General features: G+C 52.0%; 12 protein-coding genes, 6 long non-coding RNA genes and 3 other non-coding genes across 43 annotated transcripts; 11 read left to right on the top strand and 10 right to left on the bottom strand.

Moving 5' to 3' along the window:
• Window positions 1-4,032: 4,032 nt before the first annotated feature.
• On the top strand, window positions 4,033-9,946 carry KLK4 (kallikrein related peptidase 4). Of its 2 annotated transcripts, XM_028839832.2 has the most exons (5): window positions 4,033-4,093; window positions 5,344-5,506; window positions 5,955-6,205; window positions 6,288-6,424; window positions 8,302-9,946. In XM_028839832.2, exons 1-5 carry the CDS (start codon window positions 4,033-4,035, stop codon window positions 8,452-8,454), a joined length of 765 nt encoding a protein of 254 aa, XP_028695665.2. In that variant the 3' UTR covers window positions 8,455-9,946. The 2 variants fall into 2 exon arrangements, with proteins under 2 accessions (XP_028695665.2, XP_028695666.1); XM_028839833.2 differs by lacking the exon at window positions 4,033-4,093 and having other exon boundaries at window positions 5,350-5,518.
• Window positions 9,947-26,958: 17,012 nt separating this feature from the next.
• On the bottom strand, window positions 26,959-34,046 carry LOC719436 (kallikrein-2). Of its 3 annotated transcripts, none has more exons than XM_015124676.3 (5): window positions 33,966-34,046; window positions 32,507-32,752; window positions 30,737-31,023; window positions 30,487-30,623; window positions 26,959-29,130 (listed from the first exon to the last, which is right to left on the bottom strand). In XM_015124676.3, the coding sequence occupies exons 2-5, from the start codon at window positions 32,659-32,661 to the stop codon at window positions 28,948-28,950; spliced, it is 762 nt and encodes a 253-aa protein (XP_014980162.3). In that variant the 5' UTR covers window positions 32,662-32,752; window positions 33,966-34,046; the 3' UTR covers window positions 26,959-28,947. The 3 variants fall into 3 exon arrangements, with proteins under 3 accessions (XP_014980162.3, XP_014980163.3, XP_014980161.3); XM_015124677.3 differs by having other exon boundaries at window positions 30,450-30,623; window positions 32,593-32,752; XM_015124675.3 differs by having other exon boundaries at window positions 32,593-32,752.
• A 4,508-nt stretch (window positions 34,047-38,554) lies between these two features.
• Window positions 38,555-44,402, bottom strand: KLK3 (kallikrein related peptidase 3). 3 transcript variants are annotated; one of them, NM_001042776.1, is given in 5 exon segments: window positions 38,555-39,404; window positions 40,783-40,919; window positions 41,064-41,350; window positions 42,922-43,081; window positions 44,322-44,399. In NM_001042776.1, coding segments are annotated over 5 exon segments (786 nt in total). In that variant the 5' UTR covers window positions 44,368-44,399; the 3' UTR covers window positions 38,555-39,248.
• A 16,184-nt stretch (window positions 44,403-60,586) lies between these two features.
• LOC114674135 (uncharacterized) lies at window positions 60,587-61,983 on the bottom strand. Its single transcript, XR_003725129.2, has 3 exons — window positions 61,847-61,983; window positions 61,579-61,693; window positions 60,587-60,706 (listed from the first exon to the last, which is right to left on the bottom strand). It is a non-coding gene; the product is annotated as an uncharacterized LOC114674135 (long non-coding RNA).
• KLK15 (kallikrein related peptidase 15) lies at window positions 61,821-73,815 on the top strand. Of its 7 annotated transcripts, none has more exons than XM_028839829.2 (6): window positions 61,821-61,962; window positions 67,838-67,911; window positions 71,325-71,475; window positions 71,947-72,230; window positions 72,351-72,487; window positions 73,173-73,815. In XM_028839829.2, the coding sequence occupies exons 2-6, from the start codon at window positions 67,869-67,871 to the stop codon at window positions 73,323-73,325; spliced, it is 768 nt and encodes a 255-aa protein (XP_028695662.1). In that variant the 5' UTR covers window positions 61,821-61,962; window positions 67,838-67,868; the 3' UTR covers window positions 73,326-73,815. The 7 variants fall into 7 exon arrangements, with proteins under 7 accessions (XP_028695662.1, XP_077837183.1, XP_077837184.1 ...); XM_077981057.1 differs by having other exon boundaries at window positions 72,351-72,535; XM_077981058.1 differs by having other exon boundaries at window positions 71,322-71,475.
• Window positions 73,816-75,593: 1,778 nt separating this feature from the next.
• KLK1 (kallikrein 1) lies at window positions 75,594-80,198 on the top strand. The gene is made up of 5 exons (XM_015124674.3): window positions 75,594-75,750; window positions 77,573-77,723; window positions 78,909-79,195; window positions 79,314-79,450; window positions 79,995-80,198. The coding sequence occupies exons 1-5, from the start codon at window positions 75,705-75,707 to the stop codon at window positions 80,148-80,150; spliced, it is 777 nt and encodes a 258-aa protein (XP_014980160.2). The 5' UTR covers window positions 75,594-75,704; the 3' UTR covers window positions 80,151-80,198.
• Window positions 80,199-85,733: 5,535 nt separating this feature from the next.
• On the bottom strand, window positions 85,734-94,068 carry LOC144337248 (uncharacterized). Its single transcript, XR_013410101.1, has 3 exons — window positions 93,955-94,068; window positions 86,281-86,351; window positions 85,734-85,858 (listed from the first exon to the last, which is right to left on the bottom strand). It is a non-coding gene; the product is annotated as an uncharacterized LOC144337248 (long non-coding RNA).
• A 2,938-nt stretch (window positions 94,069-97,006) lies between these two features.
• Window positions 97,007-97,097, top strand: LOC114674256 (small nucleolar RNA SNORD88). The gene has a single exon (XR_003725271.1). It is a non-coding gene; the product is annotated as a small nucleolar RNA SNORD88 (small nucleolar RNA).
• A 2,054-nt stretch (window positions 97,098-99,151) lies between these two features.
• On the top strand, window positions 99,152-99,243 carry LOC114674258 (small nucleolar RNA SNORD88). The gene has a single exon (XR_003725273.2). It is a non-coding gene; the product is annotated as a small nucleolar RNA SNORD88 (small nucleolar RNA).
• A 313-nt stretch (window positions 99,244-99,556) lies between these two features.
• Window positions 99,557-99,647, top strand: LOC114674257 (small nucleolar RNA SNORD88). Its single transcript, XR_003725272.1, has one exon. It is a non-coding gene; the product is annotated as a small nucleolar RNA SNORD88 (small nucleolar RNA).
• A 3,792-nt stretch (window positions 99,648-103,439) lies between these two features.
• On the bottom strand, window positions 103,440-108,906 carry ACP4 (acid phosphatase 4). Its single transcript, XM_001116150.4, has 11 exons — window positions 108,747-108,906; window positions 108,574-108,678; window positions 108,412-108,498; window positions 107,472-107,618; window positions 107,135-107,233; window positions 106,966-107,061; window positions 105,470-105,602; window positions 105,316-105,398; window positions 104,075-104,199; window positions 103,692-103,870; window positions 103,440-103,614 (listed from the first exon to the last, which is right to left on the bottom strand). The coding sequence occupies exons 1-11, from the start codon at window positions 108,855-108,857 to the stop codon at window positions 103,499-103,501; spliced, it is 1,281 nt and encodes a 426-aa protein (XP_001116150.1). The 5' UTR covers window positions 108,858-108,906; the 3' UTR covers window positions 103,440-103,498.
• A 4,222-nt stretch (window positions 108,907-113,128) lies between these two features.
• LOC106994825 (small integral membrane protein 47) lies at window positions 113,129-113,563 on the top strand. The gene is made up of 3 exons (XM_077977125.1): window positions 113,129-113,199; window positions 113,290-113,349; window positions 113,468-113,563. The coding sequence occupies exons 1-3, from the start codon at window positions 113,185-113,187 to the stop codon at window positions 113,477-113,479; spliced, it is 87 nt and encodes a 28-aa protein (XP_077833251.1). The 5' UTR covers window positions 113,129-113,184; the 3' UTR covers window positions 113,480-113,563.
• Window positions 113,564-127,961: 14,398 nt separating this feature from the next.
• On the bottom strand, window positions 127,962-168,560 carry GPR32 (G protein-coupled receptor 32). Of its 4 annotated transcripts, none has more exons than XM_077981047.1 (4): window positions 167,307-168,560; window positions 132,291-133,445; window positions 129,064-129,441; window positions 127,962-128,433 (listed from the first exon to the last, which is right to left on the bottom strand). In XM_077981047.1, exons 1-2 carry the CDS (start codon window positions 167,312-167,314, stop codon window positions 132,416-132,418), a joined length of 1,038 nt encoding a protein of 345 aa, XP_077837173.1. In that variant the 5' UTR covers window positions 167,315-168,560; the 3' UTR covers window positions 127,962-128,433; window positions 129,064-129,441; window positions 132,291-132,415. The 4 variants fall into 4 exon arrangements, with proteins under 4 accessions (XP_077837173.1, XP_077837175.1, XP_077837174.1 ...); XM_077981049.1 differs by having other exon boundaries at window positions 127,967-128,433; window positions 129,073-129,441; XM_077981048.1 differs by having other exon boundaries at window positions 127,967-128,457; window positions 129,086-129,441.
• LOC144337255 (uncharacterized) lies at window positions 142,521-160,091 on the bottom strand. The gene is made up of 2 exons (XR_013410109.1): window positions 159,085-160,091; window positions 142,521-143,262 (listed from the first exon to the last, which is right to left on the bottom strand). It is a non-coding gene; the product is annotated as an uncharacterized LOC144337255 (long non-coding RNA).
• On the top strand, window positions 158,433-168,523 carry LOC144337268 (uncharacterized). Its single transcript, XR_013410123.1, has 2 exons — window positions 158,433-158,819; window positions 167,470-168,523. It is a non-coding gene; the product is annotated as an uncharacterized LOC144337268 (long non-coding RNA).
• On the bottom strand, window positions 167,932-174,910 carry CLEC11A (C-type lectin domain containing 11A). 2 transcript variants are annotated; one of them, XM_001116136.5, is made up of 5 exons: window positions 174,648-174,910; window positions 169,967-170,963; window positions 169,542-169,728; window positions 169,032-169,223; window positions 167,932-168,621 (listed from the first exon to the last, which is right to left on the bottom strand). In XM_001116136.5, exons 2-5 carry the CDS (start codon window positions 170,111-170,113, stop codon window positions 168,176-168,178), a joined length of 972 nt encoding a protein of 323 aa, XP_001116136.4. In that variant the 5' UTR covers window positions 170,114-170,963; window positions 174,648-174,910; the 3' UTR covers window positions 167,932-168,175. The 2 variants fall into 2 exon arrangements, with proteins under 2 accessions (XP_001116136.4, XP_077837177.1); XM_077981051.1 differs by lacking the exon at window positions 174,648-174,910 and having other exon boundaries at window positions 170,108-170,361.
• SHANK1 (SH3 and multiple ankyrin repeat domains 1) lies at window positions 173,894-233,345 on the top strand. The gene is made up of 24 exons (XM_015124667.3): window positions 173,894-174,291; window positions 176,743-177,040; window positions 177,246-177,449; window positions 177,989-178,060; window positions 179,722-179,830; window positions 180,063-180,214; window positions 181,909-182,076; window positions 182,536-182,652; window positions 188,554-188,631; window positions 188,888-188,954; window positions 189,245-189,575; window positions 190,423-190,616; window positions 194,837-194,950; window positions 195,129-195,204; window positions 195,670-195,696; window positions 203,460-203,542; window positions 203,771-203,895; window positions 204,676-204,811; window positions 205,071-205,151; window positions 205,939-206,007; window positions 206,391-206,509; window positions 220,494-220,590; window positions 223,332-226,431; window positions 229,918-233,345. Exons 2-24 carry the CDS (start codon window positions 176,786-176,788, stop codon window positions 230,633-230,635), a joined length of 6,492 nt encoding a protein of 2,163 aa, XP_014980153.1. The 5' UTR covers window positions 173,894-174,291; window positions 176,743-176,785; the 3' UTR covers window positions 230,636-233,345.
• Window positions 197,735-199,536, top strand: LOC144337269 (uncharacterized). The gene is made up of 2 exons (XR_013410124.1): window positions 197,735-198,917; window positions 199,241-199,536. It is a non-coding gene; the product is annotated as an uncharacterized LOC144337269 (long non-coding RNA).
• On the bottom strand, window positions 214,201-218,799 carry LOC144337260 (uncharacterized). Its single transcript, XR_013410114.1, has 2 exons — window positions 218,614-218,799; window positions 214,201-215,733 (listed from the first exon to the last, which is right to left on the bottom strand). It is a non-coding gene; the product is annotated as an uncharacterized LOC144337260 (long non-coding RNA).
• On the bottom strand, window positions 233,296-243,366 carry C19H19orf81 (chromosome 19 C19orf81 homolog). Its single transcript, XM_015124670.3, has 5 exons — window positions 243,300-243,366; window positions 236,762-236,834; window positions 236,538-236,658; window positions 234,449-234,588; window positions 233,296-233,655 (listed from the first exon to the last, which is right to left on the bottom strand). The coding sequence occupies exons 1-5, from the start codon at window positions 243,364-243,366 to the stop codon at window positions 233,460-233,462; spliced, it is 597 nt and encodes a 198-aa protein (XP_014980156.1). The 3' UTR covers window positions 233,296-233,459.
• On the top strand, window positions 234,472-271,453 carry SYT3 (synaptotagmin 3). Of its 8 annotated transcripts, XM_077980911.1 has the most exons (12): window positions 252,966-253,029; window positions 253,678-253,815; window positions 254,002-254,772; window positions 255,001-255,585; window positions 260,044-260,569; window positions 262,646-263,033; window positions 263,517-263,735; window positions 267,161-267,281; window positions 267,654-267,825; window positions 267,925-268,057; window positions 270,419-270,487; window positions 270,951-271,453. In XM_077980911.1, the coding sequence occupies exons 3-11, from the start codon at window positions 254,655-254,657 to the stop codon at window positions 270,482-270,484; spliced, it is 2,328 nt and encodes a 775-aa protein (XP_077837037.1). In that variant the 5' UTR covers window positions 252,966-253,029; window positions 253,678-253,815; window positions 254,002-254,654; the 3' UTR covers window positions 270,485-270,487; window positions 270,951-271,453. The 8 variants fall into 8 exon arrangements, with proteins under 8 accessions (XP_077837041.1, XP_014980151.2, XP_028695553.2 ...); XM_077980915.1 differs by lacking the exons at window positions 252,966-253,029; window positions 254,002-254,772 and adding an exon at window positions 234,472-234,567 and having other exon boundaries at window positions 255,423-255,585; XM_015124665.3 differs by lacking the exon at window positions 254,002-254,772 and having other exon boundaries at window positions 252,911-253,029; window positions 255,239-255,585.
• The last annotated feature ends 6,393 nt before the right edge of the window (window positions 271,454-277,846 follow it).

Here is a 277,846-nt window from a genome sequence, read left to right as displayed (position 1 = left end):
CCTCAGTCTTTCTGTGACTGAGGTAAACTACTTACCCCTCTGTGCCTCAGTTTCCTCATCCGTCAAACAAAGCTCATAGCAGCATCTACTTATATTTTTTTGAGGAATACATGTGTTATTGCATTTAAAATACTTAAAAGAGGGCCAGACATATGGTAAGTCCTTGACCTCCTTACAATTAATTTAACATATTCTAAAGGTTAATTAATAGTAAGCTACCATTATTGTCTGTTGTTATTTTCTGTCTCTATATCAGCCTCTGTCTCTTCCTCTCCCGTCTGTCTGTCTGTCTTTTTATCTCCCTTTATCCATCCACTCAACACATCTGCAGTTAACAGCTCTCATCAGTGAACACAGCAGACACCAGCCCTGTCCCCAAGGGGCTCCCACACTAGTGAAAGAAACAGCTACTAGAAAAACAAAACACACAAGCTGGGTGTGGTGGCTCTCACCTGTAATCCCAGCACTTTGGGAGGCCAAGGTGGGCGGATCACCTGAAGTCAGGCGTTTGAGACCAGCCTGGCCAACATGGTGAAATCCCATCTCTACTGAAAACAGAGAAATTAGCCAGACTTGGCGGCGGGCACCTAAAATCCCAGTTACTCAGGAGGCTGAGGCAGGAGAATTGCTTGAACCCAGGGTGTGGAGGTTGCAGTGAGCTGAGATCGCACGCACCACTGTATTCCAGCCTGGGTAACACAGTGAGACTCCATCTCAAACAAACAAACAAACAAACAAGAAAAAGAAACACACAATGATACATGTATACGTTGTACCAAATGCTGTAAAGGAGCGTGTAGGATGCTATAAGATGAAAAAACAAACAGGGGAGTGAAGACCCTGAATCAGACTGGGGAAGGGCTCAGGGAAGGCCTCTGAAGAAATAACATTTGAGTTGAGACAGAATGAAGACAGCGAAGGGAAAAGTGTTGGAAGCGCATGGAAAACAAAGACGGAGCGACATGAGAGAAGACAGGTGGAAAGGGGAGACAGAAAGTTGGACGGAGACACAGGTGCAGAGCCACAGACAGACAGACAGACAGAGACAGCCGAGGAGAGACAGAGATGGGAGGAGAGAGAGACACAGAGAAAGATGGACAGAGACGCAGGTGTGGAGCCACAGACAGAGAGAGAAGGCGAGGTGAGACAGAGACAGGAGGAAAGAGAGACACACAGGGGCGGAGGGTCACAGACAGAGGTCGGAGGGTCACAGACAGAGGTCGGAGGGTCACAGACAGAGGTCAGAGGGTCACAGACAGAGAGAGAAGGCGAGGTGAGACAGAGACAGGAGGAAAGAGAGACACACAGGGGCGGAGGGTCACAGACAGAGGTCGGAGTCACAGACAGAGGTCGGAGGGTCACAGACAGAGGTCAGAGGGAGAGCAAGAGAGGCGGGGTCAGAGAGAGAAAGGGACAAGGACAGGGGAAAAGAGAGACAGAGACCTGCCAGAGCTTCCTATTCTGTGGCCCCAGCCTATGTCCTGTCCTGCCCAGAGTTATTTGGGGGTGCACAGGCCCAGGACAGAGTTGGGGGAGGGTCTCACTTGGGAAGTTTCCAGCCTGGCAGGTGAGAGAAACAGAGACAAGGTGGGGAGAGAGACAGAGATGGGACCAGAGAGACAGAAGAAAAGAGAGCCAGAGAGAAAGAGAGACAGAGACACGCGGTGGGGTGTGGGGGAAAGAAGGAAAGAAGGAGAAAGAATGGATGTTAGAGAGACAGAGACGAGACCTAGGAGAGACGGAGAGACACAGAGACATTTCTGTCTCATCGCGGTCATCTGCGGGCACCGCCCCTCACTCGTGCCGGCGCTGCGGTCTACACCCACCCACTCCTTGGGTGATCTCATCCGGCCTCGTGGCTGTAAACGCCACCTCTCCCCTAATGAGTCCCCACTGTTTCTCGGCAGTCCTGACCTCGGTCTGCCCCTCCGCGCACCCTCCGCGGTCTACCGCACCCTCGCGCGCCCTACCCCCGTCCCGCACCTGTGCGTCTCCGCAAGATCCGCAGAGCGCAAGCCAAGGGACCAAGCCTCCACGCCGTCCTTGGCTCCTCTGCTCCTGACCCCCCACTTTTCATCCATCGGGCAGTAACTTGACTCCACATGCAGAGGGGACCCCGCGTCCATTCACCTCTCTTCTCCCTTGGCCGGGTCGCCTCCCACCTGGGCCGTTGCCACCGCCCCCCGCCCCACCCCCACCATCACTCTCCACCCTGGAAGTTTTTAAAAAGTAAATAAGATGATGTCACTCCATCCTCGTGCTTAAAATCCATTGCACTTAAGTAAAACCCAAACTCCTTAACCCTGGTACGTAAACAGGGCCACAGACAGAGAGACAGACAAGGAGACAGAGGCCTGCAGGCCGACTGGGTTCCTGGTCTGCCCTCCTGCCCGCCCCGCCCTCCTCTGGCTGGAGTCAAGTTCTTCCCTGCACCCCACAACCTCCCCTGCTGCGTGGACCCTCCTCCTCCTCTCCACTGGGTTCTCAGCTTAAATGTTCCCCTTCTCTGAGACTCCCCAACACAGCACAAAGACTCACCACCTCATATGCTGGTCTGCAGTTTTCCTTTATTATCTGTGCCCCCCGGTAGGACGCGATCCCCAGTGATGAGGGCTTTGATGGTTCCTCCTGTGGCCCCAGCACCTGCCGCAGAACTGGGAGTGTGGTAGGCGCTCAGCTGCTTTTCACTGAGCGAGGCTTTTTACTTCTCCCACTCACCGCAAGCCTACGATGCACCTGGCGCCCTGTGCCTTTCTCTGAATGACCTCTCTGAATCCACCTGGGAAATGGGGCATAATGGTCACTCTAGTTTTATGGTTGGAAAACAGGCTCACAGGGGTGCAGTCACTTGCCCAAGGTTCCAAAAATAGTGTGTGATGTAAGCTGGATTCGAACCCGGGGTAATTTGCTGGAGAAGCACAGCAAGAGAGGAGGGATAAAGGAGGGGAGAGAGAGATTTAATTTAGAAAGAGAAAGAACACGAGAGAGAATGGGAAAGAATGAGAGGAAATGAAAGAAAACACGAGAGAGAATGAGAGAAAGAAATAAGAGAAAGAGACAATGAGAGATACAGGTGAGAGAGAAGTATCTCATGAGAGAGAATAAGAACATGAAAAGTGATAGAACAAGAGAGAGAAAGAAAAGGGAGAGTGGAGTCTAGGATCTGGGGAGGGGTCTCCTCTCTGGGCCCCGGGCCCCTGGCGCCTGCCGCCAGCCCCACCTGGGCCCCCAACCACTGCCTGGTCAGAGTTGAGGCAGCCTGAGAGAGTTGAGCTGGAAGCTCACAGCACCTGACCCCTGGAATGCATCCCCTGGGGGGCAGGCCAGCCCAGACAGAGGACGCTTATAAGCCCCAAGGAGGCCCCTGCGGGAGGCAGCAGGCTGGAGCTCAGCCCAGCAGCGGAATCCAGGAGCCCAGAGGTGGCCAGGTAAGAGGCCTGGTGGTTCCCCACTAAAAGCCTGCAGTCTTCGTGATCCGAGTCTCCCTCCAGCTCCATGTCGCTGGATTCTCAGCCTCTGTGCCTCCTATCTCCACATCTCTCCAGATAGATCCCTCACTGTCTCTAGTTAGGAGTCTATCTCTTTCTCTCTCTCTCTCTCTCTCTCTGGGTATCCCTTAGCCTCTCTGTCTCTCTGAATCTATATCTCCGTGTCTAACTCTCAGACTGTCTGTCTCTCCAGCTCTGATTCTCTGTGTGTCTTCCCTCTGTGCTTGTTCGTGGATGGCTGGACACCATCTCTCCCCACTCGTAGACAGCTAGATGCTCTCTCTAGACTTTCCTTTCTACCTAGTTCTCTGTCTCTCTCTCTTTTCCCATCTCTCTCTCTCTCTTTTTCTCTTTCAGTCTCTAAATCTGTCTCTCTAGGTTCTGGGTCCACGGATGGGAGTGGGGGTAGATGGTCTAGACTCTAGCCTACCTAATAACATCCCAGAGGGAAGAAAGGGAGGGAGAAAGAGAGAGATGGAGAGACTTGGACTGAAGACCCCCAGATAGGGCTAAGTCTCAGTCATCATCCCCAGGTGCTGACGTGATGACCACAGCAGGAAGCCCCTGGGGCTGGCTCCTGGGGTACCTCATCCTCGGCGCCACAGGTATCTGAGTATGCATGTGTGTGTGACTGTGCTTGGGGGCACAGTGTTTGTTGATGTTCGGGCGTGATTCAGCGTCCTCCTGCTCGTGACTGCAAAGCTGGCTGTGAGACGATACCATATGATCCGCCCCCCATGGCTGTCCCCCTGAATTGTGTGTGGCAGTGTGCCTGGGTGTGTGGTTGGACCTGTGAGACACTGACAGTTTGTGCCTCTGAATATCTGGTGGAGTGACAACACTGTCATGATGATGTAGGGACAGGGGAAGCCGAGGGTGCAGGAGATTGTGCTTCCTGGGGACTAATCCATTGCTGGGAATCTGTGCCTACTTCCTGGGTCTTCAGTCCTGAGATCCCCCTCTCCCATCCCCAAGGAACTCACCTCACAGGACTCTATAATGATGTTTTGGTGTGAATGGGCTTGTGGCTGGGTGTGACTGTGAGTAAGGCTGGGAGAGGATAGGACTGACTCGGTGCAGGACTCTGAGCATCAGTCTGTGCAGACAAGTGACCCGATCTTTGCTCCCAGCAATAACTCCACCCCCTGAGCTTTAATCCACGCCAAACGACCCGATCCTACTGCTATGAGCCTAGACTCCCCTGCTGAACCCCTGACAGTGGCTTTGCACCGCGATGGCACCAGTATCACCTCCAGAGCCCACCCCAGAGCCCTGACTCTGCCCCAGGAGCCCTGACTGCGGCCCAGGAGCCCTGATCCCACGTTCTGAGACTGCCCCTATCCATAACCCGGCTCTTGAAGCCTTGAGGGCGCCCCTGCGCTGTAACCCCAACCCTAGGAGCACTAATCCCGACTTCTCAGCCCACCCCCATGTCCTGACTCCCCTCCCAGAAGCCCTGACTACCCTGAAACCCTGACCAGGCTCCCGCACCGTGATCACCGCCCCTGGGAGCCCTAGGCCAATACCCTGGACCAGCCCTTGAAGCTCTGATCATGCCCCCTGCACCATAACCCCACCCCCAGAAGCCCTGGGTCCGCCCCCTGGGCTCATCCCCAGCCCTGACTCGGCCCGCAAGAGTCCTGACTGCTCCTGAAGCCCTGACCGCGCCCCTGCTCAGTAACCCCACCCCCAAAAGCCCTGGGCCCACCTCCTGAGCCCGCTCCCAGCCCTGACTCCACCCCGAGGAGCCCTGACTGCTCCTGAACCTCTGACCACGCCCCTGCTCGGTAAGCCCACCCCCAGGAGTCCTGGGCCCGCCTCCTAGGCCCGTCCCCAGCCCTGACTCCGCCCTCAGGATCGCTAGTCTCTGGTAGCAGCAGTCGAATCATAAACGGCGAGGACTGCATCCCGCACTCGCAGCCCTGGCAGGCGGCACTGATCATGGAAAACGAATTGTTCTGCTCGGGCGTCCTGGTGCATCCGCAGTGGGTGCTGTCAGCCGCACACTGTTTCCAGAAGTGAGTGCAGAGGTAGGGCGAGTGGGCAGGGCCTGGGTCCGGGGGCAGGGCCTGGATGTTACTTTGGCTGAAGGCGGGGGCCTATCAGGTTCATCCTGGGGTGCTCCGGGGGAAACAGCGGTGAAGGCTCTGGGAGGAGGACGGAATTAGCCTGGATCCGGGGAGCCCAGAGGGAAGGGCTGGGAGGCGGGAACCTTGCTTTGGAAGGACTCAGAGAGCCCTGGGTTGAAATCTCAGCCCAGTGCTGAGTCTCTAGTGAACTAAGGCAAGTTCCTGTCCCTGAATTTCTGTGAATGAGGATCTGAGACCATGGTTAAGTAGCCCTTAGGGTGTTTAGCGAAGAGGGTGGGGTTGGGTTTAGGGAATGGGGATGTGAACGGGGTTGAAGATGAGAATGGAGATAAGGATACAGTTGCCACAAAACTGACCTGCCGTCCGTGGCCCTCAGGTCCTACACCATCGGGCTGGGCCTGCACAGTCTTGAGGCCGACCAAGAGCCAGGCAGCCGGATGGTGGAGGCCAGCTACTCGGTGCAGCACCCAGAGTACAACAGACCCTTGCTCGCCAACGACCTCATGCTCATCAAGTTGGACGAATCTGTGTCCGAGTCTGCCACCATCCGGAACATCAGCCTTGCTTCGCGGTGCCCTACCGCGGGGGACTCTTGCCTCGTTTCTGGCTGGGGTCTGCTGGCGAACGGTGAGCTCGGGGGTGTGTGTCTGCCTTCTTCGAGGGGTCCTCTGCCCAGTCGCGGGGGCTGATCCAGAGCTCTGCGTCCCAGGCAGAACGCCCACCGTGCTGCAGTGCGTGAACTTGTCGGTGGTGTCTGAGGAGGTCTGCAGTGAGCTCTATGACCCGCTGTACCACCCCAGCATGTTCTGCGCCGGTGGAGGGCAAGACCGGAAGGACTCCTGCTACGTGAGAGACGGGAAAGGGGAGGGCAGGCGACTCAGGGAAGGGTGCAGAAGCGGGAGACAGAGATACACACGGCTGCATGGAGAGATGCAGAGATGGAGAGACACACAGGGAGACAGTGACAACTGGAGAGAGAAACTGGGAGAAACAGAGAAATAAACATAGGAATAAAGAGAAGCAAAGGAAGAGAAAAACAGAAATAGACACACGGGGAGGCAGAAACACACACACATAGAAATGCGATTGACCGCCCAACAGCATGGGGTCTGGGGGCGCTGACGTCCACCCAACAGAAAATCCTTGTATAACTTTTGACTCCCCAAAAATGTGACTAGAAATAGCCTACTGAAGGCCGGGCGCGGTGGCTCACGCCTGTAATCCCAGCACTTTGGGGGGCCGAGGTGGGCAGATCACGAGGTCAGGAGATCAAGACCATCCTGGCTAACACGGTGAAACCCCATCTCTACTAAAAATGCAAAAAATTAACCAGGCGTGGTGGCGGGTGCCTGTAGTCCCAGCTACTCCAGAGGCTGAGGCAGGAGAATGGCGTGAACCCGGGAGGCAGAGCTTGCAGTGAGCCAAGATCCCGCCACTGCACTCCAGCCTGGGTGACAGAGCCAGACTCCATTTCAAAAAAAAAAAAATAGCTTACTGTTGACGGGGAGCCTTACCAATAACATAAATGGTCAATTTATGCGTATGTTTTACGCATTCATGATATACCTTTGTTGGAATTTTTTTATATTTCCAAGCTGCACAGTTCATCTGTGAATTTTTTTAAATCGTTGCAACTCTCCTAAAATGTTTCTAATATATTTATTGAAAAAAATCCAAGTGGACTTGTGCAGTTCAAACCAGAGTTGTTCAAGGGTCAACTGTGTACCCAGAGGCAAACAGTGACACAGACTCACAGAGACGAAACACGAAGAGAAATAGGAAAAATCAAGACTGTACAAAGAAGCTGGGCACGGTGGCTCACGCCTGTAATCCCAGCACTTTGGGAGGCGAGGCGGGCAGATCACTTGAGGGAAGGAGTTCAAGACCAACCTGGCCAACATGGTGATATCCCGTCTCTACTAAAAATACAAAAGTTAGCTGGGTGTGGTGGCAGGCGCCCGTAATTCCAGCTACTTGGGAGGCTGAGGCGGGAGAATCACTTGAATATGGGAGGCAGAGGTTGCAGTGAGTCAAGATCGCACCACTACACTCCAGCCTGGGCAACAGAGTGAGACTGTGTCTCAAAAAAAAAGACTTCACAAAGAGATGCAGAGACACTGAGACAGACAAACAAGCCACGAAGGAGACAAAGAAGGAGAGACAGAAACAGACAGACAACAGCTGGGCGCGGTGGCTCAAGCCTGTAATCCCAGCACTTTGGGAGGCCGAGACGGGTGGATCACGAGGTCAGGAGATCGAGACCATCCTGGCTAACACGGTGAAACCCCGTCTCTACTAAAAAATACAAAAAACTAGCCGGGCGAGGTGGCGGGCGCCTGTAGTCCCAGCTATTCCGGAGGCTGAGGCAGGAGAATGGCGTGAACCCGGGAGGCGGAGCTTGCAGTGAGCTGAGATCCGGCCACTGTACTCCAGCCTGGGCGACAGAGCGAGACTCCGTCTCAAAAAAAAAAAAAAAAAAAAGAAACAGACAGACAACAAGCCCAAGAGAAGCAGCCAGCATTCAGGACATAGGACATCGGGAAGCAGGATTAGATGAGGTCAGGGATCTGGAATGGGACTTCCAACAGATATGTTGCTGGGCTATGTTGTTGTTGATGATGGTTCTGTCTTTGTTTCTCAGTCTCATTTAGTTCCTCTCTGATCCCACATCCATTTCCACCTCTCTGTGTTTCGGATTCTGACTCTCCCTCTCTTCACAACAGGGTGACTCTGGGGGGCCCCTGATCTGCAACGGGTACTTGCAGGGCCTTGTGTCTTTCGGACAAGGCCAGTGTGGCCAAGTTGGCGTGCCAAGCGTCTACACCAACCTCTGCAAATTCACTGAGTGGATAGAGAAAACCGTCCAGGCCAGTTAACTATGGGTACTGGGAACCCATGAAATTGACCCCCAAATACATCCTGCGGAAGAAATTCAGGAATCTCTGTTCCCAGCCCCTCCTCCCTCAGGCCCAGGAGTCCAGGCCACCAGCCCCTCCTCCCTCAGACCCAGGGATCCAGGCCACCAGCCCCTCCTCCCTCAGACCCAGGAGTCCAAGGCACCAGCCCCTCCTCCCTCAGACCCAGGAGTCCAGCCCCTCCTCCCTCAGAGCCAGAAGTCCAGGCCCCCAACCCCTCCTCCTTTAGACCCAGGAGTCCAGCCCCTTATCCCTCAGACCCAGTGCTCCAGACCCCCAACCCCTCCTCCCTCAGACTCAGAGGTCCAGGCACCCAACCCCTCCTTCCCCAGACCCAGAGGTCCAGGCTCCAGGCCCTCCTCCCTCAGACCCAGCCTTCCAAAGCCACCTAGACTCTCCCTGTACACAGTGCCCCCTTGTGGCAAGATGTTGACCCAACCTTACCAGTGTTAGAGTTGGTTTTTCATTTTTTGTCCCTTTCCCCAGATCCAGAAATAAAGTCTAAGAGAAGCGCAGGTTCTGTTTGTAGTGTCCTCCTTGCTTCGCCTTCCATTCAAGAGATTCCAGCAAATGGCTTTTCCTCCATGGGTCTCAGTTTCCCTATCTGGGAAATGGGAGCTTTGACCAGGAGGGCCACAGGGTTTCAGAGGGAGGGGCCATTCCCTGGGTAGTTAAGAGAAACCAGTGCCATGGCTGTTGTCCAGTTTCTGAAAAGTCAAGTCAGCAAATGGTAACTGTAGAGATTTTCTTGCTTAGTTTAACGATTCAGCTTCAGTTGATCTATATTTGTTTTTGTCTTCTTAACTGCATTTCAAGAATTTTTAACTTGCATCTGTCTCAGGACTTGGCTGCTGCAGCTGGAGGCTGGTGGGAAGAATCGTGGAGAGGGTTACTGTGAGTGACAGCTACAGAGACCAAGGAGCAGAAAGAGGGGAGGTTGAGGGCCAGAATGGGGCAACTGAGGGGCAAGGAGATGGGAGACTGGATAAGTATATAGATAACTTGAACAATACAATTAACACATTCTATTTAATGGTCAGATATGGAAAGTTGCACCCAGTACCTGAAAAATATAGAATCATTTCAAAAGACATACAGCTACCAGAATGGCTAAAATTGAAAAGAATAACAGCATCAAGTCTCGGTTATATCTACAGCAGCTGTAACTCTCCTACAATGCTGGGGGTAGGGGGTAAAGTGGTACAACCACTTTGGAAAACAACTTGGTAAATTCTTAGAAAGATAGGCATACATCCACATGATCGCTAGCAATTCTACTCATAGTATTTATGTAATAGCCATAAAAAGACTTCCCTAAGAAGAATGTTTATAGTAGTTTTATTCATAATAATGAAATTGGAAATGAAGCAAGTGTCTATCAGTAAGTGAGTGGATAAGCAAACTGTGATATATCCATACCATGGATTGCTACTCTGCACCAAAAAGAAATAAACTATTGATATAAGCAACAACATACATGTATCTCAAAATCATTATTCTGGCTGAGCGCGGTGGCTCAAGCCTGTAATCCCAGCACTTCGGGAGGCCAAGACGGGCGGATCACAAGGTCAGGAGATCGAGACCATCCTGGCTAACATGGTGAAACCCCGTCTCTACTAAAAAATACAAAACAACTAACCGGGCGAGGTGGTGGGCACCTGTAGTCCCAGCTACTCGGGAGGCTGAGGCAGGAGAATGGCGTAAACCCGGAGGCGGAGCTTGCAGTGAGCCGAGATCACGCCACTGCACTCCAGCCTGGGCGACAGAGTGAGACTCTGTCTCAAAAAAAAAAATCATTATTCTGAGTGAAAGAAGCTAGACACAAAATATGATACACTGTATGATTACATTTATATGAAATTCTAGAACAGGCAAAATTAATCAATGTTGCCTGGCTGCTGGGATGGGAGAGTGGAGTAGGTATAGAAACAGATTTGGGTCAGGTGCGGTGGCTCACCTGTAATCCCAGCACTTTGGGAGAACAAGGTGGGCAGATCACTTGAGGTCAGGAGTTCAAGACCAGCCTGGCCAACATGGTGAAACCCTGTCTCTACTAAAAATACAAAAATTAGCCAGGCATGGTTGCAGGTGCCTGTAATCCCAGCTACTCGGGAGGCTGAGGCAGGAGAATCACTTGAACCTAGGGGGTGGAGGTTGCAGTGAGCCAAGATCACACCACTGCACTCCAGCCTGGATGACAGAGCAAGACTCTATCTCAAAAAAAAAAAAAAAAAAAAAAAAAAAAATTTAGATGGATGTGTTGGTGAGTGCCTGTAATTCCAGCTACTCTGGAGGCTGAGGCAGGAGGCTTGCTTGAACCCAGGAGGCAGAGGTTGCAGTGAGCCGAGATCACACCACTGCACTGCAGTCTGGGCAAAAGAGTGAGACTCCGTCTCAAAAACAAAAACAGAAACAAAACAGATTGGGAAGAAGCGTAAAAGAACTTTCTCGGGTGATGGAAATTTTCCGTAACTTTACAGGAGTGAGGATTACATGAGTGTATGCATTTGCCAAAACTCATTGAATTGTAATGCCACACTGTGCATACCTCAATAAAAACTTCACCTCAGTTTAAAAACCACACACAGCATTTACAACCATGAACCCGTTACTGAGGTACGAAGCAAGTCTCAACACATTTCCAAGTTGGAATATATAGAGTATGTTGTCTGACCACAGTGTAATTAAGCTAGAAATCATAATAACCAGAAAATCTTCATGTGTTTTCAAAATGGTCTTAGGGAGTGCAAGTGCAGGTTTCTTACAGGGATCTGTTGTGTGGTGGTGAACTCTGGGCTTTTTACTGTATCCATCACCCAAGTAGTGTGCACTGTACCCAGTAGGTCATTTTTCCTCCGTCACCTCACCCCCCTCTCATGCTTCCACCTTCTGGAGTCTCCGGTGTCTATTATTTCACTCTATGCCTGTTTGTACCCACTGTTTAGCTCCCATTTATAAGACAGAACATGTGGCATTTGACTGGCTGTTTCTGAGTTATCTCATCTGCCACCACACCCGGTTAATTTTTTGTGTTTTTAATAGAAATAGGGTTTCACCATGTTGGCCAGGCTAGTCTTGAACTCCTGACCTCAGGTGATCCACTCGCCTCTCCCTCCCAAAGTGCTAGGATTACGGGCGTGAACCACTGCACCTGGCCAAGATATGCATATCTAATGCCCAGAAATTTCACTCCTGAGTATACGCACTAAAGAAACTTACGCAGGCCGGGCCCGGTGGCTCACGCCTGTAATCCAGCACTTTGGGAGGCCGAGGTGTGCGAATCACGAGGTCAGGAGATCGCGACCATCCTGGCTAACACAGTGAAACCCCGTCTCTACTAAAAAAATGCAAAAAAATTAGCTGGGCATGGTGGCGGGCGCCTGTGGTCCCAGCTACTCGGGAGGCTGTGGCAGGAGAATGGTGTGAACCCAGGAGGCGGAGCTTGCAGTGAGCTGAGATAGAGCCACGGCACAGCCTGGGTGACAGAGCGAGACTCCGTCTCAAAAAAAAAAAAAAAAAAAAGAAACGCATATCTGCAATATATATGATATATATAGTGATTTAGACTCTATATATGTGCGTCTATATATATGTTCATGGAAACATTTTTTTTTATAACAGCATCTAACTGGAAACAACCAACCCAACAGGCAAAACTAGTAAATTGGATAAGTAATTTGTGACATATTCATAACAATAAATATTCAGTCATAAAAAGGAATAAAATACTGAACATGGATGAACTTTGAAAACATGAGGCTAAGCGAAATAATTCAGCCACAAAGGGCTGAATTATTCCATTCAACGTTTTGCGGCTGAATTATGCTTCCGTTTATATGAAATACAGAATAGGTAAATCTATAGAGACAGAAAGCAGGTTAGTAATTGCCAGGAGCTGGGGATCAGGGGGAGTGGGGGGTGATCGCTAATGTGTACAAGGCTTCCTTTCGGGGTAATAAAAATGTTCTGGATTAATAGTGGTGGTGGTTGTACATCGTGAATGTACTAAATGTCACTAACTGTAAATTTTATATTTTGTGTACCTAACCACAATAAAAAAGAATGAAAATATGTTTTCATAACACTATTAACCTATTTATACAATTTCTACACATAGAAATCTAAACCTAGCCCACTGTGGGAGGCCAAGGTGGGCAGATCACCTGAGGTTAGGAGTTCGAGACCAACCTGGCCAACATGGCAAAACCCTGTCTCTACTAAAAAAACAAAAATTAGCCAGGCCTAGTGGCACACGCCTGTAATCCCAGGTACTCGAAAGGCTGAGGCAGGAGAATTACTGGAACCCAGGAAGTGGAGGTTGCAGTGGGCCAAGATGGTGCCACTGCACTCCAGCCTGGGCAACAGAGTAAGACTTCATCTCAAAAAAAAAAAAAAAGAAATTCACGGGGACCAGGCACTGCAGCACTTTGGAGACTGAGGCAAGAGGATTGTTTGAGGCCAGGAGTTTGAGACCAGACTGGGCAATATAGCAAGACTCTATCTCTACAAAAAAAATGTTTTTAATTAGCTGGGTATGGTAATGTGCACCTATAGCCTCAACTACTCAGGAGACTGAGGCATGAGAGTTGCTTGAGCCCAGGAGTTCTTGGCTGCAGTGAGCTATGATCACTCCAGCCTGGGTGACAGAGCGAGACTCTGTCTCTAAAAGAAGAAACATTCATGAGACCTCAGGGGATGAGTGGACAGTTCGTATGACCTTAGTGAATGGACGGACAGATAATTTTACTCATCTTAGGTTTACCTGGATAGACATGAACTTGATCAGTAATTGTGCCTCAGATGGTTCTACAGGCAGCCTGGAGGGGTTGCCTCTAATAACAAAATGGTGACACCTGGGCCCCTGCAGCACTCCTTGCTCTGAGGAAAAGACAGACAGTTCAGGTCAACTCCATAGGATGATGTCAGACCTCAGTTAGTTGGATAGAAACATGTCCAATCACAGGGAGCAGGCGGGAGGCCCCAGTGGTAGGAAGGGCAGGCCTCTCTCTGTGTTATACGGACAACTAGTCCCAACGACTTTTCATGATCATCCAGGCAATGTTTTATAAAGGTCAGGCGGGAGACTGGCAAGGCGTGTTTTCTGGTCACAACCCTGCTGACCAAAACAAGTTCAGACAGGACAAAATGTTAAAAAAGAAAAAAAAAAAACAAAAACCCAGCAGGAATGACCAGATGAAGACAAAAGTGATCCCTATCTGCTCTCATTGCTCATTGGTATAGAACACCCTCACCAGTGCCATGACAGTTTACAAATGCCACGGCAATGACCCAAAAATTACTTCCCCTTTCCATGGCAATGACCCAGAAGTTACTTCCCCTTTCCATGGCAATGACCCAGAAGTTAACTCCCCTTTTCATGGCAGTGACCTGGAAGTTACTGCTCCTTTCCATGCCGATGACCTGGAAGTTACTGCTCTTTTCCTAGAAAATTCTAAATAAACGACCCCTCAATTTTTGCATTTGTGCATTACTTAACTTCCATGTAATTGAAAGTGGATTTACATGAGTATAAACATAGTTGCCAAGAGCCCATAGATGGCTGACTCTGGGCACACTGCCTATGAGTTAGCCCTGCTTTGCAAGGAACAGCACCACTCCTAAGATTGCTGTCTCACACCACCAGCTCACCCTTGAATCCTTTCCTGGGTGAAGCCAAGAGCCCTCCCGGGCTAAACCCCAATTTCAGGGCTAAACTGTCCTGCAATGAAGTGACAGTCTTTTGTGATCTACATACAAAGACTCTTAACTCCAAAATGAAGATCTCAGTCACCAAATTCAGATTCTAGACTTTGAGCTTCATCTTCCTGGAAATCAGACTGGTGGTCCAAACTCCAGACATCAGACCGGTCTTTGGACTCTAGAACCAAGACTTCCATTTCTGGATTCCATTTTCCAGGTTTCAGTTTAATCAAAAGGAAATAAATTGCGCCTGCAGGCCAAATCCAGCTGCTGTGTCTTTTTGTAAATAACATTTGGTTGGAACATAGATTAATTCCTTCACGTGTTGTCTATGACTGCTCTTATGCTGGGACGGCAGAAACGAGCAATTACAGCACAGACTGTCTGGCCCACAAAGCCTAACATAATTACTTTCTGAACTTTTACAGAAATAGTTTACTGATGTCTGGTCTAAATTCCAGATGCTTCACTCCAAACCCCAAAAGCCCAGAATTCAGATTCCAAGCTCTAGATTCCACAGCACAAACTGGAGATTCTGAAGGTTGACTCCAGACCTCCGACCCAGGCTCCAAACTCCATTCCTCTGCTCTAGATTCCCAACTCCAGAACCCTGACAAGACCCCAACCACCCTCCAGAGACCCAGAGATCTCTCCCGTGAGAGATCTAGTGAAAGAGACAGGAAAGAGTGATGGAGAGAGTGTCAGCCACTGGGAGACAGAGAGAGAGAGTGAGAGTGTGTGTGCGTTAGCTGTCTCTCTCAATGGCAGACGGAAACAGTCAGACAGGCAGTATCCTGATCGAGAAGCTCAACTGAGAAATACGGTGACAGAAATAGTCTGTGGCCATCCGTTCATTCTCATTTACTCAGTAAGTACTTATCACGTACCTACTATGTGCCAGGCACTGTTTTAGGGGCTTTGGATAAACCAGCGAACAAAACTGGCAAAGATCCTTGTCCTTGTTGTAGCTGAGAGATACAAACAATAGAAAATAAACCCAATAAAATCAATCACAAATTAGATATACATTTATATGTGTTAATATAATATTGTAAATTCATACAAATCATATACAATAAGTTAAATAATAAGGAAGATTGGGGAGAGGGAAGTTTGCAGTGTTAAAGCAGTGACAGATGTTCCATAAACGGGTGAGTACACAAATAAACTGTGGTGTATCCATACAATGGAATCCTATTCAGCAGTGAAAATGGAATAAACCACTGATAGCTGTGTGACCTTCGGCAAGTTACTTAACCTCTCTGTTACTTAACTCTGTGAAATGGGGCTAATAACGAATCTTCCAGGCAAGATTCCTATGAAAGTGAATTACTGCATGTCAAATGCTTAGAATAATGCCTGGGCACATAGGCTGTACGCTGTAAGTGTTTGCTGTCAACACCTTTCCATCTCCATACCTTTCAGACTCACTGACCCTGAGAACTCTTTGTGCCTGTGTTTCCATTTTCCCCATCCTAGCTTTCTGACTCTGTCTCCCCTCGCCCTCATCTTGGTGTCTCTGTATCAGTGTCTCTGTGTCTCTATTCCTATCTACAGGCTCATGCCTGTAATCCCAGTACCTTGGGAGGCCAATGCGGGTCGATCACCTGAGGTTGGGAGTTCAAGACCAGCCTGACCAACATGGAGAAACCCTGTCTCTACTAAAAATACAAAATTAGCAGGGCGTGGTGGCACATGTCTGTAATCCCAGCTACTTGGGAGGCTGACTCAGGAGAATCACTTAAACTCGGGAGGCAGAGGTTGACGTGAGCCAAGATCGTGCCATTGCACTCCAGCCTGGGCAGCAAGAGCAAAACTCTGTCTCAAAGAAAAAAAAAAAAGACATGGGTGTACGTGTGCATGCACATGCACACGTGCACACACACACTAACGTGAGCTTTTGGACCCAATGTTCCAGATGCACACACTTGCACACAAGGTCTGAACATATAAGGTGGGAGCCTTAGTAAAGGTACACAGGAGAGAGATACTGATATGCAGTGTCAGGTTTGACTTTGAAGGGACATATCCTGAGTAGTCCCCCAAAACCAATTCGCAGACATGGGTCTATAGTATGGTGGTTGTATCCAAAAGTATGACCACCTGGGATCAAACATATTGGTTCTGAATCTTTGAGAAAATTATTTGACCTCAGTGTCTTTCCATTTCCTCATTTGTTCATGGGGGTTTTCTTTTTTTTTTTTTTTTTTTTGAGACGGAGTCTCGCTCTGTCGCCCAGGCTGGAGTACAGTGGCCGGATCTCAGCTCACTGCAAGCTCCGCCTTCCGGGTCTACGCCATTCTCCTGCCTCAGCCTCCTGAGTAGCTGGGACTACAGGCGCCCACCACCTCGCCCGGCTAGCTTTTTGTATTTTTTTTTAGTAGAGACGGGGTTTCACTGTGTTAGCCAGGATGGTCTCGATCTCCTGACCTCGTGATCCGCCCGTCTCGGCCTCCCAAAGTGCTGGGATTACAGGCTTGAGCCACCTCGCCCGGCCGGGGGTTTTCTTAAGACTTAAATAGAAAAATGTGTTTCTGTGTATATGCACATGTATGGGTGTGCATGATAACGGCTGGCACACAGTAATTGTAATGCATAGTAATAAATATCAGTTATTTTCATCAAGGACACATGACTTAGTTATAGTATATACATGTGGCTGTTCAGACTGTGAAAACAAACACGGCCAAAATCTGACATATGTGCAGACCCAGATAAAGTTAGTCAAGGCTAATACTGTGATTCATCCATAAAGCCACTTAGTGGTGATTCCAAGTTGTAGACAGCAACCCCAAGGGCCAGATATTCAAATACAGGCTCATAGATTAGATTCCAGGCAACTCCCAGACACACAGTTGGGCATTTATGGGGAAAGACATATTCTGGAGACACAGGCAGTTGGGACAAGAAAGATTTATCCTTCTCTAGATCGTCCCCCAAGTCAGACACTTGGTGTTGAAGGCTACTCATCAGTTTTCCCATATGGGGACATGGCTCACATGTGTGGGCAGGTAGTGGACAGTAGGGCCTTGCACACCCACCACATACACATGTGCGTGCACATACACACACACACACACGCACACAGAACTGCACTACTCATAAGTACCAAACATGGACTGTTCACAGTCAGAAGACCATGAGCCTCTACACAGGGAAACGTGGATATGTCCCCTCAACATCAAATCCACACATAAACAGACAGCAACAATAGGGCAGCAACAATAGGGGATATCCAGATCGGATCCCCATATTTTTCCTGCCATCATGGGGAACTGGGCCTGGAACACTGGTGAGGCTAGGGTAACAGATGTGGCAGACAAGGGGTGTGAGGAAGAAAGTATAAGCTTGTTTTGCAGGGAATTTTAGAGCATTTACATTATGATTCTGAGAGAAAATTCTCCATGGGCCTTTCATGTTTCTACATGTCTTCAAAGCAAAAAAAAAAAAAAAAAAAAATTGCTTTGGACTGTCAAGGATGTTTGGCTAGCAAGCAATCTTGCAAACGGTATTTTCAACAAAAGAGCTTTGATTACCGACCAGTGTAATAAAGATAATGTGTCCCTTCAAGCAGATTTGTTTAGTGTTCAGTACAATAAATATAATATGTTCCTCCAGAGCAGGTCTGTTTGTGGTCGGGATAACGAAGAACGTGTCTTCCTCTTGGACAAACATTAATAGTCCCCCTATAAGATTCAGGATTCCTAAGCTCGGGTTTCTCAGCTGTGGGTCAAAGCACCATGTGCACAGAATCCTCCTCCTAAACTTCTCCGATCATTCCTGTGGGACTTAGTGTCAAGGTGAACTGATGTGAACACAAAGTTCATGCTGCCTTCTGTGCTGTGAGTAATAAAGACCTTTGCCTTTGATCCAGAATCCAGTGTGTTCTGCCAGTATCCATAAAACTGTGGCAGGCTAATTTATTTGTTTGCAAATTGGCAAAATATCAGCCCCTTCAGAGTTTTTGACAAACAGTTGGGCACTAAGGCTGCACCTATCCAGCTAGAGATGGAAGGGTGGGAGGTAGGAGGGGCCCCAGCTGGGCACAGCCACATGACAGAAGAGGGACCAAGGCTAGGTTGAACTTTTCTGAGGGCAGCGTAAGCCATGCTGAAGTTGAACCTTCTTGGCCCTTGGAGTTAGGAGGGGCCCCGGTTGGGTGCAGCCAAATGACAGAAGAGGGAACAAGGCTGAGTTGAACTTTTCCAGCGGCAGTGTAAGTCAAGCTGAAACCAAACCTTCTTGGCCCTACACCCATCCTTCCAGACACAAATTCATCCCACCTGTGGCATAACAAATTTCCTTTCGCCATTTGTCTCTCCTCCTCCCTAACATGCTCTTCCTCTTGGATTCTCCCTCTTGGGAGAGTTCACTGCTTCCTCAGGCACCAGGATAGATGCCAAGTGCCCCACATCCTGCCAGACACTGGCCACATTCTATCTTCATTTTTAAATGGATGGAATCTTTTCTATCCTGGATCTTCATTTTTAAAGCCTCAGGCTACGTCCTCTAACTAGACCCTTCCCCCAGCCTCTTGACCATAATCAGAGTCTTCCCATATGTCTTCATTCCAACTTTTGGGATCCCTGCCCTTTCCAATTATGCCTTCACTTTAGTGGCAGACAGTATGTATGCTGACGATTTAGTTAGCACTGTAATTCAGCCACTCACACAATAAGATTCTAGGTTTGATTTTCAGAAATCTCAGCTCTGTGGCTACAGGAGATAAAGGTTTCTTTCAACATAGTCGTAGACATAGCAACTTTGGATTATTTCTTCAGTCTGAGATCTGGAAATTTAAAGTCCTGTGCTCATTCTTTTCTTTTTCCACTTTTGCCAACACAACTAGAAGCAATCATCCAATTTCATTATGCTTGTTACTTTAAAAAATATTCTAAAGTATCATATACGTGATCACCCTGGACATTGCCCCTTTATTTGATTAGGACTATCCAGTGGTGATACTTTGCATACCTCTATTGCCACAGCACACCATGGACTTTTATTTCTCTTTGTATTACTGAAAATAGAGCTACTGGTGCCTTTAAATTTATTCACATTACAGAACCAATTCCAAAAACTAGAAATGCCAGAACTAATTCAGAAAGCTCATCTTTGAGACTTCCTTCCTCTGGAAGAACTAGTAAAGTTTGTCTCAGACAGGATTTTTAGAGAAACAGAAAAAATAAGATGTACACACACAAATACACACATGCAAAGAGACAGACAAAAATGGAGACAGAAAGACAAGGACAAGAAGATGGAATCTGAGCTAATGGCAGAGACATGGAACCAGTAGAGAAGAGACACACTGTCTTCAGAGAGTGCTGACCAGGAAGGGGAAGAGCCTCCAGGACTGGATCAGGCGTCTGTCCCCAGGTCCCCATTCCTGACACTTCTCCTGCCACCCTGATATGGGTATAGCATCAGATTAGCTGGTTTGGCTGAAAAAACTGCTAACTTGGGAAAATGTCCCCGTCCATAGGAGCAGGACATCCCAGACTCAAGAATCTCATAAACCCACAAGCACTCTATCCTTTACCTCCCCACCACAGCCTCCTACCCTCCAGTTCAAGACCCCAAATCACCCCACATACTTTGCTCCCAACCCAACACCTGCTCCAGACAATGTCTCATGTCTTCTACCCTAATTCTTGGGGTTTGCCCTGCTTTCAGAGCAAAGTCTCCCCACAAGGAACAGCCACCAACCCATGACCCCATGGAATGGTCCAGAATCTCAGGCCCTTCTGTGTCCCTGGATCCCCAGCCCTGGTCCTCTGCCCCCAGGTCCCTTCAAACCCACAGCCCAGCTCCCTCTCTTAGCCCAGTCCCTGGCCCCTCCTGCCAAGCCTGCCTTCCCTGACCCAGCACTCCTTCTGCAGATACTGTGATTGCCATCCAGTCCCAGACTGTGGGAGGGTGGGAGTGTGAGAAGCATTCCCAACGCTGGCAGGGTCGCACCATTTCAGCAACTTCCAGTGCAGGGATGTCCTGGGGCACCCTCAGTGGGTGCTCACTGCTGCTCACTGCATCACCAGGTGAGTGGGAACCTGGGGTCTGGGCAGGGGTGTCTGTGCCCCACAGGGATAACAGTTGGGCATTTCCCCTCAGATGAGGCTGGGGACAGAGGGAGACAGGGAAGGTTCTGTTTCAGGTTGCAAGAACAGGCACTGGGGACCACCTTCCCCTGGGGGCTGCCTCGGTCTCTCACCATATCTCTGTCCATCTGGTCTCTCTGTGTCTCTTGGTATATGGCTCTGCTGTGTCTCTGTGTGGCTGTGTTTTGGTCCTTTATCTCCCTCTCTCTTCTCTGTCTCCTTGCCTCTGTGTCTCCCCATCTCTGTTTTTCTCTGCATCTCTCTTGGCCATCTGTCACTGTGTGTCTCCGTCCATCTCTCTGCCCATCTCTCTCTCTCTTTCTTGAGCCTCTGTCTCACCTCTCCCCCCCCCACCCCACCTGCCCATTGCCATCCTGAGCCTCTGCAGGAGGGAATAGAGGATCCCTGAGAATAGAGACTTTTTCCTATGTGGCCACACTTCCCAGTGCCCTGCAGTACCTACATACGTGAAAACCATTCACATATGCTTTTCCCACAATTTCTTCAGAAATCTCTGGTTTTCTTGGGTTTGTTTTGTTTGCTTTTTTGTTTTGTTTTTGAGATGGAATCTTGCTCTGTCACCCAGGCTGGAGTGCAGTGGTGCGATCTCGGCTCACTGCAACCTCTGCCTCCCAGCTTCAAACGATTCTCCTGCCTCAGCCTCCCGAGTACCTGGGATTACAGGCACGTGCCACCACACCCAGCTAATGTTTTTGTTTGTTTGTTTGTTTTTGTTTTTTGTTCTTTAGTAGAGACGGGGTTTCACCATCTCAGCCAAGATGGTCCCGACTTCGTGATCCGCCTGCCTCAGCCTCCCAAAATGCTGGGAATACAGGAGTGAGCCACTCTGCCTGGCCTCTGTTATTTTTATTTTATTTTTATTTTTTATTTTTTATTTTTTTGAGACGGAGTCTCGCTCTGTCGCCCAGGCTGGAGTGTAGTGGCCGGATCTCAGCTCACTGCAAGCTCCGCCTCCCGGGTTCGGGCCATTCTCCTGTCTCAGCCTCCTGAGTAGCTGGGACTACAGGCGCCCGCCACCTCGCCCGGCTAGTTTTTTGTATTTTTTAGTAGAGACGGGGTTTCACCGTGTTAGCCAGGATGGTCTCGATCTCCTGACCTAGTGATCCACCCGTCTCGGCCTCCCAAAGTGCTGGGATTACAGGCTTGAGCCACCGCGCCCGGCCTGTTATTTTTAAAGTACTCTCCTCTCTTTAGGTTTTACAGCTGCAGCCTGTTTTTCCAGAACTTCTCGCTTCATCTCCTACCCCACATGCGATAGGTTCCTCCTGAGAGAGGAGAGACAGAGAGAGAGAGAGAGAGAGAGAGAGAGAGAGAGAGAAGGGAAGTGAAGGACCAGAGGGCACAATTCCCTTTGTGATTGGAGATGGAGACAGGTTCACTGGATACAGATTTAGACAGAGGGTTGCATTGATATGTCAGAGACCTCAAAATAGACTTGTCCATTCAATATGTATGGTAGAATTATTGTCCTCAGAATCTGGAGCTCTAAGCCAAACTCAGCATGCTAGGGAAGGACACATATGTGACCACACAAGGTCATGGCCATACATACAGGCACAAGATGGTTTCCAGGCTTAGATACATATACAGTGTGCCTTAAGCAGAAATTCATGTGCACGTACATGTGGCTTATATAATAACAGCCCAAGTGATCACATGTGCATATAAATATGGACAGGCATGGGTGTAAGCACACACACACACACATACACATTCATAGACACAGATTTGGACATAAGAGCTCAAACCTAAATTCATAACCTCCAGTGTGGCTCTGGGTGTGCAAGGTCACATGGGTACACACTTGCACACAGCGTCTGGACGTACAAGGTTGGGTGCTTAATAAGATTACAAAGGGAAGAGACAGGGATACACACTCAGGGTCCCAGACACTGATTCACAGATATGAGTATGGTGGTTACACCCAGAGTCTGACCACCTGCATTCAAAAATATCAGCTTTGAGACTTTGAGAAAATTCTTTGATCTCACTGTGCCTCCATTTCATCTGCAAATTGGAGGTTGCTGTAAAGGTTAGATGGGTGGAAGATACACAGCATATAGTAAATGCTTAATAAATATTAGCATAAATAAATTTAATGTAAGATATAGGGATTTAGGCCGGGCGCGGTGGCTCAAGCCTGTAATCCCAGCACTTCGGGAGGCCGAGACGGGAGGATCACGAGGTCAGGAGATCGAGACCATCCTGGCTAACACGGTGAAACCCCCATCTCTACTAAAAAATACAAAAAACTAGCCGGACGTGGTGGCTGGCGCCTGTAGTCCCAGCTACTGGGGAGGCTGAGGCAGAAGAACGGCGTGAACCCGGGAGGTGGAGCTTGCAGTGAGCCAAGATCACACCACTGCACTCCAGCCTGGGCGACAGAGCGAGACTCTGTCTCAACAACAACAAAAAAAAGATATAGGGATTTAGGAACACGTATGTGTGGATATTCAGATTTGAGAGACAAATATGGCCCAAGTCATTCAGACATAATCACAGGACCGGATATGAGAGTCAAGGTCAACCCTGCGATTCATGCACAAGCCAGTGTGTGGTGGTTCAAAGTTACAGGCACAGACCCAGAGGCCAGGCATTCGGATATGGACCCAGTAGAGCAGATTGAGACATTTGAGACATTTAAAGAGACATTGTCTCTTTAAAAAATAAAAGCCAAAGGCTGGGCAGGTTTGCTAGCACCCCCTTATAAGACTGAGGATTCTGGAACTCAGGATCCTCTGCAGTGGCACAAACCACTTTGAGCACAAAATCCACCAATCCGCCTGGACTGCTCTGGTCACCCTATAGGACTCGGGCAAGGTGAACCCATATGTACATGAACCTCACGCTGCCGGCTGTGCCAAGTAAATCAAGTCCTTTGTTTCTGACCAGGTTCTGGTGTGTTCTGCCAATACTTTTTGGTTTTAAGTTAGTAAAATGTCAGCCCCTCAGAGTTCTTGACAAACACGTGGGCACTGAGGTTGCACCTGGGCAGCTGGAGATAGAGATAGGAGGGGATTCAGCTGGGTGTATCCACATGACAAAGGAAGGACCGGGGCTGGGGGTAACCACTGGTCCCTCCTTTGCGGGGAGTGTAAACTAGGGTGAAGCCGAACCTTCCTGGGCCCACCTGAATCTCTCCAGATACAAATTCATCCCAACTGCTGCGCAAAAACCTTCCTTTCACCACCCTTGTCTTTTCCCCTCCCCAACACGTTCTTCCTCTTGGTTTTCATATCTCACATCTCCAGATGATCTGTTGTTCCCTCAGACACTAGGACAGACCCTTGGGTGCACCACAGCCCATCAGACGCTAGCCACATCCCACCTAGCCCCTACATCTTCTCCAGCCCCAAAGACTCACCCGTAACCACACCCTCTATCTGGCCCCACTCCCAGCCTCCCACTCTGAATCCCAGCTTCCAGTCCAACCTCCCATGGACCCAGAGAGCAACCCAAGCCTAAAGCAAACCTAAGAAAATAAATAATAAAAATTATGGCAGAAATGGGTGAAATTTAAAACAAGTAACCTATAGAGAAAATCAACTAAAACAACTGTTTATTGTAAAAGATCGATAACATTGGTAATTCTCTAGCCAGGATGACAAAGACCAAAAAAACAGAAGATACATGTTAGAAAGATCAGAAGTGATAGCAGATGCATCATCCCTGAGACACTCAGAGGACAGTCATTGATAATAAAGCCTTGCCGGTTGAAAACGAACTGCTGCTGGTTGCCTTTATTCACAGATTTTGAGGTGGAAACAAAAAATTCACCAGGTCAGTGACTGCATATGAGGTACCAGGAGATGTGTTATTTGCTCAAGCTATGAAGCCACATGAACAGCTGTAATGAAATGCACTCCTGGTTATACTTAGGATAACCCTCTGTCATCCCTGAAGATCTCTCTGTTTTCATCATGGGCCACATAGGTGAACTGGATGTGAATGTAGTGGGAACCACCAACCCTGCGTCCTTCAGTCATTGACAGTGTCACCAACCTCCGTAATCCCTGTAGAAATGCAGTCTTGCTTTTGGTTTATGATTTCCCTAGGTGGGGGTAAGTCCTGGTGACTTCCACCTGGACTTGTCTGGTGTAACATCCCTCATCCACAGGTCTGGAAACCCATGTGGAAATTCTGTCACTTCCTCAGCATGCCTGTCCCAGTTATGCATTATTCTGTAATTGATGAAATACCCAAAGGCTAGGGTCAGGGACCCACGGGACCCACTGTGAGATGGGCCTCGGCCACAACTGCTGACCACCAGGCACTACACTGATTGTTGGACTACAGTCGTGTTTTGGGTCTCTTGTAATTAGTGTCAGTTAAGAACTAGGGTCCAATAATCACCAAAACATCTGAAAACTGACTCAAGTTTATGAATTGAACGATGGGCCAGGATTCTTTGCTTTTATGATTCAAATTATACTTCTCTTCACTGGACCCAATAAGTCTTCTGATTACATAGAAATAATTTAGTCTTTTCCTACCTATTTCTCTTCCAGGAACACCGTGATCAATTAGCCAGCACCACAGGTCTCTGAAGTCAGACTATCATGATTACTGTGTTGACTGTGCTGTCCATTGCAATAACCATGCCCACATTTTGGTGAAATTAGCATCACTTGGCCCCAACCATCTTGGTATCCAAGTATCCTCACTGAATTGAGATTTCCTGCTTCAGTGTCAGCCATTCCCACATAATTTCTGACCTACACAGATGAGGGATCATACAGCTCTTCAAGGACGCTGGTACTCCCCTCACAAATTCATTTCTCCTGTTGTAGTGAAAAGTGCGCCCTCTGGAGCCTCCCAGGGTTGGTGTGCAGGTCATAATGATGAATGTATGATCAAGTTCCCATCACCCAAAGCCTTTAAATCCCTCGTGCCCTGTACACCAGGGCAGGTCTAGCACTTCTTCATTTAGTGTATGCCGTCCATTCATGCAACCACCTCAGGACTCCTGGGTTCTCTGCCTGGTTGAGCTCCTGCATGCTGCCTCCTTGGGGAGGAGAGGGAGAGGACCCATGGGTCAATGGAATCTGTGCAGTTGTGACACATTAGGTGCTTAATAAACAGTAGCTGTGATGTTAACCACAAGGGGACGCTGTCTTCCTGTTTGCCTGTGTCTCTCTGTGTGTCTCCAACTACCTTGTTTTTCCTCTTCCCAATTTTGTCACTGTCTATCTCAGATTCTATCTCCTCTGCTGTTTCTCCATCTCTGGTTTTCTCTTTGTGTTCTTGTGGCAGTTTCTTTTTTAAAGCCCCACCTCTGTCTTGGATGAAACATAATCCTCGTTCACTACACACACTATTCATTGGTATGAATATGCCATTTATTTTTCCATTATCCTATAGATAAACATTTGGGTGGTTTCTGGTTTGAGGATGCTATGAACTTTCTTGTATGAGGATTTTTATGAAAATATGAAGTGTTTCTAGGGGGTATATTTCTAAGATTGATACTGATAGGTCATGCATACATTCAGCTGCAACACATACTGCTAAATCATTTTCTAAAATGAGGATACCAACTTATACTCCCTTAAGCAATGTATGAGAATGTTGCATTGTCTAAAAAAGGCTATTGATACACACTGCCAAACTGTTGGAATGAATTTATATTCTAGTTCTACATTCTTTTCCTTCAATATTTCTAATATCCTTTCTCTCCAGGGCTTTGTCAATGACAATTCTAGTTTTCTTTTTTGTCTCGTAGCCTTTCCTTCTTTTGACTCAGTCACACTCTATGGATTCTATTGATCTGAGATTGTTCGGATATTTTAAATTCCATAAAACCTACCTTCAGTCTGGGCACGGTGGCTCATGCCTGTAATCAATCCCAGCACTTTGGGATGCCAAGGCAGGCAGATCACCTGAGGTCGGGAGTTCGAGACCAGTCTGACCAACATGGAGAACCCCCGTCTCTACTAAAACTGCAAAAATTAGCCAGGTGTGGTGGTGCGCACCTGTAATCCCAGCTACTAGGGAGGCTGAGGCAGGAGAATCGCTTGAACTGGGAGGCAAGGGTTGCAGTGAGCCGAGATCGTGCCATTGCTCTCCAGCCTGGGTGACAAGAGCAAAACTCTGTCTCAAAAAAATAATAATAAATAAAAAATAAATAAATAAATAAATAACCTGCCTTCAGTGTTTAGTCATGTGTTTCCTCCTCTCCTATTTTTTTCTCTTCCTGAGTTTTTAGTGTCAGTATCTACACTTCCAGCACTCACATCGTTCAGTATTTCTTTGACATTTTTCTTTCTCTGTCCTTCAATCTGGTCTAAAATGTCACTATTGCGTTCTTCACCGCTATCAAATTCTATTAATCCATTTTTTTTTACTTTTTTCAACTATTATATTTTTCCTACCTAATATTTCTGACCTACTTTTTCTCATATTTTATGTATGTTAGCCTTGCTCTATATTCCTAGTATCTTTTTTTATCTTTCAGCATGCTTATTAAGTTAACTTCTGATTCAATATAAAATCAATCGGGTTTCTTTCAAATAGTTCATCATTGCAGAGATAATTCCATGGGCTATTCAATCACAAAACCAAACCAGTCCCACAGGTGCACTCATTATCCCCTGTCTTTCCCTGACCCCCTGTACATTACTAAATATCCATTTACAATTACACAGTATAAGGTCAGAAAACAAGATTCAATTTTATTTGCTGCCTCAGTATATCTGTAACCAGGAGTGCCACAAAATCTCCTACTCTTGCCAGACATGTCCCACACCCACTGGAAAAGGCTCCCACCTGGCTACTTCCTCCATCAGCTGAGTCAGCTGCATCCACAAGGTTGTCAGTCTAATGAGTCTCACTACCTGCCAGTCTCAAAACTTAGTAACGCAAGACCATGACACTCCCCCATGGAAATCAGAGTTCACCCCACCCTCTTGTTACTCTAAAGCCTGCCTCTCACAGTCCTTGCTTCTTCATGCCAATCCTGAGCGCATCCCCCATGTCATCCTGCATGGTGTGCAGTGTCCTCCTGCTCTAGGCTGTGAATCTCTGTGGCTAAGAAACTGTTGATCTCATATCTCCAGTGCTATGTGTGGGGTGTTCAACCATCTTCATAACCCCAGGGTGGGAATTCCTCCCTCACCGATGGTGTGAAAAGAAGGCAAATAAAACAATGATTGAATGCTCTTTGAGTTCAGTGTCATTCCTCTATTTTCCCCTATTTCTGGATTCTTCTTTGTAGGGATAGCTCCATAGATCACCTGATCACAAGACCACACCAAATCCCCAGGGGGGTTTCCTTATCCTCTCCCTTTCCCTCACCCCCTCCACAGTAAAAGGTTGACGCAGCAGCCCTGCAGTGCTCAAAACCTGTACATTCCAAGTAAAGGGCTCATCCTTGAATAACTCCTGGGAGATGATATTTGATTCCTTGGACTGTTCTGCCCAAGTGCCTTGGTATACTTGGGGCCTTGGGCCATGCCAGACGCTTCATGCTAAAAATGGGATTTGTGATGCATGCCTGTTTTTGTACATCTGGGACTCTGGGCCGTGCTGTATCTGTTTGAACTCTAGGGAACCTCAGGTCTGAGGACTTAAGGTCAGTTATTCAAGTACTCCATACTCATCCTACAGACCCCCAGTAAAAACCCTGGACACTAAGGATCAGGTGAGCTTCCTTAGTTGGGATTACTTCATACATATTATCATGTATCCTTGCAGGGAGAATTATGTGCTGTCCCTAAGACTCTACTTGGAGAGAATAACTGTCAGATATGCCCTCCATCCAAAGGGAAAGGCCCCCACCTGGCCAGTTCCTTTATCAGCTGGATCAGCTACACTCCACAAGGTCCTCAGCCTAATAGCTTTGACTTCCTGACAGTCTGAAAACTTAGTAAAGCCAAGTTGCTCATCTTCGTAACTGCAAGTTTTCCTCTGTTTTCTCCACACTGTAATCTATACGTCTGTTTTGTTTGCTGATTTCAATAGGTATCCTATCGATGTAACAAACCATAATAAACCACGGCATGATGCCTCTTTACTTCTGGAAGTCCTGCTAGGAAATCATGAAATCTGATGGTGGCTGGGGGACCTGAACACACCTCCTGTAATTAATCAGCTTCCAGTTTCTCCCCTTAGTCCCTCCTTCAACAACACAGGAGGACCCTCCCCTTCTTTCTGCTCACGGTCTTCTCTAGGCTTCCCAGTGCTCCCAGGACAGAGTGGGTTACGTTTTCAGTGTCATCCTTGCTGTGCGCGTGCCTCATACATTGTGCCTCCAGCTTATGTTCAGTGATCTGTAGAAAGTGTCCACCTTGTGTCACTGTCCGCTCTTCCAGGGTGGGCCCCACCCCTCCCGTCTCTGTACCCCACAGACAACACGGTCATCCGCGTCCTTGTGTGTGTCCTCACTGAAACTGAGTGAGAAGTCTCCAGACACAGCCAGTGTTCCGAAGGAGAGGATGAAATTACACAAATCTCAGAAACACTGGCCTACACCTGTGTCTGCCCATTCCTTTTCCTAGCGGCCCTGGAATCCACACCAGAGAGCACAGGTCAGTAGGACTCAGGAGGCTCAAGCTTTGGCCAGGTGACTTCCAAGCTTCAGGTGTCCAGCATCCAGAAAGGCCAAGTGATGCCAGAACGTGAGGTGGACTTAAATCTACTAGAGGTAGGGGTAGGACGGGGGCACTCGGGGGTTGGCTGCGATGGTGTCCTTGATCCACTTCCAGTAATGCACCACCTTGGTGTACACAGCAGGCTTTTCAGGCAGGGCACAAGGCTCAGGGCCCCATGACATGATACCCTGAAGCACACCATTACAGACAAGGGGACCCCCAGAATCACCCTAAAGGTAAAGGGGGAGAGACACAGTGAGAAAGATTGGCCCCAATATATGCCTAGGCAACTCCATCCCTCAGAACTGTGCAGGTAGATGACTGAGAGCAATTCCCCAGCTCTCAGGGACAGAGAGAAATGTCTCCAGAACCCACTCCCACAAGAGTATGGGCAGGGAGTCCAACAGAGGGAACAAGGCTCCAGTCCTGGCCTATGGGGAAGGGACTTCAGGATCCAGCTCCTGCACAGGGGGCAGGGTCCAGGAGGACAGTCCCTGCAGACAGGTCAGTGGGAGGAGGAGCAGGAGCATCTGCAGGTGCATCACAGGGTCCACCTCTCCAGGACTACTCTCTGACTAGATGTCCCCTCTCCAGGGCATCTGGGAGCCACGGAAGGCCACAGGCAGGGCTGGCCATGGTCAGTTCAGTGATCACAATGACCCACTGGGGCCAGGTGGAGAATGGAGTGGAGGGGAGAGACTGAGGGCCAGGAGACTGAGGGAGGCTGGGTGAGGGCCCCAGTGGGGACAAGGCCTGGAGCCACCCCAGGTCATCCTCATCATCACTTCCCCAGCACCCCGGCTGCCCTCCCTCCCTGCACTCTGATCCCACAGGGAGGCCAGCAGCAGCCTCTGGACACCTGAGCCAGGCCCTTTCCCGCTTCCGTCCAGCACCATCCCTAGCTCCTGACTCCTCTGAGGAAAAGCAGTGGCCTCCTGCGGCCCAGGGGAGGCCCTCCAGAAGGGGCCCTCTCTTCCCCGTGTGAGGCCATCTCACCCCTTATCTCTCACTCCAGCCATGCAGACCCCTCGCTGCTCCTCACACCCTCCAGGCCCCTCCTCCCAGGCCTGGGCAGGTGCTGCTCCCTCTGCTCCCCCAGGTGCCGCAGGGCTCTGCCTTCCCCTGCGGCAGGTGTTTGCTCACTCCTACCTTCTGCAGGATGTCCCCTCCCAGTCACACTCACCACCCCTCCTCCCTGCCCCAAAGCCCGATCACTTCCTGACAGCCTCCAGCATTTCCACGTCGTGATCCCCGTCCCTGCCCCTCACCAGCATGGGGGCTGCTCTCTGTTCAGCTGTCTGTTCACTGCTGCTTCCCAGGGCCTATGGCAATGCTGGTCACGCAGCAGGTGCCCAGTAAGCATGTGCTCAACACAGGAATGGGAGAATTATGCTGTGAGAATCACCTGTTGCGTTGAGGGAGTCAGGGAAGGGGGGAGGAGGGTGGCAGATGAGGCATGGGGAGGGGGCGTGGCTACAACTGGGGAGCAGGGGAGGCAGATGTCTGGTTGGTTTTCAGATCCCAGCCCAGAATTAAGGTCTCCACTCACCTTTCCCCTCCAGATGTTGGGAGTAAGGATGACTCACCCCACAAGTGTCTTTACCACCTGTCCAGAGCCCAGCACACAACATGAACGCTGTCACCTTCTCAGAGTAAGCTCCGGCACACATGTCATTGGACAGGAGATGGAGGTTCACACACTGAAGACTCTTTGGGCGCAGGACTACGGGTCAGAGCAAAAACTGAGCTGTGGCCGGACCCCACCTGGTTCTTTGGCCCCACTTCCCCAGACCCAGGCACCTGGGCTCCCAGCTACACCGTCTGGCCCAGGCGTACACTCCTTTGGTTGGATGCTGCCCCAGCCTGAGGCATAGCAGGTGGTCCCCAGTGCTGGCTCCTGGGTGGGCAGGCCCAGGACCTTCACAGCGTCTGTGATCTTGGCAGGCTCCGACAGGCGGAGCAGCATGAGGTCGTGGCTGGAGTCTTCATCCGGTCTAAGGCTTCGACGCTTCAGAAGGCTCATATTGTAGAGCGGGTGTGGGAAGCTGTGGCTGACAGGGGCCCTCTGGCCGGTGTCTTCAGGCTCAAACAGGTTGTGCCGACCCAGCCAGACCTGGCTATTCCTGGGGAGGAAGGGGGTGGATGCATGAGGAGAGAGAAAATGGGGAAAGGTAGATGGGGCAGGGGAGGATAAGGGAGACTCCAAAGGGGAGAAAAAGAAACAGTGAGAAAAACAGGGGTGGGGGAGACAAGTCGTGGTGAAATACAGACAGTGAATTAGAGAACAGGAGTGTGATTGTGTGAGAGGCAGACACAGAAACTGAGAGAAACGAAGTGGAAAAGAGAGAGCACAAAAAGGCAGAGGAATGACAAAAGCAGAGGGGAGAACAGTGAGAATTAGGATGGGCAAAGAAAAGACAGAGACAGTGAGAAACAGACACGGGCAAGAGGAAGGGAGAAGGAACAGAACCAGGAAGGGAGTGAGAGATGGACAAATGAGAAAAGGACACAGGAAGTCAGAGAGAGCAGGAGAAACAGCAGAGAGGAACCCAGAGGTGATACAGTGTGGGAGAGAAAAAGGAGGGAGGCCACGGAGGCACCTGAGGGGTGTGGGGTAGCAGAGGGAGGAGGAGAGGCATGAGGGAGGCTCACCTGAAGCTGGGGCTCAGGGCCGCATCCTCCCTTCTTTCTCCAGCTCCTTTCCCCTTCTTTCGCTTTTGTTTTTGTTCATTTTTGTTGTTGTTGTTTATTTTTTTCTGAGATGGAATCTTGCTCTGTCACCAGCTGGAGTGCAGTGGCACGATCTCGGCTCACTGCAACCTCTGCCTCCCAGGTTCAAGCGATTCTCTTGCCTCAGCCTCCCTAGTAACTGGGATTACAGGCATGCACCACCACGCCTGGCTACTTTTTGTATTTTTAGTAGAGATGGGGTTTCGCCATGTTGGCCAGGCTGGTCTCGAACTCCTGACCTCAGGTGATCCACCCATCTTGGCCTATCCAAGTGCTGGGATTACAGGTGTGGGCCACTGTGCCCAGCCACCTTCCCCCTCCTTTCTTGTTTCTCCTTCTCCTTCCTCCCTCCTCAATTGCGCACCCAGCTGCAGCTGAAACCAGCCTTTCCTGTGTCTCCCCAGGATGGAAGGATGTCCTGGAGAGAGTGCTGTGCAGTGACAGGCACCCCCCCCTCACACACACACACACACACACACACTGAGCTTAAAGCCCTTCCTTTTTCGGGGTGCTCCCCACCCACTGTCACAGGCCCATCTGGGTGTATTCAGTAGTGATGAGGAAGGGCTGAGGCAGAGACCCAGGAGAAAGACAGGCAAAGAGATGGAGGGTGAGACACAAGGTGACAGAGATGGCTGCAGAGAGATCCAGAGACACACGGAGATGGGGGAGACACCAAGACAGGGAGACAGAAAAAAGAGAGGGAGATAGAGACCAAAACACATACAGACACAACCATACAGACACCAAGAGACACGGTGAGATCAGACACAGAGAGACACAGGCTGCCATGGGGAGGGTGGTCCAGCCCCAGCCCTGCCTCCCAGTGCAACCTGGGCCAGGACTTTCCCTCTCTCCTTTAGTCTGAAGTCTCACCTAAGAAGCGACCCTGGGGGAAGTATCCAGCTGTTATTCCTGTGGGACACAGACATTCCCTCCCCAGATTCCAGGATCCTACTTACTTCTTTAGACAATGGGCAGCTGTGAGCACCCACTGGGGGTGCACCAGGACACCCCCACAGTGTGCCCATCCATGACTGTACACAGCCGCCTGCCAGGGTTGGGAATGCTTCTCGCACTCCCAGCCTCCCACAATCCGAGCCTGGATGAGGGGCCCGGCACCTGCAGAGGGGTGCTGGGTCAGGGGGATCAGACTCAGAAGAATTGGATAGGGGAGGGAGCTGAGCTGTGGGTTTGAAGAGATATGGGGGCAGAGGACCAGGACTGGGAGTCCAGGACACAAGCAAGGGGTCCTGGGAGGGCTGGGAATTCTGTAGCTATTCCCTGCGTTGGCAGGTTGGTGGCTGGACCAGGTGGGGAGACTTCACGCTCTGAGAGCAGAGCTGACCTGAGATCAGAGTAGGGGACATGGGACAGCATCTGGAGCAGGCATCGGGTTGGGGGTTGGGTCATTTGGAGTGATTTGGGGTCTTACACTGGGAGAAGGGAAACTGTGGTGGAAGCTGTGGGTTCTAAGAGAATAAGGGGTTCCAGAAACCAGGGATAAGTGCCCAGTGGAGAGGTTTAGTTGCTGGGAGAGGAAGGTTTGGGACGGTTTGCCATGTCCAAGGTTAAGCAAACCGTTCTGTCTGGGTTGTTTCTCGCTTTGTTTTGTTTTGTTTTTGAGGTTTTGAAAAGGGTGCAGATTTAGGGCATCAGAGAACTGGCCGTTGTGGTTGGGGATGTGGTTGGGGGTGCTCGTATTTTTCCCATGGAAAAGGCTGGCCATTGAATGAAGAGCCTGGGGCAAAGAGTCAGGGAAGGAGCAGTTTTCAGAGCCCCAGTGCCAGACTGGGGGTGGGGGCAGCATTTGTTGTCTTAGGCCAGATAGCCTTGGGGGAAGAAGGAAGTGTCCGGTGGAATCCGGTGGAATCTCCGTTTCCTGGGACAAGGCTGGGAAGCCAGGTGTCAAGGGCCAGGGCACAGGGTTGAATGCTCACAGCTGAACGGGACAAGTCAGCAGACTGTGGTAGGACTGAGGGGCTCAGGAGGCGGCCCGATGATAGGGTCCAAGGAACCAATGGCATGGAGAGAGGTCCTTGAAAGGTTTTGAGCCCCATAAAGAGAAACACAGAGATGCCCAGGAACTTGCTCTTTAGTAAAGCGGCTGGGAGCAGGGATTTGGCTGGGCAATGGGGAGAAAGGTCTGAGGTAAGTGGGAGGGAGCGGGGACCTAGTGTGGGCATGAGGACTACTGCCGTGTGGAGGAGTCAGGGGCACATTGTCTGGGATGAACTGTGGGCTGAAGGGACGAGGCCGGGGCGCTGGGTGGGAGGGAAAGGGCTTCAGCATAAGAGTCAGAACCCGCCCCCTTTCCTTTATCCGTCCATCTCACCAGTGCACCCCACAGACAAGGCGATGAAGAGAACCAGGACCCACATGTTGACACAGATGTCCACAGCCAGGCGGTGAGCTTGGGGCTGGGGAGCCTCCCTATAAAGCCCTATAAAGGGCTTTATTCTCCAGGACCCCGCCCCAGCCCTGCAGGCACCTAGATGTTGATCAAGGCCCTTCCTATGAGGCTGGAGGCTGGACAACCCCCTCCCATACCCAGAGCTGTGGAAGGGGAGGGACAGCCAGCACTTGCTGTTCCACACAATACTAGATAAGTCTGGAGGCATTCCCAGGGTGTGAGGCCAGATTGGGCAGGGCCTATGGATCATGGAGACATAACCTAGGGGACAAAGCCAGAGAAGGCAGGCTCAGGATGAAAAGCAACAGGGGTTGGGATGATCACTGATTCTTTTTTAAAAAAAAAAAGAGATTCTGAGACAGAGTCTCACTCTGTTGCCCAGGCTGGAGTGCAGTGGCTTGATCACAGTTCACTGTAGCCTTGAACTCCCAGACTCAACCGATTCTCCTGTCTCAGCCTCCAGGATAGCTGAGACCACAAGCATGCATCACCACATCCAGCTAATCTTTAATCTTTTGTAGAGAGAGAGTGTGGCTATGTTGCCTAGGTTGGTCTCCAACTCCTGGGCTCAAGCGATCCTCCCACTTTGGCCTCCCAAAGTGATGGGATTACAGGCGTGAGCCACCACGGCCAGCCCCGATCATTGATTTTCAATACAAAGTCTCATGTGCCTAAGTCCCAAGTACTTCCTTTGCACCCCAAGACCTAATATGCCCTGAAATATCAGAACCATGGGATTGTGAGACCTTCTGGTCCCTATACCAGTCTAGGTCCAGAAGCTGGAGCTCCAACTCACCATGTTCCTGAAATAGAAGCTTCGGCATTCAGTGCTCTCTGATTCTTGCACTTCCACACTCAGAAAATAGTTCCCCACATATATTTCTCCTCTCATCATAAAACCTTGTGATACCATTGGAGATTGGATTCTCCAATCCAGAAATACGAGTCTCCCAGGCCAAGTTCTCTATTATTTCGAAATCTAATGTCCACTAAACAATATGGGGTTCCAGTGGCTCTTCACCCCTCATTCTCCACACCTGTGCACTCTATTTGTACAACGGGGATTCCTGTTGACCTGCCCTCCTAGGTCAGAATTGTCCTCATGCAAAATCCAATGCCTGCTTCTCACTGAAATGTCTAGCTATCAGGAGCCAGGTTTATACACTCCAAGATTAAGTTGCAAGCCAGGCACGGTGAATGGCTCATGCCAGCAATCCCAGTGCTCTGGGAGGTCAAGGCTGAAGAGTCACTTGAAGTCAGAAGTTCAAGATTAGCCAGGGCAACAAAGTGAGACCCTATCTCTAACAAAAAAATTTTTTTAATTAGCCAGGTTTGGTGGCAAGCACCTGTAGCCCCATCTACTCAGGAGGCTGAAGCAGGAGGATCCCTTAAGTCCAGGAGGTCAAGAGTGGTTCTGTGAGCTATGATCACACCATTGCACTCCAGCCTGAGTGCCAGAGCAAAAGACCCAGACTATGTCTAAAAAAAAAAAAAAAAAAAAAGAATTTGGGTGGAATTGAAAAAATCTCATTTTGGTGTCTCAGAAAAGAATCAAGAATAAGAGTCCTGGTGTTAATTCTTGTTATAAGAGTCCACTGTTAACTCTACAAGATTTCTTAGATTTTGGAAAACAGAAAATGTGATTTCATCCGTTCAATAAAGCCAGAGCAGCTTACACTGATCCACACCCAGCTATGGTAAGAGAATTGCTTGAACCAGGGAGGCAGAGGTTGCAGTGAGTGATATCATACCATTGCACACCAGCCTGGGAGACAGAGGGAGGCTCCATCTCAAAAATTAAAAAAATAATAATAAATAAATAAATAAATAAGGAGACCATTTTACACTCCCTCAGGCGATGTATGACAATAGGGTATTATCTAGAAAACGCTACAGGTGCACACTACCAAGCTGTTGGGATGAATTTATATTCTAGGTTCCACCTTCTTTCCTTCCAATATTTCTGCCATCCTTTCTCTCTAGGACTTTTAACAGTTAAGCTTTGCCAATGAAATTTCTAACTGTCTTCTGGCTTCTTGGCTTTTCCATCTTCCTCTTCAATGGCACGGTATGTATCCTTTGATCTGAGGTCTTTCAAATATTTTAAAATCCATCAGATATGTCTCTACTAATTTACTCTCATACTTCCTCCTTTCCTATTGCTTTCTCCTCCTGAGACTTTAATGTCATTGACTGTACTTCCAGCACTCACGTGGTTTAGCAGTTCCTTAAAATTTTTCTGTCTCTGTCCTTCAATCTGGTCTAAAAAGTCCCTATTATGTTCTTCACCTCTTTTCCATTCTGCTACTCATGCCTGATTTTTTTTTTTTTTTTTTTACTTTTTTCAACTATTATATTTTTCCTACCTAATATTTCACCTTGGTCCTATTTTATATATTGTCTCATTCAATGTACCTAATGTCTTCTCTAATCTCTTTTAGCATGCTAATTAGATTAACTTGTAGTTAAATACAACAGCAATTGGATTTGTAAAAACAATTCCTATGCAACCATAAAAAAGAATGAGATCAGGTCCTTTGCAGGAACATGGATGAAGCTGGAAGCTGTTATCCTCAGCAAACTAACACAGGAACAGAAAACCAAACACCGCATGTTCTCACTTATAAGTGGGAGCTGAACAATGAGAACACATGGGCACAGGGAGGGGAACAACACACACTGAGGCCTGTTGTGGGAGTAGGGGAGAGGGAGAGTGTCAGCAAAAACAGCTAATGCATGCTGGGCTTAATACCTAGGTCATGGGTTGATAGGTGGACCATGGTACACGTTTACCTACGTAACAAAGCTGCACATCCTGCACGTGTAGCCCGGAACTTAAAAAATAAAATAAAATAAAATAAAATGTAAAATAAAATAAAAAACAGTCCCATGTCGCAGGAAGAGCTCCAAGGCCCCCTGGATCACAAGCCCAAACCAGACCTGAAGAAAATTTCCTCCTCCCCTCCTTTCCCTCACCCCCTGTGCAGAATCAAATATAGCTTCATACTGAAGCAGTATAAAGTCAGAAAATAAGATTCCATTTTATTTGCTGCCTCAGTACTTGTAACTGAAAGGATCTCCAAGGTATATCCCCCACCCCCACAATGGGAAAGGCCCCCACCTGGCTACTTCCTTTATCAGTCAGGGCAGCCGCCCTCCACAAGGTCCTCACTCTGATGGTTTTTTTTTTTTTTTTTTTTTTTTTTTTTTGAGACGGAGTCTCACTATGTCGCCCAGGCTGGAGTGCAGTGGCCGCATCTCAGCTCACTGCAAGCTCCGCCTCCCGGGTTTTTACGCCATTCTCCTGCCTCAGCCTCCCGAGTAGCCAGGACTACAGGCGCCCACCACCTCGCCCGGCTAGTTTTTTGTATTTTTTAGTAGAGACGGGGTTTCACCGTGTTAGCCAGGATGGTCTCGAACTCCTGACCTCGTGATCCGCCCGTCTCGGCCTCCCAAAGTGCTGGGATTACAGGCTTGAGCCACCGCACCCGGCCACTCTGATGGGTTTTATTCCCTGCCAGCTTGAAAAATTTGTAACAAAACCATCACATTCCCCCACGGGAACCAGAGTTCACCCTGCCCTCTTGTTACAACAAAGTCCACCTCCCACAGTCCTTGCTGCTTCAAGCCAATCCTGAGTGAAATTCCCGTGTCATCCTGCCTGGTGTACAGTGTCCTCCTGCCCTAGGCTGTGAAGCTCTGTGGCTAAGAAACTCTTGTCAATCTATCTCCAGTGCTATGTGTTAGGTGTTCAGACATCTTCATAACCTCAGGGTGGGAATTCCTCACACCAATGACGTGAAGAGAAGACAAATAAGCCAATCACTGTATCCCCTTTGAGTTCCGTGTGCTTCCTTGACTTTCCCCTATTTCTGAATTCCTCCTTCTTGGGATAGCCCCATGGTTCACTTGACAACAAGACAGAACCAGATCCCCAGGCAGTTTCCTCATCTTCTCCCTTTCCTCACTCCCCGTACAGTAAAAGTTTGACTCAGAAGCCCTGCACTGCTCAAAGCCTGAACCTTCCAAGTACAGGGCTCACCCTTGGATAACTCCTGGGAGATGACATTTAATCGCTTGGAATATTCGGCCCAAGTGCTTTGGTATACCTGGGGCCTCAGGCCGTGCCAGATGATTCATGCTAACCATGTGATTCATGATGAATGCCTGTTCTTATACATCTGAGGCTCTGGGCCATGCTGTATCTGTTTGAACTCTGGGGAACCTCAGGTCTGAGAAGTTAAGGTCAGCTATTCCAGTACTCCGTGCCTATCCTACAGACCCCCAATAAAAACTCTGGACACTAAGGCTCAGGTGAGCTTCCTTAGTTGGAAATACTTCATACACACGGTCACACATCACTTCTGTGTGATTTAGGTGCTGTCCACAACACCCCACTAGGAGAAAACAACTGAAACTTTTTCCCTGTTTTCTCCACACCCCCACCTAGATGCCTGTTTCCTTTGCTGATTTCAGTGTGTCTCCTGTCAATATAACAAACCAGAATAAACCACAGTATAACAGCTCTTTATTTCTGTGAGTTCTACTAGGAAATCATCAAATCTGAGGGTTGTCTGGGGGACCTTGACACACCTCTCCCCATGGTGAATCAGCTTCCAGGGAGTCCAGTCCCTCTCCTTACTTCATCCCCATCCCATGCCACAGGAAGACCCTCCCTCCTCAGTTCGCAGCCTTCTCTAGGCTTCCCAGTGCCTCCAAGACAGAGTGGATTATGTTTTCAGCTCCATCCTTGCTGTGAGTGTCTGGTGCGTTGCGCCTCCAGCATCTGCTCAGTGCTTCATGGACAGCATCCAGCACGTGTCACTGTCTACTCTCTCAGTGTGGACCCCACCCCTCCTTCATCTCTGTACCCCACAAACAACACAGACACCCCCATCCTATCTGGGTCCTCAAAGAAACTGAGTGAGATGTCTCCAGGCATGACCAGTGTCCCCCAGGACACGGAGAGGACAAAATTACACCCATTTAAGAAACACTCTGGTCTACACCTGTGTCTGCTGATTTCTTTTCCTAGCAACCCTGGACCCCACACCTTAGGACAAAGGTCAATAGAACTGGGGAGGCTTGAGCCTTGGCCCGGTCATTTCCAAGGTTCCAAGTGCCTGGTGTCTAGAATAGCCAAATGATGCCAGAACTTGAGGTGGATTTTTTTTTTTCGCTACAAGTAGGGAGTTGATGGGGTGCTCAGGGGTTTGCCATGATGGTGTCCTGGATCCACTTCCGGTAACGCACCACCTTGGTGTACAGGGAAGGCCTTCGGGGTAGGGCACATGGTTGACTGCCCCATGACGTGATACCTTGAAGCACACCGTCACAGACCAGTGGGCCCCCAGAATCACCCTAAGGGTAAAAGTGGGGAGAGAGTGAGATAGGTCAGCCCCAGTTTCTGCCTGGGCAATCCTGTCTTTCAGACCCGGACAGGCACATAACAGATAGCAGCTCCCAGCTTTGGGAAAAGAGAGAAAGGTCTCCAGAGCCGACTCCCAGGAGAAGGTGGGCAGGGATTCCAATAGGGGGGACAGGGGCTCCAATCCTGGCCGATGGGGAAGGAACTTCAGGGTCCAGCTCCTGTGCAGGGTGGAGGGTCCAGGAGGACAGTCCTTGCAGACAGGTCAGCGGGACGAGAGCCAAGAGCATCTGCAGGATGCCGCCCCCGTGGCTCATCACAGAGGCCACCTCTCCAGGACTACTCTCTGACTAGACACCTCCTCTCCAGGGCACTGGGGAGCCATGGAGGGCTGTGAGCAGGGCTGGCATGGTCAGTTCAGTGATCAGAATGACCCACTGGGGCCAGGTGGAAAATGGAGCGGAGGGGAAAGACTAAGGGCCAGGAGCCTGTGAGGGGGGCTGCGTGAGGGCCCAGGTGGGGACAAGGCCTGGAACCACCCTCAGGTCAGCCCCATCATCACTCCGCCCACAGCCCTGCCACCCTTCCTCCTTGCAGTCTGATCCCATAGGGAGGCCAGCAGCAGCCTCTGGACACCTGAGCCAGGCCCTTTCCCGCTTCTGTCCAGCACCATCCCTAGCTCCTGACTCCTCAGAGGAAAAGCATGTCCTTCTGCGGCCCAGGGGAGGCCCTGCAAGAGGGGTCCTTTCTTCCCTGTGCGAGGCCATCTCGCCCCCGTCCCTGATCCCTCACTCCAGCCACGCAGCCCCCTCGCTGCTCCTCACGCCCACCAGGGCCCTCCTCCCAGACCTGAGCAGGTGCTGCTCCCTCTGCTGCCCCAGGTGCTGCATGGCTCCCCCATCCCCTGCGGCAGGTGTTTGCTCACTCCCATCTTCTGCAGGACGTCCCCTCCCAGTCGTACTCCCTACCCCTTCTCCCTGCCCCAGAACCCTTTCACCTCCTGACATCCTCCAGCATTTCTGCGTTGTGGTCCCTGTTCCTGCCTGTGCCCCTGACTGGCACAGGGGCTGCAGAAGGGAAGGGCTGCTCACTGCTGCTTCCCAGGGTCTAGGGCAGTGCTGGGCGCATAGCAGGTGCCTAGTAACCGTGTGCTGAATGCAGGGACACATGGACTGTGCCGTAAGAATCACCTATTGCCTTGAGGGAGTCAAGGAAGGAGGAAGGAGGAAAGGAGATGAGGCACAGGGAGGGGGCGTGGCTACAGCTGGGGAACAGGGAAAGCTGATGCCCGGTTGGCTCCTGGACCCCAGCCCAGAATTAAGGTCCCCACTCACATTTCCCCTCAAGATCTTGGGAGTAGGGATGACTCACCGAGCAGGTGCTTTTGCCGCCCATCCAGCTTCCAGCACACAGCATGAACTCGGTCACCTTCTGAGAGTGAACTTGCGCACACACATCATTGGAAATAATATGGAGGTCCACACACTGAAGTTTCTTTGGAGTCAAGTCTACGGGCCAGGAAAAAACACTGTTGTGGGCCGTACCCCACCTGGTTCCTTGGCCCCTCCTCCCTCAGACTCAGAAGTCCTGTCCCCTCCTCCCTCAGACCCAGGTATCTGGGCTCCCAGCTGCACCATCTGGCCCTGGCATACGTTCCTCCGGTTCGATGCTGCCCCAGCCTGAGGCGTAGCACGTGGTCCCCAGCTCTGGCTCCCAGGTGGGCAGGTCCAGGACCTGCACAGCATCTGTGATCTCGGCAGGCTCTGACAGGCGGAGCAGCATGAGGTCGTGGCTGGAGTCATCACCTGGCCCGAGGTATCGATTCTTCAGGAGGCTCATGTTGTAGAGCGGGTGTGGGAAGCTGTGGCTGACCTGAAACACCTGGCCCGTGTCTTCAGGATAATACGGGTTGTGCCGACCCAGCAAGATCACGCTGTTGCTGGGGAGGAAGCAAATGCAGGAATGAGGAGCGAGGATGATGGGGCAAGAGAGACGGGACAGAGGAGCAAGGGGGAGGCTCCAAAAGAGAGAAAGAAACTGCAAGAAAAACACGGGGTTGGGGAAGACACAGTGAGGGCCAAAAATACAGACAATGAGTTGGGAAACAGCAGTATGACAGGGTGAAAGGCAGATACAGAAACAGAGAAACCAAGGGAAAGAGACGGAATGTACAAGGACAGAGAGAATGAAAGGGCAGAGGGGAGAACAGTGAGAAACTAGGTGAGCCAAAAACATACAGGATGAGAAAGACAGAAACATAGAGAAACAGACATGGGCCAGAGAAAGAGAACAAAATGAGGCAGAAAGTGAGAAATAGACAAATGAGAAAGGGAACCAGGAAGTCAAGGAAGAATGAGAAATAAGTAGAGAGGAAGCCAGGGGTGATAGAGTGTGGGAGAGAAAAGGAGAGAGACTGGAGCTGAGTGGGCACCGCTGGGGAGGGGAGGCCTCAGAGTGGCTCTGCTGCTTTGGCGTCGGTTTCCAAGTGGGTAGGTAGCCTCGCCTGCAGGCCCGATGCTGTATTCCCCGCCGCTTCCCTCCCCAGGGTCCTTTCCCCCAAACCCTGTTCTCCTTCCCCCTTCTCCTTCCTCCTCCCTCAATTGCCCATCCAAGCTCCAGCTGGAACTAGCCCTTCGTGTCTTCCAAGAGTGGAGGGATGTCCTGGAGAAGGAATGGAGTGAGAGGGGCCTCCTCATACCCACACACACACAAGCGATAAAACCCTTCCTTTTCTTTTCTTTTCTTTCTTTTTTTCTTTTCTTTTGAGATGGAGTCTCACTCTGTCACCCAGGCTGGAGTGCAGTGACGCGGTCTCAGCTCACTGCAACCTCCACCACCCAGGTTCAAGCAATTCTCCTCCCTCAGCCTCCTGAGTAGCTGGGACTACAGGCTCGCGCCACCATGCCTGGCTACTTTTTTGTATTTTTAGTAGAGATGGGGTTTCACTATGTTGGCCAGGCTGGTCTCAAACTCCTGGCCTCAGGCGATCTACACGCCTCGGCCTCCCAAACTGTTGGGATTACAGGTGTGAACCACCATGCCCAGCCAAAGCCCTTCCTTTTCTCAGGGTCCCCCCACGCCCACCCTGTGTGTGTGTTCACTAGGGAGAAGGCATAGGAGAGACAGAGACGCAGAGAGAGCCTAGCAGAGAGATAGAGGGTGAGACACACTGGCTGGAGAGGGACCAGAGATGGACAGAGAGAGGGGGGGATATGGAGACTGAAGACAGAGAAGAGAGGGAGAGAGAGAACAAAATAGTCACACAGAGAGACACAACCCAAGCCAGATACCAAGGGACATAATGAAAGTGACACAGAGAGACATAGAGGGACACAGACATGGGGAGGGTGGTTCAGCCCCAGTCCTGCCTCCCCATGTGACCTGAACCAGAACCTTCCCTCTCTCCCCCAGTCCCAAGGCTGGCCTTAGAGGTTATCCTGGGAGAAATGCGCAGCTGTTATTCCTCTGGGACACAGACACCCCCTCCCCAGACCCCAGGCCTCTACTCACCTCCTGATGCAGTGGGCAGCTGTGAGGACCCACTGGGGGTGCACCAGAACACCCCCGCAGACTGCCCTGCCACGAGAGGCCACAAGCACCTGCCAGGGTTGGGAATGCTTCTCGCACTCCCAGCCTCCCACAATCCGAGACAGGATGAGGGGTGCAGCGCCTGCAGATGGGGAGCTAGATCAGGGGGATCAGGGTTCACAGGAGGAACTGGGGTACTCGGATAGGAGAGGGATCTAGGATGTGGGTTTGAAAAGACATGGGGGCAGAGAACCAGGGCTGGGAGTCCTGGGACATGGGCAGGGGGAGCTGGGAAAGGCTGGGAATTCTGTCACTCTTCCCTGGGTTTGCAGGTTAGTGGCTGGGGCTGGTGGGGAGGCTTCATGCTCTGAGAGCAGAGGTGACCCCAGGGATCAGGGTAGGAGACACAGGACAGCGTCCAGACAATATCTTGAGTCTGGGGATCGGGTCCTTGGTGGTGATTTGGGGTCTTGGACTGGGAGAAGGGAAACTTGGTACAAGTTGTGGATTCTGAGGGGATAAGGGGTGCTAGGAACCGGGGATAAGTGCCTTATGGCAAGGTTCAGTTGCTGGAAGAGGAAGGTTTTGGAAAGTTTAGGAAGTCCCAGGTTGAGAAAACAGTTCTGGCCTGAGTGGTTTTTTTGGGGTTTTTTTTCCGTTTCTGTTTTTGTTTTTAGGTTTTGAAAAGGATGCAGATTTAGGGAATCAGAGAGCCGGCCGTTGTGGCTGGGGATGCTCGTGTTTTTCCTATGGAAAAGGTGGGCCACTGAATGAAGAGTCTGGAGCTAAGTCAGGGAATGAGGACTTCTCAGAGTCCCATTGCCGGACTGAGGGACCTGTTTGTTGTCTCCGGTCAGGTAGCCTGGCTAGGAAGAAGGACGTGGCTGGTTGGCATCTGGGTGTCCTAGGGCAAGAGCGGGAGGCCAAGCATCAAAGTCTTTGGGATGGGGTTGAACACTCACAGCCGAATGGGAAAAGTCAGTAGACTGTGATGGGACTGAGGGGCTCAGGAGGCAGACCAGTGATAGGGTCCAAGGAACCAATGGCATCGAGAGAGGTCCTTGGAGGTTTTGAGCCCCACAAAGAGAAACACGGAGATGTCCACGAACTTCCCGTTTAGTAAAGCAGCTGGGAGCAGGGAGTTGGCTGGGCAATGGGGAGAAAGTTCTGAGTAAGTGGGAGGGAGCGGGGACCTGGTGTGGGAATGAGGACAGTTCAATATGGAGGGGCTGGGGGTATAGGTTTGGAGTGGGACTGGGACAGACAGAAAAGAGCCCAGCACCCTGTCTGGGCTGGGGTGCTGGGTGGGAGGGAAAGAGCCTCAGCTTGAGAGTCAGGGCTGACTCCCCTTCCTGCATCCCCCCAACCCTGGCCCCTCTCACCAATCCACGTCACGGACAGGGTGAGGAAGACAACCAGAACCCACATGGTGACACAGCTGTCCAGGTGCAGGCGGTGAGCTTGGGGCTGCGGAGCCTCCCCGAGGAGCCTTATAAAACCTTCATTCCCCAGGACTCCGCCCCTGCCCTCCCGGCACCCAGATGCTGACCAAGGCCCTCCCCATGCTGCTGGAAGCTGGACAACCCCCTCCCACACCCAGAGCTGTGGAAGGGGAGGGAGAACCAGCACTTGCTGTTCTGCAATTACTAGATCACCCTGGATGCACCAGGCCCCGTAGCTCATGGAGACTTGATCTAGGGGACAAAGGCAGAGGAGACAGGCCCGGGATGAAACAGAAACAGGGGATGGGTACAATCCCCGATTCTTCATACAAAGCCTCACATGCCTAGATCCTTTGCACTCCAAGACCCAATGTGCCCTAAAATACCAGCACCCAGGGGACTGTGAGACTCTCTGATCCCTGTACCACTCTGAGCCCAGAAACTAGAACTTTTATTTCTCATGCTCCTGAAATAGATGTCTTGGCATTCAGTACTCTCTTTTCCTTGCACTTCCAACCCAGAATCCAGTTCCACACATACATTGCTACTGTCATCATAAAAAGATCTTGTGGTCCACGGATACTCTAACCCAGAAATACGAGTCTCCCGAAGTTCCCTAGCATTTCAAAATCCAATGTCCGTCAAACAATGTGAAATTCCAGTAACCCCCCACTCCTTGTTCTCCAGACCTGTGCACTCTATCTGTGCAACAGAGATGCCTGCTGACCGGCCCTCCCAGGTCAGAATCACCCTCATGTAAAATCCAATGCCCCTTCTCCAATAAGATACTTAGCCTTCAGGAGCCAGTTTATGTACCTCAAGATTAAGTGACAGGTCAGGCATAGTGGCTCATACCTGTAATCCCAACACATTCCGAAGCCAAGGTAGAAGGATCGCTTGAAGTCAGGGGTTGAAGGCCAACCAGAGGAACAAGGCAAGATCCATTTCTACCAAAAAAAAAAAAATTTTTTTTTTCTTTTTGAGACAGAGTGTCACTCTGTTGCCCAGGCTGGAGTGCAGTGGCACGATCTTGGCTCACTGCAACCTCTGCCTCCCAGGTTCAAGTGATTCGCCTGCCTCAGCCTCCTGAGTAGCTGGGATTACAGGTGTGTGCCAACACACCTGGTTAACTTTTGTATTTTTTTTTTCAGTAGAGACAGAGTTTCACCATGTTGGTCAGGCTGGTCTCGAACCCCTGACCTCGTGATCCACCTGCCTCGGCCTCCTATAGTGTTGAGATTACAGGCATGAGCCACCGCGCCTGGCCCAAAAAAACTTTTAAAATTACCTAGATATGGTGATGGACCACTGTAGTCTTAGCTATTGGGAGACTGAAGTAGGAGAATCTCTTAAGGCCAGGAGTTCAAGGCTCCAGTGAGCTGTGATCACGCCATTGAAATAGAGGGAGAACGAAACATTGATTAAAAAAAAAAATTAAGGTGGCATGGAAAATCACAACTTATAGTCTCAGAAGAGAATCGGGAACTCTTAAGAGCCCTGGTACCTCCGCTGCTAACTCCATAAGATTTCATTAATTTCCAAAAAGTTAGTTATTTCAGCTGTTCAATAAAACCAGAGTAGCTCACCTGATCCAGCCTGAACTGTGACTCAAGAATTTGACAAAAGTGGCTGGGCGCGGTGGCTCACGCCTGTAATCCCAACACTTTGGGAGGCTGAGGCAGTGGATCACGAGGTCAGGAGTTCGAGACCAGCCTGGCAAACATTGGTGAAATCCCGTCTCTACTAAAAATACAAAAATTAGCCAAGTGCGGTGGTGCACACCTGTAATCTCAGCTACTCGGGAGGCTGACGCAGGAGAATCACTTGAACCCAGGAGGCAGAGGTTGCAGTGAGCCTCTCCCAGGTTGCAGTGAGTTTGCAGTGAGTCGAGATCGGCCACCATTGCACTCCAGCCTGGGCAATCAATAGAGTGAGACTCTGTCTCAAAAAAAAAAGAAGAAGAATTTGACAAAATCTTCCCCTGTTTCTAGCTGAGTGATCAGATAAACTCAAATACAGTGAGGGAGACAGAAGTGGATATAGATAATCACAACTTAAGACCATCTTACAGCTGGAGTGAAAGGATATACTCAGCCAGTGACCTGACCTCCTCACACGTGAATTAAGGTTTCCCTGGATTCATCCTGGAAAGGAAGTTTGTCTCCACTCCAGTGAGAACCTCGTGGATCGCGTGTCCCTAAGCATATCCTCAACTCATCCTCAATCAAAACCTGACCCAACCCAATTTAACACAAACCAATCCAACTGCATCATACACAGCCCCGACCCCATCAACCCAACGCAACTTAACCTAACAAGCCAACCCTTATGTCTTCCCTCGTTGTTTGATTCCCCATCAAACAAAACTCATGGCCACTGTCAAATCTGATAGCTACTTCCATGTCTTCTACCTCCAAAATCAAACCCAACCTCATCCCCAATTCAATCCCCACGGATTTCTGAGCCAACGTCAAAACAAATCTATTTCCATCCCAAAGCCATGCCATCCTAAATCACCTCGACAGTGCCAATCCCAAACTCATCCCAAGCACAATTTTACCCCATCTCCAACCCAACTCCAATCTGACCCTTCATTCTAACTGGTCTTCATGCTCCACTCCTATACCCAGCACATCTAACCAAAGAAAACCAAATACAACCACATGCCAGTTCTCAAGCCTGTCCAGAGCCTCCTCTCCACCCGTGATGATGCTCCCTGGGCTGTGACCTCACAGGAGTCCGTGCCTTCACCCCCTACTCCTGCACAGACCATGGTGTTCATCAGGGTCCTTGGTAGTCCCTTTTACACAATGTGGTGGACATAAGGCTGATGCTGGCACAGTGCCTCGTATTTGGGAGACTCACTTGGGAGAGCAGTGGACTTGGGGAAGACGCATAAGTTCAGGTCCCTGTGCCCTCCACCCAGAAGCCTTTGGGATTTCATGGATGGTGACATACAGCCATTCTCTAGCACTTTTGAGTCCTGGATCAAGTCCTAGATCCCTATGGTTTCAGGCTCCCTGTCTGACACCAGGCCCTAGCCTGGCACCATGCAGGCCACTCCCACCAGAGGAGGATGTCGGCAGCTGTACGGTTGGCAGGTGGCTGGAGAGGCGAGCTGCAGGGATAGTTGCAGTAACATGACGTCATGGTGCTGGCCACACTCTCATAGTGTGGATGCTGGATGATGAGTGGATGACATCCAAGGACTCTGGGACATCGCTCATATGCAGATTGTGCTCGCCCCGGGGCACCTTCATGGAGCTAGAAGGGCTGGTGATACCCTCAAGTGGAGTAAGGATTAGGTGGCAAGATGGAAGAATGGGTAACCCTCAATCCTCCGACTCTTGGGGAATCAAGAGATCCCATTACTGTCACCCCAAACCCTGGACCCAGTGGTTCCAGCCTCTGCCCTTCAGGGTCCAAGGAGGGACTCAAGCCACAAATACACCCCCAGAACTCTACCCCTCAGGATTCCAGCACCTTCTTCCTGAGGATATGAGATTCGTAGGCCATTCCCACATCAGTACCTCGGGAGCTGGGATCTTAGCAGTCTCCTCCCTCATTGACCTAAGAGTTCAGAACTGACACTATCCCTGCCCCTGGACCTTCACCTCCAGCCTCTTCCTCCTTTGAAATTCAAGAGGCTGGACCCACTCCTCACTCAAACCCAGAAGTTCTGATCCCCAGCCATGCCCCTTCAGGATCCTGAGCACTGCCTTATTCTGGATTTGGCAGTGGAGTGCTGCCAGACACAGTCAGGATCCGGACTCAGAACCTTGGTTTGCCATAAAGAAGCGGGATGTGATAGAAAAAGTATTTAATGGTGGAACGTTGAGATTGTCCTGCAGACAAGGGTGGAAGACTCTGGCTGAACAGTGTTGGGAGGCAATTCTCCATGCTTCTGTCACGTATCTGTGTGTCTTCTGAGCAAAGACAGCAACACCTTTTTTTTTCTGGATTGTCTTTTCAAGAATGTTTGTGTAGCAGGCATCCTTGCAAGATGATATCTGTCTCAGATCCAGGATTGCGTACTGTCCTAGATAATAAAGATAATGTCTCTTACAACAGATTTGTTTACTGTCAAGAGCAATAAATACAATATGTTCCTCCAGAGTAGGTCTGTTTTCAATCCAAGATCATAAAGATAATATCTTCATCAGGGACAAAGGCTGAGCAGTTTGCAAGTTGTCCCAGTAAAAGATTGAGGATTCCTCATCTCAGGTTTCTCACCGGTGGCACAAACTCTGTGTGCACAGCATCCATCTGGACTGCTGTGGTCACCCTACAAGGTTTTGGGGGGCAAGGTGAACTAATGTGAACATGAACCTCATGCTGTCTGCTGAGCTGTGAGCAGTAAAATCCTTTGTCTCTGACTCGGGAGTCTCATGGACTCTGCTGGCATTCACAGAACTCTGGCAAGTTAGCTTCTTTGTTTGCAGGTTGGTAAAATGTCAACCCCTTCAGAGTTACTGACACTGAGACTGCACTGGCCAGCTGGGAATGGAGATAGGAGGGGACTCAGCTGGATGCAGTGGGCAGTGGGTGTCATAGAGGCAAAAGGGTACAGAATACAATGGGATCCTAGTATCATGGTGGAGGTCAGAAAGAGCCCTAAAAGAGAGGGTCAAGGTAGGAGGTTAGTGAAGGTCCACCTCCACCCTCTCCAGGACAGGGACATCAGGTCACAGTTAATTTCTCTGCAGTTGGTGAGTGGTCGTGGTCTCTGGAGTCTCCAGCATTCAGAGTGTCCCTGGTCTAGTGGTCCCCCCTTTCTGAGCCACAGCTACTTTCTCCGTCAAATGAGGCCAGTAATACCCACCCCAGAGTGATGCTGTGAGGATTAGATGAGCATCTGTAAGTGCTGAAGATAATGCCTGACACATCCCAACCATTCAGCAGTGCAAGCATACACTTACACGGCACTCCTTACAGCCAGGCATGTGCTGGTGCCTCATGCATGTGACCACATTTGATCCTCACAATGACCCTGTGAGGGAGGCTGTGCAACAGAGGACTGACCTCGCCCAAAAACCTCAGGCCTTTGCCGTCAGAGCCTGAGATGTCATCTCTTATTTTTTTTTCTCCTTTCTTTCTTTTTCTTTTCCACGGAGATTGCAGTGAGCCGAAATTGTGCCACTGCACTGCTGCCTGGTGACAGAGCAAGATTCCGTCTCAAAAAAAAAAAAAAAAAAAAAGAATTATTGGGCCAGGCACAGTGGCTCATGCCTGCAATCCCAGCACTTTGGGAGGCCAAAGCAGGTGGATCACCTGAGGTCAGGAGTTTGAGACCAGCCTGGCCAACATGGTGAAACTCCATGTCTACTAAAAATACAAAAATTAGTTGGGCATGGTGGCAGGCACCTGTAATCTCAGCTACTCAGGAGGCTGAGGAAGGAGAATCACCTTAACCCAGAAGGCAAAGGTTGCAGTGAGCCAACATTGTACCACTGTACTCTAGCCTGGGTAGCAAGAACAAAACTCCATTGGAAAAAAAAAAAAATTACTGAGGGCCTTCCTTGGATTTTTGTTTATATTAACTGCCAAGACCAGCTCAGTCGGGGAGACCCTAACCCAGCAGCGCTAGAGGAATTAAAGACACACAGAAATATAGAGGTGTGAAGTGGGAAATCAGGGGTCTCACAGCCTTCAGAGCTGAGAGCCCCAAACAGAGATTTACCCACATATTTATTAACAGCAAACCAGTCATTAGCATTGTTTCTAGAGATATTGAATTAACTAAAAGTATTCCTTATGGGAAACAAAGGGATGGGCTGAATTAAAGGAATAGGTTGGGCTAGTTAACTGCAGCAGGAGCATGTCCTTAAGGCACAGATCGCTCATGCTATTGTTTGTGGCTTAAGAATGCCTTTAAGTGGTTTTCTGCCCTGGGCGGGCCAGGTGTTCCTTGCCCTCATTCCGCTAAACCCACAACCTTCCAGCTTGGGCCTTAGGGCCATTATGAACATGTTACAGTGCTACATAGATTTTGTTTATGGCCAGTTTATGGCCAGATTTTGGGGGGCCTGCTCCCAACAATTATCTATATCTATTGATACATTCCACAGTAGATATTAAAACTGAAAAATCTTTCAAATATTTTGTTATTAATTCATTTTTAAATAGTAATAATAAATATATGTTAACATAACATATTTTAATGAAAAACAGCTATATTTTAAGACAAAAAACTAGTGAGGAAAAAACGTTATATGCTTTTGCAAGTCTCTTTAATGTCTGGCTTAATAGAAGACAGCTGGACTCTCATAGCTGCTTTAGGGTTTAATTTGCTACAATATCACATCATGTAGACTCTGGAAAATTCCACCTTGTGCTTGTGAGAGAACAAGAGTGAGAAAGGTGCTGGGCGCAGTGGCTCACACCTGTAATCCCAGCACTTTGTGAGGCCGAGGTGGGCAGAACACCTAAGGTCAGGAGTTCAAGACCAGCCTAGCCAACATGGTGAAACCACGTCTCTATTAAAAATACAAACATTAGCTGGACATGGTGGCAGGCGCCTGTAATCTCAGCTACTTGGGAGACAGAGGCAGAAGAATCACTTGAACCTAGGAGACAGAGGTTGCAGTGAGCTGAGATCGTGCCATTGCACTTCAGCCTGGACAACACGAGTGAAACTCCACCTCAAAAAAAAAAAAAAAAGAAAATAATGTGTACAGATTATTATGAAACTAGTGTTTGACCTTGCATATCCCTGGAAAGGTCTCAGGAATCCTTCCACTCCAGAGTTCCAGAATCCCCACAATGACAGCCTGAGATGGTCAGAGAGGCCCTCCCCCAGGGAGAGAGAGGGACACAGAAGGAAATACAAGGATGAATATGGTGCTTTTCTTCAAGATTACCATCACGTTTTCTCTTTATTGAGTACTACTTCATGCCATACTTCATGTTGATCAGGTTTTCTAAGGTCTATCAGCTTCTTTAAAAAAAAAAACAAAAGATTCTTAATATAAACTTAGGTAGAACCCTGATTATTCTAATGAGAAAAGAAACAACAAATGTAACTAGCAAATCTAAATGATAAAAGGAATAATACAGGAACTATTTAAAAGAGTACACAATACCAAAATCAATGCAAAATTTAGAAGATGTATAATTTTTTAACTTAGCAATTGTCTTAAATGCCTTATAAAGTTTTTCTCCTAGATTATTTTGTCCTCATACTCTCAATTATCTCTGCTTATGATCAAATGATTTTGTAATCTCATTTTCTTTTCTTTTTTTTTTTAGACAGAGTCTCACTCTGTCGCCCAGGCTGGAGGGCAGTGGTGCTATCTCAGCTCACTGCAACCTCCGCCTCCCAGGTTCAAGCAATTCTTCTGCCTCAGTCTCCCGAGTAGCTGGGACTACAGGCGCATGCCACCACACCTGGCTAATTTTTGTATTTTTTCAGTAGAGCCGGGGTTTCACCATGTTGGCCAGGCTGATCTCGAACTACTGACCTCATGATCCACTCGCCTTGGCCTCCCAAAGTGCTAGAATTGCAGGCATAAGCCACCACACCCGGCCTGTAATCTCATTTTCTAGGAGAAGAAAAATAGTTTAATTTTTATCATATTTGATCAAAATCTGTTTTTCATTATTAATCCTTTAGAAACATTTCTTTCAGCTTCAAAGATTTTATTTATTTAAATTTCATATGATTTGTCTAGTATTTTTGCCCAATTTGGGGAGAAATAATAGTAAGTTTCTTTCAAATGTCAGTGGAATGATTTCAGGACATTTCAAGTGTTCTGATGTTATGCCCAGACCGTTTATTCCCCGAAGAAGACCACCAGAGTCCAGAGTCAAAGCTAAGCAGAGAGGATCTTTATTACAGGTTCGAACCTGGAACTCTCACTCGCTCGTGAAACGAGACGGGCAGGAGAGCTCCCCCACTGAGCCCCGAACAGTGTTATATAGTCTAAGAAAAGTGGGCATAGAATTATTATACAAATCAGATGTATGATTGGCTAGTGTTTGAACAAGGCGATTTGGCTAACTATGATTGGTTCCTGCCATTCCTGATATTTCGGTTCAACCCTTGAGGCGGGAGAGCAGTTTTACACAAAGGCAGTTAATTATATTGCGTCAGGTTGCACAACCGGTTTATGGCAGCATGAGTGTATCTTACTTAAACACGTCTTGTGACCCGGCCTCTGAAAGAAAAACAGGTACTTACAGAACTTACAAAATCTCTGGTATGTGCAGAGATTAGAGAGCAGAACAAAGGGTTTAGCAATAGGGTGTAGCGGGGGAGCGGGTACGCATTTTTGTGTCTTTGTGTCCTTTCACTGATCCACCAACTAATCTAACATGGTTTGCAAGTTAATGACACTAGTTTATTGTTCCTTTTCTTATTGAGGGATGTTATTATGAGTTTATGTTATCTTCATCAAGTCACAGTTGTGACAACTAGCAAATATCAATTAAACGAGAAATTAATGAATAGCTGTATAGATGGGATGAGATACAGAAACGGATGGACAAAGACAGAGGGTTAGAGAGGCTAGAAAATATGGGAGATACCCTTTGTTATCTAACACAAAGAAAAGGCTTCCTGACACAACTTCAGAAGCACAAATCACAGACCAAACTTTGGATGTACTTCATTAAAGGAAAATTTAGAATTACTGCTTAGAGGGCACTGTCGTCCAGAAACTTGTATAAGAATTCAGAATTTCTATTTATAAAAGACGACATATACCTCATTCAAAACCAAAGAGATCACTATTTAGAAGGCACGCGAAACTTCTGACATGAACAAAAGAGCAACCCCTAAAAAATGGACAAAGCATATGAACAGGCAATTAATAAAAAAGAAAAGTCAAAAAGCTAATGTGGGGAGAAAATGGTGGCTAGGAAGCAGGACTAACTTGCAACTCCCACTCAGATGGACAGAGCGGCATGTGGAGATTCACATCTTGAATTTTTGCTCCAAGAACTACTGCAGGAACATACCAGGAAAGCCAAGAGAACCCACAGACCCTTTGAAGGAAGCAAATTGCTGAGGCAGCCTCTAGGAGACAGCTGAAAAACTGTCATTGCCCAAAGTGTGAAAGTGTGAAAGGGGGATCATCCGCTCCTGAACACATATCCTCACTGGGGAATCTGAAGGTCCAGATCATGGGAGAAGGATTTGACCTTACCTGGAGCTGAGATGAATTTAGAGAGCTGAACGAAATACAGGGGTAGAGGAAGCAGCAGGAAGAGCCCTGAGGGTACTCTTGGTCCCCAGGGAAGTCATTTCTGACTTTGTCTCACAGGGGTCCTTGGGGAGAGCTGCCTTTCACGCACGTCTGTGTGAAGAGACCACCAAACAGGCTTTGTGTGAGCAATAAAGCTTTTTAATCACCTGGGTGCAGATGGGCTGAGTCCGAAAAGAGAGTCAGCAAAGGGAGATAGGGGTGGAGCTGTTTTATAGGATTTGGGTAGGTAGAGGAAAATTACAGTCAAAGGGGGTTGTTCTCTGGCGGGCAGGGGTAGGGGTCACAAGGTGCTCAGTGGGGGAGCTTTTTGAGACAGGATGAGCCAGGAGAAGGAATTTCACAAGGTAATATCATCAGTTAAGGCAAGGACCGGCCATTTTCACTTCTTTTGTGGTGGAATGCCATCAGTTAAGACAGGAACAGGCCATTTAAATTTCACTTCTTTTGTGATTCTTCAGATACTTCAGGCCATCTGGATGTATACGTGCAGGTCACAGGGGAGATGATGGCTTAGCTTGGGCTCAGACACCTGACACTGCCAATGGAATTGGGGAAAGACTACAGGGAGAAGGAAACTTCCAGCTGAACTGTGCAACAATTTCAACTGAACGCGAAGTTTCCTGTACAGAACTCAGTGGAGGGGGTGAACTGTGAGTGCAGACGTGAGCACAGAAGCTGCAGCAGGTGGGGAGGCATGAAACCTTTAAGCCCTGCTTGCTTTCTCAGCAGGGAGGCTTGCAGCCTGGGGCAAGTTCCCAGCCCTGCTCACTCGCTGCCTGGAAACAAACTGTGCATTGGTGGGGGGTGCAACACAGTGGGAATGAGACCAGCCTTTTGGGCTGCATGGGAGCTGGGTGAGCCCTGAAACTGCTGGCTTTCTCCCACTTTCCTGGTGACCCACATGATGCAGTAGAGGCAGCCATAATCCCCCTGGGAACATAACTCCGTTGTCCTGAGAACCACCCCCTATCCCCACAGCAGCCACAGCGACCCCCACCCAAGGAGAGTCTGAGCTCAGACACGCCTAACCCTGCCCCCACCTGATGGTCTTTCTTTACCTGCCCTGGTAGCCAAAGACAAAGGACATAATCTCTTGGAAGTTCTCTGGCCCCATCCACCACCTGAGAAACCCAAATACTTATCCAGGTGACCCTAGGGCAAGCCGTTTTCCTCCCTGTACTACTGCAGCTGATGCTGTCTTGAAAGTGTCACCTCCTGGCTGGAGGCCAACCAACACAAAACCTGCACACGAAAAAATAATACAACCAAGGACCCCCAGCGAGTCTACTTTACTCTCCTCCCACCTCCAACAGAGCAGGTGCTGATATCCACAGTTAAGAGACCTGAAGATGAATCACATCACAGGACTCTTTGCAGACACTCCTCAGTACCAGCCCAGAGCCCAGATGCTCCACTGGGTAGCTAAATCCAGAATCCGAATAGCAGCCCTTGAGCCCCAGATCTTCCTTCTGACATAGTCTACCCAAATGAGAAGGAACCAAAAAACCAATTCTGATAATACGACAAAACAAGGTTATTTAACACCCCAAAAAGATCACACTAGCTTGCCAACAATGGATCCAAACCAAAAAGAAATCTTTGAAATTGCCAGAAAAAAAATTCAGAAGATCGATTATTAAGCTACTTAAGGAGGCACCAGAGAAAGGCGAATACCAACTTAAAGAAATTTAAAAAGTGTTGCAGGATACGGACAGAAAAATCTCCAGAGAAATAGCATAAATCAAAAACAATAAGAACTTCTGGAAATGAAGGACACACTGAGAGAAATGCAAAATACACTGGAAAATCTCAGCAATAGAATCAAACAAGTAGAAGAAAGAACTTCAGAGCCCAAAGACAAGACTTTTGGATAAACCCAATCCAACAAAGACAAAGAAAAAAGAATTTTAAAAAAATGAACAAGACCTCCAAGAAGTTTGGGATTATGTTAAACGACCAACCTAAGAATAATTCATGTTCCCAAGGAAGAACAGAAATCTAAAAATTCGGAAAACATATTTGAGGGGAATAATCGAGGAAAAACTTATTTGGCCTTGCTAGAGATCTAGATATCCAAATACGAGAAGCTCAAAGAACACCTGTGAAATTCATTACAAAAAGATGACCACTGGTCGGGCGTGGTGGCTCACGCCTGTAATCCCAGCACTTTGGGAGGCTGAGGCAGGGGGATCACAAGGTCAGGAGATCGAGGCCATCCTGGCTAACACAGTGAAACCCCGTCTCTACTAAAAATACAAAAAATTAGCCGGGTGTGGCAGCGCGTGCCTGTAATCCCAGCTATTCAGGAGGCCGAGGCGGAAGAGTCGCTTGAACCCGGAAGGCAAAGGTTGCAGTGAGCCAAGATCGTGCCACTGCACTCCAGCCTGGGCAACAGAGTGCGACTCCATCTCAAAACAAAACAAAAAGATGACCACCTGGGCGCATAGTCATCAGGTTATCCAAAGTCAAGATGAAGGAGCATCAGGTAACCTATAAAGAAAACCTATTAGATTGACAGTAGATTTCTCAGCAAAAACCCTACAACCTAGAAAGGACTGGGGTCCTGCCTTTAGCCTCCTTATACGAAACAATTATCAGCCAAGAATTTTGTATCCAGTGAAACTATTGGTAGAGCACACAAAGACTCCAGGTCAGAGACAAAGGACTTTATTACTCATGGCACAGCAGGTAGCTTGAGGTTCATGTTCAAATGGGCTCACCTTGCCCCCTAGGTCCTACAGGGATGATCGGAGTGGCTCAGGCATATGCTGTGCTCACATGGTTTGTGTCAATGCTGGGGAACCTCTGTTTACATGTGTTTACAGATTTTCAAGCTTATAAGGGAGAGGCAAGGAAATCTGCCTGACTTTGGACCTCAGGGAGCTATTATCTTTGTTATCTTGGACTGCTGATCCACCTGCCCTGGAAGGACATACTGTATTTACTATCCTAGCCAATAAATAAATCATTATGGAAGGACATTATCTTTATTGTCTAAGACAGTAAACAAACATGTTCTGATGCTCTGGAGAAACACCCATAAAAAGACAGTCCGGAACTAAAAAGTGGCTAATACGTTTCTCAGGAGACAGGCAGAAAGGTAAGAGAGCCATGGATAATTGTATCCTAACACCATTCAGTTCACACTCTTGATGCTTCCCCACAGGATAATCTCAGGCTTCCCAACCAGGCATTCAAAGTGCAGGCATTTGGTCTGGGATACAAAACCCAGCCCCAGTTTGTTTTTTTGTTGTTTTGTTTTTTTTTTTTTTTTTGGAGACAGAGTCTCACTCTGTCACCCAGGCTGGAGTACAGTGGTGTGATCTTGGCTCACTGTAACCTCCACCCCACCGCGAGTTAAGCCATTCTCCTGCCTCAGCCTCTTGAGTAGCTGGGATTATAGGCACACACCACCACACCTGGCTAAATTTTGTATTTTTGGTAGAGACCATGTTGGCCAGGCTGGTCTCACTCCTGACCTCAAGTGATCCACCTGCCTCAGCCTCCCAAAGTGCTGGGATTACAGGCATGAGCCACCACGCCCAACCCGTTTGCTTTTTTTTCATTCATTTTAGAGACAGTCTCACTCCATTGCCCAGGCTGGATACAGTGGCACAATAATAGCTCACTGTAACCTTGAACTCTTGGGTTCAAGCAATCCTCCTGCCTCAGCTTCCTCAGTAGCTGGGGCTACAGGCACGTGCCACCATGCCCAGCTAATTTTTGTTTGTTTGTTTGTAGAGACAGAGTCTCACTATGCTGCTCAGGCTGGTCTCGAACTCCTGGGCTCAAGCAATTCTCCCACCTCAGCCTTTAGAGTATCTGGGACCACAGGCGTGTGCCACCGCACCCAGCCTCGTTTGTCTATTTCTTACTCACTTCCTCGTTCTGTTCTCTCTCACTTCCTCTTTCCCATGTCTGTTTCTTACTCTCTCTTTCTCTCTCTCTTTCTCTTTCTCTCTCTCTTTCTCTTTCTTTCTTTCTTTTTCTTTCTTTCTTTCTTTCTCTTTCTTTCTCCCTTCCTTCCTTCCTTCCTTCCTTCCTTCCTTCCTTCCTTCCTCCCTTTCTTTCTCTCTCTCTCTCTTTTTTTTTTTTTCTGAGTCTCACTCTGTCATCCAGGTCAGAGTGCAGTGGTGCCAGAATCAGCTCTCTCCAACTTACATCTCCCAGTTTCAAGTGATTCTTTTGCCTCAGTCTCCCAACTAGCTGGGATTACAGGTGCGTGCCACCATGCATGGCTAATTTTTGTATTTTTAGTAGAGATGGGGTTTCACCATGTTGGCCAGGCTGGTCTTGAACTCCTGAGCTCAAGTGATCTGCCCGCCTCAGCCTCCCAAAGTGCTGGGATTGCCAGCATGAGCCACCACGCCTGGCCTGACCCTGTCTGTCTCATGCTATCTTCTCACTCCCCGTTTCTCACCATTTTCTGCCTTCACCATTCCCTCCCTCTTAGATGCCTCTTCCTCACTCCAGTCCTTACTTTATCTCTTCTACACTCCCTGACTCCGCCCTCCTTTGTTTTTGTCCTATTCCTCCAGGCTTCTCTTTCCAGCCTCTTTTCACGTCTCCTTCTCTAGATAGGAAGCACCCATCTAAAAAGGTGAATGCTCCTGCAGTAAACAATCATCTTGAGACCCATCTGGCCAAGGCTAGAGCCCCCACCAGTCCTCCTGACCTGCGTCCTGAGGTGTGGAGTCAGGTGCAGGGGAGAAAGGAAGCTTCAGTGACAGGGATAGACCAGTGGTTCCCCAATGGGGCAAACTCGTCCCCTCCACCCGCCCCACCCTCCTCCACCCTCCTCCACCCACCCAGGGGCACACTGGCATTTTCCGGTAATATCATCTTATTCCGGTTCTGCAAAGACACACATAAGAGGGGGCATGTTATTTGTGGGATGCAGAGATGGAGGAAGAGTGGGGTCCACCCTGGGAGAGTGGACAGTGACACATGGTAATGCTCTCCAGGGACCACTGAGAAGGAGCTGGGGACACAACGTACCACACACACAACAAGGGTGGAGCTGAAACCCGGTAAGAGCCACATTATTCTTTTTTGTTAATTTGTAATTTTTGTGGGTACATAGTAGGTGGATATATTTATGGGGTACGTAAGATATTTTAATACAGGCATGTAATGTGGAATAATCACATCAGGATAAATGGGGTATCCATTACCTCATTCACCCTTTATGTTACAAACAATCTAATTACATTCTTTTTGTTATTTTTAAATGCACAACTAAATTATTATTGACCATAGTCACCCTGTTGTGCTATCAAATACTAGATCTTACTCTATTTCCTTGTTCGCACTTCCCCACTACCCACACACCCCCACCCTTCCCAGCCTCTGATAATCATCCTTCTATGCTCTATCTCCATTAACTCAGTTGGTTTTGTTTTTGTTTTTTGTTTTTTGTTTTTGAGATGGAGTCTCGCTCTGTCTCCCAGGTCGCTGGAATGTACTGGCGAGGTCTTGGCTCACCACAACCTCCTCCTCCCAGGTTCAAGCAGTTCTGTGCCTCAGCCTTCCAAGTAGCTGGGATTACAGGCCCGCATCACTGCGACTGGCTAATTTTTGTATTTTTAGTGGAGATGGGGTTTTGCCATGTTGGCCAGGCTGGTCTTGAACTCCCGACCTCAGGTGATCCACTCGCCTCAGCCTCCCAAAGTGCTGGGATTACCAGCGTGAGCCACTGTACCTGGCAACTCAATTGTTCTAATTTTTAGCTCCCACAAATAAATGAGAACCTGTGAAGTTTATCTTCTGTGCCTGACTTACTGCACTTAACATCATAACCTCCAGTTCCATCCATTTTGCAGATGACAGGCTGTCATTCTTGTTGATGGCTGAATGGTGCTCCGTTGTGTATATGCACCACATTTTCTGTATCCATTCATCTGTTGATGGACACTTAGGTTGTTTCCAGATCTTAGCTATAGGGAATAGTGCTGCAGTAAACATCATTCTTGGTAATACCACAGCCAGCATTCCCACACTGGGAGGTGGGGTGTTCCATGATGACATTTTACAAACAATCTCAGCCTGGGCAACATATCAAGACCCCATCTCTAAAAAAAAAAAAAAAAAAATTAGCCAGGCATGGTGGCACACACCTGTAGTCCCAACTACTCGGGAGGCTGATACCAGAGGATTGCTTAAGCCCAGGAGTTTGATGTAGCAGTGAGCTGTGATTGCACGATGACACTCCAGCCTGGGCAACACAGCAAGACCCCAACTCTAAAAAATAAAAACTAAAAGAAGCTGACAGGATCACGGGGAGAGGGGAGCAGAAACACAGACATGGGGAAAATGAGCAGCAGTCACAGCAGGAAGAAGAGACACATCGCTCCAGCTCTCTCCTCCCTCAGACCCCCCAGCCCCTCCTCCTTCAGAACCAGGAGTTCAGGACCCCAGCCCCTCCTCCCTCAGACCAGGAATCCCAGCTCCCAGACTCTCCTCTCTCAGACCCAGGAGTCCCGGCACCAGCCTCTCCTCCCTCAGACCCAGGAGTCTGGGCCCCCAGCCCCCTCCTCCCTCAGACTCCCCAGCCCCTCCTCCTTTAGACCCAGGGGTTCAGGACCCCACCCCCTCCTCCCTCAGATCCAGGAGCAAACCTCCTATGAACAAATGCAGAAGGGAAGCTTCCAGAAAGGGAGGAGGACGGAGCTGGAAAGTGGGCTGGGGGCTCAGGAATCCGGAGAAGAGGTCTGTGGGTGGGGGTGGAGCACACAGAGGAAGAAGCAGGCAGGGCAGGCCTTTCTCTCCCAGCCCCAGAGTGCGGGACCCAGGAGTCCGGGCCCCAGCCCCACCTCCCTAAGATCCCCCAGTCCCTCCTCCCACAGACCCAGGAGTCCAGGCCCCCAGCCCCTCCTCCCTCAGACCCAGACGAAAACTCCTATGAACAAATGCACAGTTGGTGCCACCTATTGGCAGGACAAAAGAAGAGAAGATGCAGGTTTTTCTGCCTCCTCCCCTCCAGCTTCCCCCAGCACAGCCCAGGAAACAAAGTCTCAGAGAAGAACTCAGCTGTGTGTGGCATTCTCTTTGCTTGACGTCACACTCTCATTCCAGGGTCTCACACATCCATTTCCTCTCCCGGGGCCTCAGCTCCCCCATCTGTAAAACAGGGGTCTTGATAAAGGGGTCACAGGGATTCAGAAAAAGATACCACATCTGGGAGATCAAAACAGTGGCGTCTGGCCAGGCGTGGTGGCTCATACCTGTAATCCTAACATTTTGGGAGGCCAAGGCGCGTGGATCACTTGAGGTCAGGAGTTCAAGACCAACCTGGCCAACACTGTGAAACCCCATCGCTACTAAAAATACAAAAATTAGCTGGGTGTGGTGGTGGGTGCCTGTAATCCCAGCACTCAGGAGGCTGAGGCAGGAGAATCACTTGAACCCGGGAGGTGGAGGTTGCAGTGAGCCGAGATTGTGCCACTGCACTCCAGCCTGGGCAAAAAGAGGGAGACTCTGTCTAAAAATAAAAATTAGAAAAAAAAAAAAAAACAAACCCCACAGTGGTTTCTTCCAGTCCCGAATCTGCTGCTGCCCAACTGTGTCATCTGAGAAACACCCCACATAACCACTGTTCCCCAGCGTTCAGTTCCCAAGGGCCATAGGACAGACTGATAATGGCCCAGCACTCAGTGCCAGGCACAGATTTCAAGCATGAACACCACAAAACGCTCCTACAGAAGAGGGAGGAACAATTATTACCCCCACTTGATAGTGAGGCAGCTGAGGCACAGAGAGGCTAAGTGATTTGCCTGAGGGTGCACAGTATTATGGGACAGAGGCAGAACTCAAACCCAGGCCACCTGGCTCCAGCGGCCACATTTGAATCACGTGCCATGTTAACCGGTCTTGCAAGCGTCAGCCTGATTTTATGATTCTCACACCTGCTCCACAGATATGACCTCATCCAACCCCTGTGAGGTCCCTCCCATTTCCACCCTACCCCAACCGAAGACTTCACAGATGAGCACCTGACACGCATAGAGCTGACGCTTCTCACAAGGGGCACCAGGACCCCGAGAGCCGTTCTCTTGATTCCACTTCTGCAGCCTGGGTGACCTTCACCAATGGCCCCCGCACTCCCATCTGTTCATGTGTAGAATGAATGAATCGTCGTAATTGACTATATGCTCTGAGCTCCTAACACAAACTAAGTTGTTACTCCTCGAAAAACTCTACGAGGGGATCCTCTGATTTTAAGGATAAGAAACTGAGACACAGAGAAGAAAAGACACTTACCAGGGTCTCCCAAAATAGTAAGTAGTAGAACAGAGATCTGCGCCCATGCTGTCTGGATCCAGACCCAGCGCCCTGAAACAGCAGCTTGTCCGGTCCCAGAAAGAACGGAGGCTATGGTGAGACTAAGTTAGAGGAGGGCTAGCACCTCATGGGGAGCCCCTTCAGGCACCACGAGTCCAGTCCCGCTCCCGAGGTGGGCAGTCTGCAGTCCCCCTGAGAAGAGGGTCTGAGGGGAGGCTGGTTCCAGCGGGGGAATCTCAAAGGGCTTCAAACTGCAGGCTGAGAAGCCGGGACCTTGCCCAGGGGTGACGGGGAGCTGCAAGGGAAGGCTGTGAGCAGGGGAGGGGCGGGGTGAGCTCCAAGTGCAGAGAGACCCTCTGCGGCCACGTGGTGACCGACAGGAGGCTGTCCTCCAGGACAGGAGGGGCGAGGGTCCAGAGAGAGAGAAGGACGTCTGGGCTGGAGCCAGGCCAAGGGGACAGAGAGGAGGGGACGGGGCAGAGAGAGGCAGGGGCCGAAGGCACAAGGCTGGGGACTGATGGGCTGTAGGGGATAAGGGGAGAGATGGGGCAAGGTACGTGCCAAGGGCGTCTGGCCGAATAAGTGGGTGGTTGGTGACGCTGCCCCTGAGATGGAGAACATGGAAGAACAGGGAAGGAGGGTTTGGGGAAATAGAGCAATGAGTTGGGACTCGGTGAGTGAGAGGGGCCTAGCAACATTGGTGCAGGGGGGCGCACAGGAGCAGGTGGCTGCCCAAGCCGGAGTTCAGGGTCAGATGGAGGAGACCTGCGTGGTTGGTGGATGAACCACGGGAGTTGATGAAAGACTCCTAGAGAATGTTCTCAGGAGGAGGAGGAGTGGGGCAAAGGCGGGACTCAGGCCGTGGTGGGCGGGACCCAGGCCGCGGTGGAGGTGAAGGACGTCCGGGGACAGGTCCAGGAGGACATCGATCGCGCGGGCCTGAGCCGGCCACAGCGGGTGGGGGCGGGGCGCTGACGTCACTGCGTGGGGGCGGGGCTGCGGGAGCCGCTGGCTGCACGCCTTTCAGGGAGCTGTGCGCAGACTGGGTTCGCGCCTGGGTTCCCCGCAGCGGGAGTGCCCTCAGTGTCCCCGTCTGTATCAGGGGTACTTCATCAGTACCTGCCTAAGCTGGTTAGGAGGAGAAACACGTGAGATCGTGACGGAAAGCGCTAACACAGACCTGGCACCGAGGAAATCCCAGGGGCTCGGCTCCTTCCCCTTGTCACCACTGCCCCCCAACAGAGGGAGGCGGCTGCAGGGGGGGCGGCGAACTGGCCCACCCGGCGTTCCGCAGTCGGAACACTGATTCCTCTCCCGCGTGGCCTCTCGCTTCTGCAGAAGCCTTGCTTGTGCTGCCCCCTGTCTGGGCCTCAGTTTCCTCCATATTCAGCAGGAAGCCGTAAGGTTACTTTTTTTTTTTTTTTTTTTTTTGAGACGGAGTCTCGCTCTGCCGCCCAGGCTGGAGTGCAATGGCCGGATCTCAGCTCACTGCAAGCTCCGCCTCCCGGGTTCACGCCATTCTCCTGCCTCAGCCTCCCGAGTAGCTGGGACTACAGGCGCCCGCCACCTCGCCCGGCTAGTTTTTTGTATTTTTAAGTAGAGACGGGGTTTCACCGTGTTAGCCAGGATGGTCTCGATCTCCTGACCTCGTGATCCGCCCGTCTCGGCCTCCCAAAGTGCTGGGATTACAGGCTTGAGCCACCGCGCCCGGCCAGGAAGCCGTAAGGTTACTAATACAACCACCTCACAGGGGTGCCCGGAGCCTGAGTGAGATCCTACAAAGCGAGCACTTGGCACGGGGGAGTGGCCTGCAGCCGCATTCAATAAACAGGGCTGCTCAGCTGAAGCGGTGGCCCAGGGTGAGGCTGCAGACTTTGAGCATGAATTTGTGGGGAGGGAGGCAAAGGGACATAGGAGTTCTAGAAGAGCTTCCAACCTGGGAATCTATTATGTCTGCCGGTCTGGGCTTGTAGAATGTCTGGAGACCCGACGTTCTAGAATGCATGAGGTTTCTGGGGACTCCAGAGCGCCCAGTGTTCTAAGGTTCAAGAGTGTTTAGAGCTCTGTGGTTTTAGGCTATTCTAAAATCTTACGTTCCAGAGTGTCCTAGACTGCCAGAATGTCTTAGGGCCTGTGATTTTAGAATCTGAAAGTCTGATATTCTAGAAATTCCAGGGGCCTATAATTCTAGAATGGCTGAATCCCATGTGATGACTCCTTCCCATAAAGATGATGGCTTTCCACACATGGGGAGAGACCACGCTTACAACAGGTCCCATCCTTCACTGGTGACCTGAGGTCAGTCCCTCCTGTCTCAGGACCTTCTCATTAATTAAGCCAAAATAGACTCTAGACAATTGCTTGGGGCCCTCTGGGGTTCTGAGACGTTGGAAGCCAGCCTCAAATACCCAAAGCCTTGGGTCATCTCAGTGACGATCTCCAACCTCTGGAATGCAGAATCCAGATTTCAAGCTCTAGAACCCAGAAATAAGACTACAGGACCAGAATAGAGACCCTAGTTTCCCAGACTCTAAATTCAGACTCTAGAGTCAAGATTCTAACAGTCTCAGAATTGTGAAAACGAGGTCCCTGTCTCTCAATCCAGCCTTTTTAAATTTGATGTGTGTATGTATGTATGTATGTATATATGTATGTATTTTGATTTTTAGTAGAGATGAGGTCTTGCTATGTTGCTCAGGCTGGTCTCAAACCCTTCAGTTCCAGTAATCCTCCTACCTTGGCCTCTCAAAGACATGAGTCACTGGGCAGCCACAGTCCAGCTTTTAAATGTAAAACACAGATTTGAAACTCCAGACTTTATGCTCCAAAGTCTACCCCTGAAAGCTCAGAGCCTAGATCCACCCTGTAGAATCCAGACCCCAAAGCAGGCACGGTGGCTCATGCCTGTAATCCCAGCACTTTGGGAGGCCAAGGATGGCATATCACTTGAGATGAGTTCAACACCAGCCTGGCGTGAAACCCTCTCTCTACTAAAAATACAAAAATTAGCTGGGTGTGATGGCGGGCGCCTGTAATCCCAGCTACTCGGGAGGCTGAGGCAAAAGAATCGATTGAACCCAGGAAGCGGACGTTGCAGTGATCTGAGATCACGCTACTGCACTCCAGCCTGGGTGACAAGAGCGAAACTCCATCTCAAAAAAAAAAAAAAATCCAGACCCCACAATTCAAAATCCCAAATCTACCATTTGTAGTCTAGGCCCCAGGCTTCTCATAGCAGGTGCCAAGCTTTCCAGCCTCGAGTGCCAGATTCCAAACACCAGATTCCAGGCTCCTACTCTGGGCTCTAGATTCGAATGCCCCAGGATCCAGAATCTAGGTTCAAGATCTGTCACTCAAAGGCCCGACTCCAGGATCCAGATTCCAGACCCCAAGCCCAAGAACTCAGACTTTGAAATCCACACTCCAGACTGCAGGTCATTAATCTCCAACTCAAGATCCCCAAATCTGGAATCCGAGACCCAGATCCAGAACCGAAGATCTGGATCCAGAACCCGGGATCCAGAACTCTGCCCCAAGCCCCAGAACGGTGACTCTAGGATCCAGTTTCCACACTCCAGACCCCAAATTCCAGACTCTGTCTTTTGATCTCCTCCTGTTTTTGTCCTCCTGTCCCCTCCCCCTTGAGGAACTGCCCCTGGTGGAGAATTCCTCCTTGTGGACTCAGACAACAGCTTCAACCTAATAAATGCTCATTAGGCCAAGTCTCCCACCCCACCAGCCACCAAGGCGTCTCTGCCTGTAAACCTGACTCTCAGCCACCTCCCACCCCACCCTACACCACCACACCCCCAGACCCAGCTGGGACTGGGAGCTTATAAATTCAGGCATCCTGGTGCCTGCTCCCTTTCTTCTGGCACCCAAGCTACCCTAGATGCTGCTGGAGGACCTGGAGGAGGTGAGAGCTTTGAGACAAGACTGGAGGGAGGGGCAAAGGGGAGATTCACCGTGCCCCGGTCTCAAGGGGAAACGTCAACCACCCTGGGAGAAGTGAGTGTCAAGGGCATGGGTAGGTCCATGTGTCCTTTACCAATGCCCCAAATTGAACCCGAACCAAGAAAATGTCCTGGAGTGGCCAGAAGGAGCTGCAGTGGTGGGGAGGGAGGGGGATGGAGTGGATCAGGAGGACGTCCCTGAAGGGCTTGTACCAGAGCCAAGAACATGATCAGGAGTGATCACGGGTTCAAGTCAGTTCAGCACAACCTCCCGGAGGCCTCCTGTGTACCAGGCCCCAGGCGGGGCAGTGCTGAGGACACAGAAAGAACCTGACCTGAGCCCCATCTTCAAGGCCCCCAGATGGGGAAAAGAACAGGCCAGACCTCAGCAAGTATGGGCCATCTGTGCTATAACGGAGGCAGAATGGGTGCTGTGGGATTCAGGGGAGACATCTGTTAGGTGTTGGGGCCTCCCAGAAGAGGTGGGGGCAGAGTCTCAGAGGACAAAGATGAATTTGGAAGAGATGGGGAAGAAGGACTTTAATTCACTCCCAAAGCTTCCTGAGGTCTCTCGTGGGCAGGGCCCTGCAGTACTGGAGACCCAGAGTGGAGTCAGACCAGCTGCTCCTCGGGAGGGGGAGGCAGACAGCACTGAGGTTCAGGGGAGGTCAGAAAAGGCCTCAAGGGGGAAGCAGGGCTGGAAGGGAATGGCGTTGGATATGTGGTGGGAGGAACAGCCTGAGCATGAAATGGCAGGAGGAAAAATGGCAGCACTGGCTGCGTCTAGGACAAGGTCATGGGAGATCCAGGCAGAGGGGCTGGAAGGGAAGAAGCCACTTTTGTCCTTGAAAGTGAGGCTGGGGCCAGGCAACCCACGCCTGTAATCCCAGCACTTTGGGAGGCTGAGGCGGGTAGATCACTTGAGGTCAGGAGTTCAAGACCAGCCTGGCCAACATGATGAAACTTCATCTCCACTAAAATTGCAAAAATTAGCCGGGCGTGGTGGCACATGCCTGTAATCCTGGCTACTTGGGAGGCTGAGGCAGGAGAATTGCTTGAACCCAGGAAACAGAGGTTGCAGTGAGCAGAGATCATGCCACTCCACTCTAACCTGGGCGACACAGCCTGACTCCATCTCAGAAAAAAAAAGAAAAAAAAGAAAAGGAAAAAAAAAGAAGAAGAAGAAGAAAAAGAGAGAGAAAAAAAAAAAAGAAATTGAGGCTGAAGGGCTGGACTTTATCCTGGTGGTGCTAAGGGTCCACGGAGGGTGGTGAGCAGGGGAGGGGAGGGGCACAGTCAGCTCCAGATGTGGAAAGATCCTTTGGGGTCATGGGTGGAGGGCAGGCTGGTGGAGGGGACTGGACTGGAGGGGAACCCAAAAGGCCAGATAAAAGGTTGGAATAGGCCAGGCATGGTGGCTCACGCCTGTAATCCCAGCACTTTGGGAGGCCGAGGTGGGTGGATCACGAGGTCGGGAGATTGAGACCATCCTGGCTAACATGGTGAAACCCCGTCTCTACTAAATAAATAAATAAATAAATAAATAAATAAATACAAAAAATCAGCCGGACGCGGTGTTAGACACCTGTAGTCCCGGCTACTCGGGAGGCTGAGGCAAGAGAATGGCATGAACCTGGGAGGCGGAGCTTGCAATGAGCCTACATCATGCCACTGCACTCCAGCCTGGGCGACAGAGTGAGACTCCGTCTCAAAAAAAAAAAAAAAAGAGGTTGGAATAGGGATCCTTGGTGATGGAGAGAGATCCAGGGGCTGGTAGCATGGTGCTGGGGGCTGACAGGTGGAGGAGGGGGGATGGGGTCTGTCCCAGTGGCTAAGGAAAAATAAACCTTCCAGAGATGGGGGACCAAGAAGGAAACGCAGAGTGGGGTTGGGGGAAGGGGTTACCGGTGGTCAGAAGAAATTTATTAACAGTGGGTGGGATAAGTCTGTGTCTGGAGGGATCCTGGTGGAGGCAGAAGGCTCCTGCCTCACCTGGATTCTCTCCCTCCCTCCCCAGACTGCAGCGGAACCCTGGTCCCTCCTCCACAATGTGGCTTCTCCTCACTCTCTCCTTCCTGCTGGCATCCTCAGGTGAGGTGGCCCCAGGAGGGGGCCAGGTCTGTGGGAGCAGGTGCCCCCTTCCCATGCATGTCTGGGCCCAGTGATCTGCCAGCCCCTACCTCACCCAGAGACCACTAAAGATCCTTCCTTCACCCTCCACCTCCACCTGCACCAATGTCCCTAAGCTCTTACCGTCAGGGGCTGGTGCTGCTGCTTTGGAGTCGCTAGGCTGCCTGGGGCCTCTCACTGCCCATGACAAGGAACACGGTCCTGGGGTTACACAAACCTGAGCTGAGTCCTAGGGCAGCGGCTTCCTTGCTGTGTGTCCTTGAGGGAACTGCTTCACCTCTCTGGGCTTCGAGTGTCTTCTCTATCAGACAGCACCGCTTGAGACAATAACGGTGAGGTCCCAATAGCATAACAGAGGTAATATACACAGTAAGCAATAGACAAGCGCTGAGAGGCCAAGAGCACAGCCAGACTCCAGCTTGAGTCCCACGCCTGCCACTCCCTGTCTCTCACAGGGTCTTTGAGGGCATTAAACGTGGTTGTGTGTGAGAGAGGAGCACAAGCCTGGCCCAGGTAGTGCCCCTTCAGGTGTGCAAGCCAGGCATGGTGCTTCGAGCTTCCATACAACGTCTATGTGTGGTGGGCACCACCGACCTCATTTGACAAGGGAAGGGGCTGTGGCTCAGAGAGGGATGGCCACATCAAGGTCACCCTGGGTGGCAGGCAAACTCCAGACTGAACTCAGCTGCCACACACCAAGAAATTAATTGTAACCTGATGCCTCTCCTCTGGAGAAATTGAGGGGGGGTAGACTTTCATTAACGTTCTGCCACAAATGACCCTCACTCCTGAGGGCCCCTCAGACCCCCACCCTCCAGCTTCCCCTCTGGCTGTCTCCGTGCACTCACCTACCTGTCTCCCGCCTGCCTGCTGCGCCCAGCTGGGGCCTCCACCTTCCTCTGGCTTGGACTGGTCAGGTGCAGCCTCGGTGCCCAGCTGTTCAGTCCATACCCTCTGCCCTTCGGAGGACGACCTCACCCTTCCTTTGTTAAGCCCCTTGTCTACCACATCCGCATTCCTGGTCTCACGGGGGCCTTTGGCCCAGTTCCTGACTGTGATGGGCAGAGTGTGGGCATTTGGTTTGGCTGTGCAAATCCTGCCCCTGTGTGGGTGGGGGTGTGCATGGCTTCAACCTTGAGGGGACACAACCCCATTGACCAGTGGAGAGGGTCCTGTCCTGTGACCTTGAATGTCTCTAATTATGTCCTTAAGCATAATGCCATTCTGTGTGTGTGTGTGTGTGTGTGTGTGTGTGTACATGCACGTGCGCAGTGGGTATACAAGGCCCTGTATGTTCACATCCTCTCCACGTGCATGAACCAGATCCCCATATGTGAAACCCAATCAGTGACCTTGAACGCCACAGATCTGGCTTGGGGGCTGATCTAGAGATGGATAAATATTGTCCTGTCCTGGCTGCCTCTGGCTGCGGCTGCATGTCTTTGACCTTGAATGCCCAGCCCCATGTCTGGGTGCTGCCCCAGACAGCAAGTCCACATGAGAGCTGGCCTTCTGGATTAGTGTCTGCAGCTCTAACTCTAGAAAACGGCTTGTGGGTGAATCACGGTTTTAACCTTGACTTTTTTTTTTTTTTTTTTGGAAACAGAGTCTTGCTCTGTCGCCCAAGCTGGAGTTCAGTGGTGCAATCTCGGCTCACTGCAACCTCCGCCTCGCAGGTTCAAGCAATTCTGTCTCCGCCTCCCGAGTAGCTGGAATTACAGGCACGCACCACCACAGCCAGCTAATTTTGTATTTTTTTTTTTTTTTTTTTTAGTAGAGACAGGGTTTTCCACGATGTTGGCCGGGCTGGTCTCAAACTCCTGACCTCAGGTGATCCACCCACCTCGGCCTTGGCCTCCCAAAGTGTTGAGATTACAGGCGTGAGCCACCGCACCTGGCCAACCTTAACTATTTATTATATGTAGGTCTGTGCAGATGTCTGACTTACTTTGGCCATCTTCGGGATGGACCTAAACTTTCACGTGTATGTCCCTATGACTAAATCCAGGTGTCATTTGTAAAAAACAACTAATATTTATTAAGTAGCTACAATGGGCCAGGTATCACTCACCATACATTCACACATGCACACACACATACACATTCCTACCTCATCCTTACAGCAATCCTCATTTTACAGATGAGGAAACAGAGGCACAGAGAGGTCAAATAACTTACTCAAAGTTTCACAGCTAGTACATTCGAACCCAGGCTTAAGGACCCCTTCTTTGTCCAGACCCTATATGCAAGTGTCTGTGACACTGGATGCCAAGACCCACACTAGATATGTTGAATTTAGGTCTGAACCATATCCAGTTCTGTGTGTGTGTTTGTGCATGCGTGTGTGTGTGTGTGTGTGTATTCGTGCATGCGTGTGTGTATTCATGTCTTAACCATCCATATTCATACACACATATGAACATCTGTGCTGTGATTCTTTTTTTTTTTTTTTGAGTGAAGTTTCACTCTTGTCACCCAGGCTGGAGTGCAATGGAGTAACCTTGGCCCACTGCAACCTCCACTGCCCGGGTTCAAGCGATTTTCCTGCCTCAGCCTCCAGAGTAGCTGGGATAACAGGCACCCGCCACCATGCCAGCTGATTTTTTGTATTTTTATTAGAGACGGGGTTTCACCATATTGGCCAGGCTGGTCTCGAACTCCTGACCTCAGGCGATCCACCTGCTTCGGCCTCCCAAAGTGCTGGGATTACAGGCATGAGCCACCATGCCCAGCCTGTGCTGTGATTCTTGAAGCTGCAACCCATGTGCCTGCAAGTGAATTTCAGCTTCCAGTCCTCTCCATAGCTGCACCTAAGTTTGGAAGCTGGATGTGCATGTATGCATGTCCATGACCTTGTATGGTCACATCTGGGACTCATACTGCACAATGAACTTGGCTGACATGTCCAGACTCTGGGGCCAAGGCTATGTCACACATACTGAGTGGCCACATCCGTTTGATGTCAGTGACAATTTGGTGAACTTGAAGGATTGGTTTCAAGTGACCCACTGTCTGAACCTGTATCCAGTGCCCCTGTCTCCACCCCCAACCACAGAGGACTTCTTGCCCTCTGGTCTGTTCCCCTTCCTGTCTCTCCCCGAGTCTTATAGCAAATGGGGTGGTGGCTTGAGTTTTGGAGAAAGCAGGCAGCGGTTGTAAACAAACAACAGGGCAGGCCACTGCACTTCAGCCTGCGCAAGAGAGTGAGACTCGGTCTTAAAAAACAAAAACAAAAACAAAAAACAGAGCAAGGTATCTTGAGAAGTTAGAGGAAAGGCATAGGCATATAGTAGTTAGGGTAGGGTGCAAGGAAGGTGTAGGAGGCAATGCAAAGGTCCCTGTCCTCAGGCATCCTCTACCCCTTCTCCTAGCAGCCCAAGATGGTGACAAGTTGCTGGAAGGTGACGAGTGTGCACCCCACTCCCAGCCATGGCAAGTGGCCCTCTACGAGCGTGGACGCTTTAACTGTGGCGCTTCCCTCATCTCCCCACACTGGGTGCTGTCTGCGGCCCACTGCCAAACCCGGTATGAAGGCAGGGCTCAGGGTCCTGAGGGAGCCTGGTGCGGGGAAGAGCTCCTAGGTTTGGGGGAAGACGGAGGCAGACGCCAGAACTCCTGGGTTCTGAAAGACGAGGAGGCTGGATGTCAAGCCTCTGGGTGAGAGGGGAGTGTGTGTTTCAAAGCCTTAGATCTCTGAAGGGGTAAGGAGAAGACTCGTTCCAGCTTTTGAGCCTCAGTTCTAGGGATGTGAGAATCCTGGAATCAGGGAGAGACCAGCAGGGGGCTGGGAGTAGTTGGAGGGGATAGAGTTCTAGGAGTGTGCCGGACTTTAGACTCGTTGGTCCTTGAGCAGCATTTTGGCTTCAGGGTCTTGGGAAAAGGTAATGGGATGTCGAGATTCCTAAAGGGTCGGGGGACCTCGGGCTGCCCACTCTTTGATCCTTCTGTCCTCTACTCGCGGGTAACCACTGGCGGGAAAACCACTCGCCCGCACAGCTTCATGAGAGTGCGCCTGGGGGAGCACAACCTGCGCAAGCGCGATGGCCCAGAGCAACTACGGACCGCGTCTCGGGTCATCCCACACCCGCGCTACGAAGCGCGCAGCCACCGCCACGACATCATGTTGCTGCGTCTAGTCCAGCCCGCACGCCTGACCCCCCAGGTGCGCCCCGTGGTGCTACCTACGCGTTGCCCCCACCCGGGGGAGGCCTGTGTGGTGTCTGGCTGGGGCCTGGTGTCCCACATCGAGCCTGGGACCACCCGGAGCCCCCAGTCACAAGGTGCGTGAAAGGATGGAGCTGGATGCGAGGCCTCAAGGAATCCTATGCTCCAGGGCTCTTGGGCGGAGGGGACAAGGGCCAGAATTTATGGATCTGCTCCAAGTCCAATGTCCTCCCCAGTGAGTCTCCCAGATACGTTGCATTGTGCCAACATCAGCATTATCTCGGACACGTCTTGTGACAAGAGCTACCCGGGGCGCCTGACGAACACCATGGTGTGTGCAGGCGCGGAGGGCAGAGGCGCAGAATCCTGTGAGGTCAGAGCCCAGAGGGGCCCTCAGGCGGAAAAAGAGGGATGGAGACAGGTGTGGGAGTTCGGATGGGGTTGTATTTTCTTTGCTTTGGGCCAGAGAAGATGCTAGGGTTAGGCTTGGAGATGGAGGAGGAAGAGAAGTTAGAATAGGGGTGAGGTTGGAGTTGGGGTTATAGGTGGGGATTGCGTTGTTTGAGGTGGATAATGTGATAGTTGGTTTGAGATGGCATGGGTTGGGGCTGAGAATGGGAATGGTTTGGTTTGATTTTGGGTGGGAAATATGTTAGGATCGAATTGGGATGAGGTAGATTTTATTTGGAATGCAGAAGACACGAAGATTGAGATTGGATTTTGAGATGGGCATGGGTTTGGTTTGATTTTGAATGGTGAGGATGTGGGCTGGGTTGGATTTAACTTAGTTCAGTTGCACTGGGGTTGCATGGGGGTGAGATTGGACATAGGTTGGGTGAGTTGTATTGAGCTGTGTTGAACTGGGGTTGGGGTTGGGTTGGCTTCGTTTGGGATAAACTGGGATAAACTGGGACAATCCCAACTGAGTTGGGTTGGGATTCCCTGGGATGGGGATGGATTGGGTTTGGGGTGAGATTGCAAATGGTGATTAGGATGAGGATGAATGCACTGAATCCAGGAGGTTTCACTCAACCTGAGACCCCATCTTTTCCCCACAGGGTGACTCCGGGGGACCCCTGGTCTGTGGGGGCGTCCTGCAGGGCATTGTGTCCTGGGGTGATGTCCCTTGTGACAACACCACCAAGCCTGGTGTCTATACCAAAGTCTGCCACTACTTGAAGTGGATCAGGGAAACCATGAAGAGGAACTGACTATTCTGGCCTATTACCTGTGCCCCTGACTGAGCAGAGGCCTCCACAGCTGGCCAGCAGCCCCACCTGACATGGAACAGAATGGAGCCATCCCCCAAGACCCTGTCCAAGGCCCAGATGTTAGCCAAGGATTGTCCCACCTGAGGACAAAGCTGGTGCTCAAGGTCACCTGTTTAATGCCAAGATAACAAAGCACTGATCCAAGCTTCTCTGTAGGAATTTCTGTGACTTTTTTCTGGGGTCAAAGGGAAACCCAGAGACACTGTACACTGTTCCTTTTCACCCACCACCCCGATCCCTAGGTGAGGTGAAGCGGCTTGAAGCAGGGCTCCATTCATTCAACACACATGACCACCCATGTGATCTTGAACAAGAGGCCCAATCTCCCTTGGCCTTGGTTTCCCCATCTGTAAAATGAGACCATCTTATTGCTGACTTCAAAGGGCTATTTTGAGGATTAAATGAGATGATTCCTCTGAACTGATTAAAATAGTGTCTGGCACTGAGTAAATACCCTCTATCTCTGGATCTCACTTACAGGACCTAGCAGACACTAGATTACCAACAATGGCTTTTTCTTTAAGATTTTTTTTTTTTTTTTTTTTTTTTTTGAGGCGGAGTCTTCACTCTGTCGCCCAGGCTGGAGTACAGTGGCACCATCTCGGCTCACTGCAAGCTCCGCCTCCCGGGTTCACGCCATTCTCCTGCCTCAGCCTCCTGAGTAGCTGGGACTACAGGTGCCCGCCACCGCGCCCGGCTAATTTTTTGTATTTTAGTAGAGACGGGGTTTCACCGTGTTAGCCAGGATGGTCTCGATCTCCTGACCTCGTGATCCGCCTGCCTCGGCCTCCCAAAGTGCAGGGATTACAGGCGTGAGCCACCGCGCCCGGCCTTCTTTAAGATTTAGTTCTGGGCTGGGCACGGTGGCTCACACCTGTAATCCCAGCACTTTGGGAGGCCAAGGCCGGCCTTGAACACTTGAGATCAGGAGTTCAAGACTGGCCTGGCCAACATGGTGAAACCCCATCTCTGCTAAAAATACAAAAAAATTTAGCCGGGCATGGTGGCACATGACTGTAATCCTAGCTACTTGGGAGGGTGATGTGGGAGGATCGCTTGAACTTAGGAGGCAGGAGTTTCAGTGAGCTGAGATTGCGCCACTGCACTCCAGCCTAGTGATAGAGCAAGACTCCATCTCAGGAAAAAAAAAAAAAAAAAAAAAAATTTAGGTTCTGGGCTTCCTGGTAGCCATGGCAAAAAGGCAAATACTGTCCTTTTCTTAGCCAGGTCCCTGATACACAGCAGAGGCTGGAACTCTGAGCTGCTTTGATTTTACCAAAAAACCAAGACAACATGTTGGAAGCCTATGGGTTTACCATTGAGGCTGCAGGAATCTAGTTCCTAATTATCTTCAGAGACTACAAAATGTGATGTTCAAGGTAGCTGAACGTTGGAAGTACATGAACCTGGCCCATGAGACCTAAATATTGTACTGATGGAATGGGGGTTGGGGGGAGGGGTCATTGGAATCTGTGGTTAGTCTGATCGTGACCTGTGAGGGAAGGTTGTCCAGATCTCTAGGACTTTGGAGGACAGGACGTTGAGCACCCATAACTGGGAGTAAGAAGTGGGAGGCTCATTGGGACCCCAACATTGTTTGGGAGGGACGTTGGATTTTGTAATGCTAAAGAACTTACCCTGGGAGACCCCTGAAACTTCACATTCCTGGATCTGGAGGCACTAGGAATGCAGTGATGTATACCCCAAAATTTTATTATAAAAGGAACAGTAGCTTTGGGGACCTAGGTCCTGGGTCTGGAAGTGCAAGAACCAGGGCATTCTGAAGGCCAAGGCTTATATTTCAGGGGGAACTGGCAGCTGAGATGCTAGTATCTTGGCTCTGAGCGGTGCAGGGAATCAGAGCCCTAACTGCTGATATTTGAGGGCACCAGGCCTTGGGGTGCAGGGCCTTAATTGGGACTTAGGTATATGGGGCTTTGTACCGGGGGTCACTGATTCCTCCGCCCTCCTGTTTCTGCTTCCCCTCAGTGCCCCCTTGCCTCACTGGCTGTTCCCCAGAGCAAAGCCCCAGAGCCACAGGCCCTGCCCCATTTGGCTTCAACCCCAGGAATGCGTCCAGCGTGATCCAGGGCCTGCAGAGCAGGTGCTGGCTCTCCCTCCGCGTCCACAGCTCTGGGGATCGGGGCGGGGGGGGGGGTGCGATTGTTCAGCCCCCAGGCAACAGGGGAAGGGCCTTGGCCAACATCTGGGAGCCAGCAGGGCAGGGGTGGGGCTCTGAGGGGATAAGAGCTTTTAAAAGGCTCCCCAGGGAGGTTCCCCAGCTCCTCCACCTGCCGGCCCCTGGACACCTCTGTCATCATGTGGTTCCTGGTTCTGTGCCTCGCCCTGTCCCTGGGGGGGACTGGTGAGACAGTGGGGGGATGTGGGAGGGGGAACGGGCCCTGATTCTCTTGCTGCCCTCACCCCGCCAATAAGCCCTTCCCCTCCAACAGCCCAGCCTCGTCCCTCCGGCCCACAGTCTATCCTGGTTCGGGGTGCCCCAGCTCTTATCTATCTTGCATGGCCCCACCCTAAACTTCCACCCCAGCTCCTCCATGTTGTCACAGTCCTCACTCCCACACCAGATCCCTGCTCCTCCCAGGAAGCCTCAGTACTTTCTTCTCTTCCCTAGCCAACGCCCTGTCCCACCGCTTACCAAAGGGGCAGATTCTGGGCCATCTCTGTCTCTCTCTGGAGGACCCCAACTCTCCCATGGGCTTCCCCAACCCCACAGGACCCCGATCATCCCCCCCTGCCCCCTAGGTTCCCTGCGGCCACCTATTTGTCTCCTGAGTCTACAAATCCCACCACGCTCCAGTGACTTTTTCCATCCAGCTGTCCACTCTCAACTGTGTCTTCCAGACCCTGACATCTGGTCTCCCCAATCCTTCCAGGGTCCCCCAAATTTCACCCGACAACCCTGCTTCCCAAACTGGCATGTGGGATCCCCCATCTGGTATGGGGGGTCTGCAAATGTCCCTTCCCACCCAGCACCCCCAGCTCTCCCAGGAAAAACACGTACACCCTCCCACCACAAGCTCCTTTCCTTGGGGAATTTCCATCCCGGCCCAGTCCCCAGCCCTTCTCCACCTGAATTGTTCCTGCACAGCTCTGGTTTTCTGGAACCCCACCCCAAGGATCCTGAATGCCTTCTCAGCCAGCCCTTCCGCCCTGGCCTCCCCCAAGTCCACCAGTATGTGATTCTACAACCTCACATCGAGCGGGTCCTGCATTGCATTCCCACACCTGCTCGGCGCCTGTTTTGACCACTTCTCTCATCCTCTTCCTGGGATTGAGGGCCCCACATTCCTCCAGTACCCTCAGACCATGAACCCCATCCCCTTGAGAAACAAAGATCCATCCTTCACCCTGTCTGAGAAGGACGGCCACTCACGCCTCCCTCCTCCTGAGCCCCGTCCCAGTCCTGACCCCAACTCTGTTCTCAGGGCCCCAACCTCCCCTCAGATTGCCATTCCCAGTTCACAGGAAGGACCCCAAAACCTCTCGGAAGCCCACCCCTACCCTTAACCATAGCCCTTTATTTTACCCTTTAACCAGGAAGCCCTGAAATCTAACTGTCCCAGCCAAGCTGGCCCCTTGCAACCCCAGTGTAGGGACCCCAAGTCACCCCCAAACTCGTCAGTCCAGATGCTCTTCTTGACCTCTCAGACCCGGTTCACTAAAGCTGCATCCTCTCCTGAACCCCCAAAGCCCAACCCAGATCCTGTTTCCCTAGCCTGGGAGCCCCTTAGCCCTCCAGATTCTTCCTTAGTGAGCCTCTGATCCTGTCTCACCCTTGGCGCCTTGATCCCTGGTTTCCAGAATCGCTTTCCACTCTCCTAACCCACCACCTCCCATCCCCCAGCCCCAGACCCCAAATGACCTGACACCCAGATGCAGTGTCGGCTCCAGACACTGTCTCATGTCTGCTACCCTGATCCCTGGAGGCTGCTGTACTGTCAGAGCATGAAATCTCCCCACCAGGGCCAGCCAGCACTCCAAAAGCCCAGGGAACAGTCCAGAGTCCCAGCCCTTCCCAACACCCCTTGCCCATGTCCCCAGACCTCCAGCCCTGGTCCTCTACCTGCAATGTCCCTTCAGACCCACAGCCCCAGCTCCTTCTCCTAGCCTTGTCCCTGGCCTCTCCTGCCAACCCTGCCCTCCCTGACCCAGCACCGCCTCTGCAGGTGCTGCGCCCCCGATTCAGTCCCGGATTGTGGGAGGCTGGGACTGTTCCCAGCCCTGGCAGGCGGCTCTGTACCATTTCAGCACTTTCCAGTGTGGGGGCATCCTGGTGCATCCCCAGTGGGTGCTCACAGCTGCCCATTGCATCAGCGAGTGAGTAGGGGCCTGGGGCCTGGGAGGAGGGCATCTATGCTGCCACAGGATTGAGAGGCCAGTGGCATTCCCCTTGGATAACCTCAGGCAAGACGGGGAGGCTGAGGCAGAGAGGAAGGCTCTGGCGCAGGTCGCATGGCAGGGCAGAGCTGGGCTGGACACCCTCCCCAAGGCTCCCCGGGTCTCTTGGGATCTGGTTCTGCTTGTGCCTCTGTGTGACTGTGCTTTGGTCTCTATCTTTCTATCTCTTCCCTGTCTCCTTGTCTCTGCATCTCCCCTGTCTCTGTCTGTCTCTGGGTCTCTCTGTGGCATCTCCGTCACGGTGTCTCACCCTCCATCTCTCTACCCATCTCTCTCTCTGGGTCTCTACTTCACCCTCCCCCATCCCTACTAAAAACACACCCAGATGGGCCTAAGGGAGGCCCCAGAGTGAAGGAAGGGCTTTATCCCCAACGTGCGTGCCTGGGAGAGGGACACAGGGAACAGCTGGTTTCAGCGGGAGCTGGGTGGGGCAACTGAGGGAGGAGGAAGGAGGCGGGGCGAGAAACGCGGAGGAGGGTGCTGGGGAGGGAAGGGGGCCTCGACCTTGGACTTCAGGCCAGGCCACCTGTCCCTGGGGAGCCCGCACCACAGCCCCAGCTGCAGCTGAGCTGCTCTCAGGCCTCCCCTCCTCCCTACCTGCCCCCCCCCCTCCCCAGGGCCTCCCTCCCTTTCTCTCCCACACTCGGTCACTCCTCCTTCCTCTCTGCCTCTGTTTCTCGTTCTCGCTCTGACTTCCCGCGTCCTCTTTCGTTTGTCTGCTTCTCGCTCCCTTCTGGGTTCTGTTCCCTCTTCCTCCCTCTTCCCTGGGCCTGTTTCTCGCTGTCCCTTTCTTTTCTCCTTCTCACCGACCTCTTTTTTCCTCATCCTTTTCTCATTGCCCTCCCTTCTGCCTTTCTCACCCCTCTGTCCTTTTGAGCTCTTTTTCGCTCTGCCTCTTCATTTACCTTTTGCACTCTCACACTTTTTCATCTTCCCATTCGCTGTCTGTATTTCTCCATAACTATATCTTTCTTCCTCTGTCTCCGCCCACCCAAGTTTTTTCTCTTTCCCTTTCCCTCTTTGGGGACCCTCCCCCATGCTCCCCTGCCCCATCCTCCTTTCCCCTTCCCGTCTTCTCATCCCTCCATTCCCATCTTTCCTCAGCAATTACCAGCTCTGGCTGGGTCGCCACAACTTGTTTGATGACGAAGACACAGCCCAGTTTGTTCATGTCAGTGAGAGCTTCCCACACCCTGGCTTCAACATGAGCCTCCTGAAGAACCACACCCGCCAAGCAGACGAGGATTACAGCCACGACCTCATGCTGCTCCGCCTGACGCAGCCTGCCGAGATCACAGACGCTGTGCAGGTCGTGGAGTTGCCCACCCAGGAACCCGAAGTGGGGAGCACCTGTTTGGCCTCCGGCTGGGGCAGCATCGAACCAGAGAATTGTATGTGGGGGCAGGCTGTGCAGCCCAAGGCGGGGATGGGGACTCCTGCCTCCGAGGGAGAAAGGGCCAGGGAAGCAGGTGAGGTCGGGCTGCAGCCCTTTTTCTCCCGGGTTCGTAGTCTCATTTCCAGATGATCTCCAGTGTGTAGACCTCGAAATCCTGCCCAATGATGAGTGCGCCAAAGCCCACACCCAGAAGGTGACAGAGTTCATGCTGTGTGCCGGACACCTGGAAGGTGGCAAAGACACCTGTGTGGTGAGGCAGCCCTGCCCCAGGCTCTGGAAGGGCTGGGGGAGGGGACCCAGCCTCTGAACTGGCTTCTGAGAGCTAACCAGGCATCTGCTGCACTGCTTCCCAGCTAGCTGTAGCCAGCCGCCCCGTCAGTGCCCCAGGTCCCCCTCCTTTCCCCGCCCATCCAGGGACAACTGCATCTCACCCCACACACCAGAGTTCACCGTTCCTCCTGGCAATGGGTAGTTACTATCAGAGAAAGCTCCCTGGAGAGGTGGCCTCTGCAATGCGCCCGCAGGGGCAGCATCCTGCAGATGGTCGTGCGCCTGCTCCCCGTGACCTGTCTGCAGGCACTGTCCTCCTGGACCCTGGTCCGTGTGCAGGAGCTGGACCCTGAGGCCCCTTCCCCCTTGGCCAGGACTGCAGCCCCAGTCCCCTCTGTGGGAACCCCTGCCCACCTTCCTCTGGGAGTAGGCACTGGAGGCCCTGTCTGAGAGCTGGGGCTCCCCAGGCAGAACTTGGGCCCCGTCGACCTTTCTTACTCTCCCCTCCCACCTTGTGCTCCCAGGGTGATTCAGGGGGCCCGCTGACGTGTGATGGTGTGCTCCAAGGTGTCACATCATGGGGCTACATCCCTTGTGGCAGCCCCAATAAGCCTGCTGTCTTCGTCAGAGTGCTGTCATATGTGAAGTGGATCGAGGACACCATAGCGGAGAACTCCTGAATGCCCAGCCCTGTCCCCTACCCCCAGTAAAATCGAATGTGCATCAAATGTGTGTCACCTGTCTTTCCAGGTTTGGTGCACCTGGACCCACTCGGCTGAGGCTGCGGCCACCCCGGCTGTGTTAATCTTATGCCTGGAGGTCTGAGGTCACCAGCAGGTGGGGAAAGGAAGGGGCTGTGACAGGTGCAGACAGTCAGGGAAGGGCTCAGATTCCAAAGGGTAAGTCAGGGACGCCAGACCAGTTCACTCACACTAGGATGGACACTGACCTGGTGGGGAGGTGGGGGCAATGGAGGGTCCGAGGCTGAGAGGTTAGTAAGTGCTCATGTTTTATTGTGGCGGGGAAGCCAGGAAAGGTACAGAGGGATGTTACTGCAAGCCATGCCTTCCGGGGAAGGGGGGCGTTCCGCAGAAGGGCGGAGTTTGCACCAAATGCTGAGCGGTGCTGTGTCCACCTGGGGACAAGGGTGGATATCGGAGCTGAGGCTGGAACTCCAGGAAAGAAGTTCCATGCAGACCACCCTGGCTGAGGGGGTGGAGAGTGGCTTCAGGGTGTGGCCTGCGAAGGCTAGGCACCAGGGGCAGGGCCACACAAACTAGCCACACTGTGAGCTTAGTGGGGCGCTGGACAAATGTCTGCAGAACGGGAGGGGATGTTGGACCTCTGGGGTGGCGGTGCTGTGAGGACCCAGTGGGCAGGGACAAAGCCGCAAAGGGCAGGCCCTAGAGCCATGTTTGGAGTTTGCCACCAGTCCTCTTAGATCGTGGCCTGATCTAAGGGGGTGGGGCCTGAGGGGAGGTCTAATATCCGGGGCGTGGCCACGCTGAAGGGGTTGGCATGGCCATTGCTACCGGTCAGTGTCCTGAAGAGCTCGGGTGCTATTCTGGGAGGTGCTTGGGTCTCCTTCCTGAGGGCCCAGGGTGTGCTCGGAGTCTGTCTGAGTTCCGCTGTTTGGATGTCCGCCTTGCTGTGCCCTGCTGCAAGGCCCACCCGCGATAGCTCAGCCGCCGCGCATTCAAGGGCTGCCCTCTGCTCCACATGCCCACTGGGCTTAGGTAGGACACGGCTCCTGGGAGATGGCTAGGTGGGCCGCTGGACTCCGAGTCCCACTCTCAGACACCCTCAACAGCACCCTCAAAGTTATCTAAGACACCTCGGTCACCCCAGTCATCTCCAAAGTCATCCTACTTCCGCTCTAGTCTCTGCTCGTCACCCCCCAAGGTCCCCTAGTGGCCCCATTCACATGCCAAGAACCTCCTCAGACATCCTAATGTCATCTCTTGTTGACACCTCAGAGGCTCCACAAAACACACATAGATTTGCACACAAGAAAAACTTTCAAGTCAAACACTCTAAAACCAATGTGCCCAAAAGCTTAGTTCCAGTTTACAGTGGACATTAATCCAACTTAGATTTCCAGCAGAAGAGAGTTTCACCTGTGTCTGAGCTGCTACATCTCCTCCTTTTGGCCCCTTTTCTACTTTGTCTACTTTTCAATAGTGCAAAATTGTTTTAGCCAAATAGGCTAAGACCTCGTCTGCTTTGTTTCTGGCAAACTTCACATGTCTAACACCCAACAAGAAAGAAAAAAGATCATCATATACACAGAACAGTAACAGCACTCTGGGAATTTGGGAAAATATCAGACCTCTTGGTTTTTTGTTTTTGCTTTGTTTTGTTCGTAGAGGTGGGGTCTCACTGTTACCCAGGCTGCCCACTATGCATTTCACCTAACTCACATAACCCTCCACCTAACTCACGTAACCCTGGTTGAGGGATTCTCCTGACATATGCTGCCCTCGGGGCCACAGAGGTAATCATGTGATTCTGGCTGAGCCAATCACAGTACCCCATGCCGCAGACCCTGCAATTGGCCCAAAGATGGACACATGACCAAAGCCAATCAATCAAGCTCTGCCCCAGGACTTTTTATTAGGAAGCCGTCAGAGAAGAGCAGTCTCTCCTCAAGGATTACAAGCCTGGAGCTGCCTGAGCCTTGGACCCAGCCTCACGGGGAGAGTAAAACTAAGAAGGAAAACAGACAAGAGAAAGAGCATTGAGATGTCACTCAAGTCCCTGGCTCTCGTCATTCCAGAGAGCAGCTCACTCTGTGGTTTGGTCAGAATGAGTGGACATTTGCAGCTTACCTGCCTGCTATGCATTTCACCTCCTGCCCATTCCCTATTCTCAGCCCCAGTTACAGGCCAATCAGCAAACTGTACTTCACTGTCCATATAATTGGCTCGGGGTGCTCCTGTACCCCAAGCCACACAGGACCCTTGCAAGAACTATTGGTAACTTTTTTCTACCAATCACTCGGCAGTTATTATCAACTGCCAAGTTGCTAACAGCTCTGCCAGTTTTTTGTCTGTCTGTTCTCAGATCCATTCCCCGCTCTGCCCTGTTCTGCACTGCAAGGACCACATTTCCCAGCCTCCTTTGCTCACCATCTTATCACTGTGTTTGGCTAATGGGAGGCACTGGCAGAAGACTAGTTCTGGGAGGAGAGGGCAAGCCAGGGTATTTATCGCCCTGTCTATCTCTGCATATGGTGGGTCTTCAGTAGTAGTTGTATCTATTCTCTGATTCTAGCCACTTCTGAGCAATCCAACCGTGAGCCTATGCCTTCCAGAGGGCTCCAGTTTCTGGACTGTAGTAATACCACCTCCTCCCTTTGTCCTTCTGGCTGAGCAGCAGCATCCTGTAGTTCCTAACCCCTGGTTTGCCTCATTGTTTCCTATTGGCTTCTCAGCTCCTCTGTTACCCATGAACCAATTCCCTGTATTTACTTCCTTCTGAAGAATCTGGAATGATTTATTTTCCTAACTGGATTCTGACTTGCCACTACCTAGAGCCTTGAGAATGAAGCCAATCCAAGTAGCCAAAAAACAGTAATATCTGATACTATCACTTGGGCCCCTGGATCCAGCCATGCCTGAAGGCATTCCTACCCTTACCATTTTTCGCTCAGGTGATTCTATAAAGGATCACCTAGCTAGTTCAAGTTAGTTCACTCAAGCTAATACAACTAGTTCACTCAAGCTCGTTCAAGTTAAGAGTTTGTGTCACTTGTGGTTGGGCACGATGGCTCACATCTGTAATCCCAGCACTTTGGGAGGCCGAGGCAGGTGGATCATCTGAGGTCAGGAGTTCGAGACTAGCCTGGCCAACATGGTGAAAATCCATCTCTACTAAAAATACAAAAGTTAGCCAGGCATGGTGGCAGGCACCTGTAATCCCAGCTACTCGGGAGGCTGAGGCAGAAGAATCGCTTGAAACCGGGGGGTGAAGGTCTCAGTGAACCGAGATCGCATCACTGCACTCCAGCCTGGGTGAAAGAGTAAAACTCCGTCTCAAATAAAAAAAGTAAAAAAAAAAAAATTTTTAAAGAGTTTATGTCACTTGTGACCCAAAAACTCCTGACTAATTCAAGTCCCTTCCTTGGGACAGCAGGGAGCACAGAATTCAGTGTTCCCTGCAAACCAACTCCAAAATCACAATCAAAACCTAAAAATAAGTAATGAGAATTTAAAAAAACAGAACTGAATGTTCATTAAAAATCTGGAGGGAGAAACTCCCAAAGCCAAGAAGCAATTAATAAAGTCACAGAGACAAAGGTGAAGAAATTAAACTACCTAAAAATTCCAAGGCCGGGCAAAGTGGCTCATACCGGTAATCCCAGCACTTTGAGAGGCTGGGGCGGGCAGATTGCTTGCGCTCACAAGTTTGAGACCAGCCTGGGCAACATGGCAAAACTCCATCCACCTCTACCAAAAATACAAAAATACAGCTGGGAATAGTAGCGTTCCCCTGTAGTCCCAACTACTTGGGAGGCAGAGGTGAAAGGATGGCTTGAACCTGAGAGGCAGAGGTTGCAGTAAGCCAAGATCTCATGCCAGTGCACTCCCGCCTGGGTGATAGAGCAAGACTTTGTCTCAGAAAAAAAAAAATTCTAGATTTATGTACCTTAAAAAATAATGATAAGGGCCGGGCATGGTGGCTTATGCCTGTAATCCCAGAACTTTGGGAGGCCAAGGAGAGTGGATCACCTGAGGTTAGGCATTCGAGACCAGTCTGACCAACATGGTGAAACCCCATCTCTATTAAATATACAAAAAAATGAGCCAGGCCTGGTGGCACCAATTACCTACAATTCCCAGGTCAGTATCCAAGACTCTCCACCAGCCAGGAACAGTCACCGGGTCGGTATCCAAGAGCCTCCACCAGCCAGCATCAATCGCCCGGTCAACATGCAAGACCCCTTGCCAATTATTCATAATCACCAGGTCAGTATCCAAGACCCTACAACAGCTATCAGCAGTCAACAGATCAGTATCCCAGAAACACCAGCCATTACCTACAGCCACCATTTCAGTATGCAAGGTGCTTCACCAATTTTCCAAACTCGCTGCTTCAGTATCCAAGGCTTTCACCTCCTGACTAATCATCAGTTATCCCCAGCAACAAAGATCATGGCCAAAACTACCTGTCAACAACCAAGACTGCCCACTTAAGTGTTCCAACCCCCAAGTTCCAAGCCTGGGCCATTATCAATGTGCCCCCATCACTTACCGACAGCCCCGAGCCCAGTATCAAAAGCATTGAATCAGTTATCTGGGAGTCCCAGGAGAGTCTGAAGGCGAGTGTGCTCAGCTCTGAACTCAACCAAGGTCCTCTAGACAACATCCAAAACCTTTCATTGTGCAGCTCCATTGAGGTCAATTCTGGCAGGTATGAGGCAGTGCCCAGGCCGGAGGCCAGGTTCTGAGCTAGACTTCTGGGGGAGGACTCCTGCCTGCATGAGTATGACCAAGATGCTTGGAAGGCCTGCCCTGTCCGTACCACTCCTGGGACCCATCTCTCCACTTTATCCCAGGGACCCCTTCACCTGCCACAGAACAGTTTCTTCCTTCCCTGCAATGATCTTCACAGGCACTTTATGATTCTCACCACCCCAGGGTGGTCCTCCCAGCCACGGGATGGTCCTCCTTGCCATAGGATGATCCTCACTGACTGAAATGGTCCTCACTGACTGAGATGGTCCTCACTGCCCCAGAGTAATCCTCACTGCCCCAGGATGGTCCTCACAGCACTGGGATGGTCCTCATTGTCATAGGATAGTCCCCACTGCCCCAGGATAATCCTCACCGCCCTGGGATGGTCCTCACTGCTCCGGGATGGTCCTCACTGCTCCAGGATGGTCCTCACTGCCCTGGGATAGCCCTCACTGCTCCGGGATGGTCCTCACCGCCCTGGGATGGTCCTCACTGCTCCGGGATGGTCCTCACCGCCCTGGGATGGTCCTCACTGCTCCGGGATGGTCCTCACCGCCCTGGGATGGTCCTCACTGCTCCGGGATGGTCCTCACCGCCCTGGGATGGTCGTCACTGCTCCGGGATGGTCCTCACCGCCCTGGGATGGTCCTCACTGCTCCGGGATGGTCCTCACCGCCCTGGGATGGTCCTCACTGCTCCGGGATGGTCCTCACTGCCCTGGGATGGTCCTCACTGCCGTGGGATGGTCGTCAATGCTCCGGGATGGTCCTCACTGCCCTGGGATGGTCCTCACTGCTCCGGGATGGTCCTCACTGCCCTGGGATGGTCCTCACTGCCGTGGGATGGTCCTCACTGCTCCGGGATGGTCCTCACCGCCCTGGGATGGTCCTCACTGCTCCGGGATGGTCCTCACTGCCCTGGGATGGTCCTCACTGCCGTGGGATGGTCGTCAATGCTCCAGGATGGTCCTCACTGCCCTGGGATGGTCCTCACTGCTCCGGGATGGTCCTCACTGCTCCGGGATGGTCCTCACTGCTCCGGGATGGTCCTCACTGCCCTGGGATAGCCCTCACTGCCCTGGGATGGCCCTCACTGCTCTAGAATGATTCTCACTGCCCTGGGATAGTACTCACTGGTCCAGGATGGTCCTCACTGCCCCAGGATTATCCTCACCACCCTGGGATGGTCCTCACTGCCCGAGATGGCCCTTACTTCCCTGGGGTGGTCCTCACTGCCTCAGAGGGTTCTCACTGCTCTAGGATTGTCCTCACAGCCATAGAGTGGTCCTCACTTCTGGGAATGTTCCTCACTGCCCGCCCCACTTCTCACTGCCCAAGAAGCTGCCCTCACCAACCTAGAGGTAGATCCTCAGTGCTAGAAGTATCAGTCTCAATGTCTCTTCTCTGGAGTCCAATTTAAATTTTCCTAAAATGAGAATAAACAATTTGCAAGAATAGGCCGGGCGCGGTGGCTCACGCCTGTAATCCCAGCACTTTGGGAGGCTGAGACGGGCGGATCACGAGGTCAGGAGATCGAGACCATCCTGGCTAACACGGTGAAACCCCGTCTCTACTAAAAAATACAAAAAACTAGCCGGGCGAGGTGGCGGGCGCCTATAGTCCCAGCTACTCGGGAGGCTGAGGCAGGAGAATGGCGTGAACCCGGGGGGCGGAGCTTGCAGTGAGCTGAGATCCGGCCACTGCACTCCAGCCTGGGCGACAGAGCGAGACTCCGTCTCAAAAAAAAAAAAAAAAACAATTTGCAAGAATAAACAATTTACTCCCACACCAACTGGTGACCCTTGTCCCCATGCTCAGAGCCTGGGCCAATCGTGGTGTTCCTGATTATCTTCCTTCCCCAGACTTGCCGGACCTTTCCTGGGCCTTCCTCCTCTTCTCCAGCATCACCAGCTTCTGCCTTTGCATAGCCCTAAGAAGCACCAACCTCTTTACTGGCTCCAACCCATCCGTGCTGGATTTCTTCACGTTCATCACCAGCATCCTGACAGGCACGGCACTTCCCTCAGGAACCAAGGTGAGGAGCACCTCCTCCAGTGCCAATCATGAAACCCAGTCCCTTCCCCACCGCACTCCAATCCCATCCCCATCCTCACCATCATCTGCAATCCCAAACCCATCTCCTTCCAAATCTCTAACCCATTTCAATAAAAAACGTCAACCACCAGCCCAACCCTATATCCAGCCCCAACATCAGCCGCCACTTCAACTCCCATCTCCATCACCAACACATCTCAAACTCATTCACATCCCTTTCCCTCATGTCCCTACTCCATCTCAATTCTACATTCTTTCCAATCACCAAACCATCCTCATTACCATCCCCAACCTCTCCATACATCTCAACAACCAACTTAGCACCAGGCCCAACCATCCTCAACGTATGTTTCAAATGCAAACCAATTATATCATCTGTGAACTTCAATGCCAAACTCAATCGAATCCATTCCCAACTCCATCCTCTTACTCATATCCAATCCATTCTCATCCCCAACCATAACCTATCCTCATCCACAACCCACTCCCATCCCAACCCGCCTCCAACCATAACCCATCCCCACAACAATCCAGTTCTAACCATAACCCAACCCCATCCTCATCCCCGACCACAACCCATCCCCATCCCAACCCACCCCCAGCCAGACCATCCCTGTTCCAACCCATCCCCAACCACAAACCACTCTATTTCAACCCATCCTTACCCCCTAACCATAACCCACCCCCAACCACAACTCACCCCAACTACGACCCACCTTCAACCACAACCCATCCCGACTACAACCCATTCCCAGCACCACTCTCAACCTCGTCCTCTATCACTCAAACTTCAACCTCTACCCAATACCCAATCCTATCTCTCTAAACTCATCCCAAATCCTGTCCCACCATCACCAGCAGCTCTGTGATTTTGTTCAAACTACTTCATCTCTCCAAGCCACAGTTTTCTCATCTGAAGGATTGGGACAAAATTTGCTGCCACGTGGAAATGTACTGAGGATTGAATTAGAAATGTCAGTACTTAGCCGAATGCGGTGGCTCACACCAGCACTTTGGGAGGCGGAGGCAGGCAGATCACCTGAGGTCAGGAGTCCAAGACCAGCTTGGCCAAGATGGTGAAACCCCATCTCTACCAAAAAACGCAAACATTAGCCAGGCATGGTGGATTGCATCTGTAGTCCCAGCTACTGAGGTGGCTGAGGTGGGAGATCACTTGAACCCAGGAGGCAGAGGTTGCAATGAGCCAGCATTGCACCACTGCACTCCAGCCTGGGCAACAGAGTGAGACCCTGTCTCAAAAAAAAAAAAAAAAAGGAATAAAAGAAAATGTCAGTACTCAATGGTAGCTATTTAACTGTGTACAAGTTCTTACCACGATAATCCTCCCAACCCCAGCCAAATAACTTAAAATTAATATTCAAATTAGAATAGTTTAGTTTCCATGCATGTGCCCAATCATACTTTAAGAGAGGGTTAATTTGGAAATTAGGGATATTGTGTTCCTGTCCCTTGTAGTAATTGATCACAACTTTTAGTTGCTTCAGGAAAACATTCTTGCAGAGTGATAATAAGGTCAAGAATAGAGAACATTCAACTTCCTATTTCCTTGTCAGTAAAAAGCATCTGGCCGGGCGTGGAGGCTCACGCCTGTAATCCCAGCACTTTGGGAGTCCCAGGCGGGTGGATCACGAGGTCAGGAGTTCAGACCAGCCTGGCCAACATAGTGAAACCCCGTCTCTCCTAAAAATACAAAAATTAGCCGGGCATGGTGGTACATGCTTGTAGTCCCAGTTACTCGGGAGGCTGAGGCAGGAGAATCGCTTGAACCTGGGAGGCGGAGGTTGCGGTGAGCCAAAATTGCGCCACTGCACTCCAGCCTGGGCAACAGACTCTGTCTCAAAAAAAAAGAAAAAGAAAAAAAGCATTTACCTAGTTTATCTAGTAGCTCTTCCTAATTGTTTAAATACAAAGTACAAGGTATGGAACATTGCACAAAAAAACTATGAGATTTTAAAAAAGTATAGAAAACACGTTCGTTTTAAACCATCTATAACAGAACATTTTTCTATAAGAAAATCATTTATGTCTATTTCTCCTTTTAATTAAACAGAAAATACCTTTTATATTATTTTTCAATAACATCAGACAAAACTACCCAGTACTCCACTGTCCAGGGGAAAAAGTCTTTTCCGGCCGGGCGCGGTGGCTCACGCCTGTAATCCCAGCACTTTGGGAGGCCGAGGCGGGCGGATCACAAGGTCAGGAGATCGAGACCACGGTGAAACCCCGTCTCTACTAAAAATACAAAAAATTAGCCGGGCGCGGTTGTGGGCGCCTGTAGTCCCAGCTACTCGGGAGGCTGAGGCAGGAGAATGGCGTGAACCCGGGAGGCGGAGCTTGCAGTGAGCCGAGATCTGGCCACTGCACTCTAGCCTGGGCGACAGAGCAAGACTCCGTCTCAAAAAAAAAAAAAAAAAGTCTTTTCCTATTCACAAATTATCTTTTTTTTTTTTTTTTTTTTTTTTTTGAGACGGAGTCTCCCTCTGTCGCACAGGCTGGAGTGCAGTGGCCAGATCTCGGCTCACTGCAAGCTCCGCCTCCCGGGTTCACGCCATTCTCCTGTCTCAGCCTCCCGAGTAGTTGGGACTACAGGCGCCCGCCACCTCGCCCAGCTAGTTTTTTGTATTTTTTTAGTAGAGACGGGGTTTCACCGTGTTAGCCAGGATGGTCTCGATCTCCTGACCTCGTGATTCGCCCGTCTCGGCCTCCCAAAGTGCTGGGATTACAGGCTTGAGCCACCGCGCCCAGCCCACAAATTATCTTTAATTCATGTCATTCCAATATATCCAGAATGACCAAGTTCCTCGTCTATTGCTTCAGAAGCCCTAAACACCCAATACAATGAAAATAATCAATCCCAATCCCAAAGGGCTTGCTGTGTACCAGGAAATGTGCCAACCTCAATAACTCCTCATGATGGCCCAAGGAGACAGGACCTAGGATTGTGCCCACTCTACAGATGAGGAAACTGAAGCTCAGGGATATGGCATGGCTGCCCTAAGTCCAGAGGTAGAGGCAGGGAAGATCCCTGCTGTTGGCCTCAGAACCTGTGGTTACAGACTTACCACTGCCTGATTAAAGCCCAAGGCTTGCACTTTCAGTATCCTCTAGCAGGACACAGTCAGGAGCCCATCGTCCTGCTTAGGAGCAAAGGTGCAGGGTCTGGGAGGTTAAAGAAAGTGGGGAAATAATGAGCCAGAGCCAGGCAGCCCCATGACTATGGGAAGGAGTCCTCACATACCTGATTCTCAGCCTCCTAACACCTGTGCTCATGCAGCAAACCAGCATCATACTGGGTATCCTGTTCTATCTGCTGCAGGCCCACAAGTACCTGCAGGAAGGCGTGACCTACCAGCTGGCACTCAGCTTCTAGCTGACCTGGGCCAGTGTCTTCCTCTTCCTGATGACCACTGTGGGAGAGGATGAAGTTGGGTTTGGGCACGGGTTCAGGGATGCAGACAGGAATCTTGTGGGATAGCATTTGGGACAGGGGTGGGGTTGTGGACAGGGCTGGATAGGAAGTGACGAAGTGGGAGGTGGGATTGGGGATGCACGTGGGGCTGGATAATGAGGATGGGACTGGGTTGGAGTTTGGGAATGGGTTAGGGACAGTGTAGGGGATGAAGGTGAGTTTCGGTTTAGGGATGGGTTTGGGAATAGGTTAGGGGATAAGATGGAACTGGTGATGGGTTTAAGAATAGTTTTGGGGATGGGGTTTGACGCAGAGCAGGGCATGCAACTGGGCTTGGGGACAGGACTGTGATTGGGATTGGGCAGATGAACTCTGTGTCTCATCTCCTGTGCCCTCTTCCTCTCCACAAGGCTTCTTGTCCTATCTGAATTACATGTACTTCTGGTCTATCCTGGCGCTCCAGCCCATCCGGACCTAAGGCATGTGAATGGTGCCACTGTGGGCTTGCTCCCACAGCACTCTGTCAAGCGTCTGATGACCCTGCTCTCGGGCCCCTCACCCCACCAAGATGCGTCTTTTTTCAGTCCCTGATGACCCGCCTCAATCCTGATTCATAATATAGCTTTTAAAATAATCTGTATTTTCTGCCCAGAATATTCTTTACTTTAGCTCCGAGCCTTGGAAGCACTGGTGGAACTGAAACCCCTCTCTGGGGCCATCTCTGGGCCCTCTGGGCTACGTAGAGGGATAGGGAAAGGAAGGGAAGGGACTCATAAGTAAGGGACTCAAGGCACAAGGTCAACCAAGAGGCCAAGCCAGTGGTCCCTGGCATACACACAGTGCTTAATCAGTGTTTGCCGAATATCTCATTCTCCCCACACCCTTTTAGCTTCATCCTTTATTTTTGTGGTCCTTAATAATTCACCCTTCCGGAGGCAAATTTCCCCCTGCACCCACACTTCACCTCCTGCCCTTACCAGTAGCTCCTTCCACCACCCTTTCTTTTCCCCAGTGTCCCCCAGTAGAGGACTGTGTAACGGCCCTTTGAAGATGGTTTGGGGCTAACAGAGAGCCATTTCCTGGACAGGGCAGAGTTGCAAGTCAAGTACAAAGTGATACCATTGTCCTACAGGGCCTTGGCCTGGGGCTGCCATCTATCTCCCTCTCCTACAGTGGCTAAGCTGCCTGGCTTTGAGTCTAGGCTCTGTCACTCAGTAGCTCTGTGACCAGAGGCAAGGTGTGGAACCCATCTGTAAAAGGAGGATAATAGTAGTTTAATCTAGATAGGATTTAACACAATGCCTGGCCCATAGTGTGTGCTCTTTCTGTACTATTGCAATAATCCTACCCCGTTTCCTGCAAAAGGCTCCCAAATTTATTTACTTACTTAATTTTGAGATAGGGTCTCTCTCTGTCACGTAGGCTGGAGTGCAGTGGCGCAACAGCTCATTGCAGCCTCAACCTCCTGGGCTCAAGCGATTCTCCCACCTCAGCCTCCTGAGTAGCTGGCTCCACAGGCATGTGACACCACGCCTGGCTAATTTTAATTTTTTTTTTTGTAGACATTGATCTCTCTTATATTGCTCAGTCTGGTCTCAAGCTTCTGGGCTCAAGCCATTCTCCCGCTTCGGCCTCCCAAAGTGCCGGGATTATAGGGTTAAACCACTACTCCTGGCTGCAAATTTCATCTTTAAACACAGATGGGGCTGCAACTATGTGCCAGACACTGGATGGATAGCACTGATCAAACCAGACACAAATCCTTATCCTTATGGAATTGACACTCGGCAGGGCAGCAAAATATGTCCATAAACAGGTAGTTAGGGCCGGGCATGGTGGCTCACACCTGTAATCGCAGCACTTTAGGAGGCTGAGGTGGGTAGATGGCTTGAGCCCAGAAGTTCAAAACCAGCCTAGGCAACAGGGCGAAACCCTGTCTCTACAAAAAATACAAAAATTATCTGGGCATGGTGGTGTCCTCTTGTAGTCTTAGCTACACGAAGGCTGAGGCAGATGGACTGATTAAGCCTGAGAAGTCGAGGCTGTGATGAGCAGTATTATGCCACTGCATTCCAGCCTGGGTGACAGAGCGAGACCCTGTCTCAAAATATAAAATAAAATAAAGCAGATAATAGGTTAGAGGTAAATGTTATGAGGAAAAATATAGGAGGGTAAGTGAGATGGGATTGAGAAGAAGAGAGCCTCATAGTCGTATAAAGTGGAGGCAAGGAGGTCAGGGCACTCCACTCCAGGATGACATCTGAGCAGGGACAGGACCAAGGGAGGCAGAAAACCATGCAGATGGGGGAAAACAGTTCCAGGCAGAGGACAGCACGTGCAAAGTCCCTGAAGTAAAAACGTCCTTGGCAGGTTCTAGGAGCACCAGGGAGGCCAAGGGAGAGGAAAGAGATGCAGGCTGAGAGGGGACAGGGGCCAGATCACCAAGGGCTGCATGGGTCACAGTGAGGACTTTGCTTTTATGCTGGAGTTAGGCAGCAGCCAGTGACATAAATGTCTCTTATTTCCTTAAGAGAGGAATGTAGGTCTCTTCCTTTTACTTCAGACCACAAGGTTCATGAAAGGACTCTCCTCACTGACCAGGGACCCACTACACAAAACGTGTTCAATTCACACAAAGGAGCCCTTTGATATTGTTTGTTGAATGAGATAATTCTGTATGTACTCATATGGGAAACAACTTATGGGACAAATTAGAGTGGAAAAAAGTATCTTTATTCATTGTGTGTGTGTATGTGTGTGTGTGTGTATAAAGTCCACACCAGGCCAGGCCTGGTGGCTCACACCTGTAATCCCAGTGCTTTGGGAGGTTGAGGCAGGCGGATCACTTGAGGTCAGGAGTTCAAGACCAGCCTGGTCAACATGGTGAAACCCTGTCTCTATTAAACATACAAAAAAAAATTAGCTGGGCGTGGTGATGGGCACCTGTAATCCCAGCTACTCGGGAGGCTGAGGCACGAGAACTGCTTGAACTCGGGAGGCAGAGGGTGAAGTGAGCTGAAATCAGGTCACTGCACTCCAGCCTGGGCCACAGAGCAAGACTCCACCTGAAAAAATGAAACATAAATAAAGTCCACCCCAAACTGTTGACAGTGAAACTCCTAGAAAGTGAGTTTGGAGTAGGAAGTTTCATTTTTTTATTTTAAAAATAATCATATAAGTGGAAAGACTGTATAATCGTATCAGTGGAAAGATACTCCTCAGCTCTCCAACCCTACCAAGAATGCAGGCCCCCAGGCCTTAGACCATCAAAAGTGGGTGTGAGCCCCAAAAGCCTCCCTCAGCTCCACGAGTCCCAGCTCCCAACCCCCTCTCCTCCCAAACAAGGGAATCGCGACCCCAGCCCCTCCTCCCTCAGATCCAGAAGTGCAGACCCCCAGCCCCTCCTCCCTCAGACCCAGGAGTCCAGGTCCCCAGTCCCTCCTCCCTCAGACCCAGGAGTCCGGGACCTCATCCCCCGCTTCTCCAGACCCAGGGTCCCTCCTTCCGGCCCTTGCTTCCCTGCTCTAGACCGGCCTCTCACCGTGTGGGCTCCGCCTTTAACTCTGCGCCACGTGGGCGCTTTCCCAGGACGGCCCCCTGTCAATCTCCGCACTGGCCCCCGCCTCCCGACCCATGGCGGGGACTTAATTTCGGTCCGGCCCTTCGGCTTGGGCCCCGCCTCTGCAGCCTCAGCTCTAACCCCGGCCGCGCAAATAGTCCCAGCGGCTTCTCTCTCGGGTCGGGCCGCCCTTGGGGGCCTTTCACTTCACGGCCCATCTTTGGTGCTGTCTTCAGAGTTGCCGGACGCAGGTAACAAGACAATCGTTTCCATCATGTCCTTGCCCCTTTTTGTCAGCCCCAGAGACAACGTCTCCTCGCTTGTTCAGGAAGATTCTAGCGGAAGCAGGCGGTATTCCTTTTCCTAAGCATGAAATGGGGTTTCCCAAACAGGCGTGTGTATTGGACGCCTCTGGCGGAGAGCAGGCTGGCGCCGAGGCCCGGCCTTGAGAGCGGCGCGCACTATAAAGCGGCGCATACTGCAACGCGCGTTCGCTTTGTCGAGAGAAATGCTGGGGTGAGGTTCTTAATTGTGGCTTTTTCCCGGCTGTGTGGCGGGGCTTTGAGATGATGGACGCACGTGTCCTGAAGGTCTCGAGGTTGGAACGGGAGCGGCCAGGTAGTCGCGTGGACAGGGTCAGGGCGTTTGCAGGGACCCAGAGAGCGCGCTCTGGGGCGAGTCTGGAAGTTTTCTGCGGGGATGGTGGTGGCTGTTTGGGGCACTTGGGAGGTGGCGACTTCTACAGCTGGCGCGAGCGGGAATGCCGGGGCGGACCCTCCTCCGTCTGCCCCGCGGCGGAGCTCCCCGCTTGTGCTGTCCGAACGCCGCGGGCCTCCGCCATCTTGTCCGTTATGGTTGGGGGAGAGGGGTGGGCGGGTTGGGAGGCGACATTGAGTTCTTTCCGAGGGTTTCAGATGCTTCCTTAGGATTTCGCTCTTGTGTTCACAATTCTGGACGGCTGGCGTTTTTGTGCAACCTAGAACAAAGACGGGGACGGAAGAGGAGGGGGCTTTGGGGGGGTTCCATAGGGGCAGAGACAGGGTATCGAGTTACCAAGAAGTGGGATTGAGGTTTCTAGGTGAATTGCTGGGGTTTTTTGAGAACCATGTAGGAATGGATGTAGAAGAAAGCAAACGAGGCCTTTGCTTACCTGCAGGAGTCATTCTGATCGTTCATGCCACGTGAGAGGGTTTTGTTAACGTTAGTTTTTGGCTTAGGTCCTTTAAGGTCTTGAACATCGGTTTCCTGACTTGAGCAGGGCCCATGCCCCTGCCGAGGAGGCTCACCCTGGAAGCAGCTAGCCGATTTCCTATCACCCCCACCACGACCCTGCGAGGATCTCTATTTGACTTTGCTCCTTCAGGCATCCACCTAGAAAATCATTGAGTTTGTTCATGTCACAAGTGAAAGTATTTTTCTCATGCGTTCATCATTGGCACGTCCTCCTTTGGCAATATTAAAATCTACTAACAAATGGGAAAGTAACATTTGCACCATCTTGCCATATTCAAGAACTTTGTGCTTAGGTGAAAGTAAGTTTCATGGCCGGGCGCCGTGGCTCACGCCTATTATCCCAGCACTTTGGGAGGTGGGTGGGTCGCTTGACCCTAGGAGTTCGAGACCCGCCTGAGCAACATGGCAAAACCCCATCTCTGGGAAAAGTAGAAGGTGAGCCAGGCGTGGTAGTGCGGGCCTGTAGTTCCAGCTACTTATGGAGGAAGTGGGAGGATCGCCTAAGCCTAGGAGGCAGAGGTTGTCTTTAGCCAAGATCGCGCCACTGCACTCCAGCCTGGGCAACAGAACTCTTTGCCCTGAAAGAAGTAGTGTACTTGTATATCTAAAGTACCATTTTTCTACTTAATGTTATTAGCATTGTCACCCTTAATGACGTTAATTCCTTAATACTGCAGTTAACAGTCTGCTTTGTGCCTGATCCTCAGTCATCTTCGAAATGGTTTTTTGTTTGTTTGTTGTTTTTTTTTTGAGACGGAGTCTCACTCTGTCCCCCAGGCTGGAGTGCAGTGGCGCGATCTCGCCTCACTGCAGGCTCCACCTCCCGGGTTCACGCCATTCTCCTGCCTCAGCCCCCCAAGTAGCTGGGACTACAGGCGCCCGCCACCATGCCCGGCTAATTTTTTTGTGTTTTTAGTAGAGACAGAGTGTCACCGTGTTAGCCAGGATGGTCTCGATCTCCTGACCTCGTGATCCGCCCACCTCGGCCTCCCAAAGTGCTGGGATTACAGGCGTGAGCCACCGCGTCCGGCCCATGGAAATGTCTTTTACAACTGATATGTTCAAACTTGACTCAGTCGAGGGTCTCTGCTCATTACTTACTATTATTTAGAAGTTGGCTTGGTTTCTTCCTAGAATAGCCCTCTTCCTCCTCCCTTCTCTCAATAAGTTCTTCCAGGGGATTTATGTCTTGGCAGCTTTCTGTTTATGGCTTATGAGCAGGTGTAGACAGTGCTAAAGAAACCTGCAAAGGGTTGGGGATGAACACTGGGGACATCCTCATGTAGTGCATTTGGTATCCTGCTCATCCCATGAGGACAGTCCCCCGAGGACCTGTGGCACTGGGGAGGTTGGGGCATCTTGGTGTTTTTCCATGAGCAAAACTGGTCATTCCTACCTTCTGGATGGGTTTTGAGTTTCCTACCCACCCCCCCCCCTTTTTTTTTTTTTTGAGACAGAGTCTTGCTCTGTCGCCCAGGTTGGAGTGCAGTGGCGCGACTCGGCTCACTGCACAACCTCCGCCTCCTGGGTTCAAGCAATTCTGCCTCAGCCTCCCGAGTAGCTGAGATTACAGGCATGCGCCACCAAGCCTGGCTAATTTAGTAGAGATGGGGTATCATCATATTGGTCAGGCTGGTCTCGAACTCCGAACTTCGTGATCTGCCCACCTCGGCTTCTCAAAGTGCTGGGGTTACAGGCATGAGGCACTGTGCCCGGCCACGTTTCCTACTCTTTAAGCTCTGTTAGCTTGGCCTTTGTTCCTGAAGGTAAGTGGCCTCAGGACCTGGTTGCAGAGGGACTGGGGCTCCCATGATGTCTAGCACTGGGCTCCGATCACCCCTGAGGACACAGTGCACCCCAGGACCTTTGACACCTGGGAGTCTGAGGGGCCCCAGTTTTAATGGCTCATGGACTTGCAGACTATTTCTTCCCCCACCCTCACTGTGTCTTTCTGTGTTACAGGTGCAGCTTCAAGCTTAGGACTACCCACCATGCCCATCCAGGTAAGAACCCTTGCTCCTGCTCCTTGACTCACCTGGGTTTAAAATATCTGACTGTATAAGTTGACTTCATACCGTATCTCTGGCAACTAATTTATGTGTCAACGATTGTACTCAGTGTTGACATACAAAAACCATCTCAGGCCAGGCGTGGTGGCTCACGCCTGTAATCCCAGCACTTTGAGAGGCTGAGGTAGGTGGGCTACCTGAGGTCTGGAGTTTGAGACCAACCTGGCCAACATGGTGAAACCCCGTCTCTACTAAAAGTGCAAAAAATTAGCCAGGCGTGGTGGCGCATGCCTGTAATCCCAGCTACTTGGGAAACTGAGGCAGGAGAATCACTTGAACCCGGGAAGCAGCCTGGGCAAGAAGAGTGAAACTCCGCAGCAAGCCTGGGTCCAAATCCCAGCTCTGCTGTTTATAGCCTTTGAGACATTTCACCAGGCCGTCGTTCTTATGCACCTCACTGCTGTGTCTGTGGAGCAGGCACCGAGCAGATGGCCCAGGACAGTAGCACTTCCTGCCGTCCAAAGGTAGGGCTTGAATAAGAAGAGGAATGTGTGGACTGGAGAGAACAAGCATTTGTGTTTCAGGGGAAAGAACTAATCAAACATGTCAAAACTCAGCAGTGGAGAAGAAACAGTGACTCCCAAGTGATCCTGTCACGTTGTTCATGGGTTTTGTAGGCTGAATGCAATGTGTCTTTAAGCACAGCTTAGCCTCCAGTGAACCATTTATATATAAACTGATACACTTCAAGGAATCCCTATTTTCACAATAAAAATAACAGGCTTTATCAGGAGAATTCTTTCAAAGAACAAAATCACTAGACAAGCATGAGTGTGTTATCAGAAAAGAGACAGGTGTTCTCAGCTCTGGGAGGATTTTCATTTGTTCCTTAGATGTCAGGAGCTGGAACGGTGGCTGCAGTGAAATAGACCTGAAAGTGTGTTCTCTAGGTTCTTGGAGGTTTCAGCTGTTTCTGGCAAGGGCTGCTTCTGGGGAGGGTTGGCTGGGATTGCAGCTCCCCTGAGTATCTGAGGGTCCTGTGCTCTTAATCCGAGATCCTCTGTGGGGAGTGAATGGAGCTGAGCGTTTGTCATGGCTGGCTTAGAGGGAATTCCTGGGGACATAAGGAGTGGGGTCGGTGCCAGTTGGGTAGGGATGTGTGAGAGGTGAGAAGACAGAGCTGGTGCGGGATAGGGAAGACAGAAGGGACATGTAGCATCTGGATTCTAGGCCAGCGCCTTCCGTACGACCGTCCAGATAGAAATGTTCCTCGCCTTGTCCCGTGTGGCAGCCACTGGCCACGGGTGGCTCTTGGACACCTGGAATGTGGCTAGTTTGTGGCTGGGAGCCGGGTTTTTAATTTTTCTTGGCTAGTTTAAACAAGGGCCCCCTTTTTGGACAAAGCACATTTCTTTGCAAAGTGGAGCTTTTGGTGTTTTGTGGTTGATAAACAGCAGCTCACACTGAACGAGTGCCCACAGTGTTAGTGCTTTTGCAAAAAATAAACTGAACTTACCCTGCCAGGGTCCCAGTGGGAGGCAGCTGCCCCTTCCCCATGTCACAGAAGGTTCTGGTGAAGTCAGAGCAGCTTGGAAGAGCTGGGTTGGGGCAGCAGACCTGAGACGCAGGCAGAGGCAATTGAGGGGTATCCCATTAGGGCACGGGAGGTCCAAGCAGAAGGGTTTGGTCCCGTCCTCTCACTGAACCCCACAGATGTGCCGTTTTCCAGAGAAACACCACTGTGGTGGGGGTGAGGTCAGTGGGCCTAGATTATACAAGGAGCCACACCCAGACTGAGCTGGATGGGGGAGGGGGGGCGGCCTGGCATCCCCAGGGACCAAGTGTCATTCAGTTTGTTGCCCGATCTCTCAGCACCCTTCTGTGATGTCCCCCTCAGGACAGCAGGTGGCCTTGGGACCCATGTCAGGAGGGTGTGAGGGCACCATGATGACCAGCACTGGGCTCCGACCGCCACTGAGGACACAGTGCCCCCCCCGGGACCTTTGACACCCGGGGGTCTGAGGGGCCCTGACTCTGGGGAGGGCTCATGGGGTGTCTTGACTGCCCTGCACCTTACTGACCTTCCCTCCCCTGTGCCCTCCTGCCTCCAGGTGCTGAAGGGCCTGACCGTCACTTGGTAAGAACAGAGGAGGCTGCCTGTTACTCATGGTGATGGTGAGAAGGTGGACGTAGACAGGTGCCCAGCAAGTGCCAAGCCGGTCGCTGCCGTAGGCACTGCATTAACCTTCTTAGTAACCCTGTTGGCGGGCGGAGGTGGGATGGGGGCTGGGACTGGGTTGTAGCAAGATGTCCAGTGTTGGGTCTTGAAAGGGCTGCACTTGGGGACCCCATGATGTCCAGCACTGGGCTCCGACTGCCCCTGAGGACATGGTGCACCCCGGGACCTTTGACACCCGGGGGTCTGAGGGGCCCCACTCCAGGAGGTGATGGGTGGGGGTGTGGCCATTTCCCCCATTCAGCGCCTTTTCTATGTCCTTCCCCTGACAGCGTCCCTGCAGGCTCTCTGCTGTTTCCTGCCTAGGCGTGGCTGCAGCCATGGTTAGGAAAGTGCTGCACCCACCCACCTGGGCCGGAGCTGGTTCTGCTCCTGCTACAGGGATACTGAGCTCCTGGCTGTCTCCGCAACAGGCTCTCCTGGGCCCTGCAGGTGGACGGCCGGGCCCCTGCCTTGTGCCTCATCTCAAGAACTGCTGCTGCTGGCCGACCTGATCCGACCTGACAACGTGCCATCTTCAGCTACCACTGCGAGGCCCTGAGGGCAACAGCAGCGCGGCACTGCCCACCTGGCTGCTGGTGGCCTGGTGCCAGCTGGGAGTCCTCCCAGCACTTCGAGGCCACTGAGCCGCCCTTCCAGCCCTGGCCCACCATGGAGAGGGGTATCCAGCTTCCTCTTCAACCTCATCGTCTGCCCCTGAGCCAGTGACTCCCAAGGACATGCCTGTTAGGTTACCCAGGGCCTGTACCAGCGCCAGCTGGTCAAGGGCATGACGTTGTTCTAGGCCGTCCTGGACATCCAGGCCATTGCCAACAGCAGGCTGCTTTCCATGGAGCCAGAGGCTGCCAGGCTCATGCTAGGACCCAACCCAGTGCACAAGGACCTGGCTGTTGAGCCGCACACCCTGGAGAAGGTGGATGAGTGGGCTACCAAGGGCTTCCTGCAGGCTAGGGGAGGAGCCAGCCTGCTCCCCTGTTCTGACCAGGCCTGCGGGGAGGAGCTGCCCATATGCCACCATGAGACCTGGGCCTGGCTCCCGAGGACAGATACCGCCTGGTCTGGTGCTCCAGGGGTGAAGCAGGCCAGAATCCTGGGGGAGCTGCTCCTGGTTTGAGCTGCAGTCAGGAAGTGCGGGACAGGGTAGGGGAGGCAAAAAGCCTTGGGCAGTACCCTCCCCGTGGAGCCATTCGGCATCTCTCGAGCTGGCCACACCCTGACACTATGTTCAAGGGCTCCGGAAGAGAGGGGTGTCTGTCCCCAACCTCTCCCCTGTGGGTGTCACTGGCCAGACGTCATGAGGGGAGCAGGCTGCGTGAGTGGACACTTACCATGAGTCCCTGGGGGGAGTGATTCCCCCAGGCATTGTGTGCCATACTACATTTCTGTCCAGGCAGCAGGGTAGGTGGGTACCATGGGTGCCCACCCCTCTGCTACATGGAGCCCCAAAGCACTGCAGGACAAGCAGGGAGACCCCACACCCATGACATAAAAGCATCTTGAAGCTTTTACTTAGTGTTTGTAAGGATTGGTTTGTTTTGTTTTTGAGATGGTTTTTGCTCTTGATGCCCAGGCTGCAGTACAGTGGTGCAATCTTGGCTCACTGCAACTTCCACCTCCTGGGTCCAGGTGATTCTCCTGCCTCAGCCTCCCAAGTAGCTGGGATTACAGGCGCCTGCCACCACGCCTGGCTCTGTATTTTCAGTAGAGATGAGGTTTTACCATGTTGGCCATGCTGGTCTCGAACTTCTGACCTCAGGTGATCCACCCGCCTTGGCCTCCGAAAGTGCTCGGATTATAGATGTGGGCTGCCACCACCACGCCAGGCCTGTCATGGGTTTTCTCTTAAGACCTCTGTTGCTATGCCTTCTCTCTGAAAGTGTGCATTGGCTGTGTGCTGTGGTCAGCCCCAGTCCCTTTTGATGGGTCTGGTTTTGCTGTGTGTGGCTTCTGTGTGGTCTGAGTTCTGGGTCTGGGTTTAGGGTGTGTTGGGGCCAGGATCACAGGTGACAGCTCTGCGAGGACTCACTGAGCCCTGGCGGTTCTGGCTTCACAGCTGAGGTCTTGGGCACAGGGGACCCTGTTAAACCACGGACATACCGCTTAGCCCTCTGTGGGCTCAGCTGCTGAGCTGGGTCCAGGGGGATCCACCCAGGCCTCTGCCCACTAGCAGGCTCCCGGCTCTGCACAGGCCCTTCCAGCAGGCTGCTGGGAAAGGGTGGGCTCTCACCACCAGGTGAGAGGTGGTCACAGCCACAGGGAACCCCCCCTGGCACTTGCGGTCTCCATGAACCTGCAAGGAAGCAGCCAGGCTCCCTCCCAGGGCCAGAAAGTATGAGGGGCATTCGTTCCTCAGCCTTCTCAGGGTCATGGCTCCGGGCATCCATTTGGGGTGCCCCATGACCACCCAACACCTCTAGGCAATCCCGGGAAGGGCAGTGAGGCAGGTCTGGGGACTCCCCAGGGACGAGTCTGCATGAGAGGCTGCCCTCAGGACCCTGGGAAGAAATGGGCTAGGGCGGTATGCAGGTGGCCCTGGTGTGGGGGAGGGGTTGTCCCAGCTTCCACTCACTGGCGTTCCTGGACCCTGTTCCTTTTTAAGGTTCTGGTCACTGGGAGTGGCTTTGAACTTTGTTCCAACTGCCCTGTGTAATGGGGACCAAGTGGCTGTTACTAAGCGTCCACTGCACCCAGGCTCCCCACGAGTGCTCTGGTTAGACGCTGCCACACAGCCATGGGTGTGGGACAAGGCTTGGGAGGGACTGGTGTTCTGCCCTGTGCCACACGAAGAGGCAGCCTCCCCCTTGGGCCAGGGACTCAAATGGCAGCCATGCAGGTGCCCCACAGCGCCTGCTACTGCATGAGTGGGGGCGGAGTAGCTCTCATCAGCATGTGATAAATGTTCGAGTGGTGGATGCATGGCCCATGCGATGGTTGGGACCCGAACACTGTTTTATTTAATCTAAATTTAAATAGCCACACGTGGTGGTGACTACTGTATTGGCCAGCGCCTCCACGTCGCTTGCAGCATTGCAGTGCACAACCCAGAGAGCGCTGCCATCTTTCCCTGCTCTCTGCCTGCCCCCAGGAAGGAAGTCTGGGAGTTGAGGAGTCTGCTGGCTTAGAGTCGTGGTTCTGCCGAGTGAGACACAGAAGGGCCTATTACTTGCCCAGAGGCGCACAGCCTCGGAAACCAGGCTTTGAATCGTGCGCCTTTCTGAGGTCTCTGCTGCCGGATCCCCCTGACCCCACCCGAGTTCATAACCATGAACTCAAAGCAACCCTTTGAGAGCTGGTGTGGGTCACTTTCTAGACGAGGGTCCAACTGCTGTGAGCCCGGTCTCCACAGAGAACATGGCCCACATCGAGGCTCACTGAGCAAGCTCCTGTCACACAAGCTGCATGTGGAGGTACATACAGGGTCCACTAGGTCCTCAGCCAGCCACATGCTTCCTATGCTTGCATAGAAACATGCATAAACACGCCAGCCGGGTGTGGTGGCTCACAACTATAATCCCAGTGCTTTGGGAGGCCGGGGCAGGAGGATTGCTTGAGGCCAGGAATTTGAGGCCAGCCTGGCCAACATACCAAGAAAAAAAAACCAGGCATGGTGCACACCTGTAGAAGCTGAAACGAGTTCGAAGCTGCAGTGAGCTATGCTTGTGGCACTACTGCAGCCTGGGCCACAAAGTAAGACCCTGTCTCTACCAAAAAAGTGCCATGCAGGCATGCCTGCTTGTTCAGACATGGGCACATTTGTGCTTGAATGTGTGCCACAGACACGTTTTTATCAGTAAGTACGTACAGACTACCTGTGCACGCGCATAAGCGCAAAAACAGTGGTCACACGTGACATGCATGCATGCACACTCATGCCACTGTCACAGACGCGCATATAAGCGCACACAAACTGGTTTCCAGGCCAGAGGCTCCACCCAGCCCTCGTTCCCCACGCACACAGGCGCACAGTAAGTCACAGAAGCCAGAACAGCTAGTGAGCATACGTGTTGGGGTCCAGTGTCAGGTGGGGGTAGGGAAACTGGTTTCTGGCTCACACGGGGCCCCCCAAGGCCCGCAGGCACCCTGGTCTCCAGGCCAGCAGGCCCAGCCCCAAGCTGAGTGCCACCAACACAGCTACAGCTCCGGCCAGCAGGGGCACCACTGGAGCTGCAGGGAGAACATGCAGGGTGTGAGTTTCAGGACTTGGAACCCTCCACTCCCATCCCAGCACAGAGGACTGTCACCTGGGGGGATGGCAGCCTCATAGGGGCCATGGCAGGAGACCCCATGGGCCGGAGGCCGGGCCGAGGCAGTCAGCTGGTAGAAGCGGCGTAGTGGACAGGGGGCCGGGCACCCGGGGAGACTGAGAGGCAGGGGCAGGTGGGCGGAGTCATTGCGGTAGAAGAGGGAGATGGTGACATTCCTGGAGAGAGAGGACACAGTGGCACCTTCTCCCTGTCGTCATTGATCTTAAAACCTGGAGAAATGGGCTCCTGACTCCCACCTGTTATCCTCCCAGCACCATCCCATGCAGTTCCCTGCCCCGCCATGCCTTCTGCCTAGCACATCACACCTTGCTTTGGGAGTTCTGTCCCGCCCATCTCCCTGGGCACCATCCCATCCTCACCCTCCGTTTTTATCAGGATCCCTCAGGTGCCTCCGGAACTCAAAGCCGAGGCAGGCGGCATATGGCGGGGTGTGTCCATCATAGAGGCCCAGGGCCGCCTGGAGGGCCAGCAGGGTGCTGTCGTGCTGCAGGTGGAGCCGAGGGGTGAGACACTTCTCTCTGGAGGCCGCCTTTCTCCTGAACACTAGACTTGTGCATCCAGATGTCCCCCAGGCTGCTTGGAACCAACCCCCCAAACTTGCTCTTCCCTCCCTCTCACCCTGAAGGCAGTACCAACAGTTACAGGCGGCCATTTAACAAAGATGGCTCAAATAGGTGCAAAATATGATTGGACTAAGCAGCCTGTCTCCTCTGGAAGGACAGACTGCTTAGTCCAATATTTTCTTTTTTTTCTTTTTTTTCTTTTTTTTTTTTTTTTTTTGAGACGGAGTCTCGCTCTGTCGCACAGGCTGGAGTGCAGTGGCCAGATCTCGGCTCACTGCAAGCTCCGCCTCCCGGGTTTACGCCATTTTCCTGCCTCAGCCTCCCGAGTAGCTGGGACTACAGGCGCCCGCCACCTCGCCCAGCTAGTTTTTTGTATTTAGTAGAGATGGGGTTTCTTTTTTTTTTTTTTTTTTTTTGAGACGGAGTCTCGCTCTGTCGCCCAGGCTGGAGTGCAGTGGCGTGATCTCGGCTCACTGCAAGCTCCGCCTCCCGGGTTCACGCCATTCTCCTGCCTCAGCCTCTCGAGTAGCTGGGACTACAGGTGCCCACAACCGCGCCCGGCTAATTTTTTGTATTTTTAGTAGAGACAGGGTTTCACCGTGGTCTCGATCTCCTGACCTTGTGATCCGCCCGCCTCGGCCTCCCAAAGTGCTGGGATTACAGGCGTGAGCCACCGCGCCCGGCCGAGACGGGGTTTCACCGTGTTAGCCAGGATGGTCTCGATCTCCTGACCTGGTGATCGGCCCGTCTCGGCCTCCCAAAGTGCTGGGATTACAGGCTTGAGCCACCGCGCCCGGCCAATATTTTCTTAATGAAAACAAGGAATTATCTTTAATTCATACATTCTTCCTCCCGTAACACCATCACCTCCCTCTTTCCAGACTAATGATATAGCCCAAGAGTAGGGTTTGGAGATACAGGCTACCCAAGACAATGGACTGGGGTCCATTGGGACCGCAGGCTCTTCCTCACCCAAATCGCTGTCACCCTCATCCCTGTGCCTCAGTGTCATATGGCACTGCTTCCCAAGGACTCACGGCTGAGTACATGACCATCTTGAGGGGCAGCCCCAGGCGCTGGACCCGGGAGAAGTTTGCAAGGATAGCATTCAGCAGGATCCCTGAGGATGGGAAAAAAGAGCTTAGAATCTCCCAGAGGGAGGCACCCCAGCCTCCCAGCCCCACACCTCACCCCCTGTCAACTGGGCCTTCTCTGCTGCCCGGGGTGGGCCCACGTGGGCTCCAATATCCAAAGCCGAGATCTGGGCAAGGGTCCGCAGGACATCTGGGGAGGCCCAGGCTGGTAGTGGAAGACCATGGGCTTGCTGTGGGGAGACGGGAAGAGAAGACTGACGGACCATCCTGAGCCCTCGAGTTTGCCTCTGGCCCCACAGGCCTGTGCTGCCCCCTGCTCTTTTGAGTCTCCCATGGGCTGGATCTGGATCAGGCTGGGAAATCATGAATGTGGACAGCAGTGTGTTTTTTTTGTTTTTTTTGTTTTGCTTTTTTTGTTTTTTTGGTTTTTTTTTGAGATGGAGCCTTGCTCCATCACCCAGGCTGGAGTGCAGTGGCACAATCTCGGCTCACTGCAATCCTCGCCTCTCGGGTTCAAGTGATTCTCCTGCCTCAGCCTCGCGAGTAGCTGTGATTACAAGTGCGTGCCACCATGCCCAGCTAATTTTTGTATTTTTAGTAGAGATGGGGTTTTACCATGTTGGCTAGGCTGGTCTCGAACTCCTGACCTCAGGTGATCCACCCACCTCGGCCTCCCAAAGTGGTGGGATTACAGGTGTGAGCCACTGCGCCCGGCCAACAGCGATTATTAATTAATAATAGACATTGTCATTCCACAGCCCAGAAGGCTTTATCTGAAACCCCTGGGACCAGAGGGGTTTCACAGCTCAGACATTCTGGACTTCAGAAAGATCTGATGGTGCTGATACCACACAGCATGGAACACACACAGCAAGGGCTGGGACAGCCCCCTTAGTCACACACATCGCTGCTCCCACCCTGTGATTTGGAACATTCCGTGAGCTGGAGCGAGCAAAGACTAGCAAGAATAAGAGTACTAGCTAGGTGTGGTGGCTCACGCCTGTAATCCCAGCGCTTGGGGAGGCAAAAGGATTGTTTGAGCCCACGAGTTCCTGGGCAACATAGTGAGACCCCATCTCTGCAAAAAAAAAAAAAAATTTTTTTTTTTTTTTTTTTTTTTTTTTAATTAGCCAGGCATGGTGGTGTGCACCTGCCTCAGCTACTCGGAAGGCTGAGGCAGGAGGATTCCTATAGCCAGGGAGATGGAGGCTGCGGTGAGTTATGATAATGCACTCCAGCCTGGGTGACAGAGCGAGACCCTGTCTATTTCAGGTCAGCTCCCACCGCCCAGGTTTTGGGTTTTCTGATTACAGGACTGTGGGGAGGAATTGCCAAATGTGTAGCCTCAAACCCTAGCAAGGCCTTCACTGTGTGCCAGGCACTGTTGTAAGCACAGTGCGTAGATTAACCATTTGAATCCTCACGGCGTCCTGGGGAGGTGTTGATACTGGTGTTGCCATCCCCACTGTGCAGATGGGAAAACTGAGGCACAGAGGGTTAACTAAATGCATGAGGGAACAGGGCTAGTGAGTAGCAAGCTGGGATTGGAAACAGTTGTCCTTAAACCCTTGGCTGGGAAGGGGCGGGGCTCACCTGGCACATGAGTGTGTCCAGAACCTTCCATGCCCTGCGCAGCGGCTCTCCAACCAGCGACAGCCCCGTGAAGTTCTCCAGGCGAGTCAGGAAGCCCTGGATGCGCGGGGCTGGGTGAGCCCTGGCCGGTCCCCTGCGCCTCGCCCCACCCCGCCACCGCCCTGCTCACCGTCCAGCCCTCCAGGGCCTCCTGGTACTCAGCGGCCTCGGTGGCCTCCCGCAGCAGCTCGTGGTATCTGGGACAGCTGCGCATGGGGAACCTCAGCAGCTGGGGAGAACTGAGGCTCAGAGAGGACAGCCACGTGCCTTGGGTCTCACAGCGGGTTGGGGGAACCTGGGGTCTCTGCCCCCGCGTCTGTCGCAGTTTCTCCCAGATCCAGAAGAAGCCAGACAGACCGGCTCGAGGACAGCATTGCTTCTCGGAGCTAGCTCAGGTGGCCAGACCCAGAGCTGCCTCTCTCTCCACCCACTCCCTCCCTCACCACACCTGGGTCCAGCGCCCTGACCTTGTCCTCAGCCACGGGCACCGTGTGCACTGGGATCGGCCTCCAGTGGGCCTCCGGGCTCCCTGGAGCAGCCTCGGGAAACAGCCCAGCAAGGTTGGCCTGCGCGCTCTCCAGTGTGCGGTCAAAGTCCGTGCTGCGGATGTACACCTGGAGCGGGGTGGAGAGAGGGCAGGCGGGGGGTCGTGGTTGGGGTCAGAGGTCAGCTGTGGTGGCAAATCAGAAGCCTCAGATTCAGTTTGGAATAGGGGTCAGACACTGAGAATCATGTGGCTGTCAATGTTGGAAGTTGGGATCAAGGGTCCAGAGGTTAATGTCAGGAGCAGTTGGGCTGGACGTCCTAAACTGGACAGCCATGTTGGATTTAGGGGTCATTTGAGTCAATGAGGGTCAAAAAGGAAGATCAGAATCAGTGGAGGCTGGAGGTTAGAGGTCAAGTTTAGGAGGGCAGCGTGGAGGCTTGGTGTCAGAGTTCAATACATGTTCATCGGAGGTCAGGAGGACTGTCTGTAACTAGGGGATGTCAGAAGACATAGGAGGAAACAAAAGAGGTAGGTCAGAATTGACAAAGTGTAGAGGTTAAAGGTTAGAGGTCCGGAAGGCAAGTTATGTCAATAAGGGTCAAAGATCGAAATCAAGTTTGGGGTCAAATGTCAGAGGCCAGAGGTCTGATTGGAGTCAACAGGACTAGAAAACAGAGATGGAGGCCAAATAATAAAGTCAGAGTTGATGGAGGTCAGAGGTCGAGATGTGACAGGTTGAGATGGAGTCAGAAGTCAGTGTGGGTTAGTCAGTGTACCGGGGGTCAGAGATTAGAGGTAGAGGGTAAGTCAGGTTGATGGAGGTCAAAGGCCAGAGGTGGAGGCCCAAAGAGAGTGTTGTAGTCAGTGGAGGTCAAAGGTGGAAGGTCAGGGGACCAGGTGGGGGTGACTATGGCAAGTACCTCCTCCCGCCGGTACTCAGGACTCAGGAAGGCCTCATAGCGGCTCCTCAGGAAGCGGCCCAGCTCCAGCTGCTGGCGGACCCCCTCCTGGGGACAGAACAGCCTTAGTCTACCCCTCTCCACCCCTCCCACCCTTGCCCTCACCTCCCACCCACTTCTCACCCTGGTCAGCTGGCCCAGGCCTCGTGGCCACAGGGTGGAGGCCACCTCCTTGTGTGGGTCCGTGGGGTAGGAGGCCAGCGGGGCCCGGTCGCCATGGCGGAATACCTGGGGACAGGACTGGTCAGGGCTAGCCCTGGGGGAGCTGAGGGCAGGCCGGGGCAGGGGTGCCTCACCAGAGCCACGAACACCAGAGATCCTTCTGGCAGGGCCCGGGGTGGCAGCAGCAGCAGCAGCAGGAGCAGGAGAGGTCCAGCAGGGTGGCCCCAAAACCCCAGCCCGGCCATTTCCACCCAGCCCAGACGCTGAGCTCAGCCCACTGTCTGGGCCGCAGTCCCGCCTGTCCCAGCCCTGCACTCAGCACCCCCATTATAGCAGGCCCTGGCACGCTTCCCCAGGGGCCACAGATCCCATCCCCCAGCGCCTCTGCCAGTCTTTGATTAACCCGTTTCATCTTCGTTTCATCTTCACTGCTGCCCCAGCAGACGCTTGATGTGCTCGTCGTCATCCCCGTTGTGCCGATGGGGAAACTGAGGCACAGAAGGGTTCTGTAACTTGCCCAAGAAAACACTGAGGTTTCTCAGACAAAGCTGCGCTTTGAACCCAGGTGCCTTTAACCTGGATGCAGACTTGGAAAGAGACCCTCACCCCGCATTGTTCGTCTCAGCCACAGCCTTGACCCCCTGAGTCAGAGAGGTCAACGGTAGTAACCATGGGCTGGATTTTCTGTACTTTGATGCGTTGACACCAGGGGCCTTGCTATTCATTAGAAGGACCGCCCCTCCCGGGGTTACCAGTTCCTGGAAATAGTCACGGACTGGCGCAGGCGCGTGCCTCTTCTGTACAAACCAGCCAACCCAGAGCCCACACCCCAACCACCCGGGCCACCATCCACCTGCCCTGATCACCTGGGGCAGGGTACTGGACAACTCAGGACAGCCCCTGTGCCCCAGAGCCTGCTGAAATGGCTCAACCAGCCACTCTCTACCCTACCTTATCCCACAGAAAACACAAAGAAGCTGCTTGCTTCAGGTCTGTCTCCTGGGCACCCCAGTGCCTCCCCATGTGGCCCCCGTGGCATGCTCCCTCCGCTGGAGAAACTGTCAGTATAACAAGTCATCTTTCTTTCTTTCTTTTTTCTTTTTTTTCTTTCTTTCTTTTTTTTTTATTTTTTTATTTTTTTTTTTGAGACGTAGTCTTACTCTGTTGCCCAGGCTGGAGTGCAGTGACATGATCTCAGCTCGCTGCAACCTCCACCTCCCAGGTTCAAGAGATCCTCCTGCCTCAGCCCCCCTAGTAGCTGGAATAACAGGCATGTGCCACCATGGCCAGCTAATTTTTGTTTTTTTTTTTTTTAGTGGAGATGGGTTTTCACCATGTTGACCAGGCTGGTCTCGAACTCCTAACCTCAGGTGATCCACTCGCCTCAGCTTCCCAAAGTGCTGGGATTACAGGTGTGAGCCACCATGCCCAGCCAACAAGTCATCTTTCAGTGGCAATCGTCTGCTGCTCGGGCGGCCTTACCATCCCACAATGCTGATAAAATCTACACTTCTCAGCACTATCTGGGGCTGGCTGGCTCTCCTGCCTCACTGTGCACAGTCAGCCTCCAGTCCTGTCCTGTTTTGTTTGTTTGTTTGTTTGTTTGAGACAGAGTTTTGCTGTATTGCCCAGAATGGTCTTAAACTCCTGGGCTCAAGCAGTTCTCCCACCTTGGCCTCTCAAAGTGCTGGGATTACAGGTGTGAGCTCCTGTACCAGTTATGGAAGTTTTGTGAATCTCTCTCTCTCCCCGTACTTGAAATACGATAGAGGCCCCTGGAATAAAGTAGTAGAAGAGCTGGAGGCTTAAGCCAGACCAGGAGCTGGCAGCTCACACCTGTAATCCCAGAACTTTGGGAGGCCAAGGTAGGAGGATTGCTTGAGGCCAGGAGTTCAAGACCAGCCTGGCCAACATGAAGAGACCCCCACCGCCCTGACTCCATCTCTATAAAAAATAAACAAAAATTAGCCAGGCATGGTATGGTGGCGTGTGCCTGTAGTCCCAACTACTCAAGAGACTGAGATGGGAGGATCACGTGAGTCCAGGAATTTGAGGCTTCAGTGAGCTATAATCATACCTTTGCACTACAGCCTGGACAACAGAGTAAGACCCTGTCTCTAAAACAATAGAAAAGAGAAAAAAAAAAAAAAAACAACCCTGAAGCAAAATTAAGAAACTAGAAACCATGTTCCAGCCCCTGGAGATGTCAGCACTTTAATATCTACTGATGTGTTGGCTCCTGTGACAGTTTACCACTCAGTGGCTTCAAATGACAGTTCGGGAGGTCGGAAGTCTGCAACCAATATAACTGGGCCAGGCATGGTGCCTGACACCTGTAATCCTGTCACCTTCTGAGGCCGAAGTGGGCAGATCAGTTGGGTTCAGGAGTCTCAGACCAGCTTGGGCAACATGGTGAAACCCCGTCTCTACTAAAAATACCAAAAAACTAGCCAGGTGTAGTGGCGCACGCCTGTAGTCCCAGCCACTTGTCGCTTGAGCCCAAAGTTGAGGCTGCAGTGAGCCCTGATTCTGTCACTCCACTCCATCCTGGGCGACAGAGCGAAACCTGATGTTTAAATGCAGTTTTTCATATATGTACTTCTTACCAAAATGAGATCATACAGAACCTGCAATTTTGTAACCTGCGTCTTTCAGTTAACCTCCTCTTCTCCTTGGCAACAGTGCTTTGGTCTTGTCTGATACCCACTCCCTGTTCAAATGTCCCTCCATTTCTCCCCAAAGAAGACTTTGTTTGGTTTTGTCTTCTGAGACAGGGTCTCACTCTGTCACACAGGCTGGAGGGCAGTGGTACAATCTCGGCTCACTGCAGCCTCTGCCTCCTGGGTTCTGGTGATTCTCGTGCCTGAGCCTCCTGAGTAGCTGGGACTATAGGTGCACACCACCGCACCTGGCTAATTTTTGTATTTTTAGTAGAGACAGGGTTTCGCCACGCTGCCCAGGCTGGTCTCAAACTTCTGGCTTCAAGCCATCCTCTTGCCTCAGTCTCCCACCTGAAGAGCCTTTATAACTTGTTTGTCTAAACCAAAACCTGGTCCAGGATCACCCATCAAAGCTGTCTCTTAACGGATTTTTTCAAATATAGCAAGGCCACTTGCTTTTGTTTTGCATTGTGGCATGGATTTGTTGGAGAGACGGTGCTCCTTGCTCTGCAGAATGTGTTGCCTTCTGGAATTTTCTGGGTAATGCCCTGAGGTATTGTTTTACAATCCGTGTTATTCATAGGAGTGATGTTGTACAACTGTGACCACTGAATCAGCAAATAAGGACCCACTGCTTCATTAATACAAGTATATATTTTTCTATTTATTTATTTATTTTTATTTATTTATCACGCCACTCTGTTGCCCAGGCTGGAGTGCAGTGGCGTGATCTCGGCTCAGTGTAACCTCCCCCACCTGGGGTTCAAGTGTTGCCCGTGCCTCAGCCTCCTGAGTAGCTGGGACTACAGGTGCACACCACCACACCCGGCTAAATTTTTTGTTTTTTTAGTAGAGATGGGGTTTCACCGTGTTGGCGAGGCTGGTCTCAAACTCATGACCTCAAGTGATCCTCCCGCCCTGGCCTCCCAAAGTGCTGGGATTACAAGTGTGAGCCACCGCACCTGGCCTATATTTATATATATTTAAAGAGATGGGGTCTTACTGTGTTGCCCAGGCTGGTCTCGAACTCCTGGGCTCAAGCGATTCTCCTGTCTCACTTGCCCAAAGTGTTGGGATTACAGGCATGAGCCACCGCACCCAACCCTATATATGTGTGTGTATATATATAGTACACATATATAGTACATATATAGTACACATATATAGTACATATATATGTACACACACACACACACGTATTTCCCCAATAAGTGTTCACAGTTGTACAACATGGCTACCAAAAACAGCAAGACTCTATCTGCCAGAAATAATGCAAATAGCTACCTGAATAGCCAGATTGTATAGTCTCCTTTTTTGTGGTAGTGATAGGTAAATAGATATCTCACACATGCATGTATCACATGTATTTTATTTTATTTTATTTTTTAGTTGTAGTTGTGGAGACAGGATCTCACTCTGTTGCCCAGGCTGGAGTGCAGTGGCGTGATCTTGGCTCATGGCAACCTCGACCTCCTGAGCCCAAGTGATCCTCCCATCTAGAGGAGGAAGTTTTGCCTGGGCCTCCTCAACTGTTCTCCTGGCCTGCAGGCTCCTGCTGTGAGATATTTCTACACCCAGAACTGACCCGGTCCCTCCCCTGCTCTCAACCCTCCCATGGCTCCCCAGCACCCTCCGGGGAAAAACCCAGATGCCTCAGTATGGTGTTCGAGGTTCAGACTTTCCAGTCTCACATGTCCCGATGTCACGTTCAGATGCCGCGTGTGGTGGGCCACACCAGGGTCTGTCTCTGCCCTGTGCCTCTGCCAGAATGCCCTTCCCCCGTTGCCCTGGCCACCATTCTTGTTGCTCTGACAACCCCCTCTTGGGGTTCCAGTGGCTTCTCCCCTCTCTGGCTCAGAGGCCCAGGAAGGGGAGAGAAGACCAAGCAAGGGGTGGCTGGAATCCCAAGGCCATGAACTTTCAGGAAGTGAGGAGGGGTCTGGCAGGGAAGGGAGGCCTGGGGCGGGGCAGAGGGCGGGGAGGGGAAGGGTCCTGACCTCTGATCTCCTCCCCCCAGAATGTGACTCTGGCCATGGCCGTGTTCACCATCCTGACTTCCATCTACTTCTTCAACAAAGTGAGCAGGAAGAGGGCGGAGGTGGGGGCTGAGTCTCTGTCTCCCTGGTCCGGTTTTGTCATCTTGGTCTCTCTTTCTCTCCCACGTCTCTGTATATCTCCCTGTTTTCCTCTCTCAGGCTCAGCAGTGAGAAGACGCAGGACCTCCCCACCCAAAAGCCCTGCCTCTGCCCGGACCATCGCTCTGAGGCCAAATAAATGTAACTGAATCTGCACATCCTGCTCCCCCGCCCACTGCCCCTGCGCCCGGCCTCGGGCCTACATCACACCTGGGGACTCTGTGTTTCAGGAGGGACTGGGGTGGGGGTCCGGACTCCAGAGTCTGAGGTAGGAGAGTGGTGAGGGCCCACCCTCTCAGGTTTGAGGCTAGGAGCTGGGAGTCTGAGTTGGGTTTTGAGGGATGAGTAGGAGTCTGTCTGGGGAATTCCAAGAAGAGGAAGAACATTTCAACTCTGGGTGTAAGGGCACAGAGGGAAGAAAGAGCAGGGCAGATTCAGCGCCTGGTACCAACACAGGCTGCTGTGTACTTCGGATTTGTTATTTCCCTCTGATCCCCCGACTTCTTCTCCAGCAGACAAAGGCGAAAATCTTTGTCCAGTGGGCCCCAGAAAACCACAGCCAGGGCAGCCTGAGATCCAAGATGTGAATGCACTTGTCACATCAGCTGCAACGGGCTTTAGTTATCATCGTTTTCTCCATCACTGTCATACTGTGTCAACACATCTTCCTCTTTTTTTTTCTTTTTGAGATGAGATCTCACTCTGTTGCCCAGGCTGGAGTACAGTGGTATGATCATAGCTCACTGCAACCCTGAACTCCCGGGCTCGAGCGATCCTCCTGCCTCAGCCTCCTGAGTAGCTGGGACTGTAGGTGTTCACCACCATGCCCAGCTAACTTTTATTAATTTTTTTTAGAGACAGGGTCTCACCATGTTGCCCAAGCTGGCCTCTAACTCCTGACCTCAAGCAGTCCTCCTACCTCAGCCTCCCAAAGCGTTGGAATCATAGGTGTGAGCCACTGTGCTCAACCTCTTTTCTTAACAAGCTCCTATTTAACCTTCAACACCCACCAGCAATGTCCCTTCCTATAAAAGTATGCAGACTCACCCCCATAGCCAGTTCCTTAGCAGCCCCCTTGCATAGTGCCCTTCCCCAACCCCCTGCCTCTATCTCCAGCATCCTCAGGTCAATGCCCTGGGGGACACTTCAACCTTCAGTTGCATTTCACCTACCTTCTCATCTAGGCAAAAGCAATTTCATTTCAGCTCAATATCTGAAAAGACAGCTTTGGAGTAAGGTTGACTGTGCGTGCTAGGTTTTCCTGGAAAAGCTCAACAAATTTCCTCCTTTCCTTTCTTCCTTTCTCCCTCTCCTCCCCTCCCCCTCCCCCCCTCCCTCCCTCCCTTCCTTCTCTCCTTCCTTCCTTCCGAGACAGAGTTTTGCTCTTGTCCCCCAGGCTGGAGTGCAATGGTGCAATCTCAGCTCACCGCAACCTCCGCCTCCCAGGTTCAAGCAATTCTCCTGCCTCAGCCTCCCGAGTAGCTGGGATTACAGGCATGCACCACCACGCCTGGCTAATTTTGTGTTTTTAGTAGAGATGGGGTTTCTTTTTTTTTTTTTTTTTTTTTTGAGACGGAGTCTCGCTCTGTCGCCGGGCTGGAGTGCAGTGGCCGGACCTCAGCTCACTGCAAGCTCCGCCTCCCGGGTTCCCGCCATTCTCCTGCCTCAGCCTCCTGAGTAGCTGGGACCACAGGCGCCCGCCACCTCGCCCGGCTAGTTTTTTGTATTTTTAGTAGAGACGGAGTTTCACCGTATTAGCCAGGATGGTCTCGATCTCCTGACCTCGTGATCCGCCCGTCTCGGCCTCCCAAAGTGCTGGGATTACAGGCTTGAGCCACCGCGCCCGGCCGGGGTTTCTCCATGTTGGTCAGGCTGATCTCAAACTCCCAACATCAGGTGATCCACCCGCCTCGGCCTCCCAAAGTACTGGGATTACAGGCGTGAACCACCGCGCCCGGCCTCACACATTTCATTTTATTTTATTTGAGATGGAGTCTCACTCTGTTAAACCCAGGCTGGAGTGCAATAGCGCGATCTCGGCCCACTGCAACCTCCACCTCCCAGATTCAAGCAATTATCCTGCCTCAGCCTCCCAAGTAGCTGGGACTACAGGCACCTGCTACCATGCCTGGCTAAGTTTTGTATTTTTAGTAGAGACAGGGTTTCAGTATGTTGGCCAGGGTGGTCTTGAACTCCTGACTTAGTGATCCGCCCGCCTCGGCCTCCCACAGTGCTGGGATTACAGGTGTGAGCCACAGCGCTTGGCCACAAATTTCAGTAATGGCTACAAATTTCAGTAATAAAAAGATTCATAGTCGCACTATAATTTTATCTCAAATTAATAGAATTTTTGTGGATCACCAACATTTTGGGCCAATGTTTTAGCATCAGTGGCAACAGCGCCCTCCTGAAGTTCTCAAAAGCTTCTATTTGGAGGCGGGCTTTACTTTCGAGTTATTGGCTGCAAAACTCCAAATAGCCACACAGTGGCGGTGTTGCACTATTTTCTCAACCAGAAATTGGCTGCCTTAAGGGTTGAGCGCAAGAAATAAACGTCGGTTTTGGCAATACCACAATTGTTTGTTTGTTTTTGAGACAGAGTCTCGCTCAAAACCACAATTTTTTGAGACCTGGGGGGTTCCTGGCTGCTTCCTCCCTCCTCCCTGCCTGGGCTTCCTCCCCCGCTGGACCCTCACCCCAGCCTTCTCTCTCTCTCCTCCAGTCCTCAGAGGGGTCCTCCTGTACCCAGAGCTGACCCTGTCCCCTTCTCTTCACAGCCCTCCAGTGGCCCTGAATTCCAGGCCCTCCACTGAGCATTGGAGGCTGCAAGTAACCTGACCCCCTCCAGGCTTTAAAAAAAAAAAAAAAACTCACCCACCTCCCACGTCGGCCCTGGTGTATTCTTGGCCATAGCGAACTCGAAGATAGTCCCCTGTTTGCACTGCTGGGTCGCAGCCTGGAATGCCCTTTCCCATGTCTTTGTTTGTTAGAGACCGAGTTTCGCTCTGCGCCCAGGCTGGAGTGCAGTGGCGCGATCTCGGCTCACTGCAAGCTCCGCCTCCCGCGTTCACGCCATTCTCCTGCCTCAGCCTCCCGAGTAGCTGGGACTACAGGCGCCCGCCACCACACCCGGCTAATTTTTTTGTATTTTTAGGTTTCACTGTGTTAACCAGGATGGTCTCCATCTCCTGACCTCGTGATCTGCCCACCTCGGCCTCCCAAAGTGCTGGGATTACAGGCTTGAGCCACTGTGCCCGGCCTTTTTTTTTTCACCTCAGCCTCCCTAGCAGCTGGGACCACAGGTGCACGCCACTATGCTTGGCTAATTTTTTTTTTTTTTTTTTTTAGTAGAGATGAGGTCTTTCTGTGTTGCCCAGGCTGGTCTTGAACTCCTGGCCTCAAACAGTCCTCCCACCATGGTCTCCCAAAGTGTTGGGATTACAGGCATGAGTCACAGCACCCCCATCACCACTAACAAATACTGACAGCAAAGCTGGTCTTTGCGTTCCGCCACCCGCTCCCCTCCGTTTCCCTTTTGCACCCCAGGGTTTGAACCACTCAGTGCTGCCTTTCTCAGTCCTCTGGGAGCTATCAAGGTTGTATTTTCTTTTTCTTTTTCTTTCTTTTTTTTTTTTAAAGATGGAATCTCGCTCTGTTGCCCAGGCTGGAGTGCAGTGGCACAATCTCAGCTGACTGCAACCTCCACCTCCCAGGTTCAAGCGATTCTTCTGCCTCAGCCTCCTGAGTAGCTGGGATGACAGGTGCTGTCACACCTGGGTAATTTTTTTGGTATTTCTTTTTTCTTTTCTTTTTCTTTCTTTTCTTTTTCTTTTTATTTATTTATTTATTTTCAGATGGAGTCTTGCTTTATCACCCAGGCTGGAGTGCAGTGGCGAGATCTTGGATCACTGCAACCTCCACCTCCCGGGTTCAAGTGATTCTCCTGCCTCAGCCTCCCGAGTAGCTGGGATTACAGGTGCGTGCCACCACACTTGGCTGATTTTCCTATTTTTAGTAGAGATGGGATTTCACCATGTTGGCCGGGCTGGTCTTGAACTCCTTAACTCAGGTGATCCACCTGCCTCGGCCCCCCAAAGTGCTGGGATTACAGGCATGAGCCACCGTGCTCACTTTTTTTTTCTTTTCTTTTGTATTTCTGGTAGAGACGGGGTTTCATCATGTTGGCCAGGCTGGTCTTGAGCTCCTGACCTCAAGTGATCCACCCACCTCAGCCTCCCAAAGTGCTGGGATTATAGGCGTGAGCAACTGTGCCCAGCCCCAGGTTGTATTTTCACAACCACAGATAGATGGGTCTCAGCCCAGCTGCCCGCAGAAATCCCTGGGGAGGTTTTTAAATTCCCAGAGCCGAGCTCCACCCAGGACCACTTAAACCACAGGGTCTGGGGATGGGGCCCGGACATCGATTTTATGTTAAAAGCTCTCCCTGGAGATTCTGCCGTGCAGCCAGGGTCAACAGCCCTCCCTGTAATGCATTCCCAGAAGACAAAGAGGTCGATTTTCCTCTTCCTGGAGCTGAGCGCATTTCAGAGGGAGCACCATGGATATATCAAAGACTCAAAACATGGGGCCAAATTTACCTTTCAGTTTGGAAACATTCAGGAGCTTGAAACTGAAGGAAGGTGAAGCACATTGTTCCCCAGAGCAGAGGGCCTGGGGCGCAAGGTCGGAAGGCACTTGCATATTTCACAATGGACTCCTTCGGGAACCAGAAAAGCTGGCGGCCGCTCCTCTCCCTCATTCTGTCTCACGTGCGGGGACCCGCAAGCTCTGTTTGCGCACAGCTTCTGACCTCAGCGCTGGCGGTTCCACATCTCAGGAACTGCTCAGTCCTGGGACAGCCACGGCGGGTGGTCACCCTTGTTCCACTTGCCGAATTCCTAGGCCACGTCTGCGTTCCAGGCTTTCCACCCAGGCCCCTGCCTCTCGCTCTCTCAGAGCTAGCTCTCTCCTCTCTCAGTCTGTCATTCTGTGTGTCACTGTGTCTGTCCTGTTCAGTGGTGATTCCCCTCTCCTCGTGTTCCTCCAGCGCCGGTTCCATGTCCGTCTCTCACTAGAGTTCTCCATGTTTCTGTCTCTCACTGAGTCTTGGCCTCTTTGGCCTTTTCTGTGTCCCACTTGCCCCTCCCAGCAGCCTGGCCGGTCTCTCCCCTCCCCTCTGTGCCTCTGTGTCTCCCTTCCATCCACATCGCTCCTGCGCCCGGCGTCGCCTCTTCCGTCTCACTGCTTTCTCTCTGGGTCTCTCCCTGCCTCTCTGTGGCTCTGTCCCCCTCTCTCTGGGCCTCTGTCCCCCTCCCTCTGTGTCTCTGTCCCCCTCTCTCTGTGTCTCTGTCCCCCTCTCTCTGGGTCTCTGTCCCTCTCTCTCTCTGGGTCTCTGTGTCCCTCTCTCTGGGTCTCTGTCCCTCTCTCTCTCTGGGTCTCTGTCCCCCTCTCTCTGGGTCTCTGTCCCCCTCTCTCTGGGTCTCTGTCCCTCTCTCTCTCTGGGTCTCTGTCCCCCTCTCTCTCTCTGGGTCTCTGTGTCCCTCTCTCTGGGTCTCTGTCCCCCTCTCTCTGGGTCTCTGTCCCCCTCTCTCTGGGTCTCTCTCCCTCTCTCTCTGGGTCTCTGTCCCCCTCTCTCTGGGTCTCTGTCCCCCTCTCTCTGGGTCTCTGTCCCCCTCTCTCTCTGGGTCTCTGTCCCCCTCTCTCTCGGGTCTCTGTCCCCCTCTCTCTGGGTCTCTGTCCCCCGGTCTCTGGGTCTCTGTCCCCCGGTCTCTGGGTTTCTGTCCCCTGTCTCTCTGGGTCTCTGTCCTCCTCCCTGCTCCTCCATCTCTCTCTGCCTCCCCACCCTGCCTATCATCTCTGTCTTCTCTCAGCTCAGAGTCTCACATTATCCGGAGGTTGACATGGGGGGCTGCCCCCTCCCCACCCACCCTTTCTCACTCCCCAGGAATTTTCCTTCAGGTCCTCACAGGTCGGCGAGGGCCCCATCCCCTGTGCCCACTGCCACCTGTGCATCTTCAGACCCTCCCCCTTGGCAGGACCAGAGGGCCTGGTCCCCACCCATGTAGAGTAGAGGGTTGAGGTAGTTGCAGGCCCCCGCCAGGGTGAACCCAGAGGTCTGAGCAACACCCACAGGTCCCCCAGTTCCAGCCCGGCCTCCCCCGTGCCCAGCAGCCTCAGCGGCACCAGCAGGCAGAAGGGAAACCAGCAGAAAAACAGCATGGCCCCGATGCCCCCGGCACGCCTGGCAGCTCCGGCCACCCTGTGAGCCAAACACCAGCTGATGATCTGGAAACAGACCAGGAGGAAGAAGAGGCTAAAGCCCAAAGATGAGAGACGCAGAACCTCAGGCTGGTGCTCCAGAGTAGAGATGGCCAGGACTGCTGACAGAGCACTACACTAGGAGTCCACAGATGGCCCACCCTCTGGCCTTCATCTTACTTCAGCCCCCTGTGCCACCCAATTCCTCACGCAGCTTTCTGAGCCCAGTTTTCTCAGGTGGAGGAGGGCCAGGGCTCCTTCAGTAATTCAGGAGTGAGGAACACGGCGCGCCGTAGACATCACCACACTGGATCCTCCCAAAGGGCTCCGTTAGGCCTCCTCCCTGTTCCTCAGTACACCCACCACTCTCCCACCTCTCAGCCTTTGCACCTGCCTGGAGTGCCCTTCCTTATGCACCCCCTGGCTGCCTCACGTCGTTCAAGTCTCTGCTCAAAGGCGGCTTTTTATGTTTTTGTTTTGTTTTTGTTTTTGTTTTGTTTTGTTTTGTTTTGTTTTTGAGACAGAGTCTCACTCTCTTGCCCAGGCTGGAGTGCAATGGCGCGATCTCGGCTCACCGCAGCCTCCACTTCCCGGGTTCAAGCGATTCTCCTGTCTCAACCTCCCGAGTAGCTGGGATTACAGGCGCCCACCACCACGCCCAGCTAATTTTTAAAAAATTATTTTTGTTTTTTTATTTTTAGTAGAGATGGGGTTTCACCATGTTGGCCAGGCTGGTCTTAGACTCCTGGCCTCAGGTGATCCACCTGCCTCGGCCTCCCAAAGTGTTGGGATTACAGGCGTGAGCCTCTGCATTCGGCCAAAGGCAGCCTTTTCTGAGAAACCTTCCATGACCACCCTGTATAAACTGGCAGCTCCTCAGCACCTGCTGGCCCCTTAACCCTCCTTTTCTCCCCTTCAGAGCACTTCTGATCCTGCATTGTTTGAAATTTCTGTATGGTGTTGTCTGTGTGCATCCCTGCCTCCTCCCGACGCTTTAACATAGGGACTTTGTGAGAGCAGGCCGGGCACAGGGGCTCACACCTGTAATCCCAGCACTTTGGGAGGCAGGTGGATCACACAGGTCAGGAGTTCAAGACCAGCCTGGCCAATACGGTGAAACCCCCATCTCTACAAAAAATACAGAAATTAGCCGGGCATGGTGGCGCACACCTGTAATCCCAGCTACTCGGGAGCCTGACGCAGGAGAATCACTTGAACCCAGGAGACAGAGGTTGCAGTAAGCCAAGATTACGCCACTGCACTCCAGCCTGGGCAACAGAGAGAGACTCTGTCTCAAAAATAATAATAACAATAAATAAAATAAATAAATAAATAAATGGTGTAATTAGTTTCCTCTTCCTGCTGTAACGAATTACCTTAAGTTTAGTAGTGGTCAGAAGTCCTAAGTAGGTCTTTCTGGGCTTTAAAGGAGAATCTGTTTCCTTTCTTTTCCTAGGTCCTAGAGGATACCCACATTTCCTGGCTCAAGGCCCCACCCACATTTCCAAGTCTCAAAGTCCCTTCCTGTATCTTCTTTTTATTTGAGATGGAGTCTCGCTCTGTTGCCCAGGCTGGAGTGCAGTGGCATGATCTTGGCTCATTGCAACCTCCACTTCCTGGGTTCAGGTGATTCTCCTGCCTCAGCCTCCCAAGTAGGTGGGATTACAAGTGTGCACCGCCATGCCCGGCTCATTTTTGTATTTTTAGTGGAGACGGGGTTTCATCGTGCCGGCCAAGCTGGTCTGGAACTCCTGACCTCAGGTGATCTACCCACCTGGGCCTCCCAAAGTGCTGGGATTGCAGGCATGAGCCACCACACCCGGCCCCTTCCTGCATCTTCAAAGCCATCTAGGTAGGATCTTCAGATCTCTCCCTCACTCTCACTTGTGTGCCTCCCTTTTCCACTTAAAGCAACTTTGTCCGATCTGTGGCCCACAGGCTGCATGTGGTCCAGGAAAACATTAGTAAAGCTTCTTAAAACATTGTTTTTTTTGTAATTTTTTTTTAGCTCATCAGCTATTGTGTTAGTGTATTTTGTGTGGCCCAAGACACTTCTTCTTCCAGTGTGGCACAGGGAAGCCAAAAGATTGGACACCCCTGACTTAAGCCCTGTGATTATATTAGGCCTACTTGGATAACCCAGGCTAATCTCCCTATGTGAAGAAAGCAATCTTAATTCCATTGGCAACTTTAATTTCCCTTTGCCACGTGATATGACACAGTCACAGGTTCTGGGGATTAGGATGTGGACATTTTTGCGGCCATTAATCCACCTACCACAATGGGCATGGGGACCCTCCCTCACTCCCACCCATTCATTGAGTCAACGAGTTTACTAAGCATAACTCTCAACCGGAAACTGTTTCAGGTACAAACTGGATGGAAAATCCCTGCTCTTATTTTATTTATTTATTTTTTTGAGAGAGAGTCTCGCTCCATCAGCCAGGCTGGAGTACAGTGGCATGATCATGGCTCACTGCAACCTCAGTCTCCCAGGTTCAAGCGATTCTCCTGCCTCAGCCTCCCAAGTAGCTGGGATTGAGGCGTGCGCCACCACAGCTGGCTGATTTTTGTATTTTTAGCATAAGAGATAGAGTTTCACCATGTTGGCCAGGCTGGTCTCGAACTCCTGACCTCAAGTGATCCATCCACCTTGGCCTCCCAAGGTGCTGCGATTACAGGCGTGAGCCACCACACTGGGCCACTGAGGTGTTTTTGAGATCAGGCTCTGGGTCTGACTCCTCTGGGGGTCCCCAGGACCCACGACTACCATGGGAGTCACACAAGGGCCCCCATTTTCAAAGGAGTGAATCACTGACACTTAGTAAACCCAGATCAGTCAGCGTGAGAATGTATATGTGCAAGGGGGCATCATTCAGCACTGGGCGCATCCCAGACGCGGGGAACACAGCAGCAAAGGGAACAGACAAAAATCCCCCACCATGGTGGGGAGACAGCAGGTGCGGCTGTCACTCCCCCGCCTTTTCCTTTTATTCCACGTGAACAAGAACGGAAACCAGGAAACCCACACCACATCTGGTGGTGGGTAGGGAAAGACCCGGGCTCTGGACTCCCACGGTTCTACATTCCAGTCTCGGTCCTGACATCCCCATCCTGGCTGGGACCTTGGCCCCCAGGAGCTGCTGTGTCCCAGCAGAGCCGCCGTGAGCATTGGAGATTACAGGGTTGCCCTTCAACAGGAGCAGAACCTACAACTTTGCAGCCGCGAGGGAAGGTTTCGGGCTCACGGGGCTGAGAAGGTGTCGGGAGGTGAGGATTCCCATGACAGCTATTTTCCGACACTTGATGACAGTCTGTCTGTCTCCTACGGCTGGGAACATCTCAAACCAGGCCACGATGGGGGCGCCGCCTCCCCTCCCGTATTGCCTGAGAGAAACAGAGGTAGTGATTAAGAGCGCGTAATTACCTCTCCTGCCTGGGAGGTGAATGCCTTTCTGTGGAATCATTCCGTTCAGAATTGTCTGCCCCCAGGTTGCGAGCTCTATGAGGGCAGAGACTCCATTCTTTTTAGGCACGTTCAAATCCCCAGGGTGGCAGAGATTTGCACCGACTATGAGCTCAGCCAACACTTGTAGGGACAAGGTATAGCAAGGAGGCAGAGGCTGTAGGCTCTTAAGGATAGAGAGTGTCAGCCTGCCCTGAAATGTCAGTTTCTCCCCTGCAATGTTAGCTTCTCCCACTGAATGTTAGCACCCTTATTTGAATGTTAGCCCCGCCTCCTGAATGTCAATTTCTCCCTTGCAATGTTAGCCCCTCCCCACGAAATGTCCATTTCTCCCCTGCAATGTTAGCTCCTCCCCTCTGAAATGTCCATTTCTCCCCTGCGATGTTAGCTCCTCCCCTCTGAAACGTCAATTTCTCTCCTGCGATGTTAGCTCCTCCCCTCTGAAATGTCAATTTCTCGCCTGCGATTTAGCTCCTCCCCTCTGAAATGTCAATTTCTCTCCTGCGATGTTAGCCCCTCCTTATTGTTAGCTCCTCCCCCTAGAATGTCCATTTCTCCCCACGGATTGTTAGTTCCTCCCCTTGGCATGTTACCTCCTCCCTCATAAAGGTTGGCCCCTTCTTTATTGCCTGAAACACAGGTAGTGATTAACAGCAAGCAATTACCCTAAAATGTTAGAAACAGAGGTAGTGATTAACAGTGTGTAATTGTACTAAAAATATTAGCCCCTCCTCCTGAAATGTTAGCTCCTCCCCCCTGGAATATTAGCTCCTCCCCCTGAGATGTTAGTCCCTCCCCTCTGAATGTCAGTTTCTTTCTCTGGAATATCAGTTTCTCCCCTTGGAATTTTAGCCCCACGTCCTGAAGTTATCCACTCCCCCTAAATGCTAGCCCCTCTCCCTTAAATGTTAGCCCCTCCCCCTGGCACTTCAGTGCTACCCCCTAGAATGCCAGTCCTTCAAATGTAGGTATCTTTGTCTTCTCTGCCTTTCTCCCACGCCAAAAACAGTGACCTTCACCAGGCAGGTGCTCGGTAAACATAACTGGATGGGTTAATGGAGTCAGACCGGTCAAGTTCCCATCCTACACTTACTTGCTTTGTGACCACCTTCTTCCTCCTCCTCCTCCTTTTCTCCTTCTCCTTCTCCTTCTTCTTCTTCTTCTTCCTCTTCTTCTTTTTTAAGACGGAGTCTCGCTCTGTCGCCCAGGCTGGAGTGCAATGGCGCTATCTCGACTCACTGCAGCCTCAGCCTCCTGGGTTCAAGCGATTCTCGTGCCTCGGCCTCCAGCGTAGCTGGCATTACAGGCATGCACCACTACACCCGGCCAATGTTTGTATTTTTAGCAGAGACGGGGGTTTCATCGTGTTGGCCAGGCTGGGTCTCGAACTCCTGACCTCAGGTGATCCGCCCTCCTCAGCCTTCCAAAGAACTGGAATTACAGGCGTGAGCCACCGTGCCCGGTCAGCTGTGTGACCTTCGGTAAATGACTTTACCTCTCTGAGCCTCGAGTTTCCTCCTCTGTACAACGGGAATAATCGCAGCACCGCCCTCAGGGTTGTGATGCTGACTTTGGGAGTTCACACGTTTAGAAAGCTCTGGACAGCGCCTGGTACTTAAGTCACGATCAATACCTGTGAGCTGTCATTAGTTAAGGGATGAAGGCGTGAATCGCAGTCTTCGGCTGTCTTAGTAATTCTATTGGATACGGATTTTTAGTCCCTGTTTGGCAAAGTATAATCCGGAGGCTTAGCTCACCTTCCACGACTCTCTCTCGCTGAGGCTGCCCAGGAAAATGCCAGATCCTCTCAAGCACGGAGCCGTGCCCAGCTCCCGCGCGCTCCCCGAGACTCAAACCCACCTCTACCACCGCACCTGGCTCTGCCCCAGACCACGTCTCCCCAGGGAGGATCCTGCAGCCGGCTGTAAAAACCGCAGAGCCTCCTTGGAAGAATGCGGAACCGCATTCATTAGAAAATCAATGCAAATTAAAAACCTCCCCGGGATCCCACTTTTCTCCTCTGAGAAGACAAAGATCAAAGAGGCTGACTTGGCGGTTGCTGCGTTGGCGAAGCGTGGGAAACAGGCTTGCAGAGCGCTCGTGGCGGCGTCTGCGACATCGAACACGCCCTCTGACCCGGCAGTTCCCCAGGAGGAATTTATGCAACAGAGGATGATACTGATCACAGCAAACACATCGCACCTCCTCGGTGCCAGGCACGGAGCCAAGCGCCCCACCCACGGCAACGCAAGTAATCCTCACAGCGACCCTCTCAGGGAGCTACTGCCATTATCCCCATTTTACATTGGTGGAAACTGAGGCACGGAGAGTGGGAAGCAACTTGTGTTCCATTGTGCTTTTCTGCCTTCTTGAAGTATTCACAAAAGTACACAAACACAAAATGTAAAAGAATATTATTGTTGGTTGTGTGTGTGTGTACCTGTGTGCGCACATAAGAGAGAGTGAGAGAGCATGGAAAAGAGAATTTTTCCTTTCAAAGAACCAGCTTCTTACTATTGTCCACAATTTTTTACTTTAAATTAATTCCGTCTAATCTCTATGAATGTTTTCTTTCAACTTTTAGTGCACTATTTTATAGTTTTTTTCTTCTTCTTCTTCCTGAATTGTTTGCTTTGCTAATTTCCTCTCGGACTTTTCTCTCTCTCTCTCTCTCTCTCTCTCTCCTAATTAAAATTTAAAGTTTGGGTGCAGTGGCTCACGCCTGTAATTTCAACACTTTGGGAGGCCAAGGTGGGAGGATGGCTTGAGCTCAGGTGTTTGAGATCAGCCTTGGTAACATAGCGAGACCCCATCTCTACCAATAAATAAATAAATAAAACAAATAGCTGGGCATGGTGGAGATACTGGGGAGGCTGAGGTGGGAGGATCACTTGAGCCTGGCAGGTTGAGGCTACAGTGAGCGATGGTGCCACCATACTCCAGCCTGGGTGACAGAGTGAGACCCTGTCTCAAAACAAACAAACAAACAAATAAATAAGCTATAGATTTTCTTCTGAGCACAGCTTTGGCCCCATCTCATAAGATTTTTTAAAAATATTTATTTATTTATTTATTTTTGAGACGGAGTCTTGCTCTGTCACCCAGGCTGGAGTGCAGTGGCATGATCTTGGCTCACTGCAACCTCTGTCTCCAGGGTTCAAGCGATTCTCCTGCCTCAGCCTCCCGAGTAGCTGGGACTACAGGCATGCACCACCATGCCTGGCTAATTTTTGTATTTTTAGTAGAGATGGAGTTTCACCATGTTGGCCAGGCTGGTCTCGAACTCCTGACTGCAGGTGATCTCCCTGCCTCGGCCTCCCAAAGTACTGGAATTACAGGTGTAAACCACCACGCCTGGCCATAAGTTTTTATATGTAATGTGCTTTAAATGAAGTAGAACTTCAGTTTTAATTATCAGTTGAACCCAGATGTTATTTAGAAGGGTGTTTTGCAATGTCCAAGGAATTGAAGCATTTTTTTCATCTTTTGTTAATTTCTAAATTTGAACATGGCCTGTATTACTTCTGCTTTGGGGAATCAACCTATGTTTTATTTGTGACCTAATGCATAGTCTTTTTTTTTTTTTTTTTTTTTTTTGCAAGGAGAGGCAGAGAATATCATTGCAGGATCCTGCTTTTTAAAAAATGCTCCATGCCAAGCACAGTGGCTCACATGTGTAATCTCAACACTTTGGGAGGCTGAAGCAGGACGATTGCTTGAGGCCAGGAATTCAAGACCAGCCTGGGCAACATAGCAAGATTCTGTCTCTACAAAAAAAAAATTTAATGAGGGCATGATGGCACATGCCTGTCGTCCCAGCTACTTGGGAGGCCAAGGCAGGAGGATTGCTGGAGCCCAGGAATTCAAGGCTGCAGGGAGCTATGACCATGCCACTGTACTCCAGCCTGGTCAACAAAGCAAGACCCTGACTCAAAAAAAAAAAAAAAAAAAAAAAAAAAAAAAAATTGCTCTAAAGTTTATTATTGGGACAGTTAGGAAATTTGGATGTGGCCTGTTTATTAGATAATACCAACAGTAAAGTTCTCAAGGGAGATAATAATATTATGATTTTACAGGGAAAATGCCCTTGTTCTTAGAAGATACAGGCTAAAGAATTAATAGGTAAAATATCATGATGTCCTACCTGTGCCTACTTTAACACAGTTCAACATTTTTGGGAGGTATCTCTGAGCATTGTGCCCTTGCAGCACAGTGGGTATGCTGGGAGCTCCCTCCCTGGGTTTCCCAGACCTCATGTCCCCGTTTTGGTCTTCTCATCATACTTGATGTACTACGGTGCGTGGACAGATGGAGAGAGAGACCAACCCAGTGTGAGGATGGACAAATATTAGCATTGATATATTTAATTGAAAGATATTGGCCAGGGTGGGGAGACTCACACCTGTAATCCCAGCACTTTGGGAGGCCAAGGCGGGTGGATCACCTGAGGCCAGGAGTTCGAGACCAGCCTGGCCAGCATAGTGAAACCCATCTCTACTAAAAATACAACAACAACAAAAAAATTAGCCAGGTGAGGTGGCACATGCCTGTAATCCCAGCTACTCGGGAGGCTGAGGAAGGAGAATCATTTGAACCCCGGAGGCGGAGGTTGCAGTGAGCCGAGATGGCACCACTGCACTCCTGCCTGAATGACAGAGCGAGACTCCATCTCAAAAAACAAAACAAAACAAAACAAAAGTTATCTTTAAAGGACATGGAGGACTGACTGAGAGGGCGAGGAGGTGGGAGGGGAACCCTGGGGTGGCCACGTTGTTTATGGCTGGGTTGTCTGGTTGTTCACTAGGTAATAAATCAAATGAATTCCCCCAATTATATTTTCTTTTTGTATTGTTCAGAATGTGTGTTTTATTGAATAATTTTCAAAGTTTCAAAAATATCATTGCATCAAATTCAAAGCAACCGGAGTGCCCATCAGTAAGGGATTAGGGAACTACTTTTGAGCACACTATATACATGTAAGGGAATACTTAGCCACCACCATTGAAAAGTCATGTGCTAGACATCTTGGTATTTCCATCCCAAAGGAAAATCTCTTTGGAAAATACTCACGATGTGGAATCATAGCTATGGCATGTTCTATTTGTGTTGAAAGTGCTTATGCGCCTGGCCCGGTGGCTCACGCCTATAATCCCAGGCACTTTGGGAGGCCAAGGCAGGCAGATCACCTGAGGTCAGGAGTTCAAGACCAGTCTGGCCAACATGGTGAAACCCTGTCTCTACAAAAACACAAAAATTAGCCAGGCATGATAGCGGGTGTCTGTAATCCCAGCTACTCGGGAAGCTGAGGCAGGAGAATCAGTTGAACCTGGGAGGCGGAGGTTGCAGTGAGCCGAGATCTCACTACTGCACTCCAGCCTGGGCAACAGAGCAAGACTCTGTCCCCTCCACAGAAAGAAAAGAAAAGAAAGGAAAAGAAAGAAAAGAAGGAAAGAAAGAAAGAAAGAGAGAAAGAAAGAAAGAAAAAAGAAAGAAAGAAAGAAAGAAAGAAAGAAAGAAAGAAAGAAAGAAAGAAAGAAAGAAAGAAAGAAAGAAAGAAGGAAGGAAGGAAGGAAGGAAGGAAGGAAGGAAGGAAGGAAGGAAGGAAGGAGAGAGAGAGAGCGAGAGAGGGAGAGAGGGAGAGAGAGAGGGAGGGAGGGAGGGAGGGAGGAAGGAGAGCTTATGCATGGGTTGGATATCTGGGAGGATACACAAAAAACTGACAACAGTTTTCTAGTGAGAAAATGTAACAATGGAGGAATTGGAATGAAAAGGAGAACTATTTCTCATCACTTTCAAGTTTTTTTTTTTCTTTTTTGAGATAAAGAGTCTTCGCTCAGTCGCCCAGGCTGGAGTGCAGTGGCGGGATCTCGGCTCACTGCAAGCTCCGTCTCCCAGTTTCATGCCATTCTCCTGCCTCAGCCTCCCAAGTAGCTGGGACTACAGGAATCTGCCACCACACCCGGCTAATTTTTTCATATTTTTAGTAGAGAAGGGGTTTCACCGTGTTAGCCAGGATGGTCTCGATCTCCTGACCTCATGATCCGCCCATCTCAGCCTCCCATAGTGCTGGGATTACAGGCATGAGCCACCATGCCCAGCCCAAGTTTTTAAAAAAATATATATACTACTTTTCCCAGTTTATTTATTTTTAATCAGATCCACTAGTCAACAGAATAGGTAGGTCTCTCTCTCTCTCTCTCTCTCTCTCTCTCTCTCTCTCTCTCTCTCACACACACACACACACAGAGAGAGAGAGACAGAGAGAGAGAGAGACTCACTATGTCACCAGGCTGGAGTGCAGTGGCACGATCTCAGCTCATTGCAACCTCCACAGCCCAGGCTTAAGTGATCCTCCTATCTCAGCCTCCTAAGTAGCCAGTACTACAGGCATGTGTCACCATGCCAATCTCTGGTAAAGACGGGGTATCACCATGTTGCCCAGGCTGTTCTCGAATTCCTGGGCTCAAGCAATCCTCTCCGCCCAGCCTCCCAAAGGAGTTAATTTGTTGTTGTTGTTGTTGTTGTTGTTGTTGTTGAGACGGAGTCTCGCTCTGTTGCCCAGGCTGGAGTGCAGTGGCCGGATCTCAGCTCACTGCAAGCTCCGCCTCCCGGTTTTATGCCATTCTCCTGCCTCAGCCACCCAAGTAGCTGGGACTACAGGCGCCCGCCACCTCGCCCGGCTAGTTTTTTTGTATTTTTTTTTTTAGTAGAGACGGGGTTTCACTGTGTTAGCCAGGACGGTCTTGATCTCCTGACCTCGTGATCCGCCCGTCTCGGCCTCCCAAAGTGCTGGGATTACAGGCTTGAGCCACTGCGCCCGGCCAGGAGTTAATTTTTTTTAAGGTGCCTCTGTGTTTCTTGGCACTCAGTCACTGTGTCACTTAATCCTCTCCTTACCCAGAAGATGGAAACACTTGCTTCTATTTTATAGACTTGGGGCAACCAAGGCTCTGAGAGGTAGAGTTCTCAGGGCAAGGCAGAGCTGGCGCTTTTTTTTTTTTTTTTTTTTTGAGACAGAGTCTCAGTCACCAGCCTGGAGTGCAGTGACAAGATCTTGCCTCACTGCAACCTCTGTCTCCCGGGTTCAAGAGATTCTCCTGCCTCAGTCTCCCGAGTAGCTGGGATTACAGGCGTCTGCCACCATGCCTGGCTAATTTTTGTATGTTTACTAGAGACATAGCTCTTATCATCCTGCAGGCTGGCTTTTTCATGTGACAGTTGGAGAGGGTTCCAAGAGTGAGGGAAGTATGAGGCAGAGGCTCAGAACTTTGCACAAGGTGCAAGTTCTCAGAACTTTGCTCAGAGCTTTGCACGAGAACTTTGCACAAGGTAAGCTTTGCACTACCACTCAAGCTACTGGTCAAAAAGCAAGTCACGAGCCTGGCCTAGATTCAAGGTGTGAGGAAAGAGATCCCACCCCTTGACAGGAAAATCTGAAAAGTGACATTGCCAAGGAGCACGTATGCAGGAAGGTGTGCAGAACGGGGGCCATTTGTGTAATCTCCCACAGCAGCCCTAATGGAAAGCTACCGTGTCCCCAGGGAGTCCCTAGGCTGGCCCTGAGATGCTTACACCCAGGTTGTGAAAAGGGAGGTTTCAAATCCTAGCTCATTGAAGCCACTGTTATTTCGTGTCTCTCCTGCAACAGCTGAATCTACCCCTTAACTATTCATTATGCTGCCAACCTCTGGAACTGGTGTAAAGTGACTTAACAAATTTCCTTATTGTTGAAGCCAGTTGGAGTTAGGTTTTCTGTTACTTAAAACACCCGAAAGCCAAACTGATGCATGTGAAGAATACTCCTTTCTGGGGATTGAAGTCCTAGTGGTCCCTGGTCACAACAGGCCATTCCCTTGGCTCTAGGTTGAGGCAAAAGGAAAATGTCATGCAATCCAGAAGCTGTCACACCACTTGCTCATGATTCAAAGAAGCAGTTCTGCCCAGGTACGGTGGCTCATGCCTGTAATTCCAGCACTTTGGGAAGCCGAAGTCGGCGGACCACTCAAGGTCAGGATTTTGAGACCAGCCTGGCCAACATGCAGAAACCCCATCTCTACTAAAAATACAAAATTAGCCTGGGGTGGTGGTGCATTGCCAGCTACTCAGGAGGCTGAGGTAAGAGGATCACTTGAGACTGGGAGACTGAGGTGGCATAGCTGTGATCACACCACTGCACTCCAGTCTGGGCAACAGAGCAAGACCCTATCAGAAAAAAAAAAAAAACAGGTTATGTTTTTAAGCCTCTAAATGTGAAGGGGTTTTGTTACACAGAAAGAGCTAACTGCTACATCTGCACTCTGGACAATAGAAAGGGGGAAATGTGGAAATGGGCCCCTTCCATTTAAAGGCACTTCAAGGAAGTTACATTGATTGCTGCTGCTGCCACTTACATCCTATTGGTCAGAAAGCAGTCACATGGTTGGGACTACATGCAAAGGATACTGGGAAATGTAGTCTTTCCTTTTTTCTAGTTAACCACGTGCCTCATTAGAACACAGGAGTTTTACTACATAGAGAGAGGAGGCTAGGTGCTGTGGCTCACACCTGTAATCCCAGCAGTTTGGGGAGCTGAGGCTGGAGGATCACTTGAACTCAGGAGTTTGAGACCAACCTGGGCAACATGATGAAACCCCGTGTCTACAAATTACCCAGATAGCACATGTTTATAGTCCTAGCTACTAGGCAGAGTGGGGCGTGGGGAGTGCTGAGGCAGGAGAATGGCTTGAGCCCTGAAGGTCAAGGCTGCAGTGAGCCGAGATTGTGCCACTGCGCTCCAGCCTGGGTGACAAAATCAGACCCCGTCTTCAAAAAATAAAAAAAGAAAAAGAAAGGGAAGAATGGGCCAGACGCAGTGGCTCACGCCTGTAATCCTAGCCCTTTGGGAGGCCAAGGCAGGCGGATCACAAGGTCAGGAGATTGAGACCATCCTGGCCAAAATGGTTAAACCCCGTCTCTACTAAAAAATACACAGAAATTATCTGGGCGTGGTGGCACGTGCCTGTAATTCCAGCCACTGGGGAGGCTGAGGCAGAATTGCTTGAACGAGAACGTCGGAGGTTCCAGTAAGCCGAGATCGCGCCACTGCCCTCCAGCCTGGCGACAGAGCAAGACTCTATCTCAAAAAAAAAAAAGGGAGGGGGGAGGGGGAAGAATGGACACTGGGGAATAAGTAGCTGTCTCTACCACAGAGCTTTAGACGAGGAGTTGCTGGAAGACTTCCTGAAGGAAGAGGCAGGATTGGGCAGGGTTTTAGAAGCCAGTCAAGGTAAGAGGCCGCAAGCAAACTACGAAAGACGGCTTCCAGCTCCCAGCTGAAGGCTTCCATCGTTCCCGGGGGCCTTTGCCGCAGGGACAGGATGACTGAGAAACTCCTCTCCAAACGCCCTGGCCAGGGCAGAAGGCAAAGACTGGAAAAACTTTTCTTGGAAATCTCTGCCAATGAAGACGTAGAGGAAGGGGTTGAGGCTGCTGTTGACACAGCCCAAGGCAAAGGTAGCCTGGAGGATGAGCAGCATCCGGGGGTGGTAGAGTTCCTTGAGCATCACCCGTCGCCACAGATGGACCAACAGCACCACGTTAAACGGGGACCAGCAGATAAAGAAAGCGCTCACCAGCACCAGCAGCAGCCTCTTGGGCCGGTTGGCGTGGACCCAGCCGTCCCGCAAGAGCTTGGCCCGGATGAGGTGGGCGCAGGTGCCTATGATTGCTAAGGGCCCAAGGAAGCCCAGCAGGACGTGGCCAATGCTGCCTATAATGTGGCTCTCCACGACCCCTTCAATCCAAATCTGGGCAGTCTCATTCTCCGAGTTGAACTCCAAGTAGCAGTGCGTACAGCCATTCCATTTTCTGGTTGTCCGGAATTTCATGTGTGCAGAGCACAAGACGGCGGCCAGGAGCCATACCCCGAAGGCCAGCCAGCTTGCCCGCTGCACAGTGCGGTGGTTCAGGGCCCAGACAGGGTAGAGGACAGAGATGCAACGGTCCACAGAGATGAGAACCAGGAGGCAGTTACTGGCAAAATAGCCGAGGAACACAAAGGTGATGTAGAGTTTGCAGGCCCACTCTCCGAGGAACCACTGCTTGGAGGCAATATAGTACATGGCAATGGGCAGAGACAGTGAGAGCATGAAATCGGCAAGGGCCAGGTGGAAGAAGCAGACGGTGGAGACCGTGCGGGCCATGCGGAAGACAGTCATCCCCAGCACCAGCCCGTTGCCCAGCACTCCGACGACAAAGGACGCAGACAGGACAGCCACGGTCAGCGGGCGGAGGGACCCCACCTCCTCAGACAGGCATCTGGAAGCATTCATCTTCCTGAAACAAGAGTGATCACGTGTCAGGGCCCCAGGTTGCCTGTCACTGCAGTCCCTGGTCCCCTCCAAGACCCCCCTCTCATGATTTCTCCATTTCATAACTTTTATGGAATGCTTATTATTATTCTTCTTTTAGAGACAGCGTCATGCTCTGTCACCCAGGCTGGAGTACAAAGGTACAATCACAGCTCACTGCAGCCTCCACCTCCTAGGCTCAAGAGATCCTCCCACCTCAGCCTCCTGGAGTAGCTGGGACTACAGATACTTACCCCCATGCCCGGCTAATTTTTTTAATTTTTTTTTGGGGGGGGATGCAGTCTTTCTCTGTCTCCCAGGCTGGAATGCAGTGGCCTGATCTCAGCTCACTGCAACCTCCGCCTACCAGGTTTAAGCAATTCTGCTGCCTCAGCCTCCCAAGTAGCTGGAACTACAGGCACACGCCACCACGCCTGGCTAATTTTTGTGTTTTCAGTAGAGATGGGGTTTTATGATTTTGGCCAGGCTTGTCTCCAACTCCTGACCTCGTGATCTGCCCGCCTCAGCCTCCAAAATGCTAGGATTACAGGTGTGAGCCACTGTGCCTGGCCTTAATTTTCTTTTTTGTAGAGATGGGGTCTTGCTGTGTTGCCTAGGCTGGTCTTCAACTCCTGGCTTCAAGTGATCCTCCCACCTTGGCCTCCCAGAGTGCTGGGATTACAAGAGTGGGCCATTGAGCCCAGCCTGAATGCTTTTATGATCCATTAACACTGTTCTTTCTCCTTCTTGTTCTTCTCCTTCTCCTTCTCCTTCTCCTTCTCCTTCTCCTCCTCCTCCTCCTCCTTCTCCTTCTCCTTCTTCTTCTTCTTCGACAGTCTCACTGCGTTACCCAGGCTGGAGTGCAACAGCACGATCTCAGCTCACTGGACACAATAATATTGTTCTAAGTACCAGAGATAACTCATGTAACAAAACAAGCCCTCATGGAACTTACATCCCCGTGAGAGATGTCAGGTGTAATACATATAATAAATTAACTCATGATATACTGCTTTAGAAGACTACCAGTGTTATGGAAAAATAATAAATAAAGTGGAGGGGGCAGGTATGGAGGCTCATGCCTGTAATCACAGCACTTTGTGAGGCTGAAGCAGAAGGACTGGTTGAAGTTAGGAGTTCCAGTCCAAGGTGACCAACATAGTGAGACCCAGTCTCTACAAAAAATAAATAATTAAAAATTTTCATGCCTGTAATCCCAGCACATTGGGAGGTTAAGGCAGGTAGAACACCTGAGGTCAGGAGTTTGAGACCAGCCTGCTCAACATGGCGAAACCCTGTCTCTACTAAAAATATAAAAATTGGCCAGGCATGGTGGCTCACTCCTGTAATCCTAGATATTTGGGAGGCTGAGAATCACTTGAACCTGGGACATTGGAGGTTGCGGTGAGCTGAGATCAGGCCACTGCACTCCAGCCTGGGCGACAGAGTGAGATTCTATCTCTTTGGAAAAAAAAAAAAAAATCAAATTAAGGAGAATTGGGAATGTGAGAGACAAGAGAGAAAGCAGAAAGGGGCCACTGGTACACTGAACGGGGTGGTCAGGGAAGACCACAGTGAGAATGTAACATTTGGCCAGGCTCGGTGGCTCACACCTGTAATCTCAACACTTTGGGAGGCCAAGGCGGGAGGATCACCTAAGGTCAAGAGTTCGAGACCAGCCTGGCCAACGTGGGGAAACTCCATTTCTACTAAAAACACACAAAAAATTAGCTGGGCGTGGTAGCACACACATGTAATCCCAGCTACTCGGGAGGCTAGGACAGGAGAATCACTTTAACCTGGGGGGCAGAGGTTGCAGTGAGCCAAGATCACAATATTGCACTAAGCATGGGCAACAGGGTAAGACTCTGTCTCAAAAAAAAAAAAAAAAAAAAAAAGAATATAACATATGAGCAAAGATTTGGAGGAGATGACAAAGTGAGGTACGTACGTATCTGGAGGAAGTACCCTTCAGGCAGAACCAGCAGCTTGTGCAAAAGTCCTGAGTCAGGACGGTGCCTGGAATGCTCAAGGAACAGCAGGGAGGCCGGTGTGGCTGGAGCCATGTGGGCATTGGGGAGAGAGGTGAGAGGTAAAGGCAGAGAGGGAAGCGGGCAGAAAGAGCAGGACCCTGTGAGTCATAGTGCACACTCTCCTGGCCTTTCCTGTAAGATGGGAGTTACAAAAGACTGTTGAGCAGAGGAGGAACAATATCTGACTTAGGTCTTAACAATCACTGTGACTTTAAGGTTGAGACTAGACTGAGAGGGGTGGGATGGAAGCAGGAGGCCGGGAGGAGGCTGCTGCAGGAACCCAGGTGGGCAGTGATGGGGATGGGGACCAGGGTGATGGCAGAGGAGGTGGTAGGAAGCAGATTCCAGGGTCAAGGTGGAGCTGGCAACATTTGCTGCTGGGCTGGATGTGTGAGGTGAGTGGGGAGCAGTGTCGGGGTGACTGCAGGACTTTTGAACCGATGGAAGCTGGAGTTGCTGTGCACTGATGCAGGAGAGCAGGTTTGGGGTGAGACCAGGAGCTCGGGGTTGGTCACTTTGCCCTTGAAATGCCTGTAAGAAATCCCGGGGAGACTTCACTAAGGCAGCTGGATACTAGCAGCAAGATTATAGGAGGGGAGCCCGGCACAGTGGCTCACACCTGTAATCCCAGCCCTTTGGAAGGCTGAGGTGGGTGGATCACCTGAGGTCATGAGTTCGAGACCAGCCTGGCCAACATGGTAAAACCCCATCTCCACTAAAAATACAAAAATTAGCTGGGTGTGGTTGCAGGTGCCTGTAATCCTAGCTACTCGGGAAACTGAGGCAGGAGAATTGCTCGAACCCAGTAGACGGGGGTTACAGTGAGGCAAGATCGCACCACAGCACTCCAGCCTGGGTGACAGAGTGAGGCTGTGTCTCAAAAACAAACAAAAATGACAAGAGGGGTTCCTGGCTGGATACGGGCATGTGGGAGCCATTAGAATTTAGATGCCAGCGGGGCGCAGTGGCTGACTTTTCTAGCCCCAGCACTTTGGGAGAGACAAGAAGACTGTGTAAGCCCAGGAGTTCCAGACCAGCCTGGATAACACGATGAGACCTTGTCTCTACAAAAAAAGTACAAAAAATAATTTAGATACTATTTATGTCTTTGAGCTTGAAAATGACCTCCAAGGGTGAGGTGCAGACAGAGAAGAGAGGTCTGGGGTTGAGGAAAGCTTGAGTTTACACAGCAGACAGGCACAGGTCGAAGCTCTAGTTGAAACACTGGATTATGACTGTGTGATCTTGGGCTCAGGGCTTCCCCCACACCCTGAGCCTCAGTATGCTCATCTGAGATAGGAGTGTAGAATCCTTGAATACCTCTGTCTCCTCCTCCCCCAACCCGCACACCCAGTTCACCACAAAGCCGTTGTTTTTGCTGCCAAAAAGCCTTTTGCCTCTGTCCACTATGTCCTGTCTCCATAGCCCTATCATGCAAGTACACAGCACCCCAGTTTTTTGTTTTTTGTTTGTTTGGGTTTTTTTTTGTTTTGTTTTGTTTTTTTGTTTTGAGACAGGATCTCGCTGTGTTGCCTAAGCTGGAGTGCAGTGGTACAATCTTGGCTCACTGTAACCTCTGCCTCTCAGGTTCAAGCAATTCTTCTGTCTCAGCCCCCTGATTAGAGTAATTGGGACTACAGGCACACACCCTGGGGGCATGCCCAGCTAATTTTTATATTTTTAGTAGAGACGGGGTTTCACCATGTTGGCCAGGCTGATCTTGAACTCCCGACCTCAGATGATTCACACACCTCAGCCTCCCAAAGTGTGGGGAGTACAGGCGTGAGCCACCGCGCCTGGCCACCAACTTTATATTCATCCCCTACCAGCCACTCACCACCCTACAGGCAGAGTGATCCTTTGAAAGCCCAAACCGTGTAACCGCAGCGCTGTGGGAGACCCAGGCAGGAGAATCACTTGAGGCTAGGGCTTCAAGACCAGTCTAGGCGGCAAGGCGAAACCCTGTCTCTACAAAATAAAAATACATTAGCCAAACAGGGTGGCTTACATTGTAGTTCCAGCTACTCGGGGGGCTGAGGCATGAGGATCACTTGATCCCAGGAGGTCGAGGCTGCAGTGAGCCATGACTGTGCCACTGCACTCCAGCCTGGGCAACAGAGTGAGACCCTGTCTCAGAAAAATACGGTTCAAACCGGACAACTACATTGTGGCTCTTCATTGCTTGTGGGATAAATATGAGTTTCCCCAACACTGCTGGTGAGGGCTGGGGCACCTGCCAGCCTCTCCAGACTTCTCTTGCACCTTCCCCCTCTTTGCGCACCACATCCCGGCTTCCCTACCTTTGTCTCTATTGCCAGGATTCTCTTGTTTCCCTCCCACCCCAGGGCCTTTGCCTGTGCTGCCCCTCTGCCTGGAATACCCCTTCTGTCCTCTGCTTTTTTTTGCTTTTTTTTTTTGAAACTCATTCCTGAGATCTCAGTACAAATTTCACTTTCTCCCCGAAGCTTTTCCTGGCCCTTTTCAATCAGACCCTCCTACAGGAGCTTCTCTCCCATGAAGAGATGGTTACAGGCTGGGCACGGTGACTCATGCCTGTAATACCAGCGCTTTGGGAGGCTAAGGTGGGAGGATCACATGAGGTAGGGAGTTTGAGACCAGCCTGGCCAACATGGTGAAACCCCACCTCTACTAAAAATACAAAAATTAGCTGGGTGTGGTGGCGCATGCCTGTAATCCCAGCTACTTGGCAGGCTGAGGCAAGAGAATCCCTTGAACCCGGGAGACGGAGTTGAGAGTGAACTATGATCATGCCACTGCACTCCAGCGTTGGTGACAGAGCAAGACTCTGATCTCCCCTGGTTCCCCCATGCCCCCTGCAAAAAAAGAAAAAAAGAAAAAAAAAAAAAAAGAGCTGGTTACAGGCAGCAGCAAATAGACTGTGTTTGTTGGATCGTTTGGTGGTCACCCATCTGCTCCGCTCTCTGAGTTCCCTAGAGGCGAGGATGGTGTGTGGATTGCTCCCTGGCCCCAGGAACATAGCAGTCACTTGATACATAATTGATGAGTGATCATTAAGGAGGACAATCTCCCCTTTGTCATCTGAGGATGGATTCATTCATTTAGTGTAATTAATTATGCATTGAGCCCAAATAGTACGCCAGACACTACCAAGCGCTGGGGATGCCGCAGTGAGGAAGACAGTCAAATACCTCTGACCAGGCACAGTTCACGCATATGGCATGAGAACATTCCTCACCCAGAGGAGGTGGTCCGGAACTTTCAGCCCCCTCTTTGCCACCTCTTTTTTTTTTTTTTTTTTTTTTTTTTGAGACGGAGTCTTACTCTATTGCCTAGGCTGGAGTGCAGTGGTGTGATCTTGGCTCACTGCAACATCCGCCTCCCAGGTTCAAGCAATTCTCCTGCCTCAGCCTCCTGAGTAGCTGGGATTGCAGGCAGCTGCCACCACACCCGGCTGATTTTTGTATTTTTAGTAGAGATGGGGATTCACCATCTTGGCCAACCTGGTCTCGAACTCTTGACCTCAGGTGATCCACCCACCTCTGCCTCCCTAAGTGCTAGGACTACAGGGGTGAACCACTGCGCCCAGCCCACCACCTCCTTTTTGTATACCCTGGAGAGTGCCCTTCAACTCTCCTAGTCCCCAAGCTCCTATTTCCTGGCTCCCTGAGACCGCTCCCCCTCAACAAATCCCAGTCCCCTGTACCTTGTGCTGTATCGGAGGGTGAGGGAGCTCTTTCCTTTTCCGTCGTCAGTCCCAGGAGGCTGCCAGCCTCAAGCCCATGTTAAAGGTAGGGGCTAATGGCAGGAAGCTAGCTCTGAGTTTTGGAGCAGATAAATGTCCAGGAAAGAATCTTGAGCAAGAGCCTCAGAGATCACTATCAGTCCGGGAACTGTCACCAGATGTCAGCCCTAATAGGCCCCCGGGGCTGCAGGCTTGGGGAATAAGGAGGAGGCGGGTGCCAGGGAGATCTTTTCGCAAGACCATTCCAATTCTGCCCTTCTTGTGCTAATGAGATTTGTTGAGAGATACAAAACACTTAAAACTTCTTGCGGCCAGGGTCAGTGGCTCACGCCTGTGATCCCAGCACTTTTGGAGGCCAGAGCAGGTGGATTACCTGAGGTCAGGAGTTCAAGACCAGCCTGACCAACATGGCGAAACCCTGTCTCTACTAGAAACACAAAAATTAGCCAGACATCAGGGTGGGTGCCTGTAATCTCAGCTACTTGAGAGGCTGAGGCAGGAGAATCACTTAAACCTGAGAAGCGGGAGTTGCAGTGAGTTGAGATTGAACTACCGCACTCCAGCCTGGGTGACAGTGAGAATCCTCAAAAACAAAAACACAACAAAACAAAAAGAACTTCTTGGCCGGGCGCGGTGGCTCAAGCCTGTAATCCCAGCACTTTGGGAGGCTGAGACCGGTGGATCACGAGGTCAGGAGATCGAGACCATCCTGGCTAACATGGTGAAACCCCGTCTCTACTAAAAAAAATACAAAAAACTAGCCGGGCGAGGTGGCGGGCGCCTGTTTTCCCAGCTACTCGGGAGGCTGAGGCAGGAGAATGCCGTAAACCCGGGAGGCGGAGCTTGCAGTGAGCTGAGATCTGGCCACTGCACTCCAGCCTGGGCGACAGAGCGAGACTCCGTCTCAAAAAAAAAAACAAAAAAAAAAAACAAAAAGAACTTCTTGGCACATAGTAGGCGCTCAAACATTGTTAGCTCTCTATTATTAATACTGCTCTTATTATTATTATTATTATTATTATTATTGAGACGGAGTCTCGCTCTGTCACCCAGGCTGCAGTGCAGTGGTACAATCTTGGCTCACTGCAAGCTCCGCCTCCCAGGTTCACCATATTCTCCTGCCTCAGCCTCCCGAGTAGCTGGGATTACAGGCGCCCGCCACCATGCCCGGCTAATTTTTTGTAATTTTTAGTAGAGACGGGGTTTCACCGTGTTAGCCAGGATGGTCTCGATCTCCTGACCTCGTGATCCGCCCTCCTTGGCCTCCCAAAGTGCTGGGATTACAGGCGTGAGCCACCGTACCCGACCACTGCTCTTATGATTAATACTGCTATAGTCCTGCTTTGATTAACATCAGGAATAAATTCTGAGAGACACGTCCTTAGGCGATTTCATCATTGTGCAAACATCAAAGAGTGCGCTTCCACAAACCTAGGTGGGAGAGCCTGCCACACACCTGTGCCGGATTATCTAGCCCAGGGGTCTAGGCCACAGCCCAAGTGGGACCATCTGTTTATTTTTTGACATGGAGTCTTGCTCTGTTACCCACGCTGATGTGCAATGGCCCAATCTCAGCTCACTGAAACTTCTGTCTCCCAGGTTCAAGCGATTCTCCTGCCTCAGCCTCCGGAATAGCTGGGATTACAGGCATGTACCGCCACAACGGGATAATTTTTGTATTTTTAGTAGAGATGTCTTTTCACTATGTTGACCATGCTGGTCTCAAACGCCTGACCTCCAGTGATGCACCCACCTCGGTCTCCCAAAGGGTTGTAATCCCAGTTATTGGGAAGGCTGAGGCAGAAGAATCGCTTGAACCCAGGAAGCAGAGGTTGCAGTGAGCCGAGATCACACCATTACACTCCTGCCTGAGTGACAGAGCAAGACTCCATCTCAGAAAAAGAAAACACGTAACACACAATCACACACATCAGCCTAGTCCTATGCAGGGTCAGGATCATCAGCGTGACTGTCTTCCACCTCCAAGTCTTATCCCAGTGAAAGATCTTCAGGGGCAGTAACACCCTTGGAGCTGTCATCTCCCAGGATAACAATGCTTCCTTCTGGACACCTCCTGAAGGAGCTGCCTGAGGCTGTTTGACAGTTTTTCCCTTTCTATTTTTTTTTTTTTTCCCTTTTGAGGCAAGGTCTCACTCTGTCACCCAGGCTGGAGTGCAGTGGCACAGTCTCAGGTGACTGCAGCCTATGCCTCTCAGGCTCAAACGATCCTCCCACCTCAGCCTCCTGAGTAGCAGGAACTAAGGCACGCACCACCACACTCAGCTGATTTTTAAATTTTTTTCTTTTTTGCAGAGACTAGGTCTCACTATATTGCCCAGGTTGGTCTCGAACTCCTAGACTCAAGCAGTTAACTTTTCTTTATAAATAAAAGGCGTACACTCTAAAACAACAACAAAAATTATAGTACAGTGAATAAAGGCCAGCCACAGTGGCTCACACCTGTTTCCCAGAACTTTGAGAGGCCAAAGTGGGCAGATCACTTGAGGTCAGGAGTACGAGACCAGCCTGGCCAACATGTGAAACCCCATCTCTACTAAAAATACAAAAATTATTCAGGCATGGTGGTGCATGCCTATAATTCCAGCTACTCAGGAGGCTGAGGCAGAAGAATCACTTGAACTGGGGAGGCAGAGGTTGCAGTGAGCAAAGATCACACCGCTGCCCTCCAGCCTGGGTGACAGAACAAGACTCCATCTCAAAAAACAAACAAACCGACCGACAAGCCTATAGATAGTAAATACATACACCAGTAACATAGTTGTTTATTGACTTTTTTTTCTTTTTTGCAGAGACAGGGTCTCACTATGTTGCCAGGGCTGGTCTCGAACTTCTGGCCTCAAACCATCGCCCTACTTCAGCCTCCCAAAGTGCTGGGATTACAGGTACGAGCCACCATGTCCTGCCTGTTGCCATGGATGAGTATGACGTACGGTACACAGTTGTATGTGCTATGCTTTTATATGACTGGCGGTCAAGTAGGTCTGCGTACACCAGCATCAGCACAAACATTAGAGTAACGCCTTGAGCTACTCCATTATGACAGCTACAACATCACCGGGTGATTGCAGTCTTTCAGCTCCGTTATAATGGGTGGGGCCGCTGTCGGATGTGCAGTCTGTCATTGACAGAAACCTCGTTATGCTGCGCATGGCTTTATTTCCTCAGGAGAATGCTGTGGCCTCAGCGGTAACATTTCACTGACTCTAAGACACATCATGTCAACAGGCGTCACCAGAAAGACAAGATGTTGTAACCAAGTGAGTTATAGAGAAACACCGCACTGTGAGACAAATCATAGAGTCCTTTATTAGCCGGCGACCGAGAGACAGCTAGCGCTTAAAATTCTCTCAGCCCCGAAGAAGGGGCTAGATTCTCTTTTATACTGTGGTCTAAATAGGGGAGGGAGGTTTCACTGAAGCAGTTTTACAGAAGCAGAGGAGGCAAAAAGTTAAAAAATTAATTGGTTATAGAAGCAGTTACAAAAAATAAACAGTTCCAGGTGCAGGGGCTTAAACTATCACTAAGAGATAAATGCAGGGGCTTTTAGGTACCTTCCGCCGAGCACATTCCCAGGAGCTGCTGGTACAACCTGCCTCAATAGCTTATCGGCAGGTGCATTCCTGGATGTGCTTGGAGTCAGTTTGCCCTAGTTATTCCCTTAAGGGGGATAAAAGGGGCTGCAAGTGAAGAAACTAAAATGAAGTCTGTCCAGCTGTCTCTGCTAGGAGAGAGTCACTCAGGTTAAAACAAGGTAAGGTATCACAAAGACACCACCTAAAAAATACAATCCAATGCTTTCTATCCTATCCTATCCTATCCTATCCTATCCTATCCTATCCTATCCTATCCTATCCTATCCTATCCTATCCTATCCTATCCTATCCTATCCTATCCTATTTTATTTTATGTTTTGAGTAGGAGTCTCGCTCTGTCACCCAGGTTGGAGCACAATGGTGCAATCTTGGCTCACTGCAACCTCCACCTTCCAGATTTAAGTGATTCTCCTGCCTCAGCCTCCCGAGTACCTGGGATTACAGGTGGGTGTCACCTCGCCCAGCTAATTTTTGTGTTTTTAGTAGAGACAAGGTTTCACCATATTGGCCAGGCTGGTCTCAAACTCCTGACCTCAGGTGATCCACCTGAGGCCAAGACAGGCGGATCACTTGAGGTCAGGAGTTCGAGGCCAGCCTGGCCAACATGGTGAAACCCTATCTTTACTAAAACTACAAAAATTAGCCAGGCATGGTGGCACACACCTGTAGTCCCAGCTACTCGGGAGGCTGAGGCAGGAGAATCACTTGAACCTGGGAGGTAGAGGTTTGCAGTGAGTTGAGATTGCACCACTGCACTCCGGCCTGGGCAACAGAGTGTAACTCTGTCTCAATAAATAAATAAATATTTCAGCATCAATTTCCAAAAGAAAGGACTCCTTTAAAAGAAATACAGTTACCAGGCATGGTGGCTCATTCCTGTGATTTTAGCACTTTGTGAGGCCAAGGCAGGCAGATCATTTGAGGTCAGGAGTTCAAAACCAGCCTGGACAACATGGTGAAACCCTGTCTTTACTAAAAATACAAAAAAAAAAAAAAAAAATTAGCCAGGTGTGGTGGTGGATGCCTGTAATCCCAGTTACTTGGGAGGCTGAGGTAGGAGAGTTGCTTGAACCTGGGAGGTAGAGGTTGCAGTGAGCGGAGATCATGCCACTGCAGTGTAGCATGGGTGACAGAGCAAGACTCCTTCAAAAAAAAAAAAAAAAAGGAAAGAAAGAAATAAAAAGAAATATAATTTTATTACCACATCCCCAAAATAGCAATAATTCCAATTCCTTAACACACACACACACACACACACAAGTCCCTCAATGTTTATATTCCCAATTGTCCCATAACAATTATAAACATTTTTGGGAAGGGGGTGTCTTAACTCTTCCAGATCACTTTTGGACTCAGAAGCATCCATGCCTTTATATTTCTATACACTGCCATCCTCTGTGGCATCTAGATCAAGGGGATTGGCAAACTTTTCCTGTAAAGTGACACAGAGGAAATATTTTGGGCTTTTCATGCCCCAGAGCCTGTGTCAACCAGTCAGCTCTGCTGTTGTGGGATGAAGGAAGATCCACGAAAAACAGTGGGCAGGGCCGTGTGCCAATAAAACTTTATTTATGGACATTGAATTTTGAATTTCATATCATTTTCGTGTGTCATGAACGTTATTATCCTTCTTTTGATTTTGCCTAACCGTTAGCTCACTGACTGCCCCAAAACAGGCAGTGAGCCAGATTTGGCCTGGGCGGTGGGTCATAGTTTGTGAAACCCAAGTAGACGTCAACCTGGTGTTGCTTTAAAGACTGCCTGTGAAGGCTGGGCACAGTGACTCATGCCTGTAATCCCAGCACTTTGGGAGGCTGAGGCCAGTGGATCACTTGAGGTCAGGAGTTAGAGACTACCCTGGCCAACATGGTGAACCCCATCTCTACTAAAAATACAAAAAATTAGCCAGGTGTGGTGGCAGGTGCCTGTAGTCCCAGCTACCCGAGAGGCTGAGGCAGGAAAATCACTTGAACCCAGGAGGTGAAGGTTGCAGTGAGCTGAGATTGTGCCACTGCACTCCAGCCCGGGTGACAGAGTGAGACTCCATCTAAAAAAAAATAATAATTAAAAAACTGAAACCAGTTCCTTTTCTAAGGGCAACACCAGGGAGAGCTGGTAAGATGACGGTTGTTCTTCCCAGGCTGTGCTCTGCCTGGATTCGGGGATTACCTCTCCCCATGGTGAAATCCTCAATGTATTTCTCCTGCTGCACCACAACGTTCAACCTTTTTTGCTTTGTTTTGGTGGCCATTCTGGTATTTTTTTCTCCTTTCATTTTAGATGCAGGGGGAACGTGGACCTGGGGATATTTACACACACACACACACATTTATGTATTTTTAAATATATATTTATATATATAAATATATATTATATATTATATATTAATATATAAATCTATTATATATTATATATTTTTATATATAAATATATATTTTATATATTATATATTTATATATTATATATATTTTATATATTCATATATTTATATATTATATATTTATATAATATATATTTTATATGTATTATATATTATATATTTTATATATTATATTTTATATATCATATATTTTATATTATATATTTTATATATAAATTATATATTTTATATATAATATATATTTTATATATATATTATATTATATATTTTATATATAATATATATAATATATATATAATATATTATATATATAATATATTTTATATATAATATATTATATATAATATATATTATATATTTTATATATAATATATATAATATATATAATATATTATATATATAATATATATTATATATTTTATATATATATTATATGTATTTGTGTGGGCGTCACCCAGGCTGGAATGCAATGGCGCAATCTCGGCTCACTACAACCTCCACCTCCTGGGTTCAAGTGATTCTCCTGCTTCAGCCTTCCGAGTAGCTGGGACCACAGGTGTACAACACCTCGCTCAGCTAATATTTGTATTTTTAGTAGAGACGGGGTTTCTCCATGTAGACCAGGCTAGTCTCGAACTTCTGACCTCAGGTGATCCACCCACCTTGGCCTCCCAAAGTGTTGGGATTACAGGAGTGAGCCACCACGCCCGGCCGACTTGGGTATATTACATGGTGCTGAAGTTTGGGTTACGAATGACCCCATCACCCAGGTACTGAGCATAGTCCCCGAGAGTTGGTTTTCAACCCTCACTGCCTGCCCCTTTCCCTTCTCCAGCAGTCCCCAGTGCCCTTTGTTTCCATCTTTACGTCATGGGTACTCAATGTTAAGCTCTCACTTATAAGTGAGAACATGTGGTATTTGGTTTTCTGTTCCTGCGTTAATTCCATGAGGATAATGGCCTCCAGCCGCATGCATGTTGCTGCAAAGGGGCAATATTTCATTTTTTTTTTTTTTTTAAGACAGCGTTTCTCTTTTGTTGCCCGGGCTGGAGTGCAATGGCGCAATCTCGGCTCACTGCAACCTCCGCCTCCCGGGTTCAAGAGAGTCTCCTGCCTCAGCCTCGCACGTAGCTGGGATTACAGGCATGCATAACCATGCCCAAATCATTTTGTATTTATAGAAGAGATGGGGTTTCGCCATGTTGGCCAGTCTGGTCTCGAACTCCTGACCTCCAGTGATCCACCCACCTCAGCCTCCCAAAGTGCTGGGATCACAGGCATGAGCCACTGCGCCCAACCTCCAGCTTTATATTCATCTCCTACCACTCACCACCGCTGCGCTGCTGGCTCTGAACCTTTTTTAAAATCATAGTACCCCATGACGGTTTATGGCATTATTACCCAATCAGTTCACGGCAAATTTAAGTGTTTATTTCCTCCCTGTTTTGCATTATAAATGGTGCTGCAAATAACACCTTTGGGGATGAAAATTGTGTCTGTGTTTAGGATTATTTCTTTGCTCTCAATTCCCACAAGTGAACCCCAAGAAAGAAAAGATCTTGTCTCTGTCACCCAGAAGGTCCTGACAACCCTATAACCCAGCAGGACAGATGCTGCCCCGGCCTCCCGCCCCACCCCGGGGACTCCTGTGAGATTGTTTCCTGCTTGTTGATGGACGGGGTTGGATTTTGATTTCTTGTGTGCGGAACGTCTTCCTGCGATGACGGTTGGCCACTCCCCCTCTTTCCGATTTGCACACGCCTCTCTGTGTCTTTTGCCCACTTGCCTACTGGAATCCGACTTTGTTCCTTCTCTGTGTGGTTTACGTGATAAGATTATTGATGCTATTTCTGTCGCAGGGAATATAAGGTTTTTTCCAGGTCTATTTCTTGACTTGTAATTTTAGTATGAGTTTTGTTTTATACACAGAGATTTTAATTTAAAGGCTGTCAAATCTGTCTCCTTAATACGAGAACAAAAGAGAAAAACTTAGTTAGCATTTTTAAAGTAAGGCATAATTTGCACACAGCACAATTCACCCTTTTTAGGTGCAGTTCTGAGGTTTTGGCAAATGCACACATCAAGTGACCATCCCACAACCAAAACACAGAACAGTTCCATCACCGCAAATCCCCTCACCCCCCGTTATGGCACAAGTGTTTAAAACATAAGAAAGCTAAGAGAATAGATGTGAATAGGCAATTCTTTTTTCCGGGTTGCTCTATGTTTTATGATATTGACCCCTAATTTTTGTCTTTTTTTTCTTGAACAAAACCAAAAATGCTAAATGAGGGGGAAATTGCAGATCAAACTAAAATTTGTAGTTAAAGAATCCCCTGCCATCCTCGTTCTTCCCTCAGATAATGAGAATTGTTAACAGTTCATATCTTTCTTTTCTTTTCTTTTTATAGAGATGGGATCTTGCTATGTTGCCCAGGCTGGTCTCAAACTTCTGGGCTCAAGTGATCCTCCAGCCTTGGCCTCCCAATATGCTGGGATTACAGGTGTGAGCCACCGTGCCTAGCCAAGTTCAACTCTTTTAGATTCCACATGTAAGTGAGATTGTGCAGTGTACTTTTTTTTTTTAACCTAGAGATTACTTCACAGTTACAGAAAAGTTACAACAGTATAAAGAGGCTGGGCACAGTGGCTCACACCTGTAATCCCAGCACTTTGGGAGGCCCAGGAGGGCAGATCACCTGAGGTCAGGAGTTCCAGACTAGCCTGGCCAACATGGCAAAACCCCGTCTCTACCAAAAATACATAAAAATTAGACAGGCATGGTGGCGTGTGCCTCTAATCCCAGCTACTTGGAAGGCTGAGGCTGCTTTGTTTTTGTTTTGCTTTGTTTTGTTTTGAGACAGAGTCTCCCTCTATCGCCCAGGCTGGAGTGCCGTGGTGCGATCTCAGCTCACTGCAGCCTCCTTCACCTCACTTCAACCTGAGAGGCAGAGGTTGCAGTGAGCTGAGATCACACCACTGCACTCCAGCCTGGGCGACAGAAGGAGGCTCCATCTCAAACACACACACACACAAACACACACACACACGCACGCACACACGCACCCTGAACCATGGAGTGTGGTGAGCACATCGAGGTGCTGGGACGGTGGTGCCTGGAGAGGACCTGGCAACTCCATGCCCTTCCCCGTAACTCACCCCATGCAACTCTTTCGTTCCTGAATTCTATCCTTTATAATAAACCAGTAATAATAAGTAAAATGCTTGCCTGAATTCTGTGAGTTGTTCCAGTGAATTTTTTTTTTTTTTTTTTGAGACAGGGTCTCGCTCTGTCACCCAGGCTGGAGAATGGTTGCCTGATCATAGCTCACTGCTACCTCAATCTTCTGGGCTCAAGTGAGCCTCCTGCCTCAGCCTCCTGTAGCTGGGACTACAGGTGCATGTCCCCACACTTGGCTAATTTGTTTTTATTTTTGGTAGAGATGGGGTCATGCTATGTTGCCCAAGCTGGTCTCCAACTCCTGGGCTCAAGTGATCCTCCCTCCTTGGCCTCTCAAAGTGCTGAGACTACAAGCGTGAGCCACGGTGCCCAACCTGTAGCGAATTAGTGTATTTGAGTAGGTGTTTTATTCCATTTGCACTACTATAAAGGAATATCTGAGGCTGCGTCATTCATAAAGAAAAGAGATGTATTTGGCTCACGGTTCCGCAGGTTGTACAAGCATGGCACCTGCATCTGCTCAGCTTCCAGTGAGGACTTCACGGAGCTTCCAGTCATGGTGGAAGCCAAAGGAGGAGCCAGCACATTGACACAATGAGAGATGGAACAAGAGAGAGAGGGAAGAGGTGTCAGACTTTTTTTTTTTTTTTTTTTTTTGGTTGATGTGGGGAGGGAGACAGATTCTCACTCTGTCGCCCCCGCTGGAGTGCAGTGGCACAATCTCAGTTCACTGCAACCTCCACCTCCTGGGCTCAAGCAATCCTCCTGCCTCAGCCTCCTGAGTAGCTGGGATTACAGGCACGTGCCACCACACACGACTAATTTTTGCATTTTAGTAGAGATGGGGTTTCACCATCTTGTCCAGGCTGGTCTCGAGCTCCTGATCTCAGGTGATCTACCTGCCTCAGCCTCCCAAAGTGCTGGGATTACAGGCGTGAGCCACCGCGCCTGATCCAGACTCTTTTAAACAGTCGGATCTCATACAAGCTCACAGACTGGGAACTCTCATTACTGCAAGGACAGCACCAAGCCATTCATGAGGGTTCCGCCCCCAAGACCCAAACACCTGCCCTCAGGCCCCACCTCCGACACTGGAGGCCCCATTTCAACATGAGATTTGTGGAGGAGGCAAACATCCAAACCTTATCAGTGGGAGTTTTGGGAACCCCTGAACTGGTGATTGGCCGGGCGGAAATTCAGGTCGCGTGGACACCCTCCTGTAGCTGGCATCTGAGGTGGGGGCAGTTTTGTTTGTTTGTTTTTTCGTTTTCTTTTTGTTTTGTTTTGAGACAGAGTCTCACTCTGTTGCCCAGGCTGGAGTGCAGAGGTGCGATCTCGGCTCACTGCTACCTCCACCTCCCGGGTTCAAGCAATTCTTCTGCCTCAGTCTCCCAAGTAGCTGGGACTACAGGTGCACACCACCATGCCCAGCTAATTTTTGTATTTTTAGCAGAGATGGGGTTTTACCATATTGACCAGGCTGGTCTTGAACTCCTGACCTCATGATCCGCCCTCCTCGGCTCCCCAGTGTGCTGGGATTACAGGTGTGAGCCACCGCGCCGGGCCTGAGATGGCGGCAGTTTTGTGGCCCGAGTCCATAACCTGCAGCGTCTGACACTAACTCTGGGCAGTCGATGCTGGAACTGAATTGAATGTTTGGGCACCCGATTGGTGTTGGAGAACTGGGGAATTGGGGGAAGAACCTCTCAGGATCCCTTTAGGACGGAGCTCCTGGTTGGATACAGCTGTGTGAGCCTCACAGCAGGGACTCAGGGAATGTTCACTGCAGAATGAACAAAGTGAGACCTAGAGAGCTGAGGAAACCTGCTCCAGCGACAAGGCAGAGAGTCCCAGGGCTGGAATCCCATCCCGTCTCCTCTCCCTACCAGCCTCCCCACAGGGAGCCCAGGCCAGAGCTCAGACCTGCCCACATGGCTGAGTATTCGGAGCAGGATGACAGGGCATTCCAGTCCTCGGGGTGTTAGGTTTTGAAGGGAAGGCGAGGGTTAAAGAATGACACCACAGGCCAGGTACGGTGGCTCACACTTGTAATCCCAGCACTTTGGGAGACCTAGATGGGTGGATCACCTGAGGTCAGGAGTTTGACAGCAGCCTGACCAACATGGTGAAACCCCAACTCTACTAAAAATACAAAAATCAATCAGCCAGGCGTGGTGGCGCGCACCTGTAATCCCAGCTACTCGGGAGGCTGAGGAGGGGGAATTGCTTGAACCAGGGAAGCAGAGGTTTCAGTGAGCTGAGATCGTGCCATTGCACTCCAGCCTGGGTGAAAGAGCAAAACTCCGTCTCAAAAAAACAAACAAAGAAACAAACAAAACAGAGAGAGGGAGAGAGAGAGAGAGAGAGATGGGGGCTCAACAGCAACACAGGTATATTGCAAAAACCTGTGGAGATGGGGGACCAGCTTAGGGCCCGAGCCCACAGCCACTTATAGGCTGGGGTACTTAAAGGTATGGTTGGGAGGGTCTGAGCAATATGGCTTGCTGCCTGGCAGGATATTGATAAGATGTGCAATCAGGCGGTTTGGCCCTTTTTCCAGTGGGATGTGATAAAATATTCCTTGGACCTTTGCCCAGCAGGATATGACAGGGATTTTTCCTTCAGTAGGGCCTTTGCATGGCAGGGTATGATAAGGATGTTTCTCACCGCCTGAACCCTCATGGAATATTCCACTTTGACCAAGGTCTGTGAAATGGCAGAAGGCTTCCAAAATGGTGCAGTTTGGACTAACACTGGGTAGGCAGCGAAAGAGCAGAAATAGTGCTCTGTGTCTGGGCATCTTCCGGTCACCACGCGGTGGGGATTGCTGAAGGTGCAGGGGCGGGGAGTGGACACAGGCCACAGGAGAGGCTATTCTGGAGCCCCTGTAAGTTGAATAGCTTTGCGGGCTCCTCCTGGCAGCCTCCTTCAGTGGGGAGGGTGAGAACCTTGCACAGAACCTGACTGAGAGCCCCAGGAGGAGAGGGAGCTGCCCTGGGTGACAGGTTACAAGCTGAAGTGACATCAATCTCTGTCTGATTCCAGATCTCTCTCTGTTTCCCATATTTGCTGAGGAGAAGCCATAAGCTCAAGCGGCTCCTACTGTTGTCCCAGTGATGCTAGACAGGTGAGACCCCAAACTGGGCCTTGGCCTGGGAGGGCTCGTGGCTTTGGACAGGAAAGAATTCAAGGGTGAGCTGGTGGTGTTAGTCAGCAACTTTTTCTTCTGACCGTCATCAGAAAGTATAGACAGCAATTTTTTTTTCTCTTTTTTTGAGGCGGAGTCTTGCTCTGTTGCCCAGGCTGGAGAGCAGGGCTGCAATCTTGGCTCACTGCAACCTCCGCCTCCCAGATTCAAACGATTTTCCTGCCTCAGCCTCCTGAGTAGCTAGGATTATGGGTGCCTGACACCATGCCTGGCTAATTTTTGTAGTTTTAGTAGAGACAGAGTTTCACCATGTTGGCCAGGCTGGTCTTGAACTCCTGATGTCAAGCGATCCTCCTGCCTCAGCCTCCCAGTTGGCATTACAGGCGTGAGCCACCACGCCCAGCCAACATTAACTTTTATCTAAGCCACAGTGTATAGCAACAACAGCAGTGTATACTGCTCCTTGCCTGAAAGGCTACCCCATAGGCAGTGTGCCCAGAGCAGCAATACTTATACCCACTTTTAATTATATGCAAATTAAGGTACAGATTATCTAGTAATGACTAGAAAAAGGGTGGTAACTTCCAGGTCATCAAGTCACCGCCATGGAGAGGAGTGGTAACTTCCCTGTGTTGTCATGGCAACCGTAAACTGACATGACACTGGTGGGCGTGTCTTATGGAGAAGTGCTTTCCCCTCTTCCCTGTTTCAGCTGGTCTTCAACATGATGCTGAGTCCAAGCCCCACCTCCAGAGTCTAGTCCCACCTCCTACTTCATCAGGCATTGGGGGAGGGAGAGAGGGGATTTACTGCTTAATGGTTGCAGAGTTGCTGTTTGTGGGGGGGGATGAAAAATTTTTAAATAGATTGTGGTGATGGTTATGCAACGTTACGAATGTAATTAATGCCACTGAATTATACATTTAAAAATGGTTCAGTGAAATTTTGTCACACATTAACATAATGTTAAAAATGAATAACGCAATATACCAACAACCGTTGAATTTTACTCTTTACATGGGTGAATTGCGTGGTATGTAAATTATATCTTAATAAAGTGATTTCTTTTTTTCTTTTCTTTTTTTTTTTATTGAGACTGAGTCTCACTCTGTCGCCCAGGCTGGGGTGCAGTGGCGCAATCTCGGTTCACTGCAAGCTCCTCCTCCCAGGTTCACGCCATTCTCCTGCCTCAGCCTCCCGAGTAGCTGGGACTACAGGCGCCCTCCACCACGCCCGGCTAATTTTTTTGTATTTTTAGTAGAGATGGGGTTTCACCATGTTAGCCAGGATGATCTTGATCTCCTGACCTCGTGATCCGCCCACCTCAGCCTCCCAAAGTGCTGGGATTACAGGCGTGAGCCACGTGATTTCTCTTCTTAAATTCAGTGTCTTACTCACATGTGGCCTGTGGCTACCATCCAGGCAGTCCGGGGTGGGGCTATTTCACTTCATGCTTGGGTTCCCAGCCCTGCCGCCTGGCTGGGTGGCCTTGGATAAGTAAAGTCATCTCTCTGAGCTCCTTTTCTTTGTCTGTAACATGGAGATAACAACAGCACCCACCTCAAGGCTGTTGCAGGGTTTAAATGAGAGGAAAGTGAAAAATTCTCAGCAGGATATCCGGCAAACACAGAGTACTCTTTTCTGTGAGCCGTTATGATTATTGGCCCACTGAGAAAATATCACCAAAGGATAAACTCCCAAAAGTGTAGTCAGTAGGTCAGACATTCATTTAAGAACTGTTGGAAGATGTGTATTGAAACAACCCCAGGGAGGCAGGTGTGGACACCACCGGCCTCCTCTGGGCAGACAGCCTGTCCCTGCGTGGTGTGATTGGCACCCAGCTCTCTCAGTCTGGCTCTTCTGTGTCGACAACTGGCAGATGGGACAGCTCCTTGCTGCTGTCATTCATGCGTCTCTAGTTATGGGAGAGGGCGGCCCCTTTAGATGCTCTGTGCTATGGTGGAGGAGAATGTGACAATGATGCTGTTAGATGCAACGCACGAGGGAACCCAGGAATGGTGCACACTGCGGAACACGCACAGGTGCGGGCGTGCACGGCAGGGCTCCACCTGAGCCTGGTACGTGAATGAATACGTGAAGAGAAATAAAAGGCAGAGAGAAAGCCCTCAAAAGGAAGACTTGGCTGGGCGTGGTGGCTCACGCCTGTAATCCCAGCACTTTGGGACTTTGGGAGGCGGAGAGAGGATCACTTGAGCGCAGGAGTTGGAGACCAGCCTGGGCAACATGGTGAGATCCCCATCAAAGAAATAAAGAAAGAAAGAGAGAGAAAGAGAGAGAGAGAGAGAGAGAGAAAGGAAGGAAGGAAGGAAGGAAGGAAGGAAGGAAGGAAAGAGAGAGAAAGAAAGAGAAGAAAAAGGGAAGAAAGTGAAGAAAGGGAAGAAAAGGAAGAAACTTGTTAACAATTCTCATTATCTGAGGAAAGAACGAGGATGGCAGAGGACTCTTTAACCACCAATTTTAGTTTGATCTGCAGTTCCCCCCACCCCCCCCAATTAGGCATTTTCGGGTTTATTCAAGAAAAAAAGACAAAAAAATTGGGGGTCAATCTTTTAAAACATAGAGCAACCCGGAGAAAAGAATTGCCTATTCACGTCTATTCTTTTAGCTTTCTTAAGTTTTAAACACTTGAGCCATAACGGGGTGTGAGGGGGTTTGCGGTGATGGAACTGTTCTGTGTTTTGGTTGCGGGGTGGTCACGTGATGTGTGCATTTGCCAAAACCTCAGAACTGCCCTTAAAAAGGGTGAATTGTGCTGTATGCAAATGATGCCTGTATTTTAAAAATGCTAATCTTTTTTTCTTTTTTCTCATATTAAGGAGACAGATTTGACAGCCTTTAAATTAAAATCTCTGTGTATAAAACAAAACTCACACTAAAATTATAAGTCAAGAAATAGACTTGGAAAAAAAACTTATGGCCCCTGTGATAGAAATAACATCAATAATCTTATCATGTAAACCACACAGAGAAGGAACAAAATTGGATTCCAGTAGGCAAGTGGGCAAAAGACACGGAGAGATGTTTGCAAATCGGAAAGAGGGGGAGTGGCCAACCGTCATCGCAGGAAGACGTTCCCGCACACAAGAAATCAAAATCCAACCCCGTCCATCAACAACCAGGAAACAATCTCACAGGAGTCCCCGGGGCAGGGCGGGAGGCCGGGGCAGCATCTGTCCTGCTGGGTTATAGGGTTGTCAGGACCTTCTGGGTGACAGAGACAAGATCTTTTCTTTCTTGGGGTTCACTTGTGGGAATTGAGAGCAAAGAAATAATCCTAAACACAGACACAATTTTCATCCCCAAAGGTGTTATTTGCAGCGCTATTTATTGTAAAAATCACCAAAAGCAAAATAGCGGTACTAATCTTTTTGTCTTTCTTTCTTTTATTTATTTATTTATTTTGAGACGGAGTCTCCCTCTTACTGCACAGGCTGGAGTGCAGTGGCGTGATCTCGGCGCACTGCAACCTCCACCTCCCAGGTTCAAGCGATTCTCCTGCGTCAGCCTCCCAAGTAGCTGGGATTACAGGCGCACAACACCATGTTCAGCTAATTTTTGTGTTTCCATTAGAGACGGGGTTTCACCATGTTAGCCAGGGTGGTCTCAAACTCCTGACCTCGGGATCCGCCCGCCTCGGCCTTCCAAAGTGCTGGGATTACAGGCGTGAGCCACCGCGCCCGGCCCTAGGTACTGAGATTTTTCAAACGTTGACAAACAGAGCCATGAAGACAGGGTTGTCACGCTTGTATGCCTGATAACAAAAACTATCACATGCGGGTACCACGGCTCATGCCTGTAATCCCAGCACTTTGGGAAGTCCAGGAGGGAGGCTCACTTTGAACCCAGGAGTTGGAGACCAGCCTGGGCAACATGGCGAATCCCCATCTCAACGAAAAATATCAAATATTAGCTGGGCATGGTGGTATGTGCCTGTAGTCCCAGCTACTCCGGAGGCTGAGGTGGGAGGATCACTTGAGCCCAGGAGTTGGAGGCTGCACTGCAGGGAGCCAAGATCACACCACTGCACTCCAGTCTGGGTGACAGAGCGAGACCCCATCTCAAAAAACAGACAAACAACAACAACAACAACAAAACAAAAAAATAACAACAACAACAACAAAAACCAACAACACCTATTACAAAAGACTCTATAAAACCACAACCTGGCACGAAAGCCATCACAACCTGCCACCAAAAAGACTGCAAGGACATCTCCCCCGCAATTGCCTGTTCGCCCTCAGACTGGTGTCACCTTTATTATCGATCTTTGCAGCCAAGGATAATTATTTCAAAACAATTATGTAATCCTCCTCTTCTTTCCCTTTAAAAAAACCTTCTTCTTCCTTCACCTCCCTGCATATGCACATAGTTTACTATGACATGCATTTCCTACTGCAATGATCTATTCCCAAATAGCATACTTTCTTTTGGAAGCCTCTCTCTGTTTCTTATTTAGTTTGACATTGCAATAGCAAAACACTTAGGGAAGGTGGAAAAAAAAAGAAAACCCTTAAATTTGCACCAAGACGGAATTGGGTAAGAACACCATCAGCTCTTCCCAGGGTACTATGATTTTAAAAGACTGAAGATGGCATGGCAGCAGGGGAAATGCTTCTAGAAATTAAGTATCTAAAACCAGCCTGCCCACTCGAAAATATTAGTTAGGATATCAGCTTGACAAGAAGCAGTGCCCAAATCCAGGCAGAGTAGAGCCTGGGGAGAACAACCATCATCTCACCAGCTCTCCCCGGTGTTGCCCGTAGAGAAGGAACTGGCTTCAATAAAGGAGACACCACCTTTGAAAAACACACTGTAATTGATCAATTCTAAGAAGTCACTTTTCCCACATCTTGACGCCTCTGAAACCGGGAGGCATCTTCCAACGGCCGGCACCATACGACTGCTGTTTGAAAGGCATGAAAACCTGCAGAAGGGGTGTCCACAGCCGAGAAGAAAATCCACCAGACGACAGTGGAGCACTCTCAGCCCCTGGGAACCAACTGGGTGGGCCTGGGTGGGTCAGGGGGAATTGGTGAGGAATAAGTTGTGTTTGGTGTTTGCTCTGAAAACAGAAGTCAGCAATAAACTGTTTCCTCTAATTGCAAAGCTGGATCAAGAGCCCCAGCAGTAATGATTTTTAGTTCTTACATGCAATCTTTTTTTTTTTTTTTTCTTTGAGACAGGGTCTCCATTCCCCCACTCTGTCATCCAGGCTGGAGTGCAATGGCGCCATCATGACTCACTGAAGCTTTGACCTCCCTGGCTCAGGTGATTCTCTCGCCTCAGCCTCCCGAGTAGCTGAGACCACAGGTACGCACCACCATGTCCAGCTAATTTTTGTATAACTTTTCCATAATAAACAAAAAAAGATCTCAATTGTGAAACAATTTTAGGGATCCTTTATTTTACTTATATGTTCCTTTATTGGTTGCAATAAATACACCCATAAAAGCTCTTTCAGTAAATAAGAAATAAATATTCCAAGTGGTAAGGAAGCATTGTTGCATCTTATAGGCAGTACACACTTTTCTTTCTTTATATCAACCATAAAAGTGGAGTGTCTTAGAGTCCATGAAATGCAGTAGCTAAAACATTCTCCAGAAGGAATAATGCTAATAATAGCAGCTGATGGGCCAAGCACAGTGGTTCACGCTTGTAATCCCAGCACTTAGGGAGGCCAAGGCAGGTGGATTACCTGAGGTCAGGAGATCGAGACCAGCCTGGCCAACATGGTGAAATGCCGTTTCTACTAAAAATACAAAAATTAGCTCATGTGGTGGCAGACACCTGTAATCCCAGCTACTCAGGAGGCCAAGGCAGGAAAATTGCTTGAACCCAGGAGGCAGAGTTTGCAGTGAGCTGAGATCATATCACTGCACTCCAGCCTGGGCAACAGAGTAAGACTCTGTCAAAAAAAAAAAAAAAAAAAAAAAAAACAAGGCAGCTGACAATTTTTTAAGCACTTACTGAGTCCCCAGCGCTTTCTCAGTGCTTTGTAAATATTAACTGATTTTGATGAAATTATGGAAAGTGGAGGGAGAAGAAGAGGGCGGAGGGCAGGCAGAAGAGAGATGGCCCCGTGTACCAGAGGCAGCCAAAGAGCTTCTTAGAAGCAGACTCACATATCCATCTCCCACAGACTGTTTTTGCGAGTCCCTAGGACCTTCTTGGTGGCAAAAGTCTTCAGGGACCACAAGTTCACAAGCACCAGAATTATCTGTGGGGAAAGGTTGATGTCAACTCTTGAGCTTAGGTATTCAAAGCTTAATGCATTACAGTCTGGCGCAGTGGCTCATGCCCGCAATCCCAGCACTTCAGGAGGCTGAGGCAGGCAGATCACCTGAGGTCAGGAGTTGGAGACCAGCCGGGCCAACATGGCCAAACCCCATCTGTACTAAAAATACAAAAATTACCTGGGCTTGGTGGCAGGTGCCTATAATCCCAGCTACTCAGGAGGCTGAGGCAGGAGAATAGCTTGAACCCAGGAGGTGGAGGTTGCAGTGAGCCAAGACTGCACCACTGCACTCCAGCCTGGGCAACAGAGCAAGACTCCATCTCAAAAAAAAAAAAAATTATAACAATGATACCACAACAAGGGGAAATGGAATAGAACTATCTAGGAATAACCTTTTATATCTCACTGTAATAAAGCTAGCATAAATCTGAAATGGATTCTGATAAACTAAGATGTATATGGTAACCCTCCAAAAAACAAAAACAAAAAATAAAATGTACGAAGAACTCAAGTAACCCAATTTTAAAATGGGCGAGGCCAGGCATGGCGGCTCACAGCTGTAATCCCAACACTTTGGGAGGCCAAGGCGGGAAGATCACTTGAGGTCAGCAGTTTGAGACCAACCTGGCCAACATAGTGAAACCCTATATCTACTAGAAAAATACAAAAATTATCTGGGCGTGATGGTGGGTGCCTGTAATCCCAGCTACTTGAGAGGCTAAGGCAGGAGAATTGCTGGAACCCAGGGGCGGAGCTTGCAGTGAGCTGAGATTCCACCACTGCCCTCCAGCCTGGGCAACAGAGTGAGACTCCGTCTCAAAAAATAAAACAAACAAACAAAAAAGGGTGAATGATCTGAATAGACATTTCCCAGAGAAGATATAAATGGGCTAAATGTCCAGGAAAATATTAACACCATTAATTATCACAGAAATGCAATTCAAAACCATGCAGCCTCCCAGGCTCAAGTGATCCTCCCACCTCTGCCTCCCAAGTAGCTGGGACCACCAGCGCACACCACCATGTCATGGTCTCACCATGCTGCCCAGGCTGGTCTCAAACTCCTGGCCTCAAGTGATCCCCCCGCCTTAGCCTCCCAAAGTGAAGTGTTTTAATTCTTTTTTATTATTATTATACTTTAAGTTCTAGGGTACATGTGCATAACGTGCAGGTTTGTTACATATATATACTTGTGCCATGTTAGTGTGCTGCACCCATCAACTCGTCAGCACCCATCAACTCGTCATTAAGTGTTTTAATTTTTAACCACAATAGACGTACAGCCTTACGAAATTATTTTCCCACATCAGTTGAAATCATTATATTTTCTTCCTTGGCCTGTTGATGTGGTGAATTATATTGAAAGAACTTTTTCTTTTTTAAATTTTTGAATCATCTTTGCATTAGGAGGAGAACTCTTATTTGATCATGAAGAATTATGGTACGCTGGATTTAAGAGGCAATTATTTGATTTGGAATTTTTACATCTTCATTCACAAGTGAAATGAATCTATAATTTTCTTGCATCTGGTCCTTATCCGATTTTGGATTCAACATTGCATTAGCCTCTAAAAATGAATCAGGCAGTTATTACATAATTTTCCAGCGATTTTCTGGAATAATTCATACAAGATAGGAATTAAACATTCTTTGAATGTTTGGTATCACTTGCTCAGAAAACCATCTGTGCCGGGGGGTTTTGGGGGGAGAGGGGAGATCTCTGAATATAATTTCAAATTCTTTAATAGTCACTGGCTTATTCAAGTTCTCTGATTTTGTGTCATTTTAGTATTGTATATTTTTCTAGTAATTGAACCAGTTCATTCAGGTTTTTAATGTTAGCACATAGCCATAATATATTTTCATTACTTTTTATATCTCTGTCCTGGCTATAATTATTCACCATTTTACAATTTGTATTTTATTTGCAGCCTGTCTCTTTGTTCTTAATTGGTTTGCCAAAAGTAAGTCTGTCTTGGTTGCTTTTTCAAAACTTAAAATAGATTTTGGTTTTGTTAATCTTTTCTTCCCCCATGCATTTCATCGATTTCTCCCCATATTATTTTTAATCATTTTCATACCATACCCCTGAAAAATGTGTGAACAATGGCTACAGGCACCATCACGAACGCATCTTAGTAACAGAAGTTTGTCTTTAAAAAGCAAGTTGCATTGGCCGGGCACGGTGGATCACGCTTGTAATCCCAACACGCTGGAAGGCCGAGGCAGGTGGATCACTTGAGGTCAGGAGTTCGAGACCAGCCTGGTCAACATGGTGAAACCTCATCTGTACAAATACGAAAATTAGCCAGGCATGGTGGCATGTGCCTGTAGTCCCAACTACTTGGGAATATGAGGCAAGAAGAATGGCTTGAACCTAGGAGGCAGGCTGCAGTGAGCTGAGATCACACCACTTCACTCCAGCCAGGGTAACAGAGCAAGACTCTGTCTCAAAAAAAAAAAGCAAGTTGCATACAGTAAGATACAGTTGTAAGCTGAAATGCAGCCCCTAAAATTCATATTTTGGAGCCCTAACACCCAGTACATCAGAACATGACTGTATTTGGACATAGGATCTCTAAAGAGGTAGTGAAGGTTAAATGGGGCCATTAGGGTGGGCCCTAATCCAGCTGGACTTCATCCTTATGGGAAGAGGATATATGGCCACACAGAGAGTCACCAGGGATGTGCACAGAGAGAGGACCACGTGAGGGCACAGCAAGAAGGCGGCCGTCTGCAAGCCAAGGAAGGAGGCCTCAGAAGAAACCCACCATGCCAACATCTTGATCTCAGACTTCCGGCCTCCAGAACTGGGAGACAATCAATTCTGCTGTTTCAGTCCCCCAGCCTGTTGTACTTTATAAAGGCAGTTCGAGCCAACGAATACATGTATTATTACTCCAAAGCCCCAAAAACAAGCATAATTAGATAAGATGTTGTTTCAGGAAACATACACACATGCTAAAATAATAATGAAAATCAAGCAACGGCGAAACACAATTCAGGATTGTAGGTACTGGTGACGGGGATGGGAGAAGGTGTTTAACAGTAACTTCCTATTCTTTTTCTTCTCTCTTTTTTTTTTTTTTTTTGAGGCAGGGTCTCCCTCTGTTGCCCAGGTTGGAGTGCAGTGGCATGATCACTGCTCACTGAAGCCTCGACCTCCTGGGCTCAAGCAATCCTCCCACCTCATCCTTCCAAGTAGCTGGGACTTCAGGCTCTTGCCACCACACCAGGCTAATTTTTGTGTTTTCTTTAGAGACAAGATCCCTCTATATTGCCCAGGCTGGTCTCAAACTCCTGAATTCAAGTGATCTTCCCTCCTCAGCTTCCCAAAGTACAGGGATTACAGGCGTGAACCACCGTCCCAGGCCAGGAGCATCTTTTGTTATTCATAATAACTCGCATCTGCTGAATCATCAATGGGTGTGAAATCAAGGGGGAAATTTTGATGAAAGGCAGATACCTACTTGTCTTAAAGTATCTGCCCCTGGACTGCTTATTAGCTGCAAAGGAGTATTACACAGCTGAGAAACTGGACATCAGCTCGCTGGGTGATCAAAACTCACTTCACTAATGAGGGACCATAGGATACTGACTGTGTCCAGATGGGATACCGTCAAAGAAGTATACACCTCACCTCATTATTCTGGTGGAGAATGTATAACTTGAATCTAATCTTCATGAGGAAACATTAGATCAACTAAAAATGTGGAAGTTCTATTTTTAGAAGGGCAAGGAGCTGTTCTTCCAAAATGTCTCTCTCTCTCATATATATATATATATATATATATATATTTTTTTTTTTTTTTTTTTTTTTTTTTTGAGACAGAGTCTCGCTCTGTTGCCCAGGCTAGAGTGCAGTGGTGTAATCTTGGCTCACTGTAAGCTCCGCCTCCCGGTTCCCGCCATTCTCCTGCCTCAGCCTCCCGAGTAGCTGGGACTACAGGCGCCTGCAACCACACTTGGCTAATTTTTTGTATTTTTAGTAGAGATGGGGTTTCACTGTGTTAGCCAGGATGGTCTCAATCTCCTGACCTCATGATCCGCCTGCCTCGGCCTCCCAAAGTGCTGGGATTACAGGCGTGAGCCACCGCGCCCGGCCCCCAAAATGTCAATATTATAAATATGGAAAAATTCCGGATTCAAGGAGGCTAAAGAGACATGACAACTGGCTGGGCACAGTGGCTCACGACTGCAATCCCAGCATTTTTGGAGGCCAAGGCTGGTGGATCACCTGAGGTCAGGAGTTCAAGATCAGCCTGGCCAACATGGCGAAACCTCGTCTCTACTAAAAATATAAAAATTAACCGGGCATGGTGGTGCACGCCTGTAATTCCAGCTACTTGCGAGGCTGAGGCAGACGAATCGCTTGAACCTGGGAGGCGGAGGTTGCAGTGAGCCGAGATGGCACCACTGCACTCCAGCCTAGGCTAAAGGGCGAGACTCTGTTTCAAAGAAAAAAAAAAAAAGACATGACAACTAAATGCAATGCCTGACCCCAGATGGGATCCTGAACTGGAGGGGGAAGTGCTATGAAGGACGTCATTGGGTAAACTGACATAATTTTGAATACCACCAGTGGATTAGATAAAAGTATGCATAAATGTTACATTTATAGAAGTTGATTATTGTGGTTATGGAGGATAATATTTCTATTCTGAGGAAATACACACTGAAGAATTTAGGGGTCAAGGGCCATGATGTGTGTAACTAACCCTTAGATGCTTTTGAAAACATACATGTAAGGCCCAGCACAGTGACTCATGCCTATAATCCCAGCACTTCAGGAGGCCAAGGCAGGAGGATCGCTTGAGCCCACGAGTTTCAGACCAGCCTGGGAGGGACCTTGTCTATAAAATAATAATAATAATAAAATTGGCCAGGTGTGGCAGTGCATGTCTGTGGTCCTAGCTACTTGGGAGGCTGCACTTGGGGGGCACTGTTGAAGCCCAGGCAGTTAAGCTGCAGTGAGCTGTGATTGCGCCACCGCACTCCAAAGCAAAGGAGCGAGACTCTGTCTCAAACCAAAAAAAAAAAAAAAAAAAAAAAGAAGAGAAGAAGAAAGAAGAAAAATGGCCTGGGCCCAGTGGCTCATGCCTATAATCTCAGCACTTTGGAAGACTGAGGCGGGTGGATGACTTGAAGTCAGGAGTTCGAGACCAGCCTGGCCAACATGGTGAAACCCCATCTCTACTAAAAATACAAAAATTAGCCTGGCATGGTGGCGGGCCCCTGTAGTCCCAGCTATTCAGGAGGCTGAGGCAGGAGAATTGTTTGAACTCAGGAAGCGGAGATTGCAGTGAGCCAAGATTGCACCATGGGACTCCAGCCTGAACAACAGGGCGAAACTCCATCTCAAAAAAAAAAAAAAAAAAAAAGACAAAAGAAAAAGGAAAGAAAGAAAGACAGGGGAGAGAAAGAAAGAAAAAGAAAGGCAGGAAAAGAAAAGAAAAATTATATATATATAATTTTATATATATATATCATATATATATGAGCTAAAGCTAGCTAATACTGTAAAAATCTGGCCTGCCCTTCATCTATAGACCCAGATAAAACTGTAAGGTTAGCAGGACACATTTCACCCAGGGGGAAGCTGCAGCAGTAAAAGTGTTCTAACAGCCCCCTTTATGAGTGACGACTGCTATCTTACTCACTGAGAAACTTTGTTCTCTAAAATCATAGACTGTTGGAAACTTTGCAGTATGAAAGTCTATCGGTAAGAATGAAACAGCCTAATCTTTCCTTCCTAGAAGATCTGTCACTTTGACCAAGATAAGAAGCCTCCATTTCCAGCCCTGGTGCAGAGTTTTAAATAAAAAGTTTCTGGGCACAGCATGCCACATTTATATTAACATTGTAGTTTCCAGGGAAACAAGACCTTAGGTCCACTTTGCAGTCCAAATCTGATTTTTCCTTTTTTTTTTTTTTTGAGACAGGATCTCGTTCTGTCACCCAGACTGGAATACAGTGATACAATCATAGCTCACTGCAACCTCAAACTCCTGGATTCAAGCAATCCTCCCACCTCATCCTCCCAAGTGGCTGGGACTACAGGCATGTGCCACCACACCCAGATAATTTTCTCCTCCCCTCCCCTTCCCCTTCCGCTCTCCTTCCCTCTCCCCTCCTCCTCCCCCTCCCCTCCCCTCTCCTTCTCTCCCCTCCTTCCCCTCCCTCCCTTCCTTCCATAGAGCTGGGATTTCACTATGTCACCCAGACTGGTCTTGAACCCGTGGGCTCAAGCAATCCTCTTGTCTTGGCCTCCCAAAGTGTTGGAATTACAGACATGAGCTTACTGCACGCGGCCCAGGCCTGATGCTGACTCACTTATACACATTCCTACCTTGTTCTAAACCTATCTAAACATTGTTTCACTTAAATTTCATCCGAATTTCTCTCTTCCTCCAAATCCTATAACTCGATTGCAGCTTCTGCTCTGAGGGGTGACCGCTCTCATTTCAGTGGGTCAACAAACCTGACTGTCTTGCTTGTCCCTGATGATTGGGCTAGGCTGGATGGGTAGGTGGGTGGGTGGATGGATGGATAAATGGAATGATGAAGCCAAAGCAATGGGGTAAACTGTTAATAAACAAATCAGAGTATTTGTTTGTCCTACAGTGTTTATATTTGTGTAGGTTATCTATAAGTTTAAACTTATTTCCGAATTAAAATTTTGTCTGTTTTTTTTGTTTTGTTTTGTTTTAAGGTGCATGCCTGTAGTCCCGGCTACTCAGGAAACTGAGGCGGGAGGATTGCTTTAGCTTAGGAGGTCGAGGCTGCTGTGAGCTATGATTGCGCCACTACTGCACTCCAGCCTGGGTGACAGAGTGAGACTCTGTCTCAAAAAACAAAAACAAAAGCAAAACAAACAAACAAACAAAAAACCAGAACCCGAAAATAAGTAGAAAAGAAAGAAACTAAGTTGGTTAGGACCAGTGTTTAGCCACAAAGAAAGAAATTTTATATTGAATTTTATATTGTTAATTCAGCACATCGACGTTTAAATTTTGAAAAGCTTCTTACCATTTTCTATGACACTAATATTTCATATGAATTTATTTCACTTTTTAAAAAATGGTTATGATCTACCCAAGGAAATGCACCTGTTCTGAAAAACTCTCGTCCGAGAGATCTAAACGCGAGTTGAACGTTAAGGCTTCGCGAATTGCGGTTTTCCTACCAGTGGGCGCGTGACCGGACTACATTTCCCAGAGTACCTCGGGGCGAGGCCGGGGTGGAGAGGGGTCTGAGCTCCCACCTCACCGCCAAGGCGTGGCCCTCAGGCCTGCTGGGAAAAGGAGGCGAACCTCACGTGGGAGGAGGGGCGGGGCTTGAGAGGTGACCCGTTGGAGTCACCCGGTTACTGCGGAAAAACGTGGTTCTGGGAAGGCGGTAATGGGCCTGCTGCTCGGCCTCTTGGGCTTTATCGCCCTGCAAGCCCGTGCGGCCGCTGGTTCTTCTTTCTTCTCTGGTTCTTCCTCCCCTGCTGAATCATCCCAGGCCTCCTGCCCTTGTTCTACTTCCCTGGAATTCCTTAATGCATCTATTCTAATCAGCATTAAAAGGCGCCCCCTGGTCCATGGCTCTGGCCTTGCAAACTACCAGCGCTCCGCAGAGAGCCAGGGAGAGGACACTGGCAAACTCTGGCCCGTGGGAAGTCTGGTGGGGCTTCCTGGAGGAGACAGTAGGTTTCCCACGCAGACCAGAGTCAGGAATCAGCAGCGAATGCCACATATAGGCGTGCTGTTCTGATGCATAAACAGTCCTTGGAGGCACGCCACTCCCTTCAGACCTCTCTCGGCATACCCACAGCTGGCCCTGTGCTTGGTATGGTAGCTCCAGGCCCTGCCAGGGAGACAGACATTGTCTCTCAGACCAGACAGTGGCACCCAAAGTGATGTGGAAAGCCCCGGACCCTATGGGAAACTAGAGGAGGTGCCTCACCCAGCCTTGGGGAGGCCAGGGAGGAAAAGCAGCAGAGATCCGACTCATCTCAGGGTCCCCTGCATGATGCCACACAAGAATCTTCATTCAAAGGGCTCCCCTGTGCCAGGCGATGCTGGGGACAGAGATAGTCATACGTCGTCCTGCCCTCCCCCTACGCACCTGGAGTGTCCCTCAGCCTGTCTGATCAGGGCTGGGTCAAGAGAGGAACAAGGGGTTTGTGGATACCAAAGGGGATCCCTAACCCCGTGCGGGACTCGGGGGAAAGGCTGGATGTTTGGGGTGATGTGTTATCCAATTCTTGGAAGTGGGTGTTTACCCTACAGAGGAGGGAGGATGGAGATCTTTGCATATACAAATGCAGTGTCAGGAGAGAGCACACAGAGGTGAAGATCAGATCTGGGAACTGCAAAGACCCCTCTGTGTCTGCTATTATTCTAGATCAATACTGTTATTATCCCCACAGTACAGATGGAGACATTGAGAAGCAGCAAGGTTATGTCTCACTCAGGTTTTCCCAGGAGATAAGTGGCTGATAGGAGACAGGACTGGAACCTGGGCCATCTGGCTCCAGAATCCGGGCGGGCAGCCATGGTGTACCATGCCCAAATACTTTCCAGAATGGAAGCTCTGCTAGGGCAGAGACCCCTGTGGGAAGTAACAGGTACTCATCATTGTCTGCCTAATCTGATCTCTGGCTGCCTATAAGATCTAGAGCTGCCTATTCCTCCCTGGGGAAACTGAAGCTCAGCATGGGAAGAATTTCTGATCGAAGGCTGACTCCAGGCCACACCCCCACTCTCCTATTCTGCATTCCTCTGGGACTGTGGGGCTGAGAAATGACTCCAGTAGAGAGAAGGGTGGGTGATCTTCCCTCTATCCAAGCTGACCCTGATGGCTTGCTCCTCCCTTGTGGATCCAATGGTGACCCTTTAGGCAGTGGTGCCATGGCTGAAGGAGGGGAAGAGGCAGAGTGGTAAGGACAGACAGGGTCACATTCCCATTCCTGGGCTCCCTGATGTCAGGGTCACGCCCATGATGCCAACCTTGGGGGAGGTACTAGGGTGATTTCCAAAGTGCCTCTCCTCCAAACAGCTGTCCACTATGCTGAGGCCCAGGCTGGCTGACTCCTGGGTGTCTTCACTGCCCCCAGGGAGTAAAGATATGAAAACGGTGAGGGAGAGCCAGGCGCTGTGGCTCACGCCTGTATCCCCAGCACTTTGGGAGGCCCAGGCGGGCAGATTCTTTGAGCTCAGGAGTTCAAGACCAGCCTGGGCAATATGACAAAACCCGACCTCTCTAAAAAAATACAAAAATTAGCCAGGTATGGTGGGGTGCACCTGTAGTCCCAGCTACTTGGGGGGCTAAGGTGGGAGGGCTGCTTGAGCCCAGAAGATTGAGGCTGCAGTAAGCCATGATTGTACCACTGCACTCCGCCTGGGTGACAGAGCAAGACCCTGTCTCAAAAAAAAAAAAAAAAAAAAAAAAAAAAGGGTGAGGAAGGAAGGTAGCGTGTGGCTCAAGTTCAGCCATCACTAAATGCACACTGTCCTGGTCTCACCTGAACATCCCAAGAGCTGCACAAAGTAGGAGGGAATGTGCCCATGTTCAGATGAAAAACCCGAGGCTCGCAGAGGGGACGGGCCTGGCTCCGGGCCTCATTGGCAGGAAGCAGAGGAGGGAAAATTGGAAGTCTAAGCTTCAGGGTTGGGTGGGTCCTTAAGTCCATGTCTCAATATATCATCTCAACAAGTCCATGAAACCGTATCATCTGGGGAAACAAATTGGAGACACACCACTTAAACAAATTAAACAGGCTTTCCTGCAGGACTTGTCAGAGCCTTTAGCTCCTTCATGTTTCCCAAATCTCTTTGACCAGGACCAAGACCAAGGCCTGGGACGATTGACAGTCCCTGAGTTCCAAAGGCCGAGAGAGGGCACGATGGAGGTGAAGGTGTCTACAGCATTTGCACGCGTGTACTCCGGGCATCTGTGCACAGAACAGATGAATGTGTGTACATATGCACCAGTGTTTCTCCATCACTCTATCTGGGGCTCAAATTACATCTTTAAAAACCAGAACAGGCGTCCAAAGGCCAGGACACGCGCCCAAAGACCAGGGTCTGGCCCTTCCCGGCTTTCCCTGCAGAAGATAAAGTCCAAGAGTGCCTTCACTGCCCCTTAAGTCAGATTCCACAAGGATTTATTGGCACCGGACCTAGCCTGGTGTCCGCCCCTTCAAGGAAGGACACTAACAAGGAGGAGTCCCGGCACCGCAAGAGCCCTCCCAGGAGCGCCCAGCCTGGAGCGGGGTGGGGGAGATGCTGCCATCCGTGGACAGGAAGGGAAGGGCGATCTCGCAGGAGGGTGGGCACGGCGCAGGGAAAGGCCGGCTGGTGGGATGGGCAGGGAGGCGGGGGACCGGCCCCGCTAGAAGGGGAACTCGCAGACGTAGTAGAGGCGCCGCTGGCAGTCGTGGTCCCACCAGGAGCCGTCGTCAGAGGCCTGCGCCACGCAGTTCTCCAGCGTGCCGCCGTTGGGCTGGTCCGGGCTGAGCGGGTGCGGCGAGGCGCTGGGCTGGGCGCCGAGCTCGGGGCGGGGTGCGCGATGCCAGGCGAAGAAAGACACGCGCTGGCCGTTTTCGAAGAGGTAGAGGCCCTCGGCGCGCCGATCGTGCACGCCCAGCCACACCGGCCAGTTGTAGGGAGCGAGCGCCGCGCGCATGTAGCGGGTGAGCGCCTCCATCTGCTGGCGATCAGCAGGCTGCGCCAGGCTCCCGCCCCGCGCCGTGCACCGCGCCTGCGCCGCCGCCTGAGTTTCGAAGTCGCGCGAGAGCAGGAAGCACTTGTGGCCCAGGCGCAGCCCCTTCAGGCAGCCTGTGGGCGGGGCCGGGTAGAGAAGGAGGCGGGGTTATGCATTCGGGGACCGGAAGGGGGCGGGGACAAATCATCCGGGAGTGGAGGGAGGCGGGGTCAGGACCTCGTAGGGCGGGCTGGGAGGAGGCGTGGTCAGAACCTTGGGAGCCAGAAGGTGGAGAGTCCGGTCCGCCAGGGGCGGGGTCAGGCGGTGGGGGTGGGACTGTAGGGGGCGTGGTGCTGCCCCAGTCGGGTCCGCGCGGCTCTGGAGTTCCCACCCTGCTCCCTGTGTTCAGCCTCCCAGCTCTCTAACCCCGTCCGCTAGCACACAGCAGCTCTCCCGCCCCGGACACCTAGGGTCACTTTCTCAACCAGTCCCATACCTGACCAAATAGTCTCATTTTTTTCCACCCCGCGTGCCGTGGACTCACCCTCCAAGCGGCCGTGCTCGCGCTCGGCGCGACCCTGCGCCTCCTGCAGGGCTTGCACGGCATCGCGGGTGTCGCCCGCCGCGTTCCGCAGCTGCCGCAGCCCCTGGGTCAGCTCGACCACACGGGTGTCCAAAGCGTGCAGACGGACGTGCAACTGGTGCAGGCCTGCGTCCAGGCCAGCCAGGCGTCCCACTGCGGACAGACAGGGATCGTGCTGGAGGGGGAGCCTGGAGATGCAGCTGGGGGACTGAGGATCTGGAGAACTGCGACCTAGGGCTCCTGAGGGCGGGGTGGCGGTGTGGGGGGACCCCGGACTCCTGGAAGGTAGGGTCGAGTGGCGCCAGGCTCTTAGAAGGCATGGTCGTGGACCTGGGGCTCCTAGGGGTGTGGGGGCTCTGGGCTAGGCAATGGACAACTGAAAGACCACCCGGCAGGGAACCGACCCTTCATTTTTGCGAAAGTGACCGCGGCGGCCTGGGGGTTTGGGGGTGAGGGCTTCTGGTTACTTACGGATGTAAGTGACAATGTCCTCGGGGGTGGGAGAGGGGCTGGGGCTGGAGGATGGGGTTGGCGTTGCTTCCTCCTCCTCTTCCTCCCCCTGGTCCTCCTCCATCTCCCAGTCCTCTTTGCCCTCAACAGTTCCGGCAGGATTCTCATCCCCCCTCCCGGCAGGCAGTCCCAGGGCTTCCTGCAGATGCTGGGGCAGGGGAGGGGCGGTGAGCCCCAGCCTGCCACCAAGATGCCCCACGCGCCACTTTCCAACTCTTAACTCATTCTCTGACGCCTGAGTCCTGTCTCTGAGCCCATCACCAACACCCCCCCCACCCCGTGAGACTATCCTAATTGCTCCTTTTTGTCCATTTCCCTAACCTTGCAATACCCCCTCCCAGGCTCACAGTTCACCACCCATAGCTCCCTGACACTCCAGAGCTCACCTTCAGCATCAGGGCCTCCCTCTCCCGCTCCTCCTCCTGGGCACCTCCCCAGCCTCCCTCCCACTCCCTCTCGGCTCCCCGAGCCCCATGGCCAAAGCCCAAGAGCTGGGGGACCACCAAAGCCCCCAAAAGCCAGGCTGCCTGCATTAAGCTGGACTCTTGGCACCCAAAGTTCCAGATGTCTGGATGTCTGGGGTGGGAGGGGTGGCCTCTGGGAACCGCTGAGTGCCCCTGCCCTGTGTGCAGGTCACTAGCCCCCAGGTTCCCGACTCTCCCAGTTTCTCTCTTCCTGTTTCTCTCCTCGTCTCTGTCCGGTCCGTTGGTCTCCTCTGCTCCTCTGTGTGTGTCTCTCCCCGCCCCTCTTGGCTCCCCCGAGGCCCTGCCTCTGTGGCCGGAAACCTCCAACGTTCCAAAGCCTGGATCCCGCCTTGGGTCTCCTCGCACACCCTCCTCTTTCCACTTTCCAGAGCTCGCTTCCGCCCTGCTCCGTTCCTTCTGCCGTGGCCCAAAGCTTAGATAATCAGGAAGAGGATGGAGCTGGCTCTCCAAGGAATCTTGGAAAACACAGGCCCCGGCTTCAGCCCAGGAACCCGCTCAGAATCACTGGGGCAGTGGTGGGATGCTGGGACCGAGCACTGCTCCCTTCTTCCCTGCCTGGCCATTCCTGAGGAGGGGGCAGACCTCAGGATCTCGCTGAGGTTGTTATTACCCTGTGGCCACCATCGCCCACATGCTCAGTAGAGGAGACTCCAGGGCCTCTCCTGTCCCCTAGATTGCCCACCCCACCCTCCAAGCCCTTTTCTGGAGATCCTAGTGCGTGGGTGTGGGGGCGGGGCGACACATGCAAAGAGCACGCATGTGACTGTGTGTACACAGCCCTGGAAGATGGGGCTCGGGGATTAATTGACCACCTTACTAGAAGCCTCCTGCAGGCCAGGCCCTGGGCTGGGTGATGCTGAGGACTCCAGCTGCTTGCAGACCAGCAGCCAGATAGTTCCTGGGATGAGGAGGTTGGAGATGGGAGAGGGTGAGGAGTCTGGAGGAGCAGTCAGGGAAGGTTTCTCCAGGAGGTGAAATCGACAGACTCTAGGTTGTGTGCTCAAGGAGCTCTGAGCATTCAGTGAGCCACCTCGTTTCAGCCTGGACCACTGCAGTCTCCCTGCCCTCCCCCTCCTTCCTCTTGAGCCCCTCCAATCCCCGCTGCTTGCCGCAGCCAAAGCAATCCTTCCAAACCATAAATCAGATCACATCACTCCCCACTCCCCTGCTCCCCCACCTTCCCATCATAAGCAGGAGGGAAGCCAAGCCTGGGCCTCAGTCCTTAGCACAGCCTACCACGCTGAGGGCTGGGAAGGAAGAACCCTTTACACCTCTGCAGCCTCATCACCCCCACTCCCCTCACCCGCCCCCAGGCTCCACCTTCCCTGGCCTCTTGGCTTGCCCCCAAATACTAAGCTGATTACAACCTCAGAGCATTTGCACCAGCCCTTTCCTCCTTCGAGAAGGTTCTTTCCCCAGCGCCTTCTCATCATCGAGGTCTCAGCTCCAAGAGGCCTTCCCCAACCACCTTATCTGTTCCACAAGTTACTTTATTAAAATGCCCCATTTCATCTTTTTGGTATAATCAAGACTGGCACGATCTTGTTTGTTTATGTCTGTTCCCTGCCAATGAAAGCAGGGATTTCTATGCACTGCTGCATCTCCTAGCACAAGGCCTACCTAGCACATAGTAGGTGCTCAATCAACCTGTTGAGTGGGCCAGAGGATAGCCGTTCCTGGTGGGGTCAAAGGCCTGGAGGCTTCACCTTTTTGGTTTGCTGGCACCCAAGTTCCCAGGGTGGTGGTGGCAGCGTGGGTGGAGGCGGTGAGAGCAGTGGGAGAGAAGCTTGGAGGCAAGGAAGCACGATGCCATGCCATGCTCCTCTATGTCAGGCCCATGAGTCATGCAGGGCTTTTCCAGTCCAGGCCTGGCTGGTGGTGCCAACAAGCATGGGGCACACCAGCCGGGGATCACTGGGCCTGCTCTTCAAAAGAGGAGACCGAGGCTCTGAAACAGCATGGCCTGCTGGAGGTCACCAGTGTGGCGGCAGCTAGCCAAGGTTTCTGGCTCCAAGAGCAGGGCATCTGCCCTCGGCTGCCGGGAGCCCCAGGAGGGGCCTTGGAAATCAATGCCTCCAGCCTTCCGTTTTCCAAGAAAGCCTGGTACATCGAGGGCACTGTGACCTTGGGCAGACTGCTCCCTGCCTCAGAGCCTGGGCCTCTCAGGTACCTGTTGGGGACCTGGGACCCCTCACCAGGAGCTACAGACCTCAAGAAATAATGCATCTATGGGGAAAGGCCTTGTAAACTGTGCAGGGGTGCACAGCCTCTCTGGCTGCTGAAGCCAACATGGGCAGCTGTTCTTTCCCCGGGCCCAGCTGCTCACCACCTGGGCTAGTGGATGTGCATCAAGATAGAGCCTCCCCAGGCTGAGCAGGCACCTCCTCCAGCTCATACTCGGGTACCAGGGAGAGCCTGCAGCTGGAGGGGAACCCAGAGGCTGCCTAGAACTGCCCCCTGCAGGCCCGGGAGGTGCTGTTGGAGCTGGGAGAATGAGGAAGCCTAGGCTAAGGGGACACTCGCCACTCACTGCTGCTCTGTGGGATCTGCCCTCTCTGTGGGTGCGTCCCAGGCATGAATGAGCTGTCTGCCTGCAGCTGGCTGCATATGCGTGCCTACACACACATGTGCAAGCTCTGAGGAGATGGTTGGGTGTGTCTGTATGTGATGAACAAGGATCTGCAACTATGAGGGGATATGCCTGGGAGTGCACAATAGTGGTCAAGTGAGGACTTTGGAGCCAGCCTACCTGTTCTTGATCCTTGTTACCACATCCTTATAGCTGGATGACCCTGGGCAAGTTACTTAGCCTTTCTGTGCCTTGGTTTCCCCCTCTAGAAAATGGGGATAGTGAAAGTCCCTGAGCCTGGCACACAGAAAGTGCTGTAGGAATATCAGCAGTAACTATCCTGGAGGGGAAGGATGGCACAGTGTTGGGCATGTAAACGGGTGAGTGCGAACCAGTGCAATGGACAGCACGGTGGGTGGGCGTGATGGGAAGGCGTGCACACGTCTCTACGGTGCTGTAACTCCGTTTTGGTGTTGAGAGATCTGGGCATGCATACCGGGGTGAACGCCTGTGTGTGTGTGTGTGTGTGTGTGTGTGTGTGTGTGTGTGCGCCCGCGCACGCGCGTGTGTGGTGGGCAGTTGTGTGCATGTGCTGCGTGTGTGCCCGGGCACAGGGGTGTGACAACTGCATGTAGCTGGGTGTGTTTGTAGCTGTGTACCCCAGGTGCATTGTGTCTGGGCATGCATGCGCTGGAGAGTGTGTGTATATGGGGACTCTGCAGGTGCTGTTACAGCTGGTGACTATGCACCTGTGCCTTGGGGGAATGTGGCCTGGCCCAGGTATGTCCACGTGTGCCCTGACCCAGTACTGAGATGGAAAGGGTGTGTGTGTGTGTGTGTGTGTGTGTGTGTGTGTGTGTTTGGGGGGACAGGGTGGGAATCTATAGCCTTCACACTTCAATTTGGGGGTGTAGAGTCTGGCAACAAATATTTATTGTGCCCCACTGTGTGCAGGGGGACGGGGAGCTCTCTGGGAGGGGGTGGTCCTGAGGCGTGTGGGGGGGCACCCTTACGGGGGCAGGACCCCTTCGTCGGGGTATGGGAGCAAGCAGGGGCGGAGTCAGGATTTGGGGACTCGGAGGTGGCGAGGAGTGGTGGGGGAGGGCAAGGGTAGGGGGCGGAGCCGGCGGTGGTGGGGGATGGGCGAGGTTTGGGGGCGCGGGGAGGGGCGATGTCTCCTCCGCCGGCTCCCGGAGGGAGGGGAGAGGGCGGAGGGAGGGGAGGGAGGGAGAGAGGGAAGGAGAGAGACAGGGTGAGGGAGAGACAGCGAGAGCGAGAGAGCGAGAAGGGTGGCAGAGGAGGCGCGGAGCGGGCGGCGGCGGCGGCGGCCCGAGGAAGAGGAGGAGGAAGAGCAGGCGGAGACGCGGCGCCCGGAGCCGGCCGGACCCAGCCGGGGGCGGGCGAGGAGGGGCGCGGCGGCCGCGGCGGAAGGGGGGGCGCTCTGCGGATGGCCAGGCCTGGCCCGCGGGGGGGGTGAGGTCCTCGGCCCTCCCGCCCTCCCCCCCGGCCCCCGCCCGCCCCCTCCCCGGGCCCGCTCGCCCTCCGGGGCGGTGGGGCATGGCCTGAGGGTCCCCCGTCTCCGGGGGGGTGGGGGGTGGGGGGAGGGGGGAGGGGCCGCGGGCGCCGCCGACCGGGACTCAGCAGCCCCGCCAGGCAGGTAAGGGGGTCGAGAACCTGGGGGTTTGGGGAGGCTGCGGGGCTCGGGCTGCGGGAGGGGGCGAGGGCGCCCCGGATGTCCTTGGCCCGGCGCCGGGCTCCTGGCCTGGGTGTGCGGCTGGGGGTGCGGGTAAGGTGGGGAGTGTTGCCCTGGGCGACGCCAAATTGGGTTACGCCCCGGTCCCCGGTGCCCCGTCCCAGATCGCATCCTTGATGGGAGGGCGCGCCCCCCATCCCCCGCCAGCAGAGCCCCTATCCCGAACCCGCGTCTCGGCTCTCTGGGCCCCAGGGCTCGGTCCCGGTACCCGCCTCCCCGCCCAGCCCGGCCACTCCCCCGCCTCGCCCACCCTGGCGCACCTGGGCCCCTCCGCCAGGTCACCCTGGTCCCCACTCCCCTCCAGCGAGGGTCTAGGCCGGGGCTTCCTCCGCCCCCTTCGATCCCTCCAGCTCCCGCTTCTCCTTCCAGGCTCCTCCAGTCCCTTCCCACCCCCTGCCCAAGCTCCCCGCGTCCCCACCAGGTCTCCAGTCCCTACACCGCCGGCCGGCGCGCCCTCTCGGCTCCCGCCCCCGACTCCTGCTCCCCGGTGCCCCCCGCCCCTCTCCGCGGTCGGGCTCTCCCCCACCAGTTTCCCAGCCTCGGCCCTGGCTCTCTCTCCCCGCCCCTCCCCGCCTCCCTCCGCCTCCATTCATTCTCCCAGGCCCCGCTCTCGGCCACGCCAGCCGCCCCCTGTCCCCCGCAGCCTCCCAGGGCACCCCCTCTCGCGCGTCCTCCACCACCCCCCCCCCCGCCGATTCCTCAGCCCGTCTCGGTACCAGCTGCGTGCCAGCTATTCTTAGCCGCGGAGCGTTTGATTCATGCCGCCCCGGCGGAGCGTGCCCGCTCCCTCCCGCGAGCCCTGAGGGGGAGGGGCCGGAGCCTGCCCCGTGGGCTGGGGCAGCCGTACACGCTGGGGGCCCTGGCCAGTTTTTCTTTCATCCCACCGGCCACCCCCTCCGAGCGGGGTTGAGGCTGGGGGTCAGCCAGGGTCAGCCGAGGGGGAGTGGCTGGCTGCAGGCCCCAGATCGCTAGGTGGGCTGTGAGGCGGGGCGGGGAGGAGGAGGCCGGGGTCTCCGCAGAGACGAGGTGGGGCGGCGTGGCTGGGTACCTGGAGGGGGAGGGGGCTTCGCAGCGCTGTCGCGCGTGGGGGAGGGGTCCGCCGGCCCTGGGTTAGAGGCTCGCTCGCCCACAGCTCCTGGAACTCTCCTCCCACCACACACATTTAGTCTTCCCTTTCCCAACCCCCCAGCCCATCCCCACTCCCCCAAAGTCAGCAGTACCCTCCACTGCTTCCCATCTCCATGGCAACGGTGCAGGAACCGGGCCTGGTGTGGGGGGGAGGGACCAGACCAGACATTCTGGTTTCCGGTGCTGGGGTGGGAGTTGGGGGAGAACAGAAGGGAGGCGGACCCCGTTTGGAAGGGGCTCCACCCTCATAAGTCCACCTCAAGGGAGAACAGCGAGGATCCAAAGATGACCCCCTACCTCAGTTTCCCAGACCCTCCTCTCACCTCTTAGCCTCCCTCCTAACACCCCCAGTCCTCAGAGTGAAGCCCCTAGTACCCAGCAAAGCCAGCCCACCCACCCTGCAGTCCTAGAAAAGAGCTACAGGTCATCTGCAGCCACCCACATCTACCCCGGCCACCACACCACTGTCACCAGTACAGCACTCCCCAGGCCAACCTCCCCACCCACCCACACACCCTCTCAAGAGGCCCCAGTCTCTAAAAGCCACTTCTTGTGGTTCCCTTGGGGACACCCTAGGCCAAATGCTCTGCCCATGACACTGCCATCTCAGTGCCCCTTGTTCCCCTGGGACGGCCGATTCCCCAGCACTACTCTGCATGCCACGCGTTGTCAGCCACACTTGAGTGAAGTCACCGGCTCCACCCGCTCCAGGCTCACCACGCCTCCCTCTCCCCCTTACTACATCTCAGTCTCAGCCTCAGCTTCTCCCCAACCCCACCCCCCGGCCCTGGGGTGACAGGCCAGGCTGGGGCCAGGAAGTCAGGATGCCTGTCAGTTTGTCCATCTGTCTGTCCTTAGCTAATTTTAGCTGCATTTTCTGTGGCCTGGCAAAGTGGGCCAGTAGCTCCCGCGGTGATTCTGCGGTTTCTGGGACACGGCCACGCTGGGTCACCGGCAAAGTGGGGCGCAGGGGGCGGGCTGCAAGCGGGGCCAAGGGCAGGGAAGGAGACACATGCCAGAAGCATGTCAGGGACAGGGGTGTGTGCGTGCCAGCGTGGGAGGAGGTGGCAGGGGAGGCCATGCAGGCCAAGGGTGTGCCCGGCCTCCTTCCTGCCTATCTTGGGCAGTGGGGGTAGGCTGCCCTTGACCGCTTGACCACCAAGTAGCACTAGTGGCCTCTGAGGGGCTCCGGGTTCCTAGTCTGATGGCCGCCCTTCATCCCCATAGCCGCCTGTGATGCTGCCGTCCCCCGTCGCCCCGTGGCCCCACAATGACCCACAGCCCCGCGACAAGCGAGGACGAGGAACGCCACAGTGCCAGCGAGTGTCCCGAGGGGGGCTCAGAGTCCGACAGCTCCCCAGACGGGCCAGGTCGAGGCCTCCGGGGGACCCGGGGCCGGGGCAGTGGGGCACCTGGTAGCCTGGCCTCTGTTAGAGGCCTCCAGGGCCGCTCAATGTCCGTCCCAGACGACGCCCACTTCAGCATGATGGTCTTCAGGATTGGCATCCCGGACCTGCACCAGACAGTGAGTACCTGCCCACTGGCCAGCGGCAGGAGAGGGACAGGGGAAGCTGGGGGGACAGGGCTCCAACTGACATGGGGAGTTCCACTGGTGCTGGGTATCCTCCCAGGGATCACCCCCACACCCAGCTCCTGGCTCACTTCCCAACCCACCTCAGGCTCCTCTGTGGCCCCTGGCCCACCCTAGCCCCTATCTCCTCCCCCACCAGAAATGCCTGCGCTTCAACCCAGATGCCACCATCTGGACGGCCAAGCAGCAGGTGCTCTGTGCCCTGAGCGAGAGCCTGCAGGATGTGCTCAACTATGGCCTGTTCCAGCCGGCCACCTCAGGCCGTGACGCCAACTTCCTGGAGGAGGAGAGGTTGCTGCGGGAGTACCCCCAGTCCTTCGAGAAGGGGGTCCCCTACCTGGAGGTGAAGCTTCCCCAACTCCTTCACTGACAAGAGAAGGCATTCCCTAAACACATCTGCCCCCCACCCACTTTTTAACACACTCGAAACCTTAACGAGGGGGCACCCATTGTACTAGTCCTGATCTAAGCATCACAGGGAAGTCAGAGAGTCCTGAGTTCAAATTGCCATCTGTTCTGCTTCTGACCAGCTAAGTGACCTTGGCCAAGTCACTTTCCTGCCCCAAGCTTCTCCTCGCCCATCAAAACGGGGGAGGATTCCCAATTACAGTAGGCACTCTAGAACATTTCCTGTGGGGTCCAGACTCCTCCTCCTTCAAAGCAGGGGTTGCAGTGCACATATACCATGATATCCAGCACTCAGAAAAGCCACTGCCACCCCTCTACCTGCTAGACCAAGGTTCCAGGGCTGTTTCCACTCCTACCCTGAGCTACCCTTGGGAATTAGAAGGGGATCAGACCTTCTCCCTACCCCAAGCCTTCTCCCCAGGCTCCTGATTCCAAGTCTCTGTGTCTCTCTCACTGCCCTACCCCTGACCTCAGTTCCGATATAAGACCCGAGTTTACAAACAGACCAACCTGGATGAGAAGCAGCTGGCCAAGTTGCACACTAAGGTGAGAGAATCCTGCTGGCATCTGTCCCCTATAGCCCACTACCACCAGAGCCCCCTGCCCAACTGCTTTCTCTCCCCACCTCTTCCCAACAGACCTGCACATTCCCCAAGCCCACAATCCCTCTGGCCACTTCCACCCCTTAACTCGGGATGCTGTACCACATTTGAGACAACCACAAATACCCCCATTATCCCCATCACAACCCCTTCTTACTTTCCTCTTTTGCCCCTCATCCTTCTGCCTGGGCCCGCATCGTTCCCACCTGGCCTCCTTTGAGTCTCCCTTCTCTTCCCCTGCCTCCCCGCATATCCACCCAAGGCCTCTTTACTTCCCCACCTTGGCCTAGGACCCTGACATTGGAAGTCCTTCTGCCTGGAGACTATTTGAAAGACAGGCTGCATTTCTCCCAACCTCATAGCCTGAATCCCTGCAAAAATCCAACCGTTACACCCCCCTTTCCAGCCATATCTGTTCTCCTGGTACCTTGCCCACCAATCCTCAGCCCCGTCTCTGCTGTGTCTCTGATGGTGAGAGCTGGGAGGAAATTGGGGAACTGCTTTGGTCAGAAATGAAGGACTTTTGATCCTTGAGAGGGAAAAACTCCCAATCCCTCCTTGTCTAACCCTCTCTCGACCACAGCATGCATTGAACTCTTTCCTCCCCTAAATGTTCCGTCCCTCCAGGCCTTCACAGTCCGCTTTGGGAACCACTGGCCAAGTGTGGCTCCTGAGTACTTGCAATATGGTTAGTCCCAACTAAGACTCGCTGTGAGTGTGAAATACACACTGAGCTTCAAAAACTTAGTGCCAAAAAAAGTTAAATAACCTCATTGATAAGTTTCATCTCAAGTACCTGTTGAAACAGTAACATTGTGGCTATGTCAGTTAAAGAACATATATCATTAAAATGAATTTCAACGCAACTAACACTTCACCCCTGACCCTGCTATTTTTTTTTTTTTTGAGACAGAGTCTTGCTCTGTCACCCAGGCTGGAGTGCAGTGGCGCAATCTTGGCTCACTGCAAGCTCCGCCTCCTGGGTTCATGCCATTCTCCTGCCTCAGCCTCCCGAGTAGCTGGGACTACAGGCGCCCGCCACCACGCCCAGCTAATTTTTTATGTTTTTAGTAGAGACGGGATTTCACCGTGTTAGCCAGGATGGTCTCGATCTCCTGACCTCGTGATCCACCCGCCTCAGCCTCCCAAAGTGCTGGGATTACAGGCGTGAGCCACTGCACCTGGCTTTTTTTTTTTTTTTTTTTTTTGAGACAGGGTCTTGCTCTGTCACCCAGGCTGCAGTGGTGCAATCATGGCTCACTGCAGCCTCGACCTTTCAGGGTTCAAAGGATCCTTCCAGCTCAGCCTCCTGAGTAACTGGGACTACAGGCATGTGCCACCACGCCTGGCTAGTTTTTTGCATTTTTTGTAGAGATAAGGGTCTCACTGTTGCTCAGACTGGTCTCGAACCCCTGGGCCCATGTGATCCTCCCGCCTCGGCCTCCCAAAGGGCTGGGTATTTTCTCTGTAAAGGAGGCCACTAGAAACTTTTCAATGGCGTATGTGACTCTACGTATATTTTCACTGGACGGCGCTGCTTGAGGACCCGGCTTCTCTGCCTTGCTCCTGACTGTCCTGTCTTGTGTGTCTTTGCTCATGGCTCAGACGGGGTTGAAGAAGTTCCTGGAGTATGTGCAGCTCGGGACATCTGACAAGGTGGCGCGGCTGCTGGACAAGGGGCTGGACCCCAATTACCATGACTCGGATTCGGGAGGTAGGGAGGGGTGAACATCAGGAGGACCTCGGGGCCAGGACAGGGCTGGAGAGCAGGGCTGCCATCTGCATTCAGATCCATTCCTGACTGGTGTCTCTCAAACACGTCGCTGTCCAAGGGTGAGGCCGCGGGGCCAGAGGCTGTGGGGTGGAGAGCTACAGAGCCTGGAAAATGGGAAGGGATGGAGGAGAGGAGAAGGGGCTTCAGGTGACCAGCTTTTCCTGCCTTTCAGAGACCCCCTTGACACTGGCGGCCCAGACTGAAGGCTCTGTAGAGGTGATTCGAACCCTGTGCCTGGGCGGGGCCCACATCGACTTCCGGGCCCGGGATGGCATGACAGCACTGCATAAGGCCGCATGCGCCCGACACTGCCTGGCGCTCACGGTGAGGCTGCGGGGACCCCTCACCCCCACCGTGGGGCCCTCTCTCCTTTTCCCTTTGTTCTTTCTCAAACTTCAGTTCTTTGGTTTCTGTAAAAATAGGCCCTCGCATGTCCCCAGTTCAAAGCCCCTTTCCATAGACTGACACACAGCCCCTATTGTCACCCTTGTCAGGTCCCCCAGGTGCACCCACCTGGGCTACAGCTGACATCATGCAGACCCGGACGCAGCCTCCTCCCCTGAACACCCAGAACATCTCCATCCCCTGTGACCCAGCTCAATACCAAACCTGCCTCTGTCTCCCCAAGGTGTAAACCCTTCTCATTCCTTAAAATGCAAAGTGAGTTCCCTGCTATGCCCCCAGATAGAGCCCCTCCTCACACACCCTGAAAACAGTCCCCCAGCTACCCTTCCAAACCCAGCACTGCACCAGCTCCACTCCCTCCTCTCTCACATGCAAATACAGCCCCTTCCCCACGTACACAGCCTCAAATGCACTTTCCCAAATAGACAAACCCATACACCCACAAAATACATACACGGCGTCAGCTGCACAGTCTAATTTTAAAATACTCTTCTCCCCCTGCCCCCGCCAGGACACTTGATTCCTCTTCATATGCGGGTCAAGATGGGCTGCCCCCAAAGACAGCCATTGAGAAGCACCCCAATGCATGGATGCTCCAGCTAAATGGCCCCTCCCCTCTCTCCCTCAGATTCTTTCCTGAAGAGCCCCTAATGCAGTCAGACACCAGCCACAAAGATCTTCAGTATACCCCTGGAGTTAACAGACCCTGTTCATGTATCTCCCATGCACACTCACTCCCAAACCCACATCCTGCTCATGCACGCCCCTCCCAGCCTCCAGACCTGTGCTATCCAAGCCAGTAGCCAGTGGCCACCTGGGGCTGTTTAAATTTAAATTAATTAGAGTGAAGTAAAATTAAAATTTCAGTTCCTCAGGCTCACTAGCCACGTTCAAGTGCTCAGGGGACCACACGTGCCTGCCATATAGGGTGATGCAGTTGCAGACCATCCCCACGATGGTGGAATGTTCTGTTGGATGGCACTGCTACAGGCTGTCCTCATACAAGGTTGCTGCCAACACTTTCTCCTATTAATGCTCATTACTGCCAGCCTTCCACACCCAGAGTTGTCTTTCAAGGGGGAGCAGGAAGTGGCCTGCAGCCCCAGTGAGGCCGGCCCGATCCTTGCCCCCTTATCCAAGCTCACTTGTCTGTCCCCTGGCTTCCTGCTATGCCCCTTCTTTGAGATCCTGGACCTAATAACACCTCCCACTTGGCCAGAGACCCTCCAGCATCCAGACTCTGGCCTCTCATTTGTCCCCAACAACCCACCTGTAGGAGGTGGAATGGATGGGTACTGTGGCCCCTAATGCCCTTCAATGGCTCATCCAAGGTCACCCCCAGGGGAAGGGTTGGGTGGGATGTCAGAGTGCCAGGGTCCTCTGGAGGCATCTACCCAAGTCCCACGTTGTTCACAGGGGATCAGAGTGGCCCAGAGAGGGAAAGGGCCGGCCTCAAGGTCGCACAAGGGCATCATGGCAGAACTAAGACTGTCACTGTCATTGGCCACTGTGGGTCACCCAGGACAGTCCAGTTCCCCTGGCCCTTCAGAATGAGCTGGTTAATGTGTGACTGTCATCTGTGTTTTTCTACTGGGTTCTCTTTCCATTCCTAGGCGCTCCTGGACCTTGGGGGTTCCCCCAACTACAAGGACCGTCGGGGGCTGACCCCTCTGTTCCACACGGCTATGGTGGGTGGTGACCCCCGATGCTGTGAGCTGCTCCTGTACAACAGGGCCCAGCTGGGCATAGCTGATGAGAACGGCTGGCAGGAAATCCACCAGGTGCTCCTGATTCACGCCATGAAGGGCTGGGGTGGGGGACCCAGTCTCTGAGGCATCCAAGGGACTGGGGCTGGGAACCAGATGCCAGGGTCCTCACAGAGCATGGGGGTAAGAATAACATGGTCCCCAAAGAGGAAATGATGGGGGTGAAGACACGAAGACCCTAAGGGGGCATAGGCAGGGGAACCAGACGCCTTGATCCCTAAGAGGGATGGGCTGGCCTCTTGGCCCTCTGAAGGAGGCAGACCAGACTCCTGGGCCTTGGAATGACTGAACATTTGGATTGTGAGGCTGACAGCCTGGGTCCCAGAGCAGGAAGAGGGGCAAAAAGGTGATGGGGAGGTGGATGTGGTGAAGGATAGGATGAGAAGGCCAGTGTACAGGTTGTGTACAGACTCTTGGCCCAGAGGGAGAACAGCCTGGGTCTGATCCATGCCCCTCGCTCCCTGTCCTGCCCAGGCCTGCCAGCGGGGTCACTCTCAGCACCTGGAGCATCTGCTCTTCTACGGGGCTGAGCCTGGAGCCCAGAACGCCTCAGGGAATACAGCTCTGCACATCTGCGCCCTCTACAACAAGGTCTGCCTAGCAGTGGCCGCCCCAGGCCCCTCGCATCCCTCATAGCTGCCTCCCCCAGGGCCAAGCTCAGATACTCCTCTTGACTGCATCACTGCACCCTTCACTTCTTCACTATTTCACCCTTTCATCCAGTCATCCATTCACCCATCCATCCATCCATCCATCCATCCATCCATCCATCCATCCAACAGATATTTACTGAGCTCCTTCTCTGTATCAGACCCGGAGCTGGGTGCTGGGGATAAAGTGTTGAGCTCATGGCCTAGCAGAGGGCAGACAACATAGTTTGCTGCTACAATCCAGAGTGCTCAGAGCAAAGTCACAGGGAATGCAGATCCCTGTGGGAGCCCCCATCTGGGACTGGGCTTGAGATAGAGTGGCTGGGGGTGGAGGTGGCTTCCCGGAGGAGGTGTCCCTAGTATTGAGATGAGCAGGAGTAGAAAAGGGGAGAAAGGGGTGCTCCAGGGTGGGGGCACAGCCTGTGCAGAAAACCAGAGGAAAGGGGGCTATGGGTCCTCAGTTCCCCTGTGTCTCCATTCAGCCAGTGGTGTGTGCAGGTGCCACGTGGTGGCACGGCAGGGCACAGGGGAAAGTTCAACGTGCAGCCACTGTGGCCCCTGAAGGGAACGAGTGATATGGGAGTTTTAGCAATTCAGGACCTTGGGGGTCCTGACAACCTGGGTCCCTGAGCAGGAAGGGAGTGCTGAAGGAAGACGGGAAGGACATCCCCACTTCCAGAGTTCCTAGGAGAGGAGAGGGACGGAGCAGGCAGGGGATCTCATGGCAGCTGGTTGGCAAGAGCCAGAGCTTTCAGTATCATGACCTCTGGTACTTTAGCCGCCTGTGCTGCAGATGATCCTGGGCAGGTCAGCCCTATGGAAAGCCTCAGTCTCCCCACCTGTTTCTCGATGTTCCCTGCCCTTGAAGGGCAGCTGTGGGGGTACTTAGAGGGACAGGCGCTCGCATGACAGAGCTGGTCTATCAGCCCCCTTCCTCCAGGAAGTCTTCCAAAACAGCCCTCAGCCCCCTCTGCCTCAGCAGAACTTACAGTGCTGGGGATTTGGCGGGTGGCCACGTGCTGCCTGGTGGCAGCCAGCAGCATGCCTGGAGTCCAGGGAAGACTCAGTGCTTTTCAAACCGAACCAACATGGTTCCGGCACTTCTCTCCCTGTGTGCTTCTGCCTCCTGCTCTGCGACGCGCAGGCCTCGCAACCAATCCTATGACTCCCAGGCCCTTGTGCAGCTGATGGGGAAGAAGCCCCGGCCCCACGGGCAGATGGGGGTGGGGGAGGAAAAAAGTCCCCCCGACTCTTTGAGGCGCCATCCTTCTTCCTGAAACGGGAATAACGCCAGCTTTTATTGAAGAGGATGAGCCATCATGTATATTAAGTACTCATCCCTGGAAGGCAGCCATCAGAATAATAATTGCCATTATTACCATCACCAGTGTCAGTCAGGGTCCAGTCGGGAGACAGAAACTGTACCATTCGGATAAACCGAGAAATTTTAGTGTAGAGAACTGGACCAGGCATGGTGGCTTATGCCTGTAATCCCAACACTTTGGGAGGCCAAGGCGGGAGGATGGCTTGAGCCCAGGAGTTCGAGACCAACCTGGGCAACATGGGAAAACTTGGTCTCTATGAAAAATACAAAAATCAGCTGGGCACAGGGGCGTGCACCTGAAGTCCCAGCTACTCAGGAGGCTGAGGCAGAAGAATCGCTTGAGCCTGGGAGGTGGAAGCTGCAGTGAGCTATGATCATGCCACTGCACTGCAGCCTGGGTGACAGAGTGAGACCCTGCCTTAAAAAAAAAAAAGAGAGAGAGAGAATTAGCAGGCAGAGTTTTCTTAGTGGCACAGATGAACAAGTCATTTCCCCTCCTTGATCTTCTCCTTTCTCAGCTGTGATGGGTCAGTAATTAACATCCACCATGCAAAAGCATCAAGTGGGTTAGTAGTTTTGCTTGCCTTTGCCATGGGCTTAACAAATCGATGCATAACACATACAAACTTGATTCCTCCATTTCCCCCCTTGTCTTCCTCCCAGGCTCTAAGCTTTCCAAGAGCCAGGGCTAAGTCTGAGAGTGTTTCCCCAGCCCCTGCCACCTTGGCCTCCTGACATGCCCGTCTAGCCTTTGGTGGTGAAGGTCAGATCCGTGTCTAGGCTGTGAGCACCTCAAGGGTGGGGGTTGAGTCCGACTACTTGCTCTGTTCCAGAACCCCAGCACACAGCAGGCCTAACTGCATCTTTGTTGAGTGAGTGAATGAATGAATGAAAATGAGTGAATGAATGATAGCTCAGCCCTCTTGGATTTCCACCAAGACTCTGCACAGTGCCTGGCTCAGAGCATTCAACAGGTGTTTGCTTGTTTCAACAGACTGAATGACTCAACAAACGAATGAAAGATTTGAACAAAATGAATTTTGACTGACTCAACTTCATATCCTCCATCCTCATCCTTTCCATGCACGTTCCTTGAGCACCTACTATGTGCACAGCACCAGGCCTTGGGGATGTGAGATGAATCAGATGCAGCATCTGGCCTGGGGAGGGTGAGGGTGTGGTGGGGGGCGGGGTGGGAGTTCACAGTCTGGTGAGGAGGCAGACGTGTAAACACATCACCGCGACGGCATGAAATAAGTGCTAGGATGCCATTAAATGCGAGTTTCTCTCGGTGCCACCAGCTCTGACTCGTACACCTTCTCAGCTTTGTAAGAGTAGGATGAGGAGCAGGTGAGTTTAGGGGCTGTGCTCTGGCCCTGTGCCCCCAGTGTGGGGGTAGCGGGTGTGAAAACATGTAAAAAGTCAGGAGCGGTGCCTCATGCCTGCAATCCCAGCACTTTGGGAGGCCGAGGCGGGTGGATCATGAGGTCAGGAGTTCAAGACAAACCTGGCCAAGATGGTGAAACCCTGTGGCTACTAAAAAGACAAAAATTAGCCAGGCGTGGTGGTGTGCACCTGTAATCCCAGCTACTTGGGAGGCTGAAGTAGAGAATTGCTTGAACCCAAGAGGCAGAGGTTGCAGTGAGCTGAGATCGCACCACTGCACTCCAGCCTGGGTAACAGAGCAAGACTCCATCTCAAAAAAAAAAAGAAAAAGAAAAACACGCAAAAGTACACATGGCAGGCGTTAACAGTCTAGTTGGCCAGCATCACGGGCATACACAGGCTCACATACACACACACACTCACGAACATACCCAGAACACACACTGGGCTAACTCTGCTGCCTGATGTGTCTTTGGCAGTCAGAGTCATCCATTCATAGGAGACAGGTGAACCATAGGATCAGAAGGCCACGTGCACAGGAGGATCGCTTGAGCCCAAGAGGTGGAGGCTGCAGTGAACTGAGATCGCGCCACTGCACTCCAGAAAGTGGAGGTTGCAGTGAGCTGATATTGCGCCACTGCACTCCAGCCTGGCAACAGAGCGAGACTCCATCTCAAAAAAAAAAAAAAAAAAAAAGAAGGCCAGGTTGGAATCCTCATTGCTCCACCAACTGGTTGTGTGGCCTTGGGCATAGCATCTGCCCTCTCTGAACCTGTCCTGTAACATGGGCTCATACAAACCCCTTGGTGGGTTTGTCATGTGGAAGGGATAAGATCAAGGAAGTGCTTGGAGAATGACGGTTAAATTAGCATCAGAGGACTCTGGGGTAGAGTTAAGCTGGAGGCCAAGTTGGGTTTAGCCAGGCCAAGAAAAAAGGGAGAGGACACTCCTCCTACTGAACAGTTCCTGTGGTTCCAGCATTAATCCAGGTGGCAGGTGCCACAGGCAAAATCATGCCGCTGTACAACTTACGACGTAGAGGAGAAGAGACGCTAATCAGACAAATAACAGGAAATGGAATTTCAGGGAGACGGGGTTATGAAGAAAATGAGTTAACATTGGCTTAGAGTGCCTGGCACATACACCAGTCTCTCATTAAAAAACAAAGCAAGGAGCCAGGCACAGTGGCTCATGCCTGTTATCCCAGCACTTTGGGGGGCCAAGGCGGGCTGATCACCTGAGGTTAGGAGTTCAAAACCAGCCTGGCCAACTTGGGGAAACCCCGTTTCTACTAAAAATACAAAAATTAGCCAAATGTGGTGGGCGGGTGCCTGTAGTCTCAGCTACTCGGGAGGCTGAGGCAGGAGAATCGCTTGAACTCAGGAGGTGGAAGTTGTAGTCAGCCAAGATCATGTTACTGTACTCCAACCTGGACGTGCCACCACGCCTGGCTAATTTTTGTATTTTTAGTAGAGATGGAGTTTCTCCATGTTGGTCAGGCTGGTCTTGAACTCCTGACCTCAGATTATCTGCCCCCCTCGGCCTCCCAAAGTGCTGGGATTACAGGCGTGAGCCACCTGTAGCCAGCCACACCAGGCCAGTTTTTAAAAAATTTTTTTGTAGAGACGGGATTTCGCCATGTTGCCCAGGCTAGTGTCAAACTCCTGGGCTCAAGCGATCCCCCCCACCCCCCGCCTCGGCCTCCCAAAGTGCTGGGATCACAGGAGTGAGCCACGGTGCCTGGCCCACCTTGGGCTCTTTTGAAAGCCTTAGTTTCCTCCTCTGTAAAATAGAGACAATTTCCATGTCCTGGAATTGTTGGGCAATTGAAGGATCTTCTGCCTCTAAAGTGCCAAGTGCCTGGCATGTAATGGTAAGCCTCCGTAAGGTCTAGACCTGTGGTTCTCAACCGGGGAGCTTCTGTCCCCCAGGACACACTTGTCAACGTCTAAAGACATTTTTGGTTGTCATGACTGGGGAGGGGAGTGCTACTGGCATCTAGTGGTAGAGACGGGGGATGCTACTCAACATCCCACAGTGCTCAGAACACCCCCCACAAACCAATGAATCACCAAAGAATTATCTGGCCCCAACGTTCAGTGGAACATAGCATGAGCACGTATCCTAAATGCCCTCAAATATCCTAGTGGCCATGTTAAGGAGAAGGGGAAAATAATTAGGTGACATTTATTGTAACAACATACTTTACTTGTAACAGTGTATCCAAAATGTTATCATTTCAACATAGAATCAATACAGAAATTATTTTTTTTTTGTGTGTGTGTTTTTTCTTTTGAGACAGTGTCTCCCTCTGTCATCCAGGCTGGAGTGCAGTGGCGGGATCTCGGCTCACTGCAACCTGCACCTCCTGGGTTCAAGTGATTCTCCCACCTCAGCCTCCTGAGTAGCTGGGATTACAAGCGCCCGACACCACACCTGGCTAATTTTTGTAGTTTTTTGTAGTGACAGGGTTTCACCATGTTGTCCAGGCTGGTCTCAAATATCTGGCCTCAAGTGATCCGCTCGCCTTGACCTCCCAAAGTGCTGGGATTACAGGTGTGTGTCACCACGCCTGGCATTTTTTTTTTTTTTTTTCTGGGCGGAGGGGAGACAGGTCTGTGCTCTGTCACCCAGGCTTGATCTCAGCTCACTGCAGCCTCAAACTCCTGAGCTCAAGAGACCCTCCCACCTCAGCCTCCCAAGTATTTGGGACTCCAGGCACCCACCACCATGCCTGGCTAACTTCTGTTTACTTTTTTATAGAAATGGGGAGTGTCTCACTATGTCGCCCAGGCTGGTCTGGAACTTCTGTCTTGGCCTCCCAAAGTCTTAGGATTACAGGCTTGAGCCACCACACCTGGCTATAGACATTTAAATTCTCTCTTGTTTTCATATGGCATCCTTGAAATCCAGTGTGTATTTCGCATGTATGGTGCATCTCCATTTGGGCCATCCATGTTTAAACTCAAGTGCTCCTGGTCCGTACCTGGCAGGTGGCTGCTGTCCTGAGTGGTGTGGGTTTAGGGTGGAGTATTTATTCCTGAGGCTCTTAGCATAGTACCTGTATCCACTCATGGTGCCCTTAATCTTTTTTCTCTCTCTTTGTCCTGCACCACTGGCCATCACCCACAGGAGACCTGTGCCAGGATCCTCCTGTATCGAGGTGCCGACAAGGATGTGAAGAATAACAACGGACAGACCCCATTCCAGGTCTGGGGCTGCAGTGGATATACTGAAGTCTCCAGGGCTAAGGAAAGGCTGACAGTGACACCCAGTGGATAAGGAAGGGGACAATGAGGAAAGCAAGGAGACAGGCCGTGGAGGGGGAGCTGGAAGAAGAGGGAGGGCGGCATTGTCAGGGTGGAAGGTTTGGGTCGGGCTGGGGACCTCAGCATGTTTCCTGCCCTTTCTCTGCTCCCTGGGCCACCCCGCCCCCCGCCAACCCACCTCTACCCCCTCCCTCCAGGTGGCAGTGATTGCTGGGAATTTTGAGCTGGGGGAGCTGATCCGAAACCATCGAGAACAGGATGTGGGTGAGTGACAGGGAGCTGGGGCTGCACAGAGAACCTGGGGCGGCTGGGGTTTCATGGTAGGATGGGAGAGTTGGGGTACCTGACTTGAGGGCCAGGATAGGATGGAGAAAACCCTAGAGGACCAAAAATGTCTGGGTGGTGGTTGGGGGAGCAATTCCAGGCCCCCCGCCCTTTCTCATCTCTGTCTTTCTCCCTCATGCCTCTCTCCCACCATCTCTCGCCCCCGCATGGCCCCCTGCTTGCCTTTTCTCCCCTAACATCTGCCCCCCGCCGCCACTGTGCCCTCTCAGTGCCCTTCCAGGAGTCCCCCAAGTACGCGGCCCGGCGACGGGGGCCCCCGGGCACAGGGCTGACAGTGCCCCCGGCGCTGCTGCGGGCCAACAGTGACACCAGCATGGCGCTGCCCGACTGGATGGTGTTCTCCGCCCCAGGGGCCTCGTCCTCTGGGGCCCCTGGCCCTACCTCAGGGTCCCAGGGCCAGTCGCAGCCCTCGGCCCCCACCGCCAAGCTCAGCAGCGGGACCCTCCGAAGTGCCAGCAGCCCCCGGGGTGCCAGGGCCCGCTCTCCATCCCGAGGGAGGCACCCTGAGGACGCCAAGAGGCAGCCCCGAGGCCGGCCCAGGTAGGGGAGGCAGCCCTGGCTCCACAGTCCCCAGCCCCGTCAAATCCCCTCCCCAGAGCGGTGGCTTCCCCCGAGGCCAGCCCAGCTGCCTTCCTCTGTAGGCCCTCATCCATCCAAGTCCCTAGTGTCACCGTGGGGTAAAGGAAGGGCCTTGGGAGCTACTGTCCCGACTCCACCCCCAGTGCACCACGTTAGCTGGACATCTGCTCCACGACAGGGGCCCCATGCAGAGGATACCCCAAAGAAACATGTGTCCCAACCCCTGGGGACAGAGAATGACAGGGTGAGGTGGAGGGAAGCCGAGCAGGAAGAGGATGGGGGTGGTGGCAGGGACTTGGGTGGGGGACAGAGAGGTCACTCTGGAGGGAGGATGAGGAGTGGGCGGGGGACATTCCGGGGTCAGGAGGCCCACATGGCTAGAGGAGGGTGAGAAGGAGGTGGAGGCCAGCCAGGCGTGTCCCGAGGAAGTGGGGGAGAGGCTGGCAACGGCGGGCAGAGGAGTTGGACCTGACCCAGGAGGAAGCTGGGAGTCGCGGAAGGCTCGTGAGCGGAGGGATGACACAGTCCCAGCTCAGCCTCAGGAAGCTGAATCAGGCGGTGCGCACAGGACCGTGGGAGGGGGCAGAGCCGGAAGCCAGGAGGCAGGAGAGGGGGCTGGGGGCAGCTGCGGGGAGGCAGAGGAGCCCCCAAATGCCCTCTTTCCTGGAGGACACCAGTGCTGGGAAAGCCCCTCCCCCCACCTCCACCCTGATGCTCCATCCTCTTCCCCCACCCAAGGACCCCTGTCCTCCCAGAGGTGTTCCCTCCCTCCACCCTCCCTTGCCTCTCATGCCCTCTGTGTACACAGCTCCAGCGGGACACCCCGGGAAGGGCCAGCCGGGGGCACGGGGGGCTCAGGGGGCCCCGGGGGCTCCCTGGGCAGCCGTGGGAGGCGGAGGAAGCTCTACTCAGCAGTACCCGGACGCTCCTTCATGGCTGTGAAGTCGTACCAGGCCCAAGCCGAGGGGGAGATCTCCCTGAGCAAGGGCGAGAAGATCAAAGGTACCCAGGGTGGAAGCAGGGCCTGCGCTGGGCTGGGCTGTGGGGGCGATCAGGGAAAACGTGGAGCAGAGAGCAGACCATTCTCAGATACCCAGAGTATCTCAGACCTCAGAGAGCCCTGCGGCGCCCCTTGAGCCTTGAAGGAGCAGAGAGTGTAGCTGAGATTACCCTGTCAGGAGGCAGTGCTGAGGCAAAGGCAGTGAAGTGGGCTGGGTCCCATTGTGGGACACTGATGCCGTGTGCAGGGCATAGTTGGAACATCTCACCAAATTGTCTCATTAGACTCCTCATGGTCCTTTCTGGGGAGGGAGGTCATGGGCCACATTGCATGGTTGAAGGAACAGAGCCTCACACAGGTGAAGCAACTTGCCCAAGGTCCCCAGTCCAAGCCCACAGTCCTTCCTGCCACCTGGTGCAGAGCATGAGGCCGAGCAGCCTTAACTTTGCCTCCTGCATCTGCCCAGGGGTCCTCAACTGAGAGACGGGCAGGATCCTACTTCTAGGGCCCCAGTGAGTTGGCACATGTAAGATGCTTGGCCATGGGGAGGGCTCCCAAAACAGTGGTTGCCGTTATCAGGGTTCACCTCCCTCTGGTTTTTCCACCTTCGTTTGGAAAGTGGAGCCAGTCTCCCCTGCTTGTAGGCTTCGCAGGGCTGCTGACGTGTTCTTGGATAGAAGGACGCTTTAGAGACGACCACTTGCCACAGGTGTGGCCGTTAATATGAGGCATTGGAAAAATTATTTGCCAGACTCTAGGCTGCCCAGGAGCCGAGTGGTATAGAGGTTGAGAGCCTGGCGTCCTGGGTTCAAATCCTGGCCCCACCACTTCCTAGCAGGGTGACCTCAGCCAAGTGACTTCTCTGGGCCTCAGTTTCTTCATCTGTAAAATGAGACCCTCATGAGGATTAGAGGAGTCAGAGCATGTAAAGCACTTAGACCAATGTTTCCTACATAACAAGTGCCACATAAGACCCATCACTTGGCCAGGCGCTGTGGCTCACGCCTGTAATCCCAGCACTTTGGGAGGCCGAGGCAGATGGATCACCTGAGATCAGGAGTTCTAGACCAGCCTGGCCAACATGGTGAATCCCCATCTCTACTAAAACACAAAAAATAAAAAATTAGCTGGGTGTGGTGGCGCACACCTGTAATCCCAGCTACTTGGGAGGCCGAGGCAGGAGAATTGCTTGAACCCAGGAGGCGGAGGTTGCAGTGAGCCGAGATCACGCCACTGCACTCCTGCCTGACTGACAAGAGTGAAACTCCATCTCAAAAAAAAAAAAAGAAAAAAAAAAGCCATCATTTTCTTAAGTGGCCCCTACTTTAGGCACTTAGAGGAGAGAGACCTGGGCCCCTGGATAAGTAGGGAAGATCCTACCGTAGAAGGTCAACTTGAGTGAGGCCTTGAAGGGTATTCAGGGGTCAGAGCGTCAGGCGGGCTGTGTAACTGCATGTGTTACAAAGTCTCTCTTCCCATAGCCTGAGTTCCTGTAGGTGAGGTCATAAGTCATTGGTCTCTGGGTCTCTAGGGCTCAGTTTAATGACCCAGCACACAGGAGGCTTTAATGCACATATATTGAATGAATGAATGAGTGAATGAATGATCAAATTCAGGAGCTACTGTGGAGGCCAGGTGCAGCTCCTTCAGGGCAAGCAGCCTGGGACATAGGCACGTGGGGTGGGAGGAGATGGGAGAAGAGAAGGGTGAGCTGAGGCCAGAAGTAAAGAACCTTCCGGGCAGGCAAGGACCATGGGCAGTATCTTGCTGAGCTACAAGCTCAATGTTTCTACGCAGGAAGAGGATACGCTGCCTTCTGTTTTTATATCCTCGTCTTCCATTAAGAGGGACTCAATTGCCTCAAAGCACGCCCACATCCACGATGTCACTGAGCTTCACACAACCCGATGAGGTAGCCGACTCCTGCTACTCTCAGAATCAAAGCCCAAAGTCTTAACCTGGCCTCCAAGCTGCCTGTCTGCCCACCTTGCCAACCTCATCTCATGCGACTCTTCCCTTCACCCACAAGGTTCCAGGGACCTCATCCTTCTATCCATTCTTCCAGTGCCCCAAGCCCTCCAATCCCCCAATGCTCTGAGCCCTCCCACCCCCCAATGCCCCGAGCCCTCCCACCCCCCAATGCCCCGAGCCCTCCCATCCCCCAATGCCCCGAGCCCTCCCATCCCCCAATGCCCCGAGCCCTCCCATCCCCCAATGCTCCGAGCCCTCCCATCCCCCAATATCCCGAGCCCTCCAATCCCCCAGTGCCCTGAACCCTCCAATTCTCCAATGTCCCAAACCCTCTAATCCTCTAATGCCCCAATCCCTCCAATATCCCAAAGCCCCAAGCCCTCCATTCCCTCAATGGCCCAAGCCATCCAATCCTCCAGTGCCCGAGCCCTCCAATCCTCCAGTGCCCAAGCCCTCCAATTCCCTAGTGCCCCAACCCCTCCATTCCTCCAATGCCCCAAGCTTTCCAATCCTCCAATGCCCCGAGCCCCCCAGTCCCCCAATGCTCCAAGCCCTCCAATCCTCCAATCTACCAACTCCTCCATTCCTCCAATGTCCCAAGCCTTCTTATATGCCAAAATCTTCAAACATGCTGTTCCTTCTGCCTGGAAAACTCTTCCATGCTCTCTTTGCCTCCCCAGCTCCTAGGATCCTTCAGGTCTCAGTCTATATGTCACACCTCAGGGACACCTCGTTGGACCCCTTTGCCATCTATAAGTTATATACTCCCATCTGGCTTCTCTCCAAACACCCTCTTATTGTCCCTGGAGCTCTGACCCCAACTTCCAATCATGTAGTCACTTGTACAGTTATGCCTCTATTGGCGGCTGTTCTGGAAGCTCCTCAAAGGAAAGAAAAACATTGATTATATTCAACTGTGTCTACCCTGGTACCTGACTCATGACTGGCACTAAATAAGTATTTTTTAAGTGAACAAATGATTGATTACAAGACCACCAAGCCAGGCATGGCAGTACCAGCCAAGAACCCAGTCCCCTTGACAACCCATCTCCTGCTCTCTTCCATGACTTTCAGCTTCCCCTCATTTAGTCTCCCCAGATGCTCTCAAGGGAGTCAGTTTATGGAGAGGAATACATCTGATGGCCCCAACTCAACCCCTAGCATAGCTGGAGTCATCTCCATGCAAGGGTGTTCTCCACATTCGCTTCAGCTTCTTTGTCTATAAAATGGAAAAACAGTTGTTACCTAGCTGGGTAGGCATAAGGGTTGAACGAGGAAGGAAACTATGTGAAGGGCTAAATGGGGGCAGAGTCATGAAAATTGCCAGAGAAATTGAAGACCATGTGTTCGCCACTGGTGCCCTTGTCATGCCCTGAAGCCCTTGCATGGAGAGGTAGCAGCACATGAGTGACTGAAAGCATGCCCTCTGGAAGCAGACTGAGCTGTGTTCAAATCCAGATCTGTCAATTACTAGCCTTGTAACCTTCAGCAAATGATCTTGGCTCTCCAAGCCTCAGTGTTCCCATCAGTAAAAGGGGGATAAAGGAAGTGGCCCCTCTTAGGGTTCTGGCCCAGGTGAGAGTTGGATAAACATTAGCTGTTCTTGTCATGCATCTGTTTTTCAGCAGCAGGCATGTAACAGGCAGCCTGTGATGTTTGCTAAATGGGGAAGCGGTGGGGCCTGGGAGGGTGGGCAGGGGGAAGTGGCTTCCGTTAGGGGAGAGGGAGAGAAGGAAAGAGGTGATTCTAATCTCTTCTCCATTCTAGAGCCAGGAGAGGCAAAGAGAGGCAGAAAGAGGGGTCTGGGGACAAAGGACTAAAGATTAAGTGGCAAGGAGACTTTGGGAGGTGGCAAGGACAGTGGTGGGAGGGTGAAGTAGAGCTTGTCCCCCCATCTGTGATCTAAGTCCACAGAGCCTAGGAGGATGAAAAGGAATTACACAACTGAGCTGTGACCAGTTACCAGGGGAGACAAGGACCAATTGTGGACCTGCCCCTAACCTAGGAAGACCATGTTATGGAACACAGCCCTCTTCTCCAATGCCTCTGGTCCTTATTGGATCCAGAAGCTAGAATGCAAGAGTGATATGATTTGGGTCTCCCCCAAGCTCCTTGCTCCTTCCTCAGACGTTTATTAAGGATGCCATTGGGCTGGGAGCTGGTAACTGTGGGAAGGCTGTAAGTTGAGTGTGTTGGCAGTTGAGAGGCATAGAGACACAGAAATGTCTCTTCGTCCCCGTTCCCCATCCAGTACTTAGCATCGGGGAAGGAGGCTTCTGGGAAGGCCAGGTCAAAGGTCGTGTTGGCTGGTTCCCGTCTGACTGCCTGGAAGAGGTGGCGAATCGCTCTCAGGAGAGTAAGCAAGGTAAGGTGGAACCCCCAGCCGTGTTCAATGGACCCTAGGATTCCCATGTCCATTCCTTTCCCTTCCTAATGAGGGTGGGGTACTGGGAGGTAGATGGGAAGACTTGGGCCAGGAGCTCTAGGGTTGGGCTTGTGGTTTCCAAAACAAGAGTCCAAGGTTGTCTGTTGTCCCCCTGCAGAAAGCCGCAGTGACAAGGCAAAGAGACTCTTCCGGCATTATACCGTGGGCTCCTACGACAGCTTTGATGCCCCAAGGTAAATGTCCTTACACCCTCGGGCAACCCCCCTCACCCCAAGTTCCCTTTGCAATGTATTCCTTTAAATACTTCCATCACCTCTAAGCCCTTTTTCTAATCTATTCCTTCTAAAGTTTGATCCAGGGGTGGGAGAAGCCAGAATTAGCTTCAGACAGCACAGCCCAACCCCAAACCATCTTCGGCAGCCACTAAGACTGCCCAGCTCTGGGGTAGCCAGAGACAACGGAGTGGTCAGGGCAGGGCGGGATGCCTGGGGGGGCCGGGGCGCTCTTATGTCTGGCTGGCTGGAGGCCCTTGTCTCCTTCATGTGCCCCATCTCTGTGCAGTCACGGGCAGTGGGAATGTGTGTGTCCCATGCACCAGTGTGGGGAGGGTATTGTCAGGGCCGGGTGGGATGAGGGTGAGGAGAGAGGTGCACTGACACCTTTCCCCTCCCTGGCTGCTGGCTGACTTGCTTCGGAAGCTTAATGGATGGGATTGGCCCAGGGAGGTGAGAGGGGAGGGGCAGGGAGGGGATGGGATCAGGAGGGGAAGGACGGGCTGCCTGGGGGGTGTATGAACGTGTGTGTGCACGACCAGAGCTGAGGTTTCCTGGTGTGTGAACGTGTGTCTCTGTAGGTGTGCATGACACGCATCTGTGTGCATGTGTGGCCTGGATGTACCTGTACCTATGCCCGGGGCTGGAGGGTCTGCCCTGCTCTGTATATAGCGGTGCCTTTGTGGCTGATTATGTGGGGCTGCCTCTGCACATCTGTGCTTCTCTCAATCTGTGGGCAAGCACTGCAGGGCATGTCAGTGAGTCTGCTCACACACATGGACAGGTGGGTCTCTGCACACATCTGTCCCTCTCTGTGCATGTCACTGTGCGTGTGCTCTCGCACATTAACGTGTGTGCATGCATGCGCGTCTGTCTGATTGATCTGAGTTTCAGGACCTGGGGTGTTGGGGGAGGGACGGGCAGAGGAGGGGAGGATTCCAGGGCTTGGGCCTCCAGAAGGACAAGGTTGTGGGGGAGGGAGGGTCGTAATTTGGTGTCTAAAATATGACACTCTCCTCCACTGCTCCCCCCAATCCAGGGAAGGGTCCCCTTGTGCGTAGCATCCTTCCATTAAATGTGTCCAAACCTATGTGTCTGTGTTCTGGCCAGTGGGGATGGGTCGGGGATGGGGGGGACAGAGAAATGGCAACATGGGGATAGAGGGTGGGGCTGGGGTGCCACCCTGCGCCCCGAGTGTCTGAGGCGCTTGACCGTTGTGTGTGTTTGCCTGGCACGTCTCCGGCTCTGGGCACCGGGTGAGTATTGGGGTACACCCCCCACCCCGAGCTTCTATGTCAACCTCTGCTTCTTGTCTACCAGCGTCTCTCTGGGTCTCTCCTTGGCCTCCGTCCGTGGGGGTCATTTGCCCTACTAGCTGAATGGGGGTGGTCCCCCTCACCCTCAGCTTCCTTCCTCCTTCTACTCTGTCTTGTCAATGGGCTTCCTCCCCTACTCCTCCCTGCCTCTCGCTGGCTCCCACGTGCTCTCTGTGTGTGGTGCGTCGGAGCTTCCCCTCCTCCTGCCTCCTCCCTGTTCCCGGACCCTGTCTGCGCTGGCCTGGCCTGTGCCGTGTGGTGCGCCCTGCAGCCAGGGCCCAACCCCGGCCTCCCTCCCGGAGCTGGGCGGTCCTTCGTGTGTCTCCCCTCCTGGCGTGTGCCGCCCCCTCCTCGCGCTGGCTCGGGGTCCACGGCTCTCTCGGGGAGCTGTGGTGGTGTGTTCGCCCCTCCGCCTGGGCCTTCTCTGGTGGGGGAGGGGTGTTGTTCATGGCCTTGGGGCCCAGTCTGAATGTCCTGGCCTTTCTTGCCGACCGTGTCGAGGTGCGTTGCGTGTTGGTCTGTAGTGGTGGGCTGCGTGTCCCCGCCTGGGGCCTCTCTCACCCGCGGTGTCCCTGCCGGGGAAGCGGGGCTCCGTCCGCGCGTCCGTGCACGCGGCTGCGAGGCATCTTGTGTGATGTTGTGCCTCCCTCTCCCCGCGCTCTCTCGCTCTGCACCTGCGCGGGAGGGCTCTGGAGGGGGGAGGGGGGTTAAGGGGGGGCTCAGACCGGAAGTGCCTCCCCCTTCTCCTCCCCCCTCCAAGCCTCGCCCCTCCCCCTTCTCCCGCCAAGGGGGCCCCCGCGTTCCCCTCCCGGCCCCCTCCCCCCTGCCCGGCCCCCTCCGCCGCCCGGCGCAGGACGCCAAGGGGTTAAGCCTCGCGCCCGCCGCCCGCCTCCGGAGCTGTCCGCGGTGCTGAAGCCGGCGCCGTCCGCGGTCCTCGCGCTACCGCCGCGGCCCGACCCCGCGCCCCGCGCCCCCGCGCCCCCCGGCATGTGAGCCCCCGGCCCTGCCCTCCCTCCCGTGGGGGGGGTGCGCGCCCCCTCCCCCTCCCCCTCCCGGCGCGGGTCAGCATGAGGCGGGGCCTGGGGGCCCGGACACGGGGGTTCGGCCGAGCGGGGACGGGGACGCGGCGGCGGCGGCGGCGGCGGGGGCGGCCGGCACCGGGACCCGGGCCGGGGCTGGGGCCGCGGCGGCGATGGCTTTGTCTGCGGTCGGTGGCGGGGGTCTCGGGGGCGGCCCCGGTGGGAGCTCCCTGCCGCAGCCGCCCCCCGCGCTGTCCTCCAGCTGGCCAGCTCTGGGGCCCCGGCGGCGCAGCGTCTGGTACATCTACAGGTAACGGAGCGCGCCGCCCCCTGCTTTGCCGCCCGGCCGGCAGGCCCCGGCCCGCGGTGGCGACCCTCCCCCGCCGCTAACCCCCAGCCCCAGGGCCCTTCCCCTTCCCCCAACCCGCCCCTTCCCCTCCGCTCCTCTTCCCTTAACCTTCTCTCAGTCCCAAATCCCTTTCAGCCCCCCGTCTCAACCCTTCTCCTCTCCATCTCCCTCCCTGGACCCCTGTCCCCGACCCTCCCCCCTAATACGCACTCGTCAGCCCTGGGAATCTTTTCCTCCACCCCCTCACAGGCCCTTCCAGGCCCCCCTCTGCTCTTACCCCAAGACCTTCCTCCCAGCAGGCCCCCCAAACTGACCCCCCTCCAGGATTTGGAGCCCACTTGCCTTTCTGCCGCCCTTAGCGCCCCCACTCCCCGGAGCCCTCCCTGTGGGGAGCCACGGTGGCTTACCCGCATCCGCCTACATCCCAGGCCCCTGTCCCTCTGATCCCCACATCCCCACACCTCTTCACGTTGTTGGCAAGTCCCCCCATTCATACCCCTCTCTCCCATTCACAGTCATCCCCCCTCCATCACACACGCATCCCGCCCCCGGCTTCCCCTCCCCTCCTCTTTTTCCGCTGCGTGTCACTGTGCGACGGTTCGTGTGTCAGTGTGGCTGTGTCGATGTGCGTGTGTGTGACTGCCTGCAGCCGCGTGCGTGTGTGTGCGTGTGTGTGTGAGTGAGAGAGAGATGGAGAGATGGTGGGCTCCCAGCCCACCCCCCAACTGTGTCCATCTGTGTGTCCCTGTGTGACAGCGTCTGTCTCTGTATGACTTGGAGCGACAGCGAGGCTGTCTGGGACTGTGTGTGTGTGTGTGTGTGCGTGGTGTGTGGTGTGTGGTGTGTGGTGTGTGCTGGAGTGGGTCTGTCCCAGGGACTGCGGCTGTGCTTCCCAACACCCACCCTCCTGGGCCTGGCCTGCCCCTCCCCCACAGGTCCCTACTTCAAGGGTCCATCCTGTGTCTCCCTCCCCATGTGCTCCTCCTCCTTGCCCCCTTGCCCCCGGGGGTCTGTGCATGTCAGGGGCACTTGAGTCACTGGCTCTGCCCTCTGCCCATGTGGGGCACGTGTGCTGAGCCCCGTCTGAGCTGCATGGGGAGCCGCATCCGCTTGTGTGTGCCACTTCTGAGCATGGGGAGGGGGGCTGGCGTCCCTGTGTGGGGCCTCTGGGCAGGCCGTGGACAAGGGCACATGGGGAAGGGCTTGAGTGCGGGGTTGGGGGTGCGCCGTGCACAGCAGCAGGCTCAGGGCTGGCGGACCCTGGGTGTGTGAGAGGGACGGTGGGGTGGGGAGGGGAGTGCTGGCCGCTGCAGTGCCCCTGTGTGTGGGATCCAGTGAACAAGAGCTGGCTGCTGAGCTCCGGAGGCCGCTCAGGGTTGCTGAGGGATGGCCTGGGGAAAAGCATTGTGTGAGCTCCTGCAGGGCAGGTAGTCAGCCAGAGGGAGCCTGAATGGGGTGCTGCGGGGGCAGCCAAGATGGGGGGCGAGGGGGAGGGGCTACAGGGGTCTGGGTAGGAGGTGCAGGGTTGAGAATGGAACAGGGGAGAGTGGAGATGCTGAAGTGGGGGAGGGGTGGAGGCTGGAGCACGGAGGGTTCGGAGCAGAGAAATGGAGTGGGGAGGGAATTCGGGGAATGTGGGGAGGATTTGGGAGTGGGGATTTGGACAGTAGCGGGAGAATACCAAGAGGACGCAGGGAATGTAAATGAAACGCAGCTGCCAGTAAACGCAGGCGGGAGGGCTGTGGTGAAGTGAGTCGAGGGGGCAGAAATAGGTTTAGCTTTCCACTGATGCAAAAGTGGGTACCTGGGAAGTATGAAAGGGACCAGAGGTGCTTTAGGGGAGCCAGTGAGATTACTTACGGAGGTGCCAGAGAGCGTGGGAAGGATGAGGCTAAAGGACGAGGGAGAGGTCGCACGACAAGGGTGAGGAGGTCGCAGAGGTCTGAGGAGGATGCTTTGGGGGAAAGGGGGGGTAGGGTGTGTCAGGGGACATGGGAAATGGGGGGATGGCTTCATGGGGTGTGAGGAGGGCTTGTGGGAGTCAGGGATGAGGAGGGTGGGTTAGGGTGATGTGGAACCTCAAGATGGCATGCAGGAGTAGGGAGTGAGGTGCAGAGAGGAGGGGTACACAGGAGTTGGGGAGAGGGAGTTTAGAGGTACATGAAGCTGTGGGAGCAAAAGAGCAGTTGGGAAGTCCAAGGAGACTGTGGTGGGATGAGGGCAACACCACCTATGTCCTAGCTGGGGATTGGGTGAGGGAGTCATGGAGCAGAGAGGGGAATGGAGCATGTGTAGGATAGGGGTTGGTTGAGAAGCAGGAACAGGGTGGGTCTGGATGTTGTTGGACCCTCTTCCTGCCCTAGATCACCACTGGCATATATATAGGTTACCTCTGGTGAATTCAAATCTTGGCTTTGATATTTTTTTAACTGGTGTCATCTTGAGCAAGTTATTTCTCTGTGCCTCAGTTTCCCCATCTATAAAATGGGAAGAATAACAGTCAACCTTTCCCTGGATTGTTGTGAAGACTAACTGAATACATAAATGGAAATATATAAATGCAAAGTGCTTGGAATCATGGCTGGCATTCAGCAATAATTCAATAAGTGTTCCTCGTCACGGTGTTACTGCCACACCCTGGGATAAACTCCAGGTGCTGCAGGGCCGAGCTCAGGGTGGATTCTGAGCAGACGGATATATGTGCTCAAGGTATTTCGGTGCTGTGGAGTGGAGGGTATTACCATTGCAGTTACCTGAGTATTCTATTGGGTATTGTTGAAGAGTGATACTCACTGTGTGACCTTGGACAAGTTACTTAACCTTTCTGTGCCTCTGTTTCCTCACCTATAAAGTGAAATTAGGGCTTGGTGTGGTGACTCATGCCTGTAATCCCAACACTTTGGGAGACTGAGGTGGGAGGACTGTTTGAGTCTAGGAGTTCAAGACCAGCATGGGAAAGATAGTGAGATCCCATCTCTACCAAAAAAAAAAAAAATTATTTTAATTAGCTGGGCACGGTGGTAAGCACCTGTAGTCTTAGGTACTTGGGAGGCTGAAGTTGGAGGATCCTTTGAGCTCAGGAGTTTGAGGCTGCAGTGAGCTATGATTGTGCCACTGCACTCCAGCCTGGGCAAGAGAGTGAGACTCTGTCTCAAAAAATATAAATAAATACATAGATAATGTGGAATTGGTACTTATCCCTACCCCAGAGGCTGGTTATGAAAAGACAATTTAATGATCTATCTGTGAAGGGCTTCAGATACTGCCCAGCCCATGGCAAGTACTCCTTTTTGGCATATTGACATGGGAGTTTTATTGACTATATTGGCTGACATTTGGGGAAGGCTTATGTATGGGGTATGAGGCTGATGAGGGGGCAAGAGAGAGATTCCAGAGGGCAGGGAGAAAGATGGAGGAAGGGAGGGGTTTGTGGTATGAGTGAAAGAAAAGTGAAGTTACCTCCAGTGAGGAAGGGTGCTGCTGGCTGCTAGGGGAGCCTGGAGACCTGGAAGAGATACAAGAGGAGGAGTAGGAAAGTGAGAATGAGGACATTACAGAATGCATGGATAGAAACAGGCAGCTCTGACCTCTGAGCCAATTTCCGTGTCCAGTTTCCTTGTCCACTCGCTGTTCCAGCCTTCTCGGCCCCTTTCCTCCCTTCCCCTCTCCCTTTTCCTCCCTTCATTCACCCCTTTGAGCCCCTTCCCTCCTTCTCTGTCAACACCTCTCCATCCAGGGGAGGAAGACATGGCGGGTATGGTTGGATGAGTTCACTGGACTGTGGTGAACTTTGAGCAAGGACTGTTGCTGGAGTATGTACATGTGAACATGTGTTAGGTGCACTGAGGCGCCACAAGGAGGGTGGCGGCAGGAAGGGAGGACACGTGCACATCCAGAACCCTGTCGCCACGGTGCAAATGTATGGATTTTTATAAGGGGAGCCATGGGGGTCCCGGGAGCATACAGGGGTGCTTGTGGGGGTGGTACCCAAATACAGTGGAGCACAGTAAGTATTATTGCCTTTTGCTGGGATGTATGTGTTCAGAGGGTGTGTTTTGGGAATACACTGAGATCCGAGTGAGGGGGAGTTATTATTGGAACATACTGGGATGTGTGGGGGTTGCCGAAACATACTGGAGTATTCAAGGAGGGCTGTTTTGCTGAATTTGTGGGGGCAGGTAATTGGGAGCATGCTTGGCTATGATTGGAGTGTATTAGGGCCACATGGATGTTACTGGGATCTGGGTATTATTGGAATACACCGGAATTGTGAGGGTGGGAGGTGGGACGGGCTTTAGACAGTGCCGAAGGAAGCAGGGCACAGCAGAGCGCACGTTCCAGTGACTCCTGGGTGTTCTTGGGTATTCTGAAGGCAGTGGGGTTGCAGCCAGGGTGTCTGAGTATTCCTGCTGTAGACTGGGGGTGTCGGATCCTCTGGGAATGGAATGGATGTGTATTCCTGAGGTGTACAGTGGTCATATCAGGGGTTTGGGGCTGTTTGAGTGAGCGTTGAGATCCATGAACTGTATCTGAGTTTCATTGACATTTCCTGGGTACATTTGGTGGCTTTACTGGAAACTACCACCCATATTCATGGGTGCTTTGCATTTTACTATAATAGAATATGCTGAGTGCATGCAGGAGCTCCATTTGAGATGCACCAGGGAATACAGAAGACAGTGCTGTCCACAGCGAGCTTTGCAGCAGTGGAAATGTTTTATATCTGTACTGTCCAATGTGGTGGCCACCAGCCACGTGCGGCTTCCGCACACTTGGAAATATGGCCACTGTGACTGAGGAATTGAATTTTTCCATTTGATTTTGATTAGCTTTCATAAAAACAGCCACGTGAACCTAGTGGTCACCATAGTGGGCAGTGCAGAATTAGCAATTTTACCCTGTGTGGGGTCCTTGGGAGGTGACATATATATAAAGGAATTTTGAGGGGCATCATCAAAATACATGAATCCTCTTGACTTAACACCCTGACCTGAGGACATCAAGCAGATCGTATTGAGCACCTACTGTGTGCCAGGCACTGTGCAAAATACTAAATGTGTATTACCCCCACTGTACTCCCACTGCAACCCCATCAGGTAGGGTCTGTGATCGCCCTCCATTATAGATGGGGGAACTGAGGCACAAAAGGTTAAAGTTGTGGGCTCAAGGTCATAGGCAGGAAGTGACTAGCAGGGACCCAAGCCGGGCTGTCTGGTAATCTGGAGGCTTTTCTCCCCATCCTCCCCACCGTGCCTGGCGCTGAATGGATGGGTGGATGGATGCATGGATGGATGAATGAGGAGAGAGGGAGTGGGAGAGAGAGCATGTGGGCTCCAAGGGGGAAGCCCGTCAGGGCCGACGCTAGCATACGCACACTGAGTGGGTGACAGAGATCCTAGGAGGTGCAGTTAATGGCCCTGGAGCAGGGGTTCAGGTCTCTGGGTTGCCGGGTGGGGGACAGGCTCTGTGTCTCATGATCTCTTCTCTACTCCCCACCACTACCCCCCCCCATTTCTCCTGCCTCCCTGCCAGCGATTACATCATTAAGGAGAAGACAGTCTTGCTGCAGAAGAAGGACAGTGAGGGGTTTGGGTTCGTGCTCCGGGGGGCCAAGGGTGAGTGCCAGCCGGGGAGGGGATGGGAGAAGGGCTCTGTGACCCCAGAAGCAGGGCTGGAAAAGGGAGCGGGAAAGGGAAAGGGACCCCAGCCCACCCACCACCCCACCCCGGGGTGCTGGTCCCTCAGCTGCGGTGAGGCCTCCGTGACTTGGGTCTGAGCCCCATCCCCTGCTCGGCCTCTCCACCCCCTCCCCTCCGACCCCGCCGGCTCCTCCCTGTCTGCAGCGCAGACCCCCATCGAGGAGTTCACCCCCACCCCGGCCTTCCCGGCGCTGCAGTATCTGGAGTCGGTGGACGAGGGTGGCGTGGCATGGCGAGCTGGACTGCGAATGGGAGACTTCCTCATCGAGGTCAGTCCAGGCCCCCTCTCTTCCCTGGGACCCTGTGACAAGTTCCCAGACCCCCTCATGATCCACACCAGGATCTGGCTGCCCAGTTTTATTCTCCTTTAGCACCAGGATTCCCAGCCCCCTGCCCTCCCTCCAGCCAGCCTCTACTTTCCCCAGCGATTCCACCTAAAGGCCTCTGAGGCATCTCAAAAGAGTGACACAGAGCTGTCCTCAACACATACACAATACCAGGGGATGGCCAGGCACAGTGGCTCACGCCTGTAATCCCAGTGCTTTGGGAGGCTGAAGCAGGTGGATTGCTTGAACTCAGGGGTTTGAGACCTGCCTGGGCAACATAGCAAGACCCTGGCTCTTAAAAAAAAAAATTAGCTGGTGCTGTGTGCCTGAGGCCTCAGCTACTCGAGAGGCTGAGGTGGGAGGATTGCTTGAACCTAGGAAGTCGAGGCTGCAGTGAGCCATGATTGTGCCACTGCACCCCAACCTGGGTGACAGAGACCCTGTCTTTTAAAAATAAATAAATAAATAAATAAATACTGGGGACAGGGAGAGCGGGGGAAGTGAATAGGGTAGGCTGAGCCTCTTCCCCAACCCTGGGGCCAGGGAGGGTGGGAAAGCGGGCTTGCCCAGGGAGGCGGTAGTATGAAGGGTCAGAGGGAGGGGAACGTGGCCCAGAGGCCCATGCACAGGGCAGCGCAGGAGCCATCCTTATTGGGGTCTCTGAAGCTGCAAGCACTCCTCCCCTCGTCTACTCTGTGTGATCTGGGGGTGTCTGTGCCACAGGTGAACGGGCAGAATGTGGTGAAGGTCGGCCACCGACAGGTGGTGAACATGATCCGCCAAGGGGGCAACACGCTGATGGTGAAGGTGGTGATGGTCACCAGGCACCCGGACATGGATGAGGCAGTGCACAAGAAAGGTGCTCCTGCGGCCACTCTCGCAGCCACCCCACTGCCACCAGGCTCAGCCCCGCGGGAGCCCCAGGGCTGGTGCTGCTGCCCAAGGCCTTCCGTTCCCTAGCATTACTTCTCCATTACCCTTGTGGGGAGAAACTGAGGCAGGGAGGGCTCAGCACGCTGGCATCGGCTATTCTCTGAGCCCTGGGAGCCCTGTGGTGGTAGAGGGTGGGGGAGGCGTCTCCCCCATGATACTGATGCCTCCCCTCATCACGTTTCCAGCACCCCAGCAGGCCAAGCGGCTGCCGCCCCCAACCATCTCCCTGCGTTCCAAATCTATGACCTCAGAGCTGGAGGAGATGGGTGAGCCTGCGGGGCTGCTGAGGCCAGGGGGCCGGGGGGGAGAGGGGAAGGAGGGCTGGATCATCCCTCGAGTTCGTTAGTGTTGTTAGTGACCAGGGGTCCTTGTCCTCATCCTGTCCCCAGTCCATGGGTCGGACTCTGGCCTGTGTGTGTGTCTCTGGGAAGGGGTGTCTGAGAGGCGACTCTCCTCTGTGCTCTTGTATCTGTTTCTCTGTTGGGGTCTCTCTCAGGGTCTGTATGTACCCTCTTCTGCGGGTCTCTCTGTCTCCTTCCTTCTGTCCCACCTCACCCCCAAGCCCCATTCAACATCTCTCCCTCCACCAGCTCCCCCCAACCCCCAATAAGAAGCGAGAAAAGCGAGCCCCTCCCTCCAGACGAGGCCGAGTGGACCTGGGCGTCCCATTTCCCCTGACAGGGGGCTGGTCGGACAGCTGACCGCCCCTCGCCCCGGGGCCCCGAGGGAGGTGGGCTTCCAGAGAGGGGGCCCCTCTCCTTCCCTTGACGTCCTAACTCTTGGCTCCTCTACTGCCTCTCCCCCGGGCTAGTCTCCCCCTGGAAGAAGAAGAGTGGTGAGTGGGCACAGGACTGGCGGGAGGGCCCCCGTCTCCCGACCCCGCCGGCGGACTCGCCCCTCCCCGACCCCGGCCCTTCACTGCCCCTCTCGCGCATGCGCGCGCCCGCTGGCCACGCCCACCGGCCCGCACCTGCTGGCCACGCCCACAGGCCGAGCCCACTCCACCCCGCCCCCGGGGGCTCCCTGGGCTTCATCCGTGTTCTTTGCCCACAGAGTACGAGCAGCAGCCGGCGCCGGTGCCCAGCATGGAGAAAAAGCGGACCGTGTATCAGATGGCTCTCAGTAAGACCGCCCAGCCCTGCTCCTCGGGCTGCCGGGCCCCAGCCCCGGCACCCGCTGCATCCCCGTCCCACCATGAGCCCCACGGCGCCCCTCACCTTCCTGCCCCAGAGAGGCCGCGATTCCACCTCCCCTCCCTCCGCCCGCCCTCTCCCGACGGCTGCCCAGTTCCCTGCCCGCACCGCTTCCCACCCTGGGTGCTGCCCCCCGGGCTTGGTGATTGTGTCTCCAAGCGGGACTGGCCGTCCACCTGGACCCAGGCAGGGCTGCCCTTTCCTGGTTGATCCAGGTGCTGGATGAGCTGCGGGGCGGCAGCTCTGGTCTCTGCGGCCCGGGTCAAAGCAAACTTCATTTCATTGTCTTCCCATCTGTTCATCTCCCCCTAGACAAACTGGACGAAATCCTGGCCGCAGCTCAACAGACCATCAGTGCAAGCGAGAGCCCTGGGCCCGGTGGCCTCGCGTCCCTGGGCAAACACCGACCCAAAGGCTTCTTTGCCACTGAGGTAGGCGGCCTGGTATGGGGAGGAACTGGCAGGGGGAAGGCGGTTCACACACCAGCCTGGAGCCTTTCTCTTTCCAAAACCCTCCTGATGCCCCTGTGCTTTAGGCTGGTCCTGGAGGGGCGACACGCATCCTAGGGTTTCCTCCTTTCTCCCAACTTTGAGGACCTCCTTTCCTCCTTATCCCCTTTCCCTCAAATCCCATCTCTGTCCTTTTCTCTCTCCACTTTCCACCCCTGCTGTTATACTTGCGCTCTTGCCCTGCCTCTTTCTGTCCCTCTGCGTCCCATCTTAAGGGTCTCTGGGAAGGCAAAAGGATGTCATGGATGGAGATTCCCCGACATAATAATAGATACCCAACACGTAGTACTTATTAAAATATGAATGGTCACGTCTGTCGCCACTCTGTCTGCCTCTCCCCACAACCAGAGGCCAATCTGTGGGGAGTGTTGATAATTTGGGGGACACTGCATTTTATTTTATTTTTTAATTTTTATTTATTTATTTATTTTGAGATTGAGTCTCACTCTGCCATCCAGGCTGGAGTGCATTGGGGCAAGCTCTGCTCACTGCAACCTCTGCTCCCAGGGTTCAAGAGATTTTCCTGCCTCAGCCTCCTGAGTAGCTGGGATTACAGGTGCGCGCCACCTTGCCTGGCTAATTTTTGTATTTTTAATAGAGATAGGGTTTTGCCATGATGGCCAGGCTGGTCTCGAACTCCTGGCCTCAAGTAATCCGCCCGCCTCAGCCCCCCAAAGTGCTGGGATTACAGGCATGAGCCACCTTGCCTGGCCAGACACCAAATTTTATATGGATTATCTCATTCATTCCTTAGATTCATCCTGGGAGATGCACGAGGTTGTTAGCCCATTTACAGAGGGGGAAACTGAGGCTCAAGGAAGGAAGAGGGATTTTAACCCAGGGGCAGCCCTCTGAACCCATGGTCCTGCCACAGCTCTGGCTATCCTGGTGGGGTCCTGCTGGTCCCTTCCTGGATGTTGCCCCACTCCACTGGACTGTGTGCCTTCCCTCCAACACATCCCCCACTAGGCCTACCAGTGCCACCCCTTACCCTCCAACTGTCTCCTTCAGAGGCCATGCTCTGCCTTACTCCTCCCTTCCCGCTTCCTTCTTCTCTGCCCAGTCCCTATCCTCTGGCCACATCCACCACCTAGTGGTCAGGAGTCTATTTACTCTAAAACTGGGTTCTTTGGCTTTTAGGGGGTCATGGATCTCTTTGGCAGGCTGCCATAGTCCTCAGAATAATGCTTATAAATGCATAACATAAAATAAGTTAACAAAAGAGGCCAGTTACACTAAAATATAGTTCTCAAAATATTTTTCAAAAGCAAAATTTGTGATATCATAATATCATCTTTTTTTGTCAACATGTTAGACACTGGCGGTGGATCTTAACAACTCTAATTTCAAAATCACGAGGAGCATAAACACTATTTTGGGAAATCTGTACCACTGTGATGGGATATGGAAATATCTGTGATTCCTACTGGGGATACAGGCATGGGTCTTGCTGAAACTAGCATGGTTTGCTGCTTACGTATTTAATTGAGGAAAGGTTGAGTTTTTGTTGGAGGATGATGAAAATGAAAACATAGGATTTCTTTTCCTATACAAGTGCACAGGCCCCTGAAGTCTATGCACAGTCCCTCGTGCTCTGGAGGGTCTCGTACTTTTATAAAAATCAAGAGTAGGAGGCTGGGTGTAGTGGCTCACACCTGTAATCCCAGCACTTTGGGAGGCTGAAGCGGGCTGATCACCTGAGGTCAGGAGTTTGAGACCAGCCTGGCCAACATGTAGAAACCCCATCTCTACTAAAAATACAAAAATTAGCCAGATGTGGTGGCATGTGCCTGTAATCCCAGCTACTCAGGAGGCTGAGGCGAGAGAATCGCTTGAACCCAGGAGGCGGAGGTTGCAGTAAGCCGAGATCACGCCATTGCACTCCAGCCTGGGTGACAAAAGCAAAACTCTGTCTCAAAAAAAAAAAAAAAGGGAAAAAAGAAAAAAAAAAACTTCTTCCTTATATGGAGTCCAAATCTACCTCCCCTGGGCTCTTATTTTTTTTGACACTGTTTTCTCCTCCTGTGATCTTCTTCTATCTTCACTTGCACTGCAGCAAACTTCTCATAACTCCTCATCAAACTTCTTCACAACCAGCTTTAAGAAGGAAAGGGCAATAGAGAAACAGAAAGAGAGAACATGCACATTCCCATTTTACAGAAGATGAAACGGTTTTAGAGATTTGCATTCACTTGCCGGAGACCTCCCATCGAGTGTGTATCTAATCAGACAGAACCAAAGTCCAAATTTGCCTACTTGCTGAAATTTATTAGAACCCCAGGATCAATATGCGAAGGGTTTTTGTGGTTATTCTTGGACAGGCGCAAAGCAGAGAAAATCTTGAGTACATGCGGGCTCCCAGACAAGGCTGAACGAGGGTGCCTTCTCATTTCAGCTCTTATACTGTGAACAAGTGTCTTTTCTCGGTCTATTTAGTGCCACGTGCTTTGCATCTTTGGGCCTTTTAGTGGTGATATCAGTGTTTCAAAGGTCCCCCAAGCATGGTGCTGAAGAGCTGTCTAGTGTTCCTAAGTGCGAGAAGGCCGTGATGTGCCTTATGGAGAAAATACGTATGTTAGAGAAGCTTCATTCAGGCATGAGTTAGAGCACTGTTAGCCAGGAGTTGGATGTGAATGAATCAACAATGTATATTAAATAAGGCATCCTTCAACAGAAGCATGCATAAAACGAGATTATGTATTGATTGGTTGAGGGAAATGTGTGGCAGCCTCCTATTAACATAACTACCGCAAATAGCCACAATTGCCTGTATTTGGGGCTGCGTACTTCTTTGTTGTGGAAGCCTGTCCCGTGCATTGTAGGATTTTAGCAGCATCCCTGGCCTCTACCGTCTGGATGCCAGCAGCAAATACTCCCCAATGTCCTCTGGGGAGCAAAACCACCTCTAATTGAGAACCACTGCCCTATATCATTCTAAGGTTAAAAGATTTTCAGGGCCGGGCACAGCGGCTCACACCTATAATCCCAGCACTTTGGAAGGCCGAGGCTGGCTGATCCCTGGAGCTCAGTAGTTCCAGACCAGCATGGGCAACATGGCAGAAAACCCATCTCTACTAAACATACAAAAATTAGTTGGGCAGATGTGGTGGCACACACCTGTAGTCCTAGCTACTCCAGGGGCTGAAGAGGGAGGATCACCTGAGCCTCCGGGGTTGAGGCTGCAGTAAGCCATGATTGTGCCACTGCACTCCTGCCTGGGCCACAGAGAGACCACCCTGTCTCTAAAAAACAAACAGAAAAGATTAAAAGATTTTCAGCCCCAGGATTATCCCAAGTGGACTTAGATTCAGGATGCTACCATCCATATTCACTCATTAAATTATTCAGTATTTATTGGAAGCCTGGGAGGTACTCCCACTAATCCCATTACTTCATGCCACCCCCTAATCTGTATTTTACGCTCTCCTCCTTCTGAATTTCCCTCTCTGGGTCTCTAAACACACCCCAGGTGTTTCTGTTTGTTCCTGATCCCCCAGAAACTCTGTATTAACAGACAAATGGGGATTCAAATTCTGACTTCCTTTAACTTAATTTGCCACCTTGGACCACATTACTTAATTTCTCTGCATCTCAGTTTTCTGTTCTGTAAAATGGGGCTAAAGCCAGCCTTGCCCAGTTCTTATGAGGATTCCATGAGATTAACTGTAACACAGCAAACTCCCAACAGATGGCGAACCCCTCAGGATAGAAAATAGGCCAGGCTGGGCTGGGCGCATGGCTCACACCTACAATACCAGCACTTTGGGAGGCCAAGGCAGGCAGATCACAAGGTCAAGAGATCGAGACCATCCTGGCAAACATGGTGAAACCCCGTCTGTACTAAAAATACAAAAAAAAAAAAAATTAGTTGGGCGTGGTGGCGGGCGCCTGTAGTCCCAGCTACTCAGGAGGCTGAGGCAGGAGAATGGCGCAAACCTGGGAGGCAGAGCTTGCAGTGAGCCAAGATCGTGCCACTGCACTCCAGCCTGGGTGACAGAGCGAGACTCCGTCTCAAAAAAAAAAAAAAAAAAGAAAAGAAAAAGAAAATAGGCCAGGTACAGTGGCTCTCACCTGTAATCCCAACACTTTGGGAGGCCAAGGCAGGAAGATCACTTGAGGCCAGGAGTTCAAGACTAGCCTGGGCAACATAGTGAGACCCTGTCTCTACAAAATATTTAAAAATTAGCCAGTCATGGTATGTGCTGAGGTGGGAGGATCACTTGAGCGAGGGAGGTCAAGGCTGCAGTGAGCCATGATTGCGCCACTGCGCTCCAGCCTGGGCAACAGACTGAGACCCTGTCTCAACAAATACATACCTTAATTAATTGAAATAAAGGAAACTAGAAAGTCCACCATGACTCAGCAGTGATCTCTGTGTATGCCTCCAGAGACCCTGCAACATCAGAGACCCCACAATAGCACATCAGACTGAGTGTAAATCTCTGATAAACTAATTAGAGCAACTCCTGTTTTCATCAATTCGACAAATGCACAGAGTTCCTGTGAAATGCCAGGCAGTCACAGTGCTAGGTCTGCCCTGCATGAACCCAGGTACAGGACAGTCAAGAGCCTAACCCTCAGGGAGCTCACTCTCTGAGCTCCAAAGACCCCCACCCCCAGAGGAGCCCAGACACCAGCCAGTAATAAAACCAGCTGCCCACCTGCCCCCGCCTCCTAGAAATGAAACTCAGAGGCACTCACCTGAGTTCTGCGAGACCTCCTTTCCCTCTGTGTCCAGAGGACCCATAGCCATTTGTCCTGTACATCCCCCTTGCCTTTTCTTCTCCCACCTCTTGGATCTGTCCCTGGGCCTTCCCCAGGCCCCCGTCTCATGCTGGAGGCTCTTTCTGCCACCTTCTCTGCTCCTTCCCACCTGCCACTTTTATCTTTCCCACTCTCTGAGTCAATGCAGATGCCCCTTCATGAGGTTTCTGCATCTTGGTGGCCTTTCTTGATGTCTGGTCTTGTTCTCGGTGTCCCCATTTCCCATTTCAGCTCCTCTCCCCTCTTCACTCTGCATCTTCCCTCCGGTTTAGATGCAGTGGTGGGGGGCAGGGGTGCAGTATCCTCCCGAGGCTTCTTGGGTCAGATCTGCACAAAAGTGAGCAAGAGCAAAGTATTGCATAAGATGCCATTATCAGCCAGGCATGGTGGCTCACGCCTGTAATCCCCGCACTTTGGGAGGCCAAGGCAGGTGGATCACCTGAGGTCAGGAATTTGAGACCAGCCTGGCCAACATGGTGAAACCTCATCGCTACTAAACCTACAGAAATTAGCTGGGTGTGGTGGCACACGCCTGTAATTCCAGCTACTCGGGAGGATGAGACAGAGGAATCGCTTGAACCTGGGAGGCAGAGCTTGCAGTGAGCCGAGATTGTGCCACTGCTCTCCAGCCTGGGTGACAGGGTGAGATTCCCTCTCGAAAAAAAAAAAAAAAAAAAAAAGATGCCACTGTCTAAGGACTTGGAAACTGGGAGATTTCAACCCTCTCCAAAGATGCACTTTTGTATACAACCTAGAGGAGGTGGGAAGAGTGGGGGCGCAGAGCCCGGTAGATCCACCCTAGGTCAGGGCACCTCTTGGGCTGTCTCCTCCTAGGGCTCTGCTGTCCCTCTGCCCCTTGGTATGGCTTTGACTTTCTCGGCTACTGTCTTTGTCATCCGCCACTGATGACTGAGGGCTCCCTCGTGCCCTCTCGTCTCTCAGTCTGAGACGTCATTGTTCCCTCTCAGGTGCACTCCTCGCTTCTGGGGTTCCCTCCTGGGGCTGCGCAGGCCCTCTCCGAGTCCGAGCTGCCCTCCCTCCTGCCTCTCCGGGCTCTTCCTGCTTCCCATCGCCCTCTCATTTCCCCTCTCATCTCTCAGTCCGTGTCTCTCCCCCTTCTAGGCCCCATCTCTGTCTGCCCCTGCTCCCCTCTCTCACTCTCCCCATCTTCCCATCCCTCCCTGTTTGCCCACCTCCCTCTCTCCTGCATCTCTGTCTTCGTCTCTTTGTCTCTGTCTCTCCATCTCTGTCTCTGTGTCTCTTTGTCTCCCTAGCTCTCTCTCTGTCTCTCTGTCTCCTCATCTCTGCCTTTGTCTCTCTGTCTCTCTAGCTCTGTCTCCCCATCTCTGCCATTGTCTCTCTATCTCTGTCTCTCCATCTCTGCCTTTGTCTCTGTCTCTGTCTCTCCATCTCTGTCTCTCTCTATCCCCATCTCTGCCTTTGTCTCTCTATCTCTCTGTCTCTGTCTCTCTACCTCTGTCTCTGTGTTTCCTTGTCTCCCTCTCTCTGTCTCTGTCTCTCTCTGTCCCCCCATCTCTGTCTCTTCAGTTGTCTCTCCCCTATCCCGTCTCAGGGCTGCCTCCCTAGCAGGAGTTCCCCAGCCACTGGTCAGCCGGAGGACATGCGCTGCCCTTGAGGCACCAGGCCACGAGGTGACGGAGACCTGGGCCTTTGGGCGACTCACTGAGGGGGAATCTGCCCGGCGGCCGGTGACGTCATGCAAGGCTGCGCACTCTGATTGGCTGCCCCTTCTGCGCGGGAGCGAATGCTCCCGTTGGTTGGTGGAGTTCAAGTGCTCCCTCGGGGATCAGTGCGATGCCCCATCAGACTGTTATGGTTCTTCCGTCAGTCTGACATCTCTCCTGTCACCCTGACCCTTCTTATGTCAAGCTAACACATTTTTGTCCCTTCTTCTTCCACATGGCATGGAAGTGTCTTTTGTCAGCTTGCAAATCTGACGCCTCCTCTGTCACTCTGCACCCTCCTCTGTCGGGGACACGGCTCCCCCCTCACTCTAACCAGTTCCTTGCCACTCTAAGCTCTCTTCCGTCACCCTGACCCCTTGCCTGTAACCCTGACCCCTCCCCATCACACTGACACCCCCATCACCCTGACACCTTACCTGTAATGCTTGTAATCCTGACCCCTCCCCATCACGCTGACCCCTCCCCATCACTCTGATCCCTCCCGATTATCCTGACCCCTCCCCATCATCCTGATCCCTCCCCATCACCCTGACTCCTCCCCATTATCCTAACCCCTCCCCATCACCCTGACCCCTCCCCATCATCCTGACCCCTCCCCATCACCCTGACCTTTCCCCATCACCCTGACTCCTCCCCATTATCCTAACCCCTCCCCATCACCCTGACCCCTCCCCATCATCCTGACCCCTCCCTATCACCCTGACCTTTCCCCATCACCCTGACTCCTCCCCATTATCCTAACCCCTCCCCATCACCCTGACCCCTCCCCATCATCCTGACCCCTCCCCATCACCCTGACCTTTCCCCATCACCCTGACTCCTCCGTTGTCCCTTTGACTCCTCCACTGTCTCTCATTTACCTCTTCTCTCACCCTGACCCCCACCCTATCACCCTCACCCCCACCCTATCACCCTCACCCTTCTCCATCACTCAGACTCCTCCTTTGTCACCTGACCCCTTCTCTGTCACATTGACCCCTCCACTGTCCCCCAACCCTTCCCTGTCATCTTGACCTCTCCCCCATCACCCTGGTCCCTCTGTCACTCTGACCCTTCCCCTGTCACATCGACCCCTCCACTGTCACTCTGATCCCTGCCTCATCACCTTCACCCTCACCTGTCACCTGATCCTCGCCTGTCCCTCTGGCCCCCATCACCTGCACCCATACCCTGTGCAGGTGTTTCCCTCACCTTCTTCCCCTCCTCCCAGCTGTCCTCTCCTGCCTGGACTCTGTTCTTGGTGTCCTCTCCAGCTCTGCCCCTCAGCAGTCCCCGTGTGCTTCCTGACTGCTCACATCCCCTTCTCCTGGCTCTTCCCACCCCTCCCATTTTATCTTAGGGTTTTTGAGCCACTCTGATATCTTTTCTCCGATGCGTCTTTAATCTCCTCCTTCCTCGCTGGCTGCTCTAGGATAAGGCTCTTTTCTCTCTGATCCACAGCCTCTTTCGTTATCACCCAAATGGGTATAATCCACCCTAACTCACAGGTGTGAGGATCCAATGAGGACACATACGAAAAACAGCAGGCAAAATGGCTCACACAAGAGTGTCTCCCTCCACTTGCCACTTCTCTACTGCCTTTATCTTCTGGAAGGTTCTGCTGTCTGATACCACACAGCTGCAGGACAGGACAGAAAGCCAAGCAGAGTATTGGGCTGTGGCTGAAGGAGATGGGGGAGGGGGTCAGAAAAATATTCAGCAAAGCAGAGAAGGATTGAGCAGGCTGAGAAGCGCTTAGAGAGCAGCATGGCAGGAAATCCGTCAAAGCAGGGATGCCTTCAGGCGACAGCTCCTGACACCTGCTTGGAACTGGCTCTGTGCTGTTTGATGGGAATGTTCAGAGGAACAGGCTGGGATTTTGTCCTGGAGTTGCTCCCCACATCTTGTCAGGGCTTCTTATATTGTTTCCAATGAGTTCTTCCTTCTGCAAATATTTATTGAGCACCTACTATATCCTGGACCCGCTGCTGGGCTCTCAAGGTCTCTCTCTTTTTTCAGTCAAACAAAGTAACTTCCTTTACAGAATTTACATTTGAAAGAGGAGACTAGGAGAATTAGATTCTGCTGTACCTGAGGGGGAAAAAGCAAATAATAGTGACTTGACCAAGAAAAATGCTTTTATCTCTCTCTTGTTAAATAAGTGTGGGGGCCAGGCATGGTGGCTCATACCTGTAATCCCAGCACTTTGGGAGGCCAAGGTGAGTGGGCAACATGGTGAACCCCTGTCTCTAGTAAAAATACAAAAATTAGCTGGGTGTGGTGGTGGGCACTTATAGTCCCAGCTACTCAAGAGGCTGAGGCAGGATAATCACTTGAACCCAGGAGGTGGAGGTTGCAGTGAGCCAAGATCATGCCATTGCACTTCAGCCTGGGTGACAGAGTGAGACTCCCATCTCAAAAAAAAAAAAAGTATGAGATAGGGAGTCTCAGGCAGGTTAGCAGCCTCCATGGTCTTAAAGACCCAGAATCCTTCTCAATTTCTGCTCCACCATCCTCGCCATGTTTCCAACTGCAGACTGGCCTCATAATCCAAAATGGCTGCTGGAGCTCCAGCTATTGCACCAGCATTCCAGGTAGCAGGAACAAGGAAGGGTAGAAAGGCAGAAGGGCAAAAGAGGGCACCTTGCAGCCTCTTGAGTTAACTCCAAGACATCCCAGATGTAACACACAACATTCCTACTTGTGCATCCGGGTTGGCCTTCCTTTGTCATATGGCCACACCTAGCTGCAAAGGAGTCTGGGAAGTGTAGTCTCTCAAAAGGTGCCAAATAAGATTGGCATTTTCTTACCAAGCAAATAGAGTAGAAAGAGTATTGGGGTGGGCTGCATGCCCAGGGAGACAGACAGTAAACAAGCAAGCAAGTGATTATGATGACTCCAAACTGGCATAAGTTAAGGGAGTTATGAACAGAGTAATAGGAGGAAGCCTCTCCAGAGAGACCTTGTGGCCAAAATCTGAAAGAAACCTGAAACTTGCAGGTCCTAACCAATCCCACCCTTCTATCACCTGTCTGACCTCAACTCCTGCCCTTTAGCTCCTGGCCTCCTTCCTAGTCCTCCTGAGCCTGCCTGGCTCACCCTCACCTCAGGGCCTTTGCACCTGCTGTTCCACCTGCCCGGAACACTCTTCCTCTACACATCATTATGCCCCCTCCTTCCCCTCCTCCAGGAGTTTGCTCAAATAATACCTTCTCAGTGAGGCCTTCCTTGACCACCTTATTTTATTTACTTTGAGACAGGGTCTTGTTCCGTTACCCAGGCAGGAGTGCAGTGGCACGATCACAGCTCACTGCAGCCTCAAACTCATGGGCTCAAGGAATCCTCCCATCTCAGCCTCCCAAGTAGCTGGGATAACAGGCACATGCCACCACTAATTTAAAAACAAATTGGGGAGTAGAGACAGGGTCTTGCTATGTTGCCCAGGCTAGTCTCGAACTCCTGGGCTCAAGCAATCTTCCTGCCTCTTGGAGTGCTGAGATCACAGACAGGAGCCACTGTGCCTGGCCAGCCCTTTTATTTTATTTTATTTTATTTTATTTTATTTTATTTTATTTTATTTTTTTAGACAGAGTCTTGCTCTATCACCCAGGCTGGAGTGCAGTGGCACGATCTTGGCTAACTACAACCTCTGCCTTCAGGGTCAAGCGATTCTCCTGCCTCAGCCTCCCTGGGACTACAGGCATGCGCCACCACGCCTAGCTAATTTTTTTGTATTTTTAGTAGAGATGGGTTTCACCATGTTGGTCAGGCTGGTCTCAAACTCCTGACCTCAAATGATCCACCCACCTTGAACTCCCAAAATGTTGGGATTAAAGGCGTGAGCCACCGCGCCTGGCACCAGCCTGTATTTTAAATTACATTCTCCCTCTCTCCTCCCCCTTACCTCCATCTGACCCGTGTTATATTTTATGAATTTATGTTGTTTATGGCCTGCTTGGCCTTCCTGTGGGCCAGGACATTTGTCTAATTTGTTGTATCTTCAGTATCTGTCACAGTCCCTGGCATAAAGGAAGTCCTCAATAAATATTTCTGGAATGAATGAATCAATGAGACAAACATAGAAACAGGCAGTCCCAATCCAGGGAGGGATTACGGTGAGAGGCGTGTGTTACAGACCCCAGGAAAGTCTGGACTAGAACCAATACAACTCTCTGTGATGATGAAATGTTCCACATCTATGCTGTCCAATTTGGTAGCCACCAGCCACAGGTAACTGTTGAATATTTCAAATGTGGCCAGCACAGCAGAGAAATTGAATTTTATAAATTAATTTTAATTAATTGAAATTTACACTTGCCTTTTTGGTTTGTTTCTTTAGAGACACAGTCTCACTCTGTCATCCAGGCTGGAGTGCAGTGGTACAATCATAGCCCAGTGAAGCCTTGAACTCTGGCACTCAGGTGATCCTCCCACCTCAGCCTCCCAAATAACTAAGATGACAGGCGTGTGTCACTATACCTGGCTAATTTTTTTTTTTTTTTTTGAGACTGAGTGTCACTCTATCACCCAGGCTGGAGTGCAGTGGTGTGATCTCGGCTCACTGCAACCTCCACCTCCTGGGTTCAAGTGATTCTCCTGCCTCAGCCTCCTGTATAGCTGGGATTACAGGTACACGCAGCCATTCCCAGCTAATTTTTGAATTTTTAGTAGAGATGGAATTTCACCATGTTGGCCAGGCTGGTCTCGAATTCCTGACCTCAGGTGATCTGCCCACCCTGGCCTCCCAAAGCGCTGGGATTACAGACGTGAGCCACCGTACCCAGCAATTTTTGTAATTTTTATTTTTGTAAAGACAGAGTCTCCCTATGCTGCCCAAGCTGGTCTCAAACTCCTGGAGTCAAGCGATGCTCCCTAATGTTGAGATTTCAGGCATGAGTCACCATATTGGCCGGAAATGCACAGTTGAATGGCTAGTGGCTGCTCTAAGGGGCACTGCAGTCCTAAAGGAAGGGGGTAGCTGGGCCAGGGTGCAGGGCTAAGATGATAGAGCTTTTCCAAGCAGAACACAGAGCCCAGTGAAAGGATGTTCCAAGCAGAGTCTCGGAGGTGAGAATTGAGGGAACTGGGCATGGTTATGGCTGGAGGAAAGAGGCAGGAGGGGGTACAGTGGGAAGTGCAGGAAGTGAGGGTTCATCCCAAAGGTGGGGACTTCATTCCGAGAGGGTTTCCTTTCTCTGCACTTCTGGTCTCAAAGATGGAGAAGGGAGACACATGGGAGACCTGGCAGAAGCTGGGGACTCCGGGCCCCTAAGTGTCTGACCTTGGCTGATTCTCCCCGTTACTCATCTGATGCTTGTAGAACAGCAGGCCCTATGTGGCGACTGGGGACTCAACGGGAAACGAGACTGATAAAGTCACTACCCTACCCTCGGCAGGTTTCATAATGATTTCTGTGAACCTTAGGCACTTTTGCTCTTCTGCATTAAAAAAAAAAAAAAAAAAAAAACAAAAAACATTGGCCAGCAAGGTATCTCATGCCTGTAAATCTGAGCATTTTGGGGAAGCCAAAGTGGGAGGACCGCTTGAGCTCAGGAATTTGAGATGAGCCTGGGCAACATAGCAAGACCTCGCCTCTGCAAAAAAAATTTAAAAATTAACTAGATGTGATGGTGCCTGCCTATAGTCCCAGCTACTCAGAAGGTTGAGGTTGGGAGCGCTTGGGCCTGGGAGGTCAAGGCTGCAGTGAGCCGTGTTAATGCCACTGCATTCCAGCCCTGTCTAAAAAGAAAAAAAAAAAAAAAGTTTAAATGTTATTATTTTGTTGCTGCAAAGACCAATATTATCCAGGGTAGAATTTTTTCTTTTTTTTTTTCTTTCACTTCTACTTTGAAAAGAAATTAAAACATTTCCTCTAAAAGCATCATGGGCCCTAGACACTGTAGGTGCGATGCCTGGGATACATCGGCCCTGCCTTCAGGGAGTTTCTAGGCTAGTGGAGGAAACAGACAGCAAGTAAACAAGACGGTTTCTAGGGAAGAGAGATGCTGTGAAGAAAATGGGACAGAGGGAAGTGCAGTCTGGGCAGGGGGCCGGGGAAGGTCTGGCCAGGAGAACTTAGCACTGAAAAGGAACTGTGACAATAAGAGGGAAAGCTGTTGCCGAGGGAACCAGGGCTTGCAGGTGTTCTCAAATGAGGGTAGACCTGGGGCTGACAGAGGAGAAGGAAGAGGTAGGAGTGGAGGCGGACCAAGGGAACAAGTGGGAAATGTGGGCAGAGGCTGGGTCCTGCAAGGTAGACGTCTTTGTGTGGGCTTCCCTAGAATGGGAGCCTGAGGTAGGGATTCCTGTACTAAGGGTTTGCTAAGGGGGAACCTTCAGGGAGTGCAGGAGACTGGCTGGGGCTGTGGAAGGAGGTCAGCAGACGTGGTTCTCGCTGGAGTGGGAACCCGTGGGGTCAGGCTGGGCACCCCCGCTTTAGTGCTGCCTCGGACCTCCATATCAATCATGGGCTGTGGGCTGCTCCAGGAAGCAGGGACACATAATGGACTGGGCGAGTCCGGGACTCTGAAGGAGGGTGATTCTTAAGGGCTGCAGGCAGGTGACACTCCCAGCAGTGGGAGAGGGATGGGATGCCGCATCCAGGGGGAGGGCAGCTGCAGGGGTGCCAGCAATGCCTGCCATGGAGGGTCTTGTAGACCAGAGCTGGGAGTTTGGTTCCCTCCGATCTCCTCCTAACTGACATGGGATTTCAAGCAGGGGCAATAGCATGCTTTTTGAAAATGCCTCTTACTCGTGTGTGGAAAACAGACCGGAACAGGGTGGGGGATCGACGATGGCAGCAGGAAGACGAGGGAAGAGGCTGCTCCGTCCTGGAGAACACTGGTGGGGACCTGGACATGGGCAGTGGCTGGAGGAAGGAAGCAGAGCAAGAGTCGATGGAAAATCTGCTTTCTTCTCCTTTCTTTCTCCCTCCTGCCCCGACTCAAGGCTTTTCATTCCCCCAGAATTCCTTTTTGCCTTCTTCTTCTTCTTCTTCTTCTTTTTTTTTTTTTTTTTTTTGAGACAGAGTCTTGCTCTTGTCACCCAGGCTGGAGTGCACTGGTGCGATCTTGGCTCACTGTAGCCTCCACCTCCCGGGTTCAAGCGATTCTCAAACCTCAGACTCCCGAGTAGCTGGGATTACAGGCGCCTGCCACCATGCCTGGCTAATTTTTGTATTTTTAGTAGAGACGAGGTTTTGCCATGTTGGCCAGGCTGGGGCTTGCACTCCTGACCTCAGGTGATGGTCCTGCCTCAGCCTCCCAAAGTGCTGGGATTACAGGGGTGAGCCACGTCGCCCAGCCTCCTTCCACCATCTTCACACTGCTCTCCCTTCCTGCAGGGGCTTAGGGAAGGAATAGGGGGCAGCCGTGTGGTGAAGCCACAAGCCTCTCTGCGCTCACTGATCTCTCTCTGCTATCTTTTCTCTCTCTCCCCCTCTGACTGCCACCCCAAAGTCGAGCTTCGATCCCCACCACCGTGCCCAGCCAAGTTACGAGCGTCCTTCTTTCCTGCCTCCAGGACCTGGGCTGATGCTCCGGCAAAAATCTATCGGTATGCCACCCAAAAGAAGAGATGTGGGGGCTGGGGGAGGCCAGGAATGTGACAGTTTAGGAAAAGCAAGCGGACTTGGAAATGTTTTCTGCTTCCAGAGAGACCATAGTTTCATCAAATTGGGTTGAGAGTTCAGGCTTTGGAGATGGGTGAACTTGGCCATGATCCTGGCTCCCCTCCTTCCCAGCTGTGTGAACTGGGGCAGGTGGCTTCACTTCTCTGGGCCTCTGGCTCTACATCTAGAGAATGGGGATGCAGTGAGCTAAAGCCCCTGCTACAGCTTTCTGGTTCTTTCTCTTATACCAGATTCCATCCATTCATTCATTTTACAAGTGTTTACTGAGCGCTCGCCACATGCCAGGAATTGTTCTAGAATAGGGATATGTCAGCAAATAAAACAGACTAAAGGTTCCTGCCCTCATGGGGCTTGCCTTATAGCAGGGGAAGACAGATAATGGATTATAAGGATGATAAGCAAGAAAATTATCTAATATGTTAGCAGTTGTATGTGCTATGGAAAAAAAAAGAGTGGGCCGGGTGTGGTGGCTCACACCTGTAATCCCAGCACTTTGGGAGGCCAAGGCGGGCGGATCACAAGGTCAGGAGATCGAGACCATCCTGGCTAACACAGTGAAATCCTGTCTCTACTAAAAATACAAAAAAGTAGCCGGGTGTGGTGGCAGGTACCTGTAGTCCCAGCTTCTTGGGAGGCTGAGGCAGGAGAATGGTGTGAACCCGGAAGGTGGAGCTTGTAGTGAGCCGAGATCGTGCCAACGCACTCCAGCCTGGGCAATAGAGCGAGACTCCATCTCAAAAAAAAAAATAAGTGAAAAAAAATAGTAGAGTAAGGTAAGAGATCGCGCCATTCCACTCCAGACTGGGCGACAGAGCGAGATTCCGTCTCAAAAACCAAACCAAACCAAACAAAACAACACCTAGAGATGAATTGGGGAATCATGAGGCTCTCTGGGGCTAAGGCAGTCCAGGCAGAGCGAACCACTTCTGCAAAGGTCCTGAGGTCGGGCTGAGTCTGGTGCGTTTGTAGAACAGGGAGGAGGCCCGTGTAGCAGGGGCCGAGTGAGCACTGGACATGAGGGCAGAGGGGGACAGGGTCCCAATCCTGCAGGGTCTGGGGAGTCATGGTGAGGACTTGAACCTTTGCCCTGAGTGAGGTGGGTGCATGGCCAAGGCTCTGAGCAGAGGAAGGACATGAGCTGACTTCAGTTTTAACAGAAATCCTCTGGCTGCTGTGAAGGGACTAGATTGAAGGGGATGAGCTGGGAAGCCCAGGGACCAAAGAGGAGAGGTGACAGCTATTGCTATCCAGATAGGAAATGATAGTGGCTGGCCCAGGGTGGTGACTCTGGAGGGGTGAGAAGGGACTGGATTCCGGATATGTTTTGAAACAACAGGATTTGCTGGTGGATTGGATGTGGGTGACGTGAGGAAGAAAGCTACTAAGGGTGGCTGCAGGGTTTTCAGTCTTAGCGCCTGAAAGGACAGAAATGCTGTTTGCTGCGGTGGTAGGGGGAGACGGTGGGCTGGGCAGAGTCTGTTGGGGAGGAGATGGGGAGATTGGGTTGGAGAGTTTCGAATCGGAGATGCCTGTGAGACAACCAGCTGGGTGTGGGTATCTGAATATAGGAGCCTGGAGCTCGGGGCTGAGGATGGGGCCCCAAGCATAAACGTGGGCGTCCACAGCAGAGAGGCAATGAATGAAGCTGGTCACTGGTTGAGAGGGAGTAGTCAGAGGCGAGAAGAGGGTCAAAGACGGAGCCTTGGCAGTGAAGTAAGCAAAGACTTAACTCCTGCACGCCTCCTGGAGTTGTTTTTCCCTGACTGGATCCAGCTTTTCCCCAACTCCTGGCGTTCAAAGTCCACCAGTGTGAGTCTTGCACTCCCACTGAGTGTGGGGTCCACCTGGCTCTCATCGTTTACCTGATTGTTTTTTCTATAGATCCGCTCCCTTTTAAACTTTAGCCTCGGCCGGGCGTGGTGGCTCACGCCTGTAATCCCAGCACTTTGGGAGGCCGAGGTGGGCGGATCACAAGGTCAGGAGATCGAGACCATGGTGAAACCCCGTCTCTACTAAAAATAGAAAAAATTAGCCGGGCGCAGGGGCGGGCGCCTGTAGTCCCAGCTACTCGGGAGGCTGAGGCAGGAGAATGGCGTGAACCCGGGAGGCGGAGCTTGCAGTGAGCCGAGATTGCGCCACTGCACTCCAGCCTGGGCGACAGAACGAGACTCCGTCTCAAAAAAAAAAAAAAAACAAAAAAAAAACTTTAGCCTCATCATAAGTGGTTCTCTCTGTAGAATCACAGCTTTGACGTGCTGGTTGCACTTCTTTCCTGCATATAAGTGAAAAGAAACACGCATCTATGCATAAACACGAGGGACTATCTCTTCCCAGCTCCAGCCGCTTTTGCTGGCCCCAAACCATTCACTGAGCCTTTGAACGGAATTAGAAAACGGCGCCCCCTCCTGGCATGGGGAGGAAGTTCCGCCGAATTTCAGTTTCCTCACCTTGCGGTTTGCAGTTGTGCGGTGCACAACCTGTACCTCTGTATGAAGCAGATTTGGGTTTACCCCAAATAGGGAAGAGCTGGGCGAGTCCACGTGAAGTTCCTGGCATATACGGGGTGCCATTCTTGTTATTAGTATTGTTGCGGTTCTGTGGGATAGTGGAGCAGGGAGTCCCTCTCCACCAGGGTCCCCCTCCCTGATCCTCTGTATCTCCCCAGGGGCGGCAGAAGATGACAGACCTTACCTAGCACCCCCAGCCATGAAATTCAGCCGCAGCCTGTCTGTGCCTGGTTCGGAGGACATTCCCCCGCCACCCACCACGTCCCCGCCGGAACCCCCCTATAGCACACCTCCAGCCCCCTCCTCCTCAGGGCGCCTCACCCCCTCCCCTCGGGGAGGGCCCTTCAACCCCGGCTCTGGTGGCCCCCTCCCCGCCTCCTCCCCTGCATCCTTTGACGGGCCCTCCCTTCCCGATACCCGCGTGGGGAGCCGCGAGAAGAGCCTGTACCACAGCGGGCCCCTGCCCCCTGCCCACCACCACCCGCCCCACCACCACCACCACCACGCCCCGCCCCCCCAGCCCCACCACCACCACGCCCACCCTCCTCATCCTCCCGAGATGGAGACAGGCGGCTCTCCCGACGACCCTCCACCCCGCCTGGCTCTGGGGCCCCAGCCCAGCCTGCGAGGCTGGAGGGGCGGCGGGCCCAGCCCGACCCCGGGGGCTCCGTCCCCGTCGCATCACGCCGGCGCGGGCGGGGGCGGCGGCTCCTCCCAGGGCCCGGCTCTGCGCTATTTCCAGCTGCCCCCGCGGGCGGCCAGCGCAGCCATGTACGTGCCCGCCCGCTCGGGCCGCGGCCGCAAGGGCCCGCTGGTCAAACAGACCAAAGTGGAAGGCGAGCCCCAGAAGGGCGGCGGCCTCCCGCCCGCGCCGTCGCCCACGTCCCCGGCCTCCCCGCAGCCGCCGCCCGCCGTGGCCGCGCCCTCAGAGAAGAACTCCATCCCCATCCCCACCATCATCATCAAGGCCCCATCCACCAGTAGCAGCGGCCGCAGCAGCCAGGGCAGCAGCACCGAGGCGGAGCCCCCCACCCAGCCCGAGCCTGCGGGAGGCGGTGGCGGCGGCGGCGGCGGCTCCTCTCCCAGCCCCGCCCCGGCCATGTCGCCCGTGCCGCCGTCCCCCTCGCCCGTGCCCACCCCCGCCTCGCCCAGCGGCCCGGCCACGCTGGACTTCACCAGCCAGTTCGGGGCCGCCCTGGTGGGGGCGGCCCGGAGGGAGGGGGGCTGGCAGAATGAGGCGCGCCGGCGCTCCACGCTGTTCCTCTCCACCGACGCGGGGGACGAGGACGGCGGAGACGGCGGGCTGGGCACAGGGGCGGCCCCGGGCCCGCGGCTGCGCCACTCCAAATCCATCGACGAGGGCATGTTCTCCGCCGAGCCCTACCTCCGACTGGAGTCTGCGGGCAGCGGCGCGGGCTACGGCGGCTACGGGGCCGGGAGCCGAGCCTACGGGGGTGGCGGGGGCAGCAGCGCCTTCACCAGCTTCCTGCCCCCGCGACCCCTGGTGCACCCGCTGACCGGCAAGGCCCTGGATCCCGCCTCCCCGCTGGGGCTGGCCTTGGCCGCCCGCGAGCGAGCGCTGAAGGAGTCCTCGGAGGGCGGCGGGCCCCCCCAGCCCCCTCCTAGGCCCCCATCGCCCCGCTACGAGGCCCCGCCGCCCCCTCCGCACCACCACTCGCCCCACGCCCACCACGAGCCAGTGCTGCGTCTCTGGGGGGCCTCCCCGCCGGATCCCGCGCGCCGGGAGCTGGGGTACAGGGCCGGGCTGGGCAGCCAGGAGAAGTCCCTTCCAGCCAGCCCGCCCGCCGCCCGGCGTTCCCTGCTACACCGCCTGCCGCCCACCGCTCCCGGGGTGGGGCCCCTCCTGCTGCAGCTGGGGACGGAGCCCCCGGCCCCGCATCCTGGAGTGAGCAAGCCCTGGAGGTCCGCAGCCCCCGAAGAGCCCGAGCGGCTGCCGCTGCACGTGCGGTTCCTTGAAAACTGCCAGCCCCGGGCCCCCGCGACGAGCGGAAGGGGCCCCCCCTCGGAGGACGGACCCGGGGTCCCGCCGCCCAGCCCACGCCGGTCCGTGCCTCCCTCCCCGACCTCCCCGAGGGCCAGCGAAGAGAACGGGCTGCCCCTGCTGGTTCTGCCGCCGCCCGCCCCCTCGGTGGATGTGGAAGATGGCGAATTCCTTTTCGTGGAACCGCTGCCTCCGCCCCTGGAATTCTCCAACAGTTTCGAAAAGCCGGAGTCGCCCCTCACGCCTGGGCCTCCCCACCCGTTGCCCGACCCACCTGCCCCGGCCACCCCGTTACCCCCTGTGCCACCCCCGGCTGTGGCCGCAGCCCCTCCCACCCTGGACTCCACCGCATCCAGCCTGACATCCTATGACAGCGAGGTGGCCACCCTGACCCAGGGGGCCTCCGCCGCCCCTGGGGACCCCCCTCCACCAGGCCCGCCCGCCCCAGCAGCACCGGCTCCCCCTGCCCCACAGCCCGGCCCAGACCCTCCGCCTGGCACGGATTCTGGCATTGAGGAGGTGGACAGTCGGAGCAGCAGTGACCACCCGCTGGAGACCATCAGCAGTGCCTCCACGCTGAGCAGCCTATCTGCCGAAGGTGGTGGCAGCGCAGGGGGTGGGGGCGGGGGTGGGGCCGGTGTGGCCAGTGGGCCGGAGCTTCTGGACACCTATGTGGCCTACCTGGACGGCCAGGCCTTTGGGGGCAGCGGCACTCCCGGCCCGCCATACCCTCCTCAGCTCATGACTCCCTCTAAGCTCCGGGGCCGGGCACTAGGAGCCAGCGGAGGCCTGCGGCCTGGCCCCAGTGGGGGACTCCGAGACCCTGTCACCCCCACCAGCCCCACCGTCTCGGTGACAGGGGCTGGAACCGATGGGCTGCTGGCCCTGCGTGCTTGTTCAGGACCCCCCACGGCAGGCGTGGCTGGGGGTCCGGTGGCTGTAGAGCCAGAAGTCCCACCGGTGCCCTTGCCGACGGCCTCCTCTCTGCCTCGGAAGCTGCTGCCCTGGGAAGAGGGCCCGGGCCCGCCGCCACCACCTCTGCCTGGTCCCCTGGCCCAGCCTCAGGCCTCAGCCTTGGCCACAGTAAAAGCCAGCATCATCAGTGAACTCAGCTCCAAGCTTCAGCAGTTTGGGGGCTCCTCGGCAGCTGGTGGCGCTCTGCCCTGGGCCCGAGGAGGCAGCGTGGGAAGCGGAGACAGCCACCACGGGGGAGCCAGCTATGTCCCGGAGAGGACCTCCTCCCTGCAGCGGCAGAGGTAAGCGGGGGGCTGGTGGCCAACAAGGGAGGCCAGAGGGGTTGATGGCATAGCTGTGTCCCTTTAGGGTCTCAAGGTGGCAGAAAGGAAACAGAAACCAGGTTGGCAGGAGTCTGCTCTTGCAGAAGCATGCTTCCACAGATACTTTCTTTTTTCTTTTTTTTCTCTTTTTTTTTTTTTTCCTTGAGATGGAGTTTCACTCTTGTTGCCCAGGCTGGAGTGCAATGGCACGATCTCGGCTCACCACAACCTCTGCCTCCTGGGTTCACGAGATTCTCCTGCCTCAGCCTCTTGTGCCACCACACCCAGCTAATTTTGTATTTTTACTAGAGATGGGGTTTCTCCATGTTGGTCAGGCTGGTCTCGAACTCCCGACCTCAGGTGATCCATCCACCTTGGCCTCCCAAAGTGCTGGGATTACAGGCATGAGCCAACATGCCTGGCTCTTTTTCTTTTCTTTTCTTTTTTTTTTTTTTTAGAAACAGGGTCTCACTCTGTCACCTGGCTGGAGTGCAGTGGTATCATCATGGCTCACTTGCAGCCTCAAACTCCTGGGCTTAAGCAGTCCTCTGGGACTATAGGTGCATGCCACTATGCCTGGTCAATTTTTCTTCTTTTCTTTTCTTTTTTTTTTTGAGACGGAGTCTCGCTCTATTGCCCAGGCTAGAGTGCAGTGGTGCAATCTCGGCTCACTGCAACCTCCACCTCCCAGGTTCAGACAATTCTCGAGCCTCAGCCTCCTGAGTAGCTGGGATTACAGGTGCCCGCCACCACGCCTGGCAAATTTTTGTATTTTTAGTAGAGACGAGGGGTTTTGCCATGTCGGCCAGGCTGGTCTTGAACTCCTGACCTAAGGTGATTCATCCCACCTCGGTCTCCCAAAGTGCTGGGATTACAGGCATGAGCCACCATGCCTGGCCCTGGCCAGTTTTTCTTAAGCTTTTTGTAGAGACCAGCTATGTTGCCCAGGCTAGTTTCAAACTCCTGGGCTCAAGTGATCCTCCTGCTTTGACCTCCCAAAGTGTGATTACAGGTGTAAGCCACCTAGTCCAGCCTTTACATTTTCATTTATTTCAGTAGCTTCTGTTGTCTCCTCCCATCACCATCACAACCTACATCCCATGATGAACAAAAAGTTATTAACAGGCTGGGCATGGTGGCTTATGCCTGTAATCCCAGCACTTTGGGAGGCTGAGGTGAGCGGATCATGAGGTCAGAAGAGAGAGACCATCCTGGCTAACACGGTGAAATCCCATCTCTACTTAAAAAAATACAAAAAATTAGTCGGATGTAGTGGTGGGTACCTGTAGTCCTAGCTCCTCAGGAGGCTGAGGCAGGAAAATAACTTGAACCTGGGAGGCAGAGGTAGCAGTGAGCCAAGATCGCGCCACTGTGTTCCAGCCTGGATGACAGAGTGAGACTCCATCTCAAAAAAGAAAAAGTTATTAACAAAGGAGACTGGAGTGAGACCTGCTTATATTTGTTTCCTTGGTGAGCTGTGACTTCTTTCTGACAGTCCCTGAAATCTGTAAGTCCCTTGAAGCCAGTGTGGTTCAAGACAGGATGCAGTCATAGGTGTGGTTCTAGAGCCCACCTTCTCGGCTTCCAGTCCCAGCCCTGCACTTTCCACCTGGGTGATCTTAGGCAAATGAATCCACCTCTCTGCAGAACGGGGATGGCCTAGTGCCAGCCCAAAGAGTTTTTAAGAGGATTTAATATGGGTTATTGTTGTAACATGAGATGGGGGAAGAGGGGAGGCCTCGAACAAGAGCCCAGCAACTTCTACATGGGGAAATACAGGATGATGCAGATGTTTCCCAGAGCAGCCACTTAGCTGCATTGCCACAGAATTCGAGCCCATTCAAGACCTTCTAGTCCTAGAGAAAGTAGAGTTACATTTCTGGTTCAGATACACAGAGGGTTGGGAGCAGTTTTTAAATATCCTTGTCCATCTACAGAGTTCACTCGAATTCTGTTTGAAGGTCTGCTATCCAAATGTGTCTGACCTTCAAATGTGGGTTCAGGGAGGGTATATTTGGGGCAAAAGAAAAGAAAAAGGAGGCTGGTCACAGTGGCCTGCATCTGTAGTCCCAGCTACTCAGGAGGCTGAGGTGGGTGGATCACTTGAGCCTGGAAGGTTGAGGCTGCAGTGAGCTGATATCACACCAAGGCACTGCAGCCTGGGGAACGAAGTGAGACCCTGTCTCAAAAAAAAAAAAAAAAAAAGGACAGAAAGAAAGAAAAGAAAAGAAAAAGGAAGTGTATATTATCAGAGCAATTTGAATCAATGCTCCTCAGTTGTAAAAATAAACAAACAAATGTGGGTTTATTAGGCCTTTAAGATCTGAATGAAATTCATTGAATATTCTTAAGTATTCTGGGTAGAGGATTTTTTTTCTTTTTTCTTTTTGTTTGTGTGCTTGTTTTCCCACTGCTTGTAGCAGCAATAGAAAGGATGCTTAATTCAGTCAACAAACACATTAATTATTGATTCATGATCTGTGTGTGCAGAGTGCCCTTCTGGGTGATGGGATCCCCTGCTGGACAGAACAGGCAAAGACTGTGCAACCCCATAGTCTGGGGACATAAGAGTGGGGGCGGGTCAGTAAACAAAATAATTGTAACCATCCTTAAAAAAAAAAAAAAAAAAAAAGCTACCACAATGGGATGGTTGGAGAAGGTCTCTCATGTAACAGACAAGATGGGCAGAGTAATGGAAGTGGAGAGGAAGCAGCTGCCCGGGGCAAGAGTGAGCCAGGCAGGGGGAGCGGCCAGTTCAAAGGCCCTGAGGTGGGACAGTGCTGGAGGAGAGGGAACAAAAGGGATGAGGGGAACCTTTTTCTCCCCTTGTTTCTTCTCTCTTTCATCTCCCTCTCTTCATCTCTCTCTCTCTGTGTCCCCTGTCCCTTCCATCTCTCTCCCCTGGATGCTCACCCTCTTTTTGTCTCTCTCTCACTGTCTCCCCATCTTTCACTCTGCTATGACTGGCCATAACCTGAAAGGCAGTATAGAATAGTGGTGAAGAGCTCAGACCTTGGTGCCATATAACCGGGCTCTGCCACTTCCTGTGTGTCCTTAGGCAAGTTATTTAACCTCTCTGTGCTGATAATAATAGTAACCTGCATCAGGGCTGTCGTGGGGATTGAGATGCAATCATGTAAAGCACTTAGAACAATGCCTGGCACACGTGAGCATCAGTGAGCGGTGACGATTATTATTATTATCACTTAATGTCTCTTTTTCTTTCATCTCTCTTAACTGTCGCCCTCTCCCTGTCCTCTCATCTTTCTCTCCCTTCATTTCTTTCCTCGACGGCCATATTACCCTTTGCTCCCTCCATTTCTTCCCGTCTCTCTCCTCCATTTCTCCCCCTACCCTTATGTCTCTCCTCCTCTCTCCCTATATCTTGACCTCTGCCTCTTTCTCACCCCTGCCCTTGCCCCCTAAATCCCTGTCCTCCCCCACTGCCCCCTTGTCACATTCCAGACTCTCCGACGACTCCCAGTCCTCGCTCCTCTCCAAGCCTGTCAGCAGCCTGTTTCAGAACTGGCCCAAACCACCTCTGCCACCGCTCCCCACCGGAACAGGGGTCTCCCCTACAGCCGCTGCGGCCCCAGGGGCCACCTCACCCTCGGCCTCCTCCTCCTCCACGTCCACCCGCCACCTCCAGGGCGTGGAGTTCGAGATGCGGCCCCCTCTGCTCCGCCGGGCCCCCAGCCCCTCGCTGCTGCCCGCCTCGGAGCACAAGGTCAGCCCTGCGCCCAGGCCCTCCTCCCTGCCCATCCTGCCTTCTGGACCCCTCTACCCAGGCCTCTTTGACATCCGTGGCTCCCCAACTGGAGGGGCAGGAGGCTCAGCTGACCCCTTCGCCCCAGTCTTTGTGCCGCCACACCCGGGGATATCCGGAGGGCTCGGGGGAGCCTTGTCAGGGGCCTCGCGCTCCCTCTCACCGACCCGCCTGCTCTCGCTGCCCCCGGACAAGCCGTTTGGCGCTAAACCTCTGGGGTTCTGGACCAAGTTCGACGTGGCTGATTGGCTAGAGTGGCTGGGTTTGGGGGAGCACCGAGCCCAGTTCCTGGACCATGAGATCGATGGCTCCCACCTGCCCGCCTTGACCAAGGAGGACTATGTAGATCTAGGTGTGACCAGGGTGGGCCACCGCATGAACATCGACCGGGCTCTCAAATTCTTCCTGGAGAGGTGATGGCTGGCCTGGACGGACCAGCCCCGTCCACAGAACTCTTGAGCCTGCTGGCCTCTTGACCTCTGACCCCTGACTGTCATTCTCTCCCCCGGGCCAGGGACTCTGTTCAAACTGCGCCCTGCCCTCGTCTCCCAAGGCCAGAGGTCACTAGGTGGCCCAATCCAGGCCGGACATTTGCACCTCACTGAAGGGGGGCAGCTGACACAAGACTGTGTGTGTGTGAAGCGGGGAGCGGAGGGGGGATAGGAGAAATTACCGAGGGGGATTGAGAAGAAGGGAAGGGCCTATTCTGGGGGGAGGGGACAGACAGAGCCATAGAGGGTCAGCCCTGAGCCTGATTGGATGGGGACTGTCCCCCAGGCCGCAGGGGAAGGGGGTGCCCTCAGATTCCACCACCTGCCGCCCCTCTAACCACCCTTCCCACTCTCTCCAGACCCCTCAGCTCTTCCCCCTTCCCCTCTCCCCAGCACACACAGCTGCCCCCCTCAGCTTCTTGCACGCTCTGTTGCACGCCTGCTCACCTCTCTCCCCTCCCCTCCCTGGGCTGCAATTTTGCACAAATTTGCCCTCTCGCTGTCTTGCACATTCTGCCTTTGCTTCCGGCTGGCGAGGCCCGTTCAAACACACTCTGTTCTCCTCGCACACGCTGCATTTCCTTTCTCATGCTCCATGCCTCCTGCTCTGATTCTCGCTGCTTACACACTTTTCCCCTACCAGGGCCCTCCTTTACACACTCCATTTCACATCTCCTCCTCCCCGCTCGCTCTGGACCCTTGTTGCAGACACACTTGGGACACATTTTCCCTCCCCCACTCACGGACTCCATGCACATCATTCATTCTCTGGAGTGCCCTGCTCTTTGCTCAGCCCTTGCACACTTGCTATCTTATGCACCCTTCCTGACACACTCTTACCTCCATTTTCTTACGTTGAAGCACTTTCCCTTCTTATTCTTAAAAACCCCAGATTCTTCCACTCCCCACCTCTCCCCTCTCACCGTGACACTCCTAGCCCTCCACCCCTCCCCCCTCTTCCCTCTTGCCCCTTTTGCACCGTCACTTTTGGTCACACCTTTTGCACACTTGCCTCCCAGGAACTGTGTTTCTCTCACAAATGCTCATTCTCTTCTTCTTTGCCAGGCTCCCACTCCCTTGCCCCTTTCTGTTTGAAATCTTTGCCCCTCTGCATTTTTGATTCTTTTGTGAACCCTCTCGCACACTTGCTTTTGCACATGCGCCCCCGCCCCCCGCCCCCGCATTTTCAGTGCTCTCTGGAAGCTTTGTTTCTCCCCCTTTAATAATGTTCTTGCACTCCATGACATGGCTGCACACCGCATCTTGTCTTTTCTACCTGAATGAGAGCTCTACCACTTCTTTCCTTTTGCAAACTCATCTCATTCCATGCGCTCTTGGGCTGTAACATTTCTCTTCCTGACACCTTTATTTGTTTTTTCCTGTTGACAAGCAGCTCTTGCGGCCATTCTCATTCGGATTCTCTTACCTCCTTAAGCTCTTTCTCTTCCTGGTGAGAGAAGACCCTATGCACACTGGCTTCCCGCTCACCATGCTTCCACACTCAAGCCTGACCCTGCCTCCAGCCCTCAGCCTCCCTCTTCTCTTGCCTGTCCTTCCTGGGCCATCTGTCCATCCCTTTTGCACGAAGATGCCCCTCTCCTAACCTGCCCACTCCAAGAAGCTTCCTCTCCTTCCAGCATGGCTGTTCCTTCCCGCACGCTTCCTCTCTCCCCTTTTCCCCGCGGCTTGGCAATTGTAAGCCACCCCTCCCCCTGAGAAGCCCCCTCCCCTGCTGTGGGTAAAGCGGGGAAGGCATTGCCCTCAGGTCCCCCTCCATGTTCAGCTGCCAAAGAAGGGAGCTCCCCCTCCTTCCCCAAGCCCATTCCCCCTCTGCTGCCCCCTACCCCCGAGAGGGGGGGGCGCTCCGTCCATGAGGGGAGGGGGCTTGCAGCCCCCTCCCCTCACCATGTCAGGGATCTGCGGGGAACCTCGTGGGAGGGTCGTGGGAGGGGGGAGGGGTGTTGAGGAGAGGGGCAGAGGACGCGCTGGACCCCTACCCGCCCCCTCCCCCTTGTCGGATGCCCCCAGTCCGCAGGGGGCCTGCGCGGCGCCCGTCTATCAAGGGCTTGTTCATTCTGGATGGGTGCCGCGGGCTTGGGGAGGGCGTAGGGGGTGGGGAGGGGGGAAGAGAGGTCGGGGTGGGAAGTGGGGAGGGACCGAATGCGGGGACAGCGCGGGATGGAGAGGAGAGAAAAAGCAAAAAGAGGAACAATAACAAAAGAAGAAAATATAAAAAACAGAAAAAAAAACCACAAAACCCCTAGAACACACAAAAAAAATCCAGAAAAAAAACCTGAAATAAAAGCCCGAGAATTGTCTTCCAAGGGGGGTGGGAGGGGAAGAGGAGGGGGGCGGATGAGGACGTCTGATTCTGAGGCAGGGCTCGGCACGCGTTGAAAGCCCCGGTGCCCAGGTCTTCCCTTCCGCGGGCCTCAGTTCATCTTTCAAGGGATTGGGACCCAGGAGTCCACGTACAGGGACTGGAGGAAGATTAGGGAGGCGGGATTATAACAAGGGGGTTCATTCCTACCCCCCATCACCTCCCTTCCCCTGACTCCCGACCAAGATTTTGCAGAGAGAAATGGCTTTTGTACCAGGTCATTCTTTATAATTAAACTCACAGTATCCACCCCCTCGAGCCGGCCCCGCCTCCTTCCTGGGAAGGCAACGCCCCCTATCCTCCTGGGCTCCGGGTGGGTGGCCCCAGCCCGCGGGGCGGTGCGCAAGCGCAGCCGGGGCCGGCCCGGGCGTCAGGCCTCCTCGTTCGGCTCCGCCCCCAGGGCCTCGAGCATGCGCCGCCGGACCAGGGAGCGGCGCAGGTGCAGGCGGTAGTCACCCAGCAGGAGATCGTCGTGGCGCACGAGCTGGTGCGCGAGCCCGCGGGGACTGAGGCCGGAACGCAGCAAGCGCGAGCGCGTCTGGAAGTCCGTGACCACGATGAGCCACCTGCAAGGGGGGTGGGAACGGAAAAGGAACTCGTAGGTGGTTTCAGCCCCGGCTTTGATCGTCGAAGAGTACCTGCCTGGTCCCTGGAGTCGTTCACAGCCCCTGGTCCAGCAGACAGTCGCTCCGTCCCTAAACTCCCCTCCAGCCCTGCCCTCTCGCCTGGGTCGATCTAGGCTCCTTACGCTCTCTTAGCCTGGTTCTGCGTCCTAATCACTGTCTGCCGAGACTCCATCTCAAACCGCTCCAAGGCCCGACCCTCAACTGGCGACTGCAGGCTCCGCTGTACCCTAGGCACTCCAGGCCTGTCCCCACCCTATCACCCCTGGCCCCACCTCTACCATGTGCTCAGTCCCTTCCACCCCCTCACAGCTGCCTTTCCAGGCTCAGACCCCTATCCCGGTCACTACTGGGTCACTCAAACTCGGGCCTCTACTCACTCCAGATCCCTCCTTCTCTCTGATCTCACCGGACCCTGCCTCCAGCCGCGCTCACTCTTGGCCCCGCCCCTCAGTGGCTCTGCACCAATCTCGCTCTTATCTAGTCGCTCCTGGCCCCGCCCTACCACTCTTTCACTCCACCGTCGACCCTCCTCCCAACGGCTTTACACCAACTACGCTCTTATCTAGTGGCTCTGGGGCCTGCCCTTCAGCGCCCTTACACCAACCACGCTCTTATCTAGTCGCTCCGGGCCCCGCCCCCCCACGCTTTCGCTCTTGGCCACGCCCCTCAGCGCCCTAAAACCAACCACGCTCTTACCCAGTCGCTCCTGGCCGCGTCCCCGCCGCTTACTCACCGGTTCCGGCGGCCAGCAGTCCCACAGATGACATTCATGTTCTCAAAGCGGATGCTGCTCACGCGCCCGCTCTCCATGGCCCCCGGTAACTGGGCCTCCAGCGCTTGCAGTACCTCCAGGTGGGTAAAATCCTCCTCGGGCTGCGGGTGTCGGAGAGAGAACCTCAGCCCGTGACCTCCTGGTTCATTTTGGGTTCAGAAGTCACCACCCTAAACCCCACCTGCAGAACCTGCCACAGAGTTCCAGGTGGCATTTGAGGGGCAAGGATCGCTCTTGATCCCAGGGTACTGTCGCTATTGTCTGTTTTTTTTTTTTTTTTTGACGCGGAGTCTTGCTCTGTGCCCCAGGCTGGAGTGCAGTGGCGCGATCTCGGCTCACTGCAAGCTCCCCTCCCCCGGGTTCACGCCATTCTCCTGCCTCAGCCTCCCGAGTAGCTGGGACTACAGGCGCCCGCCACCTCGCCCGGCTAATTTTCTTGTATTTTTAGTAGAGACGGGGTTTCACCGTGTTAGCCAGGATGGTCTCGATCTCCTGACCTCATGATCCGCCCGTCTCGGCCTCCCAAAGTGCTGGGATTACAGGCTTGAGCCACCGCGCCCGGCCTCTGTCGCTATTGTCAAAGGAGACGACAGATTATCTCTCAGATGGGAAAGCATCTACTGTCACTCCAGGTCATTCTCCAAAAAAATCAATTCTCACCAAGCCGATTGGCCCAAAAGTCAATGAACAGTTGGCTGAATGATTCACCAACTTAGCCAACTTTACGAATCTACCAAAAACTTTCCCAGCAATTTGCAATGGATCAGACTGAAAACTCTTGAAGATTTCTGCCAGGATTTAAATTGCACACCTTTCCTTTTATATTCGTATTAGCATTTTAAGAATGTTCAGTAGTCAAAAGATAACAGTCATAGGGGGTTTTGATGTCTTGTCAATCTATTTAACATTCAGAAACATGTACTGATCACTAAACACATTTACAACATGTGATTAGCATGTCAAGGGTGATAACAGTTGTCATAGCACATAAAATTGCTGAGGAACTAAAATGAAATGAAAATTTTCATGATTTCACTGAAAAATAATGTCACTTCCAGAAAGGCATTCCTTGACTGGGGTGAGAGGGGAGGCTGGAGGGTCCCTTGCTCAAAGCCACAAAGAAGTGGAGTGATAGGGTAGAGACTGATCCCTAAAAGGAGGACGGCAATCCCTGTATGCAGGGTGGAGAGTCACACGGATTAGCTGAGAGGGTACCTTGGAGGCCTGTGCCTGGCACACAGTAAGCACCCATTGACATTAGTTCTTCTCATTCAATTATTGAGTGCCTGGGACCCTAATATATACCTCTTCTGATTGAAGGCAGGGATGACCAGTTCACTGAATCTGTCAAAAACGTGAGCCCCTTCTTTCTTTCCTTCCTTCCTCTCCCTTCCTCCCTCCCTCCCTCTCTCTGTTTCTTTCTTTCTTCCTTTTTTTGACAGAGTCTCACTCTGTCGCCCAGGCTGGAGTGCAGTGGCACGATCTCAGCTCACTGCAACCTCCACCTCCCGGGTTCAAGCGATTCTCCTGCCTCAGCCTCCCCAGTAGCTGGGATTACAGGTGCCTGCCACCACACCTGCCTCATATTTGTATTTTTAATAGAGACAGGGTTTCACCATGTTGGCCAGGCTAGTCTCAAACTCCTGACGTCAGGTGATCCACCCACTTCGGCCTCCCAAAATGTTGGAATTACAGGCGTGAGCCAGCGCGCCCGACACACATTGGCTTTTTCTTGAGTTTTTGTTATATTTGTAAACTTTACAGAATTTCATAGTACGTGGATTAGTAGGACTCCTTTTGTCCTCCCTCCCTGCCCCCCTCAGCCTCCCCTTTCTTTGCGCCTTGGTCTTCCCTCTGACGTGAGCCGTAGATTTCATGACTGACTCTTTGACAAATTCACAATCAATTTTCAGCAAACTGTCCTGGTGCCAAGCCCACAGCTCTTAAGCCACAGAGCCTGAATTTAAACTCTGGCTACACTGCTTCTCAGCCTGTGCCCTTCCCACCACCCCACCAAAACTGCCGAAAATAAGGGCCCAGATCCACTCACCAAGGTCTCCATGCAGAGGCAGAGGGGCTGGGCAGCTGGTGGTGTGGGGAACTTCCGGATGCATGGGAGTTCTCGGTCCAGTGCCTCGTACTCTGCAATGACCTGCCGCAGGTACTGCTTCCTAGGGAGAGAGCGAGCAGGCAGGGACCTCTGAGGTCAGGATTCGCTGCCATCACATTTGGAGAAGCGGAGGACAGAGGTCATGGGGGCCAGGGACAACTCACGAGGATTTGATAGGCCTGCTCAGGCTCCGAGCCTGCATCTCCTCTGGGGTCTCCAGGTCCATAAGGAGGGCTCCTGAGGACAGAGAACCCAGTGTCAGCTGCCCTGAGCCCTCCTCAGCCATGATTCTGCTTAAATGGCCATCACCAATTGCCTGCCCATGCCACACCCAGAATAGCATGTATGCCAGATACTGAGCTACTGTCTCTTAGCTCCAAACTCTCTTAGCTCCACACTGGCTCTGTGATGCCTGGGTTGAGACTCTACTAACCACATTTCTCCTTCAACAGCTGGGTTCCTATTAGGCTCTGCCTAAAGGGGGCGCCAGAGGGAGGCTGCAAGGCAGGAGAAAGCAGGAGGAACTTGCTCCTTTTTGCTTCCCCTTCTGGTCACCCCAGACTTCCTTCTTCACTGTGGCAGCATCACTTCAGTAACAACACTTGAAACCAGTTTTCAGGGATTTTTTTGTTTTTTGTTTTTGCTTTTGTTTTTGAAACAGAGTCTTGTTCTATTGCCCAGGCTGGAGTGCAGTGGTGTGATCTCGGCTCGCTGTAAGCTCCGCCTCCTGGGTTCATGCCATTCTTCTGCCTCAGCCTCCTGGGTAGCTGGGACTACAGGTGCCCACCACCACACCTGGCTAACTTTTGTATTTTTAGTAGAGATGGGGTTTCACTGTGTTAGCCAGGATGGTCTCGATCTCATGACCTTGTGATCCACCTGCCTCGGCCTCCCAAAGTGCTGGGATTCCAGGCGTGAGCCACCGTGTCCGGCCCAGTTTTCAGTTTTTCCAACCCTCTCAATCAGTCTCCTGATTGGAACTTGACTGATAACAGTTCTCAAATATTGACCCTTTTTGACCACCCCACCATCAGTTAACTGGTCTCTCTCTTATGGCCAAGTGCTGGTTGTTCCATGCACTCCATTTTCCCCTTCCCCTACAGTCCTACAGTTTTACCCAGCACATGGCTTCCCAGCTGGAGACAATAGTTCCCAGACTCCCTTGCTGCTAACTGTGGCCATGTGACCAAGCTCTCACCAATGAAGTGTTAGCTGGAGTGAGAGATGTAACTTTGGAGTCATTTGCTTTAAAGATTACTGCTTTTCTTGGACTCTTTGCCCTTTCTCTTGGACTGGAATGTGGATTAGCAATAACCCTTCTTCCACCATGTTTGGATATGGCAAGCAACAATATGGGAGGAACTCTTATCTCTAAATCTTCTCACTAAGCCAAGATGTCCCACCAATCCTGCCTTCCATTACACAAGAGAGAAGTACACTTCTGGTTCTTGACCAGCTGAGGCAGGTAACATAGCAACACCCTAGCTCTACAAAAAAATATTTTTAAAATTATCTGGGCATGATGTTGTGTGCCTGTAGTCCCAGCTACTGAGGAGGCTAGAGTGGGAGGATCGCTTGAAGCCAGGAGTTAGAGGTTGCAGTGAGCCATGATTGTACCACTGCACTTCAGCCTGGGTGACAGATAAAGAGAGAAAGAGAGACAGAAAGAGAGAAGGAAGGGAGGGAGGGAGGGAGGGAGCCGGGTGTGATGGCTCATGCCTGTAATCCCAGCACTTTGGGAGGCCGAGGCGGGCAGATCATGAGGTCAGGAGTTCGAGACCAACTTGGCCAATATGGTGAAACCCCATCTATACTAAAAATACCAAAATTAGCCAGGTGTGTTGGTGTGTGCCTGTAGTCCTAGCTACTCGGGAGGCTGAGGCAGAAGAATCGCTTGAACCCAGGAGGCAGAGGTTGCAGTGAGCCGAGATTGTACCACTGCACTCCAGCCTGGGCGACAGAGCGAGACTCCATCTCAAAAACAGAGAGAGAGAGAGAGAAAAGAGAGAGAGGGAGTGAGGGAAGAAGGAGAAAGAGAGGAAGCGAGGAAGGGAGAAAAGAAAAGGAATACACTTCTGTCTTCTTTATGATGTTGTGTTTTGGGGTGTCTTTGTTATAGCTGCTGAAAGAGAGGAAAGCAGACCCTGCCAGCCAGGCTCTGGTGCTCTCCTGCCAAACATAAAACATTTCCCAACATCAAGCAAGGCCACTCTGTGACTGTGATGGACTGAGACAAAGCAAGACCACTCCTGAATCATGTCTCAACACAACAAAGCATGAACATTGTCCAAACCACAAAAATAACCAAAATCCTCCCCCCCCCCGCCAGCTCAGAGCTGACAGCTGCTTTTTCATTAACCCCAGCATTAGCTCCATGTACCCCTCCTGGTTCCCGGTGAGATGAAGATTCCCAGTCACAAGCTTGCCTGTGCTTTCCATCAGCCTCCCATCCTTGAGCAAAGCACCACTCCCATGAACCCTCCCCAGTCACCTGACACAGCCCGGCTCTTGCAATAAGTCCTTGCTAACACCCTTCTACTGAGACAACCCGTGTGTGTGTGTGTGTGTGTGTGTGCTGTCTCTCTCATTACAATAAGTCAGCACATTCAACTGGGTTTAACTATAGTCAGTGGTGTGTTGGTACATGTTTCACAACAGGCTGTCTCGCACACTGTCACACACACATACGGTAGACACGTACTCCAGGGCCCACCCCCAGACCTACTGGATTCAAATCTACATTTTCACAGGATCCCCTTCCAGAAACACCTACCCTCATTATTTTCTTCCAGCCAAACCGGCCTCCCTCCATCCCTCAAACGCAGCCATCTCCTCCTCAAGTCTGTCCACGTAACAATGTAACTATGTGCTTACTGTCCCTTTTATATGCCAAACACTTTTAAAAATATTTTCCACTGTGGCTGGGCGTGGTGGCTCACGCCTGTAATCCCAGCACTTTGGGAGGCCAAAGTGGGCAGATTATCTGAACTCAGGAGTTCGAGACAAGCCTGGCCAACATGGTGAGATCCCATCTCTACTAAAAATACAAAAAATTAGGCGGGCATGGTAGCGCTCACCTGTAGTCCCAGCTACTCCAGAGGCTGAGGCAGGAGAATTGCTTGAACCCAGGAGGCAGAGGTTGCAGTGAGCCGGGATCATGCCACTGCACTGCATCCTGGGTGACAATGCAAGACTCTGTGCCAAAATAAAATAAAATAGAATGGAATAGAATAAAATAATTTCCATTGCATCCTCACAACAACCTTCTGAGGTAGTGTTGTTCAACACATGATGAAACAGAAGCACAGAGAGGTTAAGTGACTTGCCTAAGGTCACACAGCACAAAACGACAGAATAAGGATAAAAATGTAAGCATCTGGATCCAGATCTCAATCTCCCCAGGTGGCTTCCTCTCACCTCACTCACATCTAGTCTCCAAACTCCTCTCCCTCTCCAGTTACCCCAGCAAGGTAGAATTTTGAAATGTATATCTGGCCCTATGGCCCCCTTCCTCAAAACCCTCCCAGGACCTTTCATTGTCTTTGGGATGAATAAAGTCCAAAGTCCTTCCAGTGACCATAAGACCACACATGATCAGACCCTGCTAATGTCTTAAGCCTGATCAAGCACAATTGTCCTTTTCACCTGCTGCAGTCCAGAAATGCTGTTTTTCTACGACTTGGACTCTCTCTGACCCCTCCTGCTGCAGGATCTTGGCTAGTGCTGTAACTGCATGGACCTCTCTTCCCCCTCATTTGACTCATCAAGTCTCCCCTGAGGGTCCGCTGATGCCATTCCTCATAGCACAGTATGTTTTCACTCACAGTGGTTGCAATTTTACCTTTATTTCTATGATTCCCTAATTACACTCTGTCTTACCTATGTCTTCTGAGCAACGTGAGGGCAGGGACTTGTCTTTGTGCCCCCAGCATCTAGCAAAGTGCCAGACTTATATTTGTCCTTAGTATTTATTGAATAAAGCCTGAAATGTGTACACTTTGTTTGGGCCCTAATTTAAACAAGCCAACTATAAAAAGTACAATTTTGAGATAATGAGGGAAATTTAAATATGTACTAGGTATGAGATGATATTCAAAAATAATTATAGGCCGGGCATGGTGGTTCACACCTATAATCCCGGCACTTTGGGAGGCTGAGGCAGGAGGATCGCTTGAGCCCAGGATTTCGAGGCTGCAGTGAGCTATGATGGTGTCAATTCATGCCAGCCTGGGTTACCAAGTGAGTCCCTGTCTCAAAAAAATAAATTAATTTTTTAAAAGTCCTGTGAAAGTGTTAAATGAGTCAAAAAGTAACTCCAGCAACATCAAAGATACATGTGAAAAAATCTGAATACAATAGTTTCTCATGAAATATGACATTAGAAATAAGAACTATTTCTAGTTATAACAGTGATTTTAATATATTCATTTAAATGTATATGTGTAATTAAATTAACAAAAGCACAAACTTAAAAATAAGTACTTATTGAATAATTGAGTAAATGCAACAATTTCAAGCTTTTTTTTTCCCCTTTGGTGACAGAGTCTCGCTCTGTTGCCCAGGCTGTGGGGCCATGGTGCAATCATAGCTCACTGCAGCCAGGGTACGCCTGGGCTTAAGGGATCTTCCTGTCTCAGCCTCCCAAGTAGCTGGTTAAATTTTTTAAACAGGCATCTCAGAGGGCCCCTGCATGCCTTGGAGGATGCTGGGGACCAAGAGATGAATGAGACACACCTCTGCCCTTTCAGAACTCTCAGGTAAAGGGCAATGTGTGTCTCAATGAAAGTGTTACGAGGTGGAGGGAAAGCCCAGTCTGGGGGCAGTCAGGGAAGGCTCCCTAGAGGAGGTGTTGTCCACAGTGAGACCTAAAGAATAAGAAGGCATTTACCAAATAAAGAGATGACAGAGAGAAGTGTGTTTCACATGAAGGGCCTAGCATGGGTCAAGGTTTTTGAGCAAAAGAGAAGAGAGTCACCTGCAAGAACTTCCCAGAATTCCCTTGAGCCCCAAGACTAAAGAGTGCTTATTGCCATTGGAGGCTATGAATGATCTGTGAGATGGCGCGGTTCACGTCTCCTCTCCCAGCATGAGAACAAGCCAGGCCATTTCATCCATTCGGCACTATAGGCAAAATGCTTGGGGCCCAGGGGCTTTCTAATGGCCTGTGCTGAAGTTCGCAACCTGATCAACTAAAAAAATGTCATTGGTTCCACAATGCTGCAAACAAAACAGCAAAATCGAAATGAACAAATGTTGATTAACAGAACTAGCCAACTGGTCGACTCAACTCCACTTGACTTTTCTGGAGCTACATATAAATTACTTGTCACGTGGGTGCCTCAGTCTAGTCTAGAGATGGTGCAGCGTGGGGTCTAAAAAAGAAACATGCCTTCAAACGCACTAAAAGAGACCTAAAGGCAGAGAAACGACATCTGTATTGCCATCAGGGCATTTGTTCTGCCTCGAAGGCTGAGGTGGAAGGATCGCTTGAGCCCAGGAGCTCAAGGCTGCAGTGAGTTTTGTTTTTGGGTGTGTTTGTTTGTTTGTTTGTTTGTTTTGAGACAGAGGATCCCTCCATCACCCAGGCTGGAGTGCAGTGGCACAATCTTGGCTCGCTGCAGCCTCTGCCTCCTGGGTTCAAGCGATTCTCCTGCCTCAGCCTCCCTAGTAGCTGGGATTACAGGCACCCACCCCCACACCTAGCTAATTTTTGTATTTTTAGAGATGGGGTTTCACCACGTTGGCCAGGCTGGCCTCAAACTCCTGACCTCAGGTGATCCACTCATCTTGGCCTCCAAAGTGCTGGGATTATAGAGCCACCACACCCAGTCCTGAGTTTGGTTTCCTATTACCTGCAGTTACACGCATCCTCACTGAGATACTGCTCCATAAATGTTGAATGAGTGTAAATGCACGAGCTGTGCTACAGCACAGAATGCTAGCAGGAAGTGCTGGCTTAGGACCCTGAAGTTGTCAGCAGGGGTCAGACCACACAAGGCCTCAAAAGCCAGGCTGGAGCTTTGGGACTCTGTCCTAGAGGTGACAGGAAGCTAGGAAGTGTTATGAGCAAGGGACGGCCAGGGTCACTGCTGGAATTCAGAGAGACCTCTCTGGAGCCATGGAAGGATAGGCAGGAGGAGAGAAACTGGAGACCAGGGAGGAAGTGAGGAGAGGGTTCACATGGAAGAGGATGAGACCTGGGACAGGGCTGCAGGGACAGAGAGAAAGGAATGGGGAAGGGAGAGTCAGAGGGCAGGAAGATGGGGCCTGATGGGCTGTGGGAGGGAATTATGGGAGGTGGAAGGATGGCACCAGTGACTGGATTGGCAGTGGGGCCATTTGAAAATGGAAACCAGGAAGGAGGAGAGCAGCTCTGGGGGAAGATGCTGAGCTCAGGGTGGGAGACATGACAGTGAGGGTACCTAGGAGAAGAATGGCCTCAGAGGTGTTGCTTAGGTCCCAGCAGAGGCTCATGGGAAATGTAGTTCTGAGTCCAGGGCATTGGCCAAGGAACTGCAGAGGCTCGTGGGAAATATCGTTTGAGGTCCAAGGGGGCCGCTCTCCAGGAATCTGGTGAATGTTAGGGGTGGCTTTTACTTTGGAGTGCCAGTGACTCACTTAAGGCCACACTGTGAGCCAGGGCTACTACACACTGCCTGGATGCAGGAAGTCCACCCCTTCCCCAAAGACACAGCTCAGTACCTGCCTCCCTGTGCATGGTGAGGCTGCCCATGGTGGAGGAGCACATGGGCTCCACCTCTGGCTGCATCCTGGGAAGGTGGGTGAGGGATGTCTCAGGAAGGTGGCAAGAGAGGCTCTGACTGGGCCACCCGCCCCAGCTCCTTCTCCCCACCGCTGCCTCCTCTACCTCCTCTTTGAAGCCCCGGGGCAGAATTACAGAGGAACTGGAAGGCTGAGACCATGCAGAGATCTGGGTTCCCCTGACCTCAGGGACTCCCTGTGTGCCCCAATCCCTTCTTTCCCATTTCCCTGTTTTCCCTCCTATCTCTCTCTGTCTCCTAGAGTCCCTTTCCCCACCCCTCTCTCTCCACCTCCCTTCCTCATTCTCTCCCCATCTCTCTGCCCCCCTGCCTCCTCCCCTCTGTCCCCACGTCTCCACCACTCTTTTGCTTGATTTCTCTGCCCTCCTCCTTCCTCCTCTCCTGGGCTCCATCTCTTCAGTCTCCTCCATCAGTTTCCCTGGTACCTCCCCAGACCCCGTCCCTCCTTGTCTTCATGGTTTTCTCCTCTCCCTAACCCCGTCACCCTCTCTCTGTCTTCCCACCTCTCCCCAGTCCCCTTGCCCCATATCTCTCCTCTCCTAGCTGCCTCCACTGCCCCCTTGAGCCCCCCTCCCCTCTGTCATCCCCTTTCTGTTCCCACTTGCCCTCTGCTCATCCCTGCCCAAGCCAGGAACTGGTTAGAAACAGACGAGATTCCAACAGAAACTGGGTTCTCTAGGGGGGAGGGGATGGTGGGCAGGGGGCCTGGTTGCCATGGTGCCTCCAGAGGGGGAGGGGCAGGGGCCTGGACTCCTGGGTCTGAGGGAGGAGGGCCTGGGACCTGGACACCTACATCTGAGGGAGGAGGACCTGGGGCCTGGACACCTGGGGCTGGGGGAGGAGGGTCTGGGGCCTGGACACCTGGGGCTGGGGGAGGAGGGTCTGGGGCCTGGACACCTGGGGCTGGGGGAGGAGGGTCTGGGGCCTGGACACCTGGGGCTGGGGGAGGAGGGTCTGGGATCTGGACTCCTGGGTCTGAAGGAGGAGGGCCTGGGGCCTGGACACCTGGGGCTGGGGGAGGAGGGTCTGGGGCCTGGACACCTGGGGCTGGGGGAGGAGGGTCTGGGGCTGGACACCTGGGGCTGGGGGAGGAGGGCCTGGGATCTGGACACCTGGGTCTGAGGGAGGAGAGGATGGGGGCCTGGACTTCTGGGTCTGGGGGCTCCTGGGACCTCTCATGCTAGAAAGAAGGGGTCTAGCCATGTAGGTGCCCGTTCAGCATCCCTTTCTCTGGGTCTGCAGAGCTCTCAGTAGGAATTGTGGGAAAGGAAGCTGGACCTTCCCTTATTGATTTTGTCTGTCCTTGCAGTCTCTGTCTCTGTTACTTGTATCTCTGTTTCTCTCCCTCTCCACATCCAGATGGTCTCTGGACTATTTGCTGTTCCTGCTTACTAAGTATTCGTTCTAGGTAGTGGCACCTTGATTTCCTCAGTGGTGAGCTTAAGAACCAATCTAGGCCGGGCGCGGTGGCTCAAGCCTGTAATCCCGGCACTTTAGGAGGCCGTGACGGGCGGATCACAAGGTCAGAAGATCGAGACCATCCTGGCTAACACGGTGAAACCTCGTCTCTACTAAAAAATACAAAAACACTAGCCAGGCGAGGTGGCGGGCGCCTGTAGTCCCAGCTACTCAGGAGGCTGAGGCAGGAGAATGGCGTAAACCTGGGAGGTGGAGCTTGCAGTGAGCCGAGATCGCACCACTGCACTCCAGCCTGGGCGACAGAGCAAGACTCCGTCTCAAAAAAAAAAAAGAACCAATCTAGGCTACAAAGTCAACCTTTGGACTTTTGCTGGACCTGTTAGAAAACAGGCTTTTTCCACTGTGGTTTTGGGGCTGGTCAGAACCGGGGTTGGAGCTCCCAGCGCCACCACATCACCATGCAGGGAGATAACTTGCCTGAGAGCAAAGACAACACGAGGGAAGCTTAGCCCGAAGATACAGACGGTTGGATTCCTGGAGATGATTGGAGCACCTGGATCCAGCAATGCCTGAAGCCCTCATCCACCCAATAAAGGTTCCTTTTATGCTTAGGTAAATTTGATTTGAGATTCCGTTATTGGCGATTAAAACAGTCCAGATTGAAATAGTCTTACTCAGTTCTGGGGCCCCTGAACTGCTAGAAGACCCCCTCCTGGCATCTTCACATCTCTTTCTGTGCCATCACGCTGTCTTCCATTTCCAGCCGGTGATTTTATCTCAGCGGCATGGAGGACATTTTTGATTGTCTTGGCCACAGGCACATCTGACCCTCACAGCCTATCTGTCTCCAAGTTCTATTCCTTTTGCCTCTCACCTCTCTCTGCTCCTTCCTCTCCTCTCTGCTCCTTCCTCTCCTCTCTGCTCCTTCCTCTCCTCTCTCCTCCCATAGCTCTAGCAGCCATTCAGACCTCATCCTCTCCTGCTGGGACCCTTGCCCCAGCCTCCTTTTTTGTTTGCTTGTTTTTGAGACAGGGTCTCCCTGTGTCCCCCAGTCTGGAGTGCAGCGGTATGATAACAGCCTTGACCTCCCAGGCTCAAGCAATCCTTCGGCCTGTCTCCTGAGTAACGGGGACCACAGGCCCGCACCACTACGCCCAGCTATTTATTTTTAAGATGGAGTCTCACCATGTTGCCCAAGCTGGTCTCAAACTCTGGGGCTCAAGCGATACTCCCACCTCAGCCTCCCAAAATGCTGGGATTACAGGTGTGAGCCACCATGCCTGGCCCAGCCTCCTTGCCGCCCCATCCTCCATTCTCTCGTCCTCATTCCTCTTCCCACAGGTAAGGCTCTAGAGGAGTCCTTCTGTGCCCAGCACTGACCTGCCCCTGTCCTGCTCACAGCCCTCCCAGGGCTCCCCAGTGCCTTGGACAAACTTTCAGCCCCTCATCTGGACTGAAAGAGCTGCATGATCTAGCCTCACCTCCCTCTCCCAACCTCACCCCTCCAAACATTCTCCAGCTACCCTGTATTAATTATTTTATATAAATAATCCCTCCCGCACATCCCACCTTATTCTGTCTCCACTCTTTCCATACACTGTGTCTTCTGCCTGGAATGCTCTTCCAACCTTTCCCCATGTCCCCAAATGCCCTCATCTTTTAATAAGAAGCTCAAGTGCCCCCTCCTCCAGGAAGCCCTCTCTGACTCATCCTCCTACCAGTTGTGTTTTCTGTCTCCTCCCTCTGCCTGTTTTTTATCTGCTCCTTCTCCAGACCTCTGAACACTGCCCCCTGCCCCATCCATCTTGCTCAGAAATTTGTTTCCTGACTCATCTCTGGCTTTCCAGCATCACCCCACACAGGGCCAGGATTCTGGGAAGTTCAGGACACATGAGTTGAATGAATACATGATTATTTCCCTCTATTTCTGGGACCCACACTCAGTAGCCCCCTAACCCCATCTGCCCTGTCCCTCCTGGTCTTCATGAGCCAACATAAGGTGAAGAAGAGAACATGGGCTGTGGCATCAAACAGACCAGCATCAAATGCTGCTCCCAGGCTGTGCAATGTCAGGCAAATGTCTTCCCCTCTCTGAGCCTCATCTTCCTTATATCTTGCCTTCCTCCATCATTCCACCAATGCTACCTTCAAGGGCTGTTGGTGCTTAAATGAAGCAAGGTACAGCAGCATCCCCAAATCTGAGCCAGGCACCAAGGAGGCACCCAAAAGGAGGTCATTTCCTATCAAGTCCTCTGAGTCTGCATCCAGCTTTGGCTGGATGTCTTTGTCTCTCCTCCTCTGCATCTCTCTCTGCTCCTCTGTGTGTCTCTCTTCTTCCCTCTGGGGTTTGGGACTCTACATCTCCATCTCTCTGTGCCTCCGTTGCTCTCTGTGTCTTTATCTTTCTTCCCTTCTCTCTGCCTGTCTCTGGAACCCTACCTCATCTCTGTGTGTGTGTGAATTTGAATTTTGAGGGGGTTTGGGTTTTGTCGGGGCAGGGGTTTGAGACAAGGACCCAGGCTGGAGTGCAATGGTGCAATCGTAGCTCACTGCAGCCTCAACCTCCTAGGCTCAAGCGATCTTCCGCCTTAGCCTTCCAAGTAGGCGGGACTGCAGGCGCACACACCACACCTGGCTAATTTTTGTATTTTTTTGGTAAAGCTGAAATTTCACCATGTTGTCCAGGTTGGTCTTGAACTCTTGAGCTCAAGCTATCTGCCCACCTCAGCCTCCCAAAGTGCTGAGACTACAGTGTGTGTCTGAATTTGAATTCCTGTATGACATGTTTCTGTATTCCTGTATCTCTGTCTCTCACTGCATCTCTATAGATTTCTGTATGTCTCTGTATCTCCATCTTTCTCTCCCTGTCTTCCTCTCTGTACATCTGCCTCTGTCTCCATCACTCTATTTCCCCATCTCTGTTTCTCTGTCTGCATCTCTCTTTCCTTCCCTTTCTTTCTATATCTCTGTCTCTGCCTCCATCACTTTGCCTATTTCCCTATCTCTCTGCTTCTCTGTGTCTCCACCTTTCTATCCCCTTGCCTGTCTTTCTGCCTTACCCCACTGACTTCCCTCTGCCATGCACTCCATCTCTCTGGACCATCCCTGTCCCACTTCCTGGCCTGGTGCCCAGTCTAAGACACACATCCCTGAATCAGCGTTTTCCTCCAATTCCAGAAATACTGTCAGTGCCGCAGTGGCGGCAGGGATGGCAATAGCCCTGGCCAAAGGGTTTGTCTCCCACCTCCCCATTCTCTGTGTTTGCCCTCTCCAGGGGGAGCACCAGAAGAACAAGTGAGTCTGTGTTTACACCCATGTGTGCATGCCTCTGAGTGTATCTGCATCTATCTCCAGGCACATTTGGGTGTGAATCTGTAGATATTTGTGAAAACTCATCCAATCAGTCATCCATCCATCCATCCCTTCGTCTATTTCTCCATCATCCACCCATCCATCCTCTAACTCTTCATCTATCTATCCAATCATCCGTTCAGTCATCCCTCCATCTGCCTAACCATCCACTCATCCCTCCCTTCATCTATTTCTCCAAAATCCATCCATCCTTTATCTAATTCTCCATCTGCCCATCCAATCATCCATCCATCCACCCAACTCTCCATTCATCCATCCCTTTATCTATTCTTGCGGCATCCATCCATCATCCTATCATCCACTCATCCATTCGTTCCTTCATCTATTTCTCCAACATCCATCCATCCATCCATCCAGCAATCCACCCATCTTCTATCCATTCAGCCACTTACTCATTCACCCCTTCATCCATTTCTGCAGCTTCCATCCATCCCATCCAACCTTCCACTCATCCACTCATCCATCCCTTCATCTATTTCTCCAACATCCATCCATCTATCCACCAGTCTATCTATCCTCTATCCATCCAGCCATTCACTCATCTATCCCTTCATCTATTTCTGCAGCATCCATCTATCCACTCCCACTCTAACTCTTCATCTATCCATCCAATCATCCATGTATCCACCCAACCATCCACTCTTTCATCTATCCATTCCTTCATCTATTCCTCCAACATCTATCTTATCCATCCAGCCATTCACTCATCCACCTATCCGTCCATCCCTTCATCTATCCTTCCAGCATCTATCCAGTCATGCACTCATCTATCAATACATCATAGATTCATACATTCCTCCACTTATCCATTCACACGTTCATTCATTCATTCAACCAACCAATATGTATTGAGTGCCTACCATGTGCCAGGTACTGTGCCAGGCAGCTGGAAGACAGCTATGAACAAAACAAAGTGCTACTCCTACAGAGCTTGTGTGCTTGGCAGTCCTCAAGGTGCCAAACTCCCTCCTGCCCCCAGGTCTTACATGGGCTGTTCCTTCTCCCTGGAGCATTTCCCCTTCCCTCCCTCATCTTCACCACCTGGCTTATGCCCACTCATCCTTCTGAGCTCAGCTGAAAAGTCACTTGCTCAGGAGCTTCCCTGACCTCTCTCAAACACACAACTCAATGGATGTTCCTTCCTAGCATTGATCCTAGTATGAGGATCCTAGTATGTGTAGTTATTTTGATTATTTTCTGTCTCTTCCACTAGACCATGAGCTCTTCCAAACCTGGAATTTTAGTCTATTTTGTTCCCAGCTGAATCCCTGGTGCCTAAAAAAAAAAAAAAAAAAAAAAAAAAAAGCCTGGCACACATTAGGTGCTCAGAAAGTATTTCTCAAACGACTGCATGAATTGAGTTGAATGAATATGGAAGATTCTATCTCTGTCTCCTGGCTCCGTGTCCGGTGCTCTTTATACTGTTCTATACTCCTAGCAGCAGTAGCAAGCAAGTCCTCAAATGGGTCCTAGATGCAAACAGCATAGTGGCTAAAGGCAAGGGCTCTGGATTCAGATCCACTCGGTTTTTTGTTTTTTCTTTTTGTTTTTTGAGACAAGGTCTCACTCTAACTGGAGTGCAGTGGCACAATCATGGCTCACTGCACTCCAGCCTGGATGTAAATGCACATCCATCTGGGGGGATGCAAGAAAGCACAAGGATGGGACTCTGGGCAGCCTCCATTCCCCCACAGCCTCGACTTCTGGGCTCAAGCAATCCTCCCACCTCAGCCTCCCCCCAAGCAGGTGGGACTACAGGTGTGTGCCACCACGCCCGGCTAAATTTTGTAATTTTCATAGAGATGAGGCCTCACTATATTGTCCAGGCAAGTCTCGACTCCTAAGCTCACAGGATCCTCCTGCCTTCAGCCTCCCAAAGTGCTGGGATTACAGGTGTGAGCTACTGCACTTGGTCCAGACCCATACAGTTTTTAATTTCCACTCACACTTTCCAGATGTGTGATCTTGGGCAGGGCACTTCCCTTGCTGAGCCTAAATTTCCTCACTTGTCAAGTCCAGCTAAAGTTTAAATGAGCAAATGCATTTCATTTTTAGTTATGACAACACTAAACACTAGCCATTTTTCCTAAGCACCTTCCGTGAATTTAATTTAATCCTCAAAATAACTCAATGAGATAGAATATGATTCTTTCTTTCTTTCTCTCTTTCTTTTTTTTTTTTTTAGACAGAGTTTTGCTCTTGTTGCCCAGGCTGGAGTGCAGTGGCGTGATCTTGGCTCACTGCAACCTCCACCTCCCGGGTTCAAGTGATTCTCCTGCCTCAGCATCCCAAGTAGCTGAGGTTACGGGCATGTGCCACCATGCCCGGCTAATTTTTGTATTTTTAATAGAGACGGGGTTTCTCCATGTTGGTCAGGCTGGTTTCAAACTCCCGACCTCAGGTGATCTGCCAGCCTCGGCCTCCCAAAGTGCTGGGAATACAGGCATAAGCCACTGCACCCAGCCAGAATATGATTTTTAAAAGTAGTATTACCTGCACTTACAGAGAGGGAAACTGAGGCATGGAGAATATAAGTAACCCCTCCAAGGTTGCATGGAGATGGGGGCAGCACTGGGATTTGAATCCCAGTGCTCTGCCCCCAAAGTCACACAACCAGTGCACTACGGCTGCCTCTCAATGCCTGGGCAGCCTTGGAATCTGAGCATCTCTTTGGAAACGTGTCATGGCAGCCTGGCAAGCCCATCTGTGTGCCCATCTCTGAGTGCGTGCATCACAGCATGTCTCTCCCTGTGGAACAGGGCTACCTGTGGACCCTGGGCGGGCCCAGTAGGGTTCAAGAGTCGGGCTGTGAGAGTGAGCATCCAGACCTGCACTAGTGTAGGTTTACACCCACGCATGCTTCCCTGGATATAAACGCACATCCATCTGGGGGGATGCAAGAATCCACGAGGAAGGGACTCTGGGCAAACCTGGGAGGCATTTCTGGGGGTGCTGTGGTAGGCTAATGACTGCAAAATGCACACATAGGCAGCAGTAGGGGTAGGGTGTAATCTAATTAGAGGGAGGGCCCAGGATGCTTGCTTAAAGTTGTATTTGCAGAAGCAGTAAGCAATTTTTACTTTTAGTTACTTATTTATTTTTGACATTTTTATTTCTTGCTCTAAATATTTATTTAATTATTCATATTTATTTTTATTTTTGAGACAGGGTCTCACTTTGTCGCCCAGGCTGGAGCCCAGTGGCACAATCTTGGCTCACTGCAATCTCCACCGTCTGGGTTCAAGTGATCCTCCTGCCTCAGCCCCCCAAGTAGCTAGGACTACAGGCGTGTATCACCACAGCCAGCTAATTTTTGTATTTTTTGTAGAGACAGGGTTTTGTCATGTTGCCCAGGCTGGTCTTGAACTCCTGAGCTCAAGCGATCCACCTACCTTGGCGTCCCAAAGTGCTACAATTACAGGAATGAGCCACCGCACCTGGCCTGTTTATTCTTGAGATGGGGTCATGCTTTGTCGCCCAGGCTGGATGGAGTGCAGTGGTGCAATCATAGGTCACTGCAGTCTCAAAATCCTGGGCTGCAGCAGTCCCCCCACCTCCGCCTCCTGCGTAGGCACACACCACCACACCCACTAGTTTGGTTTTGTTTTGGTTTTTTGTTTTGTAAAGATGGAGTCTCGCTATGTTGTCCAAGATAGTCTCAAACTCCTGGTTTCAAGCGATCCTCCCACTTCGGCCTCCCAAAGTGTTGGGATTTACAGGTGTCAGCCCAGCCTTTGATTTTTACTTAGAGGTTGTATTTATTTGGATGTCACTGATTGAGAGCACTGAGGGGGCCTCCGAGCCACCTCTCCAGGCTATATAGATCTAGATCGAGCTTGTCAAACCCACGGCCTGAGGCCCACATGCAGCCCAGGAGGCTCTGAATGTGGCACAACACAAATTTGTAAACTTTCTTAAAACATTATGATTTTTTTTGGTAATTTTTTTTCTTATCAGCTATTGTTAGTGTTAGTGTATTTTGTGTGTAGCCCAAGACAACAATGCAGCCCAGGGAAGCCAAAAGATTGGACACCCCTGATCTAGACCTCACCCGAGGGATTTAACCTCCATGGGCCTCAGTTGTCTCCTCTGTGAAATGGGAATGTCATAATTGCACCCAAGTGAAAATTAAATGAGAAAATGCTTTCAAAGCACTTAGCACTTCACCACTTATAGGAAGTGACAATTGCCATTAACTGCTATTAATATACCAGAAACTGTTACTCGCTGCTTTTGAGAAATATTCATTAAGTACCTAGTCGGTAGCAATATTTTATCTACACTGACTGGTTTTTCAAACTGTGGATCCCTTAGGAAATAAGTTTATGGTGTGTATTTTGCTGACGAGGAAACGGGGCCTCAGAGCAAGAGGTGCACACAGGCAGGAGTTGGCCCAGGTGGGATTCAAACCCAGGTCCCTGCTAATACCTCTATTCTGGCTGTGGCACCTGTACCTTTGAGTCTCAGCTGCCGCTCCCACCACCGGCCTTCAGAGCGGCTCAGGTGGGAGGGCCTGAAGTCCTGGGTTCCCGGGAAGAGGGGCCTGGGGTCCCTGGACTTCCACCTCTGTGAGATAGCGGGACGGAGACCCTGGAGAAGCAGCACGTCACGATCCCAGATCTCTGGGTCCCCAGTGTGGAAACCCATTGGGTCTCTGCTGCCTTGGTCCCGGGAAATCTCCCTGCTTCCTTGCTGAGGCCAAGTGATTTCGGCTTTCTTGTCGCGGGTTCGGAGTGGGGAAAGGAGGGAGTGCAGGGGGAGGAGCCGCGGACCTGCGACAGTGGCGAGGGGAGGAGCCGAGCCGGCACCGCGGCGGGCGCGCGGGGCTGCGGCGGCGGCGGCGGCAGCGGCGGCTCCGGGTGAGTCCGCTCCTCCCCCTCCCCCTGCCAAAGCCCCAGCCCCAGCCAGATCCCGGGGGTCGGCCCCGGCGCATGGGGGCGGGGTAGATGCAGAGGCGCGTGGATCTTGGGCCCGGGAGTGGGAGCGCTGCAGCCCTCTCTGGCCACCCCGGGGGAGGGGCACGTGGCCCTGGAAGGGGGTCCCGAACACCTGGGTGTACCCCACCCGTCGCCCACCTATCTCCAGCGCGGGGAAATCGTTTCCCCATTCCGTGGCCCCTGAGGACTTAGGGCTCCGTGGCTTTTCGAAGTCCTGGACATTGTTCCCCTCCCCTGCAGCGTCTTGGGACCCCAGCATCTTAACCCCCCCAACAACCTTTAAAAAAAAAAAAAAAAAAAAAAAAAAAAAAAAAAAACCATCCTCTCTGCAGCCCGGAGAGGCATTAAGGACTTCAACTCCCAGCAGCCCTGCAGCTCCGGGTCTATGAAGCCGCAGCAGCGCGAGCGCGAGGCCTGCCGGGAATTGTAGTCTCTAAGCCCTTAACGGGAGCTGGGGGCCCTGAGGTGGGAGGGGGTGGCCGGGCTCCCAGTGGGTCGCCTGGGGTAGGGCAGCTGGCTCGAGCAGGACAAGATGTGACTGTTAAGCTGAGCTTTTTCTCCTGGCCTCAGCTCCCAGATCAGACTTCCCCTCTCATTACCCGGCGCGTGGGAACGGGTCCACAGTCCCTTGTCCGCCCTACAACCCCCATGGGCTGCCGCCCGCCGCCGCCTCGGCTGCCACCCAGAACACGGCAGAGATAAGCGCAGGTGAGTGTGACCATGCCTGTCTTAGAGTCCTGGCCTTCTGCAGCACCCCCACGACACCTGTCCATCTGTGAGCCCTGGTCTGTCTGTTCCTAATTCCCCTGCATCCCCTTCAACCCATCTTGATGCCTGGCTCCGAGCCATGTGTCACTAATTCCCCCTCTCCTCACATCCACCTCTCCTTCCTAGCCTCCTCTCATTTATGTGCTCATTGAACCTTCCCTTATGAACCCATGTCTGCCTGCCCAGCCCTCCTCTCTCCTTTTGTCTGTCTGTGATCTCTAGCCATCATCCACTGTCCTTTATTTCCGCACCCATCCATGCTCCCATTCGACCATTTCTCTTTCAAAGATATTTCTGCCCACACTCCTGCCTGCCCCTCTTCACCGTCTCTTGTCCCCTTGTCTCTCGAGCCCCTGTGAATTAATTACATCTCAGTTCATTCCTTGTCACTGTCCATCCCAAGTCTCAATCCTTGACTTTCCTTCTGCCTGCTTGTTCACCTCTTCATCTCTTCCGAGCCTCAGTCTGCCCTTCACATTATCTCTGTCTCCCCTCCCTGTCTGTCTCCTTCCCTCAACTTGGTCCCCATCTCTGCATCTCCACCTTTCCACCCCCAGGCTCCCACCGTACCTATTCACCTCCTCTCTCCCTACCGGCATCCATCCTTCTCTCCTGGCCCTCCCTGCGTCTACCCCACTCTGGCCTCCTTGGTCCCTGGACCCTCCAAGTGCTTTCCTACCCTAAGTCCCTGCTCATCCTGTTCCTGCCGTCTAAAATGCCTTTCTCTAAAATGCTTTTCCCCACCCCAGCGCCACTGTCCCCTGCCTGTGGCTGGCTCCATGTCATCCTTCAGGTCTGGGAGAGCCCTCCCTGACCGTCCCCCTCTGAGTTCCTTTGTGATGCATCCTCCGGCTGTGTCCTGTGGAGTGCTTCTGACAGTCAGTCTGAGAACGACAGGTTTGTGTATGTGTTTTTGTTTGCTTGTTTACTCTATGTCTCCTCTCGTTGGATTGTGACACCAGGAGGTCAGAGAACTCCAGGACCTTGTTCTCTGCTGGATTCGCAGCAACCAGCACAGCACGTAGGGCGCAGTTGGTGCTGGAGGGATGTTTGTTGAATGAATGAATGATGAATGGCTGGCACCTTGTCTGCTCATCCCTAACTCCTGTTCCTTCATCTGTGCAGCCCTAATCTTTGTTTCCTCATCTGTCCATCCCTTTATTTGTGCATTCTCATTAGTCCCTTCACTGCCCTTCTCCATCTCTTCCTCCTTGTTCATTTGTCCCTATTCTTTGTCCTCTACTCCATTCACACCCATCTCTGTCCCCTTGACGTACCCAGTCCCTGTTACTATCTCCATCCCTAATTTCTGCCCTCTTGTCTGTCCACTCCTAATTCCTTTTCCTTGTCCATCCCTCTCTAGTACCTGTCACCTTGTCCTTCTTCCTCAAATCTCCATCCCTAATCCATCTGCCCCTAATCTCTGTCCCCTTTGCCCATCCTTCCTTTGCTCGGTGTCTCCTTCCACCCTTATCTCCACACCTGCCCACCCTGCTCTCCCATTCTGTTTCCCATCTGCACCCTTGCCCCATCCCTCCCACGCACAGGACCAGACGGCCACCATGTCAGGAGACTACGAGGATGACCTCTGCCGGCGGGCACTCGTCCTGGTCTCAGACCTCTGTGCACGGATCCGAGATGCTGACACCAGCAACAGGTGCCAGGAGTTCAGTGACCGAATCCGAGGCTATCCCCGGGGTCCAGATGCAGGTCAGCACCCCTGCCTGTCTTGGCCAACCCCCTGCCTGCACTATGGCCGGGCGACTCGGAGCAGAACTGCTCAGCTTTCCATCACTTGCGGGGTCAGTCCCTCACAGAGTCTTGCCCCCATCCTGCCTGCTGCTGCCCCTCTCCCAAATCTCTGATCCAAGGAAAAGGAGCTGTGTGGTCCGCTTTTTGAGTTTTGCCCTGTGGGCCTCCCTCTGACTACCACCACCAAATGCCCCCTTCAGATATCTCTGTGCATCTTGTGTAAATCTCAGGCTCTTGAGTCAGACTGACTTGTTTGGGTTCAAGTTCCATGTCCCTGACTTTTTAAATAACTGCATGGCTGTTGGTAAGTGACTCTACTTCTGGGCCTCAGTCTCCTCACCTGGAAAATGGGGATAATAAAAGGGATGCCTCATCGAGCAGATGAAAGGCTTAAATGATGCAACACCCAGGAAGCACTTAGAACAATGCTGGGCACGCAGTGGTCATTCATTCGATGCTGGGATTCGCTTACTGGGCACCCACTGTGGTCCAGGCAGCACGCGAGGCCCTTTGCACATCTCAATGATTACTCATTGAGACAGTGACCCTTTGTGGAACATACAATCCCCATTTTCAACAGAGGAAACTGAGGCTGAGAAGAGTGAAGTGATCTGTCCAAGGTCACACAGCTGGAAAGCAGCAGGGTTCTGGGAACGAGGAAACATTATGAGTGCCGTTGCCCAGATGAGGAAACGCTGACGAGAGGGAGCATGTGCTGAGTGATTACAACCACAGTCGCATCTGCTGAGCCCCAGGGCAGGGCCTGGCACCACACATGCAGGATGTCCAGGTGACAGTCATGAGGGATAAGGCCGAGAGAGCAGCGGTCACTTGCCCAGAGGCTCGATGGTAGCAGAGGCAAAACTAAATCCTGCGTAGTCTAGTACAGCACTGTAGTTTGGGGGTCCTCATGACCACCATCAGCTTCAATGATTTGCTAGAATCATTGACTCACAGAACTCAGGAAACTGTTTTTGTTTGTCTGTTTGTTTGTTTTTGAGATAGAGTTTCACTCTTGTTGCCCAGGCTGGAGTGTAATGGTGGGATCTCGGCTCACTGCATTCTCTGCCTCCTAGGTTCAAGTGATTCTTCTGCCTCAGCCTCCCGAGTAGCTGGGATTACAGGCGCCTGCCACCACACCTAGCTACTTTTTTTTGTATTTTTAGTAGAGACAGGGTTTCATCATGTTGGCCAGGCTGGTCTCGAACTCCTGACCTCAAGTAATCCACCTGCCTCAGCCTCCCAAAGTGCTGGGATTACAGGCATAAGCCACCGTGCCTGGCCGGAAACTGTTATACTCATGGTTATGATTTATTACAGTGAAACTATACAGACTGAAGTCAGTAAAGGGAAGAGGCACCCAGGGCAGAATCCAGGACAGAGCAGGTGTGAGCTTCCAGTCATCCTCTCCCAGTGGAGTGACATGGACAGTGCTTAATTTTCCCAGCAATGACGTGTGACAGCATGCACAGTCTATTACGAATTGGGGAAGCTCACCTGGGCCTTGGTGTGCAAGGTTTTTATTGGGGGCCAGTCCCATATACGTGGCTGATTGCTGGTGTGGCTGACTTCAGTCTCCAGCTCCTCCAGAGGTTGAGCCGGAGGCCTCCAGCATACATCACAGTGTTAGCATAGACTATGCCGCATGATCCAAAGCTCCAGATAAACAAAGACACTCTAATCAGGCAGGACATTCCCTGGGCTTAGAAGTTCCCTCCCAGGAGCTGATCAAGGGCCAAATCTTTCTCTGCACAAGGCGAATCTTCTACTGCACAACTACACCACCTCTCCATGCCCAAATAGCTCCCCGGTCTGTGCAGACAGGAATGGCGAACCTGTCAGGGTGTGTGGGATCCATGTTCTGAGCTGAACAGGGTCTGAATCAGGCTGGCAGTAGGGGAAAGCATCTGTTTAATTTTTCTCCATAATGACCCTGTTTTCTCAACTCACCCTGTGTTCAGGAGGCTCATAAAGTCCTTGCCTCTGGTTTCTAACAGGCCTCCCAGAATGCTCAGTGAGTGTTGGTCACTTAAAAAGGAACACTCTGGGCCGGGTGCGGTGGCTCACACCTGTAATTTCAGCACTTTGGGAGGCTGAGGTGGGTGGATCACGAGGTCAGGAGATTGAGACCATCCTGGCTAACACGGGTGAAACCCCATCTCTACTAAAAACACAAAAACAAAAAATTAGCCGGGCATGGTGGTGGGCACCTTAGTCCCAGCTACTCGGGAGGCTGAGGGAGGAGAATGGCATGAACCCAGGGGGCGGAGCTTGCAGTGAGCCGAGATCGCACCACTGCACTCTAGCCTGGGTGACACAGCGAGACTCTGTCTCAAAAAAAAAAAAAAAAAAAAAAAAAGGAGCAGTCTGGCCAGGCATGGTGGTGCATGCCTATAATCCCAGTACTTTGGGAAGCTGAGGTGGATGGATCTGAGGCCAGGAGTTTGAGACTAGCCTGGCTAACATAACAAAACCCCGTCTATTCCAAAAATACAAAAATTAGCCAGGCGTGGTGGTGCCCACCTGTTGTCCCAGCTACTCAGGAGGCTGAGGCACAAGAAGTGCTTGAACCTGGGAGGTAGAGGCTGCAGTGAACTGAGATCACACCACTGCACTCCAGCCTGGACGACAGAGCAAGACTGCCTCCAAAAAAATAAAATAAATACATAAATAAATAAAGCACCCTAAGAGGGAGGGGAGAAGGAAACCCAGAGTTCTGTCAGTGCCTGGTATGTGTCCCTGCAGGGCCACTTCCTCTCTCTCAGAGCCTGTTTTCTCATATGTAAAATGGGATAAGTCATTTCAAAGTTATATAATGTCATAAGGATTAATGTCACACACCACTATAGCTTCACTGAGCAGTACAGGACAAGAAGGCATCCCCTTCCTGCTGTGTGTCCCCTAATGTAACTCAGCTGTTCTTGCTGGCAATGGCCTTCCTACCTGCTTCCCCACCATAATCCACTGTCTGTTTGGAGTAGGGATTTTCCCTTTCACTTTGCCAACATCCAGAAGTCCATTTCAAAATAAATTCCCATTCCTTGAAGGTCATTTCTGAAAAACCCCACTCCTGGTACCAATTACTGAAGAAGCCCAAAACCTTTGGTTGTAAGAACAATTCTGTACTTGGATTTCTCTGCAAGGCATATCAGCACATATGTGGCATTCAGATTGTGTTAGCTATGGTGTTGATGGTGTTGGACACACATGGTGGCAGCAATAGGATTTATTATTCTAATAAAAATTCACATTTGAACTACTATTTATTGGGAAGCATTGAGGTGTGATAGCATCATGGTGAAGACCATGGGCTTTGAAGCCAGGCTTCCCAGGCTTAAATCCTGACTCTACCACCTACCAGCTATGAACTTTGAGCAGGTGATTACAGGTATACTGATCTCAGTTTTCTTTTGTGGAAAACAGGGATAAATATGTTGCTAACCTTATGTAGTGCCTGGCAGGCTTAAATAACCTGACCCCTATAAAGTACTGAGATATCTGGTATGTAATCACCCCTCAAGATATGTTTGTTATTATCTTCCACATGTGATTTACCTTCTGCATTCCTTCAAACTACTATAAGAGAGAAGAACTGATTTTTCCTACTTGGGAAATAGGAAGTGTAAGGTTCAGAGTGGTTAAGATACGTTCCCAAGGCCACACAGCAAGCGTGATTTAAACCCTGACCTGCCTAACTGTCATGCAGGGTCCCTGCTTCCTTGACCATCTCTGAGCATTTTGCAGGACCTTGGTGCTACCTCACATGTTGTGTTCTCTTATAGAGAGGCACCAAAGTCTAGTGATTAAGAGAATAAAATCTGGAGACAGACTGCTGGATTCAAATCTCAGATCTGTCATTTGTTACTTGTAAAGCTTTAAACAAATCACTGAATCTCTCTGTGTCTCAGTTTCCTCATCTTTAAAATGGTTATGTAGAAATACTGGGCTGGGCACAGTGGCCACATCTGTAATCACAGCACTTTGGGAGGCCAAGGTGGGAAGATTGCTTGAGGCCAGGAGTTCGAGACCAGCCTGGGCAACAGAGCAAGACCTCATCTCTACAAAAAAATTTAAAAGTTAGCCAGGTGTGATAGCAAGTACCTGTAGTCCCAGCTTCTTGGGAGGCTGAGGTGAGAGGATTGCTTGAGCCCAGGAGTTCGAGGGTGCAGTGAGCTATGATCATGCCACTGCACTCCAGCCTGAGTAACAGAGATTCCATCTCTTTAAAAAAAAAAGACAATACTTACCTTGTAGAGTTGTAGAACATATATTAAGTAATATGTGTAAAGTGCCTGGCACTTGCGTTTGCATGGACAATTGCATGGCAAATATGAAGGGTTAACTCTTTGGGGACAGCAGAGGGAGGAGGTACTGTGACCCCATCCTGACCCCTACCTCTGTCCTCATTCTCTCCAGACATCTCCGTGAGCCTGCTGTCGGTCATCGTGACATTCTGTGGCATTGTCCTTCTGGGTGTCTCTCTCTTCGTGTCCTGGAAGTTGTGCTGGGTGCCCTGGCGGGACAAGGGAGGCTCGGCAGTAGGTGGTGGCCCCCTGCGCAAAGACCTAGGCCCTGGTGTTGGGCTGGCAGGCCTGGTAGGCGGCGGCGGGCACCACCTCGGTGCTGGCCTGGGTGGCCATCCTCTGCTGGGCGGCCCACACCACCATGCCCACACCACCCACCATCCACCCTTTGCTGAGCTGCTGGAGCCAGGCAGCCTGGGGGGTTCTGACACCCCTGAGCCCTCCTACTTGGACATGGACTCGTATCCAGAGGCTGCAGCAGCTGCAGTGGCCGCTGGGGTCAAACCGAGCCAAACATCCCCTGAGCTGCCCTCCGAGGGGGGAGCAGGCTCTGGGTTGCTCCTGCTGCCCCCCAGTGGTGGGGGCTTGCCCAGCGCCCAGTCACATCAGCAGGTCACAAGCCTGGCACCCACCACCAGGTGAGAGAGGATACTTGGCTGGGGGTCCACTCTGAACTTCTGCTCCTCCTCTGTGTCTCTTTCCCATCTATGGTTCTTATGGGTTCGGGATTTGGAGGGAAATCGGGGTATTGACTCCTGGATCTTAGGGAAAGAGGAGGGTGGGGCCCTAGACTCCTGGCTCTGAGGGAGGTTGGGGCTATGGGGTCTAGACCCCTTGGACCCGAAGGAGTAGGGGACTGGGGGCCTGAATTCCTGGGTCCAGAGGGAGGAGACTGGGGAAAGGACTTCAGGACAGGAAAGTAGAGGAGAATGAGGTTGGATCCCCAAGTCCCTGTGGCACAAGGCAATTCACCCCCTTTCACTCTAAGCCAGGATTGGTAGTGGGACCTGGAGTTCCTTCATTCATTATTCCTCAATATACCTGTAAATGTATATTGAGCACTAATATAAACTAGGCCTGAGCAGGGTGTTAGGAAAACACCGGACTCTGCCCTCCTGTTACTCACAGTGCAGGGGAGGCGGCCCCCAGACTGGCTGTCCTGGTGTAGCTGGGCTGGTGAGGCAGGAAAGCAGTTCAGGGGACCACAGCTGGGAGAAGGCTGGAAGCTTCCTGGAGGTGGAGGTGTCTCAGCTGAGACTTGCAGGCTGAGGGAGAGTTAGTCAGGCAAAGAGGCAGGGCTGTGACCTGGGCATTCCAGGTGAAGGGAGCGGCCCAGGCAAAGACAAGAGGAGAACGAGATCATAGTGCATTGTGGGGACAGCCCACACCAAGGGGACAGCCAGGGCACCATGCCTTAGTCACCAAGGCATGAGAATAGTTTGAAAAAAAGAAAACTTCAGGCTGGGCACGGTGGCTCATGCCTGTAATCCCAGCACTTTGAGAGGCCGAGGTGGCCAGATCACTTGAGGTCAGGAGTTCGACACCAGCCTGGTGAAACCCCGGCTCTACTAAAAATACAAAAAATAATAATAGCCGGGCGTGGTGGTATGTGTCTGTAATCCCAGCTACTCAGAAGGCTGAGACAGGAGAATCTCTTGAACCCAGGAGCCAAGATTGTACACTCTACTCCAGCCTGGGTGGCAGAGTGAGACTCCATCTCAAAAAAAAAAAAAAAAATGAAAAGAAAAAAGAAAACTTGAGAGATGTGGCTACGGACACCAGACCACACGGGGCTTTGAGTGCCAGGCTGAGGCTCTGGGACTTTGTCTTGAGGGCACTGAAAAGCCATGGGAGGGCTATGAGCAGGGGAGGGGCAGAGTCAGCTCTGGGTATAGAAGGAACCCTCTGGGGCCACATGGGGTGGGCTGGAGGGAGACACTGGAGGCTGAGAGTTCAGGAGAGGACAAGGCCTGAGCTGTGACCAGGACAGTGAGGATAGAGAGGAGAGATGGCCGGGGAGATTAAGAGAAGGGCAGAAGAGGGTTCAAGGAAGGTCTGTGTTATGTGGGGCGTCGGGGGTCCATGGAGAAGCATCCTGGGTCACCAGCTTGAGGCCCAAAGGAGGTTACTGAAAGCTGGTGCATTCACAGGTATAGGCTGGAGCTAGCTTTGAAACGGGGAGAATGAGCCTGGGCGCGGTGGCTCACGCCTGTAATCCCAGCACTTTGGGAGGCCGAGGCAGGCAGATCATCTGAGGTCAGGAGTTTGAGACCAGCCTGACCAACATGGTGAAACCCCGTCTCTGCTAAAAGTATAAAAATTAGCCAGGTATGGTGGCACACACCTGTACTCCCAGTTACTCAGGAGGCTGAGGCAGGAGAACTGCTTGAACCTGGGAGGCAGAGGTTGCAGTGAGCCGAGATCATGCCTTTGCACTCCAGCCTGGGCGAGAAGAGCAAAACTCCGTCTCAAAAAAGAAGGAAAGAAGGAAAGAAAGAAGAAAGGGAGGGAGGGAGGAAATGCCCCCAGATACCAATGGGGAAACTGAGGCTCAGAGAGTCCAGTGGCTCCCTCAAGCTCACACAGTGAGCAAAGGAGGGCGCTTGTGGCCACCTGGCTGGGTGACAGAGGGAAAGGCAGGGAGGAATCTCTCAAGTGTCTGCATGCAAAGATCAGAGTCACTGACCTCACCTTGGTCTCCCCACCCCCTACAGGTACCCAGCCCTGCCCCGACCCCTCACCCAGCAGACTCTGACCTCCCAGCCGGACCCCAACAGTGAGGAGCGGCCACCCGCCCTGCCCTTACCCCTGCCTGGCGGCGAGGAAAAAGCCAAACTCATTGGGCAGATTAAGCCCGAGCTGTACCAGGGGACTGGCCCTGGTGGCCGGCGGGGTGGGGGGGCCCCAGGCTCCGGAGAAGCAGGCACAGGGGCACCCTGTGGCCGCATCAGCTTCGCCCTGCGGTACCTCTATGGCTCAGACCAGCTGGTGGTGAGGATCCTGCAGGCCCTGGACCTCCCTGCCAAGGATTCCAACGGCTTCTCAGACCCCTACGTCAAGATCTACCTGCTGCCTGACCGAAAGAAAAAATTTCAGACCAAGGTCCGGAGCAGCAGGCTGGACACCGGGGTCCCACAGAGAGGGAGCTAGGAGTCTGGACTCCTGGGTCTGAGGGAGGAGGGGCTGGGGTCCTGGACTCCTGGGTCTGAGGAAACAGCAGCTGGGAGCCTGGACTCCTGGGTTTGAGGGAGGAGGGGCTGGGCCTGGACTCCTGGGTCTGAGGGAGGAGGGGCTGGGTCTGGACTCCTGGGTCTGAGGGAGGAGGGGCTGGGGTCCTGGACTCCTGGGTCTGAGGGAGGAGGGGCTGGGCCTGGACTCCTGGGTCTGAGGGAGGAGGGGCTGGGCCTGGACTCCTGGGTCTGAGGGAGGAGGTGCTGGGTCTGGACTCCTGGGTCTGAGGGAGGAGGTGTTGGGCCTGGACTCCTGGGTCTGAGGGAGGAGGGGCTGGGGTCCTGGACTCCTGGATCCTGTGGAGGAGGGGCTTATGGGCACGGTGTCTTGTCTCCTGTCACCCACCACCACCAGGTGCACAGGAAGACCCTGAACCCCATCTTCAATGAGACGTTTCAATTCTCGGTGCCCCTGGCCGAGCTGGCCCAACGCAAACTGCACTTCAGCGTCTATGACTTTGACCGCTTCTCGCGGCACGACCTCATCGGCCAGGTGGTGCTGGACAACCTCCTGGAGCTGGCCGAGCAGCCCCCTGACCGCCCGCTCTGGAGGGACATCATGGAGGGCGGCTCGGTCAGTGGCCCCCTCCCCTGACCTTCCCCTTCCCAGGGCCCTGAGCGCCCCCCAGGTTGCAAGTCCCCTGCCTTCAGACTTCATAACTTCCTCACTTCCTGTCCCCGCATTTTTCTGTTAAAATGTATCACACTGGGGAAGATTGCAAACTTACAGGCAAGAATAGAGAATGGGCCGGGCGCCATGGCTCATGCCTGTAATCCCAGCACTTTGGGAGGCTGAGGCAGGCAGATCACTTGAGGTTGGGAGTTCAAGGGCAGCCTGGCCAACATGGAGAAGCCCCATCTCTACTAAAAATACAAAAATTAGCCAGGCGTGGTGGCACATGCCTGTAATCCCAGACACTCGGGAGGGAGAATCACTTGAACCCAGGAAGTGGAGGTTGCTGTGAGCAGAGGTCATGCCATTGCACTCCAGCCTGGGCAACAAGAGTGAAACTCTGTCTCAAAAACAAAACAAAACAAAACAAAAAACAACAGAGAATGATACAATAGACACCCTTCCTCTCCTCAACGTCGCCAAATATTAGCATCAGGCCTGGATCCGATTTTCCAACCTCCCACCCCCTTTGCCATCGGATGCCTTCCTGCCTCAACCCCATGACTTCTCCCCTCTCCCCCCAGACTTCTGACCTTCCAACTTCCTTTCCAAGTTCTGGACTTCTAGAAGCCCCAATCCCTCTCTAATCTCTGAACTTCTGAATTTTCCCAACCCCTGACATGGGAACTCTTTCATATTCTCACCCTCTGTTTTTTCATGGTCCCTGCCCAAATCCTGATAGCCTGATCCCCCAGGCCTCCGCCATCCTGGGATCCCCAGTATCCAGACACTCCCCAGTTCTCCCAGCATCCAGATTACAGGGCCCAATGGCCTCTTCCTTATTCCTTATGACCCCTGCCCTCTGGCACCTCGTTGTCCCTGTACCTCCAATCCCTCCCCAGCCCCACTCTTAGGTACTTGTTGTGTGTGTGTCCTGAGCTCTTCTGCCCCAACAAATCTCAGATCCTCAACTCTACAGTGCCCCCCATTCCAATCTGATCTGTGGATTATCCAACATTCCAGTTCTCTGCCAGTCTGGGGTAGCTGTGTGTCTGTTGTGGGGAGGGTGGCCTTCATATCAGGAGAGGACTAGATCTCCTCAAGGTCCTTTCCTTCTCTGAGCCTCAGTTTCCCCATCTGTCCAATGACAGATGTCCAGTTGAGCTGGGTGCCTATAGCTCTTCCTCTAGGCTTCTTCATGGTGCTCTCCCCAGTCTTCCTGCTTGGCCCCCCAAGCCCAGCCTTTGGGATTGAAGTGCCCAGTTCCAAGGTCCCTGTTCCCAGGGCCCCATGGGTTCCACCAGCTCCTGCTCCCGGTCATCAGCCGTGACAGCCCCATCCCAGGGCTTTCTCTCTGTATCCATGCTGGCCTCATTCTTGTGCTCACCCTTCTCATTTTCTCTCTCCATCATCATCACTTGAAGTTTTCCTCACTCATTCCACTGATTCATATATTCTCTCTTTCTCTTTCTCCCTCTCTCTCTCTCTCTCTCTCTCTTGAGTCAGAGTCTCCCTCTGTCACCCAGGCTGGAGTATAGTCGTGCAATCTTAGCTCACTGCAACCTCCACCTCCTGGGTTCAAGTGATCCTCCTGCTTCAGCCTCCCAAGTAGCTGGGATTACAGGCATGCGTCACCACACCCGGCTAATTTTTGTATTTTTAGTAGAAATGGGGTTTCGCCATGTTGGCCAGCCTGGTCTCAAACTCCTGAGCTCAAGTTATCCGCCCACCTCAGCCTCCCAAAGTGCTTGGATTACAGGCATCAGCCACTGCACCCAGCCTTCATTCATTTCTTCAACCACTGTTTTTTCAGGAGCGGGGCCTGGGGACCCCAGACAGCCCTCGGCAGCTCCAGGTCTAGGTGGCTGGGCCTTGTGTCAGGGGCTAGGGTTATGGGGAGGCACAGAAGGAGCTGTGCAGGGCTGTAGGGGAGCTGGGAGCTTGTGGAACGAGGAGAGGCTCAAAGGCCAAGGAGGAGGTAGAGGGAAGAATGTTCTGGCAGAGGGGCAGCCTGGACAGAGGCCCTGACGGGAGTGAGTGGGGAGTCCAGGGCCCTGGGCTGGCGCAGCTGGGAGGCTGCAGGGCTGGGCCGGGTTGGTCAAAGCTCCCAGCTAGCTCCAGCATGGCTCCAGCCTGTGTGTCAGGGTTGGGGGCGGTCCTGGAAACTTCAGTGGAGGCTGATGAATCTGCCCTCTCAGGCTGGTGTGTGTGTCTCTGCTCCGTCTTTGTCCCACTCTGTCTCAGTCCATCTCTCTGTGTCTCTCTCTTTCGGTGCAGGGACTAGGGTGTCTAAGTCTAGGTTTCTCTCTCACTCTCTGCTCTCTGTCCCTCCACTTTAATTCCAGGTAACTATCACTGTCTCTGGGTCTTTATACACCCCAACCCACTGTCTCTGTCCCTCTCTCTCTCGGACCTCTGTCTCTCTCTGGGTCTCTCTCTCTATATCTCTCTCTTTCTCTCTCTAGGTCTCTGTACTCCCTCTCTCTAGGTCTCTATCTCTCTCTCTCTGGGTCTCTATCTCTCTCTCTCTAGGTCTCTATCTCTCTCTCTGGGTCTCTATCTCTCTCTCTCTAGGTCTCTATCTCTCTGTCTCTGGGTCTCTGTCCCTCTCTCTCTGGGTCTCTGTCCCCCTCTCTCTCTCTGGGTCTCTGTCCCCCTCTCTCTCTCTGGGTCTCTGTCCCCCTCTCTCTCTCTGGGTCTCTGTCCCCCTCTCTCTGGGTCTCTGTCCCCCTCTCTCTCTCTGGGTCTCTGTCCCTCTCTCTCTGGGTCTCTGTCCCTCTCTCTCTGGGTCTCTGTCCCCCTCTCTCTCTCTGGGTCTCTGTCCTCCTCTCTCTGGGTCTCTGTCCCTCTCTCTCTCTCTGGGTCTCTGTCCTCTCTCTCTGGGTCTCTGTCCCCCTCTCTCTGGGTCTCTGTCCCTCTCTCTCTGGGTCTCTGTCCCCCTCTCTCTCTCTGGGTCTCTGTCCCCCTCTCCCTCTCTGGGTCTCTGTCCCCCTCTCTCTGGGTCTCTGTCTGTCTGCCTCTGGGCCTCTGTCCCTCTGCCTTTAGAACTTTGCCTGTGGGTCTGTCTTTCCAGCTGCATCCCTCAGTGTTTTGGCTTCTGTCTCAGTCTATTTCTCTCTGTGTTTTCTCTCTCTCTCACCTTCTCTCTCTCTCCCCTCACTCATGCTTCTTCCAATCTTCCCTACAGAACAAATAGGCTTTGACGGTCATGGGCAGCTGTGGCCAGGGAGTTACTGGGTCTTGGCCCAGAGTCAGATTGTTAAGTGGATGGGAAGCCTGAGCCCGGATGTCAGGGTGGAGAGCGGGAGGCTCCAATGGGAGGGAAAATCAGGGAGAGTTGAAGAGGGGCTGAGGCAAGATATCACTGACCTTTTCCCCACCTGCAGGAAAAGGCAGATCTTGGGGAGCTCAACTTCTCACTCTGCTACCTCCCCACGGCCGGGCGCCTCACCGTGACCATCATCAAAGCCTCTAACCTCAAAGCGATGGACCTCACTGGCTTCTCAGGTGAGGATCGTGGATCTGAGGGAGGAGGGGCCGGGGATCTGGGCTCCTGGGTCTGAGGGAGGAGGGGCCGGGGATCTGGGCTCCTGGGTCTGAGGGAGGAGGGGCCGGGGGATCTGGACTCCGGGGTCTGAGGGAGGAGGGGCCGGGGGATCTGGACTCCGGGGTCTGAGGGAGGAGGGGCTGGGGATCTGAACTCCTGGGTCTGAGGGAGGAGGACCTGGCCTCTGGACTCCTGGGCCTGAGGGAGGAGGGGCTGGGGGTCTGGGATCCCGGACCTCTGGGTCTGAGGGAGGAGGGGCTCGGGGACTGGGGTCTTGGACCCCTAGGTCTGAGGGAGGGAATCTCTGTTCCTTGCTTCATTGCTGTTCCCAGACCCCTACGTGAAGGCCTCTCTGATCAGTGAGGGGCGGCGTCTGAAGAAGCGGAAAACCTCCATCAAGAAGAACACGCTGAACCCCACGTACAATGAGGCGCTGGTGTTCGACGTGGCCCCCGAGAGCGTGGAGAACGTGGGGCTCAGCATCGCCGTGGTGGACTACGACTGGTGAGGGGCGCGGCCCGGGTGGGGGGCAGGCAGGAGGGCTGGGGTGGGGACAGGCCCTCCCACCGCCCTCCTCTGGTCTTTACCGACCCCAACCCCCAGCATCGGGCACAACGAGGTGATCGGCGTGTGCCGCGTGGGCCCCGACGCTGCCGACCCGCACGGCCGCGAGCACTGGGCGGAGATGCTGGCCAACCCCCGCAAGCCCGTGGAGCACTGGCATCAGCTAGTGGAGGTGAGTGGGGTCCCATACCCACCCCTGACAAGCACCCGTGCGCCCTCGGCCCCTTCATCCATGCAATGAACGCCCTGCATGTTTATAAGCCACAGAACCAGGCATCCTCGGTTTCAATCCCTGCTGTGCCAACTTCAGCTGTGTGGCTTAGAGCCAGTTACCCAAGCGCTCCGTGCCTCAGTTTACCCACTAGGAAATGGGACTGTTGATAGCATCTTCTGTTAGGATAGAGGTGAGATGTGCTGAGTTAAACTTCTGTAAGTGGTCGCTGCTGTTGTTACCCATGAGGCTAAGTTGAAAATAGAGGGGGCCGGGCGCGGTAGCTCACGCCTGTAATCCCAGCACTTTGGGAGGCCGAGGCGGGCGGATCACCTGAGGTCAGGAGTTCGAGACCAGCCTGACCAACATGGAGAAACCCCTGTCTCTACTAAAAATACAAAATTAGCTGGGTGTGGTGGCACGTGCGTGTAATCCCAGCTACTTGGGAGGCTGAGGCAGGAAAATCACTTGAACCTGGGAGGTGGAGGTTGTGGTGAGCCAAGATGGTGCCATTGCACTCCAGCCTGGGCAACAAGAGCGAAACTCCGTCTCAACAATAACAACAACCAAAAAAAAAAGAAGAAGAAGAAAGAGAAAGGAAGGAGGGAAGGGGAGGGGAGGGGAGGGGAGGGGAGGGGAGGGGAGGGGAGGGGAGGGGAGGGAAGGGAAGGGAAGGGAAAGGAAAAACAGAGGAGAAAGTAGGTGAGAAGATGGAGATGGAGTGGGGTTTTTATTTGTTTTGGTTTGTGTTGTGTTAAGAGCAGGCTGTGGAAATTACTTGGTCATAGCATACTGAGTGGATTTTTTTTTTTTTAATGGGGCCAAGTGAGGTGACTCACACCTGTAATCCCAGCACTTTGGGAGGCTGAAGTGGGAGGATCACTTGACCCCAGGAGTTCGAGGCCAGCCTGGCCAACATGGCAAAACCCTGTCTCTACTAAAAATACAAAAAGCAGCTGGGTGTGGTGGCGGGCGCCTGTAATCCCAGCTACTCGGGAGGCTGAGGCAGGAGGATCCCTTGAGCCCAGGAGTTTGTTACTGCAGTGAGCTATGATCTCACCACCACACTCCAGCCTGGGCAATGGAGCAAGAAACCCTCTCCTTAAAAAAAAAAAAGCAAGTATATAGGGGCACACACATTTCCTTTGGAATAGCAGTCTAATGTGGCATGAGACTGGCCCTTTTTAAAAATTTGATATTTTGTTCATCATGGATTTGTTTTGCATTAATTTTGATTTTTAAAAAATATTGCATCATCATTATTATTATTATTGAGACAGAGTCTCACTCTGTCACCCAGCCTGGAGTGCAGCGCTGCAATCTTGGCTCACTGCAACCTTCCCCTCCCTGAGTCCAAGTGATTCTTTTGCCTCAGCCTACCAAGTAGCTGGGATTACAGGCGTGTGCCACCTCACCCAGCTAAATTTTTATTTTATTTTATTTTATTTTATTATTTTATTTATTTATTTATTTTGTAGAGACAGGGTTTCACCATGTTGGCCAGGCTGGTCTCAAACTTCCAAGTGATCCACCCACCTCGGGCCCCCAAAGTGCTGGGATTGCAGGCACGAACCACCGCACCTGGCCAATATTGCATTAAATATTATTTCTGTTGATTGCTGCATTTGGGGCACACATTTACATTTAGCACCGGGTGAAACTTTCCACATCACCAGACTGAGTCCGGCCCTGCCATGGGTTTTTTTCCAGTGATGATGAGGGACCGAGCAGCTGGGCACAGAGCTCAGATTTGAGATTGGAAAAGACGAGGACTCTACTAAGGTGGATAGGATGGAGGCTACTCCCTCCTTCTGTCATTCACTCATTCATCCATTCATTAATTCATTCCACAAACCTGAGGAGTTTCTGGTGAGCCACTGCCCATGTTGGGCAACACTGGCGGCACAGAGTCTGGGCCCAGCCCTGACACTGCCCATGAATTTCAGCCCCTCGTGCTCCCTGTGGCCTCAGAAGATCCTTCTACACCCAGAGCTTCTCCTCCCCTTCCTTGCTCACAGCCCTCCCATGGCTCCCCAGTGGCCCCAGGACAGAGTCTCAGCTCCTCTGATGCCATGCAGGACCTGCCGCACTCATCCCTACAGCCCCATCTCTCCTCGCATTTGCAGAGACGCCTCTTTTTTGTGCCTCCATTTCTCCATCTGTAGAATGGAATCGTAATACCATCTGTCCATCACTTCAGGGCCAAGTGAGAAAGCGCGTCCTAAATAATGAAACAGGATTGACGTCTTCTCCTGTTGATGATTAGCGTCTGTTTCAAATCTCTGTCCCTCACTCCTGAACCTTCTGGACTTTCTCCTTTAGGAAAAGACTTTGACCAGCTTCACAAAAGGCAGCAAAGGACTATCAGAGAAAGAGAACTCTGAGTGAGGGGTAAGGAGCCTGGCCACAGGGAAGGGGCTGGGGGTGGAGATGCCTGAGTCTGAGGGAGGAAGGGCTGAGGGTCTGGACTCCTGGGTCTGAGGGAGGAGGGACAGGGGTCTGGACTCCTGGGTCTGAGGGAGGAGGGGCCGGGGGCCTGGACTCCTGGGTCTGAGGGAGGAGGGGCCGGGGGCCTGGACTCCTGGGTCTGAGGGAGGAGGGGCCGGGGGCCTGGACTCCTGGGTCTGAGGGAGGAGGGACGGGGGGCCTGGACTCCTGGGTCTGAGGGAGGAGGGGCCGGGGGCCTGGACTCCTGGGTCTGAGGGAGGAGGGGCCGGGGGCCTGGACTCCTGGGTCTGAGGGAGGAGGAGCTGGGCCTGGGACTCCTGGGTCTCTGGGTGGTGATGGAGCTGCAGGAGGTCGTGACGCAGTTCTCTGCCGTCGCCGACCCCTCCTCTCCTGCTCCATCGTGCAGGTCTGGCCTAGGCCCGGGATCGGACCAGGCTCCCTCAGGATCCCATCCTTTCCTGCCCGGACCGTGAATTCATCTCCTTGAAGCCATAACGTCCGAGCTGCTGGTGCAGGGCAGCCCTGGCCCTAGGTTTCCTACCCCTGGAAGCGAGAGGATGGGAGGAGGCCGGCCCAGCTCCTTCTTTCAGGGTGGGGGGCATTCAGCCTCCACTGTGTCTGTCTTTTCTTCCCTGGGGCTCCCCCTTGAGGCGAGGGGCCATGCATGTCTGGGGGACCCCTGCCCCCCAAAGCCCTCTGTCTGTCTCTGTCACTTTGCTGTTTGTCCAAGACTTGGTGTCCCGACCCTTGTTCTCGCCGTGAATGTCAATGGGCCAATCCTCTCTGTCCTTTCAGACACACACACACCTGTGTCCACCCCTTCTGTTCGCCACACCCCGCGTCTGGCCGGTCCCCCCACTGCTGCTGCTATCAACGCCAGAATAAACACACTCCGTGGGTCTCACTCCACCTGGGCCTCCTGTCCTCTCTGAGACTAGGAAGCTGGATTGGAACATGCTGGCTCTGCAATAGACAAATTTGTGTTTCTTTCTATGACTGGGCAACTTAATGATCTCGCTGAGCCTCAGTTTATAAAAATGGTGTTAGCCAGGATCATTGTGAGTACAGAACACAAAATTCAACCCAACACCATAAACAGAATTGAAAGACCTCTGTCCATGGAAAGCCTACGAACACAGAGGGACTTCAGGCATGGTTAGATCCAGGTGTTCAAGGGATTCTTTCACTTCCGCTTTCCTCTTTTTTTTTTGGATGGAGTTTCACTCTTGTTGCCCAGGCTGGAGTGCAGTGGTATGATCTGGGCTCACTGCAACCTCCTGGTTTCAAGCGATTCTCTTGCCTCAGCCTCCTGAGTAGCTGGGATTATGGCCGTTTGCTACTGTGCCTGGCTAAGTTTTTGTATTTTTAGTAGAGACGGGGTTTCACCCCGTTGGCCAGGCTGGACTTGAACTCCTGACCTCCTGTGATCTGCCTGCCTTGGCCTGCCAAAGTGCTGGGATTACAGGTGTGAGCCACTGCGCCTGGCTATTGACTTCTCTCTCAGGTGTTTGCAGTGGCAATGAGATGGCCACTTGGAGCTCCAGGTGTAAAATGCTGTATCTGTTATGATACCTTTGGCTGCAAAACAAACAAACAAACAAAAACTTCTCCACTGAAAGAGCTTAAGTGAAACGATTTTTTTCCATGTTTGCATATCAGATTTTTCAAAGACAGTCCCAGGGTTGGTTCGGCTGCTCAACAACGTTAGGCTTTAGCTGGCATCTCTGAGATTGGTGTTCATTCCCCTCCTGAGTACAAACTGTCTATAGCAGCATCATGTTCTCACACACTGGCATCTAAAGCAGGCAGTGTAGACCGGGGCCTCCCCTTCTGTGTTCCCCCTTTTTCCTCCACAGAATAATTCTCCTTATTTCTCTCTTGCCAGAACCCGGCTGTGTGGCTACCCCGAGTTGCAGAGCGGTCTGGCTAGTGAACATCTGTCATTTCCAGTCCCCATGGTGGGGTGCGGACTTTGCCTAGAGGAAGCATGGGGAGGGGAACTATAGTTGGGTAGGAAATTAACAGGATCTGCTGCCATTGCAAGAAATTAACAAGACTTGTTGTAATTGCCTTCAGAGAGATAACTTCAGAGGAAACAATGTGAGAATCAGCTGTCTCTCAGCTGCTGTGTCATTCAGGAACACGATTCTGATTGGTCCAGCTCAGACCTTGGAGACACCCCGGGCCAATCATTGGGTCCAGTTTGGGCAGACTCTTGGGCCCGCCTCCTGCCTTTGCTGACTCCTCCTCTTCCTCTCCTGACCATCTTGCCCGGGATTGGTCCAAAGCCCTTCAGGACCTTTTTTCTGGAGGGATGAATTAATCTCCTGGAAGCCAGTAGGCCTGCACTGTGGCCTGGGCAGAGGCATTGGTGAGGTTGCTTCCTTCTGAGGCTCTGATGGAGAATCTGGTTCCCACCTCCCACCTACCTCCTGGTGGCTGCTGGCGATCCTTGGCCTTCCTTGGTTCATGGAGGCATCGCTCCGGTCTCTGCTTCTGTCTTTGCATTGCCTCTTCCCCTGTGTGTCTCTGTGTCTCAAATCTCCCTCTGCCTTTCCCCTATACGGACACCTGTCACTGGATGTAAGAAACCACTCTAAATCCAGGATGATGCTGTTTGGAGATCCTTGATTACATCCCAGAGACCTTTCCTCTAAATAAGGTCACACTCACAGGTTCCAGGGCACGGGACATGGGTATATCTTTCGGGGGCCACCTTTCAACCCACTGTAACCGCCTTGAAAAACAGTCGATCAGTTTCTTATAAAATGAACACAAACTTACCATATGACTCAGCAATCCTGTTCCTAAGTATTTACCAGTAAGAAATAAAAACATGTTCATACAAGTATTCACAACAGCTTTATTCATAATAGTCCCGATCTGGAAAAGCAGAAATGACATGACTGTTCATCAGTGGGAGGGTGGATGATCAAACTGTGGTATGCCCACAGGATGGAATACGACTCGGCCATAACACAAACCACCTGCCAACAGGCATAGCACCATGGATAAATCTCAAAAACATGATGTCACGTGATATAAGCCAGACACAAGGGTACATACTGTAGGATTCCAGTTACATGAAATTGTAGAAAGAAAACACTAATATGGGCCGGGCATCATGGCTCATGCCTGTAATCCTAGCACTTTGGGAGGTTGAGGCAGGCGGATTACTTGAGATCAGGAGTTCAAAACCAGCCTGGCACCTGTAATCCCAGCTACTTGGGAGGCTGAGGTAGGAAAATCGCTTGAACCAGGGAGGCGGAGGTTTCAGTGAGCCGAGATCACACCACTGCACTCCATCCTGGGCAACAGAGTGAGACTCCATCTCAAAAAGAAAGAAAGAGAGAAAGAGGGAAAGAAAGGCCAGGCATGGTGGCTCACGCCTGTAATCCCAGCACTTTGGGAGGCTGAGGCAGGTGGATCACGAGGTCAGGAGTTCAAGACCAGCCTGGCCAACATGGTGGTAAATACAAACATTAGCTGGTTGCGTTAGCGAGCGCTTGTAATCCCAGCTACTCTGGAGGCTGAGGCAGGAGAATGGTTTGAACCTGGGAGGCAGAGGTTGCAGTGAGCCGAGATCACGCCACTGAACTCCAGCCTGGGTGACAGAGCAAAAGAAAAGAAAAGAAAAAAAAGAAAAAGAAAAGAAAAGAAAACAGAAAAAGGGGGAGGGGAGGGGAAGGGGAAGGGAAAGGGAAAGGGGAAGGGAAGGGGCTAATATGTAAGGGCAGAAAGTGGATTAGTGGTTGACTGGAGGCAGTGGCAGTGGTTATGGAGAGATTGATTACTAGTGGACACAGGGAATCTTTCCGGATGATGGAAGTGATCACACAACTGAATACATTTGTCAAAATTCTTCACACCTAAAACTGGTTCGTTTGAATTTTTGAACATTGTTGCAAAATATACATAACACAATCTTTACCATCTTAGCCAATTTTTTTTTTTTTTTTTTTTTTTTTTTTTTGCGACAGAGTCTCGCTGTGATGCCAGGCTGGAGTGCACTGGCGTGATCTTGGCTCACTGCAACCTCCGCTTCCCAGGTTCAAGCAATTCTCCTGCCTCAGCCTCCAGAGTAGCTGAGATTACAGGCATGAGTCACCTCCCCAAGACTTAGCCAATTTTAAGTGTACAGTTGCATTGTTGTGCAATCATCACCCCTACTCATTTCCACTCTTTCCTCTTGTAGAATTGAAACTTTGTTCCGATTAAGCAACTACCACTGGCTTCTCTTCCCAACCCCTGGGAAGCACATTCTACCATCTGGGAAATTCCCTATCAATTTGACTACTCTGGGTACCTTGTGTAGGTGGAATCATACAGCATGTCTTTTCATGACAGGATTGTTTCACCTAGCAGGAACGTCCTCAGGCTTCACCCATGTTGTAGCATGTGTTAGCATTTCCTTCCTTTTTTTTTTTTTTTTTTCTTTTTTTTTTTTTTTGAGATGGAGTCTTGCTCTGTTGCCCAGACTGGAGCGCAGTGGTGCGATCTCGGTTCACTGCAAGCTCCACTTCCTGGGTTCATGCCATTCTCCTGCCTCAGCCTTCCAAGTAGCTGGGACTACAGGCGCCCGCCACCACGCCCAGCTAATTTTTTTGTATTTTTAGTAGAGACGGGGTTTCACCGTGTTAGCCAGGATGGTCTCGATCTTCTGACCTCGTGATCTTCCCATTTTGGCCTCCCAAAGTGCTGGGATTACAGGCGTGAGCCACCGCGCCTGGCCCACATTTCCTTCCTTTTTAAGGTTAAATAATTTTCCACTATGGGCCAGGCATGATGGCTCACCCCTGTAATCCCAGCACTTTGGAAGGACGAGGCACGAGGATCACGAGGTCAGGGTGTTATGGGAATACATAATAATCTATTTATCCATTCTACTGTTGATTGACATTTAGTTGGCTTCTGGTTTGGCACAATCACTTATAGTACTGCTGTACACATTGAATTTTAGTGAACGTATGTAGGCATTTCTGTATTTCTGTTGGGTATATACCTAGAAGTGTAATTGCTAGGTCCCAGGGCATGTGCATGCTATGTGAATGTTCTTTTTTTTTTTTTTTTTTTTGAGACTGGGGTGGCCAGGATGGTCTTGACCTCAAGTGATCTGCCTACCTCGGCCTCCCAAAGTGTTGGAATTACAGGCATGATCCACCATTCCCAGCCTCATGTTCATCTTTAATAGACACTGCCAACCAGGTTTTCAAACTAATTTTCTCCATTTATACCCCCGCCATCAGTCTCTGAGAATTTCAGTTGCTCACCAACATTTGGTATTGTTAGTCCTTTCAATTTTAGCAATTCTGGTGGGAGTGTAGCCGTGTTTTATTATGGTTTTAATTTACCTTTAGCCCAGTGCCTAAAGAAATGTAACACCGTTTCAAATATTTATTGGCCATATGAATATGCTATTTTGTGAAATGTCAATTCACACCATTTGTCCATTTTTCAACTGGTTTTTCTGCCTTTTTAAAAAAACAGGTTAGTAGGAGTTCTTTCTTTATTTTTTATATGAGTCCTTTGTTAGAATACATATTTTTCTCCCACTCTCTGGCTTGCCTTTTCATTCTTTTAATGGTATTTTTTGATGAAGATCAGTTTCTATTTTAATGTAGTCCAATTTATCAACATTTTCCTTTATAGTTAAGGCTCCTTTGTTTCTGGTTTAAGAAATAATTTCTGGCCAGACACAATGGCTCATGCCTGTAATCCCAGCACTTTGGGAGGCTGAGGAGGGAGGATCACATGAGCCTAGGAGTTCGAGACCAGCCTGGGCAATAGCGAGACCCTATCTCTACTAAAACAAACAAGTAAATAAAAGAAATATTTTCTTACCCTGAAGGTTCTGAAGATACTCTATGATATTTTCTTCTATAAGTTTTAATGTTTAAGTTTAACATTTGATCTACAACACATCTGGAACCAACTTTTGTGTGTGGTGTGAGGTAGAGGTCATATGGCTATCAACTAGCTCAGCCCTATTTATTCAAAAAGATCATTTTTTGCTTCTCACTGCACTGCAATGTTGCTTTTGTCATAAACCAAGTTACCATATATGTGTGAAATTTTCCTGATTTTTCCATCTTATTCTTATTCTTTTGTCTATTTGTTTTTCCTTGCAAACTATGCTGCTTTAATTATTATTATAATAAGCCTTGCTCTCTGGAAAGTACTCTCGTTATTTTTTTGCTTTTGACAAAGGGAATTTGTTGACTTATAGAACTGAGCTGTATAACTAGCTTCAGGCATAACTGGATCCAGGCACTAAAATGAATATTTAGGAATACAGCTCATTTCCCATCTGGACCTTACTTTTCTGTATCTTGACTTCCTTCTCAGGCAGAATCTCTTCCCTCATGGTGACAAACAGGGCCCAGAGCAGCTCGAAGCTTCCATCCTATCATTTTAACAACCTAGCAGAAAAGGGGTACTGCCTTCCTGAATGGTGATACCAAAGTGTCAAGGTTAGCTCTCATTGGCCCAAGTTGGGTCACATGTCCATTTCTATAGCAATCATGTGTCTTAGTCCATGTTGTCTTGCTATAAAGGAAAACCTGATGCTGGGTAATTTTTATTTTATTTTATTTTATTATTTATTTTGAGACAGGATCTTGCTCTGTCACCCAGGTTGGAATGCAGTGGCACAATCTCGGCTCACTACAACATCCGCCTCCCAGGTACGAGTGATTCTCCTGCCTCAGCCTCCAGTGTAGCTGACACCCACCACCATACCTGGCTAATTTTTTTGTATTTTTAGTAGAGACAGGGTTTCACCATGTTAGCCAGGCTGATCTCGAACTCCTGACCTACAGTGATCCACGAGGCTGGGTAATTTATAAAGGGAAAAGGTGTATTTGGCTCATGATTCTGCTGGCTGGAAGATTGGGCATGCAGAGAAAGTCTCAAGCTGCTTCCACTCTTGGTGGAAGGAGAAAGCAAGCAGGAATCACATGGCAATAGAGGAAGCAAGAGAGGCAGGTGTCAGCCTCTCTTTAACAACCAGCTCTCATGGGAACTAATGGAGGAAGAACTCACCCACACTGCCAGGGAGGGCATTAATCTATTTGTGAGGGGTCCACACCTGTGACCAAAACACCTCTCATTAGGATCCCATCTCCAACATTGGGGATCAAATTTCAACAATGAAGTTTAGAGGGCAACTTGGCCAACATGGGGAAACCCCGTCTTTACCAAAAATACAAAAATTAGCTGGGCGTGGCGTGTGCCTGTAATCCCAGCTACTCAGGAGGCGGAGGCAGAGGCAGAAGGGTCACTTGAACCCAGGAGGTGGAGGTT

This window comes from Macaca mulatta, chromosome 19 (assembly GCF_049350105.2).
Source record: "Macaca mulatta isolate MMU2019108-1 chromosome 19, T2T-MMU8v2.0, whole genome shotgun sequence".
Classification (NCBI taxonomy): Eukaryota; Metazoa; Chordata; class Mammalia; order Primates; family Cercopithecidae; genus Macaca; species Macaca mulatta.
This window is presented reverse-complemented; position numbering and strand designations above follow the sequence as displayed.

Coding starts and splice junctions, on each gene's coding strand:
- SHANK1 (XM_015124667.3), top strand. CDS start 176,786: ATGACCCACAGCCCCGCGACAAGCGAGGACGAGGAACGCCACAGTGCC. Junction 178,061..179,721: donor TGGCCAAGTTGCACACTAAG/GTGAGAGAATCC, acceptor CTCATGGCTCAG/ACGGGGTTGAAGAAGTTCCT. Junction 188,955..189,244: donor CCATCGAGAACAGGATGTGG/GTGAGTGACAGG, acceptor GTGCCCTCTCAG/TGCCCTTCCAGGAGTCCCCC.
- KLK1 (XM_015124674.3), top strand. CDS start 75,705: ATGTGGTTCCTGGTTCTGTGCCTCGCCCTGTCCCTGGGGGGGACTG. Junction 79,196..79,313: donor CAGCATCGAACCAGAGAATT/GTATGTGGGGGC, acceptor CCGGGTTCGTAG/TCTCATTTCCAGATGATCTC. Junction 79,451..79,994: donor GTGGCAAAGACACCTGTGTG/GTGAGGCAGCCC, acceptor TTGTGCTCCCAG/GGTGATTCAGGGGGCCCGCT.
- SYT3 (XM_077980911.1), top strand. CDS start 254,655: ATGTCATCCTTCAGGTCTGGGAGAGCCCTCCCTGACCGTCCCCCTCTG. Junction 260,570..262,645: donor AGCCTGGCACCCACCACCAG/GTGAGAGAGGAT, acceptor CACCCCCTACAG/GTACCCAGCCCTGCCCCGAC. Junction 268,058..270,418: donor ACTGGCATCAGCTAGTGGAG/GTGAGTGGGGTC, acceptor TTTCTCCTTTAG/GAAAAGACTTTGACCAGCTT.
- KLK3 (XM_015124418.3), bottom strand. CDS start 41,670: ATGTTTCTGTCTTTCTCATCCTGTATGTTTTTGGCTCACCTAGTTTCT. Junction 40,920..41,063: donor CAGCATCGAACCGGAGGAAC/GTATGCCAGGGC, acceptor CCTGGCCCGTAG/ACTTGACTCCAAAGAAACTT. Junction 39,405..40,782: donor GCGGCAAAAGCACCTGCTCG/GTGAGTCATCCC, acceptor TTTTACCCTTAG/GGTGATTCTGGGGGCCCACT.
- KLK4 (XM_028839832.2), top strand. CDS start 4,033: ATGACCACAGCAGGAAGCCCCTGGGGCTGGCTCCTGGGGTACCTCATC. Junction 5,507..5,954: donor GCCGCACACTGTTTCCAGAA/GTGAGTGCAGAG, acceptor CGTGGCCCTCAG/GTCCTACACCATCGGGCTGG. Junction 6,425..8,301: donor ACCGGAAGGACTCCTGCTAC/GTGAGAGACGGG, acceptor TCTTCACAACAG/GGTGACTCTGGGGGGCCCCT.
- C19H19orf81 (XM_015124670.3), bottom strand. CDS start 243,366: ATGCAGCCAGAGGTGGAGCCCATGTGCTCCTCCACCATGGGCAGCCTC. Junction 234,589..236,537: donor GCCTCTGCATGGAGACCTTG/GTGAGTGGATCT, acceptor CGACACCCGCAG/CCCGAGGAGGATTTTACCCA. Junction 233,656..234,448: donor ACTGCTGGCCGCCGGAACCG/GTGAGTAAGCGG, acceptor CCCCCCTTGCAG/GTGGCTCATCGTGGTCACGG.
- LOC719436 (XM_015124675.3), bottom strand. CDS start 34,011: ATGTGGGTCCTGGTTCTCTTCATCGCCTTGTCTGTGGGGTGCACTG. Junction 32,753..33,965: donor CTTGTCTGTGGGGTGCACTG/GTGAGATGGACG, acceptor ACCCCTCTGCAG/GTGCCGGGCCCCTCATCCAG. Junction 31,024..32,592: donor GCTGCCCATTGTCTAAAGAA/GTAAGTAGGATC, acceptor CTTCCTCCCCAG/GAATAGCCAGGTCTGGCTGG.
- ACP4 (XM_001116150.4), bottom strand. CDS start 108,857: ATGGCCGGGCTGGGGTTTTGGGGCCACCCTGCTGGACCTCTCCTGCTC. Junction 108,679..108,746: donor CTCTGGTGTTCGTGGCTCTG/GTGAGGCACCCC, acceptor TCCTGTCCCCAG/GTATTCCGCCATGGCGACCG. Junction 108,499..108,573: donor GCCTGGGCCAGCTGACCAGG/GTGAGAAGTGGG, acceptor TTCTGTCCCCAG/GAGGGGGTCCGCCAGCAGCT.
- CLEC11A (XM_001116136.5), bottom strand. CDS start 170,113: ATGCAGGCAGCCTGGCTTTTGGGGGCTTTGGTGGTCCCCCAGCTCTTG. Junction 169,729..169,966: donor GGGAGGCCCTGATGCTGAAG/GTGAGCTCTGGA, acceptor CCCCTGCCCCAG/CATCTGCAGGAAGCCCTGGG. Junction 169,224..169,541: donor GGACATTGTCACTTACATCC/GTAAGTAACCAG, acceptor GTCTGTCCGCAG/TGGGACGCCTGGCTGGCCTG.
- KLK15 (XM_077981056.1), top strand. CDS start 67,869: ATGTGGCTTCTCCTCACTCTCTCCTTCCTGCTGGCATCCTCAG. Junction 67,912..71,321: donor CTTCCTGCTGGCATCCTCAG/GTGAGGTGGCCC, acceptor CCCTTCTCCTAG/CAGCCCAAGATGGTGACAAG. Junction 72,231..72,350: donor CCGGAGCCCCCAGTCACAAG/GTGCGTGAAAGG, acceptor TGTCCTCCCCAG/TGAGTCTCCCAGATACGTTG.
- GPR32 (XM_077981050.1), bottom strand. CDS start 133,543: ATGAAATGGAGAAATCATGAGAGGGGGGTCTTGGAGGGGACCAGGGAC.